Source organism: Genypterus blacodes, unplaced genomic scaffold (genome assembly GCF_046128005.1).
Source record: "Genypterus blacodes isolate CSIRO-AG114 ecotype Tasmania unplaced genomic scaffold, CSIRO-AGI_Gbla_v1 ptg000480l_1, whole genome shotgun sequence".
Classification (NCBI taxonomy): domain Eukaryota; kingdom Metazoa; phylum Chordata; class Actinopteri; order Ophidiiformes; family Ophidiidae; genus Genypterus; species Genypterus blacodes.
The window spans coordinates 15,001-227,500 of NW_027467241.1; the positions used below are offsets into that span (position 1 = coordinate 15,001).

General features: G+C 45.7%; 8 protein-coding genes, 3 long non-coding RNA genes, 46 other non-coding genes and 3 pseudogenes across 61 annotated transcripts in view; 56 read left to right on the forward strand and 4 right to left on the reverse strand.

Annotated features, from left to right (window-relative positions):
- Nucleotides 1-3,473: 3,473 nt before the first annotated feature.
- Nucleotides 3,474-36,356, reverse strand: plcb3 (phospholipase C, beta 3 (phosphatidylinositol-specific)). Of its 2 annotated transcripts, XR_012960753.1 has the most exons (35): nt 36,231-36,356; nt 25,646-25,732; nt 15,966-16,034; nt 14,856-14,993; nt 14,379-14,458; nt 14,247-14,300; nt 13,935-14,007; nt 12,979-13,079; nt 12,694-12,860; nt 12,192-12,338; nt 11,901-12,058; nt 11,715-11,797; nt 11,545-11,629; nt 11,229-11,373; nt 11,015-11,116; nt 10,851-10,924; nt 10,680-10,776; nt 10,189-10,273; nt 9,911-10,035; nt 9,653-9,807; nt 9,412-9,573; nt 9,217-9,316; nt 9,025-9,129; nt 8,787-8,881; nt 8,564-8,702; nt 8,325-8,360; nt 8,063-8,172; nt 7,867-7,976; nt 7,393-7,552; nt 7,112-7,188; nt 6,896-6,985; nt 6,732-6,789; nt 6,453-6,539; nt 4,918-6,355; nt 3,474-4,166 (listed from the first exon to the last, which is right to left on the reverse strand). XR_012960753.1 is itself a non-coding variant. In XM_076139900.1 (34 exons), the coding sequence occupies exons 1-34, from the start codon at nt 36,327-36,329 to the stop codon at nt 6,044-6,046; spliced, it is 3,765 nt and encodes a 1,254-aa protein (XP_075996015.1). In that variant the 5' UTR covers nt 36,330-36,356; the 3' UTR covers nt 4,565-6,043. The 2 variants fall into 2 exon arrangements, 1 of the variants encoding a protein (XP_075996015.1); XM_076139900.1 differs by lacking the exon at nt 3,474-4,166 and having other exon boundaries at nt 4,565-6,355.
- Nucleotides 35,595-37,228, forward strand: LOC142990157 (uncharacterized). The gene is made up of 2 exons (XR_012960754.1): nt 35,595-35,836; nt 36,267-37,228. It is a non-coding gene; the product is annotated as an uncharacterized LOC142990157 (long non-coding RNA).
- Nucleotides 37,229-39,875: 2,647 nt separating this feature from the next.
- On the forward strand, nt 39,876-39,948 carry trnak-cuu (transfer RNA lysine (anticodon CUU)). Its single transcript has one exon. It is a non-coding gene; the product is annotated as a tRNA-Lys (tRNA).
- Nucleotides 39,949-42,000: 2,052 nt separating this feature from the next.
- ppp1r14bb (protein phosphatase 1, regulatory (inhibitor) subunit 14Bb) lies at nt 42,001-57,346 on the forward strand. Its single transcript, XM_076139905.1, has 4 exons — nt 42,001-42,617; nt 53,786-53,869; nt 54,214-54,246; nt 54,373-57,346. Exons 1-4 carry the CDS (start codon nt 42,417-42,419, stop codon nt 54,439-54,441), a joined length of 387 nt encoding a protein of 128 aa, XP_075996020.1. The 5' UTR covers nt 42,001-42,416; the 3' UTR covers nt 54,442-57,346.
- A 1,468-nt stretch (nt 57,347-58,814) lies between these two features.
- Nucleotides 58,815-61,957, forward strand: brms1 (BRMS1 transcriptional repressor and anoikis regulator). Its single transcript, XM_076139909.1, has 10 exons — nt 58,815-58,960; nt 59,866-60,103; nt 60,229-60,319; nt 60,402-60,529; nt 60,638-60,717; nt 60,923-61,019; nt 61,164-61,253; nt 61,343-61,407; nt 61,512-61,551; nt 61,699-61,957. Exons 2-10 carry the CDS (start codon nt 59,872-59,874, stop codon nt 61,704-61,706), a joined length of 831 nt encoding a protein of 276 aa, XP_075996024.1. The 5' UTR covers nt 58,815-58,960; nt 59,866-59,871; the 3' UTR covers nt 61,707-61,957.
- Nucleotides 61,958-63,677: 1,720 nt separating this feature from the next.
- On the forward strand, nt 63,678-63,759 carry trnas-gcu (transfer RNA serine (anticodon GCU)). Its single transcript has one exon. It is a non-coding gene; the product is annotated as a tRNA-Ser (tRNA).
- A 346-nt stretch (nt 63,760-64,105) lies between these two features.
- Nucleotides 64,106-82,781, forward strand: LOC142990165 (uncharacterized). 4 transcript variants are annotated; one of them, XR_012960757.1, is made up of 4 exons: nt 64,106-64,222; nt 64,393-64,461; nt 81,656-81,889; nt 82,644-82,781. It is a non-coding gene; the product is annotated as an uncharacterized LOC142990165 (long non-coding RNA). The 4 variants fall into 4 exon arrangements; XR_012960756.1 differs by having other exon boundaries at nt 64,106-64,461; XR_012960755.1 differs by lacking the exon at nt 64,393-64,461.
- Nucleotides 65,806-65,876, forward strand: trnag-gcc (transfer RNA glycine (anticodon GCC)). The gene has a single exon. It is a non-coding gene; the product is annotated as a tRNA-Gly (tRNA).
- trnag-gcc (transfer RNA glycine (anticodon GCC)) lies at nt 66,154-66,224 on the forward strand. The gene has a single exon. It is a non-coding gene; the product is annotated as a tRNA-Gly (tRNA).
- Nucleotides 66,502-66,572, forward strand: trnag-gcc (transfer RNA glycine (anticodon GCC)). Its single transcript has one exon. It is a non-coding gene; the product is annotated as a tRNA-Gly (tRNA).
- Nucleotides 66,850-66,920, forward strand: trnag-gcc (transfer RNA glycine (anticodon GCC)). The gene has a single exon. It is a non-coding gene; the product is annotated as a tRNA-Gly (tRNA).
- On the forward strand, nt 67,198-67,268 carry trnag-gcc (transfer RNA glycine (anticodon GCC)). Its single transcript has one exon. It is a non-coding gene; the product is annotated as a tRNA-Gly (tRNA).
- Nucleotides 67,538-67,608, forward strand: trnag-gcc (transfer RNA glycine (anticodon GCC)). The gene has a single exon. It is a non-coding gene; the product is annotated as a tRNA-Gly (tRNA).
- On the forward strand, nt 67,878-67,948 carry trnag-gcc (transfer RNA glycine (anticodon GCC)). The gene has a single exon. It is a non-coding gene; the product is annotated as a tRNA-Gly (tRNA).
- trnag-gcc (transfer RNA glycine (anticodon GCC)) lies at nt 68,218-68,288 on the forward strand. The gene has a single exon. It is a non-coding gene; the product is annotated as a tRNA-Gly (tRNA).
- On the forward strand, nt 68,566-68,636 carry trnag-gcc (transfer RNA glycine (anticodon GCC)). Its single transcript has one exon. It is a non-coding gene; the product is annotated as a tRNA-Gly (tRNA).
- Nucleotides 68,914-68,984, forward strand: trnag-gcc (transfer RNA glycine (anticodon GCC)). Its single transcript has one exon. It is a non-coding gene; the product is annotated as a tRNA-Gly (tRNA).
- On the forward strand, nt 69,257-69,327 carry trnag-gcc (transfer RNA glycine (anticodon GCC)). Its single transcript has one exon. It is a non-coding gene; the product is annotated as a tRNA-Gly (tRNA).
- Nucleotides 69,605-69,675, forward strand: trnag-gcc (transfer RNA glycine (anticodon GCC)). Its single transcript has one exon. It is a non-coding gene; the product is annotated as a tRNA-Gly (tRNA).
- Nucleotides 69,945-70,015, forward strand: trnag-gcc (transfer RNA glycine (anticodon GCC)). Its single transcript has one exon. It is a non-coding gene; the product is annotated as a tRNA-Gly (tRNA).
- Nucleotides 70,285-70,355, forward strand: trnag-gcc (transfer RNA glycine (anticodon GCC)). The gene has a single exon. It is a non-coding gene; the product is annotated as a tRNA-Gly (tRNA).
- On the forward strand, nt 70,625-70,695 carry trnag-gcc (transfer RNA glycine (anticodon GCC)). Its single transcript has one exon. It is a non-coding gene; the product is annotated as a tRNA-Gly (tRNA).
- trnag-ccc (transfer RNA glycine (anticodon CCC)) lies at nt 70,973-71,043 on the forward strand. The gene has a single exon. It is a non-coding gene; the product is annotated as a tRNA-Gly (tRNA).
- On the forward strand, nt 71,321-71,391 carry trnag-gcc (transfer RNA glycine (anticodon GCC)). The gene has a single exon. It is a non-coding gene; the product is annotated as a tRNA-Gly (tRNA).
- Nucleotides 71,669-71,739, forward strand: trnag-gcc (transfer RNA glycine (anticodon GCC)). Its single transcript has one exon. It is a non-coding gene; the product is annotated as a tRNA-Gly (tRNA).
- trnag-gcc (transfer RNA glycine (anticodon GCC)) lies at nt 72,017-72,087 on the forward strand. Its single transcript has one exon. It is a non-coding gene; the product is annotated as a tRNA-Gly (tRNA).
- trnag-gcc (transfer RNA glycine (anticodon GCC)) lies at nt 72,357-72,427 on the forward strand. The gene has a single exon. It is a non-coding gene; the product is annotated as a tRNA-Gly (tRNA).
- trnag-gcc (transfer RNA glycine (anticodon GCC)) lies at nt 72,697-72,767 on the forward strand. The gene has a single exon. It is a non-coding gene; the product is annotated as a tRNA-Gly (tRNA).
- On the forward strand, nt 73,045-73,115 carry trnag-gcc (transfer RNA glycine (anticodon GCC)). Its single transcript has one exon. It is a non-coding gene; the product is annotated as a tRNA-Gly (tRNA).
- On the forward strand, nt 73,385-73,455 carry trnag-gcc (transfer RNA glycine (anticodon GCC)). The gene has a single exon. It is a non-coding gene; the product is annotated as a tRNA-Gly (tRNA).
- trnag-gcc (transfer RNA glycine (anticodon GCC)) lies at nt 73,725-73,795 on the forward strand. Its single transcript has one exon. It is a non-coding gene; the product is annotated as a tRNA-Gly (tRNA).
- On the forward strand, nt 74,065-74,135 carry trnag-gcc (transfer RNA glycine (anticodon GCC)). Its single transcript has one exon. It is a non-coding gene; the product is annotated as a tRNA-Gly (tRNA).
- trnag-gcc (transfer RNA glycine (anticodon GCC)) lies at nt 74,405-74,475 on the forward strand. Its single transcript has one exon. It is a non-coding gene; the product is annotated as a tRNA-Gly (tRNA).
- trnag-gcc (transfer RNA glycine (anticodon GCC)) lies at nt 74,745-74,815 on the forward strand. The gene has a single exon. It is a non-coding gene; the product is annotated as a tRNA-Gly (tRNA).
- trnag-gcc (transfer RNA glycine (anticodon GCC)) lies at nt 75,093-75,163 on the forward strand. Its single transcript has one exon. It is a non-coding gene; the product is annotated as a tRNA-Gly (tRNA).
- Nucleotides 75,441-75,511, forward strand: trnag-gcc (transfer RNA glycine (anticodon GCC)). The gene has a single exon. It is a non-coding gene; the product is annotated as a tRNA-Gly (tRNA).
- Nucleotides 75,780-75,850, forward strand: trnag-gcc (transfer RNA glycine (anticodon GCC)). Its single transcript has one exon. It is a non-coding gene; the product is annotated as a tRNA-Gly (tRNA).
- Nucleotides 76,120-76,190, forward strand: trnag-gcc (transfer RNA glycine (anticodon GCC)). Its single transcript has one exon. It is a non-coding gene; the product is annotated as a tRNA-Gly (tRNA).
- Nucleotides 76,468-76,538, forward strand: trnag-gcc (transfer RNA glycine (anticodon GCC)). The gene has a single exon. It is a non-coding gene; the product is annotated as a tRNA-Gly (tRNA).
- On the forward strand, nt 76,808-76,878 carry trnag-gcc (transfer RNA glycine (anticodon GCC)). The gene has a single exon. It is a non-coding gene; the product is annotated as a tRNA-Gly (tRNA).
- Nucleotides 77,148-77,218, forward strand: trnag-gcc (transfer RNA glycine (anticodon GCC)). Its single transcript has one exon. It is a non-coding gene; the product is annotated as a tRNA-Gly (tRNA).
- On the forward strand, nt 77,488-77,558 carry trnag-gcc (transfer RNA glycine (anticodon GCC)). The gene has a single exon. It is a non-coding gene; the product is annotated as a tRNA-Gly (tRNA).
- On the forward strand, nt 77,828-77,898 carry trnag-gcc (transfer RNA glycine (anticodon GCC)). Its single transcript has one exon. It is a non-coding gene; the product is annotated as a tRNA-Gly (tRNA).
- On the forward strand, nt 78,168-78,238 carry trnag-gcc (transfer RNA glycine (anticodon GCC)). The gene has a single exon. It is a non-coding gene; the product is annotated as a tRNA-Gly (tRNA).
- trnag-gcc (transfer RNA glycine (anticodon GCC)) lies at nt 78,516-78,586 on the forward strand. The gene has a single exon. It is a non-coding gene; the product is annotated as a tRNA-Gly (tRNA).
- Nucleotides 78,864-78,934, forward strand: trnag-gcc (transfer RNA glycine (anticodon GCC)). The gene has a single exon. It is a non-coding gene; the product is annotated as a tRNA-Gly (tRNA).
- On the forward strand, nt 79,212-79,282 carry trnag-gcc (transfer RNA glycine (anticodon GCC)). The gene has a single exon. It is a non-coding gene; the product is annotated as a tRNA-Gly (tRNA).
- On the forward strand, nt 79,550-79,620 carry trnag-gcc (transfer RNA glycine (anticodon GCC)). The gene has a single exon. It is a non-coding gene; the product is annotated as a tRNA-Gly (tRNA).
- On the forward strand, nt 79,890-79,960 carry trnag-gcc (transfer RNA glycine (anticodon GCC)). The gene has a single exon. It is a non-coding gene; the product is annotated as a tRNA-Gly (tRNA).
- Nucleotides 82,782-82,805: 24 nt separating the features above from the next.
- Nucleotides 82,806-83,594, forward strand: LOC142990166 (uncharacterized). Its single transcript, XR_012960759.1, has 3 exons — nt 82,806-82,926; nt 82,975-83,258; nt 83,514-83,594. It is a non-coding gene; the product is annotated as an uncharacterized LOC142990166 (long non-coding RNA).
- A 580-nt stretch (nt 83,595-84,174) lies between these two features.
- LOC142990164 (cornifelin homolog B-like) lies at nt 84,175-86,639 on the forward strand. Its single transcript, XM_076139903.1, has 5 exons — nt 84,175-84,192; nt 84,268-84,376; nt 84,579-84,701; nt 84,958-85,112; nt 85,663-86,639. The coding sequence occupies exons 1-5, from the start codon at nt 84,190-84,192 to the stop codon at nt 85,780-85,782; spliced, it is 510 nt and encodes a 169-aa protein (XP_075996018.1). The 5' UTR covers nt 84,175-84,189; the 3' UTR covers nt 85,783-86,639.
- Nucleotides 86,640-89,700: 3,061 nt separating this feature from the next.
- Nucleotides 89,701-95,453, forward strand: LOC142990159 (UDP-glucuronosyltransferase 2A3 pseudogene; annotated as a pseudogene).
- On the forward strand, nt 89,705-91,879 carry LOC142990160 (UDP-glucuronosyltransferase 1-2 pseudogene; annotated as a pseudogene).
- A 42-nt stretch (nt 95,454-95,495) lies between the features above and the next one.
- Nucleotides 95,496-99,080, forward strand: LOC142990158 (UDP-glucuronosyltransferase 2C1 pseudogene; annotated as a pseudogene).
- Nucleotides 99,081-100,267: 1,187 nt separating this feature from the next.
- LOC142990162 (G-protein coupled receptor 4-like) lies at nt 100,268-101,665 on the forward strand. The gene is made up of 2 exons (XM_076139901.1): nt 100,268-100,938; nt 101,068-101,665. Exons 1-2 carry the CDS (start codon nt 100,268-100,270, stop codon nt 101,477-101,479), a joined length of 1,083 nt encoding a protein of 360 aa, XP_075996016.1. The 3' UTR covers nt 101,480-101,665.
- Nucleotides 101,666-101,861: 196 nt separating this feature from the next.
- On the forward strand, nt 101,862-101,932 carry trnag-gcc (transfer RNA glycine (anticodon GCC)). The gene has a single exon. It is a non-coding gene; the product is annotated as a tRNA-Gly (tRNA).
- A 416-nt stretch (nt 101,933-102,348) lies between these two features.
- Nucleotides 102,349-116,726, reverse strand: spag17 (sperm associated antigen 17). The gene is made up of 49 exons (XM_076139906.1): nt 116,625-116,726; nt 116,060-116,200; nt 115,889-115,948; nt 115,576-115,695; nt 115,226-115,400; nt 114,915-115,124; nt 114,654-114,841; nt 114,381-114,527; nt 113,938-114,010; nt 113,700-113,818; nt 113,268-113,468; nt 112,577-112,681; nt 112,256-112,406; nt 111,845-112,051; nt 111,697-111,731; nt 111,493-111,606; nt 111,210-111,364; nt 110,981-111,108; nt 110,803-110,870; nt 110,404-110,640; nt 110,164-110,278; nt 109,905-110,045; nt 109,667-109,777; nt 109,447-109,523; nt 109,170-109,266; nt 108,917-109,068; nt 108,712-108,805; nt 108,417-108,571; nt 108,015-108,181; nt 107,493-107,883; nt 107,069-107,254; nt 106,844-106,977; nt 106,456-106,586; nt 106,174-106,307; nt 105,891-106,079; nt 105,531-105,644; nt 105,381-105,432; nt 105,025-105,103; nt 104,793-104,843; nt 104,510-104,603; nt 104,260-104,371; nt 104,130-104,169; nt 103,954-104,010; nt 103,696-103,858; nt 103,362-103,540; nt 103,188-103,248; nt 102,769-102,916; nt 102,474-102,626; nt 102,349-102,377 (listed from the first exon to the last, which is right to left on the reverse strand). Exons 1-49 carry the CDS (start codon nt 116,724-116,726, stop codon nt 102,349-102,351), a joined length of 6,342 nt encoding a protein of 2,113 aa, XP_075996021.1.
- trnag-gcc (transfer RNA glycine (anticodon GCC)) lies at nt 113,104-113,174 on the reverse strand. The gene has a single exon. It is a non-coding gene; the product is annotated as a tRNA-Gly (tRNA).
- Nucleotides 116,727-118,755: 2,029 nt separating the features above from the next.
- Nucleotides 118,756-131,109, forward strand: LOC142990169 (transmembrane protein 151A). Its single transcript, XM_076139907.1, has 10 exons — nt 118,756-118,769; nt 119,500-119,577; nt 120,085-120,283; nt 128,286-128,624; nt 129,276-129,410; nt 129,503-129,642; nt 129,716-129,755; nt 129,851-130,109; nt 130,143-130,712; nt 130,779-131,109. Exons 1-10 carry the CDS (start codon nt 118,756-118,758, stop codon nt 131,102-131,104), a joined length of 2,100 nt encoding a protein of 699 aa, XP_075996022.1. The 3' UTR covers nt 131,105-131,109.
- Nucleotides 131,110-164,679: 33,570 nt separating this feature from the next.
- The window catches only part of pcxb (pyruvate carboxylase b), a 60,296-nt gene continuing 12,475 nt past the window's right edge, over nt 164,680-212,500 (reverse strand). Inside the window, exons 2-16 of the mRNA XM_076139908.1 lie at nt 201,297-201,492; nt 201,120-201,209; nt 196,844-197,065; nt 193,158-193,314; nt 191,066-191,306; nt 189,263-189,430; nt 189,041-189,122; nt 183,174-183,331; nt 182,493-182,579; nt 177,076-177,255; nt 174,383-174,557; nt 174,050-174,123; nt 168,061-168,201; nt 167,850-167,951; nt 164,680-167,543 (exon numbers count right to left, since the gene is read on the reverse strand). Coding sequence (XP_075996023.1) covers nt 167,394-167,543; nt 167,850-167,951; nt 168,061-168,201; nt 174,050-174,123; nt 174,383-174,557; nt 177,076-177,255; nt 182,493-182,579; nt 183,174-183,331; nt 189,041-189,122; nt 189,263-189,430; nt 191,066-191,306; nt 193,158-193,314; nt 196,844-197,065; nt 201,120-201,209; nt 201,297-201,492 — 2,223 coding nt within the window. The 3' untranslated portion in view covers nt 164,680-167,393. The remainder of the gene's footprint in view (nt 167,544-167,849; nt 167,952-168,060; nt 168,202-174,049; nt 174,124-174,382; nt 174,558-177,075; nt 177,256-182,492; nt 182,580-183,173; nt 183,332-189,040; nt 189,123-189,262; nt 189,431-191,065; nt 191,307-193,157; nt 193,315-196,843; nt 197,066-201,119; nt 201,210-201,296; nt 201,493-212,500) is intronic.

Consider the following 212,500-nt stretch of genomic DNA (forward strand, 5'->3'; position numbering starts at 1 on the left):
GCATACACACCTGTTGAGTCTAGAAACGACCCACACACACCTGGAAGAATGAATTCTGTCCCAATGTGACATCTGGCTGCGACAAATGACTCATACTGAACACAAGCATGGCCCTGATGACGACGGTCTAACAGCGCCACACCATCTTCATCTTAACTTCAGCTCTTATTGTCCCAGGAGAAATCTGTGTCTGCTGTTCAGGTGCAAAGGCAAGCGTTCGTCTGGAAATTGGAATGGTTACGAGGAAGGAGGACGGGTCGGCTCGGGGTAAAGCAGCACCTGCGCCAACGCTGGAAGCTGAGATGACATCATTAGCCCCTCACAGCTGCCACAAGGAACTGTCTTCAAATGCAGGTAGAACATCCAGATTCTGCTCCAACCCCAGGCACGTTTCCAGGCCACCATGAGTCCCACAAACACACTCATTTCATTGCAAAGGGCACTGAAACACAATAGTAGTAGATCACAGAAAAACTTTGGGTGTTGCTTCTTCTGTCAATTCATCAAAGCAAGAAAATCAGTTTACTGTCTGACATTCAGGCGATCAGGTTCTTCAGGCTCTTAACAGGACAAAGACACACCTGGGACTATTTACCTGTTCTTGTTAGAAGATGTAGATCACGACTCGGTGTGTGTGCGTGTGTGTGTGTGCAGGACCAAAGACCCGTCTCTCCAAACTTCAACTCAGTTTTTTTCAATCCAGTGTATTTTCCCCTATTTCTATTTCTAAGCTGACAGCTGCTGAACAACAAAGTGGCAGCTGTTATTCCCACAGCGAGCCCTCAGCATCCACCACGCCGTGACACGTCTCCGTCCTCCGCCGGAGGAGAACGAGACGCCGGGTAAACGTGTCGGGCCTGAGGGAGGAGGGAGGAAGATGCAGACAGAGAAAAGGTGGTGAGGAAAACTAAGTCTGTGTGTGTGTGTGTGTGTGTGTGTGTTTGTGTGTGTGTGTGTGTCTGTGTGTGTGTGTGTGTGTGTGTGTGTGTGTGTGTGTGTGTGTGTGACCAAAATACGAAGCACAGAAAAAAACAAACCTAGGAAACAGAGCTGACACATTTTCCCTCTGAGGGACAAAATCAGACAGGAAGTGACACACTTCATTGATCATCTCTCCTCTCCACACACACATAAACTTATTTAGATTTTCTTTTAGTTTGCTAATTACCTCTGCGGTCTTACAAATCATACGGATCGCCTCATGAGGAGAAAAACAACTTAACACCCACTCTACAAGTACAATAATCAATAATGACTTCGCTGCAGTTGAAGCAGCTGAAGCACCTGTGTGTGTGTCTGTGTGTGTGTGTGTGAGTGTGTGTGTGTGAGTGTGTGTGACGGATGTGACACTGTGACATTTCAGGCTTAGAGGTAGGAAGTGAACCCAAGTTTAAGATTAGCTCTGAACTTAACTAAAGGTTTAAATCAAAGCAAAGTAAGATGATTAGAAGATTTATAGACTTCATTTTTCTGAGATTTGTGTTTTATTTTGGATCATTCTGGTGTATGAATGTGTGTGTGTGTGTGTGTGTGTGTGTGATTGGGTACCAGCTCATGTGTTTGTCTACTAACTGTGTACATAAATGTTTAGAGCCCCGTGACTCCAGGAGTAAATAATAGAAGATGATGTAATCTGAGGAGAAATGAATCAAAGGGGAACAAAACCAACTGATGCCCTTGAACTAACCTTGTCTAGTTTGGGTCCAGGCCTTCTCCAGCCTCCATGTTGCCCCCCAGCAGAGATCAGGTAATGCAGCACCCACAGTGAGGACACACTCTTCTCACACACACACACACACACACACACACACACACACTACTCTCCCCCTCATTTCACAGTTCAGCGCGATCCTTCATTAAAATGGAAGCAGCCAATCATAAAGTCATCCTTCACAGCAGGAATCTGATCAGAAGCTGAGTTCAGTCGCTCTCACACTGGCCTCAAATCTCCCACACTGATTTTTCATTATCATAAGTCTGAAGTTCCTGATTGTTTTTGGTGGAGTTGTTTGTGTGGCGTGTCTCATTTCATCTCTCTAACGTTCCAACACAAAGGGAACACACACATTCATTCACATTCATTTCCTTTACTGTTTGTTGCTGATGCTGCTTTCTTATGCTAGAATAGATTTTATTATTCCTTTCTAAGTGATGAGACTATTTGAATGTCTGTCTCCACATATTGTTCCATTGTTCAGAGTTATTTTATGCACACTCAGATTTTCCGCATTCCAAATTTGCATTCAAACATAATTAGGAACAATAGGGAGGTCGTTTTTTTTTTTTGCGCCTTGCTCAGTGGCACCTCAGCAGTTTGTACAGCCTGCATGTTTAACCCCAAAACCCCAAAGCTAAAGTATAGAAACAGGGCGGTACTTTGAAAAGAGTGTCAAAGAGTCAAATTAGCTCTGAAAACCTGAAAAATCTGAAAAATTTTGCATTTAATTGCACAAACCAAAGCCAAGCATCCGTTCAGCTCCGTAAGACAAAGCTGTGTGTTTATTATTTAATGTTCAGTCATACACTTTATATTAATCATGATGAGACAATCAAATATTACATCTGGATCATTGTATATTATTATTCCCTTTATAACAAACAGTCATATACACACAAACATATACAGCATCAGGAACACACACCACCTTACACCAACCTGTCTAATGGACATCACACACACACACACACGCTTACGGCTCTGTCGCTACCTCACATGGCCAGACGCTGCTTTTCTTTTTAATTACTTAAAAAGTAAAGGAGGAGAGAGAGAGAGAGAGAGAGAGAGAGAGAGAGACCTTAGGGTGGGCCTGAGGGAGACCAGTAAGACCAAATGTAGAACAAGAGACTTTGTGTGTGTGTGTGTGTGTGTGTGTGTGTGTGTGTGCGCGTGTGCGTGTGCGTGTGCGTGTGCGTGTGTGTGTACCATCATGTGCTGTGATGCGGTGAGGACGTAAATAAGAGCTGACAAAAAGAAAACATGATCTTCACTCATAACTCAAAACAATCCTGAGGCTTTTTGGGGGGAAGTTTCTCCCCTTAGCTCAGCTGTGTCCTAATTCTGGGTGTTACATTGGAACATCTCATAATTAAAGATAAAGCAAACCATAAACTGTAAAAGCCACTTAGTATCCAGTGAACCACGATGATGTCACCTGAAGAGCTTCTCTATTTTGGTGTGAGTTAATGATCTGATGACAAACTGAAGGCTGCTGCCATTCAAATCAAACCAATGCAGCCCGCACTGTTGTTTCACTTCCTCTGGCTCTTCTCAGGACCGTGTGGGACACCGCTGTCCTGCTGGAACAGAGAGGGAATTGGCTTTAATAACTTCTTTTGGAGTTTTTCTCTTTTTCATACAACCATAAACGGAATGTATTTGGTTGAATGTTCTCTATTTTTGAATTCATACGATAAATAATAAATAAATAAATAGAATAATAATGAGTTTGTTTCTCTGTTTTTTCACCGTCATGATTCTTTTAATAAAGTTTGATGTCCTCACTAGCTCCGCCCACCTTTAACCTTTAACCTGACAGCGCTCTTATCAACCAGAATAACAGAGAGCGTGTGTGTGTGTGAGACCTTTAACATGATTCAAGGCACAGAACGTGTTTCTCTCATCATGTGATCAGACACATGGAGCCTCTCTATTTAAAGATTTGATGTATATAGTTTCTTTTACTGTATCTAACTATTTAGAGCTTTGATGAATCCGTCATATCACTTGTCCTCACACCTCTGTGGACTGAGCACTTTATTACCATGTCAACTAAGTTTTCATCCAGATGACGTGGCGATAATTAATACCAAATGTAAAAAAGAAAAGCTTCCTAAAGTGTCAAACTCTCCTGAGCTCCTTGTGTTTCTGCTCCTCTTCTATGATGAAACGTGTAAATAAACATAAACTGTTCCGACAACGTCTGTGTGAATGCTTGTGATGTCAGAAGATGATGTCACCATGATTTGACAACTTGTGGTAGAAAAAGTGGTAAAAGTGCATTTCTAACATTTAAAGCCTGTTAAAGCTGAAAGGCGTTCCCTCCAGGTCTGCTCCTCTTAGTATGAAGTGGTGATGAACACGTCCTATCCAAGGAGAACACAATGTGGCAGCTCCTTATTTGGCAAGGAAGCCTCTTGATCCGTGAGGAGAGGAGCTCATCTCACCTCTGAGTGCAGTAAATAAGGCTTCAGTATATATTAGTGTACAAATGAGACAGCTAAGCAGCATCATGGCAGCATTTACATTCTGCAGTGTGGCAACTCAGGGTCGCACAGGTGAGCCGGCCAGCAGAGCGGCTCGGGACAGAGCGGCTCAACAAAGGTCACAACATTCAATTCAAGAACTTGAAGAAAGTGCTGATCCTGCTGGGAGCCACATTAGTGACCTATGGAGTAAACAAAGCACCACAAGCTCTCCTAACGTTCACTTAAGTTGTACGTCTGTTTCTCTGAGGAGCTCCTGTCACATCCTGTCTCATGGCTGACTGAGCAGATAGACCCGCTCTCTCTCTCTCTCCAAAACTCTTGGTTCCACTCACAGAAACTTAAATAACCACAAAGGAAAAACCTGTTCAAATACCTTTTAAATAGAGGATTTGGATTTGGATAGTTTACAAAGGGTTTATGTGTGTGAGTGTGTGTGTGTAGGGGGGGGGGGGGTAATCAGACAGACAGGCAGCGAGTGTGGCGAGTGTCTCACCCTCCCTCTCTCTCAATCACTTGTAGTCAGTAGTAAAATTCATGTCAAACATATCCACAGAGTACATACACACACATATACACACACACATCATATAGAATCAAGTGGAAAAGACAACAAAAACAACAAGACGGAGAGCGAAGGAACACACACACACACACACACACACACAGGAAGCTTTGATGCAGACAAAAACACAGGCTTTGAAATTGAAGTACCGTTTGGTTTGTGCAGCACAATCTCAGTCTGCATGGAGAAGGTGACACACCAAGGTGGCATGAGTAGCACGCTACCTTTACACCCTAAAGGAGAGGTCAGAGCATTCATGACATTCTGAGGCTTGGATTAAATGACAGTGAATGATTTGAACGGGGCGAAGCAGGAAGCAAAGGCCGACGAGTGCAATTCTACAAAACACGTTAAGAACAAGTGCAGTGTTACCATGAGAGGACTGTGAGCTACAGTGTCACAACGTTACCATCACAACCAGCAGAAGGCTTTACAGGAGAGAAGTTCCATTGACTGATCTAAGTCTAATAGTCCACAAGTGTGTGAATAGGTGTGTGTGAGCTCACCTTTACCTCACTCTGTACATGTGCCCGCAGAGAGACCGACATCACTCTCTCTCTCTCTCTCTCTCTCCCTCCATCTTTGTCAAACACACACACACAAGTCGGGGTGATACTAGAATACAGCAGTCCTTCAATTAAAACACACATTTGAAACTGCAGCACCTCCTGCTGGTCACCTACTGGCATTACAACTAACCCCTCTTATTAAAAACCTCTAAAACTCTAAATAAAACTGTGCCCCCCTTCTCCTCATTCAGCCTCTTGATGCCAGGTTTGTGATCTCAGATGGATTCTGATCTTCACACACTCCATCAGAGGCCAGTTTATAAACCATCAGGACATTTCTGCATTAAAGAATCCATGAAATGTCTTGTTCTGGCAAGCAGGAAGCTGTGAAGCTGGAGTTGCGGCCCGACTTCAGCAAAGCTCATTCACCAGAGACACACACACACACACACACACACACACACGACGGGACAGGAAGTGTAATGAAAGGGAACGACATCTTAAAAAGCAAGACAAGCAAAAGCCCCCAAAAATGTTCAATGTTGGTTGTGATTCTCGTGGAATCCTCATCTCCGTGGAGACGATGATGTAATGTCTGTCAGCGACACATCGACAGTGAGATAAAGATTTAAAAAAAAGATGATAAAGCTCTTTAAAAAATAAACAATAACAATAAAATTATCTGAAGTAAATACCCCGGCTCCTTCCTCTCCCACATCATCATCATCATCATTACAGACCCCGGTTGATTATGTGTGTTTGTTTTCTAACTGCAGGACGTCTCGGCCTCTGAGAGGACGGGCGTGGAGCAGGAGGAGGTGGATTCGGCCAGCGACGCCGTGCTATTGTCCAGGCTCCTGTTCCAGGTGTGCCGAGTGGGCGTGGAGGGGAAAGGGGGCGTGGAGCAGTTGGAGGGCGGGCCGGAGCCGGAGCCGGGGCTGCTGTGATTGGACGAGGGCGAACACAGGGCGTCGCTTCGCATGCCTTTGCTCTGGAGCTCCGCCTGCAGGTACTGGCAGATCTCCTCGGGTAGATGCTGACACTCCTCGGACAGCTCTCTCTCCAAACGCGATTGTAGCTGCGCCAGGGAAAGGAGAGGAAAGGAAACGTCAAAGATGTCTCGGAGCTGCACCGTCGGGTGTCAAACAGAGGTGAGAGTGGGTGCGCCTCCTCACCAGTGGGTGCTCCTCGTCTATATACTGCAGCACCTCCCTCTGCCTCAGCATCAGCTTGTCCTGTCTCCTGCTCTGGGCCTTCTCCAACTGGAGGGAGGGAGGGAGGGAGGAGTCAGGAGAGGAAGTAGGCAAAAGGAAGCAGGAAAGATTGGAGAATGAAAGAGAAAGATTAAAGAAAGTGGAGGAGGGAGGAGGAAGAAGCGTTGTTTAGAACATTGTCACAGCCTGATGGAGTGTGTGTGTGTGTGTGTGTGTGTGTGTGTTGGAGTTCAAACTTACTTCACGGATTAAAGAGACAGATTCATTAATATGTTTCCTGTTGATCTCGTTCAGTTCCCTGTAGAGAGACACAGATTAGAAAAGCAGTGAGGCAATAAATGTGCGTCAATCCAGACGCCCCATGACACACACACACACACGCACACACACACACACTCTCTTACGTCTCAGCCTTCTCTTTTTCACGGCTCTTGGCTTCAATGATGCTGTTCTGTCTCTTCCTGTCCAGGATCTTCTGAAGCTCCTTCTTCTCTCTGCACACACACACACACACACACACACACACGCGCACACACACACACACACACACACTCTATAACCTTGTGTTCCCTCCTGTCCATCCTCTTTCTCTGGGCTGTGGTGAAGCTGCTCTCTCTCACCTCTCGCACGTCTCCCTCAACTTCTTCAGCTGAGCTGCTTGGCATTCATGTGCCGTCTCTTTCAGCTTCTGGAAGGCCTGAAAACACACAGCAGCACGGGCGATTAGACAGCCACAGCCCCGTGTGTGTGTGTGTGTGTGTGTAGATGTAGTGTACAAAAGTAACACAGGAAAGTTACCCAGAGGTCATTTAGAGTCTGAACGTGTGTATATTTATAAATTCACAGAGTCGTAGGAGGAGGAGGTGTGTCTGTGTGTGTTTGTGTGTGTGTGCCTCATTACATCCTGCAGGTGCGTTTGCTTCCGCTCTCTCTCCAGTGTGTGTTGTTGCTGACGCAGTTTCAGCAGCTCCTGCATCTGCCACTCCTTCAGCTGCACCGTCTGCTTCTCAAACTCCTGATCCAGCGCCGTCAGCTGGTGCTGCACCGGCTCAGGGGCCTCGCTGAGCACACACACACACACGCCACGCACACACCCACACACACACAGAACACACACATGAACACAACCAGGTCAGGTTCAGTGTGTCACACCTCTGACGTCCTTCTTTCCTTTGGCGTGCGAATGAAAGTGAACGAACTTCCTCCATCACACTTTATGACTCTAACATCTCCATCTGTCCGCTCCATCTGCTGTCTTACTATCGCTTCATCCTTCCATCATCCACCCACCTGTCCTCCACCCGTCCATCTGTCCTCCACCCGTCCATCTGTCCTCCACACACCCATCTATCACCCATCTATCCTCCATCCTTACTTCTTCTTGAGGCTGCGTTTGAGGTTCTTCTCCATCTGGCTGCGTCTCCGCTGGGTGTCTGAGTGAAGCTGATTCGATCGACTCTTTTGATCCTTACTCAATGTCCACACCTACACACACACACACACACATTAATGTTGTATCCAGTGCAGTTGGATTCTTCATGCCTGAGTACGTGAAGGTGAAGTCTCTGCACCTTCTTCAGATGTTTCTTGTGCAGCTCCTTCAGCTCTTTGCATTGTTTCTTCAGCAGCTTCATGTAGTTCTTCTGCTGCTTCAGCTCCTCTATACTGAGAACCTGAATGTCTGAGAGAGAACAGGAGGAGGAGGAGGAGGAGGAGGAAGAGGAGGAGGGTTTCTAAAATGTTTCCTTTGTGGTTTGGAGCTCGTACAGACAGCAGAACGTCCATGAGTGTGAAGTGGTAAGTGACTCAATGGATGAGCTGGAATGACTTTACCTGCCAGAACAGCTGCTATGAGGTCTTCTTTGTGACCTGGTGATGCACACACACACACACACACACACACAGACACACACACAGACACACACAGACAAAGAGAAGCAGACAGACGGTGTGTGTGAAGTGGATGATGGGAGAATGCAGACATGTGGCCGACGTGTCTTCTCTTATTTCTTCTTAATTCTTAAAGTGTAAACATTCAGGTTTTGACCCTCGGTGCATTTCTGTCCGTCTACCTGGCGCCGGTGATTTGATGATGTCAGGGGCTTCGTCCAATGAGTGGGGGAGGTTGTGGAAGGGGGCGGAGAGTCGGCCTCCCTGAATGAGCTCGGGGTCCGTCTGCATCTCGCCTTCTTTAGGCTGGTCAGGGACATGCTGAAGAGTGTGAGAGAGGGATCTGGCTCAGCACACACACACACACACAGAGTTACGTTCACAACACTGGTAGATGTGTCCCACCTCACTGTTGTCCTCTAAGAACACAGCCAGTTGTCTGTCCCTCTGGTCCAACAGGCTGACGTGCTTAATGGGGTTGGTCAGGGCCTCTGCACACTCTGAGACACACACACACACACACACACACACACACACACACACACGTACACAATCAACTATTTTTTATCATATATATATTTGTTATCATTTTATGTGGAGCGGTGAGGAGCTTTGCAGTGGAGGATTGTGGGTAGTGTGGTACCCTGGAGCTCGTTGGGGATGTAGTCCTGAGCCTCGGTGTAGACCAGCAGGGAGGGCAGGAGGAGAGGCTGGTTCAGCTCGTTCTTCAGGTTAATGTAGTGGTAGCCTGAGATCAGTTGGGAGGGTTAAGACAAAAAATTATTCAACCGTGTTCCAGTGTGTCCAGCAGCTGTGAGGCCGAGGCGGTACTGACCCGGTCTGATGGCGGAGACGGGGAGGATGCGGTGGCCAACAAACTTGCTGTTCTCCTCAAACACGGCGATCCTCAGGGAGGCCAGCGTGGGGAGGACGACCTGCAGGGGGCAGCAGCGAGTCACGCCAGCTCATGTTGGGTAGCTGTGTAAGATGTGTGTGTGTGCGTGCGTACGTGTGTGCATGTGTGTGTCACCTTATTAAAGACAAACATCTCATCTTCCCACACAGGGTCCAGTGAGTTTCCATTGGAGGTTTTAGTCCGGTACTTCCTCTTTGTGTCGGCAGGAAGTCCAAATATGTCCACTTCCACGTAGACGCCCACCTTCTTATCTGTGAGGAACTGACCTGAGATGATCTGAAGGACGGACAGTTAACATGTTACAAACTGTTATGACACACACACACACACACACACACACACTCTTTGACCTTACCCTGATTTTGACCGTATTGGCCACGATCCCGTCCACGATGTTCTCTGTGAAAGGATCAAAGTGTTTGTCCGTCCTCCTCATGAACTCGGGTTTCAGCAGGTAGCCACTGTGGCCGTTATACTCAAACACACCCATGTTCAACTGCATCGGGAGGTCTGGGAGAGAGAGAGAGAGAGAGACAGAGAGAGAGGGTCAGTGGACAGGTCCATCTCAGAGTGTGATGGTGCCTGTGTGTGTACACCACCTAACGGGACGTACCGAGCGTCTGGAAGTTCAGCGCAACCATCTGGCAGCCGACGTTCCAGAAGAGCTGAGGCATGTAGTTGGAGCTGTCCACTCTGGTTCCTTTGGGGTAGATCCGGCTCAGCTGGTTCTTGTTGTACCTGGTGGAGTGCTGTTAAGGGCTCTTTTGCAGGTCAAAGGTCACCTTTTCCTGTATTTTTGTTGCTCACTACTCTCGAAATACAGGGCCGTTGATTTTTCTACTACAGTCAACCATTTTTTTTCTCCAATTAGTCACATTTTTTCCAGGATACTCGACAAACTCGCTGGGGGAACTCTTCAGAGCATCCAGGCCTTTGGTTTCCACAAGAGAGGACATCTCAAAGAACTTCCTCCTCTCTGGACAGACAGGAGGACAGAGATAGAAAACAGGCAAAAATTTAAAGGACAAAAAGATTGTAGGGACGTTAATGAATAATCGATTAGCGATGAGTCGATTAATCGATTAGCACTTAGTCGATTAATTGCTGTTACAAACTGAATCGATTGTCTCACAGATCTGAGACCATGAATCTGCCGTACAGCTGGCTTGTCTGCCTAATGAGCTTCAGGAGAAAATGCTTACAACTAAAACTTCTTGAAATCTCAGCCAGTAAACACAAAACCTCAAAATAAATTCCTGGATGTCACCATTTTTGCTTTAGCGCCTTTAGCTACAGTTCCTTCCTGACCTCTCCAGCCTCTGTGAGACATCAGAGCGTCTCCTCATCCTCTTTCTGAGTCTGCATCACTCACACACACTTACTGGCTGCCACCTCAAAGCTCTTGAACTTGACTGGCTCGATGTAGTTGACGAGCGTGGACATCTCCTCTGTGGCGTTGACCTCACTGCTGGCTGTGCCCTGGGAGAGACAGACGCAGAGTCAATCCATCCGCCGCCCGATGGACTATGGCCTCTTATCTTGACGGCTCTTACCTCGTCAGAGTTCGGCTTCTTCGGCTCGGTCACGGCTTCGTCCTCCTCGTCCTCCTCGCTCTCCCCGTCGCCTCCTAGCCGGACATCGCAAACACGCAAGTTGTGAATCACATAAGCGCTCTGAACTCAAATCTGTGTGTGGTATCCATCCGTCCTTAACCCACCGATGGACTTGCGAGGTTCCAAGTCCTTCACCATCCCCTCCGCCAGCTTCTCCTCCCCATTGGACATGAGCTGACCTCCATCATTGTCCGTCAAAGGAGAGTCTTCACAAACAGAACAAACTTACTTTTCAATTTCATGGTAGAGCCTCTTACTTCATCGGTTCTACCTCTAAACCAGGAGGACCAGGAGTCTGCTGGTGGACCGGGTGCGTACCGTTGGGTGACGTGTGCTCTTCCAGCTCTCTGCGTCGGATGCTCCCACAGCTGGAGGGACGGTGGTGGTGATGCTTCTTCTTGTTTTTCACCAGAATCTTCCCAAGCATCTCCTGCGGCGTGGGGAGGAGCTGGCCTGGGATCAGCTGAAGCCGGTAAGTGAGACACAACACACACGCTCACATGGGGGATTCAACCAGTATTAGTGGAGAATAGAGAGAGATAGTTTGCTCCTCTTCTATTAGTGTAGAGAGTAAGGCTCTAAGACAGCAGTCCAGGTGGAGCTCACATCAGATCTGCCATGAGCTCAGACTTACCGGGTATTTCTCCAGAGGTTCGATGAGCAGAGCGTCCCCAAAGATGGTCCTGCAGTACTCGGCCATCTTGGCCTGCTGCTTGGCCCTGAGGCGGCAACAAACAAAGCAACATTTCAGCGGAGCCTTCAAATGCTTTTATGTTTGAAGAAGAGAAACACGAACTGACTTACGAATCGACATGGTTTTCAAAAGAGAGGATGACGGGGTAGGGTGAGGTCTTGAAGGCGCTCTCTGCTATGGCCTCGATCACTTCCTGCATGCGGGACAGGAGAGATGAAAGAGGCAGAAGGTTGTGAGTATGAAACCCTCGTTCACTGCAAACCACCGCGTGGATGTCAGACTGCAGCGACTCGCACCTTGAAGGGGATCTCAGTGGTCATGGTGAAGCCGTGGGTGATGTACGGCTCCTCGTCTTGCGGTCGGCCTTTCCAGCAGTCCAGCTCTATGCAGCGGCAGCCGGTGAGCAGGACCTGCCTGTACATCTCCACCGAGGACAGACCAGTCAGCTGACCCACTGAGCACAGACAGACAGACAGACAGGCGGAGGGGTGAGACAACAAACCACAACTGTACAATGCAATTTCTTGGTATACAGACTTGGGTTATAGACGGTGCTCCTATGTGCTGTGTGTCCCTGACGTGTTTACCTGTGAGGTACGTGTTGTGTGATGAGTTGATGAAGTAGTGAGACAGAGGTTGGTTCATGTCATCGATGATATCCAGCCTCTCCGGAGGGACGATGCTGTTTTCATCTCCACCCAGATACCGAGTGAAACCCTGCAAGCTGATCTGATCTGCAGGACAGAAACAGAGAGAGAGAGAGACAGAGAGAGAGAGAGAGAGAGAGAGAGAGACAGAGAGAGAGAGAGACAGAGGGAAGGGGGAGAGAGCAGCTTAAACCAATGAGAGGTTGTAAAACATTTAAATTCACAGTAAAAGTCATTTTTTGTTTGCTATTTTGTAAAAATGCCTGGCAGAGTCACACAGAGTCAAACGATGGCCATGACTACAGTAAATGATGGCCGTCTTAAAGTATCTGGCCCATTCCTTCTGTGGCTGCAGGTTCAGTGTGAGCAGCTTCTAGCTTCGGGGGTGTAATGGCGTCCTAACTCAAGGCTCTGGCAGCCGTGTGTAAGCAGAGTGGCTGACCTCTCTCCAGCTGGCTGGCATTGCTCTCGTATTTCTCCATGATCTGTCGGACCTGTTCTCGCTTCAGTGGGGGGTACAGCACCTCGTTCAGTCGGGAGTCGCGCTGCTTGCGGTTGAGGAATTCCATCAACTGGTCCAGAGAGATGAACGGCTTCCTCTTTGAGCCACTGGAGAAAGGAAACGGAGTGAGTGTGTGTGACTGATGTGTTGAGTGTTATGAGGATCACATCAGCAGAAACTTTCAATTAAACGGCTTCATGAATCCATCGTGTGTGTCTTGCTTACTTTTCCTCAAAGATGCTTTGGATCTCAGGACGGAGACAGAGACTGTCGAGAAATTTCTGGAAGGCGTCCCAGGAGAAATCATCAGGCTTTATTCCCTCCGACTGCAGAAGGCCAACGGGGGAGACGGAGAAAGAGATTTCAGGAGGGAAGACAAGAAAAATATAAAGGTTAAAATAGTTCTACAGTTAGACATGCGACAAAGTTGGGTCATGCATTACACACTTAGAGATACACAACTCATGAACACACATTCACCTGTTTAGACTTTGATGATCTAGACACTTTTGTGGTTAATTGACATTAATTGTGGCTGCAAGTTTGCAAATTTTGTGTGATCACATAAGAAGATAGAGCGAGTGTGTACAGAATGTCAATTATGAGATTTAACTCCTTAAGAGCTATTTAAAGGTAATGGTAAAATGAAAATTTGCATTATTCTGGACACACACAAGCACCAAATGTACAAACAGGCCACGGAAAACGTTAAAATTTACAATTAACCATTCACATAACCATAAAAAATGATGACATTTCAGTTCTAAGCTTTTTTGAAATACTGTATTCTTCGTTTTCGCCCACAGGGGGCATCAAAGGCCAAAACAAAGGAAGGAGGCTCAGCTTGTACAGTCCAGTCCCATGACTCCAACCTCTACAGATGCGTGTGTGAGTGTGTGTGTGTGTGTGTGGTCAAAACAGAAGTGACTTTGCACTAAGATGAACCAAACCGCAGGCTTGTATGCTCCAAAGGTACACACATGGTTTCCTCAATGTAATAGGACGATGATGTAATTGGAGAGAATGAATGGAACAGTGGCTTTGAGTGTTTTCATTCTCTGACTTCAAGGTCATTTTAGGACAAATACAAATACATTTCAATAGGGAAAAGGAGCTATTTCTTTCATGGAATAACTGAAAGGTGGCAGAGGTTTCTTCAGCAGTCTTGTATTGATCTTTACCCGGTTGTTGACCAGGCCGCACTGCTCCAGAGCCGTCTCCACTCTCTTCTTATCTGAAAACATCTTGAGAATACTGGAAGAAAGAGAACAGTCACAGACTTTTCACTATGAACTCGGATCACACTTGAGTGGTTTAAGAGTCTGCAAGGAAATGGAGTGAAATCGACAAATGTGAAGTGGAGGAGAGAAAGTAAAGAGGGGCAGAGAAGAGGAAAGGAAAGAAGAAGTAGAGGTCTGTGACATCCAACAATACTGCTTAATGAGGGAACACAGGTGGTCTGCAGTGTGTGTGTTTGTGTGTGTGGTTCTCACTTCTTCACTGAAATCTTCCCGTCCTGGTTCAGCTGCAGCTTTAACTTGGTGTACCTGAGACACGAGGAGAGAATCGGTCAAAGAATGCTTTAAAAAAGACTTTAAAAAGTTCTGCTTTAAAAGCTCTCTTACGCTTTCAGGAGGAAGGTGTTCCGTGAGGAATTCTGGGAAAGTATGTTTGTAGCCAACTTGAACAGCTCATCTGTCCAGATCTGGACACACACACACACACACACACATGCACACACGCACACATAGATAAACAGAGGGCCAAGACAGAGTTGTTTGACTGTTCATCTGATGTCAAAAACAAGTATAGGGGTTTATATATGCAACACACACACACACACGCGCACACACGCACACACCCACCCACACACACACACAAACAGGAAATAAGTTTACAACTCCTAAACACACACATACACAAGCCTCTGTGTCAACATCGTAAAGTGAGTAATCAGTGCAGCCTGAGGAAAGACAGAGACGAGGAGACGGAGCGAGGGAGGAATGAAGGAAAGGAAAATAGACTTTATTAGAGGAGAGAGAGAGAGAGAGAGAGAGAGAGGAATTTAGCTATGGGATGGCAGTGGTAGTAACCGTGGTTACCTTGGCTGTATCCTCCTGCATGGCCTGGAAGTTGAGGAAGGAGATGTTCACCAGGTCGTTGCCATGGACGACGGTTACCAGCTTCCCTTCAACGCAGTTGCCCTTACCGAAGCCCAGCACATCCCGCACCTTAGCGTCCTGACACACACACACATGATAACACACACACATGATCACACACATGATAACACACATTTTTCCTTATCTGCTCTCCCCTCCCTCTGACAGTAAACCTGATCCATGTGGTCCAACATTCTGATCTAATTATCCAAATAAATGTCTCTCTCTCTCTCTCTCTCTCTCTCTCTCTCTCTCTCTCTCTCTCTCTCTTTCTCTCTCTCTCTCTCAGTAACTCAACTCTCTTTATCAGGCATGATGAAGAGCTCTGCAGTGTTTCAAGTCTGAGCAAAGGGTCAGAGGTCAGATCTCCTGCAGGTGTATATAAAGCCATGAAACCATAAAAGAAAAGCCCTGTGAGGTAATTTTATTTTGAAGGACTTCTTTTATTTTGGTAAAACGATTCTCCAGCCTTTGCTTGGTCAACTCATCCTTATGTTTCAACTGTTTACTATGAAGCACCGTTTAGGACAAAATAACCATTTTTCATTCACACACACACACAAATGAGAGAGTGAGAGGTGCATTTATAGTTGTGTGTGCCCTGCACTTCATAGTATCATGTGGATGCCTTGACCAAGCAAAGGCAGGAGGATCGTTTCACCAAAATAAAATAAGTCCTTCAAAATAAAACCACCTCACTAGCAGCTCGACATTTGTGTTCACTTCTGCACCAAACTGTTACACAACGACTTCCTGTGTCACTCCTTTTATCACTTCCTGACAGGCGGCCCATCTTTCAGCACACACACACACACACACACACACACACACACACACACACACACACACACACACACACACACACACACACACACACACACACACACACACACACACACACACACACACACACACACACACACCTTTCAGTGACAGTCACACTTGAGCATCAAATTTCGTGTAAGAGGCCAGATATCCACAGCAGGAGGTGACAGCTTCTCTTGCTCACACACACATACCCACACACACACACACATACGCATTACCAACCTTTGGCAGTTTGGCGAACTTTCCTGTTCTTGTATCTCTGATGCTGCTGATGTCCAGAGTTTCCACTTCCTGAGGACAGAGAGCATGAGGTCATTATCAATCACAAACTGATCGCTGTGATATCTATAGTTCAATAAATCACCTCTGATATCTGATATGTTTGTCCTGATTGATTCATCTTTAAAGTAGAGCTACAGCTACTTTACAGTTTGATAATGTTGAAGATATAAGTAAGATGAGGCTGGTGAGACGCGCGTGTGTGTGTGTGTGTGTGTGTGTGTGTGTGTGTGTGTGTGTAAAATATTCATCACCTCTCTTGGAAGAAGCAAAAGCGGAAATTGTTGTTAAATGTTACAAACTTTTGGAACCTTTTGTCCTTATAATGATCAGCTCAAGGAAGAGAGAGAGAGAGGGGCAAGCGTGGTCGTAAACGCGGCCATAAACACAGAAGAAGACGCACTGTAAATATTTGTATTGCCCCGCACTCCTTTACCTTCCCCACTCCTCTATTCAATCTCTCTCTCTCTCTCTCATTCCCCCCATCATCTGTGGAGTTTGTCTTCCTGCTTGGATTTGTATGCGACTATCAGTTTGTTTTTGCTTTTTAAAGCACCGAACAACCACACTATTCTGCTTCTGGTTCTGGTTCTCTGATGTCATCACCCTGCACACTGTCAGCTCTCCTGGGATTGGTCAGGAGTGACAGAGGTCTGAAACCTTCCACCAATGGGATTAAACTTTGTCTCAGACTGTGTCCTCTCATTGGCCTGTGGAGAGTCACTTACTTCCTGAGGGAATGAAACGCTTCTGGGTCACACGCACACACGCACACGCACACACACAAGAACTTGTTCCCACTGGCCATGGTTTCATTCCGCCGTTGCAATGCCGGCTCCTTGGAGATAACGGCGATAAGACCACAACTTTGTCCAATGCTTTTGAAAGTTAATTAGTAGTGGCTGCTTTTTCTTGAAGTGCTCTCTCACACACACGCACACGCACACGCACACGCACACGCACACACACCAACAAGCAGACAGGAACATCTACAATGTGCAGGTCCTGACTTGTGAAACATCCTGACCTGTTGAGTAAGACCGTGTGTGTGTGTGTGTGTGTGTGTGTGTGTGTGTGTGTGTGTGTGTGTGTGTGTGTGTGTGTAAGGCTTGTAAATCAGTGTGCATTACGCTCATGTGAAACAGAAGCACACCAGAGCAACTCTTCACAAGCGAATCTTCACTCAAGCTTACGAATACAGACATACTCCTGTACCATTATCCAAGTGTGTGTGTGTGTGTGTGTGTGTGAGTATGTGTGCGGGTAAAGGTCCATCATCTGGGAGATCGCATTCCTGACATATCCTGGCCTCTTGCTCGGTAAGCGTGTGTGTGTTTCAGTGTAATATTCAGCCAGTCAAGGCGGCTGTGCTGATCCATTCATCTCAAGCTGCGACGAGGCCAAACACAAACACCCATCTATCACCTCAGCCTCATTAAGCAGTCGCTTATGATAAAGCGCTGTCATTTTCTTTAATATACTGTCTTTACTAAGGAAACTGCTTTGTCACTGTTCTCCTACGATTCCCAGACTCATCCTCCCAAACTCCCAGCCGAGCCGTGGAGAAGCAGGATTCCTTCGTATCGGACCGAAAAACAGGCGGCAATGGAGGCAGACCGGACGCAGCCGCATCTCCATTGTGCTGTAAAGAGTGTGTGTTTGTGTGTGTAAAGGTGCTTTATTAGAAGGAAACTATATTTAGGTCCTGAACACGAGTGCAGTAAATGTTAATGTGCTTAGATTAAGACATCATTCACTACTCCCTCTCCTCCTCCATGTCTTGATTGTTTCCTCTCTCCCTCCTGCCACTCTCTGCCATTTATTCTCTTCACATTAGACCAATACCAAAGGGCAACAAAACAATCAAGGAGGCGCCACTCCTTTCCTGTGCAAGTGTGTGTGGGTGTGTGTGTGTGAGCTGCAGCTAAATATGTCTCAAATGACTGATCGTGGCCTCTATCGAATGGCACACAATAGGAAAATGATCCCTGTGAGCGCACACACACACACACACACACACACACACACACACACACACACACACACACACACACACACACACACACACACACACACACACACACACACACACACACACACACACACACACACACACACACACACACACACACACACCCTCGCCCTTTACGTGGCTTTGCCCCAACTGGTCGGTCTGCACAGTGACCAGAAGGTCAAACTGAGCTAATTAACTCATTGAGCAGCCAGCCAGAGAAAACAGTCAGTCAAGTCCAGCAAGCAGTGATGAAAAACAGAGAGAAAAGGAGAGGAGGAGGAAAGAGAAGAGGAGAGGAGGTGAGAGGAAAAGAAGAGGTGAGAACTTTGAGAACACAGAACAAGGAGAGTTTCAAAGTGTTTTATGGCTTTGATGTGAGAGGGAGGGACAGAGAGACAGACAGAGAGACAGAGAGACGGACAGAGAGATGACAGAGAGACAGACAGAGAGACAGACAGACAGCCAGAGAGATGACAGAGAGAGAGACAGAGACAGAGACATAGAGAGAGAGAGAGAGAGAGAGAGAGAGAGAGAGAGACAGACAGACAGACAGACAGACTGACTCTTAATATGGCTCTGAAGCATGGGACAGCTCAGTAACTCTGTCACCGTGGCACCTCGTAATGTCTCCTCTGTGTTTATCAGCGGGACTTCATTCTCTCTCTCTCTCTGTCCAACTTCATCACTCTCCCTCCTTTATGTTTATCTCCCTCTGCTCCCGCGCTCTTTGTCTTTCCCTTCTCACGCCGCTGTGTCATATTTCTGTGGTCTGGCCCGGTGCAAAAGAGAGAGAGAGAGCGAGAGGGAGTAAGAGCGAGAGGGAGTAAGAGCGAGAGGGAGTAAGAGCGAGAGGGAGCGAGAGCGAGAGCGAGAGCTAGAGACAGAGAGAGAGGAAGAGAGAGAGACAGAGAGAGAGAGAGAGAGAACCAGAGCCAGAGTGGTAACGTTCATGCTTTAGCAACTTTGCCCATACGGCAGACACAGGATCGGTGAAATGATGGAACCTACGTGAAGACAGGAGACGGATGGAAAAGTAAATAAAAAGAGAGCTAGAGCGAGAGAGCGAGAAGGAGAGAGAGAGCGAGAAGGAGAGAGAGAGAGAGAGCGAGAGAGAGAGAGAGAGAACATACTGTATATACACACACACACAGTAAAAATAGCTGCGTTATCATAAATCTCACACAAAACACAAACACACATGGACTAGTTATGATGAACTAACAACACCGCACACACCCACACCACACACACACACACACACCAGTGCTAATCAAGAATTTGGTCTGTAGAGATTTGTTGGAGGAGGGAGGAGAAAAAATACATAGAAACAAACAAACATGATCAAAGTAAAAAGTAAGTAAATGCATCAAATAGAAGAAGAAATAATAAGAAAGAAAAGAGAGAAAGAAAAAGAATATTAAAACTAAAAGGTAGGGAGACAGAAGTGTTTGTGTGTGTTTGTGTGTGTGTGTGTGTGTGAGTGAGAGAGGCTGCTGCTGGTACACAAAAGGCAGAAGCAAAACCCACAAAACTACTGACATTTTGGAGGAAGTGTGTGTTTAGACAATGCATGTGATAGTGTGTAGAGTCTCTGTTCCTCATAGACGAATGGGAAAAGAAAGTTCATGTCATCTGTGTGTGTGTGTGTGTGTTTTCCATGTGCTGTTATAGATAATGTCAATAGAAAAGAAACCAAAAGAGAGGAGAGAGGGAGGAAGCTGCCACATTATCGACTGACACACTCAACTTCCCCTGCTAACCGTCCACTGGGTGTGTGTGAAAGAATGGCCTCCACACACACACACACAATCTTGGGAACACTAGATTACACAAGAGAAGTTTAGTAAAGATTTGATATCTGCAATAAGGGGAACCTTTCTAGCCACGTGTGTGTGTGTGTGTTAGGGTCGTCATTTGTGTGTGTATTAATTAATTTAATTGTTGCTTCATTAATGAGTCAATAATGTCTGGCGGTGTCTCATCATGTGTTCGTGTCTCCATTGTTATCATCTAATTCCAGATGTGAGCTTATTTCATTACACTCCCTAATTGTTTTCACTCTGTTGGATGTTAAACGCATCGCATCGTTTCGGGGTGCCGTGAACGCGTCACTACACCGGAGCTCAGTCAGCTCGGCGGGGACGTCCATACGTTTTCTACTCTTTAAACGACAACCGCATACGGATCGCAGTGCGTTCTGGGATGTGTAGTATCCTTGTGGTGTGTGCGCGATCAATCGGCGGAGTAGATCTGATAAAATTTTAGATTTTATTTCGCGGGCCGGATTACGATTGTACCGCGGGCCGGGTGTCTATCTTCCGTCATCCTTACATCAACGTTACATCATCAAGCCTCTTCCTTCCGCTGTGGAAACGACGCACGCGCATTTGTGTCTCCGGTGTTTCCAGTTTGGCGCCATCGCACCGCTGACGATGATTACGTGTGTGGACTAAACCAAGAGAGGTGTGGACTAAACCAAGCTCGGCACATTCACACACAAACACAAACCTCACCCCAATAGATAAATGTGTATAAATTGCAACTCTGACTTTTAAATTCCTTTGTTGTAGTTTGTCATAGTTAGTCAATATGAGCCGACCTTTAGAAAGAGACAAAACCTCTTCCAAATTAAACATGTGTCACCCGCACTCAATTAGTCATGGTTTAACCCAGCTGATATGATTCACCTGGAAATTTCTGCTTTGTTTCCCACAACAAGAGGACAGCAGCAGGCAAGAACCAAACGCCCCTGATCCCCCAACAAGATGACAGCAGCAGGTAGGAACCAAACGCTGCTGATGGTGACTGACGCATGCACACACACACACGCTGCTGTGTGTGTCAAACTATATCTGTGTTTGTAATTTTCTATACACAAGAGCTTGTGAGCTCCTTGACTATTTGTTTGCTTTGGGTCCATGTGTGTTGCAGTGGCTCCAAAACTGATACAATGGTGTTTTGGGTTCACGCATTTCAACGTCACGCATTTGCATTTCAACTTCAAGAATTTCAACTTCAAGAATTTCAACTTCAAGAATTTCAACTTCAAGATCTTACATGGAACTTTCACATTTGCTCGTCACTTGGAAAGGGTTAAAGACGTTGGACTAGGTGCCTCCCAGAAATCCAACCCCTCGTCCTCGCCGTGGGAGGTGGAAACGGGTCGATCCAGGTTTGAGTTCAGACAGGCTGTGTTTGCATAATGCTGGGTAGCTTTGATAGCTGCACAGCTGCTAAGTGTCTGGACTCGCCTGGAAACGTCCTGGCTAACGGGGCTCTGGTCAAATTGGTTACTATTGCACTTTTTAATGAGCGTTGAAATTACTCTAACCCTAACCCATCTTTAGCATTGACGCCTGTTTTAGTCCCTTTCACTTTCTCCCATTCTGACTCCAGCGTTTCTCTGCCCAGTAACAGTCTGAAGGCCAAACTCATCTCCTCCCAGCCCGTCATGCCTCGTGTCTCCATTGCAGGGCGCTGTAGCAACCTCACTAACTCCTGTGGTGTCATATGGTAACACAGCCATCACGCTGATGGAAGAACCAGGTCCGAGTCCTGGTTCTTACAACGCCGTCCTGCAAACTCTCTGACCTCTGACCTGGGCTGCACAGATTCACCACACACACATGAAGTGATTCAACTGAGGAGTTGGTACCAAAATAATTTGTGTAATGTTTGTTAATAATGAAGTGTGTGTGTGTGTGAGTGTGTGTGTCCCATAGAACTGAAATGCCAATGTTGACTGTTGTTGTAAATGTCATAATTACTGCACCAATAACAATAAATACATTTTCTTTTACATGGTTTGTTTACCTATTTTGTTGTAGAAGCCTATTGTCGTTGTGTTTAATAACGTGTCTTTCCTATGGGGGGCCTATGCAGCCCCTAATGGTATATAGGGGCTGCATCACAGAAAAGTTTGGGAACCCCTGGTGTAAGTCACAGTCCAGGTACTAATGACATGAGCCGGGGAAGGAGGGAGGGAAGGAAGGATGGTCAGAGGGAGAGAAAGGCTTCCAGAGAAACATGGAGGAGGGAGAGAAGGGGGAAACAGAATTCCCTTCTCCCCCGCCTGAGTGACTTCCTGCCCACTTTCCCATGGCGAGAGAGAGAGAGAAGGAGAGACATTAGAAGTGTTGTTTCAAGAAATTAAGGAGCAATAATTTGTCAGCGGGGGGAGAAAGGGGGGGAAGATGGAGAGCAGAGAGAGAGGAAATGTCATCCTTCAGTTTACATTAGAGGAACAGCGTGCTTTGGGCCCGCCGTCCCTGTGACAGCGAGCAGCCGCCCAGACGCAGAGAGACGGAGGAAGGACAGCACGAGGACAGAGGAAGACAAATCAGAGGGGGATTAGCAGCGCAGGGGACGGGGCAGCGGCCAAGAGTGAAAGTGTGAAAGGAAGGAAAATGAAGGATGAGTGAAATAAAACAGAGCGATGGGGGGGGGGTTATATTTTCTCGCTCGATACACACTTACGGACAAAGCCCGGTCAGACTGAGTGCCGTCGCTCACACTGTTTGCTCCACAGCCAAATAAGTGAAGAAGTCGCTATAGTAAATGTGGCTTTTCCCAGAAATCTCTCCCAAGTCTGAGCTCAACCTAAGACAGCCTGATGTAGTTTTCTGGAAGAGCGTTCATGCTGGGTCGAAGCCCGGCTCAGCTCGGTTGAATAATTATGTATTCCCGTGTTTTTCACTGAAACAACTGTTATTTAGACAAACCACAACGGGGCAAGTTTCTGAGAAATGTCATCCATAGTCGTAATGTGTTGACATGACTTGATGTCTAAAAGCATCAAGTTTAAGGTGCAAAAGACTCAAGGGGGCGGAGCAGAATAGAGAAAGGACCGATGGTGCGGGATTAGCAGAGAGGATGCAAACATGTGTCGCAACAGATGTTTGGATTTGTGATTTGTGGGAATTGTGTAACCCACAGCCACTGGAATGTCCATTAAAGCTCCACGCTTCTGGTTCCCAAACTGGGTGCCATGGATTCTTAGGGATCCAGCAGCAGGGCCAAAACACTTGGATCAAACGTGCCTGTGTGGAGGAGTGTGTGTGTGTGTGTGTGTGTGGAGGAGTGTATCATTTATTAGTCAGTGTTTCCTGCTGTCATTACTATGAAAGATTGTTGTAACAATGTAACTTCCAGAGAAAAGAAGAAAACACTGATAATGGCTACATATGGGGTGTGTCGCCTTCATTTCCCTGTCGTGTGTGTGTGTGTGTGTGTGTGTGTGTGCCTGTGTGTGCGTGTGTGTGCGTGTGGGTTCCTCAGTGACGGTTGGTTACTGTAAATGCTTGGCACCAGACACAGATAAATGTGTCAGAGTCTAAAGGAAGGGAGGAAAAATACTGTTCTTAAGCAAAAAGGTGTCAGGAAAGGTTCTGAAGGAGACGTGATGACATTAAAAAGGTTAAACAAATGAGAAAGTGACAGAAAATAGTTGGAGATGAATGAAGGAAAAAGAAAATGGATGGAGGTCAGGATGTAAACAAAGGAATAAGAGAGAGGAGAGTGACGACAGGACAGATAAAAGGGAGATCTATGGAGAGAAGGAGAGGAAGACGGTAAGAGAAACCAGAAGTGAAAAGGTGAGAAATTAGAAGTGGGGATCCAAATGAAGAAGGCTGCTGCCACTTTGTCTCTCGTTTGTTTTGTGGATTCGCCAGCAAGTCAGAACTTGTGCTGGAGGCTTTAGTGAGCTTTTCTGCTGTAGCATCTTTGTTCTGGCTCATTGTAAATGTGACGGTAGCCAATCAGCAACAGGCGGCGGTGAAGAGAAGCAGCCCGTTTCACAATGAGCGGGCGGGCAGTGATGTCAGAATGAAGCTTTAATTCAGCTTCACGGGCCCTCAGGAGGTTTTGAACCGGAGCTGAGAAGAAAGAGGACACGGCAACACAGATATCCAGCTATTATTACTGAGCGTGATTAAAACTCTTTCACACAGACGAGCCAGGGTATTCTGGATGGAACCCACTTCTCTGAATAGAGGAACCCAAAATATTTGATCTGTGGGAGCATCTGACTTTAACGCTCTGCTCTTATTACTTCAGTTGTCAAATGATAATTAAGGTCAAAGTTCAGATGTCTGCCTTCAATATTAGGATTCAGTCCTGGACAATGACTCGTAGGTGGTTTGTGCCATTCTAGGCGACGTGAATCTAGAGAATGCTGGGTGAGACTTTCAAGGACGCCTGACCCAATGATGTCACCAGAGCCGTGTGACAAGATGTGGGAGAGACTAAGAGGGCGGATGCTTTATGACGACTCAGCACGAGGGGAGCCACTTTGTGTTGAAACACTTTCAACTACCGCTACAGCCGACACTGAGATTTTAAATGAATGTAGCAAACAATATGACAGCAGCTTTGGGGTTAGAGCCCATCTGAGTGTGTGCTGCTGGGTTCAATCTCCCATTAAGCACCTGACAGATACAGACGCTCAGATGGATAATTAGGCTTCCAGGGTTCAAGGTGGGGCAGAGGTGCCTTCTAGCCTTTACGTCTCTCTCTCCTTCCTCTCCACCGTCCCTCTGTTCTCTCTCTCTCTCTCTGACGTTCGTTCCGTCTCACACCTTTGTTAATCTGCATTGGCGTAGCACCGAGGTTCCATCCTCGTACAGACGAGCAGCCTGACTCTCTGCTAAACAGTGTCACAGCTGCACCTCAGGCAGTCCATGGCCTATTATCCCAATACTGCAGATACACGCACGCACTCGCACGCACGCACACTCGCACACACGCATGCACAACCAAGACATCAGAATAAATCATTTTAGGCCATTCTCTGGTAAAAGAAAGTATGAACGCATGTTAAGACACGCGCGCACAGTCACAGTCACACGCACACACACTTATCGCAACTCCTAAACATGCAGACACAACACAGTGATAATATTTGGTATCAGCAGGCCATTCCATACATGCCTTTTGGATAAAATAGACAGACAAAAATAAAGAATGGAAGGGTGTGTGCGTGCGTGCGTGCGTGCGTGCGTGCGTGCGTGCGTGCGTGTGTGTGTGTGTGTGCGCGTGTGGTGCTTAATTGAGAGGTGCTCTGAAATGTCATTTGATCCCTAAGAGGCCCCACAAAATGGCCTCACACAGATATACACAGCACATGGACAGATAACAGGAAGGATCATGGCGGGATGTGGCGACTTAATGCTGTGGCTAGATAACAGATTAAAAGGGAGAGAGAGAGAGAGGGAGAGAGTGTGAGAGAGAGAATAACCACAGAGACGGCTGTCAGACTAAGGGACTGAGGGAAAGTGTTGAGCTTAGTGTAAGAAAAAGGGGAAAGGTATGGATGAAGACCGACCGGATGAGGATGAAGACGAGGAATTCGTCGAGCCGCCCGAACCAAAAATAAAACTAAACCCACGGAGTACAAGCAAGACGCAAAGATATGAAAGGATGGGCGGAAGAAGGGAACGGATGTAAGAAAGTGATCTAAAAGCCTGGATGAGACCACAAGAACAGAGAGGAAGAGGGGGAGGAGCCATGGGGTTCACTGGGGAAGAGTTAACAACTAATATCCATCCATGCACAGCGTGAGGAATTAAAATCCATTGTGTGTGTGTGTGTGTGTGTGTCTCTCTCTCACCAGGTTAGATCCTCCGGTCCAGTAGAGGAAGTATCCGTCCGGGTCGACTTTCAGAGTCACCAGGGTGGGTGGGCCGCTGCTAGGCTCCTACACACCGACAGAAATAGAGCAGTTAGAATTGACAACACATACACACACGCACGCACGCAATAATGGAGGCAGACCTCCTCCTACACTCACACACATACAAGTGGAGAGATAAACTCTGCTCCATGTTTTACAGCCAGCACTCTGACATTGAGGCCTCTGAGCACTTCAAGCACTTCAGCTCTGTGGCACGGCACCAACGTTCCTCCAAAGAGCTCCAATGTCCTCGCCCCAAGAAAGAAAGGACCATTGTAATGTATTGACTAATTCATCGGTGGACTGATTGATTGACATGTGCAGAAGGCCCATGTATGGGTCAGGCCCTTACACTTAAGGCTTAACTTAAAGGCAGCCGGTGGAGTCGACCTGTAGGGACGCTGCTCCAGCAATGATTCATGTTTATGATGATAATGGACGTGCCTGCTGCTTTATGGCGCTTATCATGATGCGATTGTACAGAGCCAGCAGGCCAGCCAGACAAACACACAGACAGACAGGCAGGGGTAAAGTGTGTGTGTGTTTGTGTGTGTGGTGGAGAGCAGTGGAACCACATTGCCTGGCCAGAATGAAGATCTCATTCATGCATAATGATGGCACAGCAGCTGCCTTCATCGAACATGTCATTCACATCATCATTATGGGCTCATGTGCAAGATACCATGACCACACACACACACACACACACACACACACACACACACACACACACACACACACACACACACACACACACACACACACACACACACACACACACTGGTGAACGGTCATACACCAGTCCAGGCACACAAACATATGGTGATTCAGATTGTGTGTCGTTATAGTAACAGATGACTCATGCTCATGTCAGAGTGTATAGTGATATCAGCATCATTATCATCCTCACTCTCAGATGGAAAAAGGGAGAGGAAGATCCGCTCAGGAAGCCTCAAACTCTGTACTCTGTGGAACCTTAGATGCCATGGTTACACACGTGTACCAGGACAGCGTGAAGTAACCAATCACGCTATACGGCGCAATTAAACATTCAAGACAGATTTTAATGCAGAATGTTTGTTTCTGTATTAACAAAACAATCTGATGTGAAATAATGCAAAACAGTTTCACAATCAAACTGAGACAAAGACGCAAATGAGACATTATGATGTCATCACTTTATGCCTGTTCACATAAGTAATGCTTGCATTAAACAAGGAAAGATATCAAACATTGATAAGTTATGAAACAGGTGAAGCAGAGCATTTAATCCCTCCCCCCCTCTTCATCCCCAGATACAGAAACAAAACAATTTCCACTTTTTGGAGAGACAATGTTCAGTGTTATTCAGAGTTATAAGCTAATTACTGCCTAGCTCGGGGTGGTGTGTGTAAGTAGGACAGTGAAGGTTGAGTGCTTTCACAGTAAAACGACAGTAGAGGTTGTGTAGAATAGTTTGAAGTAATGCGAAATAATGTTACTCAAAACACACGTGCAATGTAGAAATGTCTCCCAATGGAGTTCCAGTATAATATGGATCTGTACCTAAAGGTCTGCTCTCTGTCACTGCCACGCCTTACTCTGAACCTTTGCCCCGCTTCCTAGGAAACATTCTTACTTACAGTCAGCACGTTTACATGCATGTTCAAACTCAGGGTCAAATCAAATGTCCTCGAATGATAATCAGATTTAAATTGTGATGAATCAACGTTAGTACACTAGTTGTAAGTCCTACACATGCGTTTAAGCAATGAGTCATGTTTATTATACTGCAGCACATGAGGGAAGACTCACAGTACAGACCTGGCCTCATCTAACACACAGACAGAGATCCCTATAGTGGTTAGAGCCAAACATACCTTGAGTTTAGGCTCCAAGGTAGGCTGAGAGGAAAGGGAGGGAAAGAGTGGGTGCGGTTAGAAGAGAGGATAAAGGTCAAAAAGAGGAGAAAAAAGGTTAGAAAACAGGATAAAGGTCAAAAAGAGGAGGGGAAAAAAGGTTAGAAAAGAGGATAAAGGTCAAAAAGAGGAGGGGGAAAAAAGGTTAGAAAAGAGGAAAAGGGTCAAAAAGAGGAGGGGAAAAAGGTTAGAAAAGAGGATAAAGGTCAAAAAGAGGAGGGGAAAAAAGGTTAGAAGAGGAGGAAGAGACATTAAATTGAGACCCAGATGAAGAAAAGTGAGATTTATCTATTATTAAACCAGAAATATTCAGTTAAGAGTTGAGTTGTTAGTAAAAGGAGCTTTGATGCAACGCTGCATACCAGAGAGCTGAAGCCCAATGTGTTCTCAAGCTGCCAAAGCAAACCCAAGTCTAAGAAGTTACGCAGCTCAGACTGCAGTGTTGAACTGGTGACTGACATTCACTCAATCAATCCACTCCACGATCACTTCCGGCGTGTGATCCCAGCTGAGTGACGGAGGCAGAGCTGAGGATGATGACAACAGGTGTCAGTGATCAATTCTGAAACCTTTTGGAGAGCCGACCTGTCGTCAGCATCCTAACCACCCAGGTAAAGAAACTCCTAACATTCTATACGTACACAGCAAACGTTTGGCTTGTTTGCATCGGTGATGGAAGCAGAGATACCAAGCAGCTGCCAACACGGCCATGAAATCCCATGTTCCCTTTCACCCCAGTTGGTAAAGACATCGGAAAAAAAATGTGGTCTACGTTTAGAGCGCTGTTTCTGAAAAATGTAACTTTAATCCATTTAAGAATGTGCTCTGCTAAAGGAAGCCAGACAGACCTGAACTCCTTCCAAACTCACTGGTTTCCGTCCCACCTTGTGGTTATTCAGACTTTATTTTAAAAATGGTGACGGCAGCTTGTGAACAGGGGCATGAACCCATGACCTTCTGCTACATTAGGTCTGTGATGTAGCTGTGATTCTCCACCATCCTTGCTTTTTATAATGTCAGATGATGAGATTATGGAGGACATTGTTATTTTGCTGAAAATACTTATGCGCAAACTATATGGTGACTTTTAACACACACTCGTACAACTTAAACAAACCATCACAGGCTCTGCTACGCCTGATCAGTCACAGGGTTTATAGTTTAGATTCATGAGGAGGCAACACAGGAAGGAGGATGAGGAGGAGAAGGAATCACTGCCATGCTCAATGGCAAAAAGACAGAGAGAGCTGATCTTATCAAATCTAAATCAACATTACAACCCAGGCAAAGAAGTTTAACTTTATAAATGTGTTTTCCTTTTCTGGTCTCATTAAGTTAACACAACGTCTCACATGAGAGAGAACAAGACTCATGCTGGTGCCAGTTAGATACTGCCGACACTATGCTGTCACAAATATCACACACTGATCCTGTAGTTCTGATAGAAACCCACTGATTTCATACCTCAGCCAAGCAGAATCAGAGGTGCATAAATCATCCATCCAGACAATTCATTCGGTGAATCTCTCTCTCTCTCTCTCTCTCTCTCTCTCTCTCTCTCTCTCTCTCTCTCTCTCTCTCTCTCTCTCTCTCTCTCTCTCTCTCTCTCTCTCTCTCTCTCTCTCTCTCTCTCTCTCTCTCTCTCTCTCTCTCTCTCTCTCTCTCTCTCTCTCTCTCTCTCTCTCTCTCTCTCTCTCTCTCTCTCTCTCTCTCTCTCTCTCATATCCAGTGTCAATACACTGTTTGCTATAGATGGGGAATTCCAGCGCGACCAGACACACACTCTCACAGAATGAGGAATGTGATCTATAGGCTCATGTGACCAGTATGTAACAACGTTCCCATATAGTGCAGCAAGCCCGGGAGCAGGACACAGATTTGCATGTGAAGGCTGTAGTATTTACATGCTTGACAGTTGCTTTCTAGCGTTGTCTTCCAGTATGACACACACACACACACACACACCCCTCTCTAACTCCTTCATCCCTTCTGCTCCCTTTACAACTCGACCTTTCTCCCGCTGATTGTCTCCACACATTTGTTCCCGCTCAGGATCTCCTTATCTGTTTGCCTTTGAGTGTTACATAAAGCAAAAAGTTGAAATCAAGGGTAGCCAGGAAATCATTTGCGAACCCCTACCACACACGAACACACACACACACACACCTACCTTGTTAACAATAAACCCGCACCCTATGGCGTGCCTGTGTTTAAGTGGGTGGTCGCTCTATAATTGCGCCTCACCACACTCCCTAATTAACCACCATATGTAGAAACCTTCTGAAGTCCTTCTTTCATCTCTCTCTCTCTCTCCCCCTCTCCGTGTCAATCATCCCTTACATTCGCTCTCTCTTCCACTCCCTCGTGTTTTGATTCATTTATTCACCCTTAATTTATTGAAGGTCATTTCTTTCTCCAGACGCTCTGGTCCTCTGAGAAACACCTTCATTACTGAAACCTAATGAGACACACACACACGAGCACACACACACACACACACACACACACACACACACACACACACACACACACACACAGGACAGACCATCCCAAAGCGCCTGGGTCTTACAGGCCCAGACACCACCTTGAAAATCCCAATATTATGAAGACACACTGGTGTAGATGGACATGCAGACAAAGTATAATCAGGTTAGTCTGCATCTGTTCTCATGTCCTGCCAAAGATTAATGTGTGTGTGTGTGTTAGTGTGTGTCTGTGTGTGTGTGTTGCATAAGCACCGGTCAGGAGAAAGCCATTAGTGACAATCTGATAAAAGTGGCTGCTACAACTGCACCTTTGCTCAGTGTTACTCTGGGGGTGTGTGTGTGTTCATACAAGAGCCAGTGTGCACTTAGGGACAGTGTGTGAGTCTGTGTGTGTGTGTGTGTGTGTGTGTGTGAGTGGGTTAGAGAGTGGCTGCTTTGGCAACATGGTAAAGGTTGATGACAGTTGCTAACCTTTGGACTACAGAGAGAGGAGAGAAAAGGGGGGCGGAGCCAAGCTGAAAGGGAAAGAAGTTGCATGAAACAAAACTATAGTGGGAATTCCTTGTATTGATACTCGTAGAAATACAGATTTATATGAGCTTTGGCAGGCCTGGTTTACTATCAGCCGTACTACAACTCAGCTACAAAGAAGCCGTGTCTGCAGACTGAGGAAGCAAACAACAAATCAATGTTATTATTACAGTATTATGGAGAAATACGAGCTCCTTGCTGGACATTCCTGTTGGACATCGCTGCAATTATCTGGCTTGCTTGTATTTATTGTTAAATTGTGATTCCAGCATTTATGTCAATTACAGGCCACTGCAGTTAAAGGGGGAAGGGCAGGTTCAGGGAGGAAGTGTGTGTGTGTGTGTGTGTGTGTGTGTGTGTGTGTGTGTGTGTGTGTGTGTGTGTGTGTGTGTGTGTGTGTGTGTGTGTGTGTGTGTGTGTGTGCAGTTTGTTTTCCACTTAAAAATCTATATCCTGAAACTGTACAAGAGAAAGAAAGAGAATATGATGTGAAAATGCATTCAGAATAGATCTCTGGATAGAATACAGCATGGCCACATGTACACAGAATGATATTAGTGGTTGTTATTCTTCAAAAACCCGAATTCCAAACCAAGAAATGTGACAAATGTGGGTTGGTTGTGGGTTCATAATGTTGCTCTGTGTCTGCTGGCCATGCAGGTCAAGACTTGTGTGTCAGTCAAGTTGCTTCCTTCAGGTTTTCTCCTCCTAATATTGTGTTTGTTGTCATTTTCCTTCAGTCTTAAAGGGGAGGGAGTCGGCTACGTCTTAAACATTGTCAATATTTGGTACAAGGCTAGTGAGCATTTTACCAGAATCTGCCATGAATCTGTCAAGACTCGAGAGCCAATCAGAGCAGAGCAGGGTTCTCAGAGGAGAGACCTTAAAGATACACTATTTAGAACAGCGTGTTTTCACTAAGTATACAGAGCGGTGCTGCAGCAAAGGACAGCAGGAGTGCAAAAATGCAAACATTTGGAGAAAAAAAAAGGGCCTCTAAATGAAAATAAGAACACAGGGCCGATGCACCAGAGAGACTGAAAGTAAAGGAGACACGGGAAGGGGAAGGAAACGGAGAGAGGAACAGTAAACGCAAAAACTAGACCAGATGCAGAAACAGGGAAGAGATCAGACAGGAGATCCACAGACACATGAAGGATCCACACACACAGAGGAGGAGAGATGGAGCCGTCCAGATGTCAGTCCCACACTTCACATGTGGCTGTGGTTGACCTTCCACCTCTTTTCCTCTCTCACCCCCCCCCCCCCCCCTGTCTTTCTTTTGCATTTTTAGTGAAACAGGTTTCCCTCTCTGATCCGATCCCTCCCGCTTGTTTCAGGACATTTTGCTCCTCAGACTTCACTAAATAAACTCCTCTGCACCAAGTGAGTCAGAAGCCCACACCATTCCATCAACAGATGGAGAGAACACAACTCGACGAGATGTTCTCCATCTTCCGCTATCCCCACCCCGCGTTTCTCACCCCTCTGTCAGTGTCAACTGGTGTTTTGCAGCACGGCGTCACACTTTCACACAGCTCTGCCTTTCCCCTTCACTCTCTCTTCTCTTCCTCCTCGACCGCAAACCCTCTCTCCACCGTCTCTGCTCTCGTCGCAGGAAGCTCCTTGCAGCATCCAATGATGAGAATTTGTTGACTTTGACCCAGACTGAGTAACAGTCCATGGCATGGGACCTATTATGTTTCATTTAGAAGCAAGCAACAATATTGCCCAATGAAGACAGTTCCCTTATGTAGAGAGAGCATGTCAGAGGGGAAAACATCAATCCAAGCAATGGAATTTCCTTAAGTCACAGTTGTTTTGAAATACTCCACAAAGCTCAGACCAGCGTGAAAAGCCAAATGGAAGATTGTATCAGCTTTAGAATAAAAAGGGAGCTTTGTGTTTGAAGGAGAAGCTGGTAATAATAACAACATTAAACTGGAACTCGTACAACAACGACACCCTTCACATCTGTCAGTCACTTTGGATCCATTTTGCAATCCGGCTTTAGACACTCAAACTCATAAACCATCATCCACATCTCGTGCTGTAGAACTCACACACTGGAAGCCAATTGGAAATGAAGAGGATAATGAAACAGATGAGTAGAAGAGTATCATCGGGATACTTATGAATGGGGAAAGAGAGGAACACAGAGTCTCATGTGGATTTGTCTTAACAAAGTAGCAGCCGATACACACTGTTTGCTCCGTGATGACAGCTAACCAAAGCAGAGAGGTCGGGACGAGTCATTCCAACCAGGGGAAGAAAGCTACAAAGTCTAACACGCAAGGTTGTATTGGATAGAGAGGAACAACCGAGTTTAAAGAGATCTTACAAAAAAACAACAACCTTCGACCAGACACTGAAAGATGAACATCCTCCAAACTGCCTGGTCTATAAACTCCTGCTATATAAACACTTAACCAATTCAATAACACCTCATTTATCCTTTGCAGCACTTAAGGGACCATGGGTGAGCTAAAGACAGAGTGCTGAGACCGGGACGTTTCCTGACCGCGCTACCATTTCGCCCGACAATCAGTGATCGATTGGAGGAGCGGTCGGGTTTCTGCAGAGTGAGAAATGCATTTGAATGATGCAAATGTTCTCCAGCTGTCAGTGCTGGATGCAAAGCAGCTTTATGAAGTCCTTATATTTGACTTTAAGATTGATTAGACACTCCAATCCTTAGTGCACTGTAGACCATCTGTCTGTCTCGCTTTGTCTAATTGGTTGTTTGTGAGGAATTTTAACTGAATTCCAGTTGGAATTTGTTGGAATTGAATTGTGGCGAGTGCTGGATAGGGCGGAGAGGGAGAGAAAATGGCTTTGGCTCTGGAGCTTACAACAAGCTCAAACAGGAAGTCATTCAACGTGAAACACACACCCAGAACAAAACGACCACACATACACACACACACACACATCTGTACACAAGCAGAAACGCCGAAGAAAGAGGGTCAATTTGGAATGCAGCCCCCCCCGCATGAGTCAGTATGTGTCCGTGTGTGTGTCCATGTGTGTGTGTGTGTGTGTGTGTGTGTGTGTCATTTCATTGGCCTACAGTAGAATTCACGGGGCAGTTGAGAAACAGAGGTTTGGTTGTGAAAGAGAAGGATTGTGAGAAAATATAAAACCAACGGCAACAATCAAAGAGGAGTGAGAGCTGCGACTGAAAGAGTGAGAAAGGGAGAAATGATCAAGCAGGAGAGTGAGGGGATGCTGTGAAAAGAGGCAGAAGAAGAAGACAAAGAAATGAGATGAGGAGGAAGACGAGGGGATGCAGAGGGGGAGGAGAGAGAAGGAGAGGAGGTCAAAAGTAGAGTTTTCATGTAAACAAACTGCACTGCCCTGAGGCTCTTTCTGTGTGTGTGTGTGTGTGTGTGTGTGTGTGTGTGTGTGTGTGTGTGTGTGTGTGTGTGTGTGTGTGTGTGTGTGTGTGTGTGTGTGTGTGTGTGTGTGTGTGTGTGTGTGTGTGTGTGTGTGTGTGTGTGTGTGTGAAACCCATTTATTTCCCCTTGTAATCCCTTAAAGGAACACACTAAGTTTCCTGCGGGTCGTCTTCCCTTACATGCAATAAGAACGACGTGATGGCGAGTCTCAGGTAGAGGGTTGACATTTGGGCTCTGTGTGCACATTCGATCACACTGAGTAACAACAAACATCAAATCCTTTCAATAGCACAAAGTTGGACTACAACTGTGGCTCCGATGTGTCCTGACAAACAAGAACAACGGGGAAAATGTGAGCGGCTGCCTGCTCAGGATGTGGCAGGATGTTCTCAGGCTCGACCTTTGGTTGATCAGGCGACCTCTCCGTGTTTTACTGCTCGCCTGAATCATTACTGCCTTCATTTTGCGAGGTTCACACGATTTCAGAGCATTTATTGGTCTTTCTCTGAGCCGCTGTACGACTTTATGACACAGAACAGAGAGCTGCACCGTCTCTTCCTCGCAGACGCACCTGAAGCTGGGAGCTTTTGCATGCAGGAAGAGGAAGAGGAAGAGGATTATGGGAGATCCAACTCCCACAAACTGTCCCATACTTCATTTATTGTTTCTAGTCGGGGGGGGAAGCAGAGATGATAGAGCAGAACCAGAGACGGAGAGGGGGAGAGATAGAGCATCCGCATGTTCACACACTTAATCACAAGCATAACTATTTCCTGGGAATTCCCTTTGAGGCAGCAGCAGAGAGATTGTGTGCGAGAGACAGAAAAGAAGGGAAATCAAAGAGACGCTAGGCTATTGACCGATTGTTGCACGACAAAGGCACTCCGCGTGCGCGCACACACACACACACACACACACAATATGTCGTAATTCCAAATTGTGTGAGGCTTTGTTACCAATTCTTTAATGGGCAAACATTCCCATAATATTGTTCAATCAGGTTTTTAATAGCAGCAGATTGAATGCGTGTGTGTGTGTGTGTGTGCACAAGTGTGTGTCAACACCGCACCTCATCTCTATGTCTACAAATCACTCTTATGATAACCCCCTTGTTAAAATTACAGCATCTTTTTACTGTGTGTAACACACACACACACACACAAACACACTTATATATATATACGTTGTCTAATGGAAGACACAGTCCCGGAGTTATCAGTCAGCAGCTTAGTAAATCATTGATGGACACTCAGATACATGGACACACATTCTCCAAAGACACCAACACCTAACACACACACACACACACACACGCACACACACACGCACACGCACAGACACACAGCCAATGACACATGCCATGATTGCCAGGTATGCTGAGCCAGAAATACACGGAAGAAAGAGTTCAGGTGGAGCAAGAGATAAAAAACACTTTGCTTGCAAAAGTCCGGGTGAAATAAACAAACAAGCCTTTAAAAGATCTACAGAGTCATCAGATGGACGTGTGTGGCTGTGATTGGAGACTTAAAGTGTAGCTAAATGTTCCAATCTGTTAAAATCCCCTCAATCCCTGGACTCAGCTCCTCTCAGACAGGTGCTTTCTCCTCTAATCCACAGGGAGAAGGGGAACAGGGAAGAAGGCGGTGGAGAAGAGGAGGAGAAGGGGGGTGAAGGGGGCGTCTGAACTGAACCTGAGCCCAAGGAAAACCGGCTTGACAAGAATTCTCAACACAACAACACACACATTGTGAACCACTGCTGCCTCCTGGCAACCAAGGGGGAATTCTCTGCAAAGATCTGATCTGAAGAACACACGTTAGTACATAGAGAGGGTTTCTCTGTATCGATAAGGGTTGTGAGCCTTCACACACACGTTTCTGCATTATTCCCACACACACGCGCGCACACACACACACACGCACACACATCTGTGTTGTGTGTGAAAGGCTTTACAACAGCGGGCCTGCTGACAAATCATGGCTGTCATGTTTCACGTCGCCTGTCTCTAATCATGTGTGCGTGTGTGTGAGTGAGTGTGTGTGTGTGTGTTGTGTTTCGTATGAGTCAATCACCGACTTGATATGTAATTTAGCTTCAGACCACAATCAGATCAGATCAGAGCTTGATCAACCAGTGGCAGGAAGCGGATCTCAAATGTAAACGCTGTTCTCTCTCTCTCTCTCTCACTCACTCACTCCCTCTCTCTCACCTCGTCCCATTTGATGAACTTCCCTCCCTTCTTCAGCGCCTCGTGGACGGACACGGGTTTGAGCTGCAGCGCGTGGACTCCCGGCTTGGCCCCGGCCATGGCGGAGGGACTCCCTGCCCCGGGTCGCCGACGCCTAAAACCCGGCTTAGAGCGAGCAGCAGTCCTCGGTGGAAACGAGCCCTCCGCGTCTCCTTCCCCTCCGCTCCGGAATCCTTTTGCTTTTCCGGGGAGAGAGTTAATTGGATCGTCGCGGGAAGGGGAGGGGAGAGAAAGTTTTTAAAGCGAGACTCCCAAAAAAGTTGAGAAGCAACATGAGGAGAAGGAGGAGGAGGAGGAGGAGGAGGAGGAGTAGTCCACAGAGGAGAGGAAGAGAAGACGGGACTCAGTTGTTACAAGCGCGCAACGCCGCTGTCTTGTCCCGCTCCGCGTGCACGCACCGCGGCGGCGCGCATAGGATCCCCCCGCTTAATGACAGGCTGCGGGTCAGAGATGTGTTTATTTATGCAGGTTTGCTATAATCGCACAATTGAGCCCGAGACGAGATCCCTTCCTTCCTTCCTTCCTCCCTTCCTCCCATCTGGTCTCTCTCTCTCTCTCCCTGTCTCTCTCTCTCTCTCTCGTAGCCTCCTCCTCCTTCTCTCCTCCCTGCATGTTTTCTAGAAAAAAAGATAGATTCCGAGAGAAGAGAGGAGAGAGAGACGGATAGACACCAGACAGAGCCCCAGAGAAGAAGAAGTGAGAGATGGAGGAAGGGCCCTTGTGTTTTCATTCAGTGTGATTTGTGTCATTGTGTGATCACTTCCTCAAACTCATCTATTATTGTTGGCATGCTGAAGAAAATCGCCTTTTATAGTGAATTCCAAACAATGTGCCTCAAACTGTGAGGGCCTGCGATTTTGTTTTGTATTTTGTGACTTCTTTTTTAAAAAAATCATCAAATTTGAGTGATCTGTGTTTGTGGCTGTACACATTCTTGTCATTAAAGCATGCAGTAATCAGCTTAGAGGTCATTTCAGAGCAATAACTCGCTGGGTTACGTCATCTGTGAGGAGATTAAAAAATCGTGGATGCTGGAAATGAATTTGGAGGATTTGAAGACGGTGTAACCGGAGCGGCTGGAAGTGATCGGGTAACTTTCCCTGCCTCCTTCACACCAGCGTCGGTGGATCATGTTCTAAGACGCGGGAGAGCAAAGCAGGCTGCACTGTTACAGTCTAAATCCTGCTGCCAAGCAACATTACAACTTTGACTGCTCATAAAAAAACACAGCAGAGCAACAGATTTTTTGGCAACCGGCACCATTCTCCAACTCCCTAACTACACTCGGCAGGAATGTCTGCTATGCATGCAGCCTGCTGACTGACTGACTGACTGACTGACCAGCTGACTGCTGCTGGGGAGTTCTTTCGCTTGACCAAACCCACAGCAAGTAAGAAAATCAAAAACAACCCAGGAGGATCGATCAGAAATACATGAACACACACTTCAAAGTTTTTGTCGACAATTTGCTTGTTGTAAAAAAAAAATCCAGTGTGTGCTCGTGTGTGTGGATGTTAGATGACCCTGAGTGTGTGCGCACACCTAGTGGAGGTTACATTGTTTAAGAATTCAGGAGCCAGAAAGATTGGCATTGGTGTGTGTGTGTGTGTGTGTGTGTGTGTGTGTGTGTGTGTGTGTGTGTGTGTGTGTACGTATCTGACTGCATGTGCGTTTGACCCAGAAACATTGTAAATCAGGGAGGTAACCGAGTACGAGTTGATTAATCTGATCTGGCGGACTCATACACACACACACGCATTCTCACATACACGCCGACACAGGTACACAGTTACACAATGCAAATCACCTCACATATGACACCAAATGCAAGGGGTAAACATGCATACGCGTACATAAGAGTAGTGTGTTTCTCTATTTTGAATAATAAGACATACTGACACACACACACTCCCTCATACCACACACACTGTCTCTCCCTATCATTCACTTTACTCCTCTGTTCTCTCATCACCCTGATCTCCATTTCCATCAGGAGTCTTGCTCCTATTGATCAATGGTATATCATAACTTTTATCTGAATAGATACGGGATATGAGATGAAGCATTTTTGTCCTCTCTTTCCAGAAATAGTTTGCTCTCTGTCTCTGTCTTTATTGTGCAAACGGGCACATTTGTGAACAGCTGTGGTGTGTATCTCTGTTCCCACAAAACCCCAGTTCAGAGGGTGAAGGCTGCTCAAATGAGAAGGGGATGCAGCCCAGAGAGGAGGAGGAGAAGGAGGAGGAGGACAGGCAGTAAATAATGAGGAATCTTAAATATTGTAAGCTGTAATAAGAGATACAGAGAAACTGGAGGTTGAGAGGTCAAAAGAATAGAAAGAATCCAAATGATCAGTTCAGTAAGTCTAGATTGAATCATTTTCTGGTATTTAGCTTTTCTATTCAGCACAACAAAGAAGCAAGGAAAGAAAGACAGAGTAGGAGGTGGAATGGACAGGGAAGGAAGAGAGACAGACAGCATGTGCCACAGCTGGACGACCAAAGACGAGCACTGCGACTGGCTTTTTGATAAAGGAGGTTACAAAAAGAGAGTGAAAGGGGACAGCAGAGGTTAAATTGGAACAAAGAGATGGACAGACACATGGCAAAGAGTTCTTGTGGAGGAAGAGAAGTCCCCCCCACCTGCCTCCCCTCCTTCCTTCTCTCTCTCTCTCTCTCTCTCTCTTGCGCCCCCCCCTGCTCCAGCGATAGTCCGATCCTTCTCTCCAACGCGAAGCCAAGGACTCACAAAGGCACATTGTGTAAGGACACACTGGCATATTCACTCTCCAGACTCTTCACACACGCCGACACACATGCAGTACACGCACACGCACATGCACTGGTACACACGAATCTGCATGCACGCGTAGGCACACACAAGCATGTCTGTACACGAGGGCTCTAATGGGAAAGGCCTGAGCTGCGATAGACGCTTCATCAAATTTCCCTCTACAATGCTGCTGAGATTCGGGCCTTCACTGACTGGACTCATCTCTGCAGAGTGACTGTTGGTGTCTTTTGGCCCAAAGCTAACATGTGGGTGTGTAACCAAACTCATCCTTACAGTTTCTCAAGGAAGAGGTGTTTGTAGTTCAATCAGATGATGAAATATGACCAGAAAACCAGATTTATTTTCGTCATAGCTCAGTGCTTTCCCTGTCTCCTTCCTTGTTCCTTTTTCCTCAATGTTTAAACGATCTTGTGTTATCTTATCTTTGATCTGATCGGTACTTTAATGTGAAATTATTTGGTTCGCTCCCTTTGTTCGCTTCAGAACCAAATCCAGCCTCAATACTTGCTAATGTGGGCTTTAAACCTAGTCAGTCTATTATTTCTGTCTTTCTTTTTATCATCATGCCTATAAAGTGATCATACACTGCCATCTAGTGGCTATATAGTATACTGCGCCACACTCGCCTTCAGGCAGGACCGTGAATCTCTGACTGTAGAGCTTTGGAATGTGGATCGACCGGTTTACTTCTACGTTACTTGTGTCACACCCACAACTCCTCACTAACAACCGACTAACAAGCCGCCTTCAGGCCTCAACCCCGCCGGGCAGCTCGTCAGCTCTGTTCCCTCCCCCCTGTACGGCAGCATGGCAGCCCGGCTAGCTCAGTCGGTAGAGCATGAGACTCTTAATCTCAGGGTCGTGGGTTCGAGCCCCACGTTGGGCGCTGTTTTATGTCACCATCGATATTGACTATATAGAACTACAAATAGTATCTCCTATTCCAATTTAAAATAAAAACGCCCCATAGCGCCCCCGTGTGTACGGAAGACTACCAAGTACCTCTTCACTATCCAGGTGAAATTGGGCGAACAGATAGGTGATCATTAAAAACATTATAGATGAGCTTACAACTGCATCTATAATATATATGACTGGTCACTCATGAACAACAACAACAACAACATGAGTGTCATGAATGAACTCCTTGCCTTTTGTATTCATAATATAGTGGTTTGAATGTTTTTCTAAGGCACAGAAGTCAGAGTCTTGTCTTTAAAGAGGACTTTATAATGTATATAGGCTCATAATATAGGTCTGAGTTTGGTGATAATAGTGAAAGCTACACACACACACACACACACACACACACACACACACACACACACACACCCACACACACAGCTTCCAGCTTTTAATCATCAAATGTAATTGACAACAAATGTCTGCAGTTTGAGGTAGGTTCTCAAAATAAGGCTGGCAAGTATTCAGACTGCAGTGATGTTTGTGACAGTACATTCACACGTCTTTAACTAGTGAACCATTAAGTCTGTAACTGTGTGTGTCTGTGTGTTTGTATGTGTCAGGGAGAGACAGAAGAAGATAATATGGGATCATGTATTTTCATATGCAAGCCATGTATTTAAATGAGAGTGTCACAGCATGTTAATGTGTCTGTGTTTACTCAACTATAAGTTTCAGACATGCTCACTGAATTATTCAGTTTTTTGTCTTGTTGCCATGGCTGTTACTGCAATGGTTGCTTGAGCCAATGTAAAACACACACACAAAATATGAGCACATTGACAGATGTGAACGCCCCCATACACACTCCAAAAGAGGGAAGAGAAGCAGATTATGAATTCTATCTCTCCACCTCCCCCTTCACTTCACACTTCTATTATTATTAAACTCTTGTGATCCACTCCAGCCTAAGTGTGTGGTTCCCTGCTGGTTGATCACAATGGGCGAGCTGTGAAGGAATTGTGACTGGTTTTCCTGAACACCTTCTTGGGGTTTTTATCTCAGTTAGTGCCTCAAGATAAGCTGCTTACAAATTCCAAAACTAGTCCTGAACTCCCAAAGCCAGCTGCTGAAGTGGTTCCCCCCACAGACACCGACAACAACACACACAGAATACCTTTGAATACATTTCAACCTACCACTGAATTACTGTTATGCCCTCTACATGAAACTTAACCTTTATACATACGGCTTCTATCTTCACACCTTCTGAAGTTTAGATGAAAAGTAAATGACATTAACACGTGTTTCCTTTAGGCATTAATCCTATGGGCAAACTTTGAATGTGTATAAACATTGTGTGTAACAACAAAGAGCTGCCTAATGCACCGTGACCTGTTGGGTCTATGTGTAATGGATTGGTCTTGGACACACAATGGTACACACAATAGCAAATAAAAGGCTATTTACATGTCAAACTCTAAAGTCAAACTTTGTTAAAGGTTTGTATACTGACTAAGTCACTCTGGATAATGGGTGACAGGTTGGTTGATACTCTCAGAGGCCTAAATAACTAAATATGTCATACAAATGTTGATGCTTGTGGTTTGGTAGCTTCATATGATATGATGCTACTGAGTATTAGAACCAGTGTTGCAAAGAATAAAAAATAAAGTGATTTTGAGAATAAAAAATACATAATAATACGAGAATTAAGTCAAAATGTTGATGTGTATATTGTGACTTTATAAGCAAACCAGAGCCACTAATACTACTGATTTTGTTTTGTGGTGTGTGTGTGTCTGTGTCTCTGTGTGTGTGTGTGTGTGTGTGTGTGTGTGTCTGTGTGTTGCCATCCAGTTGTCATTGACATTCATGTAAAGTTGTTGTCAGAATCAAACTGAGTGGTTTAAAAAAAAAATGGAGGAAAAATGTTCGGGAATTGGGAAACATTAGCATGAATCTATTTTTTTGTGTATAGCGAGCGCGCGACGTCGGATCCGAACGCACGCGCACGCAAGAGAGAGTGAGCGAGCGAGGGAGAGAGAGGGAGAGAGAGAGAGTGAGCGAAGGAGAGAGAGAGATTGATTTCTCTTTGTACTGAATGAAGAGTTGAAGCCGGTTGTGTCTTTGTAAGCAGAGTTTGCATGCTGCTGTAAATAGCTCCATAAGCCTTCACGCTTTACGTTCCTCCGTGTCCTTCAGCCCTTTATGTTTGGTGGAAACGACCGGCGGCCACTGCCAATGTTCCTTTGAGCGAATTGGACAACAAAAGCATCAGGTCGAACAGAAAGGTCCTCGGGGGATTTGAAGTCACATTGAGTAGGGATTTTTTTTCTTCTTCCTCTTCCAAGACCTCCACGTCCACGCGACTGTCCGCCTCCGTCCGTCGCCCCCCTTTAACTGCTCCACACCACCGGAGGGGTGGGTTTCAAACCAAACCGACCCACCATGGCTGCTGTAACGAGCCCGGAGACGAGCCCCCAACCCCGGGTATATTTCCAGACGCCGGCCGGCACCACGGAGGAACCGGAGACTCCCGTTCGGAAACAGGGACGCGTTACCGTCAAATACGACCGCAAGGAGCTGAGGAAGAGACTGAACCTGGAGGAGTGGATCATCGACCAGCTAACGGACCTCTACGACTGTGAGGTAAAAAAAAAAAAAAAGATCCTAACAAAAACCGGCCTCCAAACTGATCGAAGCGATTGATTAGGCGTGCCTGTTAAGTAATAGGGCTGTACGGTATAGATCCGCTATGTCAAGTCCGGCAGCTCCAGGGTTCGTCTGCTTGTAGTGTGCAAATGTAAAGTGTTGGTAAAGAAACGGGGCTCTTTGTTGGTGCTTTTGGCCTAGCAGCGCTGTGTTCTGCCTCATAACTGGGCCACATGCAGGAAGAGGCTGGAGCTCGTGAAGGCAGATTATAAGGAAAGTGTGTGTGTGTGGACGTCACCAGAAAATATTCATACTGATTTATGATCGCGCTAAAGCATTGTGGTTGAACTCCAGCAGGTATAATGTGCTGCCTGCCTGCCTGCCTGCCTGCCTGCCTGCCTGTCTGTCTGTGTGCAGATTGATCGCCTAATCATAAAAATGACTGAATGGATTCTTTTTCTCGCTTCTGATTGGCTGAAACTGTTGTAAAAGTGCACCTGCGATCGAAGAGCAATTCATTTAATCCAGTATCAATGCACAGACTGGCACTACTTTCCTGCCACTGAGAAACTCTTAAATGAGATAACCAGACAACTAATTAAATTATGTTGCTAATGATGGTTGATGAAAACTAAGTATTGATGCTCTTTACTATTATTTTGGTCGAGCTGACTGAGCTGAGAATAACAAACCTAATAACTGAATCCCTCCTTGTATCGTAATTGTAATTTCCTGGATGATTGACGGCAACAGGGTCCAGGAAGAGATAACTTAGGTGACACTAGAAGAAATGTGTGTGTGAGGGGCCCAGTGATGCAGTTTGTCCGCGAGCCTTGTCCCTGGACCAGCACCAGCCATGTCCCTGGTCCCTGGACCAGCACCAGCCTTGTTCCTGGTCCCTGCACTAGCCCACATCAAACCCTGGGTCATGGTGACACATGGAGAACACTATTATCATGCAACCTTGTAGCTGCGGTGTTGTGAGTGGCAGTAGTCAGTAGTTAGTAAGTAAGCCAGGAAGCTCCTGGTGACTCCTGAGCTGGATTTGACCCACATTCTATTCCTAGCATTAGGAATACACCACTTCACGTTTTGAGAATACCTGGTAGGATAGACTGGTTTGTTGGAAGCTTACTCCCACACACAACACACACCAGGCCAGGCTGGGCCACAGGGAAGGATTCTGCCATCACTTGACCTGTACCTTTAAAGAGTTAGATTGTGTTTGGACTGGAGTAAAAATAAGGCATTAGTTTGACATAAGATAATGTTTTACTAAGCATTTTACTTAACCCCTTTCTTGCATAACTTACCCCTACTCTGCAGCCACAACTGCTACACACACACAAACACACACTATCAAGGACAGTCTGTGTATCGGTCTGGGTCAAAGATCACTATCAACTCCAAATGAACAAGGGTGTATATTGTGTCTCATCAGTAAAGCTTGTACATGTAGTGAAGAAGCGTTTCCTCCTTCCAGAGGAGATTATCCAGCAGAAGTGTTTGTTCAATAAGAGTTAGAGACTCAAGTATTGCCTTGACAGGTAGCACGCATGGAGCAGAAGGTCCTGGTATTGTGAAGTGGATATCTTGGCACATCATTTATCCACCCTGGCTTTTGTTCAGAACCCGATCCAGATTTCAGTAACACTCCTCCTGTTTCTTCTCCGAAAGCAAAGTCCCCCTCCGTCCCTGCCAGCAGCCCAGAGGTGACTGCTGTGGGTCAGTGGTGTATATGAGCCGTGGCCGAAGTAGGAATGTGAGGGTGGTGGACAACAGGATTTGTGTGGAACTATTAGTGGTCTGTTCATCACATCTTTGCACAAACATCTCTCGCCACCTGGGTCGTTAAGCCACATTTAGACTTTCGGAACATGACTGCTTCTTTAGGAGTGCAGTGGTTTTAAGTGTTGAGTCATCCAGACTGCCATTAACAACAAAGACTCTAGCAAACTAATGGTGTAGCTTCCTCCCCATTTACAATCATCAATCTAAACCCACTGACAATCTGTAGCTGATGGTAATTGGTGTAAATGCACTGGGAGGAGAACTGATCCGGTTCTCATCAGGTGGGTTCAAAGACCAAATTGCATCCATTACTGAATTTGTCAACTTTTTCATTTGAAGGTCCTTAGTCCCATCAAGAGAAACCATGGGAATATGGATAATAACACAGTCCAAAGAACACAACATGGGTCAAATAACAGCAGAGGGGATTGAAGACGACAAGAGAGGATTTGGAAATCAATAATCTTTTGATTGTCTCCCAATAATGGATTTATATTTACTGTGTCTCATGATCACATCAGACCACGCTCTTGTGAGAGAGAACGTTCCCTCCATAGTTGGCTACACGTCTTTAATAAAGAGCTGATTTGGAGGCTTCCGTCCTCTGTACTTACCCCCTTTCACATTGTCCTGATTCACTCTCTGCCGGGACTGTCAGACAACAAAGAGATTAATTTACAGCGAGTTCACTGATGGAGATTCATGGGGCAAATGTGGAGCACTTGCGTCTAAACCTTGTAACTGGAGAGGCAGAGATGTTAGACAGCAGAGTGGACATTGGGACAGCCTGTTCACTGACTAAAGACGTAGGTCCGGGATTTTGTTCCTGCTTTCTTTCACCTCCTTCATTCCCCCTCATGCGACCGTACTTCTGTCTCTTGTGGCGTCTGCTGCTGTTTTGCTCTACCTTAAATAGAGGATGTCATATTGTTTCAGCCATGTTCTGCCTTTCTCTGGTGCGATTCTGTGTATGACTGTCATTAATGCAGCCATGAGGAGTTTGAACAGGAAATTCATCAAACCTATTTTGGCTGATACCTCTAAACGCACCACATGTGGCCAGCCAGTCATGTTTGGAGCCGGCATGTCAGATATTCATTCAACCACTTTGTCTCAGCCAATCAGTCAGAGTTGCTATGGGTAGTAGTGAGGAGCTGAGCCTTTGTGTGGTTCCATGGCAACAAGGCTTGTTAACTGTTTATATGTCATTTTCCAGCCTCAACCTCAATGAAAAGTTAGATTTGATGAAGAGGGGGAGAGAGATCAGCACAAGAGCTGTGTGATGAAGCAGCTCGTCTGATCCACTGTGAAACCAGAACCAATGAACTGGTCAGTCAGTCATTATTAAGGTGCGAGATCACAACAATTTCAAAAGATCTTAATGATCCTTATGTTGCTATTACACATACAAGGCTGGAAAGTACGGGTTGTAACTTATCAAGTCCTTAACCCGGATAAAATGATCAAATTCCACACTTGCCTCAGTTTAATTTCCAAGGCAACTGTGATGTTAAATGTTGTAAACAAAGAGACGCAGGTCCGTGTACCGTAGCTAGACTGCTAAGAGTGGAACCAGTGGGCGGCCCGTTCCTCAAACCCTTACGGTCCTACGTGGCCCACACACACACACACACACACACACACACACACACACACACACACACACACACACACACACACACACACACACACACACACACAAGGGGGGGGGGGGTGGTTTGGTGAGCTGGAATGCTGTAAATGGGGGGGAAGAGAGGGAAAAGAAAACTAGAAGCATGGCAGAAAGAGCAGGAAAAGGGAGGGACATCAAAGTGGGAGGCAGTGTTTTTGTACTACGTGTCCACCGCCTCTGCCTGTGACGTCCTGTACACTTACACTTACAATGGCTGACAACAGCTCAGGTCTGAATAAAAGAGGAAAATGTGTCCTTTCAGTTTGCAGACACTTTGAGGTTTCGATGGCTTCCTTCCGTACATGAGTTGACTGATCTAGACTGCATTTATGCTGAGTCACCAAATAGAGCACTGAGTTAATTTGTGGCTTAATGGAATACTTTAGTTTAGAGTTTTGTCAATGTTTGGTAATGTTTCCATGAATCCGACACGGGAGTCATCATGGGAGTTTTCCACATTGCCCCACAGCATGAAGAAGCTCCGGGACTGAGACTGAGATGATTAAGCAGACAAGAATGTACACACAAGCGTCACTTCCTCTTTCGACTTGTGTGTTCTCCATCTCCAAAAGGCACCGTTTGCAGATGATGCCTGTCACATCAGTTCCACTTAGTATCACCACAGCCAGGTGGAGGTGACAGACACACAACCTGAACAAATGGGGTTTGAATAATGCCGCTTGTGTGCGAGTGCAAAACAGACACAGTGAGAGAAGTGTGTTTGTGACAGGAAGCCTCACTGTGGGAGCAGCTGGACTTTCCTAGCTGTGCTGGTCATGGATTAAGTCGGCCTCCTCTACAGCCGTCACACTTAAAGACGTCACATGCACATCGTTTGCTTCAATCTTCCACTCAAAGGTCTGAATACCAATCAGTATTAGTTCTGTTGCATTCCGTGTGCATAAAAGGCTGAAGGAGGACGACTACAAAGGCTGGTTGTTACACGGCAGGAGTGAAAGACTCCACTGTCTTTGGAAACACACACACACACACACACACACACACACACGGTGTAATGTGTTTGTATGTGAGTCGGCACTCCTCTCCTGTTGGACCAGGAGTGAGTCAGCGTATAGGTTGACCCACTGACTGGCCTGTGGTGTCCGAGTGTTACTGATGGTGAATGGGTGAGTCGGCAGGGAGGAAGACTGCGAAGAGTATGACTGAGAGTGAGGCAGACGGAGTGTGTTTGTGTCGGTGAGGAAGAAAGACAGGGAGGGAGGGAAGAGGGCCAAGTGAAAGACGACATGAAGGAGAGGTGGATGGAGAGAGAGAGAGGATCAGGGCGCTGAGTCACGGCTACACACACACACACACACGCTGCTACAGGAAGCAGAGACAAATGAACAATACTAACACACAACTTTCTCCTCATACTTCACCTTGTGCACACACTTGTTGATATGTCTCTCACACACACTGACACCGACCCTCTCCTCCATGTAAACGCTGGCTGTGGTGTTTAAGGGTGAGCATCCCTTTCGCCCCAGGGTGTCAAAGCAGGAAGGGCCCTTGATGAGAAGATGGATATGAGATGGTGCTGATTGTTGCTTCAACCACGTTTCAACAATTATGGCAGCAAAATGGCAGCCAGTGTCCTAACATTGCTCAGTTGGAAGTGTAGATGAGAAAAGACAGGATGCGTTGCTGGGACGGAAACATTTTGGTTCTGGACTCTACGCACATGTGACGCCACCTGCTCAGTCTGAACACTGAGGCTGAGTGAGAGAACACAGATCCAGACTGGAGCACACAGAGTCCCAGGGATCCAGACATCATTTCAGTCCTCAGGTTGGATCACAGGGGACACACTGGCTCATGCAGGGGGGGTTAGGGGGTTCGGCTACGTTGCTTTGTTCACTACTCAACCTTTTCATTAGAATAAACAGATATTAAGGGGTTAAATTATCCCACAGCAGAACTCTAAACCTTTTCCTGACATAGCTGAGTTTCACATTACAGTTCTCTTATTAGTGTGAACAGGGAAATGAGGTATGAACTGATTAGATGGCACAAAGTGTTCTGAGTGTTGGAGAGGTCGGGAGTTACGCCGATGATTGACCTGCATGAGGAAAGTATGCTAATCCCTCTGGAAGTGGATTATGGATTATGTCTCCATGTTGGCAGAATGATTTAACCTGGAAATGCTGAGTGGAGTAAAGTGGATAAAGAAAAAATGGAAAGAATTGTCAGAACTGCAAAGTAAATAAGTGAGTGAGTAAAGGGAACGATGCAAAGTGAACAAGGGTGAGTGTTCAAGCTTTTAGGAGCCCAAGGTGTGTGTGTGTGTGTGTGTGTGTGTGTGTGTGTGTGTGTGTGTGTGTGTGTGTGTGTGTGTGTGTGTGTGTGTGTGTGTGTGTGTGTGTGTGTGTGTGTGTGTGTGTGTGTGTGTGTGTGTGTGTGTGTGTGTGTGTGTGTGTGTGTGTGTGTGTGTGTGTGTGTGTGTGTCACCCTGCTTATCTGCTGTCGTGATAATTCGGAATTTACACAAGAAGAAGAAATCAATTTGTTAGAGGCCTGCAGGCTACTTTTCCTGTTCTTTACACACACACACACACACACACACTCAGTAGTTTATATTCATTCCTGAAGTAGTGTAATAGCAGTGCAGTCTAATCTGCCCTGTGTGTGCTGCAGCAGGAGAGATGAGAGTGCAGCATCAGGATCAAACCGGCACATGCATTTGGATCCCATATTTAAGATGGATGGATGTAGGATCTGATAATGAGAGTGGGCTAAGAAAGAGATTGATATGCTTTGTAAGACAGAAAGTGGGGGGGGAAGGGGAAGCTTGGGTTCCATCCAAGTGTTTCATGCAAATCATCATGCGCTGACTCAGAGAAACTGCATGGCAAATGCCTGAGAATCAGCTGAGTGTGTGTAGAATATTGAGTATTTAATCTCTTATAGAGTGACCCTTCAGATAAAGGCAAAGGATTTTCCAATTCCACTTCAATTGAACCTCCAAAGGTTTGTGTTCCCTGTAATGTTGTCCTGTTTTTGTGTGGCTTGTAAGTTTCCTGTCAGTGAGGCTACAGTTTTGTGTAGGTGTGTGTGTGTGTGCCCACCTTTGTTTGTTACACAGTCGCTGTGTTAATTGTAACAAAGCTGCTATTGCTGAGGACAGAAATGTAAACGGCATCATTCCCTGTGTTCTTCAGGTCTGAGCTGCCAGGAACAAGTTTGGAAAGCTTCAGAAACTGGAATGGAGTGGAGCAGGAATTCATATTAATACTGCTGTCACCATTTTCTTTGTGTGGCACATCAGGGGAGCTCGGTTCAGTTCAGGCTGCACAGCACAGAGCGGTTGCCAGTACAAGTCTTCCCGGGGCTGGTGTGTGACCCCGAGGGACCGGCGGGTTGTCTCCCCAGAGAGAGAGAGACTGCAGCACACACACACACACACACACACACACACACACACACACACACACACACACACACACACACACACACACACACACACACACACACACACACACACACACACACACACACACACACACACACACACACACACACACACACACACACACACACACACACACACACACACACACACACACACACACACACACACACACACACACACACACACACACACAAACACACACACACACACGTCCAGTCAACACAGACTACTGACTGGTTGAGACAGGCCAAACAAGCCGATGTGTTCATCGTTCAGCCATGGAGTCTGAAGCTGCAACCACAGGCTTGCAGCTTTGGGAGACCTGAGGTTAGGTGACAATCCACGTTTGAGCTCTGAATAGATTTTGTGCGTGTGTGTGCGCATGGAAAGTGAGCATTAAACTTGACCTTGTGGCGTTGTGTTGAGACCCACAGCTGCTGTTTGTCGTCGTGGCAGCAACATTACTGTGACATTTCTTGTTTGTCTTCATCTTAAGACACAGATTCTATTTCTACAGCATAAGCATACTCACTGTACACACACACACACAAAGACTATATGACTCATCTAACCCTATATACAGCATGTACACACACACACACACACACATATATAACTGCCACCAAATTACAGGACAGAACTTCCCAAAGCTGTGTGTTCTCCTCCTAGTTATAGCTCTGAATGTTCCCTGGCGTGGTCTGGAAGGTCTGGGCTGTGTGTTTGGAGCCTGTTTGGTTTGGCTTTCTTCACACACACACACACACACACACACACACACACACACACACACACACACACACACACACACACACACACACACACACACACACACACACACACACACACACTGGGCCGAGCCACTAGACTCCAGACTCCGGTGCTTGTCTTCACTTCTGGTGACGGAGCACAAGATAAGATGAAGGCTAAGAGGCGGCAGAGTAAGAACAGGAGTGTGTGAGGTGTTCCAGTGCTTTGCTTTGCGCTGAGGCTTCTGTACTTCAACATCAACAAACACATCTGTGAGGTCAGAGGGAGACGTGTGTGAGTGTTCTTCTAATGTGTTCTTTAATAAACACGTTGAGTTTGGCTGTGATGTATTGACAGATTTGGCATTAAGCAGAGGTTAAGATTTATAAAAGCTCAGGCTAAGTGAGCTTCCACCGAGCCTCATCTCTCCTCTGTATAACCAGGCTGTAACCAGGCTGTAACCAGGCTGTAACCGGGCTGTCTGCTGCCTCTCTGTCTGCTTCTTATACAATTCAAAACAGGACATAACGGTCCCCCTGGGAGGAAGTGCATCCAATCGATAAGACATGCTGTCGAGATTAAGATCAACAACACACACGCATGGACACACACTCACACACACACAAAGTGAAAGGTGCACAGTAACATGTAGATGCTCTCCACACTGGATGAAGTACAGTGCATTGTATGGATTATGGATGGTTGTGGTTCACAGGTCACTCTGTGTGTGAGGATGCATTTTCATTACACCAAGCAGCCACCACTTAGATTAATTACAAACGCACGCACGCACGCACGCACGCACGCACGCACGCACGCACGCACGCACGCACGCACGCACGCACGCACGCGCGCACGCACACACACACACACACACAGTTTCCCTAATGTCATTGTGTTAACGCCGCCAACTTAGTCTTTCTGTTAACTGACAAAACACACACACACACACACACACACACACACACATTCTCTCACCCACTCTCTCAGCCACTTCCCATGGATATGGTTCCGCCTCCCCTCCCCCTCCATCTCCCAAGGTCACGTGCCTCAGACAGGAAGTAGCAGAATGCTGTGGAGAGTGAGACTCTGCTGGTGAGCAACAACAGAGTCCTGATAAGCTGTGGAGTGAGTGACAGAGGACATCTCTCTCTCTCTCTCTCTCTCTCTCTCTCTCTCTCTCTCTCTCTGTCTCGGTCTCTCTCTGTGTCTGTCTCTCTCTCTCTCTGTTTCTGTCTCTCTGTCTCTGTCTCTCTCTGTGTCTGTTTCTCTCTCTCTCTCTCTCTCTCTCTCTCTCTCTCTCTCTCTCTCTCTCTCTCTCTCTCTCTCTCTCTCTCTCTCTCTCTCTCTCTCTCTCTCTCTCTCTCTCTCTCTCTCTCTCTCTCTCTCTCTCTCTCTCTCTCTCTCTCTCTCTCTCTCAGTTCATTGATTCTAACTGAAACCACTTGGAACTAAGATCTCAACACCCACTTTTGTTCAGATAAAGTGTGTGTGTGTGCGTGCGTGTGTGTGTGTGTAAAATGATGTCACCTACGCGTGCTTGTGTGTTTGTGTGTGTATTCAGAGTAGAAAGTCATTGTTTGTGTTCCCACATTTTTCTTTTGTCCCTGTGCCAAGTCATCCAGGCCGAGGGAGTCTCACACACAAACACACACAGACACAACAAACATTCCTTAAACTGTTGTTTTGGTCCTTATTGATCCATTAGGTATCAGTCCCAACACACACACTTACACTTCCTACTTTTCCTACCCTTTCCTTTTCCTCCTTCCTTCATCCTTTGTGCTCTCACCCTCACTTCCCTTTGTCTCCTGCTTCCTCCCTCCTCCTCCTCCTCCTCCTCAGTACATCCTATGTAGACACAACATGTCTCTCCTCTCTAACACAACGGGCTAATCTGTCCTCCACTTCCCTCTGGGGCTCTGTCACTCCTTACTCCAGTTGTTTACATCTTTCTTTGTTCTGCCTTCTCTCTTTGTGACCCTGTTTCTTACCATAACACACACACACACACACACACACACACGCACACACACAGCCGAGGCAGATCCCATCTCAGGTATCGTGTGTGTGTGTGATCCTTGGAGGTGGCCTCTGTGGCCTACATACAGAGCAGAGCTCATCCATGAAGCTGTGCTCCGCCCTCAGCCTTCGTCTCCTCTTCATTACGACCCAACACAAACACACGACCCGTTTGTTAGCAGTGTGTTCAGACCCGCTGCCCAATGCGGCTGGTAAACTTCAGAAGTCATGCGTCCCTCTGGCTGAAGAGTGTGTGTACCAGAGTGTGTGTACCAGGCCTCCTCCTGGTGGAGGCTGGGAGTGAGACGTTCACCTGACACCATGTCTCAGACTGAAACATGTCAGATCTGAGGCTTTTACAGTGGCAGTAAATGTTGTCACAGGGGGGCGCTGACCTACTTGTGTGTGTGTGTGTGTGTGTGTGTGTGTGTGTGCGTGTGTGTGTGTGTGCGTGTGTGTGTGTGTGTGTGTGTGTGTGTGAGAGAGAGAGAAGTACAGCCATGGTCTGACACACACGATCACACGCATACACAACAAACAAACCGGCCAGCGCTCTCATTCTGTCTCATCTCATTCATCAGAGTGTGTTTGTCTCCATCAGAGTTACAGAGAGTTTAGAGACGACTCTGGAGAAAAAGGCCAGCAGGTCGATTCCTCTGAGGGCCTGTGTGGCGTTTCAGGTCGACATCGCCTCTCTGTCTGTCTGTCTGTCTGTCTGTCTCTCTCTCTCCGTCTCTCTTCTCTTGTTGTCTTTTCTTTTGTTGACCTATATGATTGAGCCGTAGCAACAGTCTGTCAGGTTGTTGCTAAGGTCTTGAGCACATGTTCCAGCACACGGAGCACACATGTTGTGCACATCAGTCTTTGTGTCTGGATGCAGAAGAGACCCTCTCTGCGTGTGTGTGTGTGTGTGTGTGTGTGTGTGTGTGTGTGTGTGTGTGTGTGTGTGTGTGTGTGTGTGTGTGTGTGTGTGTGTGTGTGTGTGTGTGTGTGTGTGTGTGTGTGTGTGTGTGTGTGTGTGTGGCAGGTGCAGAGACAGCTGGTGTGGGCGACTCAAAGCGAGGGGGAGGACGTGAGAGAGGGAGAGATTCCTGGAGAATGACATGAATATAGGGTAGCAACTGAGCCACAAAAGAGGGGAAGCGAGTGTGTGGGTGTGTGTGTGCTGCTGTAGTGTGTGGGGAACACTTTTATTTCACACAGAGAGAGATCGAAACACAACATGTGTGTCACACAGATATCAAATGTTAATATAAGTGTGAATACAAAATGAAACGCATTTTTGAAGCATCATTGTGGTCGTAACTTCCTCATAGAGAAACATGTGGCCTGGTACACACACACACACACACACACACACACACACCTGTCCTTTTCTGTCAGAGGCCTTTGTGCTGTTTGTTCCTTTATTACAGAGCAGCGCCCCCTGGTGTAACACTTTCACACTGTTGCTGGTGTTACTGGTTGTAAAATTTCAAGACACAATGACGGATGGTTTTCGTGTGTGTGTGTGTTTTACAGGAGGAAGCCATTCCAGAGCTGGAGATAGACGTGGATGAACTGCTGGACATGCCGAGCGATGTTGAACGAGCAGCCAGGGTCAAAGTAGGATGCAAACTTGTTACACACACACACATGCGCGCACACTTGCTTTACAGCATGCAGGGGACACACACATGCAGGGGACACACACAGACAGGGGACACACACATGCAAGCAATAGAAACCCAAGGCAGACTAATGACTGGATACTTCAACACAAAAGAACAGAGCTCTCATGGCTTTTAGGGCAGGATGGGGGTGTGTGAGTGTGTGTGAGTGTGTGTGAGTGTGAGTGTGAGTGTGTGTGGTTGCTGGCTGGGGCTTCTCTTTTCCTTCTCTGTTTTCCCCTCCTGACATTGTGACTGAATGCTATGTGTTGTAAAACAGTGTGTGTTGTTGTGTTGCAGGAATTGCTGGTTGAATGCTTTAAACCCACTGAGGTAAAAACACACACACACACACACACACACACACACACACACACCACACACACACTGCTGTCTCTCTCCTGTAAACGCTGCATCTATGAAGCGGCGGCTGACTTTGTCCCCCTCTTTCCCCTGCAGGTCTTTGTCTCAGAGCTGCTGGATAAGATCAGAGGGATGCAGAAGCTCTCCACGCCTCAGAAGAAATGATGGCTCCCTCTTCCTCTTCCTCTTCCTCTCCCTCCCTCCCTCCCTCCGTCTTTCACCCTCATCCCGTCTTCCTGCACCCCCTTCCCCCCTCTTCTCCCCCAGCTTTTCCTTTCCTGTCCATCAGCTGTGTCTTCACCTCTTTGTCTGTGGGATGGAGAGATTCCTCAGTGAACTTTGTCTCCTCTCTCCTCCGCCCCATCTCCTCTCCTTTCCTTTCCTTCACGTCTCCCCCCCTCCTCTCCACTTGTTGCCTGGACTGAGCCCCATGTATCGCCTGTAGTGTTTTGTTGTGTGTGACCCCCTTTTTAAAAAGAACTTGTGATTTCTGGGGTCAGCAAATGGATCGACGATGTTTCAGATCTGATGTTGTTAAGTCAGAGTCTTAGAATTGCATGGTTATCAGCTGATATCAGCCCGGAGCAGACGCTCTGTTCCCTCCTCCCCCTCCTCCAGGAGATGGAAGATAAACACACCTGGGCGAGGAAGAGCGAGTTGCGAGGGCGACGGAGCTCAGCGGAAGCAGCCAATTAGAGCTTAGCAGAGCGTACGCCGCAACCAATGAGATCGTTCTGTTCCCGTCCTGTTATTTGTACACGGGGGTCAGATAGCGATCACGTTTAAACTGCAGGGGTTAATTCCTAGGACCTGGGCCCGGGGGGTCTTCAGGGACTCGCAGGTCTTTGCGGGTCGCTGGAGTCTTCTTCTGCTCCCTCTCCCCCGTACAGTGGATCATTTAAAGACTTTTTATAAGATTTGAAAATCTGCACTGTCATTCTGGGAAGGAAATCTGAACCTCTGACCACTGAGAAGAATGTATGACATGTCTTTAGGACTGCAGAAGTGTCTCCAGAGCTCAATTTGGACTCCCGGAGCGGTGGTTGAACCTAAAAAGAAGTCACTGGTTGGCTGTGGTGGTCCTTAGCCTCCTACTAATGGTAGAATAAAGCTCTAAATCTGAGTAGAAGTCCTGTAGCTTCTGTTAGCTCCATGTGCTTGCATTAAAGTCTTGCGGGGGAAAAATGGAGGTAAATATTTTTTCTTCCCTCAGATGCATAGTGCAGTCTGTCCAGCCTGCACACACGGTGCATAGAGTACATGTGTTCGTCTGTGTGTCGCTGGATGCTACGTGTGTAAGTTGCTACATAACGTATGACAGCGTTTCTCATAGGAGTGTGTTTTTGGGCCTGTATATTCTGCTGTTCTGTACAACAACATAGAGTTTTCTAGTGTAGGACTGGTTCCTGTTTTGTTTTATTCTGGATGCATTTTGTCACACACTCTCTCTCTTACACATACACATACACACACACACACACACACACACACACACACACACACACACACACACACACACACACACACACACTGACTGACCGACAGGGGGACCCGGAACAAAGCTGCCTTGTTTTTCTATCATTCCCTCTCTCTCCTTTTCGCTGTCTCAACTTTTCCTGAGACGCAGTTTTACGCCACCGTCTCTTGTTTGGCCAAAGGCAGAGCGGAAACTCTCAACCTGCATGAAACCTGTCTGCCGCCGCCGCGCCACAATGGTGACCAATGAGAGCACAGCATGGGAGGGATGGAGGAGGAAGGGGAGGACACACACACACACAGACACACACACACACACACAGGCCACTCTTGGGCTGGAGGCAACGGAAACGCATTTGCAAACACAGCTGCCTCTTGCACAGATGTGCACACTGGCACCACCACACACACACACACTCTTTATTCATCTGTCTCTCTCCCTCTCTCTCTCCCTCTCTCTCAGTCTCTCACACACACAGAAAGGCAGACAGGTCCTTGGCTCTCACTGGACCTCTCAGCGTTTCCCCACTGCAGCTGCCAATCATCTCTTAAGAATAAGCCATCTGTTCCTGGTCCTGGGCCAATCGGATCAGAGAGCGAGGCCAATCAGCCAATAGAAAAAGCAGCAGGATTTTTGCTGTGATTCTTGGTGCCCAATCACTAAAACAGGCGACAGCAGACCTCCATTCTGAAACGATGTGGATCTCCAATCTTCTCCAGCACCAAAATACATTCACACACTTGCTTCTATCTTGCTTATTCTGCCATTTATCTCTGGCATCTTCTTCCTCCTCCCCCCCTCCCCGCCCCCCTCCTCTATCCTTTACTTTCTTTTTTTAAACAGATGTTGCCTTAGGTATTATTTATGTTACAAAACCAAATAAACGGGAGACATTCATTTTGAAAAAGGTAACACAAACTTGTAAACACTTGTGTTGCAGTGCAGAGTCTGGGCTCTTCAGTCTTCAGTCACTCCTTTTGGTCTTTTTGGACAAACAAAAGGAGATTCTGTCATTGTTTTTGTTTTTGTTTTTTAGAAGTGAGTGTTTAATACTTAGGCCTTGATACAGTGATTCTGTTTAGATAAATAATGTTCTTTACATTTACCACTTGAATACTGCTCTGTTTCTTATTGTGATCATGACACTTCTTGATGCCGGGGCCTTGGATTTAACATGTAGTCGAAGAAAAATCCATTCAGGTTGATTTGGTGCAATTGCTTTTGCCTGCCTGGTCTCTTAATCAAATCAGCATTTTTGTTGCCACAGTGACAGGCAAGCTCAACCACAAGCCCAATCTGATGAGTGGATTTTATTTTCTAAATCCAAGTTTGGATGATTCCTTCCTAGACTGTTATTGAGAAGTCTGTTTTTTACTGTTGGGGAAAATTGCAAAAAAAAATCCCAAAAGGAAGTAGTGCTTACTATCATTGAGGTTATAAACAAAGAGCTAAATCATGCTGATTGGAGGAGTTGTGTTTTTTGGACAATGATTAGATCAAACCAACAAACAAATGTAGCAATATCAACAGGTCTTGTTTTGCCCAATTTTGTTACACTTTTATGCAACTTTAATAAAAATATGTCAAAACCAACCTCTGTCTTTGCCGGTGTTTGTGTGCTAAAACTCCTTTCTTTGTTTGGACTTTCTATTAAATGCCGGACAATGAATCGCTATGTAACTTCATTTGCTTGCTCATTCTTTACTTTACGACAGGAGATTTCATAGAGAAGTTGTGGAATATTGAATCGTCTCATTCGTCTCATTGGTTAAATGTCATATTCACTTATGTACGCGGTAGGAAATCCTGGGAAGTTGGAGTGATTTCATTTCCGTTTTGAATCTGGAAATCCAAAGGCAAGAGATTCCAGAAGGGGGCAGCAGTGAGTCACAGACGCGGCTCGTCTGCCAGAATTTTTAAGAAGAAGAAGACTGCGCCGCTGTTGTTGTCGTTTCCGCTGTCATTCCGTTTGTGACATAAACGTTTCCGTCGTCAGCAGCTCCTCCCTTTCCGCTTTGCATTGGATTATGGGATAGATATCACTACGTTTGTAACGATGAGCGACCGGGAGCTGACAGACGAGCTGAAACGAGAAATACCGAAGAAGACACAGAAATCATGTCAGCAGCAGCCACCAGGGCGCTGACTGACAAGATGAAAGTAAACATGAAGAGACGATGACATCATCATTTGAGTCGATGTTTCTCATTCACATCACATGAATGAATGAATGAATGAATGAATGAATGGAATTCTGTGCACATTTGAACTTACTCACCGTCAGTCATGTAAAAGATGAAAACTGTAGTTATGAGATACAGAGACAAATGAGTTTCATGCCTGTGTGGAAATCAAAAAACAATTAATCATGTCCGAAAATACAAACTCTCTATGACATTTTTTGAATTTTGTTTCTGTGTTTGTTGTCTGCATATCGGGAGGAGACTCACTATACAACGAAATATCTTAAGTGTGGCCAGTTGCTAAAGGCTATGATTACTACACAGGTGTTTCTTTGCCTTATTTAATGCCACAGATGGCTAAAGAGTTCAGAGGTGGTGCTGGAATGTCTTGTGGAGTTGTTGTAACAACTAAATGCATGAATGTTACCATTAGCGTATAAACTCACATATTTTAAGTTGGCACAGTAATGCTGCAGGTGAGTGCCCAATGTACTCAACAGACATTTCTGAGATTTTGCTGCCATCATGTGGTCATAATGAGAATGACATCTACATCCAGCAGAACGAGTCAAGCTCCTGTTTACACTTAAAATACAATAATAAAATAAAATATACTATTGAAATGTAAATAGGTTCACATCTTCACACTAAATATGGCAAATATCATATATGACAAAAGAGGAAATAATACATGAAACACATCAAAAGACATTAGTTTGTTTTCCAGGTCGTACAGGTTGTCGTTCGGTGACATTACGGGTTGCAGAAGTAAAGCGCATTGTGATTGGTCTTACAAGTCCTGTCTTCTCATTTTTCATTGGACTGGCAATGTTCAGGGTGGTCGTTTCTATTGGTCAGCAAAACATGAAAGCTCAGCGCTGATTGGCTGCACATAAAGGTTGTACAGTCCGGCAAAAAGTGTCGAACTGAAGAATGAAGTGAAGAGGAAGTACGGTTAAGATGGAACTATAGAACATTGGACTTTTACGTTGTGTAGTCGAGTGGAGGGAGACGGTTTGTTAGAGTGAGTCGTTTGTTCTGCTCAATGTCATTGTGTTTACACAGTGTGAATGGACGGAGAACGTTTACAGTTAATACGCGCCGAGCCGGAAGACAGTGTCAATATAAAATGCATCTCGGTGCTCCGTCATTGTGTTTAGACGTTTAAATATTTACAATAAACTTACTTTGGTGACTAACTAACTATTTGTGTAATATTACAAAAACTCCCAAGCTGGAGGAGTGCGTGATTTCACGTGTTAGCTAATGTGACACTTGACTTCAGCTTCGTTTGAACTCAAAAACTTGTTTCGGGGTCTATATTTGTTTGTTATCGACAAATATGATTAAATGCACCAATTGTGGACAAGGTTTTAAAACTACTTGGGTTATTTGTTCATTTTTAACTGCCGCCACCGAGTTAAATGAAGTAAACCAGTTTCTGCGATGACCCCGGCTACGTGTGTCAAGTGAAGCAGAATAGAATAATGATTTCCGGTTACAAAATCAAAGCCCGGATTATGGATGTAGGCAAGAACGCTGTGAATTGTTTTAACCTCAATTTTGTTTTAATTCGACTCTTCACTTACTCGCGGAGCCCCATTTATCTTGTAATATTAAATTCGAGTAAAATGGTACTTCGATTCTGTTACGGCAAAATCGTTCACTTTCCGGTTTGTCCTTCATGTTTGTGGCGTCGGTGACAAAGTTATGAAAGCTGTTGTTGATGACATCATTGGCAAACATACTACTTTGAGAATCATGAACGGTGCCTCATCTGTTTCAATAAGCAGATGAGAAGTACAACTTTTACAGATTTGACATATCTGATTCATTGATTTTAGGTCAATGAGATGCAAAATTTGGAGAAGTGGAGGTGTAACTGCAAAACGGAGAGAAACAAATTCCAGTGTGTGTGCTTGTTCCCAGCCGGCCATGCCCACCCAGCCCCCTGAAAGGGAACCGGAGGAGGAGATGGAGGCAGAGGGAGAGTCTGAGCTCCCTGAGGCCAACGGGGAGGTGGAGGATGAAAAGGAGACGACGGGAGGCAGAGGAGAGGAGACCATGGAGGAGAGCACGGAGGAGAGGGAGAGCGATTTAGAGGAGACGGAAGAGGATGAGGAGGAAGACGATGAAGAGGAGGACGAGGAGGAAGAGGAGAGTTCAGGTAAAGCAATGGCAGAAATATTGATGAGCACATTTATATAGATCTTACATGTTGTCAGAACCACCTGGATGTTTTGGTGTGTGTGTGTGTATGTGTATTACCCATTTCTCCGTGTGTCTCTGAAGAGATGGATGATGAAGACTGTGAGAGGAGGAGAGGAGAATGTCTGGATGAGATGTTGGATCTGGAGAAACAGTTTCAGGAGCTGAAGGAGAAGTAAGTTACACAAATGGGCAGAAGGAGGAGGAAGAGGGGTAGAAGGAGGAAGACCACTAAAGTAAGGAGTGTGTGTGTGCAGGTTGTTCAGGGAGCGTCTGAACCAGATGAAGGTGAAGCTGGACGAGGTGCTGACGGGAAAGTCTGGAGAATTCAAAGAACCACTGGCTGCACTGCAGGACAGCATGCAGATCCGCACACACGTGGCTGGTAACAACAGGACACACACACACACACACACACACACACGCACTCGCACTCGCACTCACCTGCCGTCAGCTCAGCTCTCTAACCCTCTGTGTCCTCACCTCTGTGCAGGAGTGTACAGAGAGCTCTGCCTGCAGGTCATCAAGCACAAGTATGAGTGTGAACTGCAAGGAGCCAGACAGCACCTGGAGGTAACACACACACACACACACACACACACACACACACACACACACACACACACACACACACACACACACACACACACACACACACACACACACACACACACACACACACACACACACACACACACACACACACCATCTGCACACAGGGCAGGAAATGGGGGCGCCAAGGTCAGCACTATTGAACCTGTGTGTGTGTTTGATACAGAGTGAGCGGACATTACTGTTTGATGCCATGAAGACGGAGCTGCTGGAAAAAATAAGAAGACTGGAGGAGGACAGACAGAATGTAGACCTTACCTCAGGTACACACACACACACACACACACACACACACACACACACACACACACACACACACACACACACACACACACACACACACACACACACACACACACACACACACACACACACATTATAATCAATGTAACACCTTCTCCTGTCAGAATGGAGCGATGAGATGAGGAGCAAGAAATGTAAAAGAAAGAACCGTCTGGGTCGAACGGAGGGAAGAAAGAAAGTGGCTCTGGTTTCAGGTAAACATCTTGGTCTTCTTGTGACCTGAATCATATCTCCATGTGTTCAGGCCTGTAAAGGTTTGTTTGCTTCCCCCTCTGTCTCTCAGGGCCGTTCATCGTCTACATGCTGAGAGACATCGACATCCTTGATGACTGGACTGCTATCAAGAAGGTAACGCATCAGAGGCTGTTTACTGTATTCTGTCAAATATATATATATATACACACGCACGCGGGCAGGCAGTCGTTAAGTAATGAGTTCTGTGTTCTTCCCAGGCAAAAGCAGCGCTGTCTCCAACAAAGAAAAAAGCTGACAGTAAGTCATTCATACTGTGTATACACACACACACACACACACACACACACACACACACACACACACACACACACACACACACACACACACACACACACACACACACACAGTGGGCTTCTTTTTGACTCCGCCCCTTTTGTCTTTCAGAGCGGTGATGATGGGATTTGTCTCCCTGAAGATCAAAGGCAGCCAAACTCCACTTCTGCACACTCACATTCCCTCATTCATGTATTTAAGGTTTCTCCACTAAAGCCCAGCAGCTGTGTGTGTGTGTGTGTTTCTACACTGCTGACTCCAAAAAGCCTCCTGCTTGTTTTTATCTCTGGCTATTTAAAATGACTTTGTAATGAAATGACCTTTATTTATAGAACCATTTGTTATGGTGATTAAAGTTTGAATCTTTTAAGTTGTTGTTCCGACTCTCTCTCTCTGTCTTTCTGTGTGTGTGTGTGTCTTTCTCTCTCTGTGTGTGTGTGTGTGTGTGTGTGTGTGTGTGTGTGTGTGTGTGTGTGTGTGTGTGTGTGTGTGTGTGTGTGTGTGTGTGTGTGTGTGTGTGTGTGTGTGTGTGTGTGTGTGTGTGTGTGTGTGTGTGTGTGTGTGTGTGTGTGTGTGTGTGTGTGTGTGTGTGTGTGTGTGTTCTGTTAATAATTTCTCTTCTCCCTGCTCAGCCTCAGTAAAGTGCACTGTGGGTTCCCTCATTAATGCCTCATCTAAGTAACAGGAAATGAAAAGAAACAGAGAATGTTATAATGTTTATTTAACAATGTAAGTGAGGAGGAGGAAAGGGAAGATAAGTGCAGGTTTCTTTTGAACTCTGTTGTTTCTCTCCTCCATAGATCGTCACATCTCGTCACATTTCTTTCCTCTCACAGACGTACTTACAGAGCCTCTCTCCCTCTGCCCATGACTTCTAGGACCCACTTAAACTATTTTCCTCTTTTCTCCTAAACCCAAACATCTCGTTTCAAAGGGAGCCTCTTATCTTGCCTCTTCCTCCTCATTCTGTCGTTTCCCTCCTCTCTCACAGCCTCTTGCTGAGTGTACGTGCCTGCCTCTCTCTGGCATCAAAGGCAGCTTTGGTCTCCATGAGTACGTCGAGCTCCCTGCGGATGAGCTCCATGTCGAGCTGGGTGGCCTCACACAGCTCCCTCAGGGTGGCCGACTCCTCTCTCAGCTGTCTGGCAGCCGGTGAGAGCAGGTCGGCGTGTTCACAGCACTGCGTCTGCATCCTTCTGGCATCAGTCAGGAGAGACTCCACTCTGACTCCCACTGAGTCTAACTGCTCACTGGACATACTCTGAACAGGAAGCAGAGCCAGAAAGACGGAGGGGAGGAGGGATTTGATCATTTCATGACTAGGGTGTTAGCAGTCACTTACAGCATTTTGACTGTAGAACTCATCAGAATTGTAATTGAAAAGCTCCATTTTGAGCCTCCTGTCATTATCTGAGCTCTATTCTATTGATTTTCCTATTATTCCCCAAAAGACTGGAATTAAAGTGAATCAGTCATTAGTATAGCAGAACTAAACAGTAAAGTAAAGATTCATTTCAAATTAAATAACAGAAATATCTTACCATAGATTTCCAGGTCAAATCTATCACAGCCCTTCTAATCTTCCTGATCCTCGATAGTCACACAGTCCTCAATGTTCTACAGAGCCAATTTTCTTTGTCTTTCTGTGTGTTTATGTTATAATCTGGCCCCAGGATCAAAGTGTTCTGTATCTGCATGGATTCTTTCTCCTTTCCTCTGTTGTCTCTCTTCTCTTTCTCTCTCCAGAAGACTAGATCTGTTAGCTCAGAGCTCAGGTCTGTTAATCCATGGAGATTAGTCTTTCAGGGATGGAGGTAGACGTGATTTGTGACGGCAGCGGGAACGTTTTAACGTCTCTTTAGATCTATGACGTCATTGGCAATGGTTAGTGTACTTTAGTCAGAAAGAAAGGGAGGAAAGTTACCGTCTGATAATTACATTCTTCTGCTGTAAGTAATCAAACTAAATTTCTTTCTCAATAACACTAATTATTCAATCAAAAGGATAAGTAATAGACTATTCTTCGGTCAGTTTATCAGCAGCGGGATTGTGCAGTTTTGAATCTGTTCCAATAACACATTATGACACGTGACGAGGTGGCCGAGTGGTTAAGGCGATGGACTGCTAATCCATTGTGCTCTGCACGCGTGGGTTCGAATCCCATCCTCGTCGAAAAGGTCGTTTTTGTGCAGACACGTCTTCTACAGGGTAATGATGTTACATCACGTCAGGAGCAGACAAGGAGGAGGCATTAAAAGCAATCTTTCAATCTCTGAATTCACCAACCAACGCAACGCAACTTGTACTGGCATCATACGGGTTCCATCATTTCTAACTTGTCACACACATCTGACATCGTGACTCTTCGGCCAATGGCTGCAAAGTCAAGATTGGAGCATCGGCCAATCACGCCGCGCTCGGAGCTTGCCGCCCCCGTGTCAGCCAATAGCGTCGCGGCGCCGTTGACCTGTGTCAGCCAATCGCGTCGCGGCGCTCCATTTTCGTTGCGAAACACGGAAGCGACGCTGCGGTACGAAGGAGTTACGGAACTACGACAGAACGTTACAAAGTTAGTAACCGTGAAATAGTTTTGCTTTTGTCGTCCTCTTCTTCTGAAGTATTCGCTGCAGTTAAAGTAAGTAGTGGTGAAATGATCGGCTCAGGTAATCGTAGTTACGGTAGTTTGCTAAATTACCAGTGACGGGTAATGTCGAACCGTCTCGACATTAATCTGATAGTTACGGTAACTCATCATGATTAAACTACTTAACCTATTATGATTCATATTGATAACGTCACATTCAGTGTGTTTATGCGCTGCAGTGTCCCACTGTGAGCTATGGTGGGCTTGCCTACAGTACCTACAGTTTTAAGGTAAATATACACTATGTTATCTAGATAGATGACAGCTGTTAATGGCTGTAGATATATTCATTAGTATCTGATTGCAATAAATCATGTTTTAAGTGTAGTTTGCCTGTTCATCCATATCCATAAATATGCACATCGTGTTTATGCTGTGATACATTGTTATACAGTATATACACATTGCTATTTCCATGTTATCTTTAGATGAGCACTTAACCTTAGAGAACCAAAAGCTCCAAACCCAAAGCAGCATCAACAGAATGTACTTAATGCAGTCATTACTATGCAGGTAACCTGGACGATATAATGATGCAGATTAATATAAATCAGATGAAGGACTGTACACTGAGTGACTCCATGGCTATATTCTGCGAGGACCACCAGGCCCGCTCCGTCCCCTGCCAGTCCAAGAAAGTGGAGTTTTCATAGGTGCCAGTGAGCAAGGCACCAAACCCACAACTGCTCCAGGCACTGTAGAAGAGCTGCCCTGCACCCCCTCTGTAATGCATGTGTTTTGTGTGTGATAGGTAAGATGTGGTGCAAGACAAATTTCAATTGCATGTAATTTCATGTAATATGGAAAATAAAAGTATCTTATCTAAAATAATGAAATTTGATCAAGATGGCTCCAAACTTGCCAATGAATCCTCATGTCACGGCGATGTTGTGTATGGATCTCTGGTTTCTTGTGAGTTTCCTAGGCCACGATATGGCCCATCCAAAAACAAAAACTAAATTCATAAGGGTTCCACCTTTCCTTTTTCGTAAACTAGACCAAAATTTGAATTTTCTCCAAACTCATGCCAATTGATTCCCGTGCCACCCAGAGGCTGTGTGTGAAATTTCTGCTCTGTGGCTTCTTACTTGTCCAAGATATGGGCTTTAGGGCACATAGCGGAATTAAAGAATGGTTCATCCATGTTGTGGTAAGGCCTAAAATATACTTCCCATCCATTTTCCCCACTACTCCAGCAACATCAGGTGCTCTGCCAAAGTTGGGGTCTCAACAGGCATTGGTGGTTCAGTGGTAGAATTCTGGCCTGCCACGCAGCAGACCCTGGTCCGATTCCCGGCCAATGCAATGACATTTAGAATGCCTGGGAAGATGGCCCTCTACTACAGTGGTATGGCCTCTTGCAGGAAAGGCAACCCTGTTTTTCTTACATTGTAAAACAGTGGTGCCCCACCTGTAAAGCTTTCTCACTCAAGGCAGATAGAGGTATTGGATACAAAGCTGCTTTTAAAGAATGGTTCTTCCATGTTGTGGTAAGGCCTAAAATATACTTCCCATCCATTTTCCCCACTACTCCAGCAACATGACGTTCTCTGCCAAAGTTGGGGTGTCAACAGGCATTGGTGGTTCAGTGGTAGAATTCTCGCCTGCCACGCGGGAGACCCGGGTCCGATTCCCGGCCAATGCAATGACTTTTAGAATGCCTGGGAAGATGGCCCTCTACTACAGTGGTATGGCCTCTTGCAGGAAAGGCAACCCACCAACCCTGATTTTCTTACATTGTAAAACAGTGGTGCTCCGCCTGTAAAGCTTTCTCACTCAAGGCAGATAGAGGTATTGGATACAAAGCTGCTTTTAAAGAATGGTTCATCCATGTTGTGGTAAGGCCTTAAATATACTTCCCATCCATTTTCCCCACTACTCCAGCAACATGACGTTCTCTGCCAAAGTTGGGGTGTCAACAGGCATTGGTGGTTCAGTGGTAGAATTCTCGCCTGCCACGCGGGAGACCCGGGTCCGATTCCCGGCCAATGCAATGTCATTTAGAATGCCTGGGAAGATGGCCCTCTACTACAGTGGTATGGCCTCTTGCAGGAAAGTCAACCCACCAACCCTGTTTTTCTTACATTGTAAAACAGTGGTGCCCCGCCTGTAAAGCTTTCTCACTCAAGGCAGATAGAGGTATTGGATACAAAGCTGCTTTTAAAGAATGGTTCATCCATGTTGTGGTAAGGCCTAAAATAAACTTCCCATCCATTTTCCCCACTACTCCAGCAACATGACGTTCTCTGCCAAAGTTGGGGTGTCAACAGGCATTGGTGGTTCAGTGGTAGAATTCTCGCCTGCCACGCGGGAGACCCGGGTCCGATTCCCGGCCAATGCAATGACTTTTAGAATGCCTGGGAAGATGGCCCTCTACTACAGTGGTATGGCCTCTTGCAGGAAAGGCAACCCACCAACCCTGATTTTCTTACATTGTAAAACAGTGGTGCCCCGCCTGTAAAGCTTTCTCAGTCAAGGCAGATAGAGGTATTGGATACAAAGCTGCTTTTAAAGAATGGTTCATCCATGTTGTGGTAAGGCCTAAAATATACTTCCCATCCATTTTCCCCACTACTCCAGCAACATGACGTTCTCTGCCAAAGTTGGGGTGTCAACAGGCATTGGTGGTTCAGTGGTAGAATTCTCGCCTGCCACGCGGGAGACCCGGGTCCTATTCCCGGCCAATGCAATGACTTTTAGAATGCCTGGGAAGATGGCCCTCTACTACAGTGGTATGGCCTCTTGCAGGAAAGGCAACCCACCAACCCTGTTTTTCTTACATTGTAAAACAGTGGTGCCCCGCCTGTAAAGCTTTCTCAGTCAAGGCAGATAGAGGTATTGGATACAAAGCTGCTTTTAAAGAATGGGTCATCCATGTTGCGGTAAGGCCTAAAATATACTTCCCATCCATTTTCCCCACTACTCCAGCAACATGACGTTCTCTGCCAAAGTTGGGGTCTCAACAGGCATTGGTGGTTCAGTGGTAGAATTCTTGCCTGCCACGCGGGAGACCCGGGTCCGATTCCCGGCCAATGCAATGACATTTAGAATGCCTGGGAAGATGGCCCTCTACTACAGTGGTATGGCCTCTTGCAGGAAAGGCAACCCTGTTTTTCTTACATTGTAAAACAGTGGTGCCCCGCCTGTAAAGCTTTCTCAGTCAAGGCAGATAGAGGTATTGGATACAAAGCTGCTTTTAAAGAATGGTTCATCCATGTTGTGGTAAGGCCTAAAATATACTTCCCATCCATTTTCCCCACAACTCCAGCAACATGACGTTCTCTGCCAAAGTTGGGGTCTCAACAGGCATTGGTGGTTCAGTGGTAGAATTCTCGCCTGCCACGCGGGAGACCCGGGTCCGATTCCCGGCCAATGCAATGACATTTAGAATGCCTGGGAAGATGGCCCTCTACTACAGTGGTATGGCCTCTTGCAGGAAAGGCAACCCTGTTTTTCTTACATTGTAAAACAGTGGTGCCCCGCCTGTAAAGCTTTCTCAGTCAAGGCAGATAGAGGTATTGGATACAAAGCTGCTTTTAAAGAATGGTTCATCCATGTTGTGGTAAGGCCTACAATATACTTCCCATCCATTTTCCCCACTACTCCAGCAACATGACGTTCTCTGCCAAAGTTGGGGTGTCAACAGGCATTGGTGGTTCAGTGGTAGAATTCTCGCCTGCCACGCGGGAGACCCGGGTCCGATTCCCGGCCAATGCAATGACATTTAGAATGCCTGGGAAGATGGCCCTCTACTACAGTGGTATGGCCTCTTGCAGGAAAGGCAACCCTGTTTTTCTTACATTGTAAAACAGTGGTGCCCCGCCTGTAAAGCTTTCTCAGTCAAGGCAGATAGAGGTATTGGATACAAAGCTGCTTTTAAAGAATGGTTCATCCATGTTGTGGTAAGGCCTAAAATATACTTCCCATCCATTTTCCCCACAACTCCAGCAACATGACGTTCTCTGCCAAAGTTGGGGTGTCAACAGGCATTGGTGGTTCAGTGGTAGAATTCTCGCCTGCCACGCGGGAGACCCGGGTCCGATTCCCGGCCAATGCAATGACATTTAGAATGCCTGGGAAGATGGCCCTCTACTACAGTGGTATGGCCTCTTGCAGGAAAGGCAACCCACCAACCCTGTTTTTCTTACATTGTAAAACAGTGGTGCCCCGCCTGTAAAGCTTTCTCAGTCAAGGCAGATAGAGGTATTGGATACAAAGCTGCTTTTAAAGAATGGGTCATCCATGTTGCGGTAAGGCCTAAAATATACTTCCCATCCATTTTCCCCACTACTCCAGCAACATGACGTTCTCTGCCAAAGTTGGGGTCTCAACAGGCATTGGTGGTTCAGTGGTAGAATTCTCGCCTGCCACGTGGGAGACCCGGGTCCGATTCCCGGCCAATGCAATGACATTTAGAATGCCTGGGAAGATGGCCCTCTACTACAGTGGTATGGCCTCTTGCAGGAAAGTCAACCCACCAACCCTGTTTTTCTTACATTGTAAAACAGTGGTGCCCCGCCTGTAAAGCTTTCTCAGTCAAGGCAGATAGAGGTATTGGATACAAAGCTGCTTTTAAAGAATGGTTCATCCATGTTGTGGTAAGGCCTAAAATATACTTCCCATCCATTTTCCCCACAACTCCAGCAACATGACGTTCTCTGCCAAAGTTGTGGTCTCAACAGGCATTGGTGGTTCAGTGGTAGAATTCTCGCCTGCCACGCGGGAGACCCGGGTCCGATTCCCGGCCAATGCAATGACATTTAGAATGCCTGGGAAGATGGCCCTCTACTACAGTGGTATGGCCTCTTGCAGGAAAGGCAACCCTGTTTTTCTTACATTGTAAAACAGTGGTGCCCCGCCGCCTGTAAAGCTTTCTCAGTCAAGGCAGATAGAGGTATTGGATACAAAGCTGCTTTTAAAGAATGGTTCATCCATGTTGTGGTAAGGCCTACAATATACTTCCCATCCATTTTCCCCACTACTCCAGCAACATGACATTCTCTGCCAAAGTTCGGGTGTCAACAGGCATTGGTGGTTCAGTGGTAGAACTCTCGCCTGCCACGCGGGAGACCCGGGTCCGATTCCCGGCCAATGCAATGACATTTAGAATGCCTGGGAAGATGGCCCTCTACTACAGTGGTATGGCCTCTTGCAGGAAAGGCAACCCACCAACCCTGTTTTTCTTACATTGTAAAACAGTGGTGCCCCGCCTGTAAAGCTCTCTCAGTCAAGGCAGATAGAGGTATTGGATACAAAGCTGCTTTTAAAGAATGGTTCATCCATGTTGTGGTAAGGCCTACAATATACTTCCCATCCATTTTCCCCACTACTCCAGCAACATGACGTTCTCTGCCAAAGTTGGGGTGTCAACAGGCATTGGTGGTTCAGTGGTAGAATTCTCGCCTGCCACGCGGGAGATCCGGGTCCGATTCCCGGCCAATGCAATGACATTTAGAATGCCTGGGAAGATGGCCCTCTACTACAGTGGTATGGCCTCTTGCAGGAAAGGCAACCCTGTTTTTCTTACATTGTAAAACAGTGGTGCCCCGCCTGTAAAGCTTTCTCAGTCAAGGCAGATAGAGGTATTGGATACAAAGCTGCTTTTAAAGAATGGTTCATCCATGTTGTGGTAAGGCCTACAATATACTTCCCATCCATTTTCCCCACTACTCCAGCAACATGACGTTCTCTGCCAAAGTTGGGGTGTCAACAGGCATTGGTGGTTCAGTGGTAGATTTCTCGCCTGCCACGCGGGAGATCCGGGTCCGATTCCCGGCCAATGCAATGACATTTAGAATGCCTGGGAAGATGGCCCTCTACTACAGTGGTATGGCCTCTTGCAGGAAAGGCAACCCTGTTTTTCTTACATTGTAAAACAGTGGTGCCCCGCCTGTAAAGCTTTCTCAGTCAAGGCAGATAGAGGTATTGGATACAAAGCTGCTTTTAAAGAATGGTTCATCCATGTTGTGGTAAGGCCTAAAATATACTTCTCATCCATTTTCCCCACAACTCCAGCAACATGACATTCTCTGCCAAAGTGGGGCTCTCAACAGGCATTGGTGGTTCAGTGGTAGAATTCTCGCCTGCCACGCGGGAGACCTGGGTCCGATTCCCGGCCAATGCAATGACTTTTAGAATGCCTGGGAAGATGGCCCTCTACTACAGTGGTATGGCCTCTTGCAGGAAAGGCAACCCTGTTTTTCTTACATTGTAAAACAGTGGTGCCCCGCCTGTAAAGCTTTCTCAGTCAAGGCAGATAGAGGTATTGGATACAAAGCTGCTTTTAAAGAATGGTTCATCCATGTTGTGGTAAGGCCTAAAATATAGTTCTCATCCATTTTCCCCACAACTCCAGCAACATGACATTCTCTGCCAAAGTTGGGCTCTCAACAGGCATTGGTGGTTCAGTGGTAGAATTCTCGCCTGCCACGCGGGAGACCCGGGTCCGATTCCCGGCCAATGCAATGACATTTAGAATGCCTGGGAAGATGGCCCTCTACTACAGTGGTATGGCCTCTTGCAGGAAAGTCAACCCACCAACCCTGTTTTTCTTACATTGTAAAACAGTGGTGCCCCGCCTGTAAAGCTTTCTCACTCAAGGCAGATAGAGGTATTGCATACAAAGCTGCTTTTAAAGAATGGTTCATCCATGTTGTGGTAAGGCCTAAAATATACTTCCCATCCATTTTCCCCACTACTCCAGCAACATCACGTTCTCTGCTAAAGATGGGGTCTCAACAGGCATTGGTGGTTCAGTGGTAGAATTCTCGCCTCCCACGCGGGAGACCCGGGCCCGATTCCCGGCCAATGCAATGACTTTTAGAATGCCTGGGAAGATGGCCCTCTACTACAGTGGTATGGCCTCTTGCAGGAAAGGCAACCCACCAACCCTGATTTTCTTACATTGTAAAACAGTGGTGCTCCGCCTGTAAAGCTTTCTCACTCAAGGCAGATAGAGGTATTGGATACAAAGCTGCTTTTAAAGAATGGTTCATCCATGTTGTGGTAAGGCCTTAAATATACTTCCCATCCATTTTCCCCACTACTCCAGCAACATGACGTTCTCTGCCAAAGTTGGGGTCTCAACAGGCATTGGTGGTTCAGTGGTAGAATTCTCGCCTGCCACGCGGGAGACCCGGGTCCGATTCCCGGCCAATGCAATGTCATTTAGAATGCCTGGGAAGATGGCCCTCTACTACAGTGGTATGGCCTCTTGCAGGAAAGTCAACCCACCAACCCTGTTTTTCTTACATTGTAAAACAGTGGTGCCCCGCCTGTAAAGCTTTCTCAGTCAAGGCAGATAGAGGTATTGGATACAAAGCTGCTTTTAAAGAATGGTTCATCCATGTTGTGGTAAGGCCTAAAATATACTTCCCATCCATTTTCCCCACAACTCCAGCAACATGACGTTCTCTGCCAAAGTTGTGGTCTCAACAGGCATTGGTGGTTCAGTGGTAGAATTCTCGCCTGCCACGCGGGAGACCCGGGTCCGATTCCCGGCCAATGCAATGACATTTAGAATGCCTGGGAAGATGGCCCTCTACTACAGTGGTATGGCCTCTTGCAGGAAAGGCAACCCACCAACCCTGTTTTTCTTACATTGTAAAACAGTGGTGCCCCGCCTGTAAAGCTTTCTCAGTCAAGGCAGATAGAGGTATTGGATACAAAGCTGCTTTTAAAGAATGGTTCATCCATGTTGTGGTAAGGCCTACAATATACTTTCCATCCATTTTCCCCACTACTCCAGCAACATGACGTTCTCTGCCAAAGTTGGGGTGTCAACAGGCATTGGTGGTTCAGTGGTAGAATTCTCGCCTGCCACGCGGGAGACCCGGGTCCTATTCCCGGCCAATGCAATGACATTTAGAATGCCTGGGAAGATGGCCCTCTACTACAGTGGTATGGCCTCTTGCAGGAAAGGCAACCCTGTTTTTCTTACATTGTAAAACAGTGGTGCCCCGCCTGTAAAGCTTTCTCAGTCAAGGCAGATAGAGGTATTGGATACAAAGCTGCTTTTAAAGAATGGTTCATCCATGTTGTGGTAAGGCCTAAAATATACTTCCCATCCATTTTCCCCACAACTCCAGCAACATGACGTTCTCTGCCAAAGTTGGGGTGTCAACAGGCATTGGTGGTTCAGTGGTAGAATTCTCGCCTGCCACGCGGGAGACCCGGGTCCGATTCCCGGCCAATGCAATGACATTTAGAATGCCTGGGAAGATGGCCCTCTACTACAGTGGTATGGCCTCTTGCAGGAAAGGCAACCCTGTTTTTCTTACATTGTAAAACAGTGGTGCCCCGCCTGTAAAGCTTTCTCAGTCAAGGCAGATAGAGGTATTGGATACAAAGCTGCTTTTAAAGAATGGTTCATCCATGTTGTGGTAAGGCCTAAAATATACTTCCCATCCATTTTCCCCACAACTCCAGCAACATGACGTTCTCTGCCAAAGTTGGGGTGTCAACAGGCATTGGTGGTTCAGTGGTAGAATTCTCGCCTGCCACGCGGGAGACCCGGGTCCGATTCCCGGCCAATGCAATGACATTTAGAATGCCTGGGAAGATGGCCCTCTACTACAGTGGTATGGCCTCTTGCAGGAAAGGCAACCCACCAACCCTGTTTTTCTTACATTGTAAAACAGTGGTGCCCCGCCTGTAAAGCTTTCTCAGTCAAGGCAGATAGAGGTATTGGATACAAAGCTGCTTTTAAAGAATGGTTCATCCATGTTGTGGTAAGGCCTACAATATACTTCCCATCCATTTTCCCCACTACTCCAGCAACATGACGTTCTCTGCCAAAGTTGGGGTGTCAACAGGCATTGGTGGTTCAGTGGTAGAATTCTCGCCTGCCACGCGGGAGATCCGGGTCCGATTCCCGGCCAATGCAATGACATTTAGAATGCCTGGGAAGATGGCCCTCTACTACAGTGGTATGGCCTCTTGCAGGAAAGGCAACCCTGTTTTTCTTACATTGTAAAACAGTGGTGCCCCGCCTGTAAAGCTTTCTCAGTCAAGGCAGATAGAGGTATTGGATACAAAGCTGCTTTTAAAGAATGGTTCATCCATGTTGTGGTAAGGCCTAAAATATACTTCTCATCCATTTTCCCCACAACTCCAGCAACATGACATTCTCTGCCAAAGTGGGGCTCTCAACAGGCATTGGTGGTTCAGTGGTAGAATTCTCGCCTGCCACGCGGGAGACCCGGGTCCGATTCCCGGCCAATGCAATGACATTTAGAATGCCTGGGAAGATGGCCCTCTACTACAGTGGTATGGCCTCTTGCAGGAAAGGCAACCCTGTTTTTCTTACATTGTAAAACAGTGGTGCCCCGCCTGTAAAGCTTTTTCAGTCAAGGCAGATGGAGGTATTGGATACAAAGCTGCTTTTAAAGAATGGTTCATCCATGTTGTGGTAAGGCCTACAATATACTTCCCATCCATTTTCCCCACTACTCCAGCAACATGACGTTCTCTGCCAAATTTGGGGTGTCAACAGGCATTGGTGGTTCAGTGGTAGAATTCTCGCCTGCCACGCGGGAGACCCGGGTCCGATTCCCGGCCAATGCAATGACTTTTAAAATGCCTGGGAAGATGGCCCTCTACTACAGTGGTATGGCCTCTTGCAGGAAAGGCAACCCTGTTTTTCTTACATTGTAAAACAGTGGTGCCCCGCCTGTAAAGCTTTCTCAGTCAAGGCAGATAGAGGTATTGGATACAAAGCTGCTTTTAAAGAATGGTTCATCCATGTTGTGGTAAGGCCTAAAATATACTTCCCATCCATTTTCCCCACAACTCCAGCAACATGACGTTCTCTGCCAAAGTTGGGGTCTCAACAGGCATTGGTGGTTCAGTGGTAGAATTCTCGCCTGCCACGCGGGAGACCCGGGTCCGATTCCCGGCCAATGCAATGACATTTAGAATGCCTGGGAAGATGGCCCTCTACTACAGTGGTATGGCCTCTTGCAGGAAAGGCAACCCTGTTTTTCTTACATTGTAAAACAGTGGTGCCCCGCCTGTAAAGCTTTCTCAGTCAAGGCAGATAGAGGTATTGGATACAAAGCTGCTTTTAAAGAATGGTTCATCCATGTTGTGGTAAGGCCTACAATATACTTCCCATCCATTTTCCCCACTACTCCAGCAACATGACGTTCTCTGCCAAAGTTGGGGTGTCAACAGGCATTGGTGGTTCAGTGGTAGAATTCTCGCCTGCCACGCGGGAGATCCGGGTCCGATTCCCGGCCAATGCAATGACATTTAGAATGCCTGGGAAGATGGCCCTCTACTACAGTGGTATGGCCTCTTGCAGGAAAGGCAACCCTGTTTTTCTTACATTGTAAAACAGTGGTGCCCCGCCTGTAAAGCTTTCTCAGTCAAGGCAGATAGAGGTATTGGATACAAAGCTGCTTTTAAAGAATGGTTCATCCATGTTGTGGTAAGGCCTAAAATATACTTCCCATCCATTTTCCCCACAACTCCAGCAACATGACGTTCTCTGCCAAAGTTGGGGTGTCAACAGGCATTGGTGGTTCAGTGGTAGAATTCTCGCCTGCCACGCGGGAGACCCGGGTCCGATTCCCGGCCAATGCAATGACATTTAGAATGCCTGGGAAGATGGCCCTCTACTACAGTGGTATGGCCTCTTGCAGGAAAGGCAACCCACCAACCCTGTTTTTCTTACATTGTAAAACAGTGGTGCCCCGCCTGTAAAGCTTTCTCAGTCAAGGCAGATAGAGGTATTGGATACAAAGCTGCTTTTAAAGAATGGGTCATCCATGTTGCGGTAAGGCCTAAAATATACTTCCCATCCATTTTCCCCACTACTCCAGCAACATGACGTTCTCTGCCAAAGTTGGGGTCTCAACAGGCATTGGTGGTTCAGTGGTAGAATTCTCGCCTGCCACGTGGGAGACCCGGGTCCGATTCCCGGCCAATGCAATGACATTTAGAATGCCTGGGAAGATGGCCCTCTACTACAGTGGTATGGCCTCTTGCAGGAAAGTCAACCCACCAACCCTGTTTTTCTTACATTGTAAAACAGTGGTGCCCCGCCTGTAAAGCTTTCTCAGTCAAGGCAGATAGAGGTATTGGATACAAAGCTGCTTTTAAAGAATGGTTCATCCATGTTGTGGTAAGGCCTAAAATATACTTCCCATCCATTTTCCCCACAACTCCAGCAACATGACGTTCTCTGCCAAAGTTGTGGTCTCAACAGGCATTGGTGGTTCAGTGGTAGAATTCTCGCCTGCCACGCGGGAGACCCGGGTCCGATTCCCGGCCAATGCAATGACATTTAGAATGCCTGGGAAGATGGCCCTCTACTACAGTGGTATGGCCTCTTGCAGGAAAGGCAACCCTGTTTTCTTACATTGTAAAACAGTGGTGCCCCGCCTGTAAAGCTTTCTCAGTCAAGGCAGATAGAGGTATTGGATACAAAGCTGCTTTTAAAGAATGGTTCATCCATGTTGTGGTAAGGCCTACAATATACTTCCCATCCATTTTCCCCACTACTCCAGCAACATGACATTCTCTGCCAAAGTTGGGGTGTCAACAGGCATTGGTGGTTCAGTGGTAGAATTCTCGCCTGCCACGCGGGAGACCCGGGTCCTATTCCCGGCCAATGCAATGACATTTAGAATGCCTGGGAAGATGGCCCTCTACTACAGTGGTATGGCCTCTTGCAGGAAAGGCAACCCTGTTTTTCTTACATTGTAAAACAGTGGTGCCCCGCCTGTAAAGCTTTCTCAGTCAAGGCAGATAGAGGTATTGGATACAAAGCTGCTTTTAAAGAATGGTTCATCCATGTTGTGGTAAGGCCTAAAATATACTTCCCATCCATTTTCCCCACAACTCCAGCAACATGACGTTCTCTGCCAAAGTTGGGGTGTCAACAGGCATTGGTGGTTCAGTGGTAGAATTCTCGCCTGCCACGCGGGAGACCCGGGTCCGATTCCCGGCCAATGCAATGACATTTAGAATGCCTGGGAAGATGGCCCTCTACTACAGTGGTATGGCCTCTTGCAGGAAAGGCAACCCACCAACCCTGTTTTTCTTACATTGTAAAACAGTGGTGCCCCGCCTGTAAAGCTTTCTCAGTCAAGGCAGATAGAGGTATTGGATACAAAGCTGCTTTTAAAGAATGGTTCATCCATGTTGTGGTAAGGCCTACAATATACTTCCCATCCATTTTCCCCACTACTCCAGCAACATGACGTTCTCTGCCAAAGTTGGGGTGTCAACAGGCATTGGTGGTTCAGTGGTAGAATTCTCGCCTGCCACGCGGGAGATCCGGGTCCGATTCCCGGCCAATGCAATGACATTTAGAATGCCTGGGAAGATGGCCCTCTACTACAGTGGTATGGCCTCTTGCAGGAAAGGCAACCCTGTTTTTCTTACATTGTAAAACAGTGGTGCCCCGCCTGTAAAGCTTTCTCAGTCAAGGCAGATAGAGGTATTGGATACAAAGCTGCTTTTAAAGAATGGTTCATCCATGTTGTGGTAAGGCCTAAAATATACTTCTCATCCATTTTCCCCACAACTCCAGCAACATGACATTCTCTGCCAAAGTTGGGCTCTCAACAGGCATTGGTGGTTCAGTGGTAGAATTCTCGCCTGCCACGCGGGAGACCCGGGTCCGATTCCCGGCCAATGCAATGACATTTAGAATGCCTGGGAAGATGGCCCTCTACTACAGTGGTATGGCCTCTTGCAGGAAAGGCAACCCTGTTTTTCTTACATTGTAAAACAGTGGTGCCCCGCCTGTAAAGCTTTTTCAGTCAAGGCAGATAGAGGTATTGGATACAAAGCTGCTTTTAAAGAATGGTTCATCCATGTTGTGGTAAGGCCTACAATATACTTCCCATCCATTTTCCCCACTACTCCAGCAACATGACGTTCTCTGCCAAATTTGGGGTGTCAACAGGCATTGGTGGTTCAGTGGTAGAATTCTCGCCTGCCACGCGAGAGACCCGGGTCCGATTCCCGGCCAATGCAATGACTTTTAAAATGCCTGGGAAGATGGCCCTCTACTACAGTGGTATGGCCTCTTGCAGGAAAGGCAACCCTGTTTTTCTTACATTGTAAAACAGTGGTGCCCCGCCTGTAAAGCTTTCTCAGTCAAGGCAGATAGAGGTATTGGATACAAAGCTGCTTTTAAAGAATGGTTCATCCATGTTGTGGTAAGGCCTAAAATATACTTCCCATCCATTTTCCCCACAACTCCAGCAACATGACGTTCTCTGCCAAAGTTGGGGTCTCAACAGGCATTGGTGGTTCAGTGGTAGAATTCTCGCCTGCCACGCGGGAGACCCGGGTCCGATTCCCGGCCAATGCAATGACATTTAGAATGCCTGGGAAGATGGCCCTCTACTACAGTGGTATGGCCTCTTGCAGGAAAGGCAACCCTGTTTTTCTTACATTGTAAAACAGTGGTGCCCCGCCTGTAAAGCTTTCTCAGTCAAGGCAGATAGAGGTATTGGATACAAAGCTGCTTTTAAAGAATGGTTCATCCATGTTGTGGTAAGGCCTACAATATACTTCCCATCCATTTTCCCCACTACTCCAGCAACATGACGTTCTCTGCCAAAGTTGGGGTGTCAACAGGCATTGGTGGTTCAGTGGTAGAACTCTCGCCTGCCATGTGGGAGACCCGGGTCCGATTCCCGGCCAATGCAATGACATTTAGAATGCCTGGGAAGATGGCCCTCTACTACAGTGGTATGGCCTCTTGCAGGAAAGGCAACCCTGTTTTTCTTACATTGTAAAACAGTGGTGCCCCGCCTGTAAAGCTTTCTCAGTCAAGGCAGATAGAGGTATTGGATACAAAGCTGCTTTTAAAGAATGGTTCATCCATGTTGTGGTAAGGCCTAAAATATACTTCCCATCCATTTTCCCCACAACTCCAGCAACATGACGTTCTCTGCCAAAGTTGGGGTGTCAACAGGCATTGGTGGTTCAGTGGTAGAATTCTCGCCTGCCACGCGGGAGACCCGGGTCCGATTCCCGGCCAATGCAATGACATTTAGAATGCCTGGGAAGATGGCCCTCTACTACAGTGGTATGGCCTCTTGCAGGAAAGGCAACCCACCAACCCTGTTTTTCTTACATTGTAAAACAGTGGTGCCCCGCCTGTAAAGCTTTCTCAGTCAAGGCAGATAGAGGTATTGGATACAAAGCTGCTTTTAAAGAATGGGTCATCCATGTTGCGGTAAGGCCTAAAATATACTTCCCATCCATTTTCCCCACTACTCCAGCAACATGACGTTCTCTGCCAAAGTTGGGGTCTCAACAGGCATTGGTGGTTCAGTGGTAGAATTCTCGCCTGCCACGTGGGAGACCCGGGTCCGATTCCCGGCCAATGCAATGACATTTAGAATGCCTGGGAAGATGGCCCTCTACTACAGTGGTATGGCCTCTTGCAGGAAAGTCAACCCACCAACCCTGTTTTTCTTACATTGTAAAACAGTGGTGCCCCGCCTGTAAAGCTTTCTCAGTCAAGGCAGATAGAGGTATTGGATACAAAGCTGCTTTTAAAGAATGGTTCATCCATGTTGTGGTAAGGCCTAAAATATACTTCCCATCCATTTTCCCCACAACTCCAGCAACATGACGTTCTCTGCCAAAGTTGTGGTCTCAACAGGCATTGGTGGTTCAGTGGTAGAATTCTCGCCTGCCACGCGGGAGACCCGGGTCCGATTCCCGGCCAATGCAATGACTTTTAGAATGCCTGGGAAGATGGCCCTCTACTACAGTGGTATGGCCTCTTGCAGGAAAGGCAACCCACCAACCCTGTTTTTCTTACATTGTAAAACAGTGGTGCCCCGCCTGTAAAGCTTTCTCAGTCAAGGCAGATAGAGGTATTGGATACAAAGCTGCTTTTAAAGAATGGGTCATCCATGTTGCGGTAAGGCCTAAAATATACTTCCCATCCATTTTCCCCACTCCTCCAGCAACATGACATTCTCTGCCAAAGTTGGGGTCTCAACAGGCATTGGTGGTTCAGTGGTAGAATTCTCGCCTGCCACGCGGGAGACCCGGGTCCGATTCCCGGCCAATGCAATGTCATTTAGAATGCCTGGGAAGATGGCCCTCTACTACAGTGGTATGGCCTCTTGCAGGAAAGGCAACCCTGTTTTTCTTACATTGTAAAACAGTGGTGCCCCGCCTGTAAAGCTTTCTCAGTCAAGGCAGATAGAGGTATTGGATACAAAGCTGCTTTTAAAGAATGGGTCATCCATGTTGCGGTAAGGCCTAAAATATACTTCCCATCCATTTTCCCCACTACTCCAGCAACATGACGTTCTCTGCCAAAGTTGGGGTATCAACATATTGGTGGTTCAGTGGTAGAATTCTCGCCTGCCACGCGGGAGACCCGGGTCCGATTCCCGGCCAATGCAATGTCATTTAGAATGCCTGGGAAGATGGCCCTCTACTACAGTGGTATGGCCTCTTGCAGGAAAGGCAACCCTGTTTTTCTTACATTGTAAAACAGTGGTGCCCCGCCTGTAAAGCTTTCTCAGTCAAGGCAGATAGAGGTATTGGATACAAAGCTGCTTTTAAAGAATGGTTCTTCCATGTTATGGTAAGGCCTTAAATATACCTCCCATCCATTTTCCCCACTACTCCAGCAACATGATGTTCTCTGCCAAAGTTGGGGTGTCAACAGGCATTGGTGGTTCAGTGGTAGAATTCTCGCCTGCCACGCGGGAGACCCGGGTCCGATTCCCGGCCAATGCAGTGACATTTTGAATGCCTGGGAAGATGGCCCTCTACTGCAGTGGGGCTGGCCTCTTGCAGGAAAGTCAACCCAGCAACCCTGTTTTCCTGGATTGTGAAGCAGTGTCTCCCCGGTAAACCTTTCACAGATTTAAAAAAAAAAAAAATTGGACAAAATTGCTCCAAACTTGCATCAATGAATCCCAGTGACATGGGGATGTTGTGTATGAATTTCTGGCTTTTGGTTTCTTTTCTAGGCCAAGATATAGCCTTTCCGAAAATTGTAAAATTTGATTTTCTTTCGAAATTTTGGAATAAAAGATTTTTTTTTTCCAAACTCATGCCAATGGATCCTTGTGCCACCCAGAGGCTGTGTGAGAAATTTCTGCTCTGTGGCTTCTTCCTTGTCTAAGATATGGGCTCTAAGGCACACAGCGGTATTTGAAAAGAAAAATGCTTTTAAAGAATGATTCATCTATGTTATGGTAAGGCCAAAAGTGGGTTACAACCTAGCAGTCCTGTTTTTCTTACATTGTGAAACAGTGTCTCCCCCGGTAACCTTTCACAGTTTAAAAAAAAAAGATTTGGAATTTGGTCAAAATTGTCAAAATTGCTCCAAATTGTCATGAATGGATCCTTGTGCCACGTGGAAGTTGTGTATGAATTTCTGGCTTTAGGTTTCTTTCCTAGGCCAAGATATGGCCTGTCCGAAAAATGTAAAATTTGATAAGGGTCCTCCCCTTACATCTTCTGAAATTTTTTACTAAAATTTGAATTTTCTTCAAACTCATGCCAATTGATCCCCGTGCCACCCAGAGGCTGTGTGTGAAATTTCTGCTCTGTGGCTTCTTCCTTGTCCAAGATATGGGCTTTAGGGCACATAGCGGAATTTGAAAAAAAAATGCTTTTATGGAATGATTCATCCATGTTATGGTAGGCCAAAATATATTTCCCATCCATTTTCCCCCTACCACTCCAGCAACATCACCTTCTCTGCCAAATGTGGGTCTCAACAGGCATTGGTGGTTCAGTGGTAGAATTTTCCATGACTCAGTGAACAAATGAAAATAAAAACATCTTGCCAAACAATGAAGACTGTGCTTGTATGTAATTCCCAGTGCATGTTTGAATTGCCTGTTCTGAATAGCCGCAATTTCTAAGCTCAATCGCTCAGTTGACATGTCACATTGAGCAAAAGGTCTGTAAATGTTGTCTGTTGATGAGCCGTTTTTGAAATTATGAATTGTACTTGACTCATGTTGGGTTAAGATGTGAAACAGAAAATGGAAAATTCAAGCTTTGGCTCCCTTTATTTTATTTAAGTTTAAGTTTATTTAAGTCAAGCACTTTATTAGAACATTTTTCACATTAAATTTATTTTATATTTAAACTTATTTTGAAATGCAGCCCTACTTTCACTTGTTACATATATGTTCTATGTAACATGGCAATAAATACTGTCAAAACTTTTTTGAATTGTATTGAATTCATTTGATTTGACAGTCCGGTATTGATTACACACCAATGTTGATACAACCACTGGGCTTTCTCTAACTGGACCTGTTTACATTCTAATTGAATACCCTGCTCTAAGTCCTTACGTGAGTGAGATAGAGCTCAGAAGCAGCCAGTAACATTATTATGGAGCTGACTTGTCTCCATGGGGGTAAATGCTGACACAGAGCAAATGAATTTACACAGAAGACTTTCTTGCAGACTAAAATCCATGATGTTGCTGATCCTTTGAACAAACTGTGGAATACCGGAGATCAGCAAGAAGAAAGTGTCATGGGAACATGAGCTCCTGGCTTGTTTTGTGTTTACACCAAAACACGGGAGAGCACATGCAAATGTGACATTCAAAGACAGACGACTGAAAGAGTCTTCATCCCTCTGGGCCCAATTATTGGACTGCCAGGGATTTCCAATACTATTACGGAACGAAAACAAGTAAGTTATTATGTTCTTACTAAAATAAACCTTGTTGGATTTCCAGTCTGGACCCAAAAACCAATCTATTCTTCAAAGAGCTGTGGTTTGGGTCTGAACAATGAATGTTGTATAAGAAATTAGTTAGTTTTCATGTCAGTAAAGTAGAGGCTACACAGCTAAAGAATAACACAGGGAGTGCAGAGAGTGCAAGGTGTGGGAGTTTGCTTTCAGCACACACCTCTACTGTTATGGTTGCTCTTTTTGACTGAGATACGTAGTTGCTGCCACTATTTTTCATTACATGATGCTTGTGCTTGAGGTCAACTTCACTCACATCAAACTATCACCTGGGAAATTTTGTAATTTCTTTCAATTTAAATAATAAAAAATGTTTTAAAAATGAAGAATTTGTGCAAGGTAGATGAATATGATAGCCATACACAGAAAAACATTCTTGCCTTTGTCTTTGGCCTGAAATCCACCTTCCTTCCTTGTTGCTTAGTTATAATTTGATTGGATTTCTTCCTCTGTTCTGTGGTCCTGGACAGACCCCTCAGCTATGTCCCAACAAGCCCAGGTGATCCAAATTCAGCCGGAGAGCAAGGTTCAGCAGGCAGGGCAGTGGAGCACGGGCCTGTGTGACTGCTGGCAAGACATGGGAGACTGTTAGTGCCTGCACTCGACAGATGTGTGTAAAGTAATACAAAATAAATCATAATGGTATTTATTTGTGTGTGTTTGTGTGTGTGTGTGTGTGTGTGTGTGTGTACAGGCTGCTTTGCCCTATGCTGCCTCCCTGTGTTTACCTGTAAGGTGACCAGTGCAGTAGGTGCGTGTCCCTGCCTGCCTCTGCTGGACTGTATCGGCTGCGTACCACCGGCCTCTCTTGCCATGCGAGCATCTGTCAGGGAACGATTCGGCATAGAGGTAATAAAGGAACAGGAATACTGACTTTAATATACAATTACAATGAAATGTGTGTATTACTATTGAAGATAGTATTTATTTATTATTTATTTATTATTTATATAAATGTATTTATTACAAGATACCAGGTCTCTGACATTACAAGATACCAGGTCTCTGACATTACAAGATACCAGGTCTCTGACACTCATCAGTGTGCTAATGTACAAAGCAGATCTTTAAAAATGCAAACAAAGGAGCAACGGGGAGGACTTTTGATTTTGGATAAGCTGAGCTCGACATTTCTGGTCTAAAGTAGAAAGAGAGAAGGAGGACAGATAAGACAGGAGATGGGAGTGGTTAGAGGGTGGTGGTTTGTAATGTTGGTTTCCTTCAGGGGTGGAGTGGGTTGTGGATTGAAAATGAGTTACCGAGACAGCAGAAAGACACGTTCCCACATGCAGGCTGTGTGTGTGTACATGTGAGGAAGTATAGATACAAGATTCTCTTCATCACGTAAGGGCAATCCCTTACGTGATCACAAATGTTTAGAGGATTTATTTTATTTTATTTTATTTTATTTTATTTTATTTTCAATGTTATTCTACTGGAATGAGGTCATGTAATGATGACTTCTGTAATTACTATTCATGTTTGTATAGCAAACAAAGATTTTCTGCACTTTCATGCCTCCCCCTTGTTCTCAGGCCTGTGCATGTGTGTGTGTGTCTTGCAGGGGAGTGTGTGGACGGACTGCTTTTATGGATGCTGCTGCTATACGCTCTCCTGGCTTCAGATCTCCAGAGAGCTGAAGAGACGAGCAGCATCCCACGTCAACTCCTCCTCATCCTCAGCCAGATACATAGCTTTGACTTCCCTGCAGGGGGCGCACTTGGTCTAGACATTTCTACTTTTATCAAGCATCTGCCTGTGTTAACTACAGTTAATAACAGTTGAATGCAACATTATGTAATTGATGCAATTTTGAGGTATGTGTTTACTTTTTCTCCTGTTTTGCTTCAATTAAAGTTCATATTTCATGAAATAAAACGGTCTTATATTTCACACAATCCGATTATGCTTTGGAACATGCAGGGCAATTGTCAAATGGATGTACACCGTGGCTGTTAACAAAAAAAGACTAAATACTTGATATTAGGTTCATTTAGGAGAAAGTAATCCAAATGTTGCTATGATGGCTGAAATAATACGGATAATAAATCAAACATATGTGTCTTTATTATCTGAATTATGTCATGGATACACAAAATGATCGGAAGTGGTATAAAGCTTGATCAACAAAGTTTCCGTGCCACCGAGTCACTCAGGCTCATATCTCCACGTAGGAGCCGAGCAGCTACGTGAGGTGACAGTTGCTGAATAGTGATGCCTGAGATATCAAAGGAGGCCTGATGGTAAGATCTGATGTCTGACTGAGATGTATGCATATGTCAAACTGGACTAACCAGCCGGTGACGTGCACCCCGTAGTGTCCTGTCACGCTCACAGCTCTTCATCATGTCTATAAAGACGTCCTGTTCCATCACCAAGTTGCAGTGATCCAGGTTTCAAATCTCGCACGAACGCAAGGAAAACACGGTAAGAGGATTTCTCTCATTTTGAAAATCTACCATTTTGGTTAAAGTACGGCTGAATCAAAACTGCATTATATTTTAATTCATAATCCCTAAAAACAGAGGTAAAATATAACAGAGTGAAATCTGCCTTTTTGATCAATGTCTTCTCTATTATTATGATGAAACATTTTAGAAAGTAAAGATTGCAACCTTGTTTGTTTCAGAGGCTGTTACCATGTCAACATCAAACGTCACCACCATCAGCCAACCCAAGCCCTTCATAATGACCACCATGTCCAACAAATGGTCCTCTGGCATCTGTGACTGCTTTCAAGACATGACATTGTGTGAGTAGACTTTAGGCTTTACGTGAAGTCGTCTTAACAAGATGTCCAGTCAGTCATGGCTGATCATGGGTCTGTGTGGAGGAATGTGGAGATCAGTGTGTGTAGTGAGGCCGTTCCTGAGCAATGCTCTCTGCAATAACCCTAATAAACCATTTGTGTCTTCAAATTGTGTAATATATCTCATCATCTGTTTAGGATTTCTTTACATGGACTCAGCTAAGCTCGTATTAGAGAGGTCTGACTTGTTTCCTTCCAGGTTGCTTCTGCTGTTGGTGTCCTGGCTGCTTCGCCTGTAAGACAGCGTACGATGCTGGAGAGTGTCTGTGTTTGCCTCTGCTGGATACCTTTGGACTCGTCCCTCCTATCGCCTTGGCCCTGAGGGTGTCTCTGCGCCAGCGATATGGCATAGAGGTAAAGAGGCTCTCTTTCATGTGTAAACATTTGAAGGATGGTGTGAGAGGTTTGGGGGGGGGGGAGGGGGGTGGGGGGCTGTAGTTCATTATCCCATAAAAAAAAGGCTACCAAGACTCAGAGGGAGTCTCATGTTCATCCTCTTAAGCCTTGAAAGTCTTAAAAGTCTTTGGTCTTTTTCAGTAGCTGAAACTAATGGAAATAAATCCTGGTGTATTTCCATATTTAGGGAACATTTACATGAGGGAACAACTTGCAATTTGAGTTCATTTTAATTGTCAATCTGCGTCATAGAGTACATACCAGCATACTGACATGACGCTCTTGTCCACCTCTGATCTTTGATCTGTCTTTAACCTGTCTAGCCTTGTGTCACAGCCTGAGTTTACCTTCTTAGAATACAATAGAATAGAATAGAATAGAAACTTTAATGATCAAATCACACATGCGACACACACACACACACACACACACACACACACATACATGTTTTGGTATTGTATTGTATTGTTTTGGTATTAGTTTAATCTTGCGTTTCTTCTCTCAACAGGATACCATTTGTAATGACTGTGTGTACGCATTCTTCTGTGTGCCTTGCAACTGGTGTCAGATGGCGAGAGAAATCAAAACACGAGCCAATCCCATCACCTTTGTCAACATGTCAATATGATAACCATCACCATGTCAACCGTGACTCCAATCATTGCCATCGGTAACATTCTGAACTTCAGGACTGAATCCACGTGATTTTCACATTTCTCCTTCTTTATCGTCCTCCAGCTGTACACACACTTCCCTGTTTGTTTATGTTTTCATGCGTGTTTGACACTGTGTAATGTCACCGAGAAGGTGATTACAGATCAGCACATTAAGGTCTGATAGGGAGTTTTTCTAAATGACAGAAACTACAGATAAGCACAGATTTAATATTTAAGCCAAATTAATGAAACAATATGGCTTTTGTTTTTTTACAGTCTTTTGTTCATATCTTACTTTAATACTGTATCTAATATCAAGCCCCACTGTCCAAAGACGTGGAAGCTTCAATCAACAGCATGAACTTTTTTTGTACTTGATTTTCTTCTTTTATTAACTTGTCGAGTGTGAAACCAGGACATACAAATACAAAAATGGTTTGGTCTGCTCAAGTAAAAATATATAATGATATATGTTATGGCTCCCTTGTAGGAAATTCTATATTGTTGAACAATCTAATGAAAAAACTCTACATTTTACAGTATGTGATGCCCTGCTGACTAGGATCACGATCTCAGTATTAGGAGACATACACAGATTGTCCACAGTCCAGTTTAAGCCTCAGTCAGTTAGGTTTAGTAATGTCTGATTAAAAAGAGGGCAGGAAACACAGAGGATGCCAGGTTAGTCTGTAACTCTGTGTTTGTCTCCGTGCAGGTTATGGGATAAGAAACCTTTTATCATTATTAATAGTGATAGACAAAGGTATGCAAAGTTTGGATGACATCACTCTTTGTGAAAACTGCAATAAAACTCTTGATAGTAAACTTTCATGTGCCTGTGCTGTAATCATATACTGCATACACACCACACACACATGCACATCATCACATAGTCCCTCTGTGCAGCAACACACCAAGCTGGCCTGTGTTTGCTGCCTGTTTTCATGATTATAACACTCTAAGGTAAACACTTGTACCATTAGATTCAACATCATGAATCAAAAAGCAAGCAGAAAAAACCCACATTCTTAAAGAAACTAACGTGAACTCTTTATACATTTACATCTACAACTTTTCCACATGAGTAATAGAACTTTCTAAAGTGCATAGATTCATGCTCCTACATTTCTGGGAGTCCATTTGGACAACAAACTGGACTGGTCTAAGAACGCTGAGGCTGTTTACAAGAAGGGACAGAGTCGACTCAACTTCCTGAGGAGGCTTCGATCCTTCAATGCCTGTAACACCATGCTGAGGATGTTCTACCAGTCTGTGGTTGCCAGTGCCATCTTTCTTCGTGGTCGTGTGCTGGGGCAGTAGGGCGAGGTCAGCTGACGCCAACAGGATCAACAAGATCGTCAGGAAGGCTGGCTCCGTCCTGGGGACTGAACTTGATTCGTTGGAGCATGTGTCGGAGAGGAGAATGCTGTGCAAACTAAGGAGAATCATGAACAATGACTCTCACCCGCTCCACCAGGTGCTGGCCTCATACAAGAGCACCTTCAGTAACAGACTCATTCCCCCCAGGTGTACTACTGAGCGCCATAGGAAATCCTTTCTTCCTGTGGCCATTGGACTGTTTAATAAAGCTACCTCGGGTCGAGATGGGACGGTGGGGACAAAGGGATCTGAGCCCGCTCCCCCCCCCCCCCTCCCAACCTGCTTCACTGTCACTTATAGTATATTGCACTAAACGTTGTATGTCACATATACACACCTGTATGCTGTAGTTGTAGATTGTCATTACTCATACCTCAGTCAGATGCACATTGCACTTGCACTTCCTTATGTACTTATTGTGTCATGTACTGTTCCCCCATTGTATGTACTTCGTACCCCCCTTATTGTTTGTACTTATCTTGTACTTATTATCTACTTGCATTCTTGCACTTTTTCATTATTGCACTAGTTGGGTGATTTCTGATTTCTGATTTCTGGGTCTTGTTTTTTCATGCTGTACTGTAACTGTTGCACAGTAATTTCCCTCGGGATAATAAAATTTCATCTTATCTTATCTTATCTTATCTTATTTCCCATGCTCTATTGCAGTCGTCAGTGTTGACTCCTCTCTCCTGAGCTGAGATTGGATTGGTTTGTGGATTGTGACATGCTCTGAGCCTGGGGTCTGAGGCCTGGGGCTAAAGCTGCTGGGAGAGGTGGTGGAGCGCCAAAATTCCTTTGCTGTGGTGAAATAATACTGTTTAAACAATTAGCTGGCTGTCGTTGGTGTTTTGGTGTAATAACATGCGTACACAGAGGAGGTGTAGACTTTCATGAATTATAAAACAACCTGGACAGGCACAAACGTGTGGCTGCTCACATGTGTTGACAACACTGGGGTGGACATTTTTGAGGTCCCTGTTGGCTGCGCTGGTGACATAATTCTTTTACTGATCCGTTAGTTAGTCGTTTGTGTGGATAAGGACACCGGCGCCCACATAGAGGCGTTTCTGACAAGGAAGTTGAAAGAACAGCTTTGCTCCTAGTGTAGGTGGAATTGTGTCTGGAGAATATCCAGCATTGGGAAAATGTTTATTTACTAAAGCTTAGGATTTAAAAAAATCAATGCAAGCTTGTACCACAAGATATGATCTGGAAAACGGTCGCCTTGACAAGGAGAACAATCGTATAGGATGCATGCAAGGAGGTCCAGTAGTCTCGCCTGAATACATAAGGGGGGCAAAGGTTGTTTACATTTACCTTAATTTCAGGTTCATGTGATATTCCTGAAGAAGTCGGGCTAAACAGCTGTCACTGAGTGATTATATATGCTGGCCCTCTTGAGTAAATGGTGTTAATGGTGTCATGGGATTTAATATGAGCCATATCTTGTAACAGAACAATGGAAGGAAGGAAAGCAAGCGGCCCACAGGTCTGTTTAGCTGCTTCAAGTCAACACAATTCTATGAGAAAATAAGTTATAATTGTTCTCATATTTCAGGCCTTCCGTATTTGGGTCGCTACCATGGCAACAAGTGTGATCATTATCTGGCACACACAGAAGTACATAGAAGTGCTGGTGCAGACATGCACCAAATTGTATCACGTTATAATGTGAAACCATGACCTTCAACTACTTTCAAACACACGAAATCACTCGTTCTACAGTGGCCACAGAGGGTCAAACTACAACTAAACTTCAGAGCAAATTCATATATAACCAAAGCAAACATTGCCCCCTCCTGGCTGCACTGTGTACCTTCCCTACATGTGCATGCGCTCAGGAAGAGACAGAGCTCTATGCCTTCTTCTGCTGTGGTGGGTGGGAGTACCAGGAAAAACCATAAATAGATAGAAATCAGCATAAAAGCAAGGTTACAGTCACATGTTACCTGCTGAGCCGTGTGTGTGTGTGTGGGCTTAAGCACTAATAAGCATGAAGCACTATTTCTTCATCACGGTGCACTATGGTGACCTCAGAGCTGCTCCAGGTTTATATAATAACAGAGGCAGAGGTGAGAAGAGGGGAACGCTGATATGACTCCTCAGTGGTGGCTTGTGCAGTTGTTGTAATCACCAATGTTTTCCTTTTGCTGCAACCCTGCAGCTCCCCCCCACCCACCTCCTGTTCCTTCTTCTTGTGTCCAATGTTCAACCAGTGTTTAAGTGGTCAAACTAACACTTTAAAGAACCAGAAGATCAAATGTATTCTTTTGTTTTCACAGAGCAGCATTTTTGCCAGTAAGTAATGCAACAGGAGTCAGATGTCCATGAGCATACAAAGAAACATCATGTTGCCGTTCACATTTAAAACAATCAAAATACCACAAATACCACGACTGTGGACTTTGTATCTTTCACCATTCCCCCATAATCTCTTGGACTTGTGGCTAATCAATAATGCTCGCATTGAACTTAGGTCAGGGGGAAAGAGCCTACACTCACAGACTCACACACTCACTCACAGCACATTGTGTTTTGGCTCAGTCGGGATCTCAGTTCACTCAGGAAGCTTCTGGTCCAAATGAGAAACAGGTGAGGCCCTTGATTCAGACATTGAACTAACATTTTATCTAAACTAAACTTTCTATAGCTGCCTAAAGATCAGGTGTCTATATCTAAGGTGCATGTGCAGCATTGTACATTCATACTGATTGATACTTTTCTTTGCATTATTACTCTAAATAGAAGCACTCCTCTCTGATAAACCGTATTGCAGTTGATGCATTTATTTTTTGTTGCAATAGCAAATTAATCTAGTGTGGAAAGTAACGTAAACGTTTACTTAAGTGCAGTATTTTAAAGGGTAAAGGAAATTCATCCTGTACCTCCTGGGATCACCAAGAGAAACTAGTGCTCCCTCAAAGGTTTAGTAAGTTTCCATCCAAACTAATAGAGATTCTGACTTTTAAAAGGTTTAATAGTATCCTACTTGTTGTTTTGTCCTCTCTTAGGTAATAACAAATATGAACCCTATATTTCTGATAGCCCTCTGCTTCCTGTTGCAAAGCCCCACTTGTGGTAATTGCAGCAGGATCCTGGTAGTGCCTATTGACGGCAGCCACTGGATCAACATGGACTTGATCCTCAGAGAGCTTTACTCCAGAGGCCACAACCTCACAGTGCTGCGCTCCCCCGAGAGTTGGTACATTCCTCGTCAGTCTTCATTATACACTTTAATGGATGTGCTCATGTTGGAGGATGCATCCGATAAGAACTACTACAATAAAAAGTTACTTGATGTAATTGAGTGTCGCAAGCTACCAACTTTCATTCACTCCTTCTGCCAGCAACACCTGATCACATCCATGTTGGCAAAGGGCCATGATATGATTGCTGGAGCCGTTGCCACCATGTTAGACGACCATGTGCTCATGAAGAGGCTGCAGGACGAAAACTATGACTTGATGTTGACTGACCCTGGTTTGCCTGTAGGGATCTTTCTGGGTAATTATCTCCAACTGCCCATGGTCTTCAATGTGCGCTGGATTAATGCTGGAGAGTGTCACTCTACCATCGCTCCCTCCCCTGTCTCATACCTGCCTGTACCTGGTAGTGAACTCCATGACCGTATGGACTTTATGGAAAGGATCAAGAATATGCTACATTACCTTTACAGTCTTGTTGAGCAGTACTTTTTCATTAACCCTGCTTATTCAGAGCTGCTCCAGCGTCACTTCCCCCCTGGAGCTGATCTGCTGTCTCTGCAGTATGCTGCTGATATCTGGTTGGTGAGGGCAGATTTTATCTTTGAGTTCCCAAGGCCTACCATGCCCAATTTGATCTACATAGGAGGGTTTCAGTGCACCAAGGCCAAGCCCCTCTCTGATGAGCTGGAGGCCTTCATGCAGAGCTCTGGGGAGCATGGAGTGGTGGTCATGTCTCTGGGGACGTTTGTGTCTGCCCTGCCTCCAGAGGTCACAGAGGGCATCGCTGCAGCTTTTGCTCAGCTCCCTCAGAAGGTTATATGGAGGTATGTGGGTGAACCTCCTTCATCTCTGGGGAACAACACCCTGCTGGTGAAGTGGTTGCCTCAGAACGACCTCCTGGGACACGCCAAGACACGTGTGTTTGTGGCCCATGGAGGTACCAACGGCCTCTATGAGGCCATCAACCATGGGGTTCCCGTTCTGGGGTTGCCCCTCCTTTTTGACCAGTTTGACAACCTAGTCCGGTTAAAGGTGCGTGGTGCAGCTCAGATCGTGGAGGCCAGCACCTTCACTGAAGACACATTTCTGGAGGCCCTAAAGAACATCTTGGAGACGCCTTCATACTACCAAAACATGCAGCGACTCTCCAGGCTACACCATGACCGACCAATGTCCCCCATGGACACCGCCATATTTTGGATTGAGTATGTCATCAGAAACAAAGGAGCAGCCCACCTGCGTTCTGCAGGTTTAAGCCTGCCTTGGTACTCCTATCACAGCCTGGATGTGGTCCTGTTCCTCATGGCCCTGAGCTGTGCCTCTCTTTGGGCTGTGATCTCCATCTGCAGGCTTCTCTGCTGTTGGAGATCAAGGAGGAAGATGAAAGCAGAATGATGACTGTGAACACAAGCCTCTCTGACTGTGTTTGGAAAAAACATTCAACAATAAAATGCATCAATAAATATGTAACAGTCAGAAATGTGTGATTGGGAACTCCCAGTCTCTTTCTTTGCTTTACACTTGATCAAAACGTCTGATTTCAGTAATCATACCTTCAAATACTACAATATAATAATAACACAACGATAACACAACGATGAATAATATTTTACCAGAGATTTCGGGTGGTGGAGGCCACAATAATCATCACTGAGAAGATCCTGAAACCCCCATTTAATGCCACTACATGGAGCTAACCTTACGCCCATTATACCAGACAGAGACCACCATGTCTATGACTGAGCACTTCAATCATCAGGAGCAACTTTTTAACTCACAAATATGTCTCATCTACTAACTGAACAGTTGTGCCTTGTCTTTATTGAACATATTGGTATAATCGTTCACAGTCCATGTTGGGAAAACATGGACTGTTTTTTCATGTCCTGCTAAATGTTGGAATATCAGATTGAATCCAAGTTATGTGAGAGAATTTAGGGTTCTTATTTGTATTGTGAGCCTGTGAGCCTGAGTGACCGCCTGTCGGTGCCCGGGGGAGGCGGGGGAGCTCACACCAGCCCCCGCTGCTCGCCAAGGACAGAAGCTGCAGAAAGAGACGCCAGAGTCTCCAAAACACCCGAAAAGTCACCAAAAGCACCAGAAAAAGGTGGCTAGATTAGTCGCTTTTGTCGGATTTGGAAGGTCGCCAGATTTAGCGAGAAAGTCTCCGAGTTGGCAACACAGAAAATGAAGACATTTGATTTATCGGGCTGTGCCGGAAATACTTCACATTCCTGACCTGAGGCAGAACGGGAATACATCTGAGAAGTACTGAAACCGCTGCTGCCCAGGAGTAAATAGCTAAGTGCTGAGTGTAAGAGGTCTTTACACATTTATGGTTTTCCATTTTTGGTCTAACAACCACAGATACAATGCTTCTGTTTCTGCCTTTCAGACAGTGCAGATTTGTAGCCTGCGTCCTTTCTAAGGGTTAATGGCCATGGCTCCAGTCTGTCTTTATCATGATAACGTGTCCGTGAAACAACAATGAAGGTTTCATATTGATACCTGACACAACAACAGCGTTCATGAGGCTCCGTATGGAACTGGTTATGTCAGTCATGGCAGCTAAGCAGCTTTCTCTCTCTCTCTCTCTCTCTCTCTCTCTCTCTCTCTCTCTCTCTCTCCCTCTCTCACACACACACTCACTGTCTCTCACTCTGTCTAGTTTGTTCTCTCTCATTCTCTCTCTTCTTCTTCCTCTCTCTGCCAGTCCTCACATGTTTAGTTTGGGGTGTTGGTGAGAGTGGTTGAGCGACAGCAACAACTAGTGAGTATCCTTTCATAAATATGATAAAAACACATTCAGTGTGGACATGAAGGGTTCGGGTTAGGTTCAAAGGTTGTTGACCCTGTGTGCTGTTGTCATCGTTCTTCTTCTTCTTCTTCTTACTTTTAACTGTAGTGGTTAAATCTGTCACAGTATGAATGAAGTATGCAGGAAGGAGTTTAGCACCCAAGTGCAAAACATTAAAACACACACACACACACACACACACACACACACACGCACACACACTTTGGACACAATATGACACAAAATAGGGGTAATACATACTGTAACATGTAGGTGAATGTGTGTGTGGCCTAACACTACCATAGTTATGTTTAGATAAGTGACATGCACATGAAGTTAAGCTGATGAATGTTCGTCATTAATCTGTGATTCACTTTGACTATTACGATTCAACTTCAAAGTCTGTGATTTATGAAGAATCAACCTCTGTGCAAATTCACGTCAGTTGTTGTGAGTCTTATGATTTTTGTTTTGTTCTCTTCTAGGGAATGATGAACAGGAACCCCGTACTCCTGATAGCCCTCTGCTTCCTGTTGCGAAGCCCCACTTGTGGTAATTGCAGCAGGATACTGGCAGCACCTGTTGATGGCAGCCATTGGATCAACATGGACTTGATCCTCAGAGAGCTTTACTCCAGAGGCCACAACCTCACTGTGCTGCGCTCCCCCGAGAGTTGGTACATTCCGAGTAATTCCTCAATGTTTACTACCATCAATATTCCCATGCTGGAGGACGAAACGGATCGAAATCACTACGATAAATTGTTACAGGAATTTTTTCACTGCCGAACGTTGCCAACTTTCTTTCGCTCCTTCTGCCAGCAATACTTGACATCCAAGGTACTGGGAGCGGGAAATCGTATCCTAGCAAAGGGAGCTGCCACAGTGTTCGATACCCCACTGTTTATGAAGGAGCTGCAGGATGCAAAGTATGACTTGATGTTAACTGACCCTTGTCTGTCAACTGGACTCCTTCTGGGTAATTATCTCCAGCTGCCCATGGTCTTCAATGTGCGCTGGATTAATACAGGAGAGAGCCATTTCACCATCGCTCCCTCCCCTGTCTCATACCTGCCTGTACCTGGTAGTGAACTCCATGACCGTATGGACTTTATGGAAAGGATCAAGAATATGCTACATTATCTTTTTAGTCTTGTTGAGCAGTACTTTTTCATTAACCCTGCTTATTCAGAGCTGCTCCAGCGTCACTTCCCCCCTGGAGCTGATCTGCTGTCTCTGCAGTATGCTGCTGATATCTGGTTGGTGAGAGGAGATTTTATCTTTGAGTTCCCAAGGCCTACCATGCCCAATGTGGTCTACATAGGAGGGTTTCAGTGCACCAAGGCCAAGCCCCTCTCTGATGAGCTGGAGGCCTTCATGCAGAGCTCTGGGGAGCATGGAGTGGTGGTCATGTCTCTGGGGACGTTTGTGTCTGCCCTGCCTCCAGAGGTCACAGAGGGCATCGCTTCAGCTTTTGCTCAGCTCCCTCAGAAGGTTATATGGAGGTACACAGGGGAACCCCCTTCATCTCTGGGGAACAACACCCTGCTGGTGAAGTGGTTGCCTCAGAACGACCTCCTGGGACACGCCAAGACACGCGTGTTTGTGGCCCATGGAGGCACCAACGGCCTGTATGAGGCCATCTACCATGGGGTTCCCGTTCTGGGGTTGCCCCTCCTTTTTGACCAGTTTGACAATGTAATACGACTGACAGTCCGTGGGGTGGCTCGAATGATGGAAGTCAGCACCCTCACCACAGAGGACTTTCTGGAGGCCCTAAAGGACATCCTGGAGACCCCTTCTTATCTGCAAAACATGCAGCGACTCTCCAGGCTACACCATGACCGACCAATGTCCCCCATGGACACCGCCATATTTTGGATTGAGTATGTCATCAGAAACAAAGGAGCAGCCCACCTGCGTACTGCAGGTTTAAGCCTGCCTTGGTACTCCTATCACAGCCTGGATGTGGTCTTGTTCCTCATGGTCCTGAGCTGTGCCTCTCTTTGGGCTGTAATGTCCATCTGCAGGCTTCTCTGCTGCTGGAGATCCAGGAGGAAGATGAAAGCAGAGTAAACAACTCCACACAACAACACTCCGCTGCTGTACTGAGAGAACTGGAAGATCCTTTCCGAAAAACATCTCCAAACTCATGACTTTCCTACATTACATTACGATCATTTGGCTTTATCCAAAGTGACTTACATTACATTACCACCCTTCGCACCTGGGCAGGGACTCGAACAGGCGACCCTCCAGTTCCTAAGCGGAAGCTCTAACCACTGAGCTACTGCCCCCCCCATCCTATTTTAACCTTTACACAAAATAAAGGTCTCGACCAGAATAACTTAATGTGTATTCTTATTTTAGGTGCTGACAGTCTAATAATGCAAGCTGTGTTCTCTCAGATGTATGAAAAACCGTGAAAAGTGAGTGACTCATCCCAAACCCAGTAACTACTATTAACTGTTTCCATGGCAGCCAGCGCTTTCTTCAAGAGATACTTTTGTTATTTCCCAATTTCTAAATTTCCATCTGGTCTTACATTCATTGAAATTCACACAATTCCTGTCAAACCAAAGCAAGATCCTTTTCTTCTGGTCTTTCCTTTTACCAAGTGCCAAGGAAAACCTGATTGCAGCTGTGTTTTGAATCGTTACTTAGACACTGTTATTGTAACTTTAGGTAATTAAACAGTGGTGCGGGTCAGACTGAGGGCCCACAAGGATCCGGGCATTCCAAGTCTTATCTGGCTGACAAATCATCATTTTATATCATCACGGAATAAGCAAGTTTACCAGGGGTCTCATATTACACCAGTATCCAAAGCTCTGAGTCAGAAATTGAAGCAGCTGCTATCGGTTCATAGCAACAGTTCACAGCAAGTGGCAGTATTTTCTCTCCGGTTTATGTAAGAAGCAGACTACTGAGCTCTCACACAGGCTGCAGCTGGATCGACAAAATCGTGACTGGTGAAGGAAAGAGGAGTACTGGACCCCACAGGTATGGAATGGTGTCTTATTTTGCAGCGTCATATTTTTCCGGAGAAATTGCCTGTGTACTCAGTTCCATAAGATAGCATCAAGATAGAGATGTTATGCTGACTCAAAATCACGTTTCTATATACCCTTTCAAAGTAAAGTGCATGTATTGAAATATCTGGGTTTTATACCTTGAGGCATATTTTAATTGATATCACATCTGGATTATCAAGAGATTTTTGACGTCAGTGTTCCAAACTGAAGAAAATTGCACAATGTTGTTTTTGAAGCTGCTGAATTTGGAAAACAGCAGTAGAACAGATCAAGCAGGGAGACACAGTAAGTCAGTAAGGATGAAATTGTTACAGGATGAGAGCAAAAACATTATAACAGCTGTAGAGGACTGTAAACATGTAGACCTAATCTAGACTTGTGAAAAAAAAGAATAAAAACAGTTAAATCAAATCAAATCAGGGCAAACAAATGCTAATGATACAAATATAACTATTTTACAAGGTAGTGAGTCCTAATTTACAAAATGTACATTTACAATATAGATACGGGGGTTAAAATATTTCTGATATGCTCGGTTGCGTACAGGTCCTTGCATTCTTCAGATGGAGGGCTTTTTTGAAAATACTCCTTGACTTCACCTAGCAGTAACTACTCCAAAGCTCGGAGCACAGTCTCTTTTAAATGCAAATTTGAAAATAATTAAATATAAACAGGCAAACAAACACTTTGTTTCCCTGATGTGAGCAGAATACAGTATAATGGTGACGGAGAGAAAGATTAGAACAAGAGCCGACTATATGATAAAAACTATGATGATGAGACAAAATAGTTGACACATTCTCCCAGATGTGTGAAGTGAGTGTTAAGGTAAGGAAAGGGGGTTATTTATTTAGTGAGATTACTTCTGTTTCATAATTATTCTTAAGGGATTAAATAAGTGCACCTTCAATGAAAAATGAACTAATTTCAAATTGGGAATGCCTCTTATTGTCATTGTCATCTTGCAGCTTGAAACACAGTGTCTGTCTCATAACAACACTGTTTTTCCAAGTCCCTTTCTCACACAATTTCCTGGATATTTGCACACATGCCAGATGCAGCCGCTAAAAAAGCTTGTGTGGAATTCCTATTGCGTTATGCAGAAAATAAATCACAACTGCAGGCATTCACAAGCTGAAATTACACTGTGAACTGAAGATATCCATGCAACATTCTGTGTTTATAATTATCATAATCAAATTCTGCTTCTCAAGGGAGAAGATCAGAGGGAGCAGCGATTTCCAGGGAAAAGGCATGTATGGACAAGCACCAATGTCTGTTCTTGTAAGGGTCTTCCTCATTCTCTCAGTAAGCAGTTGTCATGGTGGCAGGATTTTGGTTGTCCCTGAGGATGGCAGCCATTGGATCAACATGGAGGTGATTCTCAGAGAGCTGCACTCCAGGGGTCACAGCCTCACTGTGCTGCGCTCTGCCAAGAGCTGGTACATCCGTGAGAACTCTCATCTCTACATTTCAATCACCATCACCCCTCAGGAAGCACCTGAGCATGACATTGGCTTGAACATCTTCTCTGTCCTCATGCAGCGATCACTAGGTCTACGCAAGATGTTCCCAGTGCGACGCTTCTTTGAACAGCAGAAGGACATAGCAATGACTTTGCAGGTTTTCCACAGTGCAGCTGTCTGTATGATCTCCACCATTTTGCAGGACTCCCTGCTGGTAGCCAAGCTCAAGCATTCCAGCTTTGACCTTGTTTTGACTGACCCAACCTTCTCTGCAGGGGTCCTCCTAGCCCATTATCTCAAACTGCCAATGGTCTATAATGTCCGTTGGCTGAATGCTGGAGAGGTTCACATGGCAGTGGCACCATCGCCACTTTCCTATGTGCCTATGTACAACTCCTTATTCCACGATAACATGACATTCCTGCAGAGGACAGAGAATTTCCTGCGGTATGGAGCAAGCCTGCTACAGGAACAACTCATCATCCTGCCTGTATATAGGGACCTTCTTCAGCAGCACTTCCCGCCTGGAGCTGATTTGATCTCAATGCAACGTACAGCTGATATCTTGCTGGTGAGGGTGAATTTTGTATTTGAGCTCCCCCGCCCGACCATGCCCAATGTGGTCTACATAGGAGGGTTTCAGTGCACCAAGGCCAAGCCCCTCCCCGCTGAGCTGGAGGCCTTCATGCAGAGCTCTGGGGAGCATGGAGTGGTGGTCATGTCTCTGGGGACACTGGTGAGAGCTCTGCCTCCAGAGGTCACAGAGGCCATCGCTGCAGCATTTGCTCAGCTCCCTCAGAAGGTTGTGTGGAGGTACATGGGTGAACTACCTTCATCCTTAGGGAACAACACCCTGCTGATGGACTGGTTGCCTCAGAACGACCTCCTGGGACACCCCAAGACCCGTGTGTTTGTCTCTCATGGAGGCACAAATGGCATATATGAGGCCATCTACCATGCGGTGCCCATGCTGGGTCTGCCAATCCTCTTTGACCAGTTTGACAACTTTGTCCGTCTGGAAAGGCGTGGGGCGGCTCGGGTGGTGGATGCCACCTCTCTCACAACAGACCTTTTCCTGGAGGCCCTAAAAGACATCCTGGAGAGACCTTATTACCGGCAAAACATTCAGAAACTCTCCAAGCTACACCACGACCAACCAATGACCCCTATGGACACCGCCATATTTTGGATTGAGTATGTCATCAGAAACAAAGGAGCAGCCCACCTGCGTTCTGCAGGTTTAAACCTTCCGTGGTACACCTACCACAGTCTGGATGTGGTGGTGTTTCTTGTGGCCCTCAGCTGTGCCTCTCTCTGGGCTGCCATTGCAGTGTGCAGGCTTCTGTGCTGCCAAAGATCAAGGAGGAAGATGAAACCAGAGTGATGTCATTAAATGAAATTAATGTTAAATGATGTTATTTCTATTAAGTGAAACTTCAAATGTATCAGAAAAATGCATTCTAACAATACTGTGAAAGACAAATCTCCTCTAAATGTGTGTGTGCCCAGAGGAGCCTTCAACCTTCAAATCAGTGAATGGTGACATTTTAAAGGAAACAGTGAGTTATTAGATCCTCCACCCTTTGAAACCATGTTGTAAAAACACTGCCAGTCCCCCCATTGTCTTAACATGCCCATTCTTCCCCAAACAATTTCGATTGTGTGGATTATTTTCCCTGTGGTTTAAAAGCTCAGCCCGGGAAATGGGGAACATACACTACTATACTACTACTACTACTATACACAGGATAAATACATATATAATATATATACATAATAGTATGTATATGAGCATGTGTGTGTGTGTGCGTGTGTGTGTGTATGAAATGTAAAATGTTCAGGAATATTTCTTTCACCAAATGATTTAACCTCTTGCGTAAACTGCTGTTTTATTACCAAATATGTGCTGTTCTTTCTTTACTTGGTGTTAGACATCGGAATAAATGTATTACTAAGCCTCTACAAAAGATTAAACTGTGTCTCTTCTTATGGTATTTAATACAAAGCTGTAAAAAATGATGTTTAAAGCCAGCGATAGCAGAGGTGTTGATGTGTTGAATGCATCTTAGCCAGGCCCTTGACACTTCGTAACAGCCAGTGTCCAGCTTATTAACCATCTTGTCCTGTGCTGTAGTAAGAGAGAAGGGCACAGAAAAAGAGAGTGTTTTTGTTCTGGAGCAGAAAGGCATTATCCTGCCTCAGGATGTTGCCTTTAAAGCTGAAGAAGTCAGTTTCCTGTGGAGGAAACGATCACAGAATAGACCAGGCTTGGTCATGACTTTGTGTTCTTAGTATTTCTTATTAAGTCCAGGTCACACAGCTGGAACCAACAATCTGAGGAGGTGTATGAAATGTTTTGGGAACCGGTAATTTCTCGTTCACCTCTTACTCAGTGACGGCTTTATGGGTCTTTGCTGTCACATTTTTTTGGTGTTTGATTGCTGCTGGATGCTTTGAAGACTGACCTTTACCACAGGAGACAATATTCATCAAGATGAGAATGGACCAAGCATACCTGGATGAATCCAAGTGATCGCAAACTCTGACCTTTTTTATTTTGTGTGTGAATTGATGGGCATTCCCACATCAACTCATCACCCTGTCCAAGAACGATTGAAGACATTTCTGCGTTTCCATGTGACGTGTTTGACAAACAGAGACATGTCCAATGACAGCTGTAACCTCCCCTTGGACACGGACGTGGTTGGCCTGACCTGTATCTATGGCCTCATCTTCTCTCTGGGTCTCCCTAGCAATCTGCTCTCTCTCTGGGGTCTGTACCAGCTGGGACGATCAGGTGGCGGAGGCTGCCAGCTGGTCTACATCCTCAACCTGCTGCTGTCAGATCTCCTCCAGCTGCTCACTCTGCCGCTGTGGATCATTTACCTACAGGGTGGGCACCGCTGGCTGTATGGGCAGCTGGCCTGCGAGCTGGTGGGCTATGTGTTTTACGTAAATGTCTACGCCAGCGTCATGTTTCTGTGCCTGATAGCGCTGGATCGTTGTCTGGCTATTGTGTACCCACTGAGCAGCCGTGGGGTTCGGAGTGTGAGGGTGGCAGCAGTGTCAGGGATGGCAGTGTGGACTCTGACCTTCCTGTTCTGCCTCTGCGGGCTGCTGCCATCCGTGTTTGACTCTGACAGACTGCTGTGTCTGGAGCAGTACCCCGTCAGCCCCAGATATGCCCACTTCAAGATTACTACAGTGGCCCTGGGTTTCCTGCTGCCATGTACCATACTTGGGTGAGTTGGGGCCATTAAGGGTTTTCAAGTCAAGTCTATTCTGTTCTATTCTATTCTATTCTGCCACAAAACAGATGTTTTGTATCAAGTCTTCTATCATGCTGTGGTCTCTCTGTTCTCTTCCCTCAGCTTTACCTCAGGTCACATCTGGCTGACACTCAGACGATCTCCTTCTCTCTCTGACCACGAACGACATAAGATTGTGGGCATCCTAGTAATCATCACTGTCAACTTCATTGTGGTGTTTGGACCCTACCACCTAGTTGGGGGATACAGGTTTGTGTCCTTGCTGCTGATTGATGAGCCGTGCGGATTTCAACGTTCCATTTTCCTCATCTATCGCCTGTGCTACGGTCTGACAAGCCTCAACACCCTGCTGGATCCCCTCTTCTACATCTTCTTGTACCCTGATGCCCGGTTGGGGTTGCAAAGGTCCCTACCATGTTCAGGGAAGGGAATTGGCGCCCGTAAGCAGGCCACGCTCAGCACGAGAGCTCTCCCCAGCACCCAGAGTGAGAGCGTAATGGGTTTTAACCACTGATTTAGGAGAGATCCAATTGTGCCACCCAGTGGAAGAATGATGTGTGACATTGATATGAAGCGTTAAATGTCCCCTGCTGCAGTACTTCCCTTCTGTTTGTACTTAACAAGGCTATTAGCTTTCAGTAGTAAGCTTTAGTATTGCTTGATGGGCTTGTATGGGCTAAATGGAAATGAAGCTTTTTTTCTTCTTTTCTTAAAAAAAAAAAAAATAAATACATACATGTTTGCTGTCAATTGTTCTAGTAATAAAGATGTCTCTTGCAGCACTGTTTTTTTTAATGATTCCACCCTGTTGCGGTAAAGGACAAAATGTCTTTTCCATAGATTTTCTCTACCACCCCAACAACAGCACCTTCACTGCAGACCACCATAGTCAACAGGCATTGGTGGTTCAGTGGTAGAATTCTCGCCTGCCACGCGGGAGACCCGGGTCCGATTCCCGGCCAATGCATGCGACTCTCTTTTAAAGGCCTGGGAAGTTGGCCCTCATGCGTCCTTGGGCCTCCTGCATGAAAGTCAAAGTAGCACTTCTTTTCTTAGATTGTAAAACAGCTTCTCCCTGTAAAGCCAATCACACTTACTGTATTTTACTGTAAATCTGAAAGGATTATTGGAACATGTGCTGTATATTTGAAATATTACTGCAGCCATTCTGGTGATCAAATGGTTGTAAGTTCTGCAGCAAGTAAGCTTGGGGGAACACACACACATACACAAAAAACATTGTTGATTCAGATTTTATTTGGTGTTGGAGGAAAGAAATTGGATCAAATATTTGACTGCTTAAGTGAAAGATTAGGCATGTGGAGGGATGCTGAACATGGAGACTGGAATGATGCAAAAGTCATGATAGATGGTGTGTATCCCTCACAGATCAGTGATGGCACTTGGATGTTCTGAAATTTTGCAAAACAAGTGTTTAGTGAGGCTGACCCATTCTACAGTTCACCCAGAGATCAAAAATGTATTTATCCGAAGCTTGCTATACCAACCTATGTTTCCTTGAGTGTTCCGTTGAGGCGGTCGTCTGTGGGGCAGCGTGACTCTCCGTCCAGCTGACAGCTGAAGGGCCCGGAAGCTTTTCCTGTTGGGTGTGCTGGGTTTGTCTTGAAGCCAAAGGTCATAGAGCTGCTCAGGGAGGATGGGTAAGATCTTATGGGTCAAGGTCCAACGTTAAACATTGATTTTTTATTTTATTTCAGTCAAATATGCATGATTACTGGGTTTCAGTAGTTATGTTATGTTCATCTTTGCCAAGCTGTGTCAAGGGAGTTGTTCCAAGGATATTAGCAGTCACAGGCAGGTAGAGTATGTCTGACTCAGTGTGGATGATAATATCCTGGGAGACGTAGTTCCTCGGCTCTGCCTGTCCCAGCTGGACTGCACACGTAGCAAACAGCTTGACCTGCAGTTCAACATGCAAACCTGCCGGAACCTGAAATCACACAGAAAGACAAAAGACTGTACAGTGCATACAGATTTCACAAATTCCTCATATAGGCCTGTGGAAGGTTTCAATATACCAACCACATAAATATGTATTTGTTCTGTCTCTAGTTGTATTTGTTTGTGATAAGAACAGCACACATACTGTACAAGAAACACCAAAGCCAAGCTGCAGTTCAACCTTACAGCACACACACACACACACACACACACACACACACACACACACACACACACTAAACAGCCCTATGGAAACATACTGGCCCTGGGCTGTGGACGACACGCAGGCCTGTGGCAGGAGGAGGCGGTTTCACGTGGAACCTTGCAGAGAGAAAGAAAACGCAAACCACAGAAGAACAGATCAAAGTCACATGTAACTTTGAAAGCACACGCTGTACTTGCCTCATTCATCTATTCGTCATTTTGTGTCTTACCTGCATGTGTCGACACCCACATTCTTCATCACTATGGTAACAGCACAGGTGGTGCCCTCCCTCAGCGTCCCAAAGTCAACACTGGATGGGAGGAGCTGGAAACCCCTGACGACGACGTTTGGATCTCTCAGAGAAGTTGTTCGACACCTTCTCCTTACTGGCTCTTCTACTGACAGGAACTGGGAGAGCCAGAGCAGACACAGTGACATATGAGTGACAGCTGTGTGTTTGTGTCCATGCATCCTGTATGTTGATTGATGATTTGTGACCTTGTGGGTGTGGTTTTCTTTAACCTTAAAAACTATAAATATATGTCCTGTGTATATTTTTGTACCTTATGATTTGGGACACTGGAAGGTTTAGAGCTGAGGATGGAGGTCGGCAATCTGACTCGAGTCTGTCTCGGCTTTCCAGTTACATCCAGCTGCAGTGACTGACATTGTTCGTATGAGCCTCTCAGACTGCGTTCACCTGCCAGGCACACACACACACACACACACACACACACACACACAACCAAAGAGACGTTATTTAAGACACTGCACATGTGCGGGGGAATAGTCTGAAGAACATAAATGTGTGAGACAAACCAGCAGACTGAGGCGTGGGGTTGGTTGGTCTCTTCATCACATTGGTTTCTGCTACGTGACTGAGAGAGAAGAACCAAGTGGTGTGTACGGAGTCATGTTGACTCTCCTACACACACTTACTAAATGTGTACAAGAGATCAGATATCAAGCAACAATTCATCATCTCCTCTCCATTTACCTTCCTGCATGAGAGGGTGTTGGGTTCAGGGGTCGTGGAGCTGCTGTGACAAATACAAATACGGTTAAGAACAAACAACACACACTGTATATTGTATGGATATATTCGGCCTGCTAACAAGGTTCCTTACTGTTCTCCTGTGAGGCGTCTTTCAGGAAGTCCTCAGTGTCTCCCGCTGTGGGGATTGGAGGCAGAGCCGTGGACACACTCCTTAGATTTGATGACTTGTGCTGTGACAAACTCTGGAAAACAAACACTGCTGTGACGTTCACCACATAGATTCAATCAAATGTTAAGGTAAGATAAGATAAGATGAGATAATTCTTTACGGGGAAATTCACAATTCACAGTTAAGAACTATAGCAAAGGCAGTAGCATACCTTGTATAATGGCACATTCTCTGGGTGGAAATATGGAACAATGACCTTCCTCCTCAGAGCTTCTCTACAAGCAATCTGCTCATACAGCTCCTCTCTGCAGCACACACACACACACACACACACACACACAGACACACAGACACACAGACACACACACACACACACACACACACACACACACACACACACACACACACACACAGTCTCAGTGAAGGCTGTGACTGTATGGGATTTATTGCATGTGAACTTGATGAGACCAAACTAATCACAGAATAACTTTTACCTGTGTTGCACAAGTCTCTCCGTCCATCTTGACTCCATTCCTTTACTTAAACTGGAAGGAAGTGAAAAGGAAAGTGCAGAAGTATAGCATTTCATCATCCTAACTATTAAGCATTACAATTGATCATCTGTTCTTTTTATGACCTCACATATGTGAGAGATGTGTGTGTGTGCAGTGGAGAACATATTCATCGCACCTGAACCTTTAAAGGTGAGCTTGTTGTCTCTCCTACCTGTCAATAGCTGCTATGGATGTGTCCTCTGAAACACGTGACTGCTCAACCCCGTCCACGTACAGACTGGCTATGCCCACTGTGGGGAGACCAACCATAGAGGATCAGGATACAATCATTCATTCAGCACCTTCATTCCTTGATGTGCTCATTGGCTTGGACTCATTTTCACTGTTGTTTCACATTAAAGGCCTCCTGTTACATAGTTGCCCTCTCTGATGTTCATATAAAAGCAGGTCTACAAAAAGGCCTGACAAAGACTAAAAAAAGTCAAATGAGCCCAAATTTAACAAGGAAAAACAGGGAACGACAAAGGGAACGTCTGCTTGGTAACAAAGTCCATGATTCAAACTCACCTGAAGTGCTCTTGTCTGTGGTGTGACCTCCATGCTCTGTCTTAGAGAAAGACTAAAAACACATTATTGTTATAATTATAGTTACCATCATCATATCACATTTCTGGATGTGCAGTCAGTGTGTTTGTGTGTGTGTGTGTGTTTGCTGACCATAACTAGTTTGAGTAAGTCACTGGCATGGACACTCTCCTCCTCGGTGCGAGGCTCTTTCACCTTCATCTCTTCTGATCGTCGATGCCTCTCTTTCAAACTCTCGATGTATTCCTAGAGTCAGAGACACACTTCAACATTTCTATCAAATCCTGGAAAATCTTCCATCTGCAAAAACAATACAATACTAGGACATCTTTCATAATGCCACTGTACAGATTGAATACTTTTATTCTACCTTCTTATTAAAGCATAAACTCTTAGAATGCAGTGGTCTTAGCACCTGATCCTTTAGTAACATGACTGTAGACATATGAGGCAGTAACACAACATGTTGTGTGTGAGGTGTTGATGTTGGACCTTCAGTCGAGTGTCCACAGTGCTCCTCAGCTGTGTGGTGAAGGGTCGGTGCTGGCATAGCTCCCTCATCTCCAGAACCTCAGGACAATTCTGCACAAGTCCACTCTGTGCAATGGAACCTGTGGATCTTGTTGGCAGAGACAGACCCCGTCCCAGGTCTGAACCAAATGGAGGACCTGGGGTCTTCTTCTGGAATACACAAAAGCAGAGGGAAGATGTGTGTGTGTGCATGTGGGGAGGTTCTACCTATATGGATGTACAGCGTGTGCCTGTGGTCCCCTACCTCTACTGCGGGGAAGTCATGCCAGGTGCGGTTCCTCAGGTTGGGAGGTGTGATGTCAGGGCTCTGTTTCCCTAGCAACCACTGGGACCATATACTTGGGTGGCCAGGCTTTAGGATAGTGATGCCAAAGTCATCTGGCAGACAGATTAGGTATAAAAACATCTCATCTGTTAAATTCCCGTTGACTATATTTCTTTATTTGTGGAGTCTAACTTCTTCACATTTCTCTCAAGGTTGTTTATTGCACAGGTTCCCTTTACCTCCAGCTTGTAATACACACACCTTTGGTGTCTGGCAGTGGCTCCTTCAGCAGTGTGATGGTGGGGTCAGAGTAAGCCTGATAGAGCAGCTCCTCCACCGTCTGAGAGCTGAGCAGTTCAGTAGCTGAGTTGTCCTCATGCACCAGAAACAGCCTGGAACACAAAATGTAACTTTCAAGTTTTCAACTACAATCAGCAGCACAATGATCCTGTTTAACTGGTCTCAGTGCCACCGGTGTGTATTTGGTCAACATTTGTATTTATAGGGACATTTAGAAAGAAAAGGAAAAAATCCAGACATCTTTTGAACCAAGAACAAACACTGATAAACCACAGGTTACATTCCTTTCATAAAGCTGAAACTCTCTGTAAGATTGAATATTACACTTATAGTATTTCTCCACACTCACCTGGGACATTGTTCTCCGTGGTTCACATGAGTCTTGGCCATTTCTCTGTCTTCCTCCTCCCCTCCTTCCTCCTCTTCATGTTCCAGTCTGCTCCCAGCAGGGCTGAAGATCATCTCTGATCCATCTGCCATCACCTGTGAGACGCACAGTTACATGGTGTCCTCTTGTCTATCAGACTCATCCATGACACTGAGCCATCCTGCTGTTATAAAGCTCATCACTGACCTGGAAGTGATTCCCGTCCAGGTCAGTCACATCACAGGCCACTGTGTGTGTGTGACTCATGGTGTAATGCCCTGGTTGGCCAGTGGGGTTTCCCCCCTTTGGGCTGGGGGTCAGTGGGGGGTCAGATGAGTAAACACACTTTCCATCCGTTTGGATTTGCAGGATCCCCACACTGGAGGGGATCACCTTGGACACAGACACATGAAGTGTGTGTAAGAAAAATAATGACTGTGTCATCACTTTGCTTCTCCATTCAGATTGTATCTGTGTTTAACCCAGGTTTTACCCATGTAGTACAAAGGTTGGGATCAAAATACAGTCTTTTATTTATGAACAATAAATAGTTCCGTTATAATTCTGTCTAAAAGAATACAACAGCTGATAAACTAAAGAAACCTGACAGCTGTGACATTAAAGCTCCCACCTGATAGGAGCCCTGATTGCTCCCAGTGATGACGGTTCCATCTGCCAAGAGGACGTGAGCGCTGTGTCGCTCTGGGTACATCACCACTGTGGAGCAGCCCTCTTTCTCAACAAACAGCACTCGCTCCTTGGTACACACACTCACCTCACCTCTCTCACACACACTCCTTTCATCCTTCTCACCCACAGTTTCTTCAGCAAACACAATCTCCTCAGGATTCTTCTCTGTATTATCTTCACCGTGTTCACACACACTCACACTTGAAGAAGCACATCCACTCTGAATCTCCTCACTAACTGAACTGGCCTTGGTCACACACACACTCTGAGCACCGCATGTGCGTGACAAACACTCTGGGCTGCCACACACACCTTCAGTATTCTGAGGCTGCCTTCCTGAAAAGTGACAGATACAGAGACCCAGTTCAGACAGAACATTTGTACACATAAGTGTGTGCATCTCCACGTCTCACTCATGGAAACACTCCATGTGCTGCATCTGTGTGTGCTGCCCCCTGCATACTGGATGTATTGATGCTGGTCACCTGTGTGTAGCAGCATGTCTGCTGCTGTGTTTAACGCTCTGTCCCTGAAGAGGCTCGTGATCCTGGTTCCATCTGCATGTTCAACACTTTCAGATCCGTCTGGGTTCTGGACACACACCACCAGATCCTCCCGGCTCAGCATCACCTGACACAACAACACAACAACAGAGATAAGATGAAAATACACTTCCTCTGTATGTATGTTACAAATGACTCATGCAGCATTCTTAACACTCAAATCAATTCTGAGTCCTTGACACAACAACCGTGTCTGTATTTAGTTTTGTTTATCTTTCTTGCAGCCTCCACAGTTTGTTGACTTCCTGTAAGCTTCCTGATGTTCAGAACGCACACACAGGCCAGTTTAGAGTGGTGCTTACATGGTTGGTGATGGGGTCTGTAGCCTTGCAGACAAGAAGAGGGCTGATAGGTATGTGCTTATGTGAGGTCCCCACAGTGCAGATCCGAGATCCAGAGGGTGTTGTGGTTATCCAACAACCTTTCTCTGAGTCAGCCTTCTGCCGGGACCCCCGTCCTGTACAAACACACAACACACACGTGAAAAAGAAAGAGTGACACCAGACCGTAATCACTGATTCAACTAAACTAATTCTCCATCTGGCAGATGCTCATGCTCATTAACTGTGTAGTTAGTCAGTGGCGCTGCAGTCTCACCTTGTTTGCCTCCCTGGAGCTCCTGTGGAGAGCCAGGCAGCCACACTGGAGCAGAATCCTGCCTGACACTGACTGTGCCATCTGCAAACAGCACCTGCACACGGTTGCAGTGAATGACCTGTGTGCTCTTTGTGTCTGTGTTTCAAGCATTAGTCACTGTGTTAGACTGGCCATCGGTATGGATGAAGTGTGTGTGAGTGTGTACCTCTGTGGAGCCGTCTCTCATGTGTCGCACCACAGCTCCCTGGCTGGTGATGATGCGGGACCGTTCTTTGGAGAGATAGGGGTCCTTAACCCGCAGACCATGGAGAGGAAAGCTTTGCCTCACCAAAATACTCTGCCCCTCCAACGACACACCTGAACACACACACACACAGAGAGAGAGAGAGAGAGATTACTACAGTACTTGTGAGGATGAGAGTCCTAATGTTTAATGTCCATGTAAGTACTGCACTGACCTTGTGTATCTTCTTGGAGGAACTGCAGCAGGAGGCCATTGGGGACAGACAGACTGAGACTGTTGAAGGGGTGAGATGTTGGCGCGCCTTCACTCATCTTGGACGACACAGAAAACACAGATATGAACACAGTCCAATAAGAACAGGATGGATTAAGTTCACCCTCATTTTGAACAATAATTAATATTACAGTCTGTTTCTACCAGAGAGTGTGTGTGTGTGTGTGTGTGTGTGTGTGTGTGTGTGTGTGTGTGTGTGTCTCAGAGGGTGATGAAACCTTGTGTGGTGTCTCAGAGTGGGAGGGGGAGACACTCTCTGTCTCTGGGACCGACCCGTCCATCAGCTGTGGACTCACTACAACAGCACCAAACACACAGAGTGTTTGAAAGACTTCTGGAACAATGCAATGAAATATGCAGCAAGAAATCTGCTGGAACAACAAGAAGGATTTAAACTGGAAAATAGTTTGTGGTTTCAACATGTTTGAAGTCTGACACCTGTGCATTGTCCTGTGGGTCCATAGAAACTGTATGAGAGGTGGATCCCACTGTCCAGCACTGCAGACAGGGAGCCATGCTTCACTGTTTTGATCTCCTCAGGCTCCTCCCCTCATGTGGAAACACACACACGCACATTCACGTCATCTTACACGCTTTATAGTTGAATTGAAGTGAATTCTATCCTTGAACAGTATCATTCACTGATTCACAGCTTAATGAGAGTCCCTGTCTTTACCTTTAGCACTTTGTTTATCTTTGGTTTTGTCTTTGTCCTTCGGCTGAGGAGGCTTTTTGATTGGATAATCAACTACATGGTTAATGTGTGTGTAGAAGGAATGTCCATCCTTTGCCACGCCCACTTTCAAGAGGCTGGAACCTGGAGGTGAAACAGCACGAATGTCAACCAATGTGCCTGCCGCAGCCCCTACATGTCCATATACAGCATATATACTGTATATACTATATATATATATATACATCAGGTCCGTTCATACCGGCAACATAGCTGACATTTTCCACAGTGATGCGTCCTCCATCTGAAGGGAAAACGTGCTGGACACAACCTGAGGCATGGATCAATTTACCCTCCATGCTGTACCCTGTGAAGGCCTGGACACACACACACACAACATTAATACAGTAGATCCTAACTGACATATGGATGTGTGTGTATGTAGATCATTGGTGTGTGTCAATGTGCTCTTTGTTGAAACATTTATCATGTTTCCCCTCACATTGCTTTGCTCCTCTTTCAGTTGCAGCTCGTTCTCTTCCTCCGCAGCGATGGGCTCAGTCTTGGCTGGGCTGGTGGTCGCTTCTGCTTTGCCCTTCTTGCCAGCTGACTTATCTTCTTTCTTGCTTTTTGCTGATCCACCCTCCTCCTTCCCCGGCTTGCCTTTTTTTGGAGCTTCTTTCTTTGACTTTTTGGAATTTTCCTCTTCCTTGGGGACAACCTGCTCCATCTTCCATGCCTTTACAACATTGCACACACACACACACACACACACACACACACACACACACACACACACACACACACACTTTTTGAATGCAATCAGTGTGATGACGATTGGCCCTTAAAACTGCAGTATTGATCACAATGTGTGTGTGTCACTGTGTTAGGTTGCACTGACTTTAAGTGAATCTTTCCTAAAGATCTGCTCCAGATTGTCTTCTACTCCAGAATCTGTAGCTGTGTCACCTACAACATAAACCTTCATGAATTGATTGAAAATACTTTGCATTTGTTTGGCAGCAATGGCAAGAGTGTAAGGTACACACACTTTGAATTGGTTTGAGTGATCAAGCTACCTTCAGGTGTCTCAGCAGGACTGGGATGTTTCAGTTGCATTGCCTCTCTCTTGGTTTCCTCCTCTCTCTTGGTTTCCTCCTCTTTTGTCCAGTCTGAGATCTCCTTTGCCACATGCTCCAGGTACTTCCTGTAAGACAAGGAGCATAAGGTTTCAGTCCACTTGAAAACTGCAAATATCTGCCAACTACTGCACCTCATCACACTCATCATGTGAGCCTGGATTCTGACCTGAACCTGACGTCAGTGTGAAGAGTTACATTCCAGAGTTCCTTGCTTTTGCGATGAGGACTCAAAGGATTGTGGCACAAAATGTAGAGGATGTTGTTCTGGCTTCCTCTGAAGGTATCTAGGCAGCAGTATTCTTCTGAAGCTACCTGAAGAACCTGAAAACCAAGAGAAGACAAGCAAAAAGCTCTGCTAAAGAATCAAAGTGATGTCACCACTGTAGCCTCATGTTGGAAACTGAATAAAGAGAAAAACACACAAAACTAAACACAACACAGCAGCTCACCTGTGGGAAGACTGTGGCATTGTGGTGTTCGGTGTAGTGCCATTCACACAGAGACCTCTGCCTACAACTCTGAATGTCAGATAAGTCTACCTGACTACACACACTCCTGCTATTCTGATGGAGAGAAAGGAAACACATTGGTATTATTATTATCATAGCATACACTATTATGTAAATAGCCAATGAGGAAATACCAACTAGTACCTCTGACTGATCACAGTCTTCAGCAAACGCCTGATCTGTAGTTGAAGAGAATCATTGATATGTGACACAGAATGGCCTAAACTATTCCCCACTAGAAGAGCAGTGCATCAACAATGACCAAATGATCCATAGTTCATACATAACAGACCTTGAGTTTGTTGATTATGTAGCTGTTGTTTAGCGTAAGATGGCGGATCGTCCCACGGGATTATGGAGGGTGTCTGCTGCTGTGCCAGTGTTCCTGGTGGGTTGGAAGGATGCTGTAGCACTCCCTGCTGGTTCACCATGGTCAGCGGCATACTCTCAAAAACACTCTGGTGAAACAGGCGCTCCACCTCAGGCCATGACACCACATCTGTGGGACATCATCGCGTCATTTACACACCTATGGCTCACATGTCCCCTGACCTCACCTGTGACCTCTCTCAGGGGGAGGGACAAGTGTGAGAAAGTTTATGGGAAATTTATGGGAAAAACCTATTTCAACAAATTGAACCACTTTATTTATCAACATGAAGCATAACTGTTAAGCTCTAACAAGTGCATTGGTGCGTCTGACCGTCTGTGAAGTAGTGCTGCAACTGCTGTTTGATTGTCATCCAGCAGGGGGTGCTGTTTGTGTGTTGAGACGCAGCGAGGATCAGCTGCCACACTGGAGACAACTTTGTTATGGACGACTCCACCTCTGCTGGGTCAAAAGACTGACACACCTGAGTGGACACACACACACACACACACACACACACACACACACACACACAGTATAAGATGTTTCTAATGTTTCAGTTCATACGCTTTCCTGTAATAAACAATAAAGACTTTTATCTACACAATCAATGTTTTACACTGCATTCCACCACCTAAAAGAAAATTAACTCACGGTGATCTCCCTCAGTCTTCGTGAGCGCTCATCATGGTGTTTAAAAACCAGAGGGCGCTCACTCTTCTTCTGAGTCTCCTCACCTCCACATTTCTCCAGCAGTCTCTAACAAACCACACAGCCGAGAACAGAAAGGGAAAACTGATTCAGTAAGCACACGCTGTACAAAATGCCTAAACCTCCTATACCCTCATGTATTGCACATGTACTGTATGTATAACAATGATGGATGCTGTCTGAAATGATTAGAGCACAATCTGCACAATCCCAGAAACCTTCCACCATGAAGCTGTGAAATATTAAAAATCACAAATGACATAGCTTAGCCTATCACTGATCTGCTCTACTCTCTGCACAACTGAGTGAGAATAACACCCCTGCATACACACTCACTCATACTGATCCAAACCCTGCCCATCCTGTGAGCAACTATTATTTTCAGATGTGCAGCTTTGGATCAGGTTTCCCACATGTGACTCTGCCCACTGAAATGTGAGCCTGATAGTCCCCAAAGTGTAAAAGGATGATGCATTGGCCGGGAATCGAACCCGGGCCTCCCGCGTGGCAGGCGAGAATTCTACCACTGAACCACCAATGCTTCATGTCAACGTTTCTGTGTAGTTAGGAGGCTTTTTCTGGGTTTCTAGGTCTTTCTAGGCCTGTTGTTTCAGTGTGTTTCAGCTAATGATACCTTGCTGTCTTGCACATTCTGCACTGGATTCACAAGGCTGTTTATTATGTTGGTTTTCTCCTCATCTGTGTGCACCAAAGACAGGAAGCTTTCAAGCATGTTGCCCGGTAGCTGATGGTGCATCAAGGGGCCGTCGTGGGAACTGCACACCTCACTAACATCTGATGTGGTAGAGACTGAGCGCTCAGTGGAAATCCCCACCTGGACACAAAAAGCGCACACAAGGAGGGATTTGGGTGCAATGTTGGCTTCAAAGTCAAAGACCAGGATATTTTTTTTTTAATGTTTAGTCCTTCTTCAACTGTTGGCAGAATTGATTCCATAGACTTTCACAGCTGCATTCTTCCAATTTCCCTCTTCCTTTTTTCATCACACTTGTTCTGCTCACACTCTCCACACCCACAGTCACAGTACGCACATGCACACACAAACCTGTTCCAGCATACAGTGCAAGATAAGGGGCACAGAGCAAGCCTCAGGAGGAACCAGGTCCAGCAGGTTGCTATAGTAACGCATGTCCACATCTGTACCGTGAGGAGGCGGCCTGGTTCCTTTCCAAGGAGAAGAAAGGATGAGAAAGAAAGAAGGTCAGGAAACGAACACACACACGCACACGTCCCCACAAACCCACACACAGGTTCAACAGGACGTCCACCATGGGAGGGTTTACCTTTACGTGGGTCTAATGTGCTGTACTTGCTCACTGACTTCTTCTCTGAGCCTGAGGTCACTGATAGAGGGGTCTGCACAATACAGCACAAATAATAAGAACATAAAAACATCAACACACGGACACACAAGGAGCACTTTTTCTTTCTCTCTCTCTCTCTCAGATTGAACAAGTTGGAAACAGCAGAAGCAACAACTAAAGAAATGTGAGGTGATCCTGTGTTCTAAGTGCTTAAAGAGATTTAATAACGTTTGAAGATGAAAACACGTTTGAATCCTCCCTCTAACGGCCAAAGTGGACAAAACTACAACCTACAGCATTGTTTCCTTTGCTGTTGGTGACAAACAGGTGGTCTAGGGGACTTTGCAGAAGTTGTTCTCAGTAACTTAATTACAACAGTCATCATTTGAATTGGAGTAGTTCTAGGACATGTGACTGAGTACCTCTGCAGAACGTGAATCCGTCCTGACAGCTGTGGGTACACAGAGGAACTCGGTACTGTTTAGGTAGTGCTGATGCTGCCGACGCCAGTCCAGACAGTCATAGATGAGGCAGGCCACAGCCTCAAAGATGCAGCTTCCAAATGCCAGCTGGACACACAGAAAGGGGATTCAAGCTCAAAACCAAATCAGATGTTAGGAGAAAGTGATTCAGAGTGAGGAGATGTAAGAGAAATTGGTCATCTGATACTCAAAATACCATTCTGCTCCGCTCACCACATCCTCAGGTTCTTGTGTGTGTAACCTAAGTGTCTGATCTGGGACAGTGTATGCCAGCTGAGCCACATCATGGAGCTGAGAGTTTGCTGGTCCACACTCCAGGACTGGCTTCAGACCTGACCAGAACTGCTCCAACTTCCTGTCCAGTGTAATGAGCTCCACATCACCTTGAGGCTCTGCTTCAACTAAACACATGCTTAATGAGGATTTCATGTTCATGAACATTAGATATTATATTATAGGAATTATAAACTGTACCTTCATCCAAAACAGGAGATGCTCCCTGCTCCTGGCTGTCATCAGGGGTGTGGTGTTCCTGACTCTCCTCGCAGGTCTGTGGGTGCTCTGAACACAACTGGATGACATTGGCAACATGCACACCTATGGCACCAAGCGCCCTCAACAGCTGGGGCTGGTAAAAGCCCAGCAACAGGATGTAGTGATGAGGCCCATCATCTGGCTCATCATCTGTGCCCACACACAAACACAGTCTCAGTCACTCCAGTGATACACAAGTCTCTCATTTCACTGTGCATATAAACATACACACTCCCATTCTAAACACATACCTACGAAATCAGCTGGCTCAGGATCTCCCCTCATTCTGAGGCTGGTCTTCTTCCCCTTGGAAGGTTCTACAGGGGGTGCAGCGTTCTTTCCCTTTTTGTCAGCGGACTTGGACCCTCCTTTCTCTTTGCTGGCAGAGCCAGAGCCTGCCGTGTCCTTTGAGTTTTCTATCTCAGCCTTAAAATGAGGGAAAACACAATTAAATATAAATTAAACACAACTCAATTGAACAAGTGCACAAAAATACATTGAGTCTCGGCTCATCAAATCAACTTTTCTTGTCATCATGAGAATCCCTGACCCTTTGCACCACATAGTGTGTATGAAGAAGCAGTATGCAAACCTTCTCAGCTGCTCTCCTGTGCTGATCATTGGTTTTGATCTGTAGCAGCTGGAACTTCAGAATTTTCGCCATCAACTCACAGGAAATCTCCTGCCCGGCATCAAGCAGCACCTTTGCTTGCTCTGTCACCTACACACACACACACACACACACACACACACACAAAGCACACAAAGCACACAAAGCACACAAAGCACACAAACACTCAATAGGTTTCCTTTGAAAAGTCTTCAAATTAAAAAACACTTCAATACACACGTATTACGAGTCTAAATTACACACACACACTTATTTCATTCAAACATCAGTTTACTGAGCTTACCTCAAAGAACATGGGGACATCCGGAGGTCTTTTAGCTTTTGGATTCCCCAGTGTATTGATCTGTAATGACACAAGTCAGTAGAAGGATGTAATGATGGTAAATGAGGAAATGAAACCAAAAAGCCTTCTTCCATCATGAACACTACTGCCGCCATTTCCATCTTCAAATACCTGTGCCAGGGTGCTGTCCAAGGTCAGCGAGGTGAACAGTTTGCGTAGTGGTTTCTGTACAGCTACAGCCAGAGGCTTCATCAGCTCCTCTTCCTCTGGACTCCTTCCAACTACCATGGACACACAGGCCTGCCATGAGTCCTGAAGACAGAATTAGAGTACAATGAGGAATTATATTTACATGCATGCAATGACATTTCTTCTTCAACAATCATACAATTTGCAAAAGTGCAAGTGAAACATAAATTGCAGCAATCATAACAAATTGGGTAAACACTTGGGCCCTGTTTTGTTAGAAAAAACGAGATTCAACGGGACTTCGTGAGTTATTTACTTTTTGTCACAATGTAATATTTAGATAAAATCAATAAATTTAAGTAATTTCATTCAAACAAATATAATTCTGATCTATCTAACACTTTGTTAGATATTAACGTTATTTGTGCGTGTAGTTACGAAGACAAACGGGCCTACAAACGAACACACACGCCTGCATGTGTGTTTAGGTGGTATAAAGGCGCTTTAACTACTATTTCCTGTGATAACAAGAATAAACAAACTTCACCTCTCCAAACGGCGCCGTGCACAGAGCCTTCTCCCAATTATTGTCGACGGATGGAGCCACAGAACCGGTTTCTTTGGCCGACTTCTTTTTACGAGGCGGCATTTTCTACCTTCAATTAAACATAACAAAGTTATCATGGACCTGGCGATTGCATTAAAGTTTCCCGAGGTCTGTGTTCGTCATACCTCAGAAGTGGTCGGTCGGTCTGGGAATTGCGTCACTTCGGAACACCGGCTGTTCGGGCGACACAGGGAAACGTGGACGCCTTCAAGAAGGCATTTGTTTTGGTCGTAATGTCGACTTTTGGCGTTTTCGTTGTTTTTTGTCGGTCAAAAGTAGTTAATTGCGAGTTCCGAGGGCAACGCGAACGCAGCACTCTGTTAGCTGTTAGCTTCTCGCGTCCCTGGCAACAGCAGCGACTGTGGACGTTGTCATGTTGTAATGATCTGTGGCCGCTAGATGGCAGTAATGGGACGTGTATTTTTTTCCTACTTCTACTTAATAAAAGACAAATGGTACACATATGCATCGTTCATATGCAGACGTTCGTTGGGGAAATATTGATTCAGTTCAATTCAACATCATCAAAAAACAATCACGATCCTTTGTAAACACAATCGAATTAAATATATACGGAATGAAATGCTCTATCCTGTATTTTTACGTCGATACATATGGATACGGGGCTGAAAGTTGGCCGGTGTTATGATGTGATGATCTGGTTTGGTTGTCAGCTGATTTGTTTTCACGACATTGTCCCACAGCACCTTAAGCATGAAATCTGGAACAGAGACATTCCCTTTAACTTGAAGAAACCATTGCTCCACCCGAAGATCTCAATAACAGGAAACACCACGATCAGTTAACATCATTAAAATGAGCCCTCAAATCTACTTTAATATGAAATAAATGACAGAATAGAATTGTAGCCCGTTATGAACAATGAGCCGACATATAGGCTGTTTAATTTGTCTTAAAATAGTTTTTTTATTGAAAAGGTGGGATTCTAGAGTGAATTGAACTGAATTGCAGCAGGATGAAGAAATCTGCTGCGTTCGCGTTGCCCTCGTAACTCGCAACATCCACCTTCCGACCCAGAAAACCCAAATAGAACGCCCATAAACTCTGACATTCCAACTGGGGAAGTCGAAAGACCACACTCTGTCTTGAAGGCGTCCAGGTTTCAACACTTGGGACGCTCCGACGTGACGCAATTCCCAGACCGACCTCCCGCTTCTGAGGTATGACGAACCTCGGGTAAGTGAGTTAACTCCAGGTTCACTTTAACGTTGTTACCACTTATCATATTGAGAGGAAAATGCCTCCAAAGTCTCATCAAAAGAAGTCGACCAAATGCAGCAGCAGCAGTGTTGCTGCGAGTTCAGTTGGCAGTGCTGGACAGTGGAATCCACCTCTCATACAGTTTCTATGGACCCACAGGACAATGCACAGTTGTCACACTTCAAACATGTTGAAACCACATTTCAAACTATTTTCCAGTTTAAATCCCTCTTGTTGTTCCAGCAGATTTCTTGCTGCATATGTCGTTGCATTGTTCCAGAACTTAAGTCTTTCAAACACTCTGTTTGTGTGTTTGGTGCTGTTGTAGTGAGTCCACAGCTGATGGACACGTGGGTCCCAGAGACAGAGAGTGTCTCCCCCTCCCACTTTGAGACACCTCACAAGGTTTCATCACCCTCTGACACACACACACACACACACACACACACACACTGGTCCTCTGGTATAACAAACTGTAATATGAATTATTATTCCGAATGAGGGTGAACTTAATCCATCCTGTTCTTATTGGACTGTGTTCATATCTGTGTTTTCTGTGTCGTCCAAGATGAGTGAAGGCCAGCCAACATCTCACCCCTTCAACAGTCTCAGTCTGTCCGTCCCCAATGGCCTCCTGCTGCAATTCCTCCAAACAGATACACACTATAGTATTCTCTCTCTCTCTCTTTGTGTGTGTGTGTGTGTGTTCAGGTGTGTCGTTGGAGGAGTTGGAGTATTTTGGTGAGGCAAAGCTTTCCTCTCCATGGTCTGCGGGCTAAGGACCCCTATCTCTCCAAAGAACGGTCCCGCATCATCACCAGCCAGGGAGCTGTGGTGCGACACATGAGAGATGGCTCCACAGAGGTACACACTCACACACACTTCATCCATACCGATGGCCAGTCAAACACAGTGACTAATGCTTGAGGCACAGACACAAAGAGCACACAGGTCACTCACTGCAATCGTGTGTAGGTGCTGCTCTATCAGGCTTACTCTGACCCCACCATCACACTGCTGAAGGAGCCACTGCCAGACAACAAAGGTGTGTGTATCAAACAACCTTGAGAGAAATGTGAAGAAATTAGACTCGACAAATAGAGAAATATTGTCAACGGTAATTTAACAGATGAGATGTTTTTATACCTGCCAGATAATGAGCTGTTGTGTTTGTTTTGCATCTTATTTTCATTCAGCCTCAACTTAGAAGTACTAACTCCATAACACTAAGCGTTGTGTGTGTATCCTAAAGCCTGACCACCCCAGTATATGGTCCCAGTGTTTGCTAGGGAAACAGAACCCTGACATCACACCTATAAGGAAGGAAAGAAAACTACAATGAATGTGTGGCATTGAAATTGTAGATTAAATCATCGATACAATCTTTATCAACAGTCTCTCTCTCTGTGATGAGTGTGTGTGTGTGTGTGTGTGTCTGTACAGTATGTCCCAATCTTACTTGCTGCAATTTGAGTTACAGAATGTCTGCAGTCATCGACTTCTATGAGCAAAACCGTTGGACTTTTTTCTTGTGATTGATGCAGCTATTTATAGTGTGGTGTACTTGTGGGCGCGTGCGCGTGTATCCGTACAGGAGAGCCACGCGCTCAGGTGGTGTGGGAATGGGGGTGGTGGTGTTGGTGTGTGACGTCAGCGGGGACCACAGCGCGAGGTGCAGCCCTAAAAACAACAAACAACAAAAAAAAAGTTAACGCACATTCACCCGCGCGCTGTCTTCAGTAAACACGTTTATCCACGTTAGAATTCCTGAATGAACGCGTCGTTTGTCCCGTTGTTGCCGTTTGTGTGTATTCGCTTTCCTGCAGCCTCCTGCGTGCTCGGTCACTCACACACACGCGCGCGCAAACACACGTATACACGCGCGCGCTCACACACACACACACACACACAGACACACACTCGCGTCAAAGGGGGGCAGCGGCAGTCAGAGCGTAGTCGGGACACAGGAGGACTCCGACTTCGGGTGCTTATGTTGCTGTGACCGGAGTGAGGTGAAAGATGGAGCGGCTGGGGGAGAAACGCTGAGCGGCTCCATAGAGAGAGAGAGACGGAGGGAGACTCGCTCCGCAGGAGGAGAGACGGGGGAAGGAGGCAGGGCCACCGCTGAATCCGGGCTAGACGATGCTCATTTGCCGCAGGCCCCGCCATCGTGAAATAGGATACAGACTTGCGGCGGATGGGGTGACCGAGCTCGCTACCCCGCCGGGGAGACCCCTACCTTCGGCCGTTACCGGGGTAGGAACTGCCTGTGCTCGGTTCTAAGGAAGGGAAAGGAGTGGCAAGAGGGGAAAATGACGGAAGAGGAGACGGCGACGGCAGAGGAGCCCATTTTGGAGGACGGGTCGGGAAGAGAGCAGGTAGGGAAGGAAATCTCGTCTTATTACCTTTCCTCTCTTTCCATCTCCGCCGCTACGCGCATGTTTACGTGCGGATCCACAGTCCAGGCAGTGCTGAAGTTGCGCAAATATCAATGTCATCGCTTAGTTTCCCCTGAACAACCAGTTAAATTCTACATCACAACATAAACTGACCGTCGTTTCCAGACTAAAGACTAAGACTGTGTTTGTTGTGCGGTGTGTGGAGTCACGTCTCCTCTCCGCCGGTGATGATGTCTCCCGCAGAGCAAGGACACGGGACAGGACCTTGGCTGGACCATGAATGGCGATGAGGCGAATGTGGTCTTGTTGTAAACAGAGGGGAGGGATTTCTAAAACGCTCCCGTGTGTGAGATTAAAGCCACAACACTGATGCGACACCTTTAACGGTGCTGTTTAACGTGTTACTAGTCATCTATCTACCAGCTGACACCGACGGTACACAGTGACATCACCCGGAAAGCAGACTTACACCACGCCGCCTAAATCACACCAGAACGCGTGTATGTGTGGATGATGTCACCATATAACACAAGATCAGCAGTTTCAGCATCCCGCTATGATTCACGACTTCACAACTTGCCTTCTTCCACACTATAACCTCCCCTGAACGGACTCCAGTCTCCTCACAGCTCCTGGACCGGCACACGGGTCCATATTGACCCTGTGGGAGGCCTGAGAGGGCATATGACCTATGGATACACACATAGGATCTGGTAGTCCTTGTTTGAAGGACAGTCACTGACCCAGCACAGTGTAGATTTGCTGCTGTCATTAATTTACCACCGGAATAACGAAGGAAACACTTATTTATGCTGTATATGCTAAAGTATTTGACGTTATTTCTGCACAGACAAAATAGCCGAAGACCTAAGGCCTGTAACCACCATCTGACAGCCATCTAATGGATAAATAAGGTTGCAACCACAGTGCAACCCTACCCCACTCACAGTTGCACTGCTTTTAACATGACTGGTTACACTGTAAGAGGAAGAAGGAAGTCCAGTGGACTGTGGAGAGGGAAAGTGGATCCACTGTAAAGGAGAACAGCAGTAAACCAGTTAGGTTGATAGGTTTAGGTACAGGTTCAGTTGTCAATTCTCCACATGCATTTTGGTTTAGTAGCTGTTAGTCTCTAGTGAGGTGGACATGTTGCCTTAAGCACCAATAATATGTTTGGATTGGTGAAATAGAAGTCACCAGGTAACACCAGTTCAGTGTTTACAGCATGAAGCACTCCTGTCTACAGTGGCAAACCAAAAATGGCTAAAATATCAATGATAAGAGACAGCAGTACACCAATTGGCACTTAACTCTTCAAGCACATACTACTGTCTGAGTTCTACAGCCTGTTAAATGATGCCTTTCACTTCATTCTGTGATTCTCCTCTCTTGGCATCCATGTCTGCAGTGCAGACAGTGCAATGTAATGCAATGAATTCAGTCTGCATCTGCTCTCTGCCTCCATTACTCTCTTGTCCTTCACTCTTGATCTCCTTCCTCTGTAAGGACAGAGGAGCCTCATGGAGTCCACAGCCTCGTCCTCCCTCGTCTCTGTCTGTCTCGCTCTGTCAAACATTTCAACATTTATATGATCATTTAGCTGTGCACACTCACACTCACATACACACACACACAGGTCTACGTTTAATTGCCCAGCTAACAGCTTTACTAATATGAGATAAACGGGCATGTAGTCGCTGAACAGATAAAGGTGACGAGATAAAATAAACCTTTGTCCCAGAGCAGGAATTTCATTAGACCAGCTGTTTCTCCTGTGCTTATATGAAACTCAGAACTCTGTGTTTTATGGAAATTGGGCCCCCGTGCTTTCCATCCTTTGAATGCAGCCTTATTGTCATCTTCTCCTGATAGGTGCTACATATATTCAGTCACCTAAGATTCATATTCATATATGCAGTAACCTAAGGATGCATTTGCAGACTCTGATGCAGTCGTGGAAAACTGAACATGCAAGAACACATACATCATCTCCCACCTGAGACCTGGAAACAAAATGTGTTGGCATAAGCAAAAAGGGAATGTAGGTCTACTTTAAGTGGAAGGAGCATGCAGATATGTTAGCCAGTTGTGTGTTTGCCTGACTGAAACTGATAAGACTGACGAGAGCTTCAGGTAGAGCTTTCAAATTAGGACCTTTGCCTGTATTGTGTTTTTTTAATATTATCTTTATATCAACATGGCCCAATCAAATTGATTTACTGTTTCTTTTCAGTTTGGTTGAATACGCCAGGACAGTTATGTGGTCACATCCCCTGAATGAGAGCACATAACCTCGTCTGATTTCCCAACCCCAGCATCATTGGTTTCACTGTTGTTAGTATAAACCTGACATCTGAGATGACGTCGTCCTTTAGCGTACTGCAGGCATCAACAGCACATTCTCCTCTCCTCTCCTCACTTCATTTGCCACCCACATGCTAGGATTGCTAATTATAGCTGCTCCAATCACACCTAAGCCGCTGAATCAGGAGGAGGAGAGACAGAGAGGTAGACGAGGGAAAACACATTTCCTCCTACTAGACAACTTCATACAGGGAGAAAGAAACCTTTGCCCACTACACAGATTTAGAAATAATTACAACTTTCTCTCTGGCTATCATTATAAAGGGATAATTACAGAATAAATAAATGCATGATGCAACAAGATAACAGTTCTTATTGCTGCCGCCACCAAATTGCAGCTCAGGGTTTATGGATGTCACATAAACTTGATGCAGAACAGCACAGCTAATGCATCTGAATACTACAGGGCAACAATATGTCCCACCAATTGCACAAATCAGAATATTATATTATATATTATATTAACCAACCTGATATTAAACTGATATTTTATATTGTATCAAGTCTAAAAAAATGAATGCAGTGGCTCTGAAACCCTTTGTTAGGTTGTAAACATCTGCACATACGCATGAGGATAGGATAACAGGAAGGTCCGTTCAGTTACCAGTTAGTTTTATACGTCTCTGTTAGCAAATTCATGCCAATGCAACATCACTGCCATAAATCCTCTCTTTGTGAAGCTTATTATGTTGGGTGTTTGTTGACAACGTGTCAAATCGAAGCTGTTCTATAGAGCTATTGTGTTGAAATGGGAACATGCAGGATACAAACACATCTCAAGCTGCTGCGTCCTATTCATTAATATCACTCATTATAGATAGGACTGTATTTGCTACAGGGTGATTGCAGTTGAACGCATTAAACCTTACAGGTGTTCATAACACTCTAGGATGATTGACTTGCATCCTTACTGCAGTATTAAAACGGCTTCTGTCTGGGACAGTGTGTGTCCTTGTTTATGGTTGAGATTAAAAAGCGAATGGGAAATAATGCTTTGTTGGGACGTTAAGTTCTATCTGCACATAGAGCAGATAGAGGAGATAGAGCAGATAGATCAGGTTATTCACAGTGTGAGTTATTTGAGACAGCACCGACATAACTGTGTTAGTAGAGCGACATGAGAGTTTATGTTTAATACTCTCAGTGTCCATTGGCCTGTTACTAAATCCATTCTTTCCCAAACGTTTTCTAACAGATCGCAATCAAAGACGTTTGAGCGTTGATACATGACATAGAAGAGACAGATTGTATTGAAGACTTGACACCATTCATCGTGTGTCCTTAAGTAGGTAGGAGGTGTTGAACTCTGGGTCCTGACATATTTCCTCTGCCTGTCATTCATACTCTGGGCCAGGTGATTGGATCTGGTGGGAGTGATGTGAGGTCAGTAGTGGGAGTGGTTGGGCTAGTTAGGGTCACAGGAATGGGTTTGCCAGGGCAGCATATCAAGCAGGTGATAAGTGGTATATTATATAATGTTCACCAGAACATACAATATTTATGGTAATCACAAACCACTTCCATCTTTTTTATTCTCCAGATGGGATGCCCCAAGTGTAAAGATAGTCTTTGTAGCTGAGTGCATATAAATAGAGATTGTAAATGCATTGTGAAGATTGCCTGTGACAGAACCAAATGACTAACCAATGGATACGGCGCAGATCACAGGCCAAAGAGTGAGGGATGATGTAGCGTTGCCGTATGTAACAACTCCTAATCGAACAACTCTCAGTTCAATACAAATAGCTTTTAGTCTGGCTTTGACTGGCTGTGAATAAAGAAGATCCTGGCAGTCAGTGTCAAGAAGTCCCTATCTGACGGTGCCATTCACTCACTCACTCTCTGTGGTGTGTCTGTGGTCAATCATCTCCTATTCATGCTTGGTCTTGAATAGGAGAGACGCTTCCAGTTGTTTTGGATCATCACGCCATGTGTTTGGACCTTTGAGACACCAATACAGCATATGATACTACAAAGGAGTTGTGTCACCTACCAAATAATGCTTGTGTCCAATAATGACTCATGTTTTACAAGAACTGAATGTAACTCATCAGTGTGCAGAAGGAGACTCTCTGTTAGCTTTAACAAAGGTCAACAGAGACAGAAACAGATGGGAAATCAAAGGCAGAGGAGATTGGCGAGTGTACAAGGAACGACTGGTGAAAACCTCAGATCACAAATAGGAAGTCACGTCTCCTGTCATGTCTGTCAGAGCTGTGATTGACTGACACAGGCTGAGTCAGATGTGATGATATGAAAGCGGCCGCAGGACAAAGGGACATTTACACCTTGGATGTGCCCCCTGACACTTGGAGCAAATGGAGAACAATGTCAACCACAAACTCTGTCGATTCACGAACTGAAGTTCATTTGTCATTTACATTCACGCCACCTCCCACGTAAAAGGTCAAAGGGCAGGATCAGACCTACAGTAGAACCACGACCGCTTAAAATCAAGTGCTCCCTTTCTTGTCCTCATTTTGTAAAGTACTGAAGTAGGTTTTTACTTTCCTGCAGGGCTCGTTGGCACACAAGATCCATTCTGTCAACAGCAGAGATGGGACCATAACGGATTTAACAACCATAATAACAATAATCTAATAATAATAATGTCATTTTAGCTTTTATTGCCTTCATTATCACATAATGAACACAGGAGAGATGCTCGTAATCATTGAAGATGTTTATGCACTTTCAACTATCAAGAGATTATCTCATGTAGACCCAGATGATCATACAATTGATTTTTATGCCACTGACTCACATAGGAAACTTGGTTAAGCTCAAGTTTCCTCTGATCCTCTCTCATTACCAATGCTGAAGTGCCCTTGAGCAAGTGACCTAACCTGCCAGCTGCTCAGTGACCAAAAGCCTGTTGTTGTCCTGGGCTCAGGTGTGTTGAGAAAGTTTAATTCTCGGGCTGTTTCTTGAAAGTTTAATAGGAGAAACTGGTCTGTCTGCAAACCTCTGGGTGCCGTTTGAAGGATTTGAGTAATAAGTTATTAATTACAAATGAGTGCACAAGTGGATTATGGAAAATTGTGGTGAAGCATGATCCTCAGCTATTAGTTTTGCTGTTGCACACAAGGCTTTACATTCATTGGTGCTACATGAAGAACCTGTTTGTTGTCTGTAACCTAGAAGTCCCCTTGACCCACTATTAGCTGCCACGTCACCATAGAAACTGTCACTCCGGAGCAGATTACAGTCAAAGATGGACAGAACATTGAAATAACACATACTGTAGCTCCCTGCATAGACAGGATCTCATTCCAGCACATCTCTCCTGTCCAAATAAACATCTGGCCTTAAGTCAGCCTCCAGTTACCTGCGAGTCTCTGTCTCTTAGTGACAGCACGTATTACAGCATCTGTCTCCACCTGTGGGATAGAAACACTCATACTGACAAGTATTGATTGACATAATTGCATAGTGGAACAATTTGACTTCTGTCTTCTTCTGATTTCCCCTACGAGGTGAAATGGACTCACACCCACTCTTAGATACAGTAGTAAGTCTCTCCAGAACCTTCCAGATTCCTTATTTCCTATTTTGGGAAATTGAAAATCGGAAATTGTCAGACAGGAAGGACAGGGGGAAGTTGGAGTCGCAATAATTTGAGGATAAGTAGATTATCATAGGTTGCTATAGGCCATTTTTCCGTCTCCCTCCCTCTCTCATGTTGCTACCTTCCCTGCTCTCACATACTTACAGTCATGAAAGGTTCATGGCCGTTCTTCTGCTCCTTCCTCCGTCTCTCTCTATCTGCACTTTCAGCCCGATCAATCCACTTAGAGACAGACTTCCAGGGAGGAAGTAAGAGAGGAGACATGGGGGGGTGAGGATGAAGAGCATGAGAGGCTGAGAGTAAATGCTTGAAGAGGTGGGAGGAAGGAGATACAGAAACGATTACATAAGGAAAGAGAGGAGGGTGTAGAGAGAAGAAAGAGAGAGGGAAAACATACTGCTAAACTGGTACAATTGATAATCTTTTTGTCTTTATGAAGTAGAAAACCTATTTATGGCCGTGTAAGTGGGCACAAGAGAGCAGTTAGAGGGCTTTAATGCCCTTCACTGTGACTTTCACTCTCTTTTCTTAGTCACTCTATCATTCGTATTGGACGATCACGACTGAGGGAGAGAGAGAGAGAGAGAGAGAGAGAGAGAGAGAGAGAGAGTGTGAGTGATAAAGAGAGGGAGAGATGGAGGGGGTGATGTGCTGACAGGACAGGCAGACTTGGCTCAGAGCAGGAGAGGACACTGGTGTCATCCTTTCTGCTCTCCATCGGCTGTCCCTCTTTCACCTTGTCGCATTTGGCACAGGGCAGAAATTAACAACATGGAGGAGACACACGTGATCAGAGCCAAGTCAGGTCAAATGCACATATGATACATGCAGGTACAAAGGCACCCCTACGTCGGTCTCTCTCTCTCTCTCTCTCTCTCTCTCTCTCGCTCTCTCTCTCTTGCAGTGATAAGCTGCTGATGTCTTGAGTCAGTTAGCTAGAGAACAGTCCAGAAGCATCGTTGTCATCTAAATTATTCACATACTCATACTGGCTGTATTACAATGCTCTGTGTGTGTGTGTGTGTGTGTGTGTGTGTTGGAGAGAGAGAGAGAAAGAGAGAGCGAGAGAGAGAGAGAGAGAGTGGAATAAAACAGCACATTAGACCATTCTTAATGTACAGTGTGTGTGTGTGTGTGTGTGTGAGTGCACTGTAATATGATGTCTTCCCAGTGCAAGTGAGGTTGTGTCAAATTGTGCACTTAGAGAGGCATAATCTGCGGTGTGCATGAGCATGTGTGTGTGTGTGTGTGTGTGTGTAATGTGCAGCACTTACCCTAGGATGGGTTGATGATGGGTACAGGGTAGTGTAATGCACATTCCTTTGGTCAAGACTTACACACTGCTGAAATACGACCCTGTTTACCAAACAGGAAGATCATGATTATTAAGAAGTCACCAGGGGTCCACATACGGAGAACAGGGGGACATAAAAAGCATCTTTCTCTCCCCACATTCACACTCATGTGACATTAAGTATGTAAACTCCATGTTAACATGATCAAGCAGATTGTTTTAATCTTTATTTTAATCTTAGATCAAACCTTTGTTTTGCAGCTCGACACAGTAAATCTGCCTTTTTAGTTCTGTTCTAAATTTAGAGTTTTCTTCCAACAGCGGCCCTATTTCGTACCAAGTGTGTGTGTGTGTGTGTGTTTGTGTTACACAGGACAGATGGCTGCTGCTGCCCTCGGAGGCTCCACACTTAACAAAGCTGTTTTGTCGTTTTACTCCTCGACGAAACCACACATATGGTGGCAGCAGCGCCTAAAGGCCTTTTAGACGTAGAGATGCTCGATAATTGCTGCTGGGTCCTGAAGGAAAGAACATTTAATAGGTTCCATCTGACACCAAACATATGAGCATGTTTTAGAATGACCTTTAACCTGCTGAATCTGTCTTCTGTTAATGCTCCAGTGTAACATAACAACCAGACAATCAATCAGAAATACACTAGAAAGAAGAAATAAAGGAAGGAAACGCCTGCCTGTGTGTTTTTTTCTCACTGCTCACCACATCATAACATCTCTCCTCTCTCTGTATCGCTGTAGCAACGGCCGGTGCAGCAGTCTCTGGCCTCCTCTCTGTGTCGAGAGTCCCATTGGAAGTGCCTCCTCCTGACCCTCCTCATGTACGGCTGCTTCGCCACGCTGGCCTGGTGCGCCCTGTGCCGCGTCCCCGTTCTGGGCTCCACCTCCATAACGCTCGGCGCCGACGACGACGCCACCTCCGCCGCTTACTACAACGACATCCTGCACCTGGAGAGTCCCTGCTCCAGCGGATACGTCTACATCCCCCTGGCTTTCCTTGCCATGCTGTATGTGGTTTACCTGGTGGAGTGCTGGCACTGCTTCTCCAAGACCGCCATGTTGGCCCACGCTGAGTTCCAGGTATGTGTCTAAGCAGCGTCAGCAGAGGGATTCTGCCAGAAAGACCTTCTGCTGGTCCTTCTGCTACACCAGTGTCCTTGTGCTCGCTTATTTATCGTCAATTTTACTCGATAAGAGAGTCATGTGCATCCTTAAAATGAAGAGAGAGAGAGAGAGAGAGAGAGATTTGAAAACGTATGTCTTATTACAACATGTTTCAGTAAGTCATTCCATAGCCGGTTATCAACATAACGTATGTAATAAGTTTCATCCTATCTTCAAAGAGTAAAAGGTTTCAATGGCATTAGGCATTAAGTCTCCTATTGGGTAAGAAGAGAATGCAGTTTGGAAAAAAAATATGTGGCAGTCATGCAGAAAGGAGATATCCTGTGTGATGCTCTATCTTTAGTCTCTGGTGTTCCAGGAGCACATGGCTCCCAAAGGACGACGCAGCCAGCAGGTTTCTAACATCCATCTTGACAGTTTAGGAAATCTGTCAGCGTGTCGTCTCTGTTTATCAAAAACCCCCAAAGTCACAAAATATTCGCCAGTACACAAACGGTTTGTGACACGGTGTCAGATATTTCAGCTCTGCCTGAAATACTGTCTAGACTTGAAATACTGTCAAGTCTAGAGTAATAAATTGATTGAAATGTGTATTTACTGACCCAGGAAGTGTACGAGCGTGTCCAGAGGCTCCAGCAGGCCACACCCTGCATCTGGTGGAAGGCCATCAGCTACCACTATGTGAGGAGGACCAGGCAGGTGACCCGATACCGCAATGGAGACGCCTACACAACCACACAGGTAAAGAAGGCAACTACACCTACACACACGTTACAAAAACAGCCTTTCTATGGCGTCACCATGGTTATCAAGACTCTCTCCCCCTCCCACAGGTCTACCACGAGCGGGTCAACACTCACGCGTCCAGTTCGGAGTTTGACTACGGTCGCTACGGCGTCAAAGACGTCTCAAAGGAGCTGCTGGACCTGCAGCTGCACCCGGCTGTCCGCCTTCGCTTCACCAAGTGTTTCAGGTTAGAGGTCACACCCCCAGTTATCATGGGTCTATCAGATCGACAGGTCGTAACTCCTTTTTTTCCTCTTAAGCTTCTCCAGTGCACGAGCTGAAGCTGCCTACCTCACCCAGGTAAGAGAGCAGAAACAGTCAAAAGTCTAATTTCATGTTCTAAACTCCAACATCATGATTTTGTTGTTTGTTTTCTTCTTGTTTCTACTCCCAAGCGAGCACGATTCTTCGGTGAGAACGAGGGGCTGGACGACTACATGGAGGCCAGGGAGGGAATGCATCTGAAGAACGTGGACTTCCGTGAACACATCCTGGCGTTCCCGGATCCTGCGCACCAGCCGTGGTTCTCCAGGCACAAGGTCTTCTGGCTGGCCTCGGCGTTCCTCCTGTCCTGGCCGCTGCGGGTGGTGTCGGAGTATCGCACGGCGTACGTCCACTACCACGTGGAGAAGCTGTTTGGGGAGGATGAGGAGGGTAGCGGAGGAGGAGGCGGAGTGCCGGGTGTAGGCGGGAGAGGGGACGGGAGCGGAGGAGTAACTGAGAATGGGATCCACCCTGGACTAGGTTTGGGTCTGAACGGGTCGAGCTACAGGGCCATCTCTCGGGTCAACACGGTGGACATGACAGAGTTGGAGTGGCACATCCGCTGTAACCAACAGATGGTCCCCAGCTACTCTGAAGCCCTCCTCATGGACTTGGAATCAAGTGGGGGGACCAACCCCACCGCCACCACGCCCCTCTCCGGGCCCCCAGGCACCACCCCCAGCCAGGGCTCCAACCCCCCTCCCCTAGCCCTGCCTGTGGTCTTCAACTCGGCTTACCTCTTGCAGAGTTGCCCTCGATGCCGGAGGACCACGTCCAGCTCCAGTCTGCCCTCCAGGTTGAGGGCACCAACAGGAACCACGGCCCTCCTGAACGCTACCGTAGCAGGGATCAGAGCGGCGGGGGGCCCAGGGGGCGGGGGCATAGGGGGGAGGCTGGTGCTAAGTCGGAGTGGGTTCTCACTAGGTAGGCTCGCGGGCGCACGGCAGGGCAGCCTTTTCCATTCCAGAAGCATGGGTGGAGGTCTGGGCGGAAGCAGGGAGGATGGAGGAGGAAGTGGAGGAGGAGGGAGCGGTAGCGGAGGAGGAAGTGGCAGCGGAGGAGGGGGAGGAGGAGGGGGAGGCGGAGGAGGGTTCTTAGGGTTAGGGTCGAGACAGGACAATGAGGAGACCAGGGGAGTTCTAGAAGGAGAAGGGGACGAGGAAGAGGAGGAGGAGCAGCAGGAGGAGGAGGTGGTGGTGATGCGAAGAGAGGGCAGGGGTAGAGGAGGAGGTAGAGAGAGGGACGAAGACGCCGAGCAAGATGGCAGCAGCGGGGCGAGCGAGAGGAGGGAGGGTGAGAGGCCTCCGTCATACCAGGACGCCTTCTTCTTTCCTGTCCTCATCATTCACGGAGAGGAGAGCTGCCACGCCGGAGACGACATGTGACGGACAGAGACATGAACTCAAAAAGAGCGAGACAGAAAAGACGGAAAAGACGGAAAAGACGGAAAAGTGACATGACGACATGGATCGGTACAATCAGCCACAACGGAAGGAGGGAGGGGAGAGTGTGTGTGCAAGACAGGAAAAGAAAGAAAGAAGTGAAAAGAAAGATCCAAGAAAGAATGGAAGGAAAGAGAAGAGAGTGAGAGAGTAGAGAGTGAGAGAGTAGAGAGTGAGAAGCAGCACATCAGTCTGGAGTGAGGTGAGATAAAACAGAATCAGATCAAAGAAGACACACGGAAAGGAAAGATCTTGTAATTGTATCCGTTGCTCGAGGGAGCGAGTAGGAGAGAGAGAGATTCAGAAAGAGACAGACAGGTCAGATAAATGTGGGCGGAGTCTAGTTGGAGAAATATCTATGCAAGAACAGGGAGCGGAAGAAGGAGTAAGACACCAGAATCAGCCGACTGCTCGTGTTACTCTCAGATGAAACAGAAATCAGAATCAAAAAGGTTGCACCGGGAGACTGAGAGGGCAGAAGAGCAAACGACACCATGCGACTTTGACCAAGAGGCAGATGGTTTACAGGGTGATGGGATAGATGTCCTGAAACGTGACGGGGGGTGGGGGGGGAAGAGGTGACACGGGATTGGCCAGATGAAACGTGCATTAGAGGGAAGGAAGGGAGGAAGAAGGGTGAGTACGGTGCGAGGGTACACTCAAGGTGACAGGAAGGAGGGAAGACGGAAGAGGAGAGAGGAGAGGGTGGAAGACAGAAAGCAGTGACAAAGGAGGACATCCATTACCTATATGAACCTGATAAGAAACATCATAAACAAAGAGGAGTGATTGCTTCCTCCTCCTCCTCCTCCTCCTCCTCCTCCTCATCCTAGTCCCTCTTCCTCCATCTCGTCACCTCATCTGTCCTCCTCCCTCAGCAGACGCATCTCAGAAAGTGTGTCACCGACGTAGAGGAGTAACGTACGTATCACTATCGGCACATTTGTAGCCAAATACTGCTCCAGTGCACCCATACCAACATCACCTGCCCTTCCTCCTCCACCTCTTCCTCCTCCTCCTCCTCCTCATCTCATCTTCTCCTCCATCTATGTATCTGGACAGACAGAGCGGCGGTTATGTGATACACCTCTCTGTGTGCTCCTGGAGATGCTGGGATCCAGGCTTCTCCTCCTCCTCCTCCTCTTCCTCTAACATCCGATTTCATCAAACAAACAAATCCAAACCGCCCGCCTTCATTTCTCAAATCAGGTTGTTTTCAAAGTTCTCACATTTATTTCACGTCCTTATTTGCTGGAAGATGACGGTGTGAGAGTGAAGGACGTGCTCTTCAGGGTTCCCCAGGTTGATGTCTCCTCTGAGCCAAAGGTCCTTGGGGTCATTTCCTCCGGTCAGGCCTGATTTCATGATGGCCCCTCCAAATTCAAACAGGGGGATTGTGCAATATGGTAAAATATCACAATATCTTGAAGATGTTCCTCTAATACTGCATAACAATATAGTGTGATATGACTCATGTGTAAACGTGTGTAGTCTATCTCCATCCTGTTGGAAGTCAGGCTCAGCAGCGTTCAGTAAGAGAACTGACAGATTGTTTTGTATTTTTAGCCCAGATGACAAAAGAGTTGATGGTAATTTCATGATATACTATAACAAAAACACTGTGATCACACTTGACATTGCCAAGCCGCCGCTCCCACAGACAGTAGAGCTCTGTGATGTGGAACCCACTGACAGAATGAGTTTAGACACTGTGGACGTCACGCTAAGATCACCTTCCATTGATCTGTGAACTCACTCATCTACTAAATCAGTAAGAATACTCTCTGAAATATGGCGTGCAGTGTAAACTCTGCAAAACATCATGTGGCATAGAGATGCATGTTACCTAGTAACAGCTTTATCGCAAATACGGCTGCCCTAATGAGCTGCAGTGCCCAAAAACAACATTTCACGGTCATTCAGTAGCTAGAGAAGGGGATTCACAAGTACAAGTCCTCTCCTTCCAGCCCACAGGTAGCAGCTGTGCACTGTGTCCTAATTTCTGAGTGCACACTATAACGTATGTCTTCATGGTAAACCAGCCCACACAGCAGCATCGGGCTCAGATACCCGTCGGTGCTTTGATGCGTATTACTTGACGAAGCACATTTGCCTGTTACTAAGAAGCATTTCTAATAGTTTAATGAAGGTTTCCCCCCCTCACCTGCATCCTCCCCCCCTTCACAGGTCACCTCTGCCTCGTTATGATTTAGAAAGCGTCTCCCTGGCTCTCTATCAGGACGTGAGATTGAATAGCAAAGCACACTCAAAAGAATGAAGAATCTCTCCCTAAAAATAAAGCAAAACTAATATCACTTCATACACTTCACCCATGACTAAACCGATTACCGACGTATAGAAACTAACTCAGAATGCTGCAACAACAAACATCCAACCTGGATTCAGCAGAGACAGAACTGAATATTCTCCCAAGGAAACTTGTGTGGAAATGGAACATGTGCTGACCTGGTTTCACGTGTGGAACACTTCCCCACACACACACACACACACAAACTCTAGCTCACTGGCCTTTGGACATCATTCTTTACTCCAACCGATGGACGAAATCACAAATGACACTATGAGAAGTAAGAGCTGTTTGTGGCACCATGGAGCATTGGAAGAGGATTGGAAAGGACTTAGGCCTAATTGAGCCACTGAGCGAGAGAAAGACAATAATTTATACAGCTGTCAATCATTATCTCAGTCTCTCGTCTCATGGCTACACTTGTATCCATGTGTGTCCCTTGAAAAGCACTCTAAAGCACCGACCACACTTCTGTGTTCATTTGCACAATCACGTTGCGTTCAGCCATCGGTCCAAACTCTTTGCTTTGTTCCTGTGTTCAGTTCTGTACTGTCAGGACTCGGGAAGCTCCTGTTCCAAATGTGTTTTTGTGCTTCTTGCCAGTTACCCACTTAGATTCATTGTGAACTATTGGATTCCTCCAACTGTAAATCTGATTGTTTTCCATTAATATCCCAACACCAAAAGCTGCAAAGCAAAGTAATAAAGAAGAGAAATTAGTTTATCTACAGACTGCAGCTGGTTAGCATTGCATCATCCACCGGATTAGACATTATTTCAACTTGTCTAAGTGATATCTGTCAATCTGAATGTCTTTGTAAGCTTCAGACATTTCTGCTCTACTTATTCAGGAGCTCTAACCGTTTTAATTTTGTCTTTTGTTTTTTAAAATCAAGACTGCTGTAATCCACATACATGTGTTTGTTGTTATAGGATATTTTTATGGCATTGTATTTTTCTCAAAGTGTGTTTCTCACCACCTCAGCCTCTTCAGGAGTGCCAAGAGAACACCACTCTGTGCCCATGATGTCTTACACACACTGACGCACATACACAGTCGCGCGTGCTTGCATGTTTAGTCCCAACCGTAAAGCTGATTTTAGAATACAGTGACGTTATCATTAATCCAACACCTATAAACTCCCCTCACACACACACACACACACACACACACACACACACACACACACACACACACACACAAAAACATGCACACACATGCACTGAAAGCATGGGATTGTCCTGCTGTGTTGCCTTTGTGTCCAATGTTGCCAACATTTTTCTCAGGATTTCAGTTGATGCTGCATTCCTGTGTCAACACACATCCACACACCCTCACACACACACACACACACACACACACACGCATACAAAGAGGCATAAAAGCACCCATTAACATGCCAATGCCAAAGTAAAAAAAAAACATTACACATCACAGGGGAAATGTCTGTGCACACACAAATGCACATATACAGGTGACTGCCACAAGTTCACACAACTTTGATCAGTGCAGCGCTGCAAGTACCTGAGGCGACATACGGTGGATTTATTCAGGAACTAACATAAATATCTGATTGTAATCCAAACTGGTTGGATCTGATTGTCAAAATACAAACTAAAGTGAAAACATGGTCAGAGCATTTCTGTTGTGTCTCATTGTGCTCACTGACCAGATGATTGTTCTGGAGTAAATCCACCTGGGTTTGGGTTTTAGTCCACTAGGTGGCAGCCAAAGCCTTTTGATGTGACAGCACTGGGGCTTACACGTAGATGTAGAGGAGAGGCCTTCATCAAGGTAAAGGGTAAACCAACACAGAATCATGAAGGGAGGAGAACTTTGCTGCCCAGCTCTCTGTCAGTTGACATGCATCTTATCATCTTGAAAAAGTCTTCCAATTTCCTTTTTTTGGGGATTTCCTACCTATTTAGGTCTTATCTTGCAATTTAGTTTTTTTAAATGTAAATCAAAATTTAAAAAAATGAAAAAAATGTTCACATCCTCTGTACAATGCAGCAGGGACTGGTAGTGTAGCTCACAAGATTAAAAAAAGGTGCAGGTGAACTAAATGTGCACTACAGAGGACACAGGGACACAAGTCTACGGGCCGGGTCTCAGGAAGATATTAAAGCAGGTTTGCCCACGTCGTGTCAGTGATGTCAGAGCAGCAACACTGAATGGCTGCGGCGTCACTGACTCACGTGTCGGCACAAGTGTTAGAAAGTTTCAGCGCCACAGAGAGCGGAGCAGCAGTTTTTCTGTTTCACCAGGCGTGTACTCGTCACCAAGTCTCCACTGATCTGGTTGTCATTTCCTGTGACTGTGACTGAAATGTGTTGCAAAGCAATATTGCTCATATCCCTGCTTTCTGGCTGGAACTGTATATGTTGCTAAGCAGCTTTCTGACCTATAACCGCAAGCAATGGGAGCATTTAAAATGTCTGAATTCCTACATAAAGTCTTCTTGGGTAATTTGATATTGTATTTTGTGACTGAGCCTCCATCGCCATAGCATCATTCATTGTCTGGCCGTGTTGCTCTATATGACACAAATTACAAATAAAAAGATAGAGAGGAGATTGTATTTCTTTGTGAACAACATGTCTTATTTTGAATCACACTTTTTTCTAGTCTCTGGTTGATACACAATCATCTATTCTATTATCTAAAAGCAATCGTCATCGTCTCTGGCCTATGTTATTATAGCCGAGAAGATGAATTTCAGTTTGCAGAGTTTGTGTTATTATATTTACATGTACACACACACACACACACACACACACACACACATACATTAACAATTCCTGTGGTCTCTGGGCTCCTACAGTTTAATGTAGTTTTATGCACACATCTCCATCAGAACTCCAAATTACAGCCAAAACATCATTTTATTGAGGCTTTTTATTGCACATTAACTCCACTTGCTGAGCACTAACTAACCTTGAATCTGTATCAATCTGGTTTGTTATTACCGCCATTTGCTTTTGCACTACAATTATCAACAATCCTGTATGTCTTTGAATGAATTAACTCAACAGATCTTTTAATTTAAACCATCACTAGTACACAGACTACAGTATTGACTTGCATGAGGATGTTGAGAGCCACAAACCAGTTCTTTGTTCAAGCACCATTAGGCAAAATCTATTCCATATTAAGCCAATTAATATGTAACTGATGATTAGATTGTAGCTGTTATCACTGGCCTGTGTGTAATTGGGTCATTTGAGAGGATAATGACAGGGAAGGTAATGGTGCTGGCAGCAACGGCAACGTCGATTGATAATGATTAAAATTAATAATAAAGAACACAAAAAAGTCATTGTGATAAAGTTTTTAGTTAAGCGCAATTTTTCCCCGTTAATTTAATTGTTATAGCCAAATACACCTTTCAGCAGAGGAGCAATGATTTGGATCCCAGTGTTGTTGATGTTGCAGCTCCCCCTGGCGGATGGATGCTGAAACAGGTGCCTCTGTTGATTAATTTCGTTTAAATGAATTATGTTAAATGTATTGAATTTACTAAGATAGATTTAAGGCTATTGTGCACTGATACCTCTGTGTGTGTGTGTGTGTGTTTGTGTGTAAATAATAATGCCCAAAGCTTTTACAAATAATGCAAATTCCACGTCATTAAGCAATTAACGCGCGCAACACCTGCTGCTCCTCACGCGCACTGCACTCACAGGTTAACGTGTAGTAAAGACACAGAACAGAACTGAAGCATATCGGAGACATTTTGTTTTATTTCACTCGGAAGCAGAACCGAAAACAAGGCAGTGACTACAAGAACTTTTCCAGAGCGCAGGTAGCGACGGTACCTTGGGCTTTGACTGACAAACCCCCCGGTGAAGGAGGAACGGCCATTTACATTTACAACTCAAAGTAAGCGGACCTGTTTTTGTTGTGCTGCCGCCGTGCACTTCCTGTTATGGCTTTAATCAATCAGGTTGTGTGTTGTTTGTTGTGATCAGTGTCACCTGTTCGCTAATTGGCTATGGAGTGGAAACAAAGAGGGTCACGTGGTGTCGCGTGCGTTTGCTCCGCGTAGAGGAGGAGGAGCTATAAATAAACTACTAATAAATAAATCAAGTGCTTGCAAACATTTATGCTAAATGATAACAGCTGGTTGATTGGAAAAGATGGATAAACATGATTTGTTCCTAAAGAGATGTTTTTTGTTTTTCCTCAGGCGTCGTTTCCTTTGATGCTGCTTCATTTGTACATTGTTTACTTCTTAATTCAATTCATATCAAATATGCAGCTGTTATTTAATTTGAACCCATTCTTAAAGCATAATCACTGTGTATTGTTTACTTACAACTATTGTACTATAAGGTTTGCAGAGGCAGATCTCTATAGAGAATCTGCTGTACACAGTTTCTGAATAATATGCAGCATAAATTCAACAAACATGCCATAAAATAAGAAGATGAAATGTGTTTCTGAACATTTAAAGGCTCTTTTCTGATTCGCTGTGCCTCTTACATGATGAGATGGATCAATATTTGTCAACCTAGCCACTCAATTGAAATGAGCTAAATATTTACTTACTGTTATGTAACATTGAGTTCATGTGAATTTAAGCTCCTTATTGCTTCTGGAATCTGCACGTTGACGCTCATCTGATATTAATTTCACCTTTTTTCCCTTTTGTGTGTGTGTGTGTGTGTGTGTGTGTGTGATTTCAGTGGTTCATCATTCATCAGCAAAGGGAAACAGCTTTGACTTTTTAATTCACAGTCATGCCAGGGGGTTGCTATGGTCACCTTCACTGAACTATGAGTGATGAAGAGGGTTCAGATTGTTTGTCATGATCATCTGGCTGTGCAGTGATTTTGTATTATTACTTTTTACTACTTTCTTGGGAGAATCCATAGTCTTTCTCGCTGTGTTTGTTTTTCTTTATCCACACACTTTTAGAAGAGGCTTGTTTGCTTGTGTTTGCTTGTGCTTTTTCTCTTTGTGGTGCATTGAAATGCTCAGAGCTGTAACGCTGTAAGGAGAGGAGGAGGTCAGAGTTCCATCCTGGTGCACCTGAAGTGTCGGTTCATCTCTCTTAATACCGTAAACCTCAGCCTCTCTTGGCATAAATGTGTCATGTCATTTATCATCCTTAAGTAGCGACAGCAAAGCACTTGCCTCAACGTAAATATATCACCTTGGTTATGTAGGTGGTAGGGTTGTTGTTGTCTAGACGGTACACGTCTGCTCTCATCTTTTTTTTACCTATAAATAAGCAATTCTCTAGCTTTGTCTCACTCTCTGTTTCTCTCTCTCTGTCTGACTCTCTCTCTTTCTGGCTCCCTCTGTCTTTGCCTCCATCTCTCTCTGTCTCTGTCTCTGTCTGACTCTCTCCCTTTCCTCTTCCTCTCTCTGTCTCTGTCTGACTCTCTCCCTTTGTCTTCCTCTGTCTCTGTCTCCATCTCTGTTTTCTTCTCCATCCTCACTTCATTCTTCCACTGAGAATACAGCAGGAAGAATGACAGTGTTGTGACTAAATACAAGATCCTGTCTCTGTAGATCAGTGAGATGCAGAGAGGAACCAGAAGTTGGCTACAGAAACATGCCTATACCTTTAAACACGCACACCAGGAGGGACATACCACACATGACATACAAATACACACTGCATTGAGGATGGAAACATTGTATTCTGATGTCTGTGAAGGTTCTCAGGGCCAAGGTCATGGTATCCAAGGAAACTAAATCTCTGGCTGTTGCTGGTAAAGGCTCGGAGACGTGTTTATCTCTCATCCGAAAGGCTTCTCCAGTTCCATTGACTGAAGAAGCCTTTCGGATGAGAAAAGGATTTAGTTACCTTGGATTGTGTTCTGTTGTACACCTGTGTAGCTGTTTGCTGCTTTTATTCCCTTTTTAAAGATGTATTTTCAATCCAATAAAGGAATTTCTGAATTCAGACGCCCACTAGAACGCTGGAAAGGAAGAGATTAATTAGAGAGGTGCTGGGGCCGAGACCTGAGGGTTAGATGATACTTTAATGAGTTTCTTTGCTGACTCTGAGGCTCTGGGTCGTCTGCAGAGAATGTCGGAGTCTCGCCCGTCTCCCTAATGGTACCTTAAAATGCTAATGATTCACTTTAGGAAAGAAGCAGCTGAGCCACACTGATGTGGAAAGAGGCGCTGGTCTCTCTGGTCTCTCTGACCCAATGTCATGTGAAATGCATTGAAGTTAGTTTGTCAGTTTTCATCATTTGCTGCAGTATATAACACTATTTTATATATAAATATAAATATAACATTCTTACAGTGGCCTACACAGAGGAATTCATCATTAGAGAGAGTAGCATAGAAAATATTGATGAGTTTTTGGAAGGTCATGTTTGAGTTTCATTCCACCACAGATGAGAGGAGACAAACTGCTAACAGCTCTGCCTGTTCAGTCGATGATGATGATGATGGAAGAAAGTCTGCCTGCATGAACTGCTGCTCCAGGAGAGAGACTCACTAATAGGACTGCTCTGCTCTGTATTATCATTCCCTCTCTGTCTCTCTCTGTCTCGCTCTCTCTCTCTGCCTGTCTCTCTCTCTCCCTCGACTCTGTCTTACATGTTATTTCCTAATGCATGACTTTGTTTACTGCTCTACATGCTTAATTGTCTCTTGGAATCTCTCTTGGAATTGTCTCTCCCGAGGTTTCCTCCTTTTTTCCTTATACATTAAGGTTTTCTGGGAGTTTTCCTCGTCTTCCTTGAGAGCTTTGGCCGGGGATTTTCCTGTTGTTGACTTGACTTAACATAACAGGCAATGCTGTTAGCAGTTTGTCTCCACTCATCTGAGGTCAAATAAAATACTCTCTGTGCTACATCTATTTCATGAATTCCTTTGATGTAATAAATAATGTATTTATAGTATTAAATACTGTATATTATCAGTATTTACTAATGGAATGGAGGCATACTGAGGAGTTGTTCTAGTCCTGTTTCTGGCTTCTGTTAAGCTTGCACACACACACACACACACAGCGTCATGTGACTCCATGGTTTCTCTACCCGTGTGTGTGCTGATATTGGAGTGTGTTTACAGACTTCTGTTTCCTCGCCTTTCATTGCCATCAGCTGCCTGTGTTGACAGTGTTGCTGGTATTTGATGTTCCTGCACAGACTCGGCTTTGTTGTCTTTGCCTCACTGATCTCCTGCCGCACCTGCAGCTCTCTGCTCAGCTTCCTCTCCTGGACTGAGTGGAACAGGAAACTCATCTACTGCTGTTGGATTGAGCTAAATCCTCCTGGAGGGGTTTGACATAGAAACAAAGCCTGGAAACAAAGCACTGGATCTTCACCGCAATTCAGTTGCAGCAGTAAGGTCTCCAGTTGTGTCTCTACCAGTTGTGGCCACTTGGTGGAGCACTAGTTCCACAGCTTTGAACAAAAGCCACACACGCAATAGGATTCCAGCACCATGGTCTGAAACAAATCTCAAACAAAAACAACCAAATGAGAGGAGCTTCACATGGAGGCTGCCCCTCTCCTCCCCCCAAACAACACCCACAAGACAAAACGGATTAAGGAGCATTTCAAAAAGTTTATTTGAACGATTCTCGTTTATAATTAGTGAAATGAAACCTCACTTTATTCTTAACGGATCGTGTTAGTGTAAATGTTTTACCAATCCTCCCTGAAAAATGTAATTTAGAGGATTTGACAGGGGAAATTAGAATGTGTTTATACTGTGTGCGTTTGTGTGTGCGTGTAAAATGTATAGCTCAGGGCCTGAGAGGGTAAAGGGCTTCTAATTAAAATAGGAATTAAATCCCTCCAGTGTTAAACAGAGCATTTCAAACTTGGAATCGTCTTTGATTTCCGAAGCCAAGTAAATTCACTTTGATTCGTACAATTGCTCCTGTTTGTGCGTCCATGTTGACTCACTTCTTAAACCATCCTCTCTGGTTTGTTTTGCTAAATTGTCCAGTTTTGATGGATTTGAGTTCCAGGGAAGAAACGGTGCATTCACTACCTCCTGCTTTACATTCAGTCTGAAGTTTCTGACATCGTCTAAAGCAGAAAAGCCTTTGAAACTGAGAAATGATTGCGGAGTCACAGTCACACTCCAGCCACAGGACAGTGGTGTGACGAGTCTGCAAAGGAGAGAGAGAGACGGCTAAGGGCCTTGGGGAGTGGAAAGGGAGAGTGAGAGAGAGAATCACTGGTGCTTACACACACCTACACAAACCACACACTCACACTCACACCAGCAGCAGCAGCAGAAGCAGAAGCAGCCTGATGTGGTGCCTCTTGCTGAGTGAGGTTGAAGTCAGTGGAGCGCCGATGGAAAGTGGATGGAGGGAGGAAGAAGGACGGATGGGTGGAACCAAAAAATGAGGAATGCATAACACATCTGTAATGACATAACTGCTACACTCTCCCTTTTGATCAAGTGTGTGTGTTCTATCCTCTCCTAAACACGCAGGTATTAATGAATGTATTGATGGTACCACCCTCTCCCCCTCCATTCCTTCTTTTCTTCCACTCCTCCTCGCCATTGCTCCTCCTGCAGATCCCCTGCTCTCTACCTCTCCTCCCTGTCTAATAATAGCCATAATGTGTTATGAGTGTGTAGTCTGTCGAGCTCACAGCAGCTCGGCACTGTTCTCCTCTTTCCCTCTCTCTCTCCCTCACTCCCTTCCCTCGCTGCATCTCTCTCACTTTGCTTTCTCACATCCCCCCATCCCTGTTTCCATATGCCCCCCCCCCCGCTGTTTCCTTTCTGTTCCTTCGCCCCATCTCCATGTCTCCGTATCCTGGCTGGAGATGGTGTGAAGATGCCGAGGTCTTCTTCTTCTTCTTCTTCTCCACCCCTCCCACTCTTCTCGATTTCAGTCTTTCATCCTCTCCAAGTCTTTGCTCTCCTGCTTGTGCAAGCTGCCCCCCCCCCAAATACCTCCCTCTGTGTTTCTTCTCTCCCTCCTTCTCTACCCTGCAGTCTGTGTTCTTCTTCTTCTTCCCTCCATTTCCTCCCCGTCTGGCTCTCACTCTTGTAGAATCACGCAGCACTTTATTTTGTTATTTTGTGGCATTACGTCCATGGATGTAAATGCTGATGGATGCGTTCTTTATTTGAGGAGTGTGTGTTTTGGTTCGATTGTATATGCTTATTTCTGTTCGCATTGCCTTGCACTGCTAATTCTTCTGCAAAACAAGCGCACATAAACACACATGCATCTATGTACACACACACACACACACACACACACACACACACACACACACACACACACACACACACACACACACACACACACACACACACACTACAAGTCAGTGTGTCGTATTAAACTAAAGCCTGGGGCACAGATGTCTATTTCTCTTCTTCTTACCAGTAACTAGCTCACTGTCATACTCCAAATCTCCACTGCATCATAATTTCAACACACACACACACACAGTGGCACATAAAAGCACAGACGTTTTCTATTTAAATACTCAGTGAAGCTCATTATTGCACCCTGGTAGAATATAAAAGAACATCGTACTGCAGAGGGAAGAGTGGTTGGATGTTTCCCATTTTACACAAAGACATAAATATGCGGTGTTTGTCTTCACTTGGACAAAATATTATTGACGGACCGAAAGACCAAAACTCAGAACATAAAGGAAATAAACCTGCAGCAAGTGGATCAATAGCATATTTAAATTTGTGTTCTTCTCCTATTATCACATGCAGAGTATGAAACTGAGATGGTTCATATATAAACAATATAAAGAGCACATTTGCAAAAGCAGATAAGTCCATTTATAGAGTATATGTTTGATATTGTACATTCCAAATGGTGGAGAATCTCACTAACCAAGTAAACAAAAACAACAAGAGGATTTAAGTTTGACTGATGCACCTGAAGCACAACTGAGTCCACCTTGATTTAACTTTACGTCAGTATCTGGTAAAGACCCTCTGCTATGACCACTAAAACGGAAAAGGGCTTGGAAACAGCGTAGAAACAGCGTAGAGTCTGTCAGTTAGTTATTGATCATTTCCAGACGGTGGTAATAAATGAGGTGACACAAGCCTCTTTTTTTTGCAGCAGCAGCAGTGAATATTGCACTGTGCAGTTTTATGAGGAAACTTTTGGAAATGATGATCCAATAGCTGTGATTCATCAATCAACAATGCACAACAGAAAACATGTTTAGAAGCTCTGTGATGACTTTGTGATATAAACTGGTATTGTGCCATAATGTGAATATATAACTAACAACACAGAGGGCTCCATACACACACACACAGTCTCGTATGTTTACATGTTCCCCTTCCGATTGTGTGTGTGTGTGTGTGAGAGAAGTAGAGCCCCTCTTAGCTCAATATTGGTTGTGTTGTGAGGGAATTAATAGTTGAAGTTGAGCAGATTAACACTCCTTTGTCTTTAGGCGTTTGCAGTGTTGTGAGTTTAATTGGCTTTTTACCAACGAGATAGAAATGAATGTTTGAGTTAATTCACTCTCTTATAGAAGTTTCCAGGCAGTGTGATTGTCAGCATCCATTGTACATAAATGGTTTTGTGATCCGCTTGGTTTTTACAGGAGATATTCTGGCCCACAGGGAGAGGTTGAGTCTGTTCCACCTTTCAACAACACTTTTAATTTTCTCAAGGATGGAGCCGAGTTTACTCTCAATATGCTCTCGCTAACAGGGGAAATGTACCAAGCTGAGGAAACACGATATTAAAAACACTCCGGTCAGGTACACGTGTGAGGTTAGACCCTAACACAAGGCTGAAACAGATTCAAGTGACACTCCAGTGATTTCAGAGAACTCCCTGATTTTCAAGTCACATTTTATCTGTAAATTGCAGCATTCTGGAGATATTTGCCTTTGAATGGATCCCTGTGGTAAACACTCTAGCCTCTAAAAGCTGCTCTACATAAAGTTATACCTTTAATTAGGACATGCAAGTGTTTTCTTTTGAAATTTTACCTGGAAAAAACTAAGAAAAATGGCATCAGAGCATAACCGTGTTATTTTGGAATCCATAAAATACATTAAGCATTTATTGTTTACCTTGTTGGAAGTAATAACTCGGGGATCAATAGGGATGTGTTCAAAGATATACAGACCTGGTAGGTAAATGGCAGGTGGTCAATCCAGTGTGGCAGGATGGAGGATGGACTTTGGTGGACCCATTCCATTAAGCAACCTGCTGGCACGGGGAGCCGTCTAGCAGGGAGACAGCACAGCAGACGGCACAGCAGCCAGACGAACTGGAAAACAAACCTGGAAAACAACACTCAGGGTGTGGGGGCCCCCCATGTTACAGAGAGCATGTAGCAGATAATGGAAGACAGTAGGACAGTCAAGAAGGAGAGAATCCATCCTCTGACTATACTCTCATTACCACTAAGCAACTAAGGCTCAGCTAAGCCTAAACTAAGCATAGGCCATCAAATAGCCTTCCAGCTAAAGGAGATTGTGATCCTGTTAAGTCGTGGTTCAATTGCAATTTTTAGTGAAGAGAAAGAAGGTGTGTGTGTCGTTAGTCTGGATTCAAAGACTTTTGCCTCTTTAACGAGTGCAGGAGGTTTATCACAGAGCTGAGAACTTGGAGCACAGTTTTGTCAACATTTTTGTTGTGTTTCCGACAAGATTGGAAATCCATGCCAAAAATGCAAGTTCCAAATGGAAGCAAGTAAATTGAAAAGAGTATTGGACCCAGTCCAGAACCCTGTTGAACACCAAACCAGGTAGAGAGACAAGCTGTTTTAACAAGGAAAAATGGAACTTATTCGTTCTTAACCAGGAAAAAGCCAGGTTACTAACACCTTTGTAGTTTTCTGTGCTTAGATTGAGGAGGATGAGAACCGAGGGCGACACTGGAGTGAGCGGTGAGGAGTAGATGGTTTGCCACTTTGGTTAAGGGGGTCTGAAACTGGATCGATATGGCTAGAATAAATTATTTGAAGTAAGATAGTCTGTCAACTGATCAGCTACCAAACGCTCAAGGCATTGAGAAATATTGGAAATTAAAGGAAGCTTTGAGATAAGCCTATTGTTGTTTAGGCTGGATGGCTGGTATTTTTAATTAAATGTTTAATCACAGCTGTTTTAAATGCAGCAGGCACAACACCTGTAGTGAAGAGTGACTTATTAACAATGCTCAGTAGACAAGCACCAACAGACGAGCAGAGATCTTAGTAGGCAGAGGATCAAACAGGAAAGTAGTAGGTTTCGAGGAGGCAACTACCTTAACAAACGCGTCTAACCTGACCGTCTCAGAGGGTCTCTTAGCAACATCTGAGGCTACTGTTTTCAATTTCTGCTTTTATACTGTCAACCTAAAAAAAGACCCCATGAACTCAAAGGGTGAATAGTGAGAGCTCGTTGTTTGCAGGATCGTTTTGAAAGCTGTGCCACTGTTGATGACTCGTAGCATCTCTAAGCAACAGGAGGACTCACATCGTCACCGTCTTTGTATCTCCTGCCTCAATGTGAGTACTGGACAGATGGCCTGCCCTCCACTACACCAAAAGACGAGTGTGAACGTGATATTTGGTGTAAGAGCCCAGAGATAGGTGTCAGAAATGAGAAACTCACAATAACAGCGTGCCGAGGGTTTTGTCACCCCCTGGAAGACTCTACTCAATCTCTATCCCAAAAAATTTTATAGGGTGTTTTTTCATATTTTGCTCACTTCAAAAGTAAAATCCTGCATATTCTGTATTTCTCATATAAACCAAGTCTCTGCATACATTTTCGGTTCCAGTCTTACTCTTTCTTTGCTCTATTTTGTGTTATAGGAGTTACAAAAAAGACACAAACCTTGCAACCTTCATTTTAGACTTAATCAAGATTAAACTTTCTTCAGTGTGTATTCAGGTGGCTGACGGCACTGTTTCCTGCTTTGGCCAAGGCTTGACCCAGTCTGAATAAAAGGTGGCGTTTTGTAGATATCAGCAGCGACGGGAGGAATGCGTGTGATGACTGATAAACAAGTCGTGAGCCGGTTTCAGAACCTGGAAGGTGTTAAAACAGGGCTACTCTGGCTGGACCTGCCTGGACCTGCCTGTCTTTGTTCTATGCCCCCTCTTTGTCTTTGATCCTCGGCCCAACTCATTCCTGTCTCCCCTCTGTTTGTTGAAGCTTTCCCTCTTTCTGCCTCCATTTTTATTCTCTGATATTGCCGACCCTCCCATCTGTATTACCAATGGGGGAAAAAACGCCCTGTACTTGTGTGTGTGTGTGTGTGTGTGTGTGTGTGTGTAATAACCTATCGTGTCTGTAAACAGCAACCCCTGACGTCTGTATTTAACAAGGCACATGTATGGAAAGAGCTTGTTTGTGCAATGTGAATGGGTTTTTTAATTGTTGAGTCTTTATTTGCCGAGTCTGGTGTAGAAATCTGGCCCTTTTAAAATGACTGATTGTAGGGCAGGACAGTAGCACAGTGGTAATTCATGGTTGTGTGTTTACTGGACAGGCAGCAGACGGGGAAGCCAGAAGTTACTCAGGTTCTGTTCAGATTGATCTACGAGGTTGCACAGCATCAAAAGTCCGCCTTGTCTCGTCAGCTGTGGCTCGTGTAAACTTCCTTTAACTCGTGAGCAAATTCATTACTGCCTTACAGCTTCTGTTCAGTGTTTGTCAAAGAGCTTGTCTGCAGACTTCAGTAATAACTCCCGCATTAGCTTATTCAGTGTCAGCTCCTGTGGAAACTCCTTTCATTCCCTTTCATTGACATAGTGACAGAGCCAGAGCCACACACTTCTCAAAAGAAGAGCCTGATCATGGCTGGAAATGTTGAGCCTCATTTCAGCCCTAAGAGGTCTGCTGATCTCACAATATGGAACCTGTGATGTCCGGGGCAAAAGCATCAAATGGCGGCGTGTGGAAGTGTACCATTCTTCCTCTTGACATCACTCCTGCCTCAGATAGATGTTACAGCCTGTTTTTATGTGCATACCTCCTACAAATAGAGCCGTCTGTTATTTCACATCATCATTGTTGTGGCTAATTACTCCAAATCCCACTCGCAGAGAACAAAGTATAATTCTGTGTTGTGTCAATGTTGTGATTTTCTAGACTCTCTTGTTTACCGAGTGTGCATGGATGGTGTGTGAAGTTGCTGTGCATGTATGATGTGTCAGACGTGTTTCTATAAGCCCTGCACACATTAACCAGGCAGAAGACAGTAATGACCTAAATGAGCTACATGTGTAGGGAGGAAGATGATGCTTGGCTCTCCTCTCAGATGTTGGTTGAGGGGGGAAAGCCTGCAGAGTCAAATGGACTCTACCATTCCCCGGGCAGGGAGATTTACTTCAGTCCCAGGCTTTGGTTCCAGGCCTCACTGCTTCTCAAGACGCTTAACGTATATCACAGCATAAGTGACCTAGAAAATAAATGAAAACAACACCATATGGATATTATTCTTTCTACCGTGCTGCAAGTTTCATATTTTATGACTTGCCAGGTTCTGGAATCAAATGCAGACATCAGGGCTGAATTGCCTCTGTATTTCTTGTTCCTGTTGAATCCACAGTATATCCTTTTTAATATAAACCCAGCCTGCACCTCCCTGGGCTGAGGTTACATCATGCTGCTGCAGAGGTCAGTCTGTATCTCAGCCCGCTTTTCTTTTCCTTTTGATGAGCTGTGCTGCTGATACAGTTGAGATCACGCTCCTTTTATCAGACACACTTAATAATTCAGCATTTATAGATTTGCACAGGAAATAAAAAGATGAGAAAATAATACTTGCGGCTTTTTCACAACACTACATCTACATCACTTGGCCAAACGTTGCTTCTGTGAAATTAAGGTGCAGGTAGAAAAATAACTGGTGGTGATTATTGGCTATCAATGTCAGGTTCAGCCTTCAAAATCCAGTCTGGTCAACATTGCAAAGACACTGAGGGCTTGCAAGGCAGATGAGGGAAGATCCATGAATAATGGCAACACACTCCAGAGAGACTGCACCTTACACTGTTAAAGTGAGTGAGCTCATCATCCCAGCAAACACACACACACACACACACACACACACAGGAGAGCATCTTTCAGCACTAACTTTTCACTGAGGACAGAATGACAAAACCAAACTGTTTCCAGATGGTGGTGTAATGGTTGTTGGGCACTGCATGAGTTTGTCTAAGTGTGTGTCAAGTAAACCGCTGCACATAGGCTTCAGATTGTCTGCATCCTGTCAACTTCCAACATTAAAGACAAGACCAACTTTAAAAGAGAGGACATGAAACACACAGACTTATAAAGTGCACACATGCAGAACTCATGCTACACACAAGGCAACAGCACGCACATCTGAGGACACACACACACCCACAAATACAAATGAGCCAGGGCAGACAATTGCACATTTTCCCTGAGGCATCATTAACACATAGAGTATAAAGCACACAGGTGTTGCACACATGCACATCTTCAAAGTGGCAGAGTAATTTTGTTTATCACATAAATAAGAATTAAACACATATACTGTGAACTGATTCACACTACAAGTCAGGTGTGAACACATACATGCACACACACACACACTCTGCAGCATCACTGAACTCCCCAAGCTCACACACACTCACATGTGCTCACAAGTCCTCAAGCACAAGAGAAACCTACGTTAAGTTCTCTTCAGATGTATTCAGCCACAGATGAACACCATGTATATGTAGATACACTGTGTACATTATGTACTGTATATAATGTATACATACTGTATCTACACACACACAGACACACACACACACACACACACACACACACACACACACACACACACACACACACACACACACACACACACACATATATATACATACACTCCTAAATTGACCATGGAGGTATTTGTTGAATATTTAATGTGTGAGTCTGATGCCTGATGAAATGTTCTGTGAGGCTCCACAGGTGACGAGGCGATGACAGGCAATTAGAAGCTTTTAGTAAGACATAAAAGCATACATGCCATTGTTTCCTGTCAGTGCTGATGGGGATATCAGCACTTTGGGGCTTCACCTTGGAAATTCAGTCACGTTCTTCCACGCTAAGGCACAGCTCTAATGTGTGTGTGTGTTGGCTACAGAGGTTTATTTGTTTCATTATTCACAAATAAACATCAAGAGCTTTGCAAATATAAAACGTGGTACACAAATATGTTTCACTTTCTCCCCTCCTCTTTGCTTTCTTTGTTGCATTGCTTGCATGTGTTTGTGGATTTTGAATTTCTGATAAAAGGTTTCTGTATCAACAGTGCTCAGAGAGGAAACACTGTCGTCAATGGCAACTTATGTAAGAGACAATTGTGAGTTTTTGTTTTGCTAAATGTCAATATTCAAAACACACACACACACACACACACACACACACACACACACACACACACACACACAGACACACACACACACAGAGACACACACACACACACACACACACACACAGACACACACACAGACACACACACAGACACACAGACACACACACACACACAGAGACACACACACACACACACACACACACACACACACACACACACACACACACACACACACACACACACACACACACACAGTGACTCAAATACATTTTTTGGAGGCATGTTTTCTGCTAAAACTGCCAAAATTACTGACAAATACACACAGATTTCTGACTGTCCTTGAATGAATATTAATTAAAATTTCACCTAAAAAAAACATTTGATGATCCAGATCTGTAAAAAACCTTTTGGGCACTTGAGAAGTGCTGAATATCTCAGCTGAGTCTGACAGTCATGTGACAAAGTCCAGTGAATCTTTGATTTATATAAGGATATGTGAGTATAATCATCATATTAAACTGCATCAACTGGAATATTAACATCAAAGTCAATAACATGAAGTATCTCATCTCATTTACAGTGGTATCTGCCTATCTGCCTGTAGAGAGCTCTGTGCTCTCTGCTCTCTTTCATCCTAACTCTTCCCTTCACTGATTTAACACACGTGTTCTGGAGGAATTATGACGCTTGTTAAAATCTATTCGAGTGCTTACAAAGAATAAACAAGATTCAGTCTCTGAAATCAAACAAAAAGGAAGTGTTAGCTGTTTTTTTGTGCTTTGGGAGTGAAAATGCCCCAAAGTTCCCAGCAATTAGTCTGTGTCGCCACTCCGAATCGCACTGCGCTGCTCCACTGCCCTGCGACGGCTTCAGCTCCTGTAAAATGTCACTTAGATGAGCAGATGTCCTCTACTCCTCCATAGTGTAAAGGTCACAGAAACTTTCTCACTTACGCTTTCTCCTGCAGGAAACGCTGATCTGGGCCTCCATCCAAATACCAAATACGTCCAAATGAGCGTCGATACAAAACCCCTCCTCATTACACCCTTCACATGAAACTATTTAGGAAGAAATCATTCATAGTAATTCACAATAATAAAGTGCAACCATGAAAACGTGCTTGACTTGCTAAGCTGCTAACTTACGATTTGTATCCGCGTGTAGCCGATACTTTGGATATGGAACAGAACAGGTTTGTCTGGCGGCACAGCTGAGATGTGACGTGCAGGAGAATTCCCAGACTGTCGACATGATGCGTAGACGCACAAATTTGTGTCCCGGTGCACTTGATGTCCTCTGACAGCCCTGGATCCTGCATGTGGTTGATCAGAGACACCATGGCATCAAGTTCTTCATCTGTACAACCGCTGTAAAGGGCTGTGACTGATCAATTACACTCCCCCATTCTGCGCCACAGAGTGCTAAGGAAATGCTTATTATTGCACTGATGCAATGCGGAGGCAACCCAAGCTCAGGGAAATGTACAAGCGTGTGTTCATGGACAGCTTCATCCACGCTGTCTTTCAAATTCCAATTCTGCTTCCATGTGTTGCTGGATGAAGAGAATGCATCTCTGTCCCTGACCACATCCTGTGAGATGGAGGCTTCAGCTGGCATGGCGCTGGTTAAATCCACCTCCTGATTGCAAACAAATTCAAAATAGTGTTGCTAGTATCAATCTGAAGGCAGCCGGCTCCGGTGCAGAGGTCACACCAGACTGATGTCTTTGGAGGATTTGTTGCCGGAGTGATTCCTTGAGAAACATAATGGAGAAAAGAGATAACACAAGAATATTGATTTTTACATCCACAGAGCATTTAGATTAAATATGTGTGTGTGTGCGTTTGTGTGTGTACCTACGTTATTGGGTCACTGTTATGAACTGAATCCCGCTTACACAGAATATGAAGATGCGTCCGTTGAACTCTTGTTGTTGCTGTCTAGGGCCAACACGTCTGAAGCATGAGGGAGGATTCCTGCGTCTTTCTGCTCGTAGACTGACAACAAGCTCAACCATCACAGAGCAACAGTGTGAGAAAAACACCGGAACATTCAGTCAAATGTCTTTTTCTGTGTAAAGGTGACCTGAGGAGAAATAAACATCTCTCTGCACCTCGTCGCTACGACTACCTCTTTATTAATCTGTCTCTGTTTATGGTCTCACTCCACCTGTCTGTCTCTCTTTCTCTCTCTCTCCTTCTCTCTTTCCCTATCTGCTCATGCATCCCCTCTACGCTTGTATGTGTCTCTTGTATCAACAGATGCATGTGTATCCCTATACTGCCTGACCAAACCAGAACACACAAACACGCACTTACACACATTTCCTATTCTTAGCTCACAGTGCAAGATCTCAATTTCCTAAAACTAAAACCTGTGTGTGTCACCAGGTGTGTCCTACAGTTCTGTCTCTGTTACGTCTGAGCTCTTCATCATTTATTTATTGATGTGACAGATTCATGACCAAAGTGCTTTCTACTCAAGGCTGTAAAATCTGCTTATGTTGAAACAGAAATGTGCCTATGAGCAAGCAAGCGAGTCCCGAGTGTTGTTCCGGCAACATCCTGCTCCCTAAACAAGTGTCTGACTCACAGACAGACGGTGTGTTTCCCCACAGAGCTAAAACACCTTCAGGCTGTGGATGAAGATGATGATGATGGCACTTTTATACGACTCGGTGGCCGGGGAGTCAGTTGTCGCCTTTTCTCGGCTCGCTCGCTCACTCGGGCGGCACGAACCCCTCCAGTGGAAATTGGCCAAAAAGTGCAGCTACTAAGATTACAGGTGTCAAACTCCCTCCGATGGCTGACAACTGTAACAAGCATGCTGTCAGGAGAGTGGAGGCTTCCGTTAACCCCCCACGCATGCCAGCCATACAGCCATAGGACTCAGCCAAGGCCGGCACATGAACTGAAGCCAACGCTGCATCGACAGAATCTCCTTAATATTCAGTTCTACAGCCTTTTCCCCAATCAATGGCTTTACATTTTGCATCTTCCATGGTCCTACTTGAGTTTTATGAGTTCTGAGTTGTGCATTGAACCTGCACATGAAAGATGAGAGGAGGATGCAGAGATAAATCAATGTTTCCATGCTACAACCACTAAAAGCTACTTCATACTGGTGCAATAGGACATTTTTCTCCCCGAAATAAATTAAACTTACACTGATGCGATGTGGTCGAGTCCTATCAGCCGGTGTGTGTATCGATCTACTGTGATTAATAAACTGGGCAGTAAAGATCAATGATCCCAGGATACCCTCTGGATGTCCAGGTCATGTGCTCAAACATTTAAGTGTCAAAAGAGGACGGTGGATGGTTTTTACTGTGACTTCAGCAGGTTTGGCCTCATCGGTCCTCTTACTTCCACTCCAGGGATTATAGGGACTGTGTGTGATGTAAACAGTACCTCTCTGTGTTCTGCTGCTCCTGCCTGATGCAGAGTCGCTGTTGGGATCAACTCGTCTCATGTCTCAGCCATCACTGGAGTCGATCTCAGGTCCCAAAGCAATTCTGGTAAAAATGAGAAGTATTTGAGTTGTGTAGTGTTTAAGTTTTCCCAGAGCAATATAATGGAGCTCAGACAGCAGGGTTTTGGGTTTGTAGCCCAAGAAGAGTTTTTTATTAGATAAGCTTAAAAAAAACAACCCAAAAACAACAGTTGTGGACTTTGTAGTTTTGTTGAAATCAAGGTTTTGGTGAGGTTTACGCTGCAGTGCTTTATGCCAGCTGTTATGGCAGCTGGGTGAGCCATGAATTAAAAACAAAATAAAACATTATCCTGGCACAGCAGCATCTCATGCATATAAAGAGCACAGCTACTTGTTTTATAGATATTCATGAATAACTTTTATTACCCTCCACTGCCTGCCCCCCCTCAAACACACACCTCATACACATGTGTGTCAATAATGATTGTGTCACTCACGAATGAACATCTGGCTGTAGGAAGGCATATGAGGACAGTTGTTGGTGTGACTGTGACTGTGTGTGTGTGTGTGTGTGTGTGTGTGTGTGTGTGGGGTGAGGTTAGCAGCGACCTCTGTATTTGCCAAGAGACAGCTGGCTGAGAAAAGACATTTGAGGAAAAACATCAGTGTGCCTCTGTGTCAGTCTGTGTGTGTGTGTGTGTGTGTGTGTGTGTGTGTGTGTGGTTTACTGAGAGTGATGGACTGAATAAAAATGGATACAATCAAGAATATATCTCTAAATGTGTGTGTGAGTGTGTGTGTGTGTGTGTGCACTGTGCATCACTAATCAAGCTTCTGACAGATCGTGTCTGATGGAACAGATGCAGGACAAAGCCCCACCACCAGGGGAGCCCTCGGCCTTTTTCGTGGTAATGATGTCCTCCCATCTCCTTGTAGCAGCCCCCCCCCAAGTCCCTTTATATGTGCAGAGAAGATTCACCTCCTGTTTGTCTGCAGCACAGACACTGAAGAACTACAAGGATTTTAAAGTTAATTCTATGTGGAAATTGGAAGTTTGAGCTGTGACAGATTTCAATCAGCTCCAGCGAGACAGAGAAGCATGAGGGGGAAAGAAGGCTTCCGTAATTAGTTAGCGCAGTATGTTTAGTTTGGGTTAGTGCCAGACTCCCCAAGGTACACGAGCAATAAAGTATGAGCACGGCAATACAAGGCTGCTTCAATATTAATGATGTTTGCCACAGGCCTTCTTTATTCAATAGCATCTTTCAAATGGGTTTAGAGCAGAATTGAATATAATCCTCTAAAAATCTAACACATTTGAGCAAAAGTACTGAGCGAGAATAAGACGGCGTGAACGTCGGGATGCGGCCCTGTTAATTACCTCGGGGCGTTTCATTGAGCTCCCTACAAAGAAAACAAATCTATCCTCATGTTCCTAGTTTGTGATATTGAGTCGTGAGAGAAAACTTTGCACTCACGTCGTCTTCGTTTCAGAGGGAAGAGGAATGGAGAGGATGATGATGATGTGATGTGAGGAGAGAGGGGCTGAAATCTTTGGACTTAACATTTTAGAAACATGTTTGGTGCTTTTAGCTTCAGAGCGCAACAAAGCGAGCGTGTGAGGGATCGGGCGGTGAGAGAGTCGGGTTCAAGAGTTCACCACACCACACACACTTATGCAGTTAAGAGCTTAATTGTCTGATCACTTCCAGTACACAGTGACTGTCTTTCTCATGAAGGTTACACAGATAAAGATGTTGCTTACATCAGTCCTCCTTTCATTCGCCGCTGTATGGAATGCGCGTCGGCTAGATTGCGTAGCTTTAATGGATAATGCAGAAGGCTTTGATGTGACAGGCTGTCATTTCCTGCTCTCTGCTGCAGCTTGTAAAGTGTCAAAGCTACTCCCAGCCTCTGTATCTCCGGCGTTCCTCGTGTTCCTGCTCTGGGGTCTCATTTACTGAGCCTGTTTGGACCTTTCGGCGCCATCATTGTTTGATGTGGCGGTAAAGGTGCCACCTGTCGCAGCGTTTTGTTTCTCTCTGCACGTTTCTACCGGACGCTCCCGTCTGCCGCCCGCTTTCCTTTCACTTTTGTTTTGCACGGTTTTGAAGTTGCAAATTGAAAAAAAAAAAAATGTGTTGGCAACACTATAGAATTTTTGAAAATACAAAGGAAGATTTTTCTGTTTGTAATTGCGTTTGGGTTTGTTTACCACCAAATAAAACTTCAATTAGCGTTTCCATCCCGGTTGAAGGTCTGCAGCAGCGCCGGCTGAATGGACGGAGCCTTGAATTCCTCGCTGCAGGAGACACATTCCATGGTGCCTTTTGTTAGCTGCAATCAAAATGCTGTGGATCGGATAAACACAATTTTCTGTGCGTGATTCGCAATTTCCACACACACCAACATAACCCTACATAGCTTCTAATCAGATGGCAGAAGCTGTGCTGTGGATTTTGTCCCCTTTGTTATACGAGTTTCTGTTAAAGTGTGAGAGTTCTTCATGCTTTGATTGCGTGAGTTGAACTGTTATACTCTTGCCACTGCAGTAGTACTGTAAGTGTTGTGTGAATGCATGTAGTCTCTCTCTCTCTCTCTGTCTCTCTCTCTCTCTCTCTCCCTCTCTCTCTCTCTGTCATGGATCAGATTTTCCCTGCCTGCATTTGGAACACAACCCTTTTTCTAAATCTGAAAAACCTTGAACCGCTTTAACTGCGTCTCACACGAGCTGTGTACAAATTGTGCCGGCCTCAGAAACATCACGCCGTCCAAAAACGGTTTGAAAAAAATGAACATTCAGGACACACACCTTCAAAAACCTTGACTGGCTCTCAAAGGAAATAGTTGAATAATGGATGAGAGCGGAGTTACCGGCACATTCTCTCTCTCTCTCCGTTGTTGAATTAGGCTCATGACACCGCGCATACAAACTGAGACGTCGCACAACACAACAGCCGTCTCAGGAATGCAGAAAGAAACACGGATTCAGCCCAATGTCATAACCGTCTATCCTAAACAGCACAAAACACTCCCAAGGTTTCCTGAGCTCTGGATGGAACGTCCTTCAAGCTTCTTCAGTCCTCTGGCCGAGAAGGAGCGAATGTCAGAAAAACACATTTCATACATGGCAGATATCTTTGTTGTGATTTCAGCGGTGTGGAGTGAATGGCAGCTTATTTATGACACCGACTGAAAGTGTGTGTGTGTGTGTGTGTGTGTGACCTGCTGAATGAGTCGCTCAGCCTCTCAACTTGTGCTGGACTTTGACTGAGTGGGAGTGAGAGAAGCAAAGCAGATGGAATTAAGATGGATTTAGAGATTTATAATATGAAGGAGAGGCGAGGAGAAACTCACACCAGTGTTACAGGGACCTGAATCTGTTTAGTCATGGAGCACACACACACACACACACACACCCCCACACACACACACACACAACCTGCGGCATTATTTATGAGGTCATAAGGTTTAACAAGGCTGTTTAATTTGCCGTGATCAATACTCGCCTGCAGCCGTCCATCTGTATGCTGCTGTCTGTAACACAACATGCAAAGAGAGAGAGTGTGTGTGTGTGTGTGTGTGTGTGCTAAGCAGCAGTTTATGGTGCAGTGCTGGTAGTGAAGATGGCCCAGGCCTGCGGTGTGTGTGTGTGTGTGTGTGTGTATGTGTGTGTGTGTGTGTGTGTGTGTGCGTGTGCGTGTGCGTGTGTGTGTGTGTGGGACATCACCTACTCTGTCCTAGCTCTTCTGATGCTCTTGTTTTCTAATCTTTCATTTCTAATCTGTCCTTTTGTTTTTTGTTTTTTCTCATTCATCATAGTATCTAACTTATTGCACTTCTACTCTAGCTCTAGTTATGCTCTTTGCTGTTGGTTTAGGAAGGAAATGCGCTTACGATTTCTTGTGACCTGAAGTTCTTTTATCTACCTTTGTTGAACACACACACACACTTATTGTAAGTCGCTTTGGATAAAAGCGTCTGCTAAATGATCGTAATGTAATGTAATGTAATGTAATGTAATGTGTGGATTACATTACATTACATTACGATCATTTTGGCTGACGCTTTTATCCAAAGCGACTTACATTACATTTACCACCCTTCGCAGAGGGGGGAGCAATTGAGGGTTCGGTGCCTTGCTCAGGGGCACCTCGGCAGAGGCTCGAACCGGCAACCCTTCGGTTCCCAAGCGGAAGCTCTACCCACTGAGCCACTGCCTCACTGGATCTCATGCAGGGATGGCACATGTGCTATTTGACAGTGATGATGTAACCCAGCAGGTAAAGTGTGTTAAATATAAAATAAATATAATCATCAAAATCATCTCTCAACTTTAGAGACAGACAGCAGCCTGAGCTCCAGACAGACAGATAGACAGACAGACAGCAGCCTGAGCTCCAGACAGACAGACAGACAGACAGACAGCAGCCTGAGCTCCAGACAGAAAACTCTCATTTAGCAGATGTGGAATACGCCGTTTATCATTTTGGATGAGGCAAATCATTTTCCAGGCTTGCTCGGCCTTGGCGGAGGTAATTGGTGAAGCACAGAATATGCAAGTGTGTCTTGTTCTTGGGGGCAGGAAGAAGCTTCTGTCTCCTGCCCTTCACCTGGTTTGTTGTGGACACACCAGAGACTGCAGGACATCAAACGTTCAGCTTTTAATTACAATCGGTCTCCTTTGTGTTAGCTTGCAGTATTCTAAAGAACAGTGGTTGAACAATAGGTTCTCATCCAATCTAATAGATGCAGTAATGTGTGGTGGAGCCATTATACAAAGTGTTAATAGAGTTTAGGAGATGATGTAATGAAGTGTCTAATGAAGAGAGGTCAGTGACTCGAGTCCAAATGGGGAAACGGACTTCATCGTCCTCTGCAATGGGAAAAAGTTTGACTTTAACTCAAAAAGAAGAAGAAAGTGGATGAAATGAGTTTGATTGACAAGTTGAGTTTCTGTCAGCAGATGTTGCTGGACCTCGTGGATATTCTCTTTTATCCCTTCCTAACTGCTCTCTGACTCTCTGTGTCGTTGCTGAGATGAGACATCTGATGTCAGATCTTCACATTCCTGCTCTGGGTCTGATTTTGCCCTGATGACTTTGAAGGCACCACGCTTTGGCCCCTAGCTCCATGTCTGACCTTCTAACTCCCTTGAAAGCTTGACGGCACCTCGGGGGCCTCGGGGCGTCTCCCCTGCCGCCTGATCTGAAGCCTGAACCGAGACCCCGGGAGCCCCCAGAGCTCCACATCACTGCCAGAACACAGCACAACAATCTGCAGCAGGAGATAAGAAGCACACACACATCCCCTCACCTTCACTGCGCTGCGGGCAAATAGAGTTTTGGAGCATCGTTCTTCTGACTCGGGTTGTAATCCTGCATCTGTATCACTGCTGCTTCTTCTTCTTTTGTCGAAACGCAACGTTGCAGAGTACATTTACTCCCGCACGCCCCTGAGGAACCTGTGTCTCATTATTTAGCAGAGGGACATATTGGACCTTCATGGTTTCCTTGTTTGTTGAAGCTTCCTTTCCTTTCTATTCCTTCTTTCTCTGTGCTAAATTTGCACTTTCTTTGTGAATTTGACATTAAAACGCTCCAGAGGGTCACATGCTTCACAATGTGTCCCGTCGTAACTTCTGAGGCAGCCGAGTGTGTCTTCATTGTGGTTGTGTTTGCATTCATTAGTGAAATGAATTGATGTGAAGTCGTAATGATGGAGTGCAAACCGCAGCAGGTAAATGTCATCAATGTGCCAGCAGAGGAACATGAATCATCTGTGTGTGTATCCTCTCAGCATGCTGTTATGCTGCTGGTGTGTGTGTGTGTGTGTGTGACCTCTCATATTCTGCACATTTGTTGTGTCTCACAGTGAAAGCAGCTGCTCTTTATAATCAAGAGAGAAACAGGGCAGCAGACATTATTGCTTTCAAAGTGCCTTCAGCTTATTGAGGTTGTTGAGCTTTGTCTTCGATGCTTAAATCACCTTGGTGATGTCAGCGAGTCTGTCTGTGGCTATAATCAATACAAACACAATACAGAGAGGGAGAAGGAGCCTCAGACCAGGTTCCATTTGGAGCTCAAGCTGTTAGAAGGCGTCCTCAGTGAGCCCACACACACACACACACACACACACACACACAGAGCCCCGTTAATGTCTGCAAGGTGTGTGTGTGTGTGGCGTATGTGGTGTGTGTGTGCATCACCATTGGCCTCATTGAGATTCCCTGCAGACGGTGGGAAGTTCTGATTCTGCAAAGTCTGCTATCAATTTCAAAGCTGACACACACACACGCACACACACACACACACACACACACACAGGAGGGAGGGAGGGAGGAGATGCTTGATGTGTGCAGAATGTGGTTACACTAAATCTGCATCAAATCATCAGATGGGAGGAAACATGAAGAAGCTTGAGATCTACAAACACACTGTAGTGCTCAAAGTGGTTGAACCGGAACTGAAGTACAACCCAAGCCCCCACTGACAGATAGTTCATTAAACCAATTAACCCCCCCCCCCACACACACACACAGACGTCAGGAAGAGCTCCTCTTGGTCTCAGCTCTCTGCTTCCTCTGCTGTCGAAGCAACTGATCCTAACATCTTCCTCTTTACTGCTAAAGAAACAGAAGTCACTGATCGTAAACGTCTCTTCTCCCCGCCGCCTCTTCACCGCCCTGCCCCTCTGCTGCCCCGCCCCTCTGCTGCCCCCCCTGCTGGCATGGAGCAGAATTACAACCCTCAACTCTACAACTCTAATATTCATAGGGGACATTTTCACCAATATGTTCCTTTGTGGTTTGGTCTTAAATCTCAGTGTGCTGGGGCCTTGTTGAGTGTGTGTGTGTGTGTGTGTGTGTCAGTGTGTCATCTCTTTAGTGTGGATTATAAATGGACCTCAGAGATCTTGGAGTTGGAGCTGGTTCCACTCTGGAGGCCTTGACCTGATGAGGGACCAGGCGTTTACTGTGGAAGCTTTCATGCAGCATCAGACTGAAGAGTTTACAGCTTCATCGTCTTCCTCTGCCTCCTCTTCCTCTGTGAGTATTCTTGGTGTCATTACTGCAGCCACTTGGCATCTCACCTACAGCAGCTCAGGTGCAGGTGTGAGAGCTTTTCCATACGCTTGATTATTTAAGTCTGGTTACAGCTGTGATGATCGCTCCGGCTCACCATTCTTCTGATTTGCCGGCTCGCAGGTGTGGAGCTGAAGTGTGACTCCTCACGCTGCAGGAGGAGCAGCTGTGAGCGGAGCCACGCCGCTGCCATCTGAGCCCTGATCTCCACACACACACGCACACACACGCACACAGATTTAGAAATCATTCACACGCTTACAGGACTGAAATGAAGAGAAGCAGCAGAGTGGAAAGAAAGCTCACCGTTTGGGAAGAGAAGGGAGCGTTTAGGAAAGTTTGTCAAAGGGTCGTCGACTCTGTCACTCCGTCACTACGTCACTAAATCACTACGTCACTATGTCACTCCACCATTATATATATAAGTATTCACTCCTTTGCTCTGACCCGCTTGTTACCATGGTGACAGCGTTCCACACTGCCACACGAAGGTGGAGGACGCAGGTGAAGAGACGTGATGATGATGACACAGTGTCCCTGATGTGTGAGAGTATCAGTGTGATGTGAACCGTGTGTGTGTGTGTGTGTGTGTATGGCCCCTTCTGAGACCAGGGGCCGAAACAATTGATGAGTCTCTCTCGCTCTCTCTCTGATGAGTGCAGTTAATTGAGGTGTGTGTGTGTGTGTGTGTGTGTGTGTGTGTGTTGGTGGGTCATCCCTCATATTGTCTCCCTGCAGCAGATTCTCTACATTATTAAAGTCGTTTCCAGATAATGTGTCTGTCCGACCTGAGGCAACACGTTCCTCTGCTCTTCTATTGAACGAAAACTAAACGTCTCAAATTTAGAGCAATTTAAATTTATTTTTGAATTCTTGTAAAAAATCTCTTTTTTTTGAGTCCTAAATGTAAAAGCTTTAGAACCGTCCGCTCCCTTTAATGGTTCTGTTAGTTCTGTTTGAATATTTGATCAAGCACTCTGGTTTCAAACACTCGTAGTACTAAAAACTTAAAAAGATTTAACTTCATTTTGTTTCTAAGCTCAGTGATTTGCATTTTTTTTTAGCTTTTCTGGTTCTTTCACTTTCACACACTTCTCTCTTCTCACCGCAGCAGTCCCAGTGTGTGTCCCTGCCTGATGGTGGCGCTCTGGAGCCTGAAAGGAGAGTTTTGAATGAGCTTTATGTTGGTGTGCTTTGTGAATTCGAACCCTGTTTGAGCGTTCCCCTCCTCCTGTAACCATGGTTTCTAACATACGTGTGTGAGTTCAGACTGTGTGGTTACTTTCATAAAGTTAGACGATCCGTTTCTTCACAGCTCAGAGTTGTAGTGATTTATTGAATGATTCTTTACCTGATCGTAGATTCCAGGAGGCAGCCGTCCCACAGGCGGCGTCAGCGGCGGGTTGAGGGATCCCGAACCCAGCAGGTGCCTATTGACAGGAAGCTTAGCGACTGACGGAGCCGCCCTTCCCGTCCGCCTGAGACACGGCGAGGCTCGTCCTCCTCCTCCTCCTCGCCTGCTCTCCTTTCATTCAGGCAGGATTACAGAAGAGAAGAAGCAACATCGTAAGCAGTGGAGGGATTATGGAGCAGCAGCAGAGGGATTAGAGGGAGGAAGTCGTACCTCACAGAGCAGCAGGAGCCCCGCGGCCCCGTGTATCAGACTCATGCCCGGGTTAGAGAGGCGGCTCCTGGACCGGCTGCACGCAGGCTGGAGGCTCTGCCAGGCTTTCAGTCGCTGTTTGACACGCAGAGTGCAAACACGTCACCAATCTCCTCTGTGGGACTTTGCTGTTCATGGAAAGAAGAGCAGTAAAGCAGAGGAGAAGGGAAAAGAGGAAGGATGGGAGGAGGATCTGAGCCCTGACACATGTGGAGAAGTCATTTAGTGATTAGAGCCAGTCTGGGATCCTGAGGAGAAGTTTAGGAAGGGACCGCTGAGGGCTGTGACCCACAGTGAGGCCGCCTGAGGGACCAGAGGTTTCACCCCACAGTGGGCAAATGTAAACACTGAACACTAAAGACTGAACCGCACACAGCAGCTGCAGGTGGGAGGTGAGGGACGATGGTCACCTTCATCAGATACACACACTTAAACACCAGCAGGCATTTGGGCACCCAAATGGATGTAGGTTGCAGGACACACACACACACACACACACACAGTATGTATCATGCAACGCCACATGATGTGACGTGAGACTGAGTGTTGTGTGTGTGTGTGTGTGTGTAGTGTTCTGTAAGGTGTGTATCTGTAGATGCATTGATGCGTTCAGGTGTCACTTCCTGTAGTGAGGTCGCCCCCGACGTCCAAACTCCTGATGCTCCCGTGTTTACGTCTCACCTTCGTCTGCTGCGTTTACTTTACCACAACAAACTTCTCATAAATTCCTCACGATATGATTTCATACGTGTCTCTGTTGCCATGGGAACAGACGTGAATTTTTCATAATTATGTCTTGTTGTTAATGTGATCATTATTGGAACATAAATATTGAAGCAAAATAGAATATTAAGGCTCCGACTGCAAAGAAGCCACCAGAGGCCTCATTAGTGTGTGTGTGTGTGTGTGTGTGTGTGTGTGTACTTCAATCAGGTTCTTCCATCTCTGTGAGCAATAAGCTTGTGTGTTTGTTCATCATATATCTTGATCTATAATCTGTGGTGGGTCGTCCCCACAGTGTTGTTTACAAATGGAGGTGTGTTCTCTCTCTCACACACACTCTGTGATCTGTGGCCTCTCACACACACACACACACACACACACACACACACACACACACACACACACACAGGAATGAGGTGGAAACGTGTGCTTTCAGTGACAGACACCTCCATCATGATTCCATGGTTAGAAACATGTCAGTGAACCAATCAGGTCACAGCTGATCCTGCTGCCTTGCTCCTCTGCCTTCACTCATGCTAATGTGATTACGTTGTGTGATCACAATGGCTGTGGAATAATCAGAGCTGTCACTCAAGTCAGTAAACAAATGGGTCATAATATCCAGCGTCAGGTTTCTCATGTGATGTGACTTCAATCTCTTCTGTTGTTCAGCCAATCAAGGGTCAGCATGGTGGAGGATAAAGCTGTGAGTCATTTACAGATGAATATCGTGATAAATAGACTTTGCCCATCTGTAGCTCTGGTCAGATCGCTGCCTGCCACCGCCGCGGCAATGTAGGAGCAGCCGTTAATGTGAAGCCAGAGCTGCAGGGTGCGATCTGAGGTGGTGATCAGTCCTAATGTACTGCATGAGGGCCAGGAGTACCGTCTGTCCGTCCTGCAGCCAGCAGCTCCCTGACAGCTGCTGTCACCGCCTCTTCAGTCGGCGCCATCCGAGTGTCATCACGTACTGAAGGTGCCGAGGATGAATTCATGTCTTCATCAGCCTGGCTGAGCGGAAGAGAAGGCTGTGTGGATCTTTATCCTCAAGTTCTAGACGGTGTTTATCCGCTTGTGAAACTCTTTGCCTCCAGTGTTAATAACAGGCCTCCTTTTATCTTGTTGAGTTACTTCTCCTCTGATTGATCACCTCCTGATGCACGGCGGTGAAGTTCCTTCTTTCCACCATCAAGTCGGCTCGTTTCCTTTTCCTCTGATGGTTTCATTTAGAGACGTTGGGTCGGACACGTATTGGAGTAATTGCCGTCTTTTGCATTCTCTCCTTCCTAAAGTGTCCAATGTGCCGTCTGATGTTGTTGTTGTTGTTGTTGTTGGGTTCTCGATCAATGAAACTCCTGTAAACCGATCATCCCTCGTTCTGCTGCTCCACTCCCAGGCATGTCTTTAGTCTGCAGACCTGATCCACACACACGTCAGAAGCCTGTTGGCATCCAGCCTCTCTGTCTAAACACCAACATGAGTGTTGTTGCAGTTACTGCAACTCGGATGATCAATCTGCCTACTGATTACACAGCCAACAATGAAACTGGCAGCTAATCAATACTGGCAGCTGAGTGACAGAGTTGATTGATCTAGTGTGGTTAATCACGACTATAGTGAGTATTTAAAGACAACAGGGTGTCACAGAGGAATTCACTTGTTTAAGAAGTTCCAGACTGAATTTTGATCAGCGGGAGGCTGAAAGAGTCAAATGCTGTCAAATAACCAAAGCCCAGCATAAAACCTCCGCGTTTATTAAGAAATGTGTGATAATGGAACAGTAATGACATTTTGACTTTGAGTGTTGGAGAACAAAAGTCTTTTCACTTGAACATCATTGTCTGGGTGTGATTACTGGTTGGACATATTGAAGTGTTGAAGCTCTGAGATGAGACGCGCTGATGTGTGTGACTGAGCGGAGCGAGACGGTGAGACGTGTGTCTGTCCTGTAGGATGAAGCTCTGGGGACAGGAAGGGGACAGGAAGGGGACAGGAAGGGGACAGGAAGGGGACAGGAAGGGGACACCAACACCAGGCCTCAGTTATATTATCTTTATTTGTAAGTACAGACAGAACAAGTACACTTGTATCATGCTTGCTCTCATCTTCTTTCCCTTTTTTGTGCTAGGAACTACAAATCTCACCTAAGATGATTTTACACAGGAAAATGTAAACTAAACTACTTCACTAAAGTCTAATGAAAGATATTTGGATGATATAAGACTGACAAATACAATCTGACTGTTAACTTGCAAAACACATCTGACAGCTTTACTGAGGGGAAACATTTTAGATGAGCAGCTTCTAATAAACAGTTTGGTTAGTTTTTAAAAACAAAGGGAAGAAAAACTCAGACATCATTCCAACTCTCCTGATGCTTCACCTCCACAGAGCAGGAGCTGAACTACAGGTCAACAATATTCACCCTCTGATCAAACTAATCTCATCTAATCTAATCCAATTTTCCAGCTGTGTGTATTTTTCTCTCCCCCCATTTTATTATTATGCTTCGTGTTATTTTCTCCAGACACTGCACATGTATATATATATATTGTCAGAAGCAGAGCTGAACATCAGAACGAGACGGACGCTGCAGAGAAACGCAGGTGAGGCTGCTCACATGTGCAAATGTACACAGAGGGAGGGAAGGGACAAGCTGGAGAGAGCGGGAGGAGGAGGAGGAGGAGGGATCTTTACATTATTGTGCAACAGCTCTTCAAAAACACTCATTCATAACAATCCTGATACTTTTGTCTTTCTGGACACGAACAACTGAAGCCGGGAGACGGGCGTGTCCTCGTCCTCCTCATTAGCCGGGCCGCTCCTGTTCAGTATTGATGCATAGTTCAAAAGGGGGGAATCGTTCTCAGAGGCAATGGAGCAAAAATGCGGCAAAGACTCCACTCATGTACAAACTGATAGTTCAATTGTAGTGTCTAATCAATACATTCCATCAAAGGTGCACGGACGCGAGCGAAAGAGACACCGCTGTCCCGCCGGTTTAAACCTGCAGACTTTCTCCTCGCAGTTTCCTAAAATGCAATAAAGAAGACGTAGTGCAGCTCAGGCTTCAGTCGCTTCTGCTGTGATTGTAAATAAGACGACCTCACGCTAAGAGATTCTCTTTAACCCTTTAACCGTGTGAGCGGTCGAGGATCCACACAGTTTACAGTGAATCCTGCCGCCGAGTTCAGTGTATAACCAAGAACAAGGTGGACCTCACGAGAAGATAAGTCTGTTTCTAAGGTCCCAGCAGGGACGCCACTGCCTTGATGATTTTTTATGTTGCTATGGCGATGCAGCACTGGAGGCCCAGGAGTGTTTTTCTTTTTAACCTGTGCACGTGTGCATGAATATTTCATGTTTTCCCCGACCGATTCTGCGTCGTCTTAAAATTCTAGAACGCACACACATGTGAAAACATGACCCGATTTATGCAAACACACACACACACGCACGTCAGAAATCTAAAGGCGAGTGCAGCTCCCGGCGGGCTCCAGGGTCTCTCCATTAGTCTGGCTAATTTCACATCATTTGATGGAGAATTAATTCATAAATTAATCAGCGACGCCTCAGAATAGAGCAGCGCTGCCGTGTAAACCCTCATGTAACACCTGCTGCTGCTGCTGAGCGCCACAACGCCTGACAACCAACCCTGTGCAGAAATAATTACTCCCATCCAGAAATAATCTGCCCTTTATCATTACTGATACAGTAATCGATTGGAAGAGATGTTTGACTTTGGTGCCTCACAGTGGAATCTGCTGATCCTCCCTGTGGCTCTGTGGAAGGTTCTAAACTTAAACTCGCCCCTCGGTTTATTATTGCCTAGATTTTATTTTTGGAAAATAATTTGCAAAAATATTGAACTCCAAAAACCTCTAAACTTCCATTGTGCTTTCTACTTCTGTGCTCTTTGGACCTGGAGTCTAAATGATGGTAGTGTGTACATACTCCCAGAATGCATTGTGACTGTTTTGACGGCACACTCAAGTCTATTGATCGTTATGTGAGCATTAGCAGTCCTCAGTTTAAACATTTAAGACTCACTTGTCAGTAACACTACATTAATCAACATCAGAAAAGGAAATTGTGCCACGTTAGTAAATTTTGTATAACCTAACATTTTAAGACCGGCATCATAAGTAATGGAATGTGTTAGAACAGCATCTAAAATTCATCAACCATTTAAAATAAGGCGCTCATTCCCAGAGTTTGACAGGACGTTAAGATGTTTGAAGGACCTTAAGACTCTAATCCCCTCACCTATGGGGAATTAAACACATTAGGACTTTGGAATTCCATTAACATCTGGCTTTGGGGTGGAAATCCAGTTTGTGTTGTGGTTTAAAAGGATTAAGCTTGGAATTCAATGAAGAGTTAATTCCCCACATTATGGATCGTGTCTTTAGCAGTGCCACGCCGTCTCGTCTTCACACTGATCAGGTATGTGATGAGCGCCACGGTGAGACTTTGAGCCCAGCTTCTTCACCGGCTGCTTCCTTTTCGCTTCCCTGGTGACAAACTGGGGACTAAATTGATTGTGCAGTCATTGTGCACCAAAGTGGCCGTTAGCGCTGCCACATCGGATCAGATTCAGTTGTCATGATTACATTGCATTCGCCCACGTCTCCGTCTCCGGTACCAGTACCCTGCTATTCCCCTCTTTCCCCCTCTTTTCCTCAGACTTCCCACTCCCTCCCTCACTCCCTTCCTCCCTCCCTCCCTCCCTTCCCATCTGCTCTCTTTCTCTACTCCTCAATTTCCAGAATCATGTCGTCTCCCTCCAGCGAGGTGTCCACTGTGACATGGAGCACCTTCACCGTGCCGGTCACTGGCGAGTTGACCACCGTCTCCATTTTCATGGCGGAGAGGACGCAGAGCGGCTGACCCTTCTCCACCTGTCATGATCAACCGAGACGGGTCACAGAGCGTTAACAACACCAGGCACAGATCGCTGAACAAGAGCTGCAGTCAAGGTTAACACAAGCCAGAGAGGAAAATGCTCTGTGCACTGCCAGGGCATAGAGGCGACCAAGGCAGGGTGCATTATGGGAAGAACACAGAGCCCCACAGTTACAGTGTCAGTGCTCATGATGGGAGAATAGAAATACATTAGAATGACTTTTCTTTATCTAGATTCAGTTAAGTGTAAATGTGTAAATACTTCAATAATCACTACGATCATCAGGAGTGACAACGCTCACCTTGGACCCGACTTCCACTTTGATCTCCAGGACTTTTCCAGGCATGGGCGCCCCCACCTGGCCTTTAATGGACTTCTGAGCTTTGGGGTGGAACTTCATTTCCTGGGAGGAGGAAGAAAGAGTCGATCATCTCTTTGATTCATCATCACATGGATCAAACCTCCTGATTGGACCCTTAAACCAATATGCAGTCATATTAGACCCGTGGTACCTTCATGGCCAGCGTGTCTTTCACCAGCACGGACCGGAGCTGCCCGTTGAGCTCGAAGAAGACCTCCCTCTGCCCGGCCTTGTTCAGGTCTCCCAGGGCCAGAGCCTTGATGTGCAGCGTCTTCCCTCTCTCCAGCTCCACCTGAGACGGACGGAGACCAGAGGGACAAGAGTGGGTTTGGTGGGAGAAGAGAACATAAGGTGGGAGCTGAAGTCGGCTACTGGTGAGGGGGAGAAGGGATTCATGGACTGGAAACATTGAAGAGGAAAGACGGCACGTGTGTGTGTGTGTGTGTGTGTGTGTGTGTGCAGTAGGCCGACTTCAGCAACAGAATCCTCACATCAAACAGCAGAATGACACGAGGTGAGATGAAGACAGACGGTGAGACAGGCCTGAGACTGACTGGAGGGAACAAAGGCAGCCAGGTGGTTAAAAGTAAAAACATTTCCTGTCAACTCTTGACTTCACTCGCCGCCTGTTGATGTCTAAAGACAAAGACGTCCTGACGCCGCGTCTCCCTGTATCAGCGTCAGACAGGCAGCGTCCTCTCATATCACTTCTGGTTGCTGCCGTGTTCCTTCTTGCTCGTCTTTCCCTTGGCACCGGCCCGCTGAAATCTTCTTCATTTAGGAATCTCACGCCTCTCATCTCACCGGGATAACAATCTGTTTGTGTCTTTCCATTTGTCCAACTTCTCTTTCTGTCTTCTATTGTCATTTTCTGGCCACTTCTCATGGTGTCTCTAATTCTGTTATTCATTTCCTTGGTGTGTATCTTTGTCCTGGCGTTATCTCGGCTCTGGCTCGCCGCCCCGGCCCTCGGCCCCTCCCCCTGCCCCCTCGTCCTTTGTGCTCGCTCGCCCGCTCTCCCTCACACTGCCAAGGCTCCATTCATACTCCGAAGCAAGTCTCAACCAAAATACATGCCGTTGCAGGTCGGCATTGATCTCAACTCCATTCTGCTTCTCTCGCCGAGTGCTCTTCATCTATTTTTCTCACTCTGTATCTGCGCCTGAAGAACAGTCTGCCTTCTTCCTGCCAGTCAAAACTCTGCGTCTCCTTCTCTACTCCAGCTTGTGCTCCTTTGTGAGGCTCGGTAGCATTTTGCCGTCATATAAAACAGCTGCTGTGTGTGTCAGAGCTTCACAGGCTGTTTAAGACATCGTTAGGGTGAGTGTAAGGACCCAGGACCAGAGGGCAGCCTGGGTAGGGCCTGGTCCAGGTCTACAGACGGGTAACTGCAGGAGCATCAGCACATCAACACACACACTCCACACAGAGTGGATCTGAGCCACCTGTTGATGGTCTATCATGGGATCAATAACACAGACTGAGATTGGTGTTTTACTGAAAAAGGCAGCACCTGGTAAAGTTAGAGTCGTTCAGAGACTTAAGGATGTGCAAGAAACCCAGAGTCCACCAGGAGGAATCAGAATGGTTCCATGATTGTTACTCTGGCATTTCTGGCCCGTTGCATTATGCATGTGTAGTTTCTCTGCGATGTGTGTATTTGCTGGATTGTGTGCTGTGGAGCTCTTGAGGGGCTTTACTGCTCTCCACTCAGGACCTCGCATGCTGCCTGGATTCACTCATGACCACACTAAGGCTCGGCTCAGCTTTCATGTCTAGAACAATTCCATCTCAATCTGGTGCCGTGCACATTAATAAGCGAGCCGTGGCGTTCCTCTCCATATCACCATGTCTCTGCTCTGGTATGACTTCATGAATACACGGTGCAGCCTGTGACAGTAATGAGATCAGAGTGGTGTGCAGAGCTCCATGTGTTGTTGTCCACGAACATTAGCACAGACAGGACCGGGGCTCATGTCTGTAACACACTGTTTATGTTGCCGTCAAACGTGATTAATGCTGAGTCATCAGCACACAGGCAGGTCATTGATTTTGTGCCATGTGAGAGAGTGAGTGACAGCGATGGACTGAGCTGTCAAACATGCGTAGGTGTGTGTGTGTGTGTGTATGTATGAGAGTTTGACACACAGACTCCAGATGCCGTTTCTCAAAGTGGATAATTGCTCTCCATAAGCCTGAGTAGGTTCTGACAGTTAGCACGTAAAAGCTTCCACGTGCCGTTTCAGTAATACAACGTCAATTTCTAAAGCTTTGGAGAGTATAATGAGGTCATCCTCACTATAAAGGCGATCGTGATGAGAGACTGTGCTCTCTCGCTGCTGACTTGCACGCTCCACGTTCTTCTTGTGCTGGATTTGCATTGGCTGTGTAATTATGTGCTGAGCAGCAGCAAATCATCAGAGTGAAGCCATTACATCAGCTCAGCACGTAAACAAGCAGCTTCAGATGTGGGGAGTAAACCTGCATCGCTCTACCAGCAACCTATAGCTCATAATCTGGTGATTTAACATGAATAATTTCTCTTAGTCTCTGCCTCATTTCTTCCCTTCTTGTATTCGAGTCACATCCCTCCGATCCAAACGCTGCTTAGTCTGAGCCTGTGATATTTAATACTGTGTGTTTATCCAGCTATAGCTCTCTGCTTGTCTCTGCAGTGGCACAGGGGGAAATATGGCTATGAAGTGTGTAGATGCTGAAGCTGCGTAATCTAGTCACCATCCTTACACCGGTGTGTGCTGCCTCTCTGGAGAGGAGTCAGATAAAGAGTCAGATATGTTTCTAATGGGTGCCAGTGATGACAATGACATGAGACAAGCTGCTACTCTGCCACGCTCACCTTAGATAGATGAGTTAGGTCAAGTTTGCCTTTTAACATTTTCACCAAGTCACTAGTTAAGACAGACATAACTGACAATATGTCAAGATAACCTCAGCTATCAGATACAGAAAAGGTTTAAAATCCTATGTGGTATCAAATTAACAAAATGTAAACAGAACAAAGAAGGTGTGAGACGGGAACCCAAGAAACACCTACACACTGAACGATCTCATGATGCTTTGCTTCTGACCTACATGAGGCAAATTAGACATTCAATCAAATTCAAAGAATTGTTTGAAAAGGTGAGGGAACTGAAATGAACCTGAGCGACACTGTGGACCTGTAAGAGACCTGCTGTGTGGGTCTGAGCCTGAGGGGAGGAGAGCAGGAGTGAGAGGAGAACAGGAGTGAGAGGCAGCCAGCGTTTGCTCACAGGGAACGCAAACATTTTTACATTTTTTATAAACGACTTAATGAGAAAGTTTTCTACTTGGTGAGGAAATAACATTCCAGACGATGTCACTGTGAATGCCGCGACAGGTTAAGTGCAGGTTTCTAATTTCAAAGGAGGACGGCTAGAAAATCAATTTGACTGTAAGAGAATCCCGACGCTTCCACAGGCAAGAAGGGAAACGGATATTAAACCTCTCCAGCTGCTACACACACACACACACACACACACACACACACACACACACACACACACACACACACACACACACACACACACACACACACACACACACACACACACACACACACACACTCTTATGTGGAGTATCTGCTGTGATGGGACGCGCCAAAGTGTCGTTATAGCAAACTGAAGAAAAACTGTTTCAGGAGACCAATGTTCATATTTGGGAATTTGTTTTCATTATGTTGGTTGTCCTCCTGCGGGTCTTGTGCCAGATGCATGTTATGTTTAATAAGGGAACAGTTCTGCACCTACGCTCACTCTGCCTCTGCCTGAGCCAGAACATCACATCATGTAATAGCAGGCGTTGTATCCCAGGCGGCGCTAACGATTGACTCTATTATTAATCTTTAAAGGAGATCCAACTATCGATTAAGGAAATAGCTCAAAGTGCAGCATGTGGAATTCATTAAAACTGAAGAAAATATTCCGAAATAAAGGGGGAAAAAAATGGTAGAGATGTAGAAGGAAAAGATTATTTAGAAGTAGAAAGTGCCGTTCTGAAGAAACCAATTACTCTCAAAATGTGCTTCAAGTGTGTTGCTGAAAATTGAATGTTGGAATTCAAAGAGAGGTCTATCTTAAAACTGTGCAAGCTATTGGTATGACCATCTATGACTGATGGGAAAGTGGCATTCAGTGGAAATACACAAGGTCAAGAGACGTTTTGATCAAGTGAATGACGTTTCTAACCAAAAGTGCGAGGAAACAAACACCTGAATGATGCAGTTTGAAGGTAGTTACAACTTTTCAGCCTTTCTTTTGGATCGGAAAAGCCTCCACAAAGCTGAACATTGTGTCTAAATCAATTGGAATATGTTTAAAAGTATGAAAGAGATTAAAATTCTCTTGCCACCCTGTAATGTCCCGACTCCTGTCAACACTGTGAGGTTGGTTTGATGTTTCAAAGCTGAACATTGCTAGAAGTAGGTAGGTTTCACTGAGTGGAAATGACTCTTTCATTGGTCTAACAAGTATTTCAAAAGCCAAATTACATCTGAAGGTCAAGGTATGAATACAGGAAAAGAGTTCCAGGCAGAGTTATACAGGCAGAATAATAAAGATAAAGGTACGTTATAGATGACCAAGAGTGAGGCAGTCTAGACGGTCTCGACATGGAGTCTAGACATGGAGTCTAGACTGGAGTCTGTTCTAAGGTACCAAACAGCACAATCAAACATATTTGCTTTCATCTCCTCAAAGCTACTCAATACGTATTTCATTTTAGGTGCATATAAAGAATATAAAGACAAGTAAAGGAGATTTAAAGCGTCACCAAGCTACAATACTTCATGAAGCCCAACACAACATGCTTCATTCTAACATGACCACTAAAGCCACTGGAGACAAAACTCTATGATGCTTTTTGACTTATTTGACAGCCAAACTAACTTCCTGATGTCCTGCAGATTTAAGGAATAAACTTTTTGGGTAATGAACCCTCAGTAGAGTCGGACAGGAGAATATAGATCTGGAAACGTTTCTATTCTATTCTGTTCTTCACCGTCGGATCTGTCTAATGTCCGACACGTCTTTGGACTTCATGTCTCAGTATAGTTCTTATGCTTCTCCTCTCCACTCAGTGTTTGAGCTCTGAGGTCTGCTGTCGCTCTCTCACATGAGATTCTTGTGTGTTAGAAGCAGTTTCCAGTGTGACGGCTGTGTTGTGCAGCATCCTTGTTTGGACTTAATTGGTTGCTGCCCTGACATCTCCATTCCCACGACACTCCAGATTCTGTGCCTTCAGGGTAGACTGAATGTTTTGTCTCTTTACAAATGACAGCCAGCTCTTCATGGTTGCTCTAACTAAGCAATTATTACCTGCCCACACAACTGCAATAGCTTTGCAAACAAAGCAAAACAACTCATTTGCTTCATTACTTAGGATGTCATGTTTACCTCTGTGTTGGTTGGCTTGTTAGCAGAACCCATTAAATGTCGGTGCTGATCCAGAAATGTTTGCAATGACTGATGACGACTAGATTTGTCTTTGCTTGTTCAGCCTTGGTGGAGGTTAAACTCAGGTTGCTTTTCTATTTGCTTTATTTGACTCGCAACCATCATTGCTCACCTCTCTCTCTGCTGGACAATAAAGGGAACATCACAAGCTGCTGTGTGTGTGTGTGTGTGTGTGTGTGTGGTCTGAGATATGGCCCCTCAGTGGCCCTGGTTGCTGGAGTCTCTAACATGATCTGACAAAATGAATCAGTTATTTGTGCGTGAGAAGGCCGGTCTGACGGCCGAGAGGGATCAGGAATGTTGTTTGTTGCTCCCTTGGTAAGATTTAATGTGTACATCTTCCCCGCTGTGTCATCATCACCACACACACAAACACACACCTCAGCAGTCTGAAGCTGTGGATTCCTTCTCCTATACGTTGTGCAAATTTAATTTTGTGGAAATTCAACCTGAGCTGCAGCTGCACTCCCAAACTAACACACCTACACACGGTCCTTAAACGCACCGCACAGCTGGAGAGAATGTGCCTCATAAAGGTATTCAGTGTGACTTCAGAGTCAGTATGATATTTTCCCATTTAAGTTGCCACAATAGAGCTCATATATAAGCTCTGCACAAAGGTCGGAGGTCGTCTCTAAGGATGCTTACCTCAAACTCCTCAGCGATCTTGGGTCCATCCAGGAAGAGCCTGGTGCTGAGGCAGTCCACTGGGCCAAAGTTACCTGCAGACAGACAGACAGGGGGGGGGACACATGAAGGTTTGCCCAAAAAGCAACGCCAACCCTAACACTGGTCTGTAGGTGGAGGTGAGGCACATGAGTCAGGCACATGAGTCATGGAGAGCAGATCAGCTGGATGTTTAGCTCAACCAACATGTCTGCATCACCCCTGCATCATGTAGACTTCAGATCTGCTGGCTTCACATAGGGAACAACAACAATAATGGATTTATAACCAGGGTTTCTTTATCTGCCGGCTCACCAGTGAACTCTTTGTACTCCTGGAACACTTTGGGGTACATGGCGGCTGACATCACGTCCTCGGGGGTGATCTCCTCCCCGTGCGTGGCTCTGAGCCCCTCCTCCAGGGCCTGGAAGTCCATGGGTGGCAGAGTGGCGCCAGGGCGACCCTCGATACGGGGGAGGGATTTCAGGACCTGGCGTGGCGAAGTGGAGAGAGGAGGGCAAAGGATGACATCATTAAAACACAGGATTCAAGTTGACAGCGACTCACGGTGACATCACTCATAAGGTAAACAGAAGTAGTAAAGATGCTAACTGTCGGCCTCAGAAGACACAGAAGAGGACCGACGCACAACTTCCTGTCAGACTGTTAGGCCGCGTCTGTCTTTGCATGATTCAGACTGAGAGCCCAGGGGTCTCGTCTGCCCGCGTGTGTGTGTGTGTGTGTCTAACTGGATCTCTAGACAAAAGGGACCCAGGTGCAACGTTATTACTCACAGAGCTAACAGTTCCAAGATAACAAACTCATCTGTATGCTTGAGAGATGCCTCAAAGATGCCAGGCTCATTGGAGTCCTCGCTCATTAACACACCGGCTCCTCTGAGGATGTCTTACACCAGAACCACTCCATTGTTTAAGGGTCTGTGTGTGTGTGTGAGGGAGAGAGAGAGTCAACAGTATTTGCTTCTCTCTTAAAATCAGTCAGTTCTAGCTGAGTGTAAAGCTCCTCAAGCTCTTTTCAAACACTCCTCTCCTTCTCTCTGACAGATTCAGACCTCACCTCATCTCTCTGTTGTCCTCTTTCTGGACCCCTCAACCACAGAACTCAAAGGAAGCAGCACTGTGTGGTAAAGTTTGTGTTGGAGAGGCTGAGGTGTCTCCTCATGACTGAACCATCTAACGACTCATTAACCCCAGCACAGCTCCATTAAAGATACATGAAGTGTTCCATGATGCTGCCATGCAAAGAGTGTGACCTTCAGTTCGCTGCAGCTTTATCACACAAGCAGCTGAAGTCCATACACACACACACACACACACACACACACACACACAGACACACAAACACACACACACACACACACAGACACACAAACACACACAGATTTACTTCTTAAAGCTTCTACTGCATCGTGTGTGTAAACTTCTAATAATCCCCCCAAAGAAACCTGTGTGTGTGTGTGTTTCTTGCTCTGTTATCTTTGCTGTCATGACTCAAAACTGCGCTGTATCACCTTCTTTAATTCTGTAACACACTCATTGGTGCACCTAAAGAAAGCACACAGTCTGGGATGCTGCTTGAGTGTGTTGACTTCCAAACACACAGATCTGCATTAATGCGTGCTGAAGGAAGATGGCAGCCTCAGTCAGCAAACACACTTCCTCCGCTGACTGAAGATGACAGAGATCAATAAGAGAGGACGAGGACGCAGACAGACATACAGGAGCTTTATGCTCTACAGGAACACACTGAGACATCTTCAGCCGCTCAGGGAACCAGTTTGGGGCTGAAACTGCCTGGAAAGCAAAACACCTTAAATATATATAGACGTGTTAAGGCGATGTGGAGAGAAGGAGAGAAGGAGAAGAGGGGCAATGGAGTGAGAAATGTGACAGCAGGTGAAAAACAATACACGGGTGGAAGAACAGATGGAGAGAAGGACCGAGCGAGGCATCCAGCTGAAACACACAACACTGGCAGGAGAGAATACACACACACACACACACACACACACACACACACACACACACACACACACACATATATACTTTATACTCTAAGCTCCAAGCAATGTCACTCAAAAAAGATTTACAGCCCAGGTTCAAGAATGTTTCTACGCTCAGACTCTCCAAACATTGGTTGACACAGGTAGACGCATGATCACAGGCTCAGAGTGTAAGTGGTCTCTGAGTATCCTGAGGAGATTGTTGTGTGTCTGATGGGGAACGAGCCACCGCAAACGCATTCAGCATTTCTCTCAGCAACAAAGCCTCAATACATGGCCTTGTTGTGTTGCTTTGTTGCTTTGTTTGGATTGCAACTCGTTTGCCTTTATGCAACTTCCTGTCTGCTGAGGGAACCTGCTGCCGTCTGCTTTCAAAGAGCGCGTCTGCACTGAAGCGTTAGCCTGATGTGCACACGAGTCTTTTGCTTTCGGCTGAGATAAAGGAAAGAAGAGTGAACGAGTGAAGGAGAGAAGAGAGGAGGACAGAGAAGTGGAACGGGGTTTGCTGCACTGTTGTCAATCTCTTCCTGGGGATTCTCAACTGTCAGATGCACCCAGGCATAAGCGTGTGTGTGTGTGTGTGTGTGTGTGTGTGTGTGTGTGTGTGTGTGTGTGTGTGTGTGTGTGTGTGTGTGTGTGTATATATATAGAGCCTTCACATGGGCTCTGGTGTGTGTTGGCTTGTGTGGGTTTCATGAATATTCCTGGATTTGTAGAGTTGACAGTGAGATTACTGTAAAAGTTCTGACCCAGTTTTGGGAGTGTGAGGTCTTACTTTGAGAGAGGAACCCATCACAGTCTGGTACCAATCAGAATCCAGATCCAGGAACCTTTTTTAATACCGTTTAACATTGTGACATGGGCAACGTTCCACACCAACCAGGAGACATCACAAGGAGATCGATTGAAGTTCAGAGCTTAAAGCAGAAACATGATCAACAACGTCTACATCTGTGTGTGTGTGTGTGTGTGTGTGTGGCAGTACCTTGGATCTGAAGGGCTCCGGGAATCCTCCATGTGGTATCCCAACGAGTCCCTGCAGAAACTCCACCACCGACATGGGGAAGGAGAGCTCGTCCGCCCTCTCCTCTACCTCGGCCCTGCTCAGGTTGTTCTGCACCATGAACTGAGCCAGGTCGCCCACGATCTTGGAGGAGGGAGTGACCTGGAAGAGAGGAGAGCGTGAGCGCCAAACCCCAGCAGGTGCCGTCAACATCACACAGGCTCAGCTGAGGCACGACGCAGTGGAGGATGAAGAGACGGGCTCGTGTTTAACCCTCGGTAAGACCTTTCTTTCTGAGCGGAAGTTAAGACGGAACACGTAACGTTTCCTCCGGGACGCCACCGCTGACCTTTGCAGCCAAACCTCATCACAACTTCACAGGTTTCTGTAATCGTCTGCATTTATTTATACTACAAAAACAGGAAGCTGTCACATTTGTCTGTGGCTGTTGTCTGCTTCTCTAACGACTCCGCCAAGCAACAACACAGGTGACAGACAGAGTTTCCTCCAAAAGGAGACGGCGTCTACGAAGATGAAGCAGTGAGAGACTCAGAGAGAGAGAGAGGAGCTGAGGGAGCAGGATGAAGAATGAGGCGCTGCTTCTGCTCACACACTCTCTTTAATCACTGCATATGGCAACCAGGAAGTGGACTACACAGGTCTACTCTAAGATAACAGAGGGAATCGGAAAATGAAGAGGGAAGACGAACGTGCGAGGAAAACATTCATTAAAATCACATGTATCCATTCTTTCATTATTTATAATGGCATGTCATTATGCTAATAGCGATCCCTATTAGAATAATGGTGATAAGTGGAGTGAACAGGACACTCATGCAAATATCTATAAATATATTGGACACATTACTCTCCTTATTCAATAAATGGAGACAAGCACATACATCATTTAAGGCTTCGTGTTAACTTCCATTTGTTACTGTGGCCATTACTAAAATAAGAGGGGGGTGGAGTCAGAACTGAAAGGCCTGAGAAGGTCACGTTCCATCTCCCACACACTGTACTAAGAAGGAACAAGAAGACCATAATGTGATCGGAGGGAAGGTATCAATACGGCAGAAAACATTGAGAGCCACCCTGAGGGCCGTCTCTCACGCTGAGGGAGCCGACGGGAGGCCGCCGCTTTGGGAGGCGGCGCTGTGGGAGGAGGAGCTCTAACCCGGAGCGTTCGCTGGAATACTGGAGAGAACAAAGAGTGGGACGGCCGCCTGCCAGATTTCTATTTTTGTGGCAATTAGTGAGCTGAGATGACGGAGAGAGAGAGAGAGAGAGAGAGCAGAGAGACTGAGAGGACCAAATATAGATCAAGCTGACGTCCCTCCCTTAAAAAACAGAGAAGAACTTGACATCCGTTTCTGCGCCAGGTGACGGCAAATTATCTGCAATGAGACGAGGAATGAACACATGCTCTCCTGAACGATCCTCCTGTGGGATTAAACACACATCCCTGGGGTTTAGAGGTTTGTTCAGGAGGGAGGGAATGAAGAGCTCCTGAGATCACTCCACTCTTTCAACATATGTACCTCCGGGTGTGTGTGTGTGTGTGTGTGTGTGAGTGTGTGTGTGAGTGTCTTTGCTCTCCTGGGACATCTGCTCTACCAACCGTCCCATATTATCCTGTGAGAGAGGGAATGCCATGGGTGCAGACGGCAGAATGACTGGAGGTGAAGGTAAACAGACACACACTTCCTGTTTACATGTAAGGAGAGCCTTCCTTGTAAGCAGACTCTTACAGGTCCGTGTGTGTGTGTGTGTGTCTGAGGCCCAGTGTGGAGCGAGCGGCTTGCGGCCCGGTTTGACTGGTGAATGGGTCGGTAATGATACATCACTTTCACACAATGACTGTTTACAGAGATGCTTAGGAGATTTGAATGAGCTTCTGAGAGCCCAGGAGAGAGGAGGCCATTAAGTTGAGATAGCTAAGAGACAAAAGCTCACCGCTGTCTTACTCTCACACACAGGGAAGCAGTCTGACCAGCCAACGTCGCCCCGCTCCCGTTTTCCCACTCTTCCCTCCTTCCCTCCGTCTCTCCGTCCCTCCTTCTCCCTCAAAGTGCTTATTTTTATCGTCTATGTTTCAGGATTGTAGCCGCTCTCTTAGCCGCTCTCTTTGTGATCCATCATCATAAATCATCCTCCAGACTCCGTCCCTCTCTCCTTCCCTTAACTACCGTCTGTCCTCACACTCGTGTAGCAACACACTCATTCTTTGCTCTTCATCTTCCTCCATGTATCGCCTCCCTCTCACCCTCTCACCCTCTCTCTCTCCTCTTCCTCTGCCAGATGCTGTATCTATACGTTTTCCCCTTAATTCTCGCTGCTGAATCAAACTTCTCCAACTTGCCTCCTTAAGCTTTGATGCAAAGAACACTGCACTCTCTCTTCCTACATCACTCCCCACTTCCTGCAGCAAAAACCTGTGTAAATGTGTATGCAGTGTGTGTGTGTGTGTGTGTTTCTGTGGCTATATGACTGCTTCATGTGTGTCTGTGTGCTTGGTGCTGCAACTGTATCCAAGCACGCACACGCACACGCACACGCACACACACACACACACACACAGAGTAAGACTAGCCGGCAGAGCCAGGAACAGACTGAAGAATGGTACCTGTCAGGAGCGGAGGAGACAGGAGAGAGGAGCGATAACGAGGGGGGAGCAGAGAAACGATTAAGGATACATGAAGGAAGTCTAATCGAACTGAGGGAAGGCGGCGTGTAGGGGAAGAGGAGAGGGGAGGAGAGGAGAGGAGAGGAGAGGAGAGGAGAGGAGAGGAGGAGAGAAGAAGAGAGGAGAGGAGACACTGGGACGACAGAGTGACAGAGGGAGACACAGACGCAGGGGATGGACGTGTGAGTAGGGGAGGAGAGATAGTGATGCAGTCTGCTGCTCCTGTGTCAACGGAAGAGAATCATGGCTTAGGAGAGCCACAGAGTGAGGTTAAAGAAGATACACACACACACAAACACACACACACACACACACACACACACACACCACTAATGGAGAATATATAGCATACACTTAATAATAAACAACCCAACAGCTCAGTTTAAAATCATAACCAGTCTCATAAACAGAACCTTAAGCTCTCTCTGCCTCAGATGACCTCTCAAAGCTCACAATGTAAAAGGGGTTGGTTTCCATAACAACACTGTGAGCTGAGTACCAAACTAATCTGAGGGACTCTACCATCACAATCAGCAGCATACGTCTGTTGTCTTATCTTCTGGAGAACACTTCAGTCAGACCAGCAGGCAGAAGCACACAGCCTGGTGTTTGTTGTGATTTAGTATCAAAGCACAACTTCTAAATATTTTGATATATAAAGAACTTCTGCTTTGATATTCAATCACCACAAACATCAGATTCTTCTCTGAGAGTGTTTCAAGAGCCTGTGTGAGCCTGAGTGAGCCTGAGTGAGCGTCTCAATATCTGAGGCCTACACAGCTCCGCATAAGCTAAAGAGAACGTTCAAACCAACGTTCAAAACTCTACAGGCCGTCCAGCGTCTCTCCACCCGGCTGCTCCTGATCCACAGCTCCACCTGCTCCACCTGCACTGTAGACTGGAGTATAGACGGTGGATCAACACCACAATAACACAAATATCTTGTTTATTATAAGAGTAGATCCCCACAGCTCTGAGCCACAGGTGTGACTTTGCAGCACTCTGTGTGGGTCTCTCTCTCTCTCTCTCTCTCTCTCTCTCTCTCTCTCTCTCTCTCTCTCTCTCTCTCTCTCTCTCTCTCTCTCTCTCTCTCTCTCTCTCTCTCTCTCTCTCTCTCTCTCTCTCTCTCTCTCTCTCTCTCTCTCTCTCTCTCTCTCTCTCTCTCTCTCTCTCTCTCTCTCCCTCCCTCCCTCCGCAGTGTGTGTCTACTTAATATCTAAATCTGACAAGCACACTCCTTCTCCCTTATCGACGAGCCGGCAGTGTGAGCGACGCAGCCATTGTCGGGCTAACAGGATACAGCAGTGAGCCCGGCAGGACCCAGAGGCACATTAAGCCAACATTGGCTTGTGCAGCGAAGCCTGCCGAGCCTTAATTGAATTGATAGAGAACGTGGGGCGAGGGGAAGGGAGGTCGAGGGGGCGAAGTGATGAGGAAAACAGAGGGGGGAAGGAAATTAGGGAGAGGGGACCTGAGAAGTACAACTGAGAGACAAAGTGTATGGAAAGAGAAAGAGAGAGGGGAGAGGAAGAGGAAGAGGAGCAAATGACCTGAGAGGGAGCAGCTGAGTCAAAAGCAAGAGGACAAAGTGAGCGGAAACACGATGGCAAAAGAGAACAAAATAATGAAAAAGGGATGAATCTAATTGAACTATGATGGTGACTAATGAAAGCAGAGAAGAAGAAGGAAGGAATTCATGGATAATAATGAATAAAGCAGGAAATGGGTGGAGAGTCAGAGTTAGAATGTGCAGAAAAGCCACTGCCTGTCTCACACACTGGTGGAAGCAAAGCTAATCACACGTCCCTCCAACTGGGAGCATCGATTCCGCTCCTCTGCTGCACTATTCAGGATTGATGCGCTGCTCTGACAGTAAATATTTACTGTCTGATTACAGATTACAGTAAAGCGTCTCAGCTGCTGCGAAGGAAAAAGCCTGACAGGGGAAGAAGACAAATCAAGAAGATGGCCGCCAAATGAAACGATTCCCTCTGACCTCATGCAAAATCTTCCTCCACCGCTCGCATCACTGCGTGAAGGTGCGACACGTTGCCGGGGCGACAAACAAAAATCCAAACGATCGGGTTTTAGAGTGCAAACGTGATTTCAGGCAGGAAAGATACAACCAAGTTATGAAAACCTGTTCCAAATGCCTTCAAGCTCAAACGTTGGTAAATACATCTTTGTTTGAGGCTGCGTGTGTGTGTGTGCGTGTGTGTGTGTGTGTGTGTGTGTGTGTGTGTGTGTGTGTGTGTGTGTGTGTGTGTGTGCCAACCCATTCACAGTCATCAGTCACTGCCAAGAGTTATCCACACTAATAAGGAATGCAGCTTAATGTCTCAAAGTCTGGTTCCAATTTCAAAGTCTATTTCCAAAACGAGCCAACCGGTGCCAAAGTGAAGCCTCCCCTCTTCTATCAGCTCTATCATCTGGCTGCTCTACAATTACCCCATAATAACACCACAGTATAATCAATATGATCATTAAGCATCAGCAGACATTCATCTACATAAACCTTTAAGGATCCAGGCAGGGGGATTGGATTTTTGCCCACCGAGGATCATTAATTCCTTTAATAGTCAAAATTCAAAAACAAAAGCCGGGTCTACAAAAGCAGAGATACTGAAGCGGCCGCAGAAGGTAAAGAAGGCCGCTAACGTCTCCTCTTCCGAACATGTAAGCCCTGCTGTAATGATGATGTCGTGCTCCTCACCTTGATGAGATCTCCCAGCAGCTTGTTGGCCTCTGTGTAGGCTTTCTTCACCTGCTTGAACTTATTTCCCAGTCCCATGCTGTGAGCCTGCAATCAAGCACCAGACACAAACAAGGACTCGTTAAAGTTCAAATCATTTGCATTCTTCTCTGCCTAAGGAAGGAAAATCAGAGCGTTCCTCCTCGGCTCAGACATCTGTGACGTCTGCAGTGACACCGAGAGCATCACCATGGTTACGTCAAGCTTTAATGTCTGCCTGCCTGCGTGCGTATATACGATACGCCGGCTCAACCTGTATCATTTGCGACCCGGGGAACTTCACAGTCGTTGTTATAAAAACAGGTCACAACTGAGCTCCCACAGATACAGATATGTTCCAGTGGGTGAGCGGCGCTGTGGATTTACTCACTCTTAAACCGCCTGTGACGCGTTCCCCGCTGTGACTGTGCTGTGCGTGTGTGTGCTGAAGACTGTTTACACTTAATGTGTCACGCAGCATTAAGCAATGTCGACACAAGTTATTCAGGAAAGCTTTTTGTTCATTTGCCGTGCCCCTGTTTGAAGCTCTGTTACACGTATGTGCAGTGTGGACGTCTGATGTTCACAGGTACAGGCAGACACACACACCCTGAATGTCACTTTGTAAACCTTAGAGAAGAGGGGCAGCACAGCTCAGCGTACCTGGAAGTGCAGGTTGGTGTATTGTCCTCCAGGTATCTCGTTCTCGTAGACGTCGGCGTTGCCAGATTTCATGGTGGCGGTGCAGTCAAAGGGAGCGTACAGGCCTCGGGCTACCTCCCAATACTCACTGTAGTCATATACGTTCTCCAGAGCGATGCCTGGAACGATAAACACACATCAGAGCAGTGGAATTAGGCTCAACAGTCTCCTAACAATGACACAGACTGACAAACTCTCCTCAGATTCATCCCTCCGTTTACAAATGTTTGCAATGTTTTGGGTGAATCTACAAAGTCCTCAACCTTCTCATAAGGAGGGGGCTACACTCTGGACATGATGTGGACAAAAATGTAATCAAACACTGAAATCATCTTGTAAGGAGCCTTTTGGCAAAAACAAGAAGCGGACATTTTGCATGATGATTAAAATGAAAACTTAATAAAAACTAAATCTAAAGATAAAATGATAGGATTGACTAATTACAGATACTGTCATGACTGCATTGGAAAAAACATGAAAGTTGTGTGACAGCCTGCCTGTTTATGGTGAAACTTGGACACACACACCAGCTGGAGACGTCGCAGTGATGCTGTTGATTTTAATATGGAAGGTTTCACACTTATACATAATATGAAAGCTGCCAGCTCCAGTGTGTGGAGGTTTTGCTTTGAAATGACTTTCTTAATAGAAGAAGCTAAAGAAAAAGCTCCAAACTATGATCAACATGCTTCACTGTGATCCGTGCCCAAGCACACGCAGATATAATAAAATCCCTTGCTATCTATTGTGTGTAGTTCCGTTGTAGCGACGTTACCTGGATGGATTTTAATCTCCTGACAGATTTGACTGATGAGCTTCCTTGTGAGTGCAGCGAGCGCAACAATCAGCTGTTAACGAGCTCATAACATCCACAGCTACTTTGTGTCAGGCTCGGATTTATTTCAGATTTACAGCGAGTGTGTGTGTGTGTGTGTGTGTGTGTGTGTGTGTGTGTGTGTGTGTGACTGGGATCCTGTCAGGGAAACACTGCTCCACTACAATGAATGGAGCATTAATGTGCATGTTGTTGCTCCTCACTTTCAGCAGCAGCCTGCACACAAGCAGGGCCGTTTGGGAGGCAGTGGCTCGGTGGGTAGAGCTTACGCTTGGGAACCGGAGGGTCGCAGGTTCGAGTCCCTGCCGAGGTGCCGCTGAGCAAGGCACCGAACCCTCAATTGCTCCCCCCTCTGCGAAGGGTGGTAATGTAATGTAAGTCGCTTTGGATAAAAGCGTCTGCCAAATGATCCTAATGTAATGTAATGTTTGCTTCTCTGCTTGACAACACACTTTTGTGTAACTTGTGTTATTTTAGGCTTGAGCTGGAAAATGACAAGAGGAAGAGACTGCATGAAGCGCTGGGACACATGGGGACATCATGTATGTGTGGGGACACATGGGGACGTCATGTATGTGTGGGGACACATGGGGACAGACAGACATCTCGCATGCTCACACTCACACACACACGCACGCACGCACGCACGCACGCACGCACGCACGCACGCACGCACGCACGCACGCACACACACACACACACACACACACACACACACACACACACACACACACACACACACACACACACACACACACACACACACACACACACACACGTTTAGGCCAGATTTCTTTGTTTGTCTTCATAGATTATTTATTTCCCTTTCATCGCTCTACTTACCTGCTGTTCCCTATGGGACTGCAGTGATTGATCTCATGTTGTCATCTATAATTATCTTATAAATTATGGATCTAAGGTATTGAAAGGCTGAAACTACTGGGGATTCTGATGTTCAACCGCTCACACTGTGCATCAGTGCAGCTCTGTCGTCAGTGTGTGTTTAAGTCTTTTTAGGAGTCCTGGTTTACGTTCCCAAGACCATCAATTAATCAGTCAGTGTGCACGTCTCACACACACACACACACACAGATCAGTCACCCAGATGGCTGTTTGGCAGTGACAAAGTGCCATCAATATATATATACAAGTCATTAGAACATCAACTCGAGAATGTGCAAGACAGACACGGACAGCCAGGCCATCACTCACACACACACACACACATACACACACACACACATACACACACAGCTCCACACTCACACACAGTCCGAAGTTGATGAGACGATGAGAATGAACCAAGACGCACAGATGAAGACAAACGAGGAGAAAAGATGGGAAAATTTAAAACAGACAGAAGGAAAAGGTGCGATGAGCTAAATGTGTTTGTTCACCTGTCTCATTGTCCAGGTTCATTGATTGTGTGTGTGTGTCGGAGTGTGTGATCTGATGTCTGCGTGGCTGCTGAGCTCGTTCTCCTGCTGTGGCAGCGGAGAAGCTCCACCCAGATAACGACACGAGAGGAAACTTTCTTCTAACTCTATGAACACGTTGATCATGTTTGTGTTGAGTGCGTGTGGACGTGTGTGTGTCGTGGGGCTGTGAGCTGAGCAAACACACAGCTTCAAGACAAGCGAGAGAGAGAGAGAGAGAGAGTATTAAACACTGTTTTACGACATGGGAGAGATAAGGTAGTTTGGAGGAGAGAGGGATTGAAATCGACATGTAAAGTGCTGTTAATTGCTTTGTCACTAAGCAAGAGGGAGGGAAAGGGGGGAGGAGGACAGATAGGGAAAGTCAAGAGATGAGGGAGTGAGTGAGGGAGGGAGGGAGGGAGGGAGGGAAAGGAAGGAGTGGGAGTGAAAGCCAAGTTTAAACCTCAAAGCACTGTTTACTGCTGTGTAGAGATGGAGAGAAGGGAGGGAAGAAGTGTGGAGGGAAAGGAAGGAAGGAGTGAATGAAGGAAGGAAAGCAGTAAACAGAGTCAGATCAGAAAGGTATGGACGTAAGGGAGAGAGAGAGCAAGCGAGAGAGAGAGAGAGAGAGAGAGAGACGAGCACAAGGTGAGGAAGAGTGTGGGAGCAAAGATGTGTTTGTGTCTCAAGTGAAAAATATTGAAATCCGACGAATGAAGTAGTAAACCTGAAGCCCTCCCCTCTCTTGAGTAACGACCTTGCCTCTGCGTCGCTCCTGTCTGAGTCTGTGAGCTCACAAATTGATATCCTGTCACCAAAACGCACCGACCGCTGGGAGGATCTCTCTCCTTCACACACTCTCAGACTGCAATATGACAAATTCCCCCAAAAGCATTTCCGTTGACCGCAGAGGGAGTGTGTACCTGCTGTGCTGTGTGTGTGTATGTGTGTGTAGGCAGAGAAGTTGAGATGATTGAGCAAGAGGTACTTATTTTTAGAAAGAGTTTTAGTGAGAATAGCCTGTCTCCATGTCTGTGTTGTTTCAGGGAGATTGATGCTGCATTAATGGAGCGTTCTGAGTCCCAGGTGTAAAAAAGCTCCATCCAGAGAGGAACTCTTTCTCTCTGCTTCTGTAAGAGCTCACTTCCAAATATCACCATCATCTTCTGTTACCCAACATCAACGTAGCTTCACTTCAAACAGATCAAACACCTTGGATCGGTTTTGCCGTTCTAACACAGAGACATGATGGAGGAAAGAAAACGGGAAAACACCAACATACTTCCCTCCGAAATGCTGAAGCGTTGGCAGATGTGTGAAAGAGCCCCGTTTGCTTTAATCGGAGCTGGACACACACACACAGCACGACACGCGACTACACACTGTACACAACAACTGCAATCAATTCACAACTGGTTTGTCACTGACAGCATGTCAGGCAGGATGAGGTCGTCCATCACAAGACCTGCAGAGAACGCTCAAGGCCGCGTGGCAAGACTTCCATCATAACGCTGCTACAAACCCCAGCGTGGCTCTCTCTCTCACACACACACACACGCACACACACACACACACACATACACACACACACACGCACACACACACACACACACACACACGCACACGCACACTTGACTACATAAGCATTTTATTAATTAGAATGGTTCTCATCTAAACTAATTCACAAATCAGAAGTCAGCGCTTCCAACATGCAGCATTATAATTCAGTCTGTGTTACCGAGGGGCCAGAGGAAGGAAAGTATTTCCTATAGCGATTAAGCTGGGCGCAAACTTTCTGTAATTAAATGAACGTGTCAGATTGAGACGTTTGTTGAAAGTTTGACTAGAGTGTATAAACACTAACCGGTCCCTCTGCCACATCCTGAGCTCCATCACAGCTGTGGGCGGTCAGATACTGGGGGATGACGTCAACAAACACAAAGGAAAGCACCCTAACCCTGATTCTGTTAGTTTTCTCTAAGCGGATGAAAGCACAAGCCTGTGACTCAAAGACCAATGATCAAATCTGAGAGAATCTGGGTCGGGAAAGCCAACCAGTGACTAACAACTACAACCAGCGCTGCCTGAGGGGAAAGCTCTGACCTGCCAGCTCCTCCAGGGGGCGCCGCTTCATGGCCAGTGGCCTGTGGTTGTGTGTGCTGGGTAGAGTTAAGTGCAGTGGGCTGTGGCAGTAATAAAGGTTTGGCCCCCTATTAGGGTCAAAATCAATCTATCTCAGTTTATTGACACATCTCATCCCAATCATAAACTGTGGTGAGTTTATTGATCTCCTTCATGAAGGGACAATGCTTTTATTCACAGTTTCTCTTTGTCTCTTCCTTCCTCTTCTCATTATTAAATCATATGTGTTGTTATCACCATGTGGCATGTGTCAGGCGTTATGATTATAAACCGTAATCACTGATGTGCTCTGGCATTTATTGATTTTTTGCCCGTGTAAAATAAATCAAATCCAACTTTATAAGACGTTTTTATGCCGTGTCTGTTGGCATCTCCACCCTGCTGTTGTTGATTGATTGCTCCAAGACTTCAACAAATGTCCTGATGAAATACACTGCTGCAGAAAATTAAGGGAACAATTAATCATCACAGTCTGATACCAAGTTATCGATCCGTCCATTTAGGAAGCACAAGTGCTTGTGAATCAGTTTCACCTGCTTGGGTGGAAATGAAAGCAACAATAGGTGCAATGAAGAGGAAAAGGCAACACAATACCTTCCCCCCAGAAAGGGAATGGGCTTTAGCATGTGGTGGTCACAGATAACTGCTCTCTCCTCATCCTTCCCCTCTGATTCTTCTCTAGTTTTGTGTTCTGCTTGTGTCTTTGTCACAAGCATGCAGCCCCAATCAGGTTGTACACCTTTAATCGGTCTGGCAGTGGGTCAGTGATTGTCTGGGAAGGCAGATCCTTGGAGAGTCGCTCAGACCTGACTGGCTTTAGGCACCCAGATGAAATCCTCAGAGCGCCGGTGCAGTGGGCCTGAGTTCTTCCTGGGTTCTTCCTGGGGCAGGAAGAACCCAGGAAGAACTCAGGTGAGCAGACTGTGCAGGCAGGTCCTGGATGTCCTGGATGACGAAGGCATTGATGCCATTGACCGGGCCCTAATGTTCCCCTGACAAAAATCTAATTGAGCACCGATGGGACATTGTGCATCATGCATCCGCCAAGTACTGCCACAGACTGACCCGGAGCTCACTGATGCTCTGATCCAGGTCTGGATCACAGGTCCTCCCAGGACTCCCTCTGCTGACTCATCAGGAGCAAACACAGACGTTGTTGCGAGTGCACACAGGCACCAAACACACTGCTGACTCATATTATGAGTTGCCATGATGAAATTCACGCAAGTTACCTGTGATTTCAATTCTGTACTTTGATTTCAGGTGTGATCTTAAATCCAGCACTTCATGGGTTAATGATTTTGGTTTCCATAGAGGATTGTTAAGTCATTTCATTCTCAACACATTATACAACGTACATCAGTACATCAGATCAGATGTGTGAGTTGTGTGTTCCCTTCATAGTCTGGAGCAGTGCACGGCCTGTCACTCACCAGTATCCAGCTTGGTCCCCTTGGCACAGGCCACAATGGCCCCCATGCTGGGCTGTGAGGTCATTCCAGCCATGGAGTCCACCTGGAGGGAGAACAGAAAGGCCGTGTGATTGACAGCCTTCACTGTAAATGCCCAGTTAGTCATCGATAGTGTGTTCTGTATATTATATGAAGCAACACATCAGCTTCAGTGACAGTAAACACAGATGGATGTGTACTCACCGCCACATCCACTACATCAGCTCCAGCCTCAGCACAGGCCAGCATGGCCGCCACACCCGCGCCTGCCGTGTCGTGGGTGTGCACGTGGATGGGCGTGTCTGGGAAACGGTCCCTCAGGGAACCAATCAGAAGCTTGCTCCCCTCTGGTTTCAGAAGACCGGCCATGTCCTGTAAAAGAGAGAGAGACATCAAAGATCTCGTACATCCAGGAGAGAGACTCTCACAAATAGGATTGTATTGGGTTTTTATCACTCTCTCTCTCTCTTTCCCTCTCTCTCCCTGTCTGTCGCTCTCTCTCACTCTCTCTCTCTCTCTCTTTCCCTCTCTCTCCCTGTCTGTCGCTCTCTCTCACTCTCTCTCTCTTTCCTTCTCTCTCCCTGTCTGTCGCTCTCTCTCACTCTCTCTCTCTTTCCCTCTCTCTCCCTGTCTGTCGCTCTCTCTCACTCTCTCTCTCTGTCTCTCTCCCTCTCTCTCTCTCTCTCTCTCTCTCTCTCTCTCACTCTCTCCCTGTCTCCCACTCTGTCTATCTCTCACTGCCTCATCTCTGTCTCAGATCTTATTTCCTGTTACCGATGTTACTACATGAATGTCTATGTTGACAGCTTTGCATGAATGATTGGACTCTTATACAATTCAAATGGAAGTTCCTCCTGCACACCCGGACCATTAGTGGAGAGGGAATCTCTCTTGGAATGGCCTCAGCCGAGGTTTCTTCCTTTTTCCAGCTACATTAAAGTTTTCTCTGGAGATTCCCTCGTCTCCCTAGAAAGCTTCAGATGGCGTCTGGAGTCGTTGGTGACATTGAGCTACAGAAACAAAGTTGACTTGACGACAACACGCGGAGAAGAAAGTCACTCATAAGCACAATAAAGTGGAAGGCGCTCCAGGATTCAGACAGCAGGATTACATAAGCCTTAATTGATATTCACTATAAAAAACTGTCAGACAAACTGTTTGGCCATGCTGCTCTCAGTAATCACTGCACTGCATGATCTTTAAATGCACGCTCATTTCTACTGTTAGAAGTTCCCTCATTCGATCTGCCGGGCTTTTATGAGACGACCACTGCTGTGTGTGAGGTTTCACACTGCAGCACTCTCACGTTGGAACATATTCTGCCGTGCTTGAATACATAAATCTATTTCCATGTGTGTGTTCTCAGTCTGTTCCATTAGATGAGGAGATGAAGAACACAAGGGGAAGTTAGTCAGAGTGGAGAAATGCACAGTAGAGTAACACACACACACACACACACACACATACCATGACAGCTTTGATGTTCATTTATAGTGGTGAGGTAATAGAAAGAGTAGTTGTGATTATAGCTGCAGTGCTGCTGGTTATCCCTCTGCTGTAGGCCGCATTAACAACACCTCATTACATCAGTTTAATTAAGAAACTGATATATGTGGACAGCAAACCAAGACCGTACACACCGTCTCTCACAATTAGGGACTGAATTAGGATCTAAATTAGTCACTTGAAGTGTTTTACCTGTCAAACGTGTCTTTACAGTCCATTAAACCTCCAGAATTCATACACGTCTGTGTCTAAAATGCTAATTAACAACAAACGACTAAAAAGCTAATGCACAAGCCAAGGCAGAAACACACACACACACACACACACACACACACACACACACACACACACACACACACACACACTCACACACACACACACACACACACACACACACACACGCACACACACACACACACACACACACACAGGGATCTCCACACACTCAGAGCCAGGAAGTAGATGGGGCCGCACCTTTGATTGGACAGCTTATCTCCTCACCTTGATGCAGAGTATGTGGGTTCCAGCTTTGACGAGCTCATCGGCCAGTTTCAGGTAGTAGTCCAGCGAGTACTTCTGCCTCATGGGGTCGGCGACGTCGCCCGTGTAGGAGATGGCGGCCTCCACCACGCCGCCTGCTGCCCCGGCGGCTTCCATGCCCAGGAGCATGTTTGGCAGATAGTTCAGGGAATCAAACACGCGGAAGATGTCCATTCCGTTCTCCTTTGCCACCTCACAGAACCTTGAGGAGGAGGAAGAGGGAAATCAATGACTGACAGCTGACAGCATACGTCACTTGGACAGAAAGGGAGGGAGACAGGGCCGATGCAATACTGCAGGATTATCACACACACACACACACACACACACACACACACACACACACACACACACACGCACACACACACACACACACACACACATAATGAGTTTGTTCTCATGCATGGTGCAGCCCGGATAATAGAGCCGCTCTGGGTTGGGCTAAGCCGTTTGCTTCCTCCTCTATATCGCTCCTAAACATCGCCGCACCTGAGTTAATATGTTTTCCCGCTTTTTCTGTGAAAAGTGAGCTTAGCCTGCAGGAGCAAACAATAAGTGGAAAGAAATGTAGAAGCGTCTCATTATCCGTGCTGTCAGCAGTAAATCCTCCTTTTTTACAGCGTTATCATATTCAGGCTTTTCTTTAATAACTGAGCTGAGAGCTTAGCTGCAGAGCTGTGAATGATGTTTACACACACAGCTCTTGTTTTGGAAAATAAACTGATGGTTAATGTTCTGCCACCGCAAATTTAGCGCCTCATAACTGCCGGCCCAGTATTTAACTACGCTACAATAGAGAGGCGACTCGAGCGGAGCGACAATGCGGTGAACGTGCAGCACTTATAGCAGATACACAACACGTGTGCAGAGTTAAACACGGAGGGGAAAAGTCCAAAAAGTTTAAGTCCTCCTCTCATTTATAGATTCCAATTTTCTACATCCCCACCTTTGCAAAGTGGACCGTGACCCAACCGATTAGATAAGATCAATTAAACTTTGATTTGATTTTGCTCATGAAGACAGTTAGCCATCTTGTTCCAGCTGCCAGGGGTGAAAGAGTGATGGAAGATGGAAGGGAGGGGGGAGGGGAGGGAGGGAGGGAGGGAGGGAGGGAGGGAGAACAGGCAACATTAGGGAGAGAGCAGGAAAAACAGATCAAAGCCATTAATCACAATTGTGCAAAATTTAGAGGGCACTCCCCCTGTGTGACACAGAGGGGGGGGAGAGAGAGAGAGAGATAGAGAGAGAGAGAGAGAGAGAGAGAGAGAGAGAGAGAGAGAGAGAGAGAGAGAGAGAGAGATGTTAAAACAAAAGGAAAGAAATGTGTAATCAGAGATAGATAGATGGACAAAAGAAAAGTGTGTGATTCAGTGAGGAGAAGGGAAGGAAGGGGGGGAACAGCTGCATTGGTCCAAAAGCCACTACTAATACATTTGAGAAGAGGGGAATTACATGTGTGTGTGTGTGTGTGTGTGTCTGTAACTGATTGCAGGTATGTGGGTGTGTGCGTGTGTGTATACATTGTTCATCGTAGCTTGCCGTTCCATTTGGAAACAGGTTTGCGAGCCTGATTGCACGTGTGTGTGTGTGTGTGTGTGTGTGTATCATTGTGGATGTGTGGATGTGTGTGTGCGTGTGTGTGTTCTGCTGCTGTTGTCTCACATTATTGAGGGAGTTGACATTTATGAGGGGATGTTTTGGTGTAAACCCGTGTTAGTGTACAGCCCAGTGGAGAGGACGCAACTCTCTGCTGCTGCAGCAGGGTGGAACACAATCACAACTATCTGGGCCACATGGACCTGACTTAGGCTACATCTACACCAACAGGCATAACACCTGATTACAAGACTTAAATCACATCACACACACACAGACACACACACAGACACAATATACGAACAATAAGAAAGGAGTTGGACGTGTATTGGGGTGAATTCTTTGTATTGTTACCAATCTGACAGTGACTTCAGCCACGGTTACAAGCAGGTACTTCAATGCAGATTGAGCTAGTGTGTGCACATGAAAGTTGATTTTCTGTGTGTGTGTGACTCACTTAAAGACAGCATTGTCAGGGTAGTTGGTGTAGCCCACAGCGTTGGCCCCCCTCAGAAGCATCTGGAACGGGACATTGGGGATCAAAGCTCGGAGCTCCTGGAGTCTCTTCCACGGACACTCAGACAGGAACCGCATGGCCACGTCAAAGGTAGCACCTACACACACACACACACTCATTGATGGATGACCATACATACAGTAGGTAATCTTTCTTCGTTATTCCATCATTTCATTTAAAAGGCACTTTAACATGGAAGAAATGTTTGAGTGTAAGAGGAAAAAAGCAGATAACAATCTCTCATTTCCCTTTCTGGGGAGTAGATTAGTGAAGCTCATGCCCATTTATCATATCAGCTAGAAATATTGAAGCCTCCAGTGGTTTTCTGCTGATCCAACACTGTCATTAAATTTCATTTCTGAGCACTCCTACATTTGGACACTGAGGAGAATACTAACTACACACACTTACTCCCTGCTTGAAGAGGAACGCCCTGGAAAAAAAACCCCATCCTGTTTATCAATTATGTAGTTTTCCTCCAATTTGGATTTCAGCTGATGACAGCATCTCCTTAACTACCAGTTGGGAGCGGCAGAGGCTTGTAGCGGCGCTGTTTGATGTCATGTGGGACGCCATTACACGATGCTGAGCTGAGTACTTCATGCGGGAGCTCGGAATTCACTTGGAAATGATTTGATAACAGTAATGAAGACGGACAGCCTTTCCCACATGACCACCTTAAGCACTGTTTTTGGACAGAGATACAGAAAATAAGGAGACAAGCCCGTTACCCTGACGATGTCTTCATCAGTCCATGAAATATCAGAAGGGAAAACGACTTCTAACACGATAATTGCTGACGAGGGGCGTATGATGAGTTTTGTTGCGAGTGTAGTTTGGTCATAACTCAAGACACAAACACACACACACACACGCCCAATTTCAACTTTCATTTCATGCTGCTGAGCCAATAAAGAAAAGCTCGTGATAAAGACAAATGATTCATTTCCATGGTTTTAATTGTTAAAGCTTAATATGGTCGCACATAAATCTCAGTCCTTCACAGCGTTTTTGCTTAAGTGAGCAGTTATGCACCTGACACATCAGAGCCAACCGCCAGGCTTCATCCTGCCAGATCAATGTTTACATCGTCTATTCATCCTTTATGCCAGGCTGGACTATTTGTACTGCCTTTACACCGTCCATGCTTTAATCGTCTTGCACCTAGTAACAGCAGCAGCTCTCTCTAGATTCCTTGAAAACACACGCACACGCACACACACGCACACGCACACGCACACACACGCACACGCACACACACACACACACACACACACACACACACACACACACACAGCAGCAGGCCCACATAATTAAAGGTCTGCTACTTTATCGTCTGATGAATTTGCCAACTGTGAAACGGATCTGGAGAACCATATAGATTCTCATTATGTAACCCAATTCACAGGACAGTATCTCCATGGAAAAGGGAGGAATGCTATATCAGGAAAGGGGGGGGGGGTGCTTAATCCTCAAAGGGCTTTCACACGTTTAATCTCCTCAATGATTCATTTCGCCTCTAAGCAGATGAAACATGTGAACGCAATATTCCCCTTCTAAGATATTTCTGTAAAATCAGATTCCTGCGTAGGGACAATGTGTCAGGATAAGTGCATTTAATACTCATGTGGTCACCTCCCTTTGCAAGCACAGGGGACTACTCTTGGATCATTACCATCTCTGGTCTCTTTCATTGGGGTATCAGGGCTTATTCCCATGGTTACTCCATGATTTAAGCTCATGCACTGTTTACAGGTATAGGTACAGGGTATGGTCGTCTACTTTGTGTGGCGCCGGAGACTCCATGTGGCCAGAATTTAGTTTAGATTGTTAAAAGCTTTATGTTTAAGGGCCAAACACTCTAAAATCTCTAAATCTTTCAACCCAACCTTTGGTAGTAAGGATGAAGGCTTTGATGTGCCAGGCTGAGCAGGAATCTCTCCGCAGGGCGCCTTGTTCCGAAATTTTATTCCGTGTTTAAATAATTATGAAAAACACAGTTCTGACTCAATCATCTTCATTCAAGGACTAACAATGCCTCAAGAGGTTCTACACAAATCACATTTCTCTTGTGCGATCCGCTCGACCGCTACAACCTTTCCCGACTACACACAGACAAATGCTAGGCCACTGAGCTCATCATATCAGCACATTACAGAATCATTATGTCAGCAGGGGTTCAAACGTCTCCCACTCTTGTTTTACATCTGTTATCAATGATGTAACCCCGCCGTCAGAGGAGAGATAGACCGAGCACATATTCTCTTTGTCGGAACACCGTTATGAAGACGGAACATCTCCAGGACATTTCTCTGGCATTAGATTTAAGACTTACCGCCAGGCAGACATTAGTGATTTGAGTGCGTAAGAGAAAAGAATTTAAGGAGTAGTTACTTTTCATCTGGCCAGATATAGTTTAGAGACCAGATGAGACCAACCAACAGGATCCTTGGCACAAACAATGTTCTCCAATTAAGCCTTTACCTCACTGCCTGCTCAGTTAAGAATAATGATGCATTATGCTGCACAGAAGCCTGTTTAAGTCTAATACACAAACCAATGACATCACTGCCCACGTTGTAAATTGGTAAGTTTTTCAAAGAGAAACAAACGGATGCTCTTAAGGCAATTATGTCCCTTAGTCTAAGCACCTTCCCTTCCTCCTGTTGGTTCAAACAAATCACACAGAGAACAGAGGCTTTTCAAAGAATATTCTTGGCGGTGGTGTGTGTGGCAGTTCACAGCACATAAGGACATAATTCATCAAACGGTAGGGAGGGGGTCATACATAAATACGGATTTACACGGGTAATGGGAATCCTGTGGTGTAGTACACTCCCCTAAACACAGCATAGCTTAGCCATGTAGCACCATTTCGGATAGAACACCAGCAGGACTTTGATCTCAGTTTGACTCCTAATATTCTCACTTTGTTGTTTTATGTAAATCCGAGCTCTTTCATTGAAACAGAAGCCATTTTTTACTTCATACCTTTGTTTTTTTTAACCTGCTGTGCGATCAGCTCAGAGCGCTCCAACGTCTCCCCGTAAAATAGGAACGATGGCCCCGAGCGCCTCTGTGTGACTGAACACTGAATTCAACGTCTCAACCCCTGGAGGTTCTGCGTGTACATCTCTTTGGCAATATGCGTGTCCTTCATGTTCAGACGTGAGAAAGCAGTTAATAACAACTGCACTTCATATAAGAACATTATCAGGAACTTCTCATAATTGGTTTCATCATAACTGCTCAAACAAGAGGCCCGTTCTCCCTCTCTGGACCATTTATAGTAATTGCATATTATACAGGAACACCGTGGGGCTGCTTGTAGCCCCGGAGGTTTCAATAAGGTGGGATTGTCACCGTTCATTTCTGATGAGGTAAAAGGAACACTCATCGGATTCTTTCCCTTCTGGCAGAGGACAGAGATGAGCAAGATGTTTTCAATGGCCAATGATTGAAGAGCAACAGTCAAAGGATCTAAAGAAAGACTAGGGAGACTCGTGCACGGAGAAGCGAGTAGGGTTGACGAGGCAGCAGCCCTTGAACACGTGAAAGTGTTACTCATGTCAGATTGCCACTTGAAGGAAACGTAAGAGTATTTTAACATAAACGCAGTGACGCACCTCCCCAGTTCTCCAAGCTGTAAAGGTTGTTGAACTTGTGGCTGACAAACGGCGAGATCAACTTCAGGTCGTGGGTCCGAACTCTGGTTGCCAGGAGTGACTGGTGGGCGTCCCTGTAGGTGGTATCCATTAGCAACAGGCCTTGGTGTGCTCGGACGGCCTTGGCGAAGCCCTCGGGACCATCGCGGAGCAGCACATCACGGAAACCTACTGGAGGCTCACCTGATGGAAGAGAAAGAGGAAAATAATGAGCTGAGGGAAAAAAGGACTTTGGTAATAATTATATTGGGGAAAAAAGTGCCCATGGTTTTTTCAGATACTAGGACAAAACACATAATGCTTTAAAAAATATCATCTTGTAAGTGTTCAAGCGTCCGACAGGATAAATGATTCACACCAACAACACCATAGCGCCTGACGAGCAGGTACACCGCTCATATTTACAAAGTTCCCCCTTAAACTGTGCCGTTAACGAGGCCGACGCCTGTCATAAGTGCTCCTAATGAGACGGACGCCGTCTCCTCTCACCGCTTCTCCGGCTGGCCTCGGCTCCGGCTAATCAGCTATTAGAAAAACCCCACAAGCTCGGCAGTCGGCTTATTAGATGCACCACCCGTCCATTTTTGCCAGCGGCGTGTCGTAGGAACACAGGTCTCCATGTAATGCAGGCAAGAGGGATGACATGAGGGATCCTGCTAATGTTTAGTGAAACCAGAGACGGAGCAAGGTCACCGGCTCCAGGCCGTCAGGGGGCAAGGATGCGGTTACACATTTCAGTCCGTCCAAGGCTTGGTTTCTCAACCGTGTCTGGTCCCTCACACACTTGTTTTTGGCCTTGACACACTTATGACAGAAGCCACCAGACGGCTGCGGAGGAAATGTGAGGATGGAGGCCAAATATGTAGGCCTGATGTTTCCGTCCCGCTCATAATCCAGCGCCTGAGACTTGTGCAGGCTGTAGACCGCAGACAGGTTAATAACCCGGATCATCGTCCCTGAGGATTGTTACGCTTGGCTGTGATTCTAAACATTCATAGACAAATAAGATAAGGCATGTATAATTTAATACAGCGGGATATGGTCCAGATAAATTGAACATCACTGATGCTTGATTCTGCCATAACAAACAAGCTATTAAAGCCTCTCCTCTTCCTCACCGCACTCTTCTCGTCCTGGCTATTAAACACAACGGAGCCAGAGGTATTAAAATATGGGAAGTGGAATTGAGGTCTATTTTTGCTGCATTGTGGGCAATAATCAATCAATAAGACTAGTTAATGAGGTACTATCTGCCTGCTTAGCTGCCCTGCCTCCCTCGCTCTCTTCCTCTGCATCCAACTTCCTCTTCCTCTCTCTCTATATACGTTGTTGAATATTCACTCTTGACCTTTTACCGCTGCACCTCATCCATGAAAACAAATGATCTCAGCTATAATTGTCTCTTAGGCCAGAATGAGCGAAATGAAGACACACACACACGCACACACGCACACGCACACACACACACACTACATGAGCTCTCACTGACAAAGCAAACATGTCCAGACACTTTGAACTTATCAGCATCTCAGTCTCATATAACAGTCAGGAGGGAAACACAAACTAGGGGGCTGCAGCATGCACACACACACACACACACACATGCAGACACACACACACACACTCAATAGTTTGCACCCCAGAACCCTGTGTCCATGTATTCTGTATCATGCAGTTCCTACGACACAAGAGATCCGCTACATATTCAAACCAATAGGGAGGAAATGAGGGCGTTTAAATTGGGACCATGGTGACGAACCAAAAGGCCTGTGCACGTGTGTAAACTCACACACGGACAAGATGTCAGGACTTCCTGTGTCTCATCCTAAGAGGCACAAACAAAGGAGCCAGCAGCTCCATCTCCCATGTGGCCGTGCTGCCTGACAGTTGACCCACTTGCAGGCACCGTTTGTGTCTCCAGCTCTCTTACCTGCGCTCTCTCCTCCTCCGCTCTCTTCCAGCACTACTACTTCCTCCTCTCCACCTCAGAGTAGTGCCTCGCCTCATACCGCCGTCCCGTGTTGACATGTGCCTGCCGCTACTCATCTTACTGGACACGTCACCTGCATGTTGGCTTGATAAGGTGACGACCAAGTACACCAGACATCTATCCATCCATCCTTCCTTCCTTCCTTCCTTCTCCTATTTCTGAATTCACTGAAATAGGTGAATTTTCCACACCAGGCAACATGCAGCAAGTTGATAGTTTGCTTGTAATTAAAGTAAAAATATCCCTGCAAGGTACAGCTTGTTCAAAAACGTTTGGCTGGCAGCATTATTCATGAATACACTTCATTTTCCCTCACACAGTTTAACTACGACTTTCAAGCGCGCGCACACACACACACACACACACACACACACACACACACACACACACACACACACACACACACACACACACCCAGTGGTTCTGCGGGCTTCAGAAAGGGAAGATTCTGACTTAAAGGTTTGTTTTAACAGGAGAAAATGTAAACAACAAACAGCTTTTCTTTTTCTTTTGCCCATTTCTTCTTCTGCAGTTCCAGTTCACATTATGTCCGACAGGCTGAGACACCGGGCGTTAACGCAGGATCCAAACTGAGGATATTAAATCTTTCTGAACAACATTTTTCATTCTTAATAAAGAGTGCACACACATCTAACAGGCTAAAGTTTGATGTGTGTGCTGATTAACCCTTTGGATAAGGAAACCCCACCTAAACCAGCAGCAGCTAAAGGTGAATAAAAGTCTTCAATCTAAAGTTCATGGCCTTGCAGCAGCCTCCCTCCATCCATACCTCCCTCTGTCCGCCTGATCATTTTGTCAGCGTGTAGGGATTAAACCCTCCCTGTTCTCCTCTCGTAACCTCTCTCTCCTCCTCTGCCCCTGTCCCTCCCTCCCTCCCTCCCTCCCTCCCTCCCTCCCTCTGCGGCGTGACAATACAGGCCTAATCCTCCCTCCTCTCTCAATCCCGGCCGTCGAATGAAAGAAGGGATATAAGCACATTACAAATCTCATTACTGGGCTTTAGGTACGCCTCCCTGTAAAGTTCCTCATCCCCTGCCGACTGTAGGTGAGATGGACGAGTAAACAGGAAGCTGTGGGCTTGTGCAGGACCTGTTCGCCACCGACGTGCACACTCGTTATGCCGTGACAAAAAAAAAGGGGGTGGGCAACGATCGCTTCCCACGACAGATTTGCATAAGTCGACAAGCTGCATTCCATTCGGTTCCACTGCTCATGGTTTTTAGATGTCAGATTGGATTAGTTAGGCCTGATTATGATTCCCTATTATTTTGTTATGAAGTGATGTTTACCGGGCATGCTGGGTAAGGTGGCGAGGCAGAACAGGAAGCTCACAAACATGTCAGATAGGTACAGTAGATGCACAGATTCATGGCGGTTTGGTCCCAAACAAACGTGGCAGCGCAGCAGGACGGAGGGAAAGAGCAAAGCGGGCAGAAAAGCTCTGACATCAAGTGAAACCCCAGCCGGTCTCTTTGGTTACTTTAATGGTTGTTTTGAAGAATTTGATAGTAAAAATTGCAGGCGTCTAATCATCAATCTAATAAAGAGGCTTTCATTAATAATTCAGCGTCGGTTTAACCTTTCCCAATGCAGTGAGACGTCACAGATCTGCTCCACTACATAGACTAAGTGGCTCATCGGGGCTCTTTAGAGATCCAGACTCTGTCGTTCTGGCCCTTTTTCCTGGGAGACGGCGGTGGCGGCAGATCATGGATGAGGAGGACTCCGCAAACCGTGACCTACACACTCTCGTCGCGGTACTCACAGCTCACAGCAGAGCACTCTGGGGCCAAAACCCTTTCTTCCTCCCAAGTGCTACAACCGAGCCATTTAGGAAGTCCTTTCAGCCTGCAGCCATCAGACGGGTGGACGGCCCATTTGTCATTCAGTGGGAGCTTTTACCCAAAGTGCCCTGCAGTTCCACAAGTGTTTGCATTTTTAACCGTGGCTGCTCCGGGGGGTGGAAGTGGAACCTTTAATCCTGACGGGTGTCGCAGAGTCCAAATGTAACGCAACGTGTACATTAAATAAGGATGATGTCATCTTGTTGTGGTAAAGTTGATAGATCACATGAGGACAGCTCCGTTTGTTTACTGGGAGATCTGGAGTGAAGTAGCTCTCAAAGTAAGGGGTTATAAGATGAAGTTTAGATTACATCATCAGGGCGTTTGTGATGCGGCTGGCTGTGCTGAGCTGTGATTGGCTGGATGTGTTTGAGTGACGTACCCATGGGGACATGAGGAATGACGGGATCTATGGAGGAGGGCTTGGCCTTGACTGGGATGGGCGTGGTCGGTCCATTCACCATCACATGACCTGCAGGACAGCAACATAGGTAGAGTTACATACATACAGTACATACAATCATGTGTGTGTGTGTGTCTGGACTGTATACACACTGACCCAGATAGTGCAGCAGCTTCTGGGCGCGGTTCTGCGTGGGTTTGAGGTTGAAGAGTTCCTGGTTCTCGTCGATAAACTGGGTGTCCACGGTGGAGTGGAGGAACTGGTGGTTGGACAGAACATTCTGGAGGAATGGGATGTTGGTCTGCAGACGGAGAGAGGAGAGAAAGAGAGGAAGGAGGGTTAGAAACGGAAGCTAAACTCACTCTCACATGAATCCACATGTCTCACTCACACACACACACACACACACACACACACACCCCCTTTTAAAACGCCTCGGCATTGTAGTTAGAATACAGTGAGTTCACACACACACATGAAGGACACACAAAGAGGGGAGAGACGTTATGAGAGTGAGAGAAGGATGAGTTCATATTCTTTAACAGGCTTCATATGTACAGTGTGTGTAAATGACTGCTGCGATGTCGCCGAGGACGGGTAAGTGACAGTAAGTGTGTGAGAACAGCAGGAAGGAAGAGAAATATTTACCCATAAGTGTCAAATTTACATCATCTGGAGCTTTTCATAACATCCAATATATAGGAGTCATGATGGTAAACACAAAGCAAACGCTCGCCACTCATAACATCACACACACGCACACGCACACCCACACCCACACGCACGCACACACACACACACACACACACCCCTACTTCAGTTTAACTGGGTTAAAACAACTCCACAAGCAAACATCCCCCCATCTTCAATACATACTGTATATCCACGCCATTACAGCACACACACGCACACACACGCCCACACACAAAACAAACTACAAACAAACACACAAATCTACGCAGACGGAATGAATTTATAAGCAGAGTTTAGCCGTTTAGCTGACATTCTAGGCCAGAGTGTGTTTGGATAAATGCTGAGGGAGAATCGCTCCGGATCCCCATCACTGTGAGAGTGGAGCCAAGCAATAAACCAGAGGAACAAACACACACCTCATTACAGCGCTGAGACAGAGGGGGAGCGGGCGGGGAGATCGATGTTAGCGTGTCTGTGTGTGTGTGTGTGTGTGTGTGTGTGTGTGTGTGAGGGAGGTGGATGTCGGCCCCGGCCAATAAAGCAAACCTGAGAGTAAGAAGGTAAGAATGGGCGACAGAGGGAGAGCGTGGCTTAATGACTGAGGCGCTGAGGTAAGACAGGATGAAATTATACCCCCAGCTACAAAAGCATGAGAGGATAGAGGGAAAACAATCTGATACCAGAGAGAGAAGAGGAAGAAAGAGACATCATCTGCTTTGTCTGGGTATAGATTTACATCATCGCTTCAGTTGATTAGTCCCCTTAGAGGAGGAATCTTAGAGGAGTGTGTGTGTGTGTGTGTGTGTGTGTGTGCGTCTGACTGAGAGACACACACACACATACATACACACACACACACACACACACACACACAAAAGACTAAACTCCTCCTCAGCGTCCACCTGATCTCTTAATCTAAAGGATTCTGATAACCTTCATTTGCAGTAAATGTTTGTGTTTGTGTGTGTGTGTGTGTGTGTGTGCAGGACGACTGTAGAGTGTATATATTCTTCTTTCTTGCATGCAGGGAGTATTTCTGTGCGGGGCCTTTGGCATTTCTTTGACATTTGGGCTGCTCAGGCTGCTAATTCCTCTCCTTTAATGTCTGATGCTCGTCTCCTTCATCTATAATTCACGTGTAAACAAACTAGAATAAGTCGGGAGCAGGTGGGGAAGCTATCAAAACCTGAAATTACAGAAGAAAAATGGAAACATAGGGGTAGAGATTAGTAGATGCTTTGAGACACACACACACACACACACACACACGAAACACCGTCTGCTCACTCTTCCTCCGTGTGTAACGTTCACACACACACACACAGGAGCATCTCACCCTTCCCGTCCTCTTCTATATTTATCTGCTCCGTCCTCCCACTATGTTGTATCTCACACAAACACACTCGGCGTCGGCGTCCCATGGCTGATTTGGATGCTGGGTAACCGCTGCCTGGCTGCGGCTCTCAGAGCCACGCACACTGACTGCTAAGCCCACACTCCTCCACCCAGCTCATTATGGCTTGCACATGCTGTTAGATTTTAAACACACACACACACACACACACACCTCAAAGTGCTACATTAGTGTATCACTTGCGACAAGAAAGTAAACTCAACATGACCATAATGCTCACGCCAGCTCTGGTTACGTTTCCTAGTGTCGGCTTTCATCGCCTCAATTTTTGCTCCAAACTGACTCAAATCTTTTTTTCCCCAGTGAGGAGCTGATCCCCGGCGCTGCTGCCTTCATCCTCACACACCTCAACACATCAGATTCTGTTTTTTATTACAACTCAGCTCACAGTCTGGTTGTTATCACCGTGGCAGCGATCAGCTTTTCTGGTGATTGCCAAAGCAACACGGCGAGCTAAGCACCGATGTCCCGGGTTTGTTGGCCGGACAGAGTTCCGCCCCGAACACGTGGAGTCTGAACACCGAGCATGTGAAGGCTCTCAAAAAGCCAATTCCACCTTTTTTTGCAGCTACGTTCCCTATAAACACCTGAACAAATAAAGTCTTCAGCAATTTACGAAAACAGTGAAACTGAAACGCAGACATTATTGCTACTATCTGCTCCAGGTTTGCCAGTGTTGTCATCCAACATCCCAATGTTATTACTGAGTGAATTTAAACCTGACATTAAAATGCAATGTGGGTATCTGGGGGGAAAAAGCAAATCAGCAGCTATTTGATGTGTTCCTGTCTGCAATCTGTCTGCAATGTGATTGGATCTCATTTTTCATCAACATTATGCAAAGCAGCCTCTAAGTGGGAAGATTGGAACAAACAGGTGTTACCAGTCTGGCCCCATGATCATTTCCCTTCGCAGTGAAATGGATCGCATCTTAGAACTCAGAATGGGGTAAATTAAGCAACTAATCATATTTGGAGCGGCTCGGCGTGTGAAGCTTCCTTCTACAGTTTGGAGCTCAAAGGCAGAAGCTTTCTCACTAATGTGGATGGAGTTCACACCTGGCTGAGACTCCATTTTCACCTGTTGGTGGTATAACGGCTAAGATCACACACTATATAAGTAAGTAAGTGTGTGTGACATCGTTCCATTAGGATCCATTAGGCTCATCTGGAAGCAAAGAGAATAATCAGAGCCACGGCAGATCGACAGCCATGTGTCGCACAGTGAGGCATTCGGTTAGATTTAGCCCCAGCACTTTTATAACTCAAGCTGGGGTTTAGTTTCATATTCAAGGCTGAGGAGAAACCCTGCACGGTTGAGAAAAACACAAACAGTTTGTGGTTTGGAGCCTCTTAACTCCTGCAGCTCAGTGTAGAAACCACAGCAGTCTGTGGCCAGGATCAAACTCCCTTTTAATTACACATTTGTTTTTGCACACAGATGCTGGGCAAATGAAGCAGATCTCAATCCCACTGAGGGACAATATGAGAGCCGGAGCACAGATCATCCCGCCCTGCAGCAGATCAACTTTAAAAAGAACCTCAGACTCTTCTGCAATCGAATAGATCGGCACAAGACTGTTGGCTGATCCATGGCAGCTGAACAGAGCTTTAGTTACTGACAACATCCACAACAATGTTACAAACTAACTAACCTACATGGGGTTCATGTAAGAAAATATCTAGAAGGTGAACCGCTGAACAGAGGAGTGGAGATTAAGGGAAGTAACACCTGTGTACAGCTGTCACAGTGTGTGTGTGTGGTCTTCAACCTGTCTAAACATTTGCACGTCAGTTTAGTCCTGGGCTCTGTGTCCGCTGGCTCTCTGCAGCGGCTCACATCAGGTTCAAAATCCTGATGCTAGGCCTGGAAAGCCAAGATTAGGCTGGCACCCGCCTGCCTCCCTGGCACCGCCGTCTCCCGGAGGTCCTCGCAAACAAGACTAGTCTCTGATCCTGGACCCGGTGGTGGAACAAGCTCCTGGTAGGGAGATCAGGACGGCAGAACTGATTGGCGACTTCAAACGCAGCTTTAGATCCCCTGACCTGAACGCAGTGCAACATGATTGGAACTTCTACATTTGTTTTGACTTTAAGTTACACATTTTATTCAGCAGAAAGGAACAGGAGTGAGTCTTGTTGTCATTTTCTGTGGATATGAGTTTCTACAAAAGTGTGCATTGTGTTCTTCTTCTTCTCCTTCTAATGAACCTTAGGGTGTGTGAGTTCATAGTAGTGTACTGTATTGATCGCTGACTGCATCCACTGTAAGCACACTCAGCGTACTGTGTGTTTTGAAATGATGCCCAGCATTACAAAGCTGGGGTCTAAACTAGGAGAGAAGCTCAATAGACCTCTGCCTTGTTTGCATAAACTGGTCTGACAAAATCTAAACCACAATCAGGCTCAATCTGCATCACCACGCTGTGAATCCACTCACTTTGTTACCAGCAGCTTAATGCGGCGCCATGCGTGCTCCCAATAAAGGTGTGAGCTCACTTCTGTCATATTTCACTCCAGACCATCACACACACACTTATATTAGAGGCTTATGAAGAATATAAAGCCATCATAACAGCAAAGACCAGATATGTTTACCTCATTACTCAATGCTCTCTGAACGGCCTTGGTGAACCTCTACTGCTTACACAAGCTTTACACACTAATATCAATGTGTGTGTGTGTGTGTGTGTGTGTGTGTGTGTGTGTGTGTGTGTATGTATATATTTTATGATTCCATGTTAAGTGTATTGACCCCCTAACAGTACGCCCAGTTAAAGGGGATCCTGCAGGAACACTGACACTATTTTCCAGAGGACCCGATTGGTCAAGAGGTGGTGCTTGGTATTTCGGCTCAAAAACAAGTTGCCTTGTCCCAGGCTAGCCGTGTAGGGAAAGTTACCATGGGGACAGAGGGCGATCTGAAGAGAGGCAGCTTCGTCACATCAAAAAATCTAACTTGAGCCTGAAGTTAGTGAGCTAACCCCTTAATCTGGCTTCATGGCACAGCCCGCTGATCTCTGTCTTCCTCCATCCAACACAAACACAGCCTCTCACTGTCACACACAGCCTCCACGCTCCCTCAGTGATTAGGAGTTGAACAGAGGAGCTGTCAGGTCGTTCGTCTTTTCTCTCCTCTCCTCCTCCGTCTCCCCCTCTCCCCATCCATCACTCCTTAACTCCTTAACCACTGGACCGGACACATAAAACAAGATCAACACACAAACATACATACTCACAGCCTGAGGAACGAATGTACACACAGACATGTAGGACACACACACACACACACTTCTGTTTACTCAAGCAGACAATTTATACCCAAAACAAACACACACACACACGACCCAACCCTTTCACTGACAGCAACCCAAAAGGATCTGCAGGCAAGAGCATACAAAAAGTGAGCAAACTGTAAACTGGTGCCTACCCAGGCCCTGGAACACTGTAAACTACATGGACATACAAGAACAAACGCACACACTGTCAGTCAGTGAGTGAGCGAGCGAGCTGATAAGGTTTGTCTTTGTGTCAGTGAACCCTTGGTCCACAGATTGGTTTGTTTGGAAGGGAAGGCCATGCTTTCTCTTTGTGTGTGTCTCTTGCTGCCATTGTCTTTGGTGCACTTATCTGCACACAATAAAGTGTCAGCATCCACAGGGCCACAGCTCTGATGACTACACACTATGTAGATGTGGTATAAACAAGAAAGACCTCCATATCACATTTATGCTTCTCTGGTTTCATTCCATTTCTTCTCTCTCTGCCTCCTGTCATGTCACTTTTGCTGTTGTCTCATTCACTATAACTGATAACTGTTCCTCATTCCGCAAACCCGACATCCAATTCCAGGGGCCTTTACTGCCTTCAAATACATTTTGACAAGGTGCCTACAAAAGGAAAAACAGCAGCAGCGGCATGCGTGTATGAGGTTCGTCTCTCTCGCAATACAATCTGTATCTCTACTCACAAACCAAAACCTTTCACAGCTAACATCTCAGTGATCACCAACCATTTCTTGGTAGTCTAGGAATGGGAAATGAAAATGAAATGGGATTATTTTGTTTTGTATTGTGATTATATTAATCAATCTCGATCTCTCGCGCTCTCTCTCTCTCTCTCTCTCTCTCTGTCTCTCTCTCTCTCTCTCTCTCTCTTCTCTCCTCTCTCTCTCTCTCTCTCTCTCTCTCTCTCTCCCTCCCTCTCTCCCTCGTCTCTGTCTTACATGTTATTGTCTACTGCATGACTGTGTTTACGGTTCTTCATGCTTTATTGTACTCTTGTATAATCTCTCTTGGAATTGCATAATATGAATAATAATCTTTGAGGGTTACGACAGTGGACCGACTGGACCAGCGATGCTTCTCTTTGAGCAGGCTGAGGCAGAGACCATGGTTCTCCTTTTCCCAATCATGCAGAACACCACTACACCGAGGGTTTCTACTGGGTTTCTATGGGGGTTTAGCATTCCCAAGTTTCCCAGACTCTGCGACAACAATCAGGATGCTAATCGAGCTAAAAGCTGGGATTCAGAGACTATTTCAGGGACCGTGAGACTTAAGCCTATTAAATCAAATTGCAACTTTTTGGTATGTAGGGAACCCTTTAGAAGTAGGCTGGTGGTACAGAAATCAGTCACAGAGTTTAGATGTCTGCTTATTTCACATGAAAGTACATGTTGCCAAACGTGTACAAAAAAGGAGATATTCAACCAGAATAAGTAACACCTGCCATATGACAACAGAAATGAAAGCATATTATTTCTTCATTGAGAAATATGAATAGCATTGTGTGTGTGTGTGTGTGTGTGGGGGGGGGGGGGGGGGGGGTGTGTGTTGGGGTTTATGACGCACCATCACACCTTCCATGAGTTTTCATCAACTTCCTTCAAAACCTACAACCTGCTGAACTGAGGCTCCACACAGATTGGAAATGGTAAAAAGCAGCAGGGGCTCTTCAACCTTTAGATCCTGGGGATAACATTAGGAATTCATGCTGGGGTTCCTGCTCTGTCAACACTATTACCACCCTAATCACGTGGAGACCCACCACAGGTAAGTCCAAAGCACCTTCGGTCCTCAATTACTGTATACAGGGGTATTCTAGTGTAAGAACAATGGCTTTCCAGAATGCAAGGTCACAAGAAAAGCAGAGACAAAGATCCCAGAGGGTCCAGATTCTGGTGCAACGTCCTGATCAGTGTCCAGACCTTTCATAGAGCAGTCACACAATCCAGTTTATGTCACAGGCAGTTTGGATACCTGATAAAAGGCTCGATTTGGACAAAATATCAACATTTTGTGGCGATGGATGGCGATTGCACCGATTGTTTTTATTGGCAGTGTTGCTGTGCTAAAAGTCCCGCAGAGTGCAGAAGTCTAGAGGCAAAACTTATCAAACCCTGACAAGACAGACACTGAAACTCTGAAGGTTATTGAGGGGATTGAACTTCTGGGAGCTAGGTAGTTGTATTCCACTGCAGGACTCTTGGTTACCCTGAGGTTCCACCAAACAAACATTTTCAGGTTCCAAACTGGTGGCTGTATGATGAATTCCAATTGGATATATATGATGAATCATTTATTAGGCTACGAGTTTAGAAGCCAGTTTATTGTGGTGGATACGCTTCAGGCCATGTGTTTTGATGGCGCCACACTGATGGCAATTAATTTTGGAGGACTGTCTTTGGATTGTAATCCCCCTGCCATAATCAAGACGGACGAGCAGGTTTGATTTAAGGGTTGATACTTTAAGACTTCTCTCTCTGCAGCTGGGCTCCAGGTTCCTCTACTGTGCTGTGAATGTTAAGTCGCCAACAGGAGTCAGTGGTCTATTTGTATTGGACTAACACACACACACACACACACACACACACACACAGACACACACAGACAGACACACACACAGACACACACACAGACACACACACAGACACACACAGAAACACACACACACACACAGCTGAAAGAGATAAAAGTAAAAAGTTTTTCAACATTTTTCAGACCGGGAGAGGAAACATGGAATTATTCATGCTGCTGTCAGATCTGACAATTTGTGATGCTGCAGCTTTGGAAAGAAGATCTTAATGTAATTGATCACAATTTACTGATTACAAATCACTTATTGCATAAGCTGATGACGTGATAACATCGAAGCAACAAGATCGGACTTTATTTTTTTCAAATCTGCAGACGAAGTAAAGATGCCTGGCTTACAATCTTACAATACGCCTTTGACTCCATATTTGAAAATAATCCAATGTTCTTACTTCTGTTTCCTGCCAAACAACAAACCTTTACCCGATATCAGGTTCCTTCCATCTGTGGTCCTGCATCACCTGTGACTCATGCTAGGGTGTGAGTCTTACTTTAAAGCTTCCCTGAGGCTGTGGTAAAGCTATAAAGAACAACATGCAGTAGCAGTCTTGTTTTATGTATGTGATGTATGCAGCCACCGGCCTCTTTTTATGTGGTTCAAATAGTCTGAGTGAGGCGCAGTGAACGAAAAGGAAAATCAATTGAGGTGTTAAATGACCAGCAGGCCAAGATAATACAAACGGTAAAGGTGGTGTGGACAAAGAGGCAGAGCTTCCCTGGGTGCACCGAGGCAACTGGGAAGGGAACGCACAAAAAAGGAAGAAGCACAGAGGAGTCGACTGAGGTGCAGGGAGAAGAAGACGTGAAACACAACATTCTTGACCCAGTATCGCCAGCTTCAATCATGAGTCACACAGCGAAACACCTGATCCATTGTGTTGCAGGTTACATGCGGCAACGTGAATGCAACAAAATAAGCCTATTTAGTGAGTCATGAACTGGCAAATATGTCTATGTCAGAGACACACAGACACACAGACAGAGATGAAAACGCAACAAAAGAGACAAAGATCTGGTTCACATGAGGACGACACAAACTCAAATCAATTTGTATCATATTACTCTAATTACCAAACAATTCCATGTTATATACAACGCCTACACTCCTCCTGTACCCTTTGAAACCATTTCAATCACTAAAGGTTTCTTGGAGTCATGTCGGAGCCAAGAAGCATTACCATCTCCCTTACGATGACATCATACAGTCCTATAGTATACTACAAAGCTCTCCAACACAATGACTGAACCAGTAAGACCCTATTTGATGCATTCCTACTGTGTACATCTCAGCACGGAGCCTTAATCCTAAAACCCAACGTTCCATTTTCAGTGAAAATGGGAGCAGAGAGCACAATGACTTACAGCTGCCTGTTATTTGCCGCGCTGGCTGTGACCGCCTTTATTTCGGGAAGCGTCCTGCATTATTGATTGAGATATCTTCAGTGTGTTATCATGTTTGTCTGAGGGTTTAAAGCCGCTCACATTTAGTTATTAAACAGCATCTAATCAGTCGTCCTGCCGCGTGTGTGTGTGTGTGTGTGTGATGTCGACGGTGTGCGCCTCGGTCTCGCCTTGGAAATGAGCGCTGACCGTGGTGCTGAAAGGGATTTACATTTACATACATATACAATAACTCAGTCATAATGGGACTAAGACTGTAACAATGGAAACAAATTGTGTAAACATGATGTGACTCAGGTGCTTACAGAGGCTTTACAATCAAGTACAGACGCATATCTTATAGTCTTTACATTTTAGTGATATTTTTAAACGTTTTTAAACAAACTAACGCCACGTTATTCAATTATACTTCCCCACTGGAGGCCTAACGGCAGCGGGTGTTACATTCAGCAGTCCAGCCGCTCAGTGTCGAGTGAGTCACACACTCCTCTCTCGACTTCACACTTGATTTGCGATCGACTAAAGATATTGAGGCGACAGACCGACTTCCTGTGCTTCCAGTGTCACTTACTGACTAGACATCTTTCAAACATCGGTGTGACAGAGCGCCTGGGTTAGAGGTTGAAGACTGGAAGGGAATTCCAACGCTGTGACCCAATGTAGGAGGGGGCGTCTGCAAACGTGAGCTGAATTCATCACCGGAGCACGGATATGGGAACATTCAGCAGAGCTATGAGGGAAGGACTCTGAATGTAAATGGAAAACGGAGGATTTGATGCAGAAATGCAACGAGTTACTGTGACAAAGAGGAAGTTAAGGTTAATATGTACTTAATATGTATTTTGAATTGTATGTTAAAGTTCCAGCAGCACCTCATACAAACTATTTGGACCTCGTGTTTTTCCCCTCAAAAGCATGAGTGAGCATATCAGTCAAGGAGGGGGGAAGGGGGGGGGGGCTACACTGAACACCATGGGACAAATGAGGCCCAGCATGTTCTCAGCTCACTTCACCGACTGCTGCCCATGGAGAGTGAACAGCCGAGCAGAGGTGGAGACGGAATTACAAATGCTGGTGAAATAAACACAAGCACAATGACATATAAGAGGTGTTTGAGCTGTGTGTGTGTGTGTGTGTGTGTGTGTGTGTGTGTGTGTGTGTGTGTGTGTGTGTGTGAGCGTGTCCTTGTCTCTCATTAGCCCTAGATTGAGACAAATAGAGGGAGTCTGCCCTTCGATCTCAACTTCCACACCATTTACCCCTGACAGCTAAGCGAATTTGCACGTGAATGTTTGTGTGCACACTGAGGCGTTACCCGGCCTTGTGAGAGGCGTGCCTGAGTAATTGCTTGCTATACCAGCCACATCCTGATTTGTGGGTTGTTATTTTCTGTGTGTGTGTCTGTGTGTGTCTGTGTCTGTGTGTGTGTGTCTGTGTGTGTGTGAATTATCCATGTACTCATGAGAACATTTTTGGGTGAGGCAAGTGTTGAATCATGCCATCTACAAGTGTGTAAGCATGCGTGTGTGTGGGGGTTCCAAATAAGAGTGTGAAGCTGTATGGCAGATGTACACCTGTGTGAAGCATTTGTGAGGGTGTTTGCATTTGGCACCGGCGGTTATGTGTGACACGTTTGTCTGAGAGTGTGTTTGCCTAAATTTAGCCGGCGTGTCTCACAAACTCAGTGAGTCATTTTACACAAATAACACATCATGGAACAAACAGAAATTTCATGAAAGCAAAACAGTTTCTTCAACAGATTTTAGTTAAAATGAAAAACTTACAGACAAAAGACAAAATACACACACACACACACACACACACACACACACACACACACACACACACACACACACCCTATTGCTGGACTCTTCTTGTTGCCAGGTCTAATTAAATCGGAGAGAAATCTGTATTCTGTACGTTGCCAACAAACATCTCTTGTCAATAAATATAAAACTGTCCGTTCTGTATCGATGG

Bases quoted from the DNA above. Each gene is read 5' to 3' on its own strand.
- plcb3 (XM_076139900.1), bottom strand. From the start codon at position 36,329: ATGGCCGGGGCCAAGCCGGGAGTCCACGCGCTGCAGCTCAAACCCGTG. The intron at 25,733-36,230 runs GTGAGAGAGAGG...GTCGGTGTGTAG, and splicing joins AGTTCATCAAATGGGACGAG to GAGCCTAGCAGCGGCCCACC. The intron at 6,540-6,731 runs GTAAGTTTGAAC...CCCTCCCTCCAG, and splicing joins CTGTCTCTTTAATCCGTGAA to TTGGAGAAGGCCCAGAGCAG.
- ppp1r14bb (XM_076139905.1), top strand. From the start codon at position 42,417: ATGGCTGCTGTAACGAGCCCGGAGACGAGCCCCCAACCCCGGGTATAT. The intron at 42,618-53,785 runs GTAAAAAAAAAA...TGTGTTTTACAG, and splicing joins CGGACCTCTACGACTGTGAG to GAGGAAGCCATTCCAGAGCT. The intron at 53,870-54,213 runs GTAGGATGCAAA...GTTGTGTTGCAG, and splicing joins AACGAGCAGCCAGGGTCAAA to GAATTGCTGGTTGAATGCTT.
- brms1 (XM_076139909.1), top strand. From the start codon at position 59,872: ATGCCCACCCAGCCCCCTGAAAGGGAACCGGAGGAGGAGATGGAGGCA. The intron at 60,718-60,922 runs GTAACACACACA...TGTTTGATACAG, and splicing joins GAGCCAGACAGCACCTGGAG to AGTGAGCGGACATTACTGTT. The intron at 61,020-61,163 runs GTACACACACAC...TTCTCCTGTCAG, and splicing joins GAATGTAGACCTTACCTCAG to AATGGAGCGATGAGATGAGG.
- LOC142990164 (XM_076139903.1), top strand. The intron at 84,377-84,578 runs GTAAGAGGATTT...TGTTTGTTTCAG, and splicing joins ACGAACGCAAGGAAAACACG to AGGCTGTTACCATGTCAACA. The intron at 84,702-84,957 runs GTGAGTAGACTT...GTTTCCTTCCAG, and splicing joins CTTTCAAGACATGACATTGT to GTTGCTTCTGCTGTTGGTGT.
- LOC142990162 (XM_076139901.1), top strand. From the start codon at position 100,268: ATGGGCATTCCCACATCAACTCATCACCCTGTCCAAGAACGATTGAAG. The intron at 100,939-101,067 runs GTGAGTTGGGGC...CTCTTCCCTCAG, and splicing joins CTGCCATGTACCATACTTGG to CTTTACCTCAGGTCACATCT.
- spag17 (XM_076139906.1), bottom strand. From the start codon at position 116,726: ATGCCGCCTCGTAAAAAGAAGTCGGCCAAAGAAACCGGTTCTGTGGCT. The intron at 109,778-109,904 runs GTAAAGACAGGG...TTTCCACATGAG, and splicing joins AGATAAACAAAGTGCTAAAG to GGGAGGAGCCTGAGGAGATC. The intron at 106,587-106,843 runs GTGAGTGTGGAG...TTTGTGTTCCAG, and splicing joins CACGGAGAACAATGTCCCAG to GCTGTTTCTGGTGCATGAGG.
- LOC142990169 (XM_076139907.1), top strand. The intron at 128,625-129,275 runs GTATGTGTCTAA...TTACTGACCCAG, and splicing joins TGGCCCACGCTGAGTTCCAG to GAAGTGTACGAGCGTGTCCA. The intron at 130,110-130,142 runs GTAGCGGAGGAG...TGCCGGGTGTAG, and splicing joins GTTTGGGGAGGATGAGGAGG to GCGGGAGAGGGGACGGGAGC.